Source organism: Plasmodium relictum (assembly GCF_900005765.1).
Source record: "Plasmodium relictum strain SGS1 genome assembly, chromosome: 10".
Lineage (NCBI taxonomy): Eukaryota > Apicomplexa > Aconoidasida > Haemosporida > Plasmodiidae > Plasmodium > Plasmodium relictum.
In genome coordinates, this window is record NC_041688.1 from 904041 (window position 1) to 1164052 (window position 260012).

The 260012-nt window shown below is 17.9% G+C and overlaps 67 protein-coding genes across 67 annotated transcripts; 38 read left to right on the forward strand and 29 right to left on the reverse strand.

The window, feature by feature from the left end:
* Positions 1-1754: 1754 nt before the first annotated feature.
* Positions 1755-3605, forward strand: PRELSG_1024300 (longevity-assurance (LAG1) protein, putative; the record flags this gene model as incomplete). Its single annotated transcript, XM_028677174.1, has 4 exons — positions 1755-2077; positions 2629-2798; positions 2903-3140; positions 3278-3605. The coding sequence occupies 4 exons, from the start codon at positions 1755-1757 to the stop codon at positions 3603-3605; spliced, it is 1059 nt and encodes a 352-aa protein (XP_028533590.1).
* A 748-nt stretch (positions 3606-4353) lies between these two features.
* SET9 (SET domain protein, putative) lies at positions 4354-8829 on the reverse strand (the record flags this gene model as incomplete). The annotated part of the gene is made up of 1 exon (XM_028677175.1): positions 4354-8829. The coding sequence occupies one exon, from the start codon at positions 8827-8829 to the stop codon at positions 4354-4356; it is 4476 nt and encodes a 1491-aa protein (XP_028533591.1).
* Positions 8830-10762: 1933 nt separating this feature from the next.
* P38 (6-cysteine protein) lies at positions 10763-11818 on the forward strand (the record flags this gene model as incomplete). The annotated part of the gene is made up of 1 exon (XM_028677176.1): positions 10763-11818. The coding sequence occupies one exon, from the start codon at positions 10763-10765 to the stop codon at positions 11816-11818; it is 1056 nt and encodes a 351-aa protein (XP_028533592.1).
* Positions 11819-11983: 165 nt separating this feature from the next.
* PRELSG_1024600 (conserved Plasmodium protein, unknown function) lies at positions 11984-12578 on the reverse strand (the record flags this gene model as incomplete). The annotated part of the gene is made up of 3 exons (XM_028677177.1): positions 11984-12125; positions 12291-12449; positions 12532-12578. The coding sequence occupies 3 exons, from the start codon at positions 12576-12578 to the stop codon at positions 11984-11986; spliced, it is 348 nt and encodes a 115-aa protein (XP_028533593.1).
* Positions 12579-13755: 1177 nt separating this feature from the next.
* Positions 13756-17805, reverse strand: PRELSG_1024700 (conserved Plasmodium protein, unknown function; the record flags this gene model as incomplete). Its single annotated transcript, XM_028677179.1, has 1 exon — positions 13756-17805. The coding sequence occupies one exon, from the start codon at positions 17803-17805 to the stop codon at positions 13756-13758; it is 4050 nt and encodes a 1349-aa protein (XP_028533594.1).
* Positions 17806-21561: 3756 nt separating this feature from the next.
* NPL4 (nuclear protein localization protein 4, putative) lies at positions 21562-23037 on the forward strand (the record flags this gene model as incomplete). The annotated part of the gene is made up of 1 exon (XM_028677180.1): positions 21562-23037. The coding sequence occupies one exon, from the start codon at positions 21562-21564 to the stop codon at positions 23035-23037; it is 1476 nt and encodes a 491-aa protein (XP_028533595.1).
* Positions 23038-24131: 1094 nt separating this feature from the next.
* On the reverse strand, positions 24132-25730 carry CAF40 (cell differentiation protein, putative; the record flags this gene model as incomplete). The annotated part of the gene is made up of 1 exon (XM_028677181.1): positions 24132-25730. One exon carries the CDS (start codon positions 25728-25730, stop codon positions 24132-24134), a length of 1599 nt encoding a protein of 532 aa, XP_028533596.1.
* A 4207-nt stretch (positions 25731-29937) lies between these two features.
* SUB1 (subtilisin-like protease 1, putative) lies at positions 29938-31761 on the forward strand (the record flags this gene model as incomplete). Its single annotated transcript, XM_028677182.1, has 1 exon — positions 29938-31761. The coding sequence occupies one exon, from the start codon at positions 29938-29940 to the stop codon at positions 31759-31761; it is 1824 nt and encodes a 607-aa protein (XP_028533597.1).
* Positions 31762-33557: 1796 nt separating this feature from the next.
* On the forward strand, positions 33558-34025 carry PRELSG_1025100 (conserved Plasmodium protein, unknown function; the record flags this gene model as incomplete). The annotated part of the gene is made up of 1 exon (XM_028677183.1): positions 33558-34025. One exon carries the CDS (start codon positions 33558-33560, stop codon positions 34023-34025), a length of 468 nt encoding a protein of 155 aa, XP_028533598.1.
* Positions 34026-35899: 1874 nt separating this feature from the next.
* On the forward strand, positions 35900-38794 carry PRELSG_1025200 (conserved Plasmodium protein, unknown function; the record flags this gene model as incomplete). The annotated part of the gene is made up of 1 exon (XM_028677184.1): positions 35900-38794. One exon carries the CDS (start codon positions 35900-35902, stop codon positions 38792-38794), a length of 2895 nt encoding a protein of 964 aa, XP_028533599.1.
* Positions 38795-40676: 1882 nt separating this feature from the next.
* SUB3 (subtilisin-like protease 3, putative) lies at positions 40677-42326 on the forward strand (the record flags this gene model as incomplete). The annotated part of the gene is made up of 1 exon (XM_028677185.1): positions 40677-42326. One exon carries the CDS (start codon positions 40677-40679, stop codon positions 42324-42326), a length of 1650 nt encoding a protein of 549 aa, XP_028533600.1.
* Positions 42327-44599: 2273 nt separating this feature from the next.
* On the forward strand, positions 44600-45835 carry RPL4 (60S ribosomal protein L4, putative; the record flags this gene model as incomplete). The annotated part of the gene is made up of 1 exon (XM_028677186.1): positions 44600-45835. One exon carries the CDS (start codon positions 44600-44602, stop codon positions 45833-45835), a length of 1236 nt encoding a protein of 411 aa, XP_028533601.1.
* Positions 45836-46969: 1134 nt separating this feature from the next.
* On the forward strand, positions 46970-47547 carry PRELSG_1025500 (conserved Plasmodium protein, unknown function; the record flags this gene model as incomplete). Its single annotated transcript, XM_028677187.1, has 3 exons — positions 46970-47073; positions 47150-47256; positions 47447-47547. The coding sequence occupies 3 exons, from the start codon at positions 46970-46972 to the stop codon at positions 47545-47547; spliced, it is 312 nt and encodes a 103-aa protein (XP_028533602.1).
* Positions 47548-48979: 1432 nt separating this feature from the next.
* Positions 48980-50668, forward strand: ROM4 (rhomboid protease ROM4, putative; the record flags this gene model as incomplete). The annotated part of the gene is made up of 1 exon (XM_028677188.1): positions 48980-50668. One exon carries the CDS (start codon positions 48980-48982, stop codon positions 50666-50668), a length of 1689 nt encoding a protein of 562 aa, XP_028533603.1.
* A 738-nt stretch (positions 50669-51406) lies between these two features.
* TCF25 (transcription factor 25, putative) lies at positions 51407-54624 on the reverse strand (the record flags this gene model as incomplete). Its single annotated transcript, XM_028677190.1, has 3 exons — positions 51407-51489; positions 51982-52239; positions 52413-54624. 3 exons carry the CDS (start codon positions 54622-54624, stop codon positions 51407-51409), a joined length of 2553 nt encoding a protein of 850 aa, XP_028533604.1.
* Positions 54625-55579: 955 nt separating this feature from the next.
* PRELSG_1025800 (GTPase-activating protein, putative) lies at positions 55580-57223 on the reverse strand (the record flags this gene model as incomplete). Its single annotated transcript, XM_028677191.1, has 1 exon — positions 55580-57223. The coding sequence occupies one exon, from the start codon at positions 57221-57223 to the stop codon at positions 55580-55582; it is 1644 nt and encodes a 547-aa protein (XP_028533605.1).
* Positions 57224-58372: 1149 nt separating this feature from the next.
* On the forward strand, positions 58373-59804 carry PRELSG_1025900 (histone deacetylase, putative; the record flags this gene model as incomplete). Its single annotated transcript, XM_028677192.1, has 2 exons — positions 58373-59664; positions 59768-59804. 2 exons carry the CDS (start codon positions 58373-58375, stop codon positions 59802-59804), a joined length of 1329 nt encoding a protein of 442 aa, XP_028533606.1.
* A 594-nt stretch (positions 59805-60398) lies between these two features.
* Positions 60399-71452, reverse strand: PRELSG_1026000 (conserved Plasmodium protein, unknown function; the record flags this gene model as incomplete). The annotated part of the gene is made up of 2 exons (XM_028677193.1): positions 60399-67570; positions 67852-71452. The coding sequence occupies 2 exons, from the start codon at positions 71450-71452 to the stop codon at positions 60399-60401; spliced, it is 10773 nt and encodes a 3590-aa protein (XP_028533607.1).
* A 1085-nt stretch (positions 71453-72537) lies between these two features.
* On the forward strand, positions 72538-73578 carry PRELSG_1026100 (conserved Plasmodium protein, unknown function; the record flags this gene model as incomplete). The annotated part of the gene is made up of 5 exons (XM_028677194.1): positions 72538-72660; positions 72790-72874; positions 73018-73037; positions 73315-73347; positions 73501-73578. The coding sequence occupies 5 exons, from the start codon at positions 72538-72540 to the stop codon at positions 73576-73578; spliced, it is 339 nt and encodes a 112-aa protein (XP_028533608.1).
* Positions 73579-73867: 289 nt separating this feature from the next.
* On the forward strand, positions 73868-74866 carry PRELSG_1026200 (conserved Plasmodium protein, unknown function; the record flags this gene model as incomplete). The annotated part of the gene is made up of 1 exon (XM_028677195.1): positions 73868-74866. One exon carries the CDS (start codon positions 73868-73870, stop codon positions 74864-74866), a length of 999 nt encoding a protein of 332 aa, XP_028533609.1.
* A 371-nt stretch (positions 74867-75237) lies between these two features.
* On the reverse strand, positions 75238-75960 carry TBP (TATA-box-binding protein, putative; the record flags this gene model as incomplete). Its single annotated transcript, XM_028677196.1, has 1 exon — positions 75238-75960. The coding sequence occupies one exon, from the start codon at positions 75958-75960 to the stop codon at positions 75238-75240; it is 723 nt and encodes a 240-aa protein (XP_028533610.1).
* A 1016-nt stretch (positions 75961-76976) lies between these two features.
* PRELSG_1026400 (60S ribosomal subunit protein L24-2, putative) lies at positions 76977-77883 on the forward strand (the record flags this gene model as incomplete). The annotated part of the gene is made up of 3 exons (XM_028677197.1): positions 76977-77022; positions 77178-77695; positions 77842-77883. The coding sequence occupies 3 exons, from the start codon at positions 76977-76979 to the stop codon at positions 77881-77883; spliced, it is 606 nt and encodes a 201-aa protein (XP_028533611.1).
* A 143-nt stretch (positions 77884-78026) lies between these two features.
* PRELSG_1026500 (conserved Plasmodium protein, unknown function) lies at positions 78027-78857 on the reverse strand (the record flags this gene model as incomplete). Its single annotated transcript, XM_028677198.1, has 3 exons — positions 78027-78151; positions 78278-78392; positions 78552-78857. The coding sequence occupies 3 exons, from the start codon at positions 78855-78857 to the stop codon at positions 78027-78029; spliced, it is 546 nt and encodes a 181-aa protein (XP_028533612.1).
* Positions 78858-79409: 552 nt separating this feature from the next.
* PRELSG_1026600 (conserved Plasmodium protein, unknown function) lies at positions 79410-80333 on the forward strand (the record flags this gene model as incomplete). The annotated part of the gene is made up of 6 exons (XM_028677199.1): positions 79410-79442; positions 79579-79692; positions 79766-79815; positions 79940-80024; positions 80129-80197; positions 80304-80333. 6 exons carry the CDS (start codon positions 79410-79412, stop codon positions 80331-80333), a joined length of 381 nt encoding a protein of 126 aa, XP_028533613.1.
* A 1863-nt stretch (positions 80334-82196) lies between these two features.
* Positions 82197-82689, forward strand: SUMO (small ubiquitin-related modifier, putative; the record flags this gene model as incomplete). Its single annotated transcript, XM_028677201.1, has 2 exons — positions 82197-82383; positions 82574-82689. The coding sequence occupies 2 exons, from the start codon at positions 82197-82199 to the stop codon at positions 82687-82689; spliced, it is 303 nt and encodes a 100-aa protein (XP_028533614.1).
* A 2493-nt stretch (positions 82690-85182) lies between these two features.
* Positions 85183-86418, forward strand: PRELSG_1026800 (conserved Plasmodium protein, unknown function; the record flags this gene model as incomplete). The annotated part of the gene is made up of 1 exon (XM_028677202.1): positions 85183-86418. One exon carries the CDS (start codon positions 85183-85185, stop codon positions 86416-86418), a length of 1236 nt encoding a protein of 411 aa, XP_028533615.1.
* A 1505-nt stretch (positions 86419-87923) lies between these two features.
* On the reverse strand, positions 87924-88736 carry PRELSG_1026900 (conserved Plasmodium protein, unknown function; the record flags this gene model as incomplete). Its single annotated transcript, XM_028677203.1, has 1 exon — positions 87924-88736. One exon carries the CDS (start codon positions 88734-88736, stop codon positions 87924-87926), a length of 813 nt encoding a protein of 270 aa, XP_028533616.1.
* A 1788-nt stretch (positions 88737-90524) lies between these two features.
* On the forward strand, positions 90525-94235 carry MSH6 (DNA mismatch repair protein MSH6, putative; the record flags this gene model as incomplete). The annotated part of the gene is made up of 1 exon (XM_028677204.1): positions 90525-94235. The coding sequence occupies one exon, from the start codon at positions 90525-90527 to the stop codon at positions 94233-94235; it is 3711 nt and encodes a 1236-aa protein (XP_028533617.1).
* Positions 94236-95481: 1246 nt separating this feature from the next.
* Positions 95482-97569, forward strand: PRELSG_1027100 (conserved Plasmodium protein, unknown function; the record flags this gene model as incomplete). The annotated part of the gene is made up of 1 exon (XM_028677205.1): positions 95482-97569. One exon carries the CDS (start codon positions 95482-95484, stop codon positions 97567-97569), a length of 2088 nt encoding a protein of 695 aa, XP_028533618.1.
* A 691-nt stretch (positions 97570-98260) lies between these two features.
* PRELSG_1027200 (UDP-N-acetyl glucosamine:UMP antiporter, putative) lies at positions 98261-99844 on the reverse strand (the record flags this gene model as incomplete). The annotated part of the gene is made up of 1 exon (XM_028677206.1): positions 98261-99844. The coding sequence occupies one exon, from the start codon at positions 99842-99844 to the stop codon at positions 98261-98263; it is 1584 nt and encodes a 527-aa protein (XP_028533619.1).
* Positions 99845-101272: 1428 nt separating this feature from the next.
* ALP2b (actin-like protein, putative) lies at positions 101273-103090 on the reverse strand (the record flags this gene model as incomplete). Its single annotated transcript, XM_028677207.1, has 1 exon — positions 101273-103090. The coding sequence occupies one exon, from the start codon at positions 103088-103090 to the stop codon at positions 101273-101275; it is 1818 nt and encodes a 605-aa protein (XP_028533620.1).
* A 1560-nt stretch (positions 103091-104650) lies between these two features.
* On the reverse strand, positions 104651-111757 carry TRS85 (trafficking protein particle complex subunit 8, putative; the record flags this gene model as incomplete). The annotated part of the gene is made up of 2 exons (XM_028677208.1): positions 104651-107091; positions 107275-111757. The coding sequence occupies 2 exons, from the start codon at positions 111755-111757 to the stop codon at positions 104651-104653; spliced, it is 6924 nt and encodes a 2307-aa protein (XP_028533621.1).
* Positions 111758-113944: 2187 nt separating this feature from the next.
* Positions 113945-121453, forward strand: PRELSG_1027500 (conserved Plasmodium membrane protein, unknown function; the record flags this gene model as incomplete). The annotated part of the gene is made up of 2 exons (XM_028677209.1): positions 113945-121162; positions 121367-121453. The coding sequence occupies 2 exons, from the start codon at positions 113945-113947 to the stop codon at positions 121451-121453; spliced, it is 7305 nt and encodes a 2434-aa protein (XP_028533622.1).
* A 439-nt stretch (positions 121454-121892) lies between these two features.
* PRELSG_1027600 (conserved Plasmodium protein, unknown function) lies at positions 121893-123289 on the reverse strand (the record flags this gene model as incomplete). Its single annotated transcript, XM_028677210.1, has 9 exons — positions 121893-121971; positions 122106-122156; positions 122269-122334; positions 122412-122425; positions 122587-122637; positions 122718-122794; positions 122887-122946; positions 123035-123104; positions 123239-123289. 9 exons carry the CDS (start codon positions 123287-123289, stop codon positions 121893-121895), a joined length of 519 nt encoding a protein of 172 aa, XP_028533623.1.
* Positions 123290-124326: 1037 nt separating this feature from the next.
* On the forward strand, positions 124327-139110 carry PRELSG_1027700 (conserved Plasmodium protein, unknown function; the record flags this gene model as incomplete). The annotated part of the gene is made up of 1 exon (XM_028677212.1): positions 124327-139110. The coding sequence occupies one exon, from the start codon at positions 124327-124329 to the stop codon at positions 139108-139110; it is 14784 nt and encodes a 4927-aa protein (XP_028533624.1).
* A 1105-nt stretch (positions 139111-140215) lies between these two features.
* On the reverse strand, positions 140216-146980 carry PRELSG_1027800 (conserved Plasmodium protein, unknown function; the record flags this gene model as incomplete). The annotated part of the gene is made up of 1 exon (XM_028677213.1): positions 140216-146980. One exon carries the CDS (start codon positions 146978-146980, stop codon positions 140216-140218), a length of 6765 nt encoding a protein of 2254 aa, XP_028533625.1.
* Positions 146981-148568: 1588 nt separating this feature from the next.
* BCKDHB (2-oxoisovalerate dehydrogenase subunit beta, mitochondrial, putative) lies at positions 148569-149684 on the reverse strand (the record flags this gene model as incomplete). Its single annotated transcript, XM_028677214.1, has 1 exon — positions 148569-149684. The coding sequence occupies one exon, from the start codon at positions 149682-149684 to the stop codon at positions 148569-148571; it is 1116 nt and encodes a 371-aa protein (XP_028533626.1).
* Positions 149685-150573: 889 nt separating this feature from the next.
* Positions 150574-151902, reverse strand: PRELSG_1028000 (conserved Plasmodium protein, unknown function; the record flags this gene model as incomplete). Its single annotated transcript, XM_028677215.1, has 6 exons — positions 150574-150677; positions 150855-151173; positions 151246-151381; positions 151462-151545; positions 151625-151681; positions 151778-151902. 6 exons carry the CDS (start codon positions 151900-151902, stop codon positions 150574-150576), a joined length of 825 nt encoding a protein of 274 aa, XP_028533627.1.
* Positions 151903-152925: 1023 nt separating this feature from the next.
* Positions 152926-155091, reverse strand: PRELSG_1028100 (ATP-dependent helicase, putative; the record flags this gene model as incomplete). The annotated part of the gene is made up of 1 exon (XM_028677216.1): positions 152926-155091. The coding sequence occupies one exon, from the start codon at positions 155089-155091 to the stop codon at positions 152926-152928; it is 2166 nt and encodes a 721-aa protein (XP_028533628.1).
* A 1663-nt stretch (positions 155092-156754) lies between these two features.
* On the forward strand, positions 156755-157834 carry PRELSG_1028200 (conserved Plasmodium protein, unknown function; the record flags this gene model as incomplete). The annotated part of the gene is made up of 4 exons (XM_028677217.1): positions 156755-157074; positions 157240-157438; positions 157600-157662; positions 157739-157834. 4 exons carry the CDS (start codon positions 156755-156757, stop codon positions 157832-157834), a joined length of 678 nt encoding a protein of 225 aa, XP_028533629.1.
* Positions 157835-157931: 97 nt separating this feature from the next.
* Positions 157932-160229, reverse strand: PRELSG_1028300 (ATP-dependent helicase, putative; the record flags this gene model as incomplete). The annotated part of the gene is made up of 3 exons (XM_028677218.1): positions 157932-158112; positions 158675-159391; positions 159691-160229. 3 exons carry the CDS (start codon positions 160227-160229, stop codon positions 157932-157934), a joined length of 1437 nt encoding a protein of 478 aa, XP_028533630.1.
* A 991-nt stretch (positions 160230-161220) lies between these two features.
* PRELSG_1028400 (AN1-like zinc finger family protein) lies at positions 161221-162280 on the forward strand (the record flags this gene model as incomplete). The annotated part of the gene is made up of 5 exons (XM_028677219.1): positions 161221-161316; positions 161458-161562; positions 161748-161843; positions 162064-162184; positions 162261-162280. The coding sequence occupies 5 exons, from the start codon at positions 161221-161223 to the stop codon at positions 162278-162280; spliced, it is 438 nt and encodes a 145-aa protein (XP_028533631.1).
* A 768-nt stretch (positions 162281-163048) lies between these two features.
* ATPase3 (cation transporting P-ATPase, putative) lies at positions 163049-168948 on the reverse strand (the record flags this gene model as incomplete). The annotated part of the gene is made up of 2 exons (XM_028677220.1): positions 163049-163382; positions 163514-168948. 2 exons carry the CDS (start codon positions 168946-168948, stop codon positions 163049-163051), a joined length of 5769 nt encoding a protein of 1922 aa, XP_028533632.1.
* A 1220-nt stretch (positions 168949-170168) lies between these two features.
* Positions 170169-171950, forward strand: PRELSG_1028600 (conserved Plasmodium protein, unknown function; the record flags this gene model as incomplete). Its single annotated transcript, XM_028677221.1, has 2 exons — positions 170169-170253; positions 170404-171950. 2 exons carry the CDS (start codon positions 170169-170171, stop codon positions 171948-171950), a joined length of 1632 nt encoding a protein of 543 aa, XP_028533633.1.
* A 1073-nt stretch (positions 171951-173023) lies between these two features.
* On the forward strand, positions 173024-173941 carry RPL31 (60S ribosomal protein L31, putative; the record flags this gene model as incomplete). The annotated part of the gene is made up of 3 exons (XM_028677224.1): positions 173024-173033; positions 173289-173440; positions 173744-173941. The coding sequence occupies 3 exons, from the start codon at positions 173024-173026 to the stop codon at positions 173939-173941; spliced, it is 360 nt and encodes a 119-aa protein (XP_028533634.1).
* A 933-nt stretch (positions 173942-174874) lies between these two features.
* Positions 174875-178280, forward strand: MyoB (myosin B, putative; the record flags this gene model as incomplete). The annotated part of the gene is made up of 8 exons (XM_028677225.1): positions 174875-175516; positions 175702-175845; positions 175985-176117; positions 176227-176322; positions 176400-176986; positions 177076-177255; positions 177396-177794; positions 178065-178280. The coding sequence occupies 8 exons, from the start codon at positions 174875-174877 to the stop codon at positions 178278-178280; spliced, it is 2397 nt and encodes a 798-aa protein (XP_028533635.1).
* A 1771-nt stretch (positions 178281-180051) lies between these two features.
* PRELSG_1028900 (protein kinase, putative) lies at positions 180052-182472 on the forward strand (the record flags this gene model as incomplete). The annotated part of the gene is made up of 1 exon (XM_028677226.1): positions 180052-182472. The coding sequence occupies one exon, from the start codon at positions 180052-180054 to the stop codon at positions 182470-182472; it is 2421 nt and encodes an 806-aa protein (XP_028533636.1).
* A 1511-nt stretch (positions 182473-183983) lies between these two features.
* ADF1 (actin-depolymerizing factor 1, putative) lies at positions 183984-184782 on the reverse strand (the record flags this gene model as incomplete). The annotated part of the gene is made up of 2 exons (XM_028677227.1): positions 183984-184144; positions 184575-184782. 2 exons carry the CDS (start codon positions 184780-184782, stop codon positions 183984-183986), a joined length of 369 nt encoding a protein of 122 aa, XP_028533637.1.
* A 4250-nt stretch (positions 184783-189032) lies between these two features.
* SRSF12 (serine/arginine-rich splicing factor 12, putative) lies at positions 189033-189974 on the forward strand (the record flags this gene model as incomplete). The annotated part of the gene is made up of 1 exon (XM_028677228.1): positions 189033-189974. The coding sequence occupies one exon, from the start codon at positions 189033-189035 to the stop codon at positions 189972-189974; it is 942 nt and encodes a 313-aa protein (XP_028533638.1).
* A 2155-nt stretch (positions 189975-192129) lies between these two features.
* Positions 192130-197835, reverse strand: PRELSG_1029200 (cullin, putative; the record flags this gene model as incomplete). Its single annotated transcript, XM_028677229.1, has 2 exons — positions 192130-192151; positions 192287-197835. 2 exons carry the CDS (start codon positions 197833-197835, stop codon positions 192130-192132), a joined length of 5571 nt encoding a protein of 1856 aa, XP_028533639.1.
* Positions 197836-199408: 1573 nt separating this feature from the next.
* PRELSG_1029300 (conserved Plasmodium protein, unknown function) lies at positions 199409-202021 on the reverse strand (the record flags this gene model as incomplete). The annotated part of the gene is made up of 1 exon (XM_028677230.1): positions 199409-202021. The coding sequence occupies one exon, from the start codon at positions 202019-202021 to the stop codon at positions 199409-199411; it is 2613 nt and encodes an 870-aa protein (XP_028533640.1).
* Positions 202022-203880: 1859 nt separating this feature from the next.
* Positions 203881-205368, forward strand: IspE (4-diphosphocytidyl-2-C-methyl-D-erythritol kinase, putative; the record flags this gene model as incomplete). Its single annotated transcript, XM_028677231.1, has 1 exon — positions 203881-205368. The coding sequence occupies one exon, from the start codon at positions 203881-203883 to the stop codon at positions 205366-205368; it is 1488 nt and encodes a 495-aa protein (XP_028533641.1).
* A 550-nt stretch (positions 205369-205918) lies between these two features.
* PRELSG_1029500 (50S ribosomal protein L28, apicoplast, putative) lies at positions 205919-207243 on the reverse strand (the record flags this gene model as incomplete). The annotated part of the gene is made up of 5 exons (XM_028677232.1): positions 205919-206282; positions 206390-206511; positions 206648-206760; positions 206901-206949; positions 207139-207243. 5 exons carry the CDS (start codon positions 207241-207243, stop codon positions 205919-205921), a joined length of 753 nt encoding a protein of 250 aa, XP_028533642.1.
* Positions 207244-208126: 883 nt separating this feature from the next.
* Positions 208127-208608, forward strand: PRELSG_1029600 (mitochondrial inner membrane TIM10 associated protein, putative; the record flags this gene model as incomplete). Its single annotated transcript, XM_028677233.1, has 3 exons — positions 208127-208198; positions 208322-208422; positions 208533-208608. 3 exons carry the CDS (start codon positions 208127-208129, stop codon positions 208606-208608), a joined length of 249 nt encoding a protein of 82 aa, XP_028533643.1.
* Positions 208609-209065: 457 nt separating this feature from the next.
* On the reverse strand, positions 209066-209476 carry PRELSG_1029700 (DnaJ protein, putative; the record flags this gene model as incomplete). The annotated part of the gene is made up of 1 exon (XM_028677235.1): positions 209066-209476. One exon carries the CDS (start codon positions 209474-209476, stop codon positions 209066-209068), a length of 411 nt encoding a protein of 136 aa, XP_028533644.1.
* A 2791-nt stretch (positions 209477-212267) lies between these two features.
* Positions 212268-213703, forward strand: PRELSG_1029800 (conserved Plasmodium protein, unknown function; the record flags this gene model as incomplete). Its single annotated transcript, XM_028677236.1, has 2 exons — positions 212268-212727; positions 213159-213703. The coding sequence occupies 2 exons, from the start codon at positions 212268-212270 to the stop codon at positions 213701-213703; spliced, it is 1005 nt and encodes a 334-aa protein (XP_028533645.1).
* Positions 213704-214293: 590 nt separating this feature from the next.
* Positions 214294-217487, forward strand: PRELSG_1029900 (conserved Plasmodium protein, unknown function; the record flags this gene model as incomplete). Its single annotated transcript, XM_028677237.1, has 8 exons — positions 214294-214720; positions 214922-214993; positions 215086-215328; positions 215397-216754; positions 216839-216913; positions 217034-217135; positions 217218-217334; positions 217455-217487. 8 exons carry the CDS (start codon positions 214294-214296, stop codon positions 217485-217487), a joined length of 2427 nt encoding a protein of 808 aa, XP_028533646.1.
* Positions 217488-218232: 745 nt separating this feature from the next.
* On the reverse strand, positions 218233-219708 carry PRELSG_1030000 (conserved Plasmodium protein, unknown function; the record flags this gene model as incomplete). The annotated part of the gene is made up of 1 exon (XM_028677238.1): positions 218233-219708. One exon carries the CDS (start codon positions 219706-219708, stop codon positions 218233-218235), a length of 1476 nt encoding a protein of 491 aa, XP_028533647.1.
* Positions 219709-221698: 1990 nt separating this feature from the next.
* Positions 221699-223258, forward strand: MSP8 (merozoite surface protein 8, putative; the record flags this gene model as incomplete). Its single annotated transcript, XM_028677239.1, has 1 exon — positions 221699-223258. One exon carries the CDS (start codon positions 221699-221701, stop codon positions 223256-223258), a length of 1560 nt encoding a protein of 519 aa, XP_028533648.1.
* A 2901-nt stretch (positions 223259-226159) lies between these two features.
* On the forward strand, positions 226160-226858 carry PRELSG_1030200 (conserved Plasmodium protein, unknown function; the record flags this gene model as incomplete). Its single annotated transcript, XM_028677240.1, has 1 exon — positions 226160-226858. The coding sequence occupies one exon, from the start codon at positions 226160-226162 to the stop codon at positions 226856-226858; it is 699 nt and encodes a 232-aa protein (XP_028533649.1).
* A 1072-nt stretch (positions 226859-227930) lies between these two features.
* Positions 227931-229442, reverse strand: PRELSG_1030300 (conserved Plasmodium membrane protein, unknown function; the record flags this gene model as incomplete). The annotated part of the gene is made up of 2 exons (XM_028677241.1): positions 227931-229105; positions 229361-229442. 2 exons carry the CDS (start codon positions 229440-229442, stop codon positions 227931-227933), a joined length of 1257 nt encoding a protein of 418 aa, XP_028533650.1.
* Positions 229443-230637: 1195 nt separating this feature from the next.
* PRELSG_1030400 (HCNGP-like protein, putative) lies at positions 230638-231699 on the forward strand (the record flags this gene model as incomplete). Its single annotated transcript, XM_028677242.1, has 1 exon — positions 230638-231699. One exon carries the CDS (start codon positions 230638-230640, stop codon positions 231697-231699), a length of 1062 nt encoding a protein of 353 aa, XP_028533651.1.
* A 760-nt stretch (positions 231700-232459) lies between these two features.
* Positions 232460-236177, reverse strand: VPS11 (vacuolar protein sorting-associated protein 11, putative; the record flags this gene model as incomplete). The annotated part of the gene is made up of 3 exons (XM_028677243.1): positions 232460-235364; positions 235830-236019; positions 236123-236177. 3 exons carry the CDS (start codon positions 236175-236177, stop codon positions 232460-232462), a joined length of 3150 nt encoding a protein of 1049 aa, XP_028533652.1.
* Positions 236178-236776: 599 nt separating this feature from the next.
* On the forward strand, positions 236777-238206 carry PRELSG_1030600 (conserved protein, unknown function; the record flags this gene model as incomplete). The annotated part of the gene is made up of 2 exons (XM_028677244.1): positions 236777-237168; positions 237456-238206. The coding sequence occupies 2 exons, from the start codon at positions 236777-236779 to the stop codon at positions 238204-238206; spliced, it is 1143 nt and encodes a 380-aa protein (XP_028533653.1).
* A 190-nt stretch (positions 238207-238396) lies between these two features.
* CAF1 (chromosome assembly factor 1, putative) lies at positions 238397-241285 on the reverse strand (the record flags this gene model as incomplete). Its single annotated transcript, XM_028677246.1, has 1 exon — positions 238397-241285. One exon carries the CDS (start codon positions 241283-241285, stop codon positions 238397-238399), a length of 2889 nt encoding a protein of 962 aa, XP_028533654.1.
* A 2253-nt stretch (positions 241286-243538) lies between these two features.
* Positions 243539-245494, forward strand: PRELSG_1030800 (anaphase promoting complex subunit, putative; the record flags this gene model as incomplete). Its single annotated transcript, XM_028677247.1, has 1 exon — positions 243539-245494. The coding sequence occupies one exon, from the start codon at positions 243539-243541 to the stop codon at positions 245492-245494; it is 1956 nt and encodes a 651-aa protein (XP_028533655.1).
* A 5626-nt stretch (positions 245495-251120) lies between these two features.
* RAP2/3 (rhoptry-associated protein 2/3, putative) lies at positions 251121-252305 on the forward strand (the record flags this gene model as incomplete). The annotated part of the gene is made up of 1 exon (XM_028677248.1): positions 251121-252305. One exon carries the CDS (start codon positions 251121-251123, stop codon positions 252303-252305), a length of 1185 nt encoding a protein of 394 aa, XP_028533656.1.
* Between the last annotated feature and the right edge of the window lie 7707 nt (positions 252306-260012).

The following is a 260012-nucleotide window of genomic DNA, read 5'->3' on the forward strand; positions in this document are numbered from 1 at the left end:
TTAAAATAAAATAAGAAAAAAACGTTTTAAGTATAATACTGTAATTAACAAAAATGCATGTTGTAGAATACAGTTAAAGTGTTTGAACATGTTAGACAAAATAAAATATTGTTTACATTTAAATGATTAATTTTCATGGCTTTTAAATAAGTTTGAAATAAATTGTATTTTTAATAATTTTTCATCTTAATTTAAATTGTAGAGTTGCATATTTCTTTAATAATAAATAAATTTCAGCTAATTATTTTTATTTGAAATTTATAAAAATTATATTTAGAAAAATAATTCTCTAGGATTTCAAGTATATTTTTTTTTTAAAGTAAATTTCAAATTTTTTAGAAAATAAAAAAAAAGAAAACATATAAGAATTTTTTAGTAAAAAAAAAAATTCTTTTAAATAATTAAAAAAAAAAAAAAAAAAAAAAATATAGAAAAAGTAAAATATTCTAAAATTCTAAGAAAATGTGTAATATTTTACATACTTTTATGAAAAAAATAAAAAAAAAAGTAAATAAAACATGTATATAAAAGAATGCATATGTTAATTTCAATAAGATTACCTAAAATAAAGTGCAAGAAAAATTAAGGCCTTATTTATCTATTTATTTTTTTTTTTTTTAAATATTTTGTACTTCAATTAACAAATTAATAATTGTTAATTTTAATTAATATGTATAAGAATGTATTTTAAGTAAGTATTCTTGAATCTTTATTACTGTTACTCAGAAAAAAAAAGAAAAATTAGAATGAAATCATTTTAAATATTATAATAAATAGATAATATTCATAGGATATAATTAGTAGTAAAAGTTTAAAAGTTCTTTTAAAAAATAAGATTAATCATTTCTTCTAAATTACTTCATGATCAGAAAACCTTAATTTTTTTTTCTTAAACTTAAAAATGTTCAAATTTAAAGGGCATATTGTGTTATTTTTATGTTGAAAATTGAAAAAAAATGTTTTTTTTATAAAAAATTAAAAATATATATATATATAAATAATTATTTATATTAAAACTTTTTTTTTTTGACTTTTCCTTTATTTTTTGATATATTTTTTTTTTTTCTTTTTTAATTTCTTAAATTTTTTTTTTTCTTATATATTTTTTTCCTTTTTTTTATCTTATATCCCTTTTCCTTTCTTTTTATTTGACATTTTTTTCAGGAAAAGAATTTGAATATTTTTATACTTTATTGTACATATATATTTACTAGAATATGTTTTTATTTTTTTTTAGTTTTTTCATATGAATAAAATTCCTTTATATATTTATATTTGTATATATAAATATATATAGATATGCACATATATATATATATACATAAATATATATATATATATATTTATATAAATGTTATTTATATTTTAGATAGTAGTTTTAATTTTTTTAGCATTTTTATTTTTGTCATTGTTAATAATTACTAATTTTTTTTTTTTTTTTAATTCAAACGAATTAACTTTTATATATTAATTCAAAGTTTGTTCTTTGTTGTTATTAGTTAACTAAAAGGATATTTAGTTATTTAAAGAAAAATAACTGAAACAAAAAAAAAGCATATAAATATTAGGGTAAGTTTTTTTCTGTAAATGTGCACAATAAAAGAGATAGAATTATAAGAATATTTTTTGAATAATTTTTTTTTGTCAAATTTTTCAAGGAAAAAAGAGTATACACAAGAATTAATGCCGTTTTAATATAATTTATTTATTGTTTTATTCTTTTTATATAATTAATCACATGATTTATTTTTAGAATGAAACTTGATACAGTTTTTAAAATATTATTATTAGTAGTTATAATTTTTACTATTCAACAATTATGGCCATTAAAAGAAATAAAGGATGTATTAAAAAATGAATCATTTATATTGTTAATTAAAAGAACGTTAAAAAAATTACAAAATTTTAATTTTAATCATATTAAAGATGAATTGTTAACTTTCTATAATGAAAAGTATATTATACCTAAACCTTCTTATTTTATTTTTTTTGGAATTAGTGGATGTTTCACTTTTATTGTAAAATTTATTTTAAATAAATTGTCACAACCAATTGGAGAAAAACTAATACCACAAAAGTAAATTTATTTTATTCTTATGTAATTTAACATGAAATATATTTTAAAATTTTATGAATATATATATATATATATATATTAAATCTGCAATAATATATTTAGAGTAAGAAACGAAATGTTTATGTCTTGAATAAATAAAAAAGAAAGGGAATATTTAATTTTTTATAAACTCATAAATATAAAATGTTAAAATATATATATATTATGTAAATATTAAAGTAATATACAAGTTAAAAAAAATTTTATATTAAATATATATGAAGATTTTTAAAAAATATATAAAAAATATTAGTAGAATATAAGGATACTTTTAATATATAAATATAATAAGAGTATAAATAAATGCCAAATATATATATATATATATATACATACATGTTAAAAAAAAAAATATTTAAATAAAATTTATATAAAAAATTAATATAAAAAAAATTATAGTTGCCTTTAATAAAAATATAAAAAAAAAATTAAATATATGAAAAGATGTATGCAAATATATTCATTAGGAAATATAACATACTAAATTTTTTTTTTTTTTATTTTAATTTTAGAAAATGGAGCCAAAGAATAAGAAAAATAAAAATACAGAGATTTAATATTATGTTTTTTAATTTATTTTATTTTTCTTTAATTAGTGCATTTGGTTTTGTTATTTTAAGAAATCAGACATATTTTCCTTCAGAATTAGGAGGAAAAGGGAAATTAAGTGATTATTTTGTAGGTATGAATTAAAAAAAAAAATAATTCTTAACATATTTCTTTCATTTCTCTTTTCCTTTTTAAAATAAATATTATTTTATTTTATATATTTTCTCTTTTTATTAGATTATCCTAATCAAAAAACATCAAATTTAATTCATTTATACTATTTTTTAAATGGTGGTTACTTACTGACTTCTGTTTATTCTACACTGATTTCAGAAAGACTACCAGATTTTTATGAAAACTGTTTGCAACATTTATGTGCTATTATATTAGTATATTTTTCTTATAGTCAAAATTTTATAAGAGTTGGAGCTATTATTATGTTATGCCATGATATATGTGAAATTTTTTCTTCAGCGTAAAAAGAAAAAAAAAAAAATTAACAATAATAATTTGAATTTAAATAAACATATGAATAAAAATATATAAAACAATAATAATAAATTAAACTTTTATACATATATATTTAATATTCATAATTTTTTTTTTTTTTAGTTGTCGTGTTTTTGTTGACACAAGATATAAATTTATTACTGTTATTTCTTTTTGTATTTTATTTACAAGTTGGGGAGTTTTAAGATTATATATTTTCGCCAAAAGGTGCATTTTGGCTATTCATAGAAATTTTGGAATTTTTAGTTCATCACTTAAAGTAGAAACACGTATTTGGTTGATTTTTTTATTACTAGTAATTTTATTAATGAACGCTTATTGGTTTGTTTTAATGGCAAAAATGTTTATTCATTTTGTTACAAGTGGGCAAACAGAGGATATTTTAACAAGAGTTACAGAAATAGAAGAAAAAGAGAAAAAAATAAAATAAAATAACAATATGTTATAAAAAGAAAATAAAAAAAATTATTGAGGAGAGAAATTTTTTTTTTTGTTTATCAACTTAAAATTTTTTTTTTTTTTAATAGTAACAAAAAAATATATTTAAAAAAAAATTATTAAAAAACTTCCTTTTTTTTTTAATTTAATATTTATAGGAAATTAAAAATAAAATAATGAATTTTAATATACTTTTTTTAGAAAAGAAAAAGAGAAAAAAATAATAAAATATAAAAAGGTTCATAGGCATGTTTTTTTTTTTTTTTTAGACAAAATAGACATATAAATAGGTTTTTATATGATTATTTCGAGAGAGATAAATAATAAAAGGTTTACGATTCATTTTCATACTTTTTAAATTAAAAAATTTAAATAAAAATAGATAAATATTTTTATTTTTTTAAATATCAAAATATGTATATTGTCTCTTTAAAATTATGTAAGATTTGATGCAATTTTATAAAATAATTCAAAATATAATAATTAAAGTTATATATTTTAAATATATGGATATATATTTTTTTATATTATTTCTTTAAAGAGCTAAAATTATATAGTGATTACTTGAAAAAAAAAAAACAAAAAAAAAAAAGTATACCAAAGGGTAACATCAAGTAAAAAAAATAACATATAGTGGTAATTAAAAAATTAATTATGAGTAAACAAAAATAATATTTTAAAAAGGAAATAAAAAAATATAAAAACTAAAAAAAAAATACTAAAAAATTTTAAAAATACTTTTAGTTTTGTTTTGGAATTGGTGGTTTTATTTTAGCAAGTGACTTTTTTAATAAAAACGCTTTTTTCGAAATATTTGATTTTTCTTTTACTGTTTGTTCATTTTTATCATTTTTATCATTTTGTTCTAACTCTTTTGAAGAGTGTTTGATATTTTCGTCTAAATGGATGAATTTTTTATAAATAGAAGTTAAAACAGATCTATCTGGTTGTAAAATTGATAAAATCATATTAATTAGAGAAGTTATAAGCGACCATGCTTGAAATATTACATTTTTTTGTTTTTCACTAAATGATGAAATTCTTAAATCAGAAACACTTAAAATTTCGATTCTTTTTTCAGATAATTTTCTCCAAGTTGCTTTTAATAATTCAAATGGATTATATCCATTTGAGTTTTTCACTTCATATAAATATATAGGACAATGAGACATTAAATATTTTAAGATAATTATTGCTTTTTTTATTCTATGTAATAATTTAAAAGGAAGAAGAAAAAAATCATGGGATAATTGTTCTATTATTGGAATTTGTTCAGTGAGAAAGTTTATATTTAAGTATGCTGGCCCCTGAGTATAATATTTGGAAGAATTTAATTCACTAAAACCCTGTATCGTAAGAGAAGAAACATCATCTTTACATGACTTGTTTTTATAATAAATTGTGTGTGTTCTTAATAATCCATATACTAAGCAATGTAATATTGTAACACTATGATTATTTTTTGTAATTATTTTTGCATTATTTTCAATCAAAGTTTTTATTACGTCGTAATGTAAGCCATATGTAGCTAACATTAAAGGGGTCTCACCATGAGAAGTTATAGAATTAACATCACTATTATATTTAATTAAAGTTTTAACTATTTCGTTGTGCCCATTAAAAGAAGCCATATGTAAAGGTGTACTACCTTCATCATTTAATAGCATAACAGATAATCCACTTATTATTAATTGTTTGACTAATTCTCTTTTTCCTCTTGCACATGCATAATGCAAAGAATTATTAAAACCTAATAATTTATGTGAAACTGATTTGGTCAATAATTTTTGAGCATAGTAATTATTTATTTTATTATTTAATATATCTTCTGAATTTCTTGAATCAAAGCTACTATTATAAGTATCTTTATCAGAATCGTAGTAATTCTTATCATCATTTAAATTAATATCACTTAAATTGCTATTACTCAAATTTTTACTACTTAAATTATTAATTAAATTTTTGTTAATTAAGTTGATATCACCTAAATTGACGTGTCTTGAATTACCATCTAATGAATTGCCATGTAAATTGTCATTAAATTTATATTTATATAAATTTTCATCCTTATTAATGCTTTCATGATTATTTTTCTCATTTTCATTATCTTGTGATAACACTCTTGTCGAATTTGATTTATTTAAGGCTCCCATGAGGTGATTACGAGTACTATCAATGTAACTATTATCTTTAAAAATTAATTTTTTTTTGGAAAATTTATTTCTTTTTTTCATATCCATTTTCATCTTGTATTTTTTTTTCTTTTTTATTTGTAATTCATCTAAATGCCTTAAGAATATAATTAGAATAGTTGCTTGGTTAGTATCTAATTCTTTACTTTTTTCACCGTATATAAATTCTTCATCTAATACTATATCAAAATGAAAGGTTTTCTCTATATAATTTTTTTGATTATAAGAATCTATATAATTATCTCCATTTTTTGATAATAATGTTGTTTTTTTTGTCTTAAAAATATTAAGGGAATTATAATAATCCTTTTCAAAATCTTCAAAATTGATATTTTGCAATTCTATTTCTTTTAAAAGAGTGTAATAATAATTTGAATGATAGTTTATTTGTTCATCAGGCAAAAAAGAACTAGCCATATATAAAAGAGCATTCATATTTAATTCATTCTTAAAAAAGAGAGAATAATTTAATTTTAATAAGACTTTAACTAAATTTATATTACCACAACTAGCAGCTAAGCATAATGCAGTTAATCCATTTCCGAAATATTGAATTTTTCTAAAACTTTTGAGAATACTCACATAGTGTTTATTTTTTTCGAAATCTAAATCAAAACACTGAGAAGCCATATAAATAGGGTAAAAATAATTTTCATCAATCACCTTTTTTATATTCTTAAATGAATCGTTCCTTCTTTGGGTTACTTTATAATAAAAATCACAGAATTCTTCTTTTTTATTTATGTGAAATTCAATATCTTTATAAGGTGTAAACATATTCAATGAAACTGCAAAATTTCTTAAGCGTTGTATTAGTACTAGAGTTAGTGTAGAATTATAACCTGTGATTACACAAGAATTCCAAATAGCTGTATACATAGGATCTATGACAAATGTAGGTGAAATACCTGATCCTTTATTGTATATTTTATATAAATTAGAACAACAATAAGTATAGTCAGCTAGATGTAAATATAAATGTATTTTTTCTAGTGAACAAACAGGCAAAACTTCTTCTGCTGCTACTATTGCTTTTCTTAAATAAATTAAAGAATCAAACAGCTGTTTGTTAGGTTCATGTCTTAGTAATCCGGCTAATAAAACATTAGTATTAAATATGATATAATGATTTGGATGTAATATGTAACAAAATTCTTTGTATAAGAGTAAAAGTTGTTTTCTTGCAAGTATTATATTTCCATTAATATAATTTTTTTCTGCTTCGTTATAAAGTAAATAAGCTTTATTTTCTAATTTGATGCATCTTTTGTTTCCTGAAAAAGACAGTTTTCCACAATTAGAACATAACCATCTTTCGATTTCCCTTTCTAATTTTTTTAGTATATCTTTTTCTTTCTCATTAAAGATTGCAGTATTGCAAGATGATAAAGTATCCTCTTTTGAACTAATTTTGTTTTTTTTTTTATCGTTCTTTATTTCTTTTTCTTTTTCATTTTTCATTTTTATTTCTTTTAATGAATCTGTTTCTTCATTTGAAATTTTACCATTTTTCAAGGGGATATTTTTGTTCTTTTTTTTTTCTTTTTGTTTGTCAAACCTATATAATTTTAACGCTTCAATTAATGCTTCTGTTTTAATAGGATATATATATCCTAAAATACATCTTGGGCATTTCATGCTTCTTAAATGCAAATTGTTTTCAGTTGGATCCGAACATCTAATACAACCACAACCAAAAACTCTAGGCATTCCCCTAAAATTTTTTCTGATTTTAAGAGGTAAATATTGATCTGATAAAATACTTATACACAATTTTCCTCCTTCAGGTATATTACATAAAGATCTAATAGTTAAATTTCCATTTTCATCATAATAAAAGCTACAAGTAGGCACACAACTGTGGTGTAATTTGGCTAGTAAAGGGCAGTAAGCTAATCCAAAGGTAGTTTCTGGATTTGCTTGTTGAATAATAGAAGATGGAGAATAATATTTAATAAAAGGAGAATATTGCCATAAAATTAGCATTAGACTTACTAGTTCTGTTTGCTTTAAATGTAAATAAAAAGAAGGAGGAAATTCTAATATTATTCTATTTGCTAAAGTATTAAATGACTCAAATGCTTCTTTTTGACTTTGTTTAACTGAATTGTAATATGATTCTACACTAAATATTTCATTTAGTATACTGTATTCTTTATCTTTATATTCTTTATCTAATTTTGCTTTTATTAAAAAACGAAAAATATGAAGAACTGTGTAATACATTAAATTTGATTCTTTAGCTGCTGCAGAAATTATTGGTAAAATACTACATTCTATTTTATGAATTCTTACATTATTAATTAGACATCTCCAATTGCAAAAAATATATGGACAAGTATGTGGATTAATAGGGCATGAATAGCTTTTATTGGCAATATTCCTTTCTCTTAAACAATGATAACATGTGGAATATGTAAAATTTTCAGATAATACATGTTGTGTTAATATAAATGGCCTTGTTTGAAATATAATTTCTCCTGGTAATAAATTTTTTTTAGCTAAGGCCACATAATATTGACCATGTTTAATAATATGCATATTCTTGCTATATAAACATTCATTTATTAAATTATTATCGTTATTATATTTTTCTTCTTTATATATTCTACTTTCAGGATAACATATCCAATTTTTATATTTTATTGGTATTTTACATGCTTTTGAAATAATGTTTTCTTCACATCGTTTTAATAAGTTGATTAATATTCTATTTTCTTTATCAATATATAATGCTGCATAAATTAAATTTAATGCTGATTTATAATTTTTTATTTTTAAATAGAATTTACTAAAACACTCATAACCTTCTATTGATTTTGGATATCTTTCAATATAATTAGTTATTAATTTTGATATTACTTCATTTTCATTTCTTTGATACAATTTAGGTAGTTCTTTTGCTAATTCTAATAATTCTTCTTTTTCTTTATAATTCACTTTTTTACTTTCATCTAAATGAAGAAATCTATTGTATTCTAAACTTTTATTTTCTATATCTTTAAATAATGCTATATCAAACATTTTTTTTACATAATAGAAAATTTATAATATATATATTTTTATCAAAAATAAAATAAAGTTTATAGATATATTTTGTTAAAATTTATATCAAATTAGTTACAGTAGAAAATTTTGATATTTTTCTTTTTTCTAATTTAATTATATATATATATATATTTATAAATTATATTGTAGTGATGATTGCAATAATTTTATTGAAGAATAATTAATCATTAAAGTATTATCTAGCCTATTATTTTTTTCAATTAAACAAGTCATAAAAGAATTAATAATTAATATTTAGAAATATTATAATTTAAAATTTTTTATTAAAATATTTAATAATTATAAATTTTTTTTTTTTTTTTGTGAAATAAATATCATTGTTAAATTAATTGATCATTTGATAATATATATATCTTTTATTAGTTATTCTTTTATTAAAAATAAAATAATGTCTGAACATATTTATAATCCTAAAATATCTAAAATTATAGATTAGTTGTATTATTTTTATTGTTATTATACATTTTTATTATCATCATTATCTTCATATATTTTTATTATTACTACCATAATTCATTTTTAAGGTAATTGCCAACATATGTTTTATTATTTTTTAATTTTTTTTTTTTTCGTTTCATTTAATTTTTTATTTTATATTTAAAAATTCTTTAAATTTTACTTTGTACATTATTGAATTAGTTTTCTTAATAAAAAAAAAAAAAAAAAAGAAATTTTTTGGCAACTATTTAATAGAGATTTTTGCTAATGAACAAAAAAAAAAAAATAAAATAAAATAAAAATATCTTAGGTATTTTACACAAATTTTAAAATCCATTCACTCCATTGTAAAAAAAAAAAAAAAAATAAGACAGAGAATATAATCTAGATAATATTTAGAAAAAAATTATTACAGAAGATATTTCTGTTTTTTTTTGAAATACTTTTTTACATTACAAAAAAATTCAATTTAATAAATCTACTTTAATAAACTATTAAATAAATAATTAGAATATATGTATTTTGTATTAAGAAATAATTTACAGTGTTAAATAATTATTTTTTCTTTTTATAAAAAAGAAATTTATCAGAAGCATGCAAAGTAAATAAAACATCTTTAAAACAAAATATACTTCTTTGTTATAATGATTTTAAAATTAATGTTTTAAAATTAATATATTTTTTTTTTTTTTCCTTGTTACAACATTTTAAAATATAAATATAATTTATATATTAGCATTACAATCATATATATATATATATATATATTTATATTTTCATTGAAAAATGTGTAAAAGTACATGCAAAAAAAAAAAAAGAAAAAAAAAATTTGTGTTTTTTCCTCTTGTATTAAAAGTCTATAAGATGAAAAGTGCAACGTGAAATATGAGATTTTATTTGTGTAACTTTATTTTAAAATAAAAATTATTGACATATAAGAAAAAAGATTATTACCCACTAAAAATTCATTTGTTTAAAAACATTTCAATATTATGTAGACTAAATATTATAACCGAAGTGTTATTGATAAAATTTCTTCAGATTATAACTATAGAATATTAAATAACATCTGTTTTTTTTTTTTTTCAAATTTATATGAAGGTAAAAAAAAAAAAAATAATCATATCTTTAAAATTATATATAAAATTAAGTAAAAAATTAAAAGTTTTCAGTATTAATATGTGCATTATAAAAAATACAAAAAATGTGCATTTAAAAATTTTCAAAAAAATTTTAAAAAAAGAAAAAAGTATATATATATATTTATAGTCATAGAAACAAAAATGTATTAATTTTATATTTTGTCTACATTTTTTTTTAATGTTACTTTTGTTTTTACTCTCGTTAAAATATACATTTTTTTGTTTTAATCATAAGTGTAACATTTGTGATAACTTTATATAATAAAAAAAAAAAAAAAATACCCTTTTAAACTTGATAATATTATAGTATGATTCAAAAAAAATATATAATATTATTGCTGTCTTTAAGCATAAATATTGTATTATATTTATCAAAAAGACATATAGGTGAAATAACTTCAGAAAAAAATAAAGTTATTTTAACTGTTAGACCAGGTGATACTGTTGAATATATATGTCCGTATGAATTAAACGAAGACATTAAGGATGGTAAGGATGAAGATAGAGAATATATTGATAATGGTAATTTTTGTTTTGAATATGTGGTTATAAATAAAAAAGTGAAAGAATTAAGAGATGTGGTTAGAGGTTCATATAATATAGTGAAAAGAAAAGATGATGATATATATAAAGGGGAATTTACATTGCCACCAGTAGTTTTACATAATAAGACATTTGAATGTTATTGTTACATGAAATCAAATGATGAAGTAGTTAAAAAAATATTAAAAGTCAATATTATACATAATCCTGTTAGGAAAATACCTGGATGTGATTTTAACAGTGGGGTAAGAGAATCATATGTTATTACTACTTTTAATATAAATTATGAACACACTAAAATATGTGAAATTTATCCAAGAGGTGGTGATTATATTGGTTTACTGTGCCCCATAAATTATGTAGCCAAACCTGATAACTGTTTTGATAAAGTATATAAAGTTAAAGGTAATCCTGATAACGATAATGATAATGAAATAGAAATATTTATTAATAATGGAGTATGGGAAGAAAATAAATTTGAAGAAGTTAACATTAGCACACTTTTAAAAAATGATATCATTACATTTGGGGATGATAGATATAAATATGCTCAAATACCTAAAGTAGGAGAAAAGGTTTCTTTTACCTGCATATGTGAATCACATAATAAAAAAGATAACTTAATGATGAACGTTCACTTAAATCATATAAAAAGTCATCCTGAATTAAATAAACAAATTCATCGTAGTAAGGTTGAGTCTTCTGTAACTGTTAATGTAAAAAGAGATATCATAAGAGAAAGATCATCTTCTTTCAATGTATTTTTTTCTCTTTTATATATACTTTTCATGTTTTCTTTTGATTTTTTTTTACTTGCTTAATACACATTCTTACAAAGAAAAAAGAGAAATGTATTTAAATACACATATTTAATTTTTTCTATATTTATTTATTATATATATTTGTATCACCATAACTTCAATATATAAATAATTAGCAATTTTTTGATAAAAAAAAAAAAAAAAAGAAATAAAAATATGTGAAATTTATTGACTTTCAATTTTAAAAATATGGTTTGATAAATATGTTAAATTTGACAAAAAATTAGATATTTTAAGAACTTTCAAATGAAATTCATATTTTTTTGTGTTATTTGGTTGTATAATATATAAAAATAAACTCAAAAACCTAATAATGTTATAATTAAAAAAAGAAAAGAAAAGAAAATATATTAGAAAATAAAGTGATGAAATAAGTTACATAAATATTTCTTTTTTTATTATTGTTTTTTTCTTTTACTTTCTTTTTATATTTTTTTCTTTTATATAAATATTATATTTTTATAATTATTACCTTATGTCTGTTTGTAAAATAAAAAAGGTGTTATCATCTAGTATCTTCAATATATTATATTTAGCTTTTAACAACATTGATAAACCAAATAATTCTAAAATAATATTCTTAATAGCTGTTTTTACACGATTTACAGCATTAAAATCTAATAAATTACAACTATAAAAAAAAAAAAAAAAAATAATAAATAATATTAAAATAAAATAAATTAAAAACAAATATATTTCACTTATTTTCTTACATTTTTATTAAAATATATGCATTATCTGATTTTGAAACATACTCCATCGTTTTTTTTTTTATATACTTTTTTTAACCAATAATAAAATATACATACCAAGCATATCGTATGTTATAAGGTTTTTGTTTTATTAGGAAAATAATTCATCAATTAAAAGATCGAATTTACAATTTTCTTTTCTTTAATTATTTGATAAAATTAAAATATTATAAAATTCTTTTCTTATTAAAATTTTCAACGATAAAAAAATTTGAATATAACTTAAAAAATTTTTAATAAATTCAAACAAAAGGAATGATCTATTTAAACTTCATTTAAAATTTTCATTTAGCAATATAGAAAAAAAAAAAAAATAAAATAAATATAAAAAAATGAAGCCCCTATAAAAGAATCTATTCTTTTAAAATTATTTAAAGGGATTATACGTATGTGTATATATTTTATTTATAGCTTTTTCTATAAAGAAAAAAAAAAAAAAGTAAGAATAAATAAATCATCAAATATGATAAATGCGTAAAAATCATATGCTACATTATATTTTTTAAAAATAAGTTATATGGTTACCAAAGAGGAAAAAAATTACAATAAAAATCACTAGTGATGAGAAAGAAAGAAAATTAACAACATATTTTAAAAACAATCTAACAAAAAAATTATATTATTTGAATTTAATAAAAAATTATACAACAAAAAAAAAAAAAAAAATTATAGTAAAATTTAAATGAAATGAAATAATGCTGAATAAAATATACCAAAGTAAAATAAGGGATAATAATGTAAAAAAAAAAAAAAATAAAGAATAAAAAAAAGAGTGATATTATTAGCAAATGCAATATGAACAGAAGGAATTTTTACAATTTATATAAATTTTCCTCTTTTTTATTTACTTAGGCATATATACTTTTGTAATTTAGAATATAATATAAAATATTAAAAATATGTTTTTATATTTTAAATAATATTTGAAGTAATTAGACATGTATTTGATAAATATATATATACAAATGATAAATGATTTTAATTTTTTAAGATATCTTTAATCAAAAAATATTTTATTAAGGAAAATATTATACAATTATTTTAGATTATTATTTTATTTTATTTTTTTTAAAAGAAATTTTATAGTATTAAGAGTTAATAACCTTTTTAAAGAAAAATAAAAAAAAATAATAAATAAAAACAAAAAAAAATTAAATATACATATATATATATATGTACATTTTTTTAACTGATAAATTGTAGTTTTCTCTCTGAAATTTCTTTCATTTTTTGAGCTATAATCTTTTTTGTTCTATTAACTGTTTCAGCATTATATTTGTCTAATTCATCCACAGCATTACTTAAAATAATATCCTTTATTAAGTCTTCCCATTTAGATGAATCTGCAGGAACTTTACTTTTTTCTAAGTCTAAAACGGCTTGAACTAAAACTCTTGTTAATCCCTTTTTATCAATTAAATTATATGCATGAGCTTTAGTTGCCGCACCAATATATGTTCGAAAAAAAAAAACAGGGACTGATTTAATAAAGTAATCACTTGGTAATAAAGTATTATCATCCTTTCCCTTTACATGGTGTAAAAAAACCGCTCTAATTCTTTGAGGAAACGTTTTTATCATCATTTCACCTGCTTGCTTATCCATATCTCCTGTATCACCAATCCAAATATATCTCACAACAGAATTTTGTTGAATTACATATTTATGCAACTGTTTAAAATTAAAAAATTTTTTTTCTCCTCTCGTTTCATTCCATACCCATTCTTTTAAGGTCGAATATAATGTTTTATTTTCACAGTCGATACCCCAGTTTTTGATTCCTCTCCTTTCAGCTACTTCATTAAACTTTTTATTTAAATATGAATCTTCGGTTATAGGAACTTGAGGAATTCTAGCTGTTAAAACAGATAATAAAAGTGGCTTAGATTCTGCCGATAATTTATTCATAGCTAATTCAAAAATAAATTGAAAAGATCCTGGATAGGTTTCTCCTCTTTGATATTGTGCATCAACTCCACCCAATGCATAATTAAAAAACTTATATCCACCACTTGATCTTATTGTATCATCAATATCAATAATTACTTGAGTGGTTCCCCACTTTAATTTATCATTTTTACAATCTATTATTCTTCTTTTTACTTTATTTACAAGTGGAGTAGCATCGCCTTCTTTATTTTTTTCTTCATTTTCATTATTATTTTCTTTTTCCTTAATACTATTATTTTTATTTTTTTCAGTTTCTTCATTTTTCACTGTACCTATTTCATTGCTGCTTTTCTCTCTTTTAAATGTCACTCCAGTTTGTTCTTTATTTGTAAATTCTTCATTTCCCTTGTTGTAATCTGCATCTTTTATTATTATTTCTTTTTTTTCTTCTGTTTCTTTTTCTTCCTTTCTTTCTTCTTCATTTTTGTCTTTTTTCATTTCATTATTTTCCTGCTCACAATTTAATATTCTACTTGTATCTTTTTCTTTTTTTCCTATCATACATTCGCTTATGCCTTTTATATCATTCTTATTCATATGCATCTGCTTATATTTACTGAAATCATATGTTTTATCCTCATTTATGCTATTTAATAAATCATTATCAATATTATTATTATTTATATTATTATTATTACTAATACTATTATTTTCTTTTGTAAAGTTTCTTTTACTAATTAAATAATCCCTTATTCTATCCCTGGAATCAAATATACTATTTTTCTCTAGTTCTTTAACTTTTGTTTTAGATATATCTGAAGTCCTATGATAAAACTTCTCTTTGTTATTACTCATTACATCAAGATTATCATAAAAATTTTCACTTTTATCATTAAATTCATATTCTCCTGAGGCATGTTTGTAATTTCTATAAATTTTTTTTCTATTTATTTGATTAAAACTTTCCTTATTCATTTCAAATAATATATCTGCATTTACTTTATTCGATATATTTTTATTAGTTTTATGTGTATTTTTTTCTTCCTTTTCATATATTTCCTTACTTGAATTATCAATATAACAGTCCTTATTATACATATCAAATGAATTTTTTTCTCTACTTTTTTTTTCAGATAAAAAATATTTTTTATTTTTAACAATCATTCGATTAAAATTTTTAAAGGTTCTTAAACATTTTCTTATGGGAATTTTTATGTTATATAAATTATTACTACTATACACTTTTTTTTTTAAAAAAAATTCCAAATTATTATTATTACTTAATGAAGAAATATGTTTATATACATAATTATAAGTGTTATATTTTTTAAAAGAATTATAGAGAATTGGCCTTTTTAATTTGTGTTTTTCTATATGATTCATTTTAGAAGATAAAGTAATAAAATTATTCATTGGAGCACTAGCATGCTCTTCCTCTTCCTCTTCATTTTTACTTTCACTTAAACTCTTTTCTTCCCTATTAAATATATTTTCGTAATCATCTATCAACTGTTTTTTAATTTTTTTTTTTTCAACTGATTCTTCTATCTTGCTTATAATGTTTTTCATATTGCTTATAGTTGTTTCATTATGCACTTCTTTGTCTGATGAACTGTAATCTCTTTTCATTTTATTATTAAAATAAAATTCTTCTGAACTTAATTTTGTTTTTTTATTATCATGAGAAATGGAATTACTAGAATCTTTTTTTTTTGGATAATAATTATTGCTATTATTTAATTCATTATAATTTTTATGTATTTCATTTTTAGATGAAGATTCATTCTTATAATTTATTCCCATATTTGTTAAGTTAGGATATGTTTTTAATTCTTTCATATTTTTATATAATTTTTCTTCTTCTTGCATTTCATTTTCTTCTAGTTGTTCTAAATTAGTGTTACTACACTTACTTTCTCCACAACCTTTTTTTAATGGTGTTTCTCTTTTTTCAAAAGAAAGATTTTCTTCATCTTTAGAATTACTATATATTTTTTTCTCTTTCATAATTTTATTAAGATTTTCCTTTTCTCTTTTGTAGTCAAAATAATAATTTAATTTAGATTCATTATATAATTTTTCCGTATTTTTATCATTTATTTCCGATAAACTTTTTGTTAAAGAATTATTATTTTTACAGGAAGTACTTTGGTCATTGGGAAGAATATAAAAATTTTCCTGTGATAATTTACTTTTATTAAATACTTTTTTTTTCGTATCATAATTTTTATCAAAATAGACATCAATTTTGTTATTAAATTTATTTTCTTTCATTTCTGTTTTCTTTTTTTTTTCTTCCTCACTTTCATTTTCTTTTTCCTTTTCTTCATTATGAATTTTTTTTTCATCGTAATCTTTTTCTTTGTTTTTTAAATTTTCATTGTCATCATTGTGATTTTCACCTTTAATATTATCTACATTTAATGAGTTATTATAGATTAATTTATTTTTAATTATTATATCATTATCACTAAAAACATTTTTATTTACTATATTATCATCATTTAAAATATTTATATTTATTTTATTATTATCATTTGGATTATTTACATTTATTTTATTATTATCACCTGAATTATTTTCATTAATTATATTATTATCACTTGAATTATTTTCATTAATTATATTATTATCACTTGAATTATTTTCATTTATTATATTATTATCACTTGAATTATTTTCATTTATTATATTATTATCACTTGAATTATTTTCATTTATTATATTATTATCACTTAAATTATTTTCATTTATTATATTATTATCACTTGAATTATTTTCATTTATTATATTATTATCACTTGAATTATTTTCATCTATTATATTATTATCACCTGAATTATTTTCATTTATTATGTTATTATCATTTATATTATCATTATTATTTAATATATGTTTATAATTTGAGTTGGACTCATTTAGTAAATTTTTATCATTTGAATTATTAATACAATTACTAATATTTTTATATACTACATTAGCATTATTGCTACACCATAAAGTTGGAGAATTTTCTCCTATTAATAAATTAGAGAGTTTTTCTTCTGTGCTTAATATATTATATTTTTCATCATCTATTTCATTATCATCAAACCAATTTATTTCATCATTTTTTAAATTATCATTTGCATTGCTCATACTTTCAAATAACTTATTATCAATTATTTTGTTTTCATCTAAAAGAGATTGTTTACTTACGGGACTTGGAGAATATTGACTTAAATCATTAAAACTTAATTTATAATTTTCTGAATTATCTTCAAATTCTTTTTCATGTATTTTTTTTATTTCATCCATTTCAATGCATTCAAAAGCATTTCTATCTTTGTCTTTTTTCTTTATCATTGAATTAAAAATATTAATTGCTACTTATCTATAAAATAATAATTTTATTAATTATATATATATATGCAATTATATTTATTGATATTTTTCTTGTTTATTATTATAACTGTCTCGTAAATATTTATTATTATAGAATTTTTGTTTTATTTATCTAGTATTAATTTGAGCAAGAAAAAAAAAATTCAAATCAACATATAAAAGTCAACAAAAAATTAAGATAAAAAGGAAAAAAAGAGAACAATATATGTGAAATAATAAAGAAATTATTTATATAAAAAACAATTAAAAATAAAAAAGGTAATTTTTAAGTATATATTCAAAATTTAATTTTTGTAAATAAAATATTCAAGAAAAAAAAAGAGTATATTATTTATATAAATTATAAATATCTACTGTTTCAAAATTATAAAAAAAATAAAAAACTTAATATATAAAAAATATTATACTCTTCTAGAAAAAAATTATTGATAGCTAAAATGATTCATTATTAAAAACAAGAATAAAAAAATCTTCCTCTTATATATATATATATATATATATATGTAGGAACATTTTTTACTTTTTTTTTCTTTTCTATTTTTTTAATTAAGTATAATTAATAATAAAATGGATTAAGTGGATTTATAAAACTAACACAATTCGTCATAACACTACTATTTTAATGATTTAAATATAATGATAAACAAATTAAAAATAAAGAAACACATGAAAAAGTTCAAATTTATTAAACTGCTTATTTATTTTTTTTATTTTTTTTTTATTGAATATATAAATATATATATATTAAAAAAGATAAATTACCTCTATTGGTATCTTTATATGAAGATGTATTTTTTATAGTGATAAATTTTTACTGATATCATATTTCACATTGCACATTTTAAAATTTAAATTATTAAAAAAAATTATTTTTGTTTTTTATTGTTTTGCAAATTTATTGATTTAAAAAAAAAAAAAAAAAAAGATTTGTAAAACTATAAAAAATCTTAAAAATATTAAATCTGTACTCAAATTTTATTAAAATTTTAATTAATTCCTTTTTGTTTCACATTCGCATATTTATAATAATATATATAGAGAGAAAAATTACTTAAAAATTATAAACAAATAACAAAAAAAAATTTTATATATATATATATATATTAATTTTTTTTTATAAATAATAACGATAAAGCTTAAAAAGAAACATCACATACTAGTACGATTCGTTACAAAACAAAATGAAAATTACTGTTTTATTCAACTACAGAAAAGGTAAAAAAAAAAAAAAAATTAAAAATTAAAGGTTTTCTTATTGTTGTCAGTGACAATGATATATGAAAACCAAAATACAAATAAAAATTTTATAATTAAGATATATATATTTTAAACTAGAAAGCAAAGAAAAATTTTGTAATTAAAAAAGATAATATTAAGAACAAAATAAAATAAGTACATGTGTAAACTTTTTTTCTTTCTATCTTTTAATATAATTATATATATTTAAGTTTAAATGTATATGATTCCTTTATTTTTTTTTTTTTTTCAGCTTTTTACACTATTACATAATAACACAAAAAGAAATGTGTGTAAACTAAAATATTAAGTTGTAAGATTATTCTCTTACTAAAAATTTTATAAATTTTGAAGCTTGAAAAGAAAAATAAAATAAAATATATATTTTTTTAAAATATTTAAATATATATGTTAAATTGATTTTATCAAAAATTAAATCACACACTTTTTTTTTCCCCTTCATGTATATTTATTAATGAGAAATTTGTTCATATAGTTAAAAACAAAAAAGAGAAGGAAAATTAAAGCAATAAATATATGTGTGTATATATATACTTATGAACAAATAGAAAAAAATATATTCGTTAATATAAATAGAAATGAACCTTTTGTTGTCATTTTAATTGTTATCCATTGTTTTTTTATTTTTTTTTATTATCTATAAATTTTATAAGATTATTCACTATTATCTCTATATTCTTAAATTTTATTATATTTTACATTTTTTTTTTATGTTATTTATTATATTTTATTTAATATAATTTATTATGTATATATATATATATATTTTCTTGTATTCCTTTGCATAATTTTTTTATAAATAAATTTTAATCTTCTATAGTTTTTTTTTTTTTTTTTTGATAAAAAAAAATTCTTCTAATTGAATGAAAAATAGTAAATTTTTTTAAAAATATATATTACTTCTCCTTTTTTCTATTTTAATATAATGGGTTTTAGATAATTTTTTATTTTAAAATTGTTACATAGCTTGTTTTTTATCTATTTTACGTATAATATATATATATTAATGAAATTTGTTTTCATTTTAAGAATAAAAAAAAATATATTAATAAAATTACAAAAAATTAAAATTGGATAGATAAAAAGGGAAAATAAAAAGTAAAAAAAAAAAAATTCTTTACATAAATAATATTAATAGTTGTAAATGTAATTTATAAATATTTCTAGGGAGAGTATGTGTATTTAATATGCTAAGTGTGCATCATTATTCCATTTCAAAAGTAATAGTAGTTTTCTTCCTTTAAATTTCAATTATTTAAATGAAATAATATCTAAAAAATTATTATAAAAAAGTGCTTTTCATTTTTTTACTATTGAATCAATCTTTAAATCATATTATCAAAAATCTTATTAAATCATAAAAGTAATAATATATGGACAAAAAAAAAAAAAAAAAACTAAATGAAGTAATATCTTAATTTTGAAAATATTCATACTTAAAATATTTATATTTATTCATTATGGATTAATTTTTATATTTCCTTTGAAATTATAGAAATATTTTCAAGGAATTAATTGCATATGTATTTTAACATGTAATATAAGTTGTCTTTAAAAAGTATCCTATTATAGTAATTGTTTATCATACATATATATAAGATGGAAGAATCATAAATATATATATGCTATTATATATGAGGGAAGATACATAACGTATATAAATAGTATAAATAATACAAAAATAATGAAGAAATATATAAAAAATATTTGGAAAAAATATATATATTTGTGAATTATTCTTGGTTCATTATTTTTCTTACAAAGGAAAAAAAAAATTTTATGAAGTAAAAATAATATTCCATATAAAATTTTCGCAATTCTCCACATTAATTTTATTATTTTTTTTTCATTTTCTTTGAATATAAGAATTAGCACTCTTTTAACTATACTACTATTCTAAAAAGAAAAAACTAAAATAAGAGAATATCATAATAAAAGAATTATAAAATAAATAAAAATAATAAAATTTAAAAAAAACTTTTAAATTGAAGGTGTATATTTATGCAAAAAACATAGAATGCCATGACTAAAAAAAAAAACTTGTAAAATAGAAGTGAAAAAAATCAAAAAATATTATTTATATGCATATATGGAATTTTTTTTTTTCATTTTATTTTATTTTTTTTTTTATACATATAATGTCAATTTGATGTTATGGTATTAGAATTAAAAAATTAAATAATTTAATATTATTTTTTTGAAAATATCTTAAAAACTTTAAGAAAAAAAAAAAAAAAAATAGAATTATAAAGATTATTCATTAAAATCTCCATAAATATATCTTAAATTTTAGCATTAAAATTGCAAAAAGTTTGTTTTGAATGTATAAGCACATATATTAATTTATTACGATTTTTCCAATTTTTTTATAAAATAATATTTTTATGTTATAGCATTACAGTACATATGGATTATATTAGAATTTTAAGTTTTTTTTTTAAGAATTGAAGTAAAAAAACAATGACTGAAATAATTGTAAGGTTAAAGTGTGAAATTGGATTGTATCGCTTAGAAATAGATAAAAATAAAAAATTAATTGATTTAAAAAAGAAAATAGAAGAAATTTTAAATGTACCATCTGAAAAACAGCAGTTGTATTTAGATGAAAAACCAAATACTCTATTAAATAATGATTTTGCTACTTTATCAGAATACAGTATACAAAATGGGAGTATGATATTGTTAAAAAGTGAAATAAAGCCAAATAAAAAAAGTAATAATAATAAAAATGGAGGTAGTACGTCAAATAAGGAAAAAGATAACTTTGATTATAGTGAAATGAGAAAGAAAGAAGAAACAAGAAAAGAAATAGTTAGTATAGGAAAAGATAAAGATGATAAATCAGATGAGAAAAATGGATCAAAGTCTAATTTTAAATCATTTGATTATTTTTTAAAATTAAGGGGATATAATACAACTGATTTACCATTAAATCTAACTTATAAATCAATTTATTTAACAAAAGGAAAATTTATAAAAATTCCATTAAGTATAACGTTAAAACATCAGGAGTATAGGCATGTTGATCATTTAGAATTAATGAATGTAGAAGAAATTAAGGACTTTGTTCATTATTGGTGTTATAATAATAATATGATAAAACAAAGAGGTGGATGGATGTATGGGTATTATAAAGAAGATCCTCATTATAATTTAGGGATAAGAGCAGTATGTGAGTGCATATATGAACCACCTCAAATAAATGAAAATAATCAAGTTAAATTTTTACCTGATGATTTTTTAGAATCTGCTGATTTAATTGCTGAAAGACTAGGTTTAGAAAGAATAGGATGGATTTTTACTCATTTACCTAGAAAAGAATATTTAACATCAAATGAAGTAGTGCAGATAGCTAAGTTGCAATTAGCCAGTATGAAAAAAAATACACATTATACTAACTATAGTGTATCTAATTTTATCACATGCACTATATCACCTGATCCTTTACTAAACAATGAACCTGTCACAAATGCATTTATGATTTCCGATTTGGGAATGGCTCTAATAAGAGACAATTTGATTGAAGAAAATCAAATTGATTCTTCTCATATACATTTAAGAAATCCTAATAAAAATGAATTATTACCACAAATTTTAGAAAGTGGTAAAGAAACAAATAAATTTGACACGGACTGGTTCATTGTTCGTGTAAATGAATCTGCACCTAAAGTTGTTAGATCTATTTTTAAAAATTTTCATTTCCCTAGAGAAAATAGAGTTAACTTACAGACAGCTAATGATGTGAAAGAATATTTTCGTAGTAAAAAATTAGATAGAGGAAATAATGGAAACTTCAAATGTTCTGATTTCCATTTAATTTTGTTTGTTTCAAAAGTATTGGATATAGAGACAGCACTTGCTTTATGTGATGCAACTCTAAATAAAAAAGAAATTGATCCCATAATGGAAGAAGTTCTCACTTCTATCAAAATTTGACATAAATGAAATAGTTTGAATTTTAAAAAAAAAAAAAACTTATATTAGTACTATATATATATTTTATTATGTATTGTGTTTAATTTGTTAGAACCATATATCTAAATATATATAAACATACATATATATTATTATATGTTTTATATATATAATTTATATACTTATTTTTTTTTTTTTTACTTTTAAATTTTAAACCATTCGTGTAATTGTCTAATTATAATATATATATTTATATATTATATTTCCTTTTTCCTTTTTTTAAAATTATTAGAATATAAAAAAAAAAAAAAATTTTTTTACGAATCTACGTCTTATGGATAAAAAATAATAAATTTTAACAATTTCATTATTTTTACATTTACTTTAAATGCATTTATCGAGAAAGGAAATGAGAGCAAATATATGTATGTATATGAATTAGTTATTTAAAATTTTTTTTTTTATTAAGTGGATTTCCCCTAAATTAAGATCTTATCTTATCTTATCTCATCTTATTATTAACTTATATATTTAATATAATTTTTTAAAATAAAATCAATATAACAAATATATGTATATATTGTTACTAAAGTTCAACATTTTTACTTCAAAAATGAATAATAAACAGAACATTCTAAAGAATAAATAAAAAAAAATTTTACTTCAAAAATGATTAATAAACAACACATTTCATAATAAATAGTTCAAATTATTTATATTTAAATACATATAAATACAAAAAAAGAAAAAAAAAAATGAATCAAATGCATGGTTATTTAATTTTTATAAAAAAAAAAAGAATACCTTTTTATTAATAAATGGAAATAAGAAAATTAAAATTAATAATAAAAAAGTAAAATAAAAAAAAAAAATTATATATAATTTTTATGTTCTTTATTTACTCATTTTATATATACTATAAAAAAGGAGAGAAATAGGAAAAAAAAAAAAAAAATTATAAAATAACAATGTTAAACGAAAAAAATTAAAAAAAAAAAAAAAAATGAGCATATAAGCATTATATATATATATAACAACAAAACGAATAAATTTCCCATAAAATAACAATAAATAAAAATAAAAACATTTTAGTTTTATATGTATTATAAAATGTCTTATTGGTTATTATTATCATGAATATTCATTAAATTATTATTTAAATTAAGATTATTTGAAATATTTGATGAATGCTTATTATTATTATTATTAACAACTTTGTTATTAACATTATTGTTATTAGAATTTGAATTATTGCTATTTATTTTCTCTTTAAAAGAATTATTATTATTATTACTATTATTATTGTTATCATTCATATTTATATTCATGTTTAAATTGTTGTAATTATTTTGAGATAAATTATTGTTGATTATGTTTAAATTCATATTTTGGTTATTCACATTATTAGGAACAGAAATACTTTCTTCTTCATTATTAATATTATATAGTAATTGTAATAACCATTTTTTTGTATAGGGATCTTCTTTTAAACATGGAATAAAAGCTTTATTAACGTGTTTTAATGGTTCTGGCAGGCAATATTTTAAAGCTTCCAATGCACGAGGATTTTCTGATAATCTTAAATAACAACGGACAATATGCTTAAGTAATCTTGATGAGGGATTTTCTACTAATGAATTTACCATATTAGACAAAACAGCAGATACAGCATAAAATCTCTCAGGTGTAGCACATATATAATTTAACCCTAATTCATCTATAAGAATTTTTTGAACAATAAAAGTAGCAACAGTTTTAGATAACTCACTTCCAGTTTCCATTATTCGTAAACATAATGGAATAATCTCTGTTTGTAACAAAAAATTTATAACATCTGGGTTGTCTACTTTAACTAATGCACCTATAACACCTAATGATGTTAGACGCAAATATTCAAATGGTCTGTTTTTTGATTCTGCATTCAAAAATGGATATAAAAATAAAGGAATATGGGCATTTAAGAAATGCTGCTTTGTTTCTGGATGAGATGCAACACATTGTAATAAAGCTAAAGAATTGCATACTCTATTTGATGAAGATGTGGTTAATAAAGGAGGAGATAGCTGTGGATAAATAGAAACAATTTCCTGTAATAATGTTGTTATTGTACCAAATGAATTCCATAAAACAGGGGCGATATCTTGATATGTTTCTCTTTTTCTTGATAATTCAAGTAGAGCATTTTCTCTTTTTTCCGAAAAACATAAATCAAACACTAACTGGTACACTTTTTTTTTTTCATCATCTTCATTTGAGCCAATACGAACACTAGATAAATTATTGGAATGATTATTATTTGGTATATTATTATGATCATTTGAAATATTATTATTAATATTTACATTATTTAAATTCATATTATTCATATTTTTTACACTATTTATATTTATATTATTCATATTCATATTATTTATATTCATATTATTCATATTCATATTATTCATATTATGATTTAAATTATTTTGTACAATGTTGTGATTCATGTTAGTATATCCTACCATATTATGATTTATATTATTTTGATTGAAATTATTTTGACTAATATTACTTTGGCTAAAATTGTTTTGATTAAAATTATTCTGACTTAAATTACTTTGATTCATACCATTTGTGCTTAAACCATTTTGATTTGTATTATGATGGTGATATATACTATTTCTATTATTCACAGTATTCATTTTATGCCCATTAATTAATCCATTGCTATTCATCATATTTCAAGTGTTAAATTTTATGAAAACAAGAATAAAAAATAAAAATAAAAAAATAAAAAAAATTTTATAAAAAATATGGAATAAACAATATATATATTTTATACTTTTCCAACAATTTTTTTTTATATAATAAAGTTATCTTTTGCTAATTTATTTTTATCCATAAAAAATTATTTTATGTGTATCTTCTTCATCAGAAAAAAAAAAAATTATATTCTTCCCTTTAAATATATATATTTTAATAGTAGAATTAACTTTAATTTTATTAATTTATTTATTTTATTATTATTTTTTTTTTTAATACATATTTCACATTCAATTTTTATCTTTATTGCATTTCTGCTTATGTATGTATCTTTTGTTGCTTTCTTTCTTTTTTAATATAGGATATATATTTTTTTAATATAAATGTTTTCTGTTTTTTTCATATATATATATATATATCTTATGCTATACTCAGTATGTATAATTTTTGTTAATTAAAATTTTTTTCTTTTAAAATTTAATTTTATAAACAATTTCACAATTTTTTTCCTTTTTGTTTTGTTTAAAATAATTGTATTAACAAAAAAAAAAAAAAATTATATTCTATTTTTTTTAATTTTTTTTTTCCCCTTCTTTTCTTTTTTTTATTTTATTTTCATATATTTTCTTTACTTTAATTGAACTTAGTATTAATATATTTTATTTTCTTCTATATTTTTATTCTTTTTACAAAATATTTTATTTCTTTTTTAAATCTTTTTTTTTTTTTATTAAAAATTTCATGCGTTTATGTTGCTTATAGAGAAATAAATAAAAAATTATGTTTATTTATATATATATATATATGTTAAGTAAATAAAAATTAATAGATAAATTTATATGAAAGTTAAAATTTTATTTATTTGTTTTATTGTTTTTTTTATAATTTGATTTAATCGAATTAATAATAACGGTGTCTTGAATTATTTTAAAATTATTTTTATGTATATGCTCATTATTATTTGAAATATATACATATTTAGCCTTTTTTTTTTTTTTTTTTTTTTTTGACGAATTTTATATAAATTTTAGAGGTTTTAAGTCAATAATTCTTTTTTCTTTTTTTATAAATAAAAAAAATGAGACTTTTGTGTAGTCAAAATATTTTTTTTATTTTTCCCTTATATAAATTTATGTAAATTTATATAATTTTAATTGTATTTTTATCCAATTAATGTGATTTTTCTTAATATTAATTTTTTAAGTGCATTTTATATGTTTCAATTTTCTTCATTTTTTTTTCTTAACACTATATAAATTTAAATGTTTCTTTAGATTTATGATTTAGTAATTTAATTATATAACTTTTCTTTTTTTTTATTTTTAATAGTATAAGATTTTTATTTTTGACGTCTACAATAACAATAAACTTTTTTCTTTATATTTATTTTATATTAAATTTTTATATGTAAGGGAAGAGATGCCTCTTAAAAAATAAAAGTAAAATAGAAGTTAGCAATACTCTAATAATTTTTAATATTTATGAATATTTCTTATTTTCAATATGGTTAATATAAAAATCTTGCAACGGTTAAATATGTTTTTAAAGTAATATTTTCACATGCTACTTTTTATGAGTTTATCTTATTTGTTTTTTCTTTTATTACAATGCATAATTTAAAAATATTTTTATATATCCTTACGGAAAGTATAGAAAATAAACTTCTTTACCTAGCATAAGTTATACACAAAAAAAAGTATACTGATTACTCTACGAACTTCTTAATTTTTTTTTTTTAATCTTTATTAAATAAATGCTTAGGAATTATTAATATACGAAATTATTAAATAATTTTATACATTTACATATTAATTTAACAAAATTAAAAAAGAAATATAATTGGTCATTTTTTATTTATCTTTTTTTTTTTTCTTGTTAAATTTCAATTAATAAATTAAATATTTATTATTGTAAGTGTTTCATATTTTTTTTTATTCTTTTCAGAGTACAATATTCATATTTTTGTTCCAATAAAGTTACCTTTTTTCCTCATATATCCTAATTTTTAATGCATAACATAAATTCTTATATAATATATTAAAATATAAAATAGTTTAAACTTTTATTGTTATTTCTAACATAGCATAATTAAAGTAATTCTATAAGAAAATTTTTTTTTTAATTTGAATTTTTAAGTTATAGACTTTTTTTTTCAAATTTTAATGAAAGAGCAAAATAAAAAAAAAAAATAGAAGAAATGTAAAAATTATCAAATAATATATTTTATATATTTTTTTTTTTTATTATATGAATTAAAAATAATTAAATTAATCATTATTCATATTGTGAAAGTTATTGTATTTTTTATTTTAATTTAAAATATTAGTATATTTATAAATGAAGCTTTATAAATAATGTAACACTAATGAGTATCTATGCATGCAAAAATAAAAAAAGTATAATACGAATCTTGTTCTTTTATATATATTTGAGAAAAAGTAATATATAAATTGGTCTACAATTAAAAATAAAGTAATAAATTATATATTACTTTTTAATAAAAAAAAAAAGTATATATATTTATAACTTAGTTTTTCTCTTCTTATAATTATTGATATCCTTTTCTAAAAATTTACTAGCTATATAATTTCCACACAATGGTATAAATTTACATAATTTTCTAGATAAATAAAAAAAAAAAAAGTAAAACATGTAAGTTGTAAGGACATTTATTTTTATTTTAAAATTTTTATGTAAATACTATTTACAGTAATTAAAGAATAATATATATGTTTTTTCTCTGAAAAAGTTCCACTTGTAAATATATTTCAGTGTGTAAAAGAAATTAAACATCTAAAAAAAAAAAAAGAAAAAACAAAGAAAATAAAAGGGAAAATTTTAAGAGTTAAAAAAAAAAAGCATTAGTACTAAAATTAATTAATTATAAAATTTCCATTAAAAATAAAAAAGTGAAACGTATTATAATTAATAAAAATGTGTGATAAGGTTAATACCTGGTTTTATTTTCAATGTCCTGAGCGTTTTTTTTTTGTAAATTTAACACGCTACGATATTAATAAAAAATAAAGCACATTTATTTAAATGTAATTATTTTATAAAAAATGTTATTAAAATAAACAAAAAAGATGAATTATGGAAATTTTTCTTTTATTTATATTTTTATAGAAAATAAATTATACATAAAATTAATAACTATTCATAGCTATACTTCGTATATTTTATTACATAAAAAATAATGACATATATATTTTTTTTGAATTTAGTATATGTAAAAAGAAAAAGTTCAATTTCTTTTAATAAATATATATTTGTTTATATATTAATCAATGCTAGACGTACATATTACACTAGAAAAATGAAATAAAATCTAATCATATACATTTTTCATTGTTTACCATTTTTTTTTTTATTTCTTAGAAATTAATTTTTAATAGTCTTATTTTCTTGTGTAAAGGATATTTATTTATTTATTTAATAAAAAATTTTAAAAAATAATGAACTTTTTGGTAACTTTATTTTTTACATATATATATTTATGAAACTTTGCTTCATGCAACTTCATATAATTTTTTTGGACAACACTATTTATTTTTTAATAATTTTATTTAGCTTTTTAATACTAAGAAAGTTTTAATTTATATATTTATATACATTAATATTTATTTTCTTTTGAGAATACATAGAAGAAAAAAAATATATATGTGTATACGTAAATTATAATTATTACTTATTAGGACAATGCTAAATAACTTATGTATGTTAATTTTTTTTTTTAATCATATAAATTAAAAACGAATGAATACTATAAATATTTTTTAGTACTCATTTTTAATTTAATTTTTGTTTTTTTTTTTTTTTTTCTGTAATTTTATAGAAAATTTCATTTAATATAATAATGTCTTTTAATATTTATTGGACTTAATAATTTTATTAATATTTAATAGATACATAATTTTTTTTAGTAATATTTTTTTTAAATACATATCATAAAAACATTCTATAAATAAAGTGCTCCAATAAAATAATTGTTTCCTTATTTTAAAAGGAGAAGACATGTATAATACATTAGTTTTTTTTTGTTTATTTTAAAAGAATTGATCATAATACATAATTTTTGTATTTATAGAACTTGATAATTATTTAATTATATAAATGTAACATTCATATAGAACATTTTATAATTTTTTTTCATTTTTATTTAAAATAAAATACTAGATTAAAATGTGTTCTCAAAATATAAAGTTATACCTTTTTTATCTATGTATGCTATATTTACTTTTATTTACAATAAAAATAAATAGAGTATTTGCAAATATAGAAAATAAAGAACAAGATGATGCAAAGAAAATTATAAGTGAATTACGTTTTTTACAAAAAGTGGAAGATATTTTAGAAAAAAATAACATTGGTGTTTCTGATATAAATGCAGATGAAAATTCATATAACCCAGATATAGATGCACCTAAACAAGAAATAGAAAAATTGAAATTGGACGGTTTTGAAGTACAAAAAAATAATGAATTAAAAAAAAATAATATATCTGAGAAAGAAGTAGATAAACAAAAAAAAGTATTGCGTTTAATAGTTAGTGAAAATCATTCTACGACTCCATCTTTTTTTGAAGAATCCCTTTTACAAGAAGACGTTATATCCCTTATAGAGAGCAAAGGTAAACTCTCCAATTTGCCGTCTTTGAAATCTGCAATAATTGATTTAAATGATGATACAACGGATAAAGAATTAGAAGCTTATATAACTACATTAGAAAAAAAAGGGGCTCTAGTTGAATCGGACAAATTAGTTGGTGCTGATAGCTTTGATTTAACTTCTTTTAAAGAAGCAATAAAAAGAGGAGAAGAAAATATAAATTTGAAAGATTTTGAAACATTTTTAGAAGTAGAAGGAGAAAGAGATGATTTTGCTAAAACACTTGAATCATTCAATATAAAAAAAAATGAAATAGAAAATGGAAATAGGGTATATCGCTTTAACGATGAATATAGAAATCTACAATGGGGATTAGATTTATCTCGATTGGATGAAGCACAAGAATTGCTTCAGAATAATCGATTAACTAGAACAAGAATATGTGTAGTAGACAGTGGTGTAGATTATAAACATCCAGATTTAAAAAAAAATATTGATTTAAATTTAAAAGAATTAAACGGTAAAGATGGAGTAGATGATGATGATAATGGAATTATTGATGATATATATGGAGCTAATTTTTTAAATAACAGTGGTGATCCAATGGACGATAATTATCATGGAACTCATGTAGCTGGTATTATATCAGCAATTGGTAATAATAAGATAGGTGTAGTAGGAATTGATATGAACTCTAAAATAATAATATGTAAGGCTTTAGATAAGAATAAATTGGGAAGATTGGGTGATATGTTGAAATGTATTGACTATTGTATTGGAAGAAAAGCAAATATTATAAATGGAAGTTTTTCTTTCGATGATTATAGTAATATATTTAATTCTTCTGTTCAACGACTCAAAGAAAGAGGAATTTTATTTGTTGTATCTGCTAGTAATTGCAATCATGCTAGAAATACTGAACCAGATATAACTAAGTGTGATTTAAGTATAAATAAAAAATATCCACCAGTATTATCAGTGATGTATGATAATGTAGTATCTGTAGCTAACTTAAAAAAGAGTTTACATAATAATTATTCTTTATCAATAAATTCTTTTTATAGTAATATCTATTGCCAAGTAGCAGCGCCAGGTACTAACATTTATTCTACTACACCTTCTAATACTTATAGAAAACTTAATGGAACATCAATGGCTGCTCCTCATGTGACTGCTATTGCTTCACTAATTTATTCAATTAATCCTAATTTAACTTATAAACAAATTATACAAATACTGAAAAAATCAATAACTAAACTTTCTTCGTTGGAAGGCAAAGTGAACTGGGCAGGATATATTGACATTTATAATGCAGTAAATTTAGCTATAAAAAGTAGAATACCTTATGTAAATTCTCAATTATCATTTAGATGGAAGAAAAAAAAAAGAAAAGAATAATAAAAAAAAATATAAAATAAAAATTATTAAAATGTAAAACAAGGAAATTAAGAAGATATGTCATATATGGTGATAGGCACCTATAAAAAATAAATACCGAAAGATATATTTAATACTTCATTGTTCATATATCATACAAAATAAAAAAAAAAAAGAATAATTAATTTTTTTTAATATAATGATGATATTTCGGACTTTTTTTTTTTATATATATTTGAGAAATATATACTTTTATATAATTTTATATATAATTATATAAGTACAAAGGTATTTTTGTATTTTTTTTTTTCGTTTTAAACAATTTTATTTTAATATATATTATTTTTTATAAAATGTTTATAACATTTTCATACATATATTTTTCAGAAATGTTCCTTAACCTAATATTATTCATTATTATGATAATTCAATTAATATATCTTTTAATGTTTTTTTTTTTTTAAGGCATTAAGTTATTTTATACTTTCAAATATATTTTATAAAATGAATTATTTTCATGAAAAAAAAAATTTTTTTTTTTAAGAAGCTTTTTATTTCTACCTTTAAAAGCAGACATATGAATGTCGTCATTTCTTTTGCAATATTGTTATTAATCCGCTATAATTAATATTTGTAAATTTTAAATTATTTTACTTCTAAGAAAAAAATTACATTTTATTATTTCCTTTTTTCTTTTACATAAATGAAAAATATAAGCATTTCATTTTTAACATTATTTCCTATTTCATTCGTAATTTTCCATACATAATTCAATAACTCTAAATATTTAGTTTTTTGTTATAGTAATAATATTAATGAAAGATAACATAATTAAATATATGCATAAAATATTTAAAAATGAATAAATACAAAAGAATTCTTTAAATTATAAAATTTAATTAAAACATTATATGCCAATTGAGAAATAAATTAAATATTGCTATTATACTATTAGTTTTCTTTTTTTTTTTTTAAATATTTTATATTCTTATATTAAAAATGTATTTTTTTTTTTAATATACTACTTTCACACATCATGAGATGTTGGAAAACAAAAAAAAAATTTTTTTTTTTTTTTAATCTTTATTTTTAATTATTCTAATTCCAGAGACATTTTTTTTTTATATAAAAAAAGAAAAAAAGCGAAGATAGAATATCATAAAAGAACAAGATTTTACAAAAAAAAGTTATAGATATATTCTTTGAAAATTTTTCTTTTTTTTTTTAACACTTTCTTAAATTTTAAAATATATATCTTATATTTAATTTCTCTTTTAATGCTCAATATTATAAATATTCACCGATTTTACAATCATTATATATTTTTATTTTTCTATGAATTATAATAGAGTTTTTCACTTCAATCATCTGACATTGAAATGTATATTTACGTACATTTATGTAAAAAAGAAAACATGGTAAAAAAAGTGTACTATCGTCAAGATGAAACCTTTATCTAAATTATTTTGAAAATTTCCGAAATTTTGTGTGTAAAATAAAGAGTTAAACTATTTTATTATCCAATAAAGATTATCTACATTTATTAATTCATTAAAAAAAGTGTACTTTTAAATAAAGAGGATATTTTTTTTATTGATAAACTATTTTTTCAATATAAAAATTTACATTTTGAATAATATTCCATGTTTTGATAATAAAATTTTATATACATAAAAAAAAAAAAAAAAAAGCCTTTTATATGAAGTACATGTCATTTTTTAGAAAAAATTATTGATACACATTAAAATAATGATTTAAAATAATTTTATAGAAAAAATTAATATATAAAATAAAATTTTTAATTTTTATTTATTAGTATGAACTTCATTTTACGTAACTTACCTATCTTTACTGTATATTTCTTTTTTTTTATAAACAATTTTTCTGGAACAAATCTGACTTCAATAAAATATGCACTCAATAAAATTATGATTGAAGAAAATAAATGGAAAAATAAAAGAGATAATAAAACATGTATCAATCAATTGATATTAAAGATAGTTAAAAATGAAATAGGATATAAAGAGTTGCCTTCAAAAAGTTTATTGATGACTTCAAAATTATATAATATAAAAAAACTTTTTGATGATTTATCTGAAGATGAAAAATTATCAAAAATTATAGGGGCATGCGGGAATTATGTTTACTTAAAGTATATCGAAACAATTATATTTACTCTTCATGAAAATGTTCAAACAGTAAATTTAAAAAATTTTTTACAGTTGCTTATAAGTAAAGATGTGTGCATTGAATTTAATCAGGATTCTGTAGAGTTTGTAGATTAATAATTTTAAAGAGTAAAAGAAAAAATATTATATATATAAGATAAGAGATAAATTACATTTAAATAAATTTTATCAGAAAAAAAAAAATAAATAAATAAGCAAATAAAAAGAAAACAGGAAGATATAAGGTAATTTTATATGAAAAATAATCTATATTTCATACTGAAAATTTTTTTTAGGGAATACTACATATTACTCACAATAAAAATATTTTATATAGAAATTAAAAATACTTTAAGTTTTTATTTATTACTGCATTTTTTAGAATGAAAATATCTTATATTAAATATAGCATAAATCCATTAATAAAATAATATTTATGACTAAAGATTTCACGTGGACTAATCTATAAATTTTATCATATAATTTTTTTTTTTAATTACATTTCTCAAGTTCTTGAAGTTCTTTTTTATTTTTTTTTATTTTTAATAATATGCAATTGGTATTTGTTTTACTTTAAAATGGAAGATACGTCTATATAAAGAGATAGTCTTAAAAACTTTTTAAAAAGAAAACAAAAATTATAAGTATTTATATATAGAATTTTTAAAAGATATATATATATATATATATTACTTAATAGCTGTCTCTTAATATAAATTCATAAAATATTACATATTTAAAATTTTACACAAATTAAAATAATATTGAAAACTTTTACATAATGAAATATTTTTTATTTAAAGTTTTTCTTTTTTTTCATATTAATATGCTTTTTGAAAATATAATATTGATATAAAAATAAAAAAAAATTTAGAAGAAATAATGATAATTATATAATGTGAACTTTAATATTTATTTTTTATCTAAGACACCGTTCACAAGCATTCTGAATATAAATATATATAATTTTTGGTATTTCAAAAAAAAAAAAAATATATATATATATAAGTTAATGAGTAATATAAGCAAAAATTATTAAAAAAATATGGCAAAATTAAAGAATGCTTATATGGAATAATTAATTGCATAATTTGTTATTTTAGATACTTTATTTTTTTTATTTTATATTAAGAGAAAAAAAATCCGAAACATATATTATAGAGTGAGCCTAAAAATTTAGTTGTATTCAGTCCTTTTAGTGAATATCGAAAAAAAAAAAAAATAAAATAAAATAAATAAAAATTCACATTTAATTAAAAATAAAATTAGTTATTTTTTAAAATATATTCCCCATTTTAAAAAGTGTAAATTATTTTCCCAATTGATAATTAAGAAAGTATATATTAATCAAAGGAAATTATTATCTCTAATTCTTATTTCTTCTTTCATTAATGCTATTTTTATTAAATATATATATATAATATATACTTAATGAAATATAATTTAAAATTTTTTAATAATAAACTTTATTATATTTAGTTTTTTTTTTAACTGTTTTTTTTTTTTTTTGATCTATATTATACTGTTGTATAAAACTGAAAAAACTAAATTCTAGAGAAAAAAATATATATATATATATAATTGTACAATATTTAAAATACCGAATATTTTACGATAATTTTGCATTAGCTTACTCTTATTTTTTAGCTATTTATATATAAAAACATGTTACAAAAAAGAAAAAAAAAAAAAAAATCTAGCTAAAACTTCATTGGGTTAATATTGTAATAAAAAACTTACTTTATATCTCTTTTATTTTTTATATATCATGCCACCAAATATTAAGAATATCAAAATTTTATTTAACTTTTTTTCAATTTTTTTTTATTATTAAAAATATTCATAAAAAAAATTCTAAATTTTAACCGTTTTCTTCCTTGTCTTTTAAAAATAAATACATCTTTTATTCTTTTGTCTACATTTACTAGAGAATTTTTTTTTATTATATATCAATATTTTAAAATAAAATATAAAATATATTATTTTTAAAAATGTTTTTTTTTAATAAAAATTTTAGTTCTTTGGTTGTAATAACAATTCTTTTTCTTGTTTTATTTACATTCAAAGATTTTCACTTTTCAGACAAATTTCCTCAAAAAAATGAAAAGCAAAGACTTTTGTTTGAGAATTTAAGAAGAATTTTTTCAGAAAAGTTAGATATTTATGATAGTAGAAATGTTAATATCCCGACATTCGTTGAACTTAAGTTGAAAAATAATAATGATAAAGAAATAAAGAAAATAAATAACCAAAATAGAAAAAATGAGGACTATATAAAAAAATGCGAAGATGAAAGTAGAAATTTTTTAAAAAATATTTATATAAAGATAAAAAAAATTTTTGGGGGAGAATCATTTGATAAATATGATTGTATAAATTCTGTAAAATATAAGAAATTCAATGAAAATTTGAAGTATATTATGGAAAACAATGCAGCAATTGAAAGAACACCAATCTGCTTAATTGACACAGGTATTGATACTAAAGACAATTTAATCAAACATTTTTTAAATTCTGAAAACGAAAATAAAAATTATGAGTATTATTCATCTAATTTTAAAACTCAGAAAGATGATCAATATGGTATTAATACGGAAAATTGTAATGAACATAATTATTCATATTGTGAATCTTCAAATTTAGAAGATATCAATAACCATGGAACGTTTGTCGCTAATACAATAATTCAAAGTGATTTATTAAAAGAAAAAAAGGTATTTAAGAAAAGTACCAGGTTAGTAATATGTAAAGCATTTGGAAATAAGGCAAGTTCCCATTTAACCCCATTAATTAAATGTTTAGAATACTGTAAAATGAAAAATGTAAAAATAATTCATGTAAGTTATAATATTTATGAAAAGAATGAAAAATTAATTAGGGTTATGGATGACTTAAAGAAATCTCAAATAATAATAGTATCCCCTTCACAACATATATATAATGCAAACAAAGAAAGGAAAAACGATGATGATGAATATAGAAAAGCGAAATTTTATCCATCATCTTTTTCTGAAAATTATGAAAATGTTTTTTCTATTGGAGCTTTAGAATATTCGCATCTATCTCATAGTGATAAAATAAATATAAAATTATTAAATAAAGACGATAAAGAAATATTAAATAGGGATAATACGACTCTATTTAATTTTACATATAGAACTTATTTATCTGAAAAAAAAGATTCTGATATAGAATATTCTCCTAATTACGCTTCTGCATCTTTTGTAAATACATTAATAGTTATTCTAAATATAAATCCCAAATTATCTTTAAGTAAAATAAGAAAAATTTTAAAAAAATCAGTAGTCGTTGAAAAAGAGCTAAAAAAGTTATCAGAATGGGGAGGTTATATTGACGTATTCAGAGTAATTGATAGATCATTAAAAGATAGAAAAAAGTTTTATAAATTACTTTATATGGAATTAAATAATGAAGAACAACAAAAGTTAAGTAATATAGACTCAAAAAATGCTTCCGTCACTGGACTACACTCAAATACACTCCACAACCAAGCTAATAACCAAAGGGGTTTAGATAAAATTGGAAAAAATACTAATAATGATTTTATAGAATTTAAAAGAAATCAATATATGAAAAAAGAAAAAGAGAAACAATATTATAATAATCATCATGATAATTCACTATTACTATCGAATAATAGGGATAATGATGTTCAGAGCTTATTAGGCAACATAAACAGAGACATTCCACGAAAAAGAGAAAATACAAACTCTCTAGATATTGAAAAGACAATGATGGACCATGAAGTGAATATCCTTTCAAAAGATTTAAAAGACTCACAAGAGGGAATAACTTTTGATAATAACGAAATATTTAATGGCAATAAAAATTTTTACAACTCTGAAGAAGATAAATATAACTTAAACAAAACATATCCTTATGATGAAAATGTTGCCAATTCTGATAATCTATATGGTTCCCCTTCTTATGTTAGTTTTTTGCAGAGACCATTAAGTGATGAAATGCTACCAAGACATGAAGAACATAGTAAGTATCAAACTTATGGAGATGACTATTATAATTTTGGCAATAGTAGTAATTATGAAAATGAATATAAGAATTCTAATTATGGCATAAATAGATTGGATGAAGATTACAGTTATGAAAATGAGAAAAGATTCAATAGAAGCGCTCCATATGATTTCAATAAAGATATTGACTATATAAATAATACAAATAATTATAATTATAGGGATGACAAATTATCCTTATTAAATCAAAATCATAATTCATCAGAAGAATTATATACATTGAAAAATAGTCATTCACCATATTTAGAAGAATCAAGAAATTATACAATGCCACAACCCTATGAAATGCAAATTGATGAACCCAGTAACATACATATAAAGAGAGACAAACTAATAAATAAAGAACGTAAAAGTAATTCAAGGTATTCAAAAAATTCAAAGAAATTAAAAAAGAGAAAACAAAGAGGAAAAAAACCACTATCAAAAAGAAATAAATCAGGGGTAAGAAATTTATCAAAAAAAACTCAACGAAATAGAAAAAGATCCAAAATAATGAAAAAAAGAGGAAAAAAAATAGACAAAAATCAACGAAATAAAGAAAGATCCAAAATAATGAAAAAAAGAGGAAAACAGATAAAAAAAAATCAAAGGAAATTTATATCAAAAAAAAGTAAACCAAAACAAAAAAGATTATTAAAAAATTTGAAAAGAAAAAGAAAATTATCCAGAAGAATACCACTAAAGAAAAGAAGTTCATTAAAAACTCAAAGAAAAAGACAACCTAAAGCAGCATCAAAGATAATAAAAAACACAAGAGGATTACCAAAAAAGAAAGTACTCATAAAAAAAAAAGCATTTGTAAAAAAACAAAGAAAAATTTACAATAAAAGATAAAAAAACTTTTAGATGAAAAATAAAAAATTCTTTGAAAAAGCTATCTATTATTTTATTTTTAATAAAAAAAAAAATGAAAGTAAATAATTTAAGAAGAAATACTTATGGTAGGAAAATAAGAAAAATTCTATGAAATAGAAGAAATTTACAAATTCTTAGCAAGGCATTATTTATACAAAGAAATAATTGTGAAAGGACAAATTCAGGAGAATAATACAATTAGAGAAAAAAAAAAAACTAAAAAAAAAGAGCAATTAATATTCGTATAATACTTTATAAAAAGTAATTTTTAATTGAATGAAAAATGTTCATTCAAATTGGTTATTTTTTTTTTTTCCTCAAATTCATGCATAAAAAAGTTTTTTGTTAAATTAGTTGTGTGTGTATATACATATATATATACACATATGTTTCTATTTTATTAGATGAATTATATATACATATTTATCTCTATTTATTTATAATGTTTACTAATTTTCATTTAGGTATTTAAAAAAATGCATATTATTCTTTTTATAAATATCTTTTTAAATTACAAATTTTTTTTAATTCTTTAAAAATTGTTATATAAAACAATATTTTGTCATAATAATTGAAACGAAATCCTAAAAAAAGTGTATTTAAAAATACATTTTTACATTTTAAATATAATTTGAAAAATATAAATATTTTAATTTAAAAAGTGGAATACAAATATATATATGTAAACTATTTATTTTATAATTTTTTAGGTTAATTTTTTTTTTAATTATTCATACTCTATACTAATAAAGTGTGCCAAAGTATTATATTGCTTAATACATAAATTATAAAAATTTATAATAAAAAAATTATTTTGTTAACATTATATAAAAAAATTATATATAGATACATAATGAACCAATAAATGAGAATTAAGATAAAATTAAAAATACATATAATATTTAAAGATTTCATATGCTGAAAACAACATTCTTCTATTATATAAAAATAGAACTATGTAAATAATAAAAAAAGTTTATTTCTTCATTTAAAAATATATTATTTTTGCTTATCTAACAATGTCTTTTATAAAACAGAATTCAAAAAAAAAAAAAAAATAAAATAATAAAATAACAAGAAAATAAAAAATAGATTAATTCAAAAAATATTTTTTCTGTTGTATGGAACATGATTTTTTAGATTTTTTTTTTTTATTGAACCCTATAAATTATATTACATTGTATTTCCTGTAAAACAATTCAAGAAATAGTTGAATTTTTCTAAACATATTTAAAATTTTAAAATATTTTAGATAAATGCATATATACTTTTGTAATTTAAAAAGAACAAAATAAAACGCCCCATTTTTTAATAAAATAATGGTTATTTCAAATTTTGTGGCAATTATTTTTGATTAATAATTCATACACACTATTTAATTATGATGCATAGGAGTTATTAATATTTTTTTATTATATAAAAAGGAAATTTTTTAGATTATAAATGGTATAAGTGTAAAAATTAAGTATTTTATTTCTATAATATTAATTTTTTTTTTATTTCAATATAAAATGTTTATATGGAAAATGAAACATATTTAACATTGTGCACATCATTTTTGAAATTATATAATTATATAGTAAATTGTTTATAACAATTAAAATGATATAAAAAATTTTATGAGTTTCAGAAAATAGTTGCAGCATAAATCTAAATTAACTCTCCTTTTCAAATGGAGAAAGTATTCGTGCATTTTAAAATATAATAAATTTTTTGATTTCCTTATTTTTCTTTTGAATTGTAAAATTGAAGATTTTTATATAATTTTTTTTTATTTTATTTTTATGTATTGTATTGTTTACATGCATAAAAAAAAATATATATATATTTATGTATACATAGTTTTATATTTTGCAATAGGATGATAAATAGACATTATTTATTTTTCTATTTTGTTAATTATATTGTTTTTTGTAAAATAAGTTTTACAAATATAGAATATTTTAAAAATATCAAAGTATCAAAGAATAAAATAAATCTGGAAAAATGTATGTGGAATAGCTTAAATATTAATAAAACTAATTGTAAAGGAAGGTTTCTACATGAAATTAAAAATAACATGTTACATATAAAAAAAAAATTTAAAAATCCTCAATCACAAATCAATATTTCATATGAGGAGAATAAGTCTAATAAGGAAAATAGATATAAAAAAAATGATATAGATGATATAATAATAAAGAAATTAATTATAAGATTTAAAGAACATAATAATTTTTTAAGATTGAGAATTTTTAAAAAAAGATTTATGAATATTCTATCACACTGTGGAAGAGTTAAAAGATTAGATGATATAAATTTTTATTTGTATGATTTTTTTAAAGGATTAAGTGAAACATACTTAAAAATGTGCTTACAATTATTAAAGAGCAAAAGAATTAGTGTTGAATTGGATTATAAAATTAAGAATAATGAAGAAAAAAGCATGAATACATCAGAAAAAATTATTGATGTATCACATGACAGCCGTTTGGATAGTATATGCAATATGTTTAAATTAAATAATAATTCAAATTTTAAATTTCTTTTAAATAAAATGTATAAAAAATGCAATATGACTAATATACTAGAAGGCTATGATATAATTCAATTAAAAGAAGCAATGGAATTAGCAGGGCCATATGAAATAAATGATGTAAATGTGTGTATTGTTGATACAGGAATTGATCATAACCATGATGATTTAAAAGATAATATTATAGAAATAAAAAAAAGTAAAAGAAATAAGATAAAAGGTGATACTTTATACAATAATGGAGAAAATTCAATGGATAGACATGGTCATGGGACTTTTATAGCTGGGATTATTGCCGGTAATTCTCAAAAAGATAAAGGTATAAAAGGAATTAGCAAAAAAGCTAAATTAATAATTTGCAAAGCATTAAATGACAATAATACTGGTTATATAAGTGATGTCTTAGAATGTTTTAATTTCTGTGCTAAAAAAAAAGCTAGAATTATTAATGCTAGTTTTGCTAGTACAGCTGATCATTCATCTTTATTTAATGCTTTAATGAAATTACAAGAAAAAAACATTTTAGTTATAACATCATCTGGAAATTGTTCAGGAAATAATAAAAAAAATACCTTTCAGCATTGCAATTTAGATGTTAAGAAATTATATCCATCTGCTTATACTGTAAAATTAAATAATATAATTAGTGTATCTAATATGCTTCAGCAGCCAAATGGGAACTTAATTATATCACCCGATTCTTGTTATAGTAAAAGTTATGTTCATTTAGCTGCACCTGGAAAAAATATAAGATCAACATTGCCTCATAATAAATATGCAATAAGTAGCGGTTCTTCTTTTTCTGCTGCTATTATTACAGGTTTTGCTTCTTTAATGCTGTCAATAAATTCAGAATTAACATGCTTCCAAATTATTGAAAAATTTAAAAATTCGATAACTCATGAGAAATCACTTAAAAATAAAGTTAAATGGGGAGGCTTCATAAATGCATATAACTTAATTAAGTCTACTGCAGAATCTTTACAATATAATTAATGATATTATGTAATTTTTTAATCTTTAAACATTAATTATTATAAATTTTTGTTGGGTTTTTTAAATTACTTTGAAGATATTATTATTATATATTAAGATTTAAATAGAACTATATTATGTGTATATAATTAAAATTAAAGATTACATATATTTTTTTTTAAATATTAATGAACACAAAAATTTTCTTTTTTTTTTAGTATTTTTTAATTAAAAGAAAAACTTATTTTTTTTTTTTTTTTTTGGGCTTATTAAAAATGTAAAATTATATTTATTAAACTGTTACATTTACAAATTAATTATACATATGACAATTTCTTTTTATATTGTTTAGAAAAGAGTTTTAATTTTCTTAAAATAGTTCTATTAACAATATTACAAATAGAAAAATTTATATTTTTAATTAAAATAATAATACGACACAATATATATATTTATTATAAAAAAAAATTATATATATTCCCTTTTTTTTTTCTTTATAATTATTATTTTAAGGAATACTGTTTACAACTGAATATTGTTAGCATTCCTAACTCTACAACTTAAAATTGATAATTTAATTATCATTTTTATAATTGCCACTATTATAATTTTTATTCCTTTAGTTTTTTTTTTTTAGAAATTGATATTTTTTTTCTTTTTAAAATATTTTTCTTTTATTTTATTTCACTTATTTTTATTACTTTTTATATGGTAGACATTTCTATTTGAATTTAAAGGAATTTTTTATATTTAATGAATTTTAATTATTTGTATTTTTAATTGAAGTATAATGTACGTTTTACAACAGTTTGTCTTTTTCATTAAATTTTTAGTTTTATTCATAAGTATAAGTAAAAAAAATTAAAATAACATACAAAAATAAAAGGATACTTTTATTTATTAATTTATCATATATATATATATATACATGTACTGATTTTTTTTTTTTCCCTATAAATGAAGCACATAATAAGAATATTATTAAAAAAAAATTTTTAAAAGCTTTATTTTTATTATTCTAGTATTTTTTATATATTTAAGTGCACTTCATTCTCCTATTTATATTCAAAATATTTCATTAGAAGAAAATAAAAAGCTAGTATAAATACATTGCTGTTATATGCTATATAAGTTACATGTGTATTATATTATATTTTTTTTTTTTAAACAGAAAAATTGCATTATTATCTTACATATATTAAGAAAAATTTCTATTTATAAATATATATATATATATATATATATATATTACATAAAAAATATATGTCGTTATTTATAATTATATATATATATATATATATGTATACTTAAATATCATAAAAAGTATAATATATATTTTCAAATATAATAGAAATTTTAAATAATTTTTTTTTTTTTTTATATATTTATAATAAATTGTAAAAATGAACAAGAATGAAAAAAAAAGTTATAAATGAATAAAAAAAAAAAAAATGCAACATTTATATATAAAAAAAAAATTTTCATGGTACATTAATTTTTGCATATAGAAAAAACCCTTTTAATCACCCTTTTTGAACAAAAAAAAAAAAAAAAATAATTATAAAAAAAAAAAATTAATAGTTTAGGTGTTAAAATATTTCCTTAAAAAAAAAAAAATTATTATAATTTTTTAACTATTTGTAAATGTTGAATGATGATAAATAAAAATAACGATAAAAAAAGAGAATTTTTTTAATTCAAAGATTATATCCATAGAATATTTATAAAATAATAAAAAAAATTGGCTTAGGGAGGAATGATTTTTTTTTATAAAAGAGAAGAAAAAAAGAATATATCATTATAATACATATTTATAATTACCTTTATAAAGTAATAATTTAATTTCAATAATTTTACGTAGAATAAAAAAATAAATTGAATATATAAATATATGTATATAAATTTTAATATATTTATTTTATTTTATTATATACACAAATTTATTATGTAATTTCATATATGAATAAAAAATAACATTGCAAATATTAGCTTGTAAGCATTTCATTTAAGATAATTATTTATTTACATATATACATTTTTTTAAAGGGAGAAAAAAAAAATATAGATAAATAAAAGTTGTTAACTCTAGTTATTTATTTATTCTTTTATTTATTATTATTTATAAAAAAAAAAAAAAAGAGTAAAAAAGGCTTCTTTTTTATTTTTCATGAAATACTAATTTTAACATAAATAATTATATATTTATTATATATGAAATATTTTTTTTTTTTTTTTTTTTTTGTAGTTTTCTAAATTTTCTTTTTTCATATATATAATCATACAAACAGTTAAAAATGTCAACGATAAGACCAGTTGCAAATGTTTACAGTACGAATGGTAAGAAGGTGGTTGGAGAAGTAGAAATACCTGTAGTTTTTCAAACACCAATAAGAAACGATTTAATACAAGGAGTATACACAAATATGTCAAAAAATAGAAGACATCCATATGCTGTTAAATTAGAAGCAGGATATGAAACATCAGCTGAATCATGGGGTACAGGTAGAGCAGTTGCAAGAATTCCAAGGGTCCCTGGAGGAGGTACCCATAGAGCTGGACAAGCTGCTTTTGGAAATATGTGTAGAGGTGGTGGTATGTTTAATCCTACAAAAATATGGAGAAGATGGGGAAGAAAAATTAATTTAAAAGAAAAAAGATATGCTGTTTGTTCTTCTATTGCTGCTAGTGGTGTTACTTCTTTAGTTTTAGCAAGAGGTCATCGTATATCACACATCAAAGAAGTTCCATTGGTAATTGAAAACGAAATAGAACGTATATCAAAAACAAAAGACGCTGTGAAATTTTTAATAAGCCTTGGATTTAAAGATGAAATTAATAGATTAATTAAATCAAAAAAAATAAGAGCAGGAAAAGGAAAAATGAGAAATAGAAAATATAAAATTAGAAATGGTCCTCTCGTTATTTATGATAAAGATGAAGGTATTAAAAAAGCTTTTAGAAACATTCCAGGTGTTGATTTATGCAAAGTTACTAAATTAAATTTATTAAAATTAGCTCCAGGAGGATCAATAGGTAGATTGTGCATATGGAGTGAAAGTGCCTTTAAAAAATTAGATGTTATATATGGAAAAACAAATGTTAAAGGTATTACTAAAAAAAATTATATTTTACCTAAGTCAATTGTGCATAATCCTGATATATATAGAATAATTCATAGTGATCAAGTTCAATCAAGTTTATTGGCTAAAAAAAGACCATGCAAAAAAAGATTACAGTATAAGAATTCATTAACTAATTTTGCTGTAAGATGTAGACTTAACCCAGCTTATAAATTACTAAGATCACTTGCCATTCAAAGAATGAGAAAGAGTATTAATGAAAAATCAAAAAATAAAAAAGAAAAAAGAGTCAAGAAAAAAATAGAAAAGAAAGAGCTAACAAAAATTAATCATGATTACTATAAAGGTATATCAAAATCAGTTAAGAGAAAGAAAAAGAATGAAGAAAAAAAAGCAAAAACTAAAAAGAATGAAAATAAAACCATATTAACCAATGCAGCAGATGAATAAATAAAAAAAAAAAATTTGAGCTTTTTATGCTTATTTTTTAATTTTTTTTCATTTTTTATTATATAATTTATATTATTTTATGAAAATAATTTTTTTTTTGCTAGTATTACAATTATTATTTTTTTTATCTATGTTATTTTTATTTTTCATTTTAAAATTATTTTAAATATCTTAATAACAAAAATAAAAAAAGAAAAGGTAAATAGAAATAATAATTATTGTAATGTATATATATATATACTTATAAAATTTATAACTTTTAATATATATTTTACAATTTTAATATATTTGGTTTTATTTTATTCAATATAAATATATTATTTTGATAATAATATATATATAGTCAATGCTACAAAAAAAAAAAAAAAAGAAAAAAAAAGTTTATTCTTTTTTGTAATAATCTTCATATGTATGAAATAATTAAAAGAAACTAAAAATATTGTTTTAAAATAAAATAATTTATATTATAGAAAGTATGGTGTTCTTATTTCTTTTTTTGTTCAAAAATAGAATCATTAAAAGGAAAATCATCCACATAATAAACTTTTGTATGGTATTAATAGTTTCCCATATTTATAAAAATAAAAAATATTTTTAAAAAATCTATAAATAAAAAAATGTTATAATAATTTAATGAAATACAGAAAAAAAATTATCAATTCATATTTAAATTTATAATATATTAAAGAAAAAAACTTTTATCGGATATACTTTTTTTTTTCTTCTAATACTTCAAGTTTATTTTTATTTTTTAATGCGCTAAATATGCATATTTATATGTGTATTAATTATAATGATATATAATTTTTTTATATCATAAAATTTTTTATTATATTGTACTTCTATGATATTTGAATTTCCTCGTAATGATTAAAAAAAGCAGGCATATTATTATTAATAAATGACAGTTAAATATATTATTGACTTTTTTATGTAATTAATAAAAGGAATAACTATATATTCCTTGTTGATTTATAAAATAAAGCAAACAAAATTATAACCCATAAAATAATAAATTTTTTTTTTTTAACAAAGTTTGATAAGATATAATAACAAAAAAAAAAAAAAAAAAATTAAATGGATGAATTAGAATTTAAGAAATAAAAAAAAATTTGTAAATTTTTTTTTTTAAAAATGAGTATTAATAGAATAAATAAGGTTATTCTTTGTTCTAAGGTAGAACTAAAATCAATAGAAAAAATTGATTTTTACGCGACCACCTCTAAAAGTATAGTAAAGTAAAAGAAAAAAAAAAATGTAACTAAAATAAATATATGGAATTATTGAATTAAAATATAAATATTTTTCTCTTAGAGATTTTTGTGAGTTTTTTTTGCCATTCCTAAAATATAATAATTTTAATGTAGTTTGTAACTTTCATAATACTAAAGAAAAAAACGAAAAAGTTGTTTTATCACCAAGTAAAAATGGATGAATTATATTTTTATATTTATAATACAATACTAACTTTGTAACTTTATTATTTTTTTTTTTTTTATAATTATCAAATATTCATTTTAATAATTATGTATCTATTATTTATACTATTATGAACAAAATTTGTGTGCTATTTTTGTTCTAATTAAAATTGTTTTTATTTTTAATTTACAGAAAATGGAGATAAACATATAATCAATTTATCCTTATATAAATATAGCCAACAGTTATATGATAGGATAATTTTTTTGGATAAGAAATTTTTAGAAGCTTAACTTTAAAAATACTTACGTTTTATAGCTGCCTGAGAATTTTTTTTTTTTATCATAATAATATATACTAGGTTATAATTTTTAATTATTTTAAAAAGTAAAATCAAAAATATATAATGCATAAAAATGAAAAGAGTTTATACTTTTTCTATTAATTTGTTTTTTTAAACTATTTTTCTTTTATTTGATAAATATTTACATTTAATCAAATATTGCATTTAAAAAGATGTTTATGGTTTTCTTTTTCTTTTTCTTTTTCAAATACTTAATAAAAAAATATTGTATTCACACTATCATTTTAATGAAGACATGGAATTTCTGAATTAAAATCTTTTTTTTTATGTGAATGTTTTTGAAAAATTATACACAAAAAAAAAAAAAAAATTTTAAATGCAACTATTTTTTAGTAACTTTTTTCTTTTTAAATTCTCAAAACAATGTATTATACCTAAAAATTTTTAGTAAAAATTTTGTCTAAAAATTAATATTAAAGAGGCTTTTTCTTTTTTTAATTTTAATTATTACTTATTATAATAAAATCATGTTGCAATTATTTGTACCATTTATATTCTTACAGTGCACATTTAAAGAGTAGAAATTTAAGAAAATGGTTAATATATTTTTATATTAATTATTACATTCTATTTATTGTTTTTCGTATAATTTCTATGTTTTTTTTTTTTTTTTCTTTCTTTTTTATATATTTAAAACATTTTTTTTAATATATATTATCACTGCTCAAGTAAAATGTTATTTAAAAAATTTTTTTTATATAATCAATGTGTGTACATTTTTTAGATTATATTTTATTTACATAAATTAATATATACAAACTTTTAATTTTGAATAAATATATATATATATATATATATATATATATATATATATATATATATATATTTTACGTACATATTTATATATCTAGATATTTATTATGTTTTTTCCTTTTTTTTAAAAAATTCTATTAATATACTAGTATCATAAATTAACAATTTAATATAAATAGATAATTATACATATTTAATTTGAGGTTTGCTTACAAAAATACAACAGTCTCTCATGTAACACATGCAAAATGCATAAAATCATTTAAAATATTTAAAAATTAAGACAGTTTTTTTTTTTATTTCTGTTTCATTACTTTTAATTTTAGTTTTTTTTTTGTTCCTTTTTTCTTTTTTTGTTCCTTTTTTCTTTTTTTTTTCCCTTTGATTCTCTTTATTTTTTTGATATTTCATACTAGGATAGTTAATATTATTGTTGCGAATTTTATTATAATTAATATTTGTTCTAATTAATTATATTATTATCTTTTTTTTAACTCTCATTTGATAATATTTTTATTAATTTTATGATTCTTTCGCATATTCATATGTTTATATATAATTTATACTTATTATATATATATGTATATATGTATATTTCTGATTAACACATGGAAAATAAAACAGCAGTGACTCCTACAGATAAAAAAAATAAAAAAAATAAATCTACTAATTTAACAACACAAAAAAATGTTGGGGGTAATATTTCAACTCCTAAAGAAGAAATAAAAAAGGTAAAAAATACTTCTGCTAATGATGTCAATAAAGTAAAAAAATCTCAAGTTATAAATCCCAAAATAGCAGAAAATGAGGATTCATTAGATCGTAAGAAAGAGTTAAATGATATCAAAATATTAGTAACAAATGATGAAGGTTTACATACATTACCACCAGGAGCTGTTGGAAGACGTTCCCCTTTAAACCCTTTTTCTTCTCCAATGCTGGGAAAGTATAGAAGAAAGAATAAAAATGCAAAAGTAAAAGTAAAAGACCCAAGATTAAATAATAATCCGTTGACTGGAAGATTAATAGTATGTATATCAACAACGGCTATTTTATTTTGGGTTTTTTTTGCTCAAATGGTATTTAATTATAATACCTTTAATGGGAGATGCATATCAAAGGTATTATATCCTATATATACTGAAACTGTAACAAAAAATAGAGAGCCTTTTTATGTTTCTTTAGGATATGGTGCATGTGAATACAATTTAGATGAGTTTGCTTCAAATCGTCATTTCATTGGTTTAGGTGCAGAAGACGATGGTTGGCCAAATAACAAAGTAGAGGAAAATTCTGATTCAAAAGGAGAAGTTAGTTGGGATTCTGTAAATAGTCGTGTGTATAATCAGTTAGGTGGATTAAATACAAATTTGATAAGAAATTACGGGGAAATATATAGATTATTTTGGTCTATGTATCTACATGGAGGTTTTATGCATATATTTTTTAATGTAATATGCCAAATACAAATATTATGGATGATTGAACCTGATTGGGGTTTTCTTAGAACCTTACTTTTGTTTTTTGTATCAGGAGTTACAGGAAATTTATTATCTTCCGTTTGTGATCCTTGTGGTGTTACAATAGGATCTTCTGGAGCTTTATATGGATTAATAGGAGCTCTTTTTACATATTGTATTGAATACTGGAAAACAATCCCAAGACCATGCTGTGTTTTAATTTTTATGATCGTTGTCATTATTTTTGGTATTTTTATTGGTATGTTTGGATATACAGATAATTACGCTCATATGGGAGGATGTTTAGGAGGTATTTTATATGGTTTTGCAACAATCACTACTGTTTCTGCTGCAGATAAATGTACTTTAGGGGAAAGGATGCTTACATCTCCTCCTTTTTCTTGGTTTCTTTCTAATGAAACAAAAGAATTAATTAAAGCTAAAGCTAGAGAAAAGAAGATAAAAGGAGAAAATTATAGAAAGAAGCAGCTAGCCAATAAAGTTCATAAAGATGACACTCTTCACTTATTAATGGCTGTTATGAAAAATAGATTAAATGAAGAAGGTAGACCTCCTTGTAAAATGAAATTAAGAGAATGGATAGTTCGAATAACCGCTGCTGCTTCTCTAATAATAATGTGGATTATTTTATTTACTTATTTATTAAGTGAAAGAGCATATAAATCTTATTCTCCATTAGGACAGATTAAATTTTCAGGAATGCATTCATGTTATTGTTGTGAAGTAATAAAAAATAAAATTAAATTTGTTAATCTAGAAAATTTTTACTGGTGTTTTCATGATGAAGAAGCAGCAAAATTTTATTGTGGCACATGAAGATGTTTATGTAATAAACATATAAAAAATATTTAAAAGGAGAAAATATATATATATTTATTTATTTAAAAGATTTTTCAGTATCAAGTAATAGATAAATTTAAGAATATACTTAAATTTTTATAAAGATATTATAGTTTAAATGAAATATTTTTTTTTAGTAAAAAAACATGTAATTATGTTCATGAACATATAAATTTGAAGAAAAAGTAATTATATAACTATATTACTTCATATTAAAAAGTTATAGAAATATGATAGTTTTTTAAAAAATTACAGAAAATATAAGAGAAATATAACCTTGTATTTACTATAAATTAAACTAAAAAAAATATACTTCATAATAAAAAATATTTTTCATAAAATAAAAGGAATTGAGTGTGAAAACATTTAGTAAGTAAAATAAGTCTATTTAATAAATATTTTATGTATATATAAAAATATATAAAGTGAATATAACAAATAGATAAATCGATTAACTTATTACAATAATTTACTTAATATATATATTTTTTTTTTCTTTTTCTTTTTCTTTTTCTTCTTTTCTTTCCTTTCCTTTCCTATATTTCCATGAAAAAAATTTTTTTAATTTTCGGTAATATTTATTAAAGATTTTTCTTATTAATAAACATGAAAGAAAAAAAGAAACATTATTCAACTTTTTTTTTTTTTGTAAAAAAATGAAGACAAATGTAATATAAACAAATCTTCTATAAAAAAAACAAGACAATTTAAGAATTATTCAAAATTCAAAAGAAGCTTGATTTTTTTTATAACGGTTCTTAATAAAGATGAAAAATGGACAGGCCTGGAACGTGTGCCTGCATTTGAGAAAATATATTAGATAAATTAATATTAAAAAAAAAATAAAATTTCTAATGAAATAAAAAAAAAGTATATAAACATATATATGAAAATATATATTATTATAGGGGTATATATACATATATATATATATATATATATAACATTTAATGTAATGTATTATAATAACAAAAGCATATATGAAAAAATTATGAATTAAATTTATCTTTTATTCATTTTTTATGAAAAAAAAGAATAAAAAAAAAAAAAAAATTCAAGGTTTATTAATTTTATAAATGATGATAAAAAAAAAAAAAAAAAGTTAGAATTCACATAAAAAAATGGTGTTGAATAAACATTTATATATATAAATATGTCTATATTCAATAATAAAATACATTATAAAATTGTTTTATTATTATTATAAAGATTATATAAAAAAAAAACATATAAATTAACTTTATTTATTTATTTTTTTCATTTAAGTATATATTATTTATTTAGATAACCATAATAATCTACTTGATACCAAGGTAGTAAACTTTGAAAAAATGCGATTAACAAATTACTATTTAAAGAAACATAGTAATTTGATACTGTGTGAGGAATATTTGTTGAATATGCTCTATTTTTTTCCATTATAAAATCAGGTAATAAATAATTAGTTGACTTAAATTCTCCAATTCTAACATTTTTATATTTATTTATGTCGAAAAGTGCTATCTTCTTGCTCCATTCACATCTTACTTTTTCTATTTCTTCAGATACTACAGAAAAAAAAAAAAAAAAAATGAAACGAAATAACGTAAAAAAAAAATATTAAATGAATAATAATAATTTTATATTTAAAAAAAAAAAAAAAAAAAAAACGATTATACATAAAAAAATAAAGTTTAAAATTTTTTTTTTTTTTTATATTTTTCTTAAAAGTTATAAATACTCGCTCTATTTTTATATAATTCATGTATGAAACTGCTGCACACATGAAACCAAGTAATTATTTTTTCTGATTTATAATAAATGTTGTTTTTTTCTAAATAACAAGAAATTATTTTTTGTATAGTTGCATCGTCTTCTTCATTAAATAGTGTATTATTTGAAAAAGGAGCGCTCGATAATATATCTTTAAATGATATTTCATAAATTGTCTGCTTCACAACTTTTGTTGTTTTGAAATTATTATAATTTAAAAATATATGCAAAAAGTGAGGGTAACATAGCAAAGCTCTTATTAACATTAAATGCGCAGAAAAAGATATAGAATAATTCTTATTTTCAACTTTATTTTGTAAACTTTGTAAATTATAACAATTAAAATTTATATTAAAATGAGACATTAAAAATTTGCATTCTTCATAAGAAAATGAATTTATAACATCATCTTTATTGATTAATTTGATTTCATTATAATCAATAATAGTATTATTTTTTAAATATAAGCTTAACGGTATTGAAAAGGAAAAGTTTGGTAGAATGAAATGAAGCCTAATTTCAAAATTATGAAACAATGCCTTCTTTTGAGAATAATTAATTTTATCAATAATATTATCATTATTTTCTTCTTTAGATTTTAAATATTCCATGCTTTTAATTTTATTTACGTTGCATTTACTTGAGGCTACTTTCTCTTGTGATATTTCATTATTAATATTTTTTTCATTGATTTGATCATTTTCATAAACTTCTCTTACTATTTTTTTTATTGTTTCATTCTCAGAAACTTTTTCTACGTAATGTTCATCACTTTTTTTATCATTTATGTCATTATTATTATTATTATTATTATAGTCATCATCTTGATTTTTTTTTAAATCCGTTTTATAACTACTGTTTTTATCTGAAGGTTTCTCGTTTAATAATATTTGCATAATTTCTTTTAATCTATTAGATGGTATAACACATTCAATATTTTGAATAATAAAATTAAATGAGAAAAAAACTAAAAATTCAAATAAATTACATTTTAAAATTATATTATCAATTCTTAGTAGTATGCTACATAAGTCGTTATATAAATCCATTTTACATAATAACTTAGCTATTTCTAATGATGTGATAGTGCAAGCCTCATTTTCAAGAGATATCATATGAATGTATAATGATTTATATAAAGATTTATTATCATATAGAAATGGATTTACAAATATTTTACTATTTTTATTTAAGAAATTTGGATGAAAATTTATATGAAAAATATTTTGTAATAAAAGTAATGACATCTTTATGAATTTGTTTGCTACTTCATAATTACTTGATTCATTATAATATTCTGATAAAACTAATAGAGTTTCAACATGAAAAGGATATTTTTTTAATAAATCATTCATTGATTGTATATCATGACTATCTAAAAGCATATAAAATAAATTATCTGCTTCTAAGTATAGTTTGGATTTTTCTATTTTAAATTCATTATTATGAAAAACCATTGTTAAAGGTGGTTGGATAGTTTTTGTTGTGTAATCTTGAATTAACCAATTTTTCAAATATTTTATTTTGCTTTTTTGAATATATTTTTTATCTTTAACAAAGTCCTTACCAAAAATTCTCTTTAATTCTATATTAACGTCAAAGTTATTTTTTTCCAATTTAAGACAATATTCATACTTTTCATGAGTACAAGCAAATAATTGTAAATGATGTGGCTTATTATAAGCATCTGATGATTCTTCCTCTTTTTTTTTATCTTTTTCTTTTTCTTCTTTTTTTTCTTCTTCGTTTATTTTGTTCAATATACTTGAAATTTCTTCATCTAAATTTTTTTTTTTTTTTTTCTTTTTTGATTTTTTATTTGTTTGAATTTTTTCTTGGTCTCCTAAAAGTTCTTTCACGATATTATTTTCCTCATTTGTTTTATTATTTTTTTTTTCTTCATATATATCTTTTTTATTTTTATTATTCTTCAAATTTTTATTTATATTTTCTGGTATATTATATTTATTTAAACTATCGGTTCTTTCATAACCATCTGATCTCTTTTCATTATTATTTTCTTCACTCGAATTTTCAATGGTATCTGAATCCTCTAAATATTTAAAAAAGTTTTTTTTTTTTTTTAATTTAATAGGTGATGGTTCAACGGTTTCACTTATTTTATTTATTTCATCTCTATTTTTTTCTTTTAGGAGTTTTTTTAATAACCTACTAGACATTTTTTTTTATAAATAGAAAAAATTGCAATTACGCATTAAAATTATGAACATCACATAAAATAATATTAAAGTATATAATTATATATAGAAAGAAAAAGAAAAATTTTCTTTTCTATTTTTTCTATTTCTTTCTTTTTTTTATGTTCTTTTTACATTTTTCATAATTTAATATTCAAGTTGGTATTAATTATACACCTGCATATATACCACTTTTTTTTATATTATATATTTTTTTTTTTAAGTTTATTCAAATTAATGTTTTAATTATATTAAAAAAAAAGAGATGTATGCTATTTCTTGACATTAAAAAAAAAAAAAAATAATAAAATAAAATACAAGATAAAATAAAAATAAAAATAAAACAAAATGAAAAAAATATTGAAGTAATATAAATAAAAAAATAAAATAAAACATTTATATAAATTTATAGAATATTGAAGTAAAAACAGCGAATTACTAAAAACATAAAATTAAAAAAAAAAAAAAAAGAAAAAAGAAAAAAGATTAATATGATTATATAATGAATAAAAAAAAAAAAATAAATAAATTAATGATTAAATGGCGAAAATTGTAAAAATAAAAAAGTGAATAACTGAAAAAAAATGTATATAAAAATATAAAATATATAAAAAAAAACTTTTAAAATGAAATATTATTAAAATATTTACTTATAAAAAATTTATATAAAATAAATATATAGAGTTTTATGTATTAGTCTACATGAAACAAAGTTTGAATTCAATAACTTCACTAATTTATATGAAATTTAAAAATTTAATGAATAGAAGGTAGTATATTTTTTATGTATTTATTCATTTCCATATATATATATATTTTTAATAATATGTATGGAATAAAAAGTAAGAAAAAAAATAAATAAAATAAACAACATAATTTAATAATTTTTTATTTTAATATTTTAAAGAGAAATTATAAATTATACATTTAATGTTTTTTACTCAAACGATTTAGTTAAATTGAAATCGTAATATGTATTTGTTTCAATGAATGTATTATTTTTTTTTGAATTAATATTTTCATTTTTATTGATATCATTATTACTTATATGTTTTATTATATCATTTTCTATTTTATCGTTGGAGTTACATATATTTCTTTTGTTTGATTTAATGTTCATATATTCATAATCATACTTCATATTCTTTGAATAACTTTGATTATGAATAGAATTACTACGATTTATTGGGTGATAATTATTCTTATTACTTATTTTATTTTTAGAATTATTTTTTGATATAACTGTACATTTTATCTTTCCGTCCCTTTTTGTTACTTGAATTTCTATTTTTTCGTGGTTTTTCTTTAGCATAATTATTTGCCTAAGAATTCTATTGGTAACCTTGAATTTTCTCATGTAATTAAAAAAGTTCCTTTCATCAAATAGATAATTAATAAAAGGTGATTTTGTAATTGATTTAAGAAATGTTAAAGCTTCATCATAAGGCATAGTAAGGATTTTTTTTTGATGGTAATATAAAATAACTAAACTTAACTTAATTAAAATTTTTAATCCAAACAAAAAAAATATATCCCACAGTTTAAGAGTATTTTCAAGACTAAGATCAAGAGAAAATAATGTCATAAACCAATTAATACAAAAAAAATCAATTTTTATTTTATTTTTTTTAAAAAAATAAAATAGCCTTGGTATGTATGCTTTTATCAATATATTTAGTTGATAAATAACTTTTTTTAATTCTGGGAAATTATATATAAACATTCCTTTTAAATTAAAGTTTGTTAATAAAGAAATAAAACATCTAATGGTATCTAATTTATTTTGAAAAACTAATAAGAATATAGCTGCAACATAATTCATTCCTTGACAATAACCAACACTTTTAAAATATAATGAGCACACTTTTAAAATATCTAATAATTTATTTTGCATATTTTCCTTTTTATTTAAAAAGTAAGGATTATGAGGAAAAGTTCTATATATATCTTTTTCAATTATCTTATCAAAATCACTACTCTTATTTTTTAACTTTTTATATAATTCTTTACTCATAAATGTATTATCAGCTAGTAATATAGCCTTCCATATAAAACATCTTTTTTCATTGCTAATAAATTTGTTTTTATATAAATCTTTTAAATTATTTAAAGAATATACCTCAAAAAATAACAATTTACAAGCAAATGAACAAATATATCTTTCTTTCTCATTTAAAAATGATATTATTTTTGTTCCTAGAAAAATATAAACACTAGAACTAACAACAGCATTTTTCAATAAACCTCTTAAGTATCCATCATCACAGTAAGTTAAGTATCTTTCATCTTCTTTTTCAGTATTTTTTTCTATTTTATTATCTTTTATTTTTATATTATCTTCTGAATTTATATCTTCTATTTGTTCATTTAATTCAAATATATTTTTTAATTCTCTGTCTTCTCTTTTTTCATTATTTTTTATTAAATATTGTATGTTATCTAGTTTCTTTTCGTTAATAGAATCATTAATGCTATTGTTGTCAACATTTTTATAGTTATTATTTATTTCATTTTTTTTTTCTAAAGTTGATATATTGTTTTTATTATTCTTTAAAGAGTTTTTTATGTCATAATTTTTCATTTCTTTTGAACTTTAAAAGGATTACTAAACATAGAAAAGTTTTTCTTTTATTTTTATTTTTAATTCATCTGAAATTTTTTCTTTTTAATTATTATATAACTAAATAATTTTAAAATTCATTTTAAAACATTATATATTCATTTTTTGAAAACAAATAATATAAGATTCACTTTTAATATTTATGCTATATTATTTTTAATGAAAATCACATTATATTAACATATACATATGAAATGACTTGCGTGAAATACAAAAATAAAATTTAAAAAAAAAGAAATAAGAAAAAAGAAAGCCTCTAAAAAAAAAAAAATATAATTTCAACTTTCAACTATATCAGAATAATATATTTTATATTATTCATACTATTCATTTATTACTTAAAATATTTTGTTTTTTATTTTTATCTTGATTAACAATTTAGTTACATAGCCAATTTAAACAAACAAATTAAAATTAAAATTAAAAAAAAATTAACAGAAGTATATATATAAGTATATTATTTTTTAATTTCTATTTTTAGTGAAACATCATATATTAAATTAAAAAAAAATAAAAATAAAAAAAAGTTATTTAATAAGTAAACAGTGAAAAAAAGAAAAAAAGAAAAAAAGGAAAGATAATTCTTTAGGTAACAAATATAAAGTATGCATGGAAAAGAAGAATATTCTTTATTGAAAATTACGAATTTAATTAAAATTTTAACAGCATTACATATATCTTTTAAATTTAAATATATATATTTATATTCTTTTAAATTAATAATTTTTTTTTTAAATTGTCTAAATTATTATTTTAAAATATAAATTTTAAAATTTTCATTTTTTTTAAAATGTTAAATTTTTTTTCTTTTTTAAAGAAAAAATAAATTAAATCTGTTAAAATTTATGAATAAGAAATATATATATATTTTTAAGGAAAAAGAATTATGTATAATTTTTTTTCATAGATGAAATCATAGAAATGTAATTTTTTTTTTAGTCTATAATTCCATGGAATCTTAATTTTTGGTTTTATTAAAAAAAAAAAAAAAAAAAAGAAAAAAATATTCAAAAAGACATTATTTATTTATTTTTATTTTCTATTTATTTTAAAAAATGTATGCTATTTATTTAATTACTAAAATATTTGATCCACATACAATGTATTAAAATGTTTTGTTATTTATTATTATATCTATGTTTGATAGCTACTCATAAGTTTAAGTGTATTTCTAATAACTCAAATAAAGTATTAAAAAAAAATGATAATACAAAAGCTCTTTTATATATAAAATTAGAAAAACATTATAACATTTTGATAAAAAAAAAACAAAAAAGAAATAAGCTACGAAATTCTATTGATTTTTACATAGATAAATTTTTATTTTCTTCTTATGAAAATGAAGATAGAAATGTTTATGATGTGAATAAAATGAATATAGATTCAAATGCATTGGATGTAAGTAGAGATTTCTTATATATACAAAATGAAATAAATAAAAATGTAAGTAAAAGTTTTAATGAAAAAAAATTTCAAAGAATATTTGAAAATCAAAAAAGATATTCTATAAATTCAAAAAACCCTCCTTATGTTTTTCATCCTATTTATTCCAATGTTGATATAAAAAAAACCCATCGATTTAAAATAAAAAAGTATGAGAACATATTCACTTATTTAAATAAAGAGGGTATATATGATAGTAATTATTTCATTCCTTCTAATGAAATAAAGGAAGTGTTCAAATATATGCTTAAAGCTCACGATTCATGTTTTATAAATAATATGTTAAATATAATAAGAAATAATGAACCAGTAGAAATGTATGAATTAGATTTATTTCCTGATTTAATATGTAGATTCTTAGTTGAAATAAATGGTACAATTTTAAGTTCCTTATTAGCACTGAAATACTCCATTTCAATGCATATAGGTGGAGGTAATCATCATTCTAAAAGAGATAGAGGAGACGGATTTTGTATTTTTAACGATGTAGCAATAGCAATATATTTTTTATTGTCAAATAAAATCATTGAAAATGCAATCATATTAGATCTTGATGTACATCAAGGAGATGGGACAGCTGAAATATTTGAAAATTTTAAAAATGTAAAAACAATAAGTTTACATTGTAAAAATAATTATCCACTTTTAAAAAAAAATTCAACAATAGATATAGAATTGGATCCATTTATAAAAGACAATGAGTACTTAAATTTATATCAAAATGTTTTAAGAAATATAAAAAAGAAAGAAAGTAGTATTATATTTTATTTAGCTGGTGTTGATATAAGTAAAGATGATGATTTAGGTTTGCTTCTAATAAGTGATGAAGGAATTTATAAAAGGGACTATTTAACTTATCAAATGGCAATAAAAAATGAAATTCCAATAGTTACAGTATTATCAGGTGGATATAATGACTGTGAAGACATATTAACACAAAAACATCTTTTAACTTTTAAGTAAAAATAAAAAGAAAGAAATAAAAAAAAATCATGTACATATTATATACAAAAATTAAAGAAACCTATAACTTATTTTTTTATATATATACATTTTTTATAGGGCAGCAAAAGATTCATGGAATTATATGAGTGATTAAAAAAAAATATATATATATAAATGTCCTTTTAATTTTTTTTTACTATAAATTATTTATATAGATTTTTACTTTTTTGATTACTGCTTTAAAACATGAAAACAAGATATAAATTTCAAATTTTTACATGAATATCCTTAATATACTTAATTTTATTTTTCATTATAATTACTTTATGAATTGAAAAAAACCGGTTCTTATACACTCTAAGTTTAAAATCAAAAATCTATGTAAAATACTAAACAAAATATGACAAAAAAAAAAAAAAAAAAAAAATTTAATAATATATCAATTAATTTTTTATTCATTAAAAAATAAAGAATAAAAATAAAAAAAATTTAGTGTAAATACATTTATTTATATATTTAAAATAAAACGGGTAAAAAAATATCTATATTTTAAAAATTAAAAAAAATTTTTTTTTTTTTCTTTATGAAAGGAATTAGAGAAAAAAAAAAAAAAATTAAAACTTATCAACTACACATTATGAAAATATATCTTTAAAATATGTTTTATGATTTACTCAAAAAAAAAAAAAAAAATATGAATAATAAAATAAAATGAAGTAAAATACGTATATATAAATAAAATAAATATTTATATTTTTTTATTTTTTTTGCTTTTAATTCTAGCACTTTGTCTACAATTCGTTTTCATAGATACAATTTTTTTTTTTTTTTTTTCTCTTATTACTTTTTTTAAAATATTTTTTTCTTTTTCACTTTTGAAATCTAATATCATATTTTCAGGAGGCATGTATATATTTTCATGAAATTTAACTCCAACATATTTATTCGATTCTTTTTGTTGCTCATTAATTGCACACATTTTAATTTTCCTTTTAAATTTTGATATAATTTTTTTATGAAAATCCTCAATGTTATTTTTTATACGTTTATCTATTTTATTGTTATTAGGAGTAAATTCATGTTCTTTGCTATTTTCTATCCTATTTTCAAGTAAAATTTCGTTAATTGGCTGTTGTTTAATTTTTAAATTTTCTTCGTAATTCACACATGAAAAAAGATTGTCTCCGCTTTCATTAGATGACAATTTATCAATGCTAAAAAGTGTTGAGAAAACCTTGTTCCTATTATTATTTTTTCCATTATTTTTTTTATTTGTACTATTTCTTATTTGCTCATTTTTAATATGTTCCATTTGAATTTCATCATATGTTATTTTATTTGTATCAGCAACTATTAACTTATCATTATCATCATATTCCAGTTTATTTTTATCGTTTCCCCATTCTATAATTTTATTATTATTATATTCTTCTTTACTTATTATATCATCATTATTTATATTTGTTAATCCATTTAAAATTATATTGCTATTTATATTCTCATTTACTAATTTTTTATTTTTTATGTTAATTTTTTTTATATTAGCATTGGTCTCCTTTTTTTCGAGTGATTTTATTTTCGAAAAATTATTTTCTAAGTCATTGATATTTAAATTGTCGTATTGTGCATTTTTTTTTGAAGCAAGTATATCTTCCTTGTTATTAAACTTAAGATCCTTATTTTCATTTTGTTCTTTATCTATCATTTTATTCACTACTTTTTCATATGTTTTCGTATTAATCTCATTTTTATTTATTTTATTATTCTTTTCTCTAGTACTTTCTTTATTTTTCTCTACAATTCTTTTTTCATTAAATTTCTCGACTTTTTTTATTTCATTTTTTCCATTCTTTTTCTCTGTTTTTTTTTCGCAGTTTTTCTCAATTTTATTAATTTTTTTTACTTCTATTTCATTATATTTTTCATTCACTTCTATTATTCTTTCATTTTCAAATGTTTTATTAGAATTTTTTTCATCATTTTTATTTTTATCTTCATCCCTTATCATTTTTTCAATTTTTTCAATATTTCTGTTTTTTTCATCATTTTCATTTTTCTCCTTTTCTTCAATTTTACTGCTTTTTTCTTCTTTCTCGTTTTCCTTTTTTTCTTTTTTTTCATTTTGATCATCAATGAAAACAGGGCCAATATTTGCACCAAATTTTTCTATTTTAGATAATTCTATATCAAATTCCCTTATTTGAATTTCATCACAAAAAATGACTTTACTGCTTCTATTATTTTTGTTTTTTTTCTTACTTGTATCTGTGTCACATATTTTAGGAATATTTTGTTTTTTAGGAGTAGAAATATCGTGATTCTGAGAAGAATCATTTATAATAATATTATGATTATCATTTAAACTTATGTCAATATCAACTTCAGATTCTAATTTTCTTAGTTTTGAATAATAATCACGACTATTTATAAATGGAGTATGTACTAAATTAGATGGAAGAGTTCTAGAAGGATCAGCACCTGAAGATTTATGTAATTTCAAGCAATGATCAATTACTAAATTATAATCATTAAAATAAACATGTAAACATAAAGGACAATGGTAATGAGGATCCTTAAACATTTTTTTTTTTTTTTTCATTTTTTTATTCATTTTTGTGTCCGTTTTTTCTTTTATATCATGTATTAATTTGCATGGGAAAATTATATAACCACCTAATGTTTTTCTATTTTGCCAATGCTCATTTAAATAATGTGCATAATTTTTAATGTAAGTATTTGGAGGATAGTATTTTTTATCACATAATGGGCAATAAAATTTTTGCCATTCTGGTTTTCCATATATTAATCTTTGGTCTTCTAAAGAATGAAAGGCTTCGATTCTTAAAGGCATAACAGGAGATTTATGCATTTCTTTATAAATATCTGTTATATAAGGAATGTCACTATTTAATTTTTCAGCTTCAACAATATGATTATTGTAATTTTCAGTAAAATTATTTTCATTTATATCAATTTTATTCAATATATTGTCGTTTAATTTATTTCTATTCAAATTAATTTCATCCAATTCACTTTTATCTTGTGAATTCAATTTATTTATATCTTCAATATGCAGATTACTGTCATCATTTTCATTTTGTATTAAATCTTCTTTCATCATTATTAATTCATTTATTATTTCTTTACTAATAAGCTTTCCGTCATTTATTTTTTCAACAAGTATATCATCGTTAATAGTATTTTCATTTATTATTTTTTCTTTACTAATTATTTCTTTATTAATTATTCCATTTTCATTTATCTTTTCAATGTTACTATTAGCCATATCTTCACTTGCAAATTCATCTTTATTATTTATTTTTTCTTCAATAATTTTTCCAACTAAAATATCATCGTTTATTATACTTTTATCTATTATATCCTTGCTAATAATTTCTTCATTATTTATATTTTCTATATCTATATCATCATTAATTACTTTTCCATTTATTTTCTTGAAAAGGTCATCTTTTGAATTATTTATGAATTTCTTTATATTCACTGGTAAAATATTTTTATCTATATTAGTTTCACTATAATATTCATTAACTTTTGAACGTTTTTTTTTATTTTTTTCTTTATTTTCTAGGTATAATATCTTATGACTAGAAGATATACCACTATTTTTATCTAAAAATAAAAAATTAGAAATTTGTTGTGTATCTTTGTCTGATATTTCATTCATGTAATCCATTTTTTCCCTAAAATTAAAATCATTATTTTTTTTTTTTGAATTACTGTTTTTTTTCTTGGATGAATTGTATGCATATTCTTTTTCACTTTTTTTTTTATTATCTTCTCTTCTTTTCTTGTTATTTTTTGAATATATTTTATGATCCTTTGAAGTGCTATTTGTCATTTTATCCTTTTTGTTTAATGATTTTTTTTGAGAATAATATTTTTCTTTAATTATATCCACTTCATTTTCTTTCATTCCCTTTTCAGTAATATTATATCCATTTACTTTTTCATCTTCATTTTCATTCAATTGATGTTTTTTAATCTCATTCAAATGATGTTTTTCAATTTCATGTATCTTTAAAATATTTTCATTTAATATATTCAGATTAATACAATTATATATATCCCCCTTTAGGTTATCATCAATCGATTTATTCAAATTTATTAACTCTTCACTATTTTTATTTTTATATTGACAAAAATTATTGAACAAATTATTCTTTGTTTTCTTGTATAAATCTAAAAAAAAAGCAAAATAATAATTTTTCATAATATTATAATAAGTAAAATTATTACAACTAAAGTATTTATTATTAGCATTATTATCATCGTAATAATCATTCACATAATCTTGTTTTATATCAAAATTTATATAACTGTTACTATTATTTTTTATGTACTGTAATAAATTATAAAATGTATCAGAACTATCATTTTTTATATTACTGTTGTTAAAAGGAAAATTTTTATCATCCAGTGGTATTTTTTCTTTATTCGAATTATTACTGTTATTTAGATAATTAACTCCTCCATAAGAGCTTTGCAAACTATTTGTACTATTAATATAATTTTGAAGACTTAACTCTTTTTGTATATTAAAAAAATTATTCTCATAATTTATGTTATCCGCTTTATAATCAGTATTATTGTTATTTGAAAAAATATTTTTCTTTGATTCGTAACAATTCTTTAAATTATTAATATTTAAATTTTTTAATATATTATCATAAGGATAACTTAAAGAATAAGTAATATTTTCGTCTCCTTTTTTTTTTTCTCTTTTATTAATGTTTTCTGTTTTAGATAAAAATTTTTCATTTAATTTATAATTTTCTAAATTTTTTAAGAGATTCCCACTTAATCCATTTTCTATGAAATCATTATGTATTTGATCATTAATATTATTATTATTATAAATATTATTATAATTATAATCATTGATGGAATCATTATTATTATTATTGATACATTCACAACTATTATTATCATTATCATTATAATTTTCACTAAATTTCAAATTATTTACTTCATATTGATTATTTAATAGTTTACTAATAAAATTATCATAAAATTTCTTGTTTTCTTCATTGTTTAAATTGGATATATTCTGTATTAAATTTTTAATATGAGAAAAATTATATTCATTATTATTAAAAGCTTTTTTTTCATCACAAAAAATATCATCAATACAATTTGATTTTAAATTATTATTTACATCGCTTTGATAATAATCTGTTAAAGTACTATCATTATTATTATTATTGTTATTATCGTTATTATTACTATTTATACAAATAATACAATTGCATTTTTCTTTTTTTTCAAAATTAGAACTGTCATCATTAAAATTTATATTTTTGATAATACTTTTAGAATTACTATGTAAAGTTTTTTCTTTTAAAAAATCTTCGAATTCATTTATTTTAAGTCCATCATTATTTCTAACATTTTTTTTTAATGTTTCTTTATCAGTTTTAGTGATTGAATTTTTTGAAACATTTAATTTATTATTAAGAATATATTCAAATACCATGTTCTTTAACTTATTCTCTACAGCTTCAATATTATTATTACATGGATTGTAATCATTATTATTATTATTATCATCATTATTGTTACTGGGATCTTTATTATAATCATTATAATTATTATAATCTTTATTACTATTATAATGATTACAGCTGGCACAATCCTTATATTCATAATTATTATCATTAAGAGATCTATATTTTAATATATTTTTATCGTTACATATATGTTCTGTTTCATTTTTATCTATGTTTAAACTAAAATTTTTAAGTACATTATCTTTTGATGTATAATAATTGAAATCTTCATGTTTATCTTCTTCATCAAGCTTATTAGAGAAATAACTATTAATATATGTTTTCTCTATATCATTACTTGAACTATTTGAGAGAAATAAATTTTTATCAATTTTAAAATTTTCTTCATCATTTTTTGAAATAATATTTTCTTCTTTTTCTTCATTATTAGAAATTAAAGAATTTATCAGGAAATTGAAATTGTGCTTATTTATATCATTATTTAATGAAAAAGTACTATCATTGGAGTTAGAAGAATATCTAGAATGTTTTTTCTTTTTATTACTACAATTATTTTCATCAAAATGAAAATTTAATTTATTATATAATGAATCATTAAAATCGGTTAATTTATTTAGATTTTCAGTATTCTTAACAGAATTGACAAAATAATTATCTAAAAACAAACTTTGTTCATTTTTAATTGAGTAATTTTTTAAATTATCGGAATTTTCTTTTTTTAAAATATTTTTATTATTGTAAATATGTTCAACAGATGAAATAAAATCTTCTATTTGTTTTTTATTTGGTAAAATAGGTTCTGAATTATTACTTAAATAATTTTCACTTAAATCTTCACTTCTGTTTGAATTATCTCCGTTTAAATTATATTCAAATGAGTTATTTAAAGTGCAATAATTTTTATTACTTTCATGTATATTTGACTTTCTAGTATCAAATTTCGTGAAGTAATTATATTTTAAAATTTTTTTGTCATTCTCATGTTTTATCGAGTAATGAATATTATCATTATTCTTTATTTTACTTAATTTATTATTTGCACAGTCATTTGATATGCTAAAAACATCATTTGAAAAATTTGAAAAACATGAATTAAATATTTTTCTTTTTTTACAGGACGATAATTCTGTCATATTGCTCAAATGCTTTTCTGAAATGTTTTTATCCTTCGATTTTCGATTTAATAAGTTCTCATTATTTTTTTCTATATTCGGTTTATTATTGTAAAAAAAATTTATATTTTTTTTTTTTTTTTCAAAACAAAAATTATTTTTGTTTTTTATTAAATCAGTAAAATTTTCATTTAGCAAATCATTTGAAGAAATTTCTTGAATATTATTTATTTTATCATAAGGTTTCATAATTAAATTCATAAATTTGTTATCATATATTTCATTTTTATTATTTTCATTAAATGGGTTGATTTTTTTTTTTGCATGACTGAAAGAATTAAGTACATAATTTTTTGAATTTTTTTTTTTATTCGATTCGTGCATTATTTTGTTTTCAAAAATTTTTTTTTTTGAAAAACTTACATTTGTATGAAAATTATTAACACTATTAATATTTTTGTTATCGTGATTAGTGTCAGTTTTAAAATTTTTATTAAAATCTTGTGTTTTTCTCGATTCTGTTCCAATTTTTAAGGAATTTTCATTATTCATTTTATTATTAATTTTTTCTTTTAACAGTTCTTCTTCTTTATTTTTTATTAGAAACGAATTTTCTATTTCATCTGTATTCATATTTTTATTTTTTATATCATATTTTGATTCCATTACATTATTTGTAATTTTTATAAGCATTTCATCTTTTTCATTCTCTTGTTTTTTTTTTAAAAATATATCTTCAGCCTTTGTACGCGAATAGTAAGCATTTTGATCATTTTTATTTATAATATATGTACAATAGTTTGCTTCTTCATTTTTTTTACTTTCATTTGAATTAACTTCATAATATGATTTACAATTCGAATTATCTTCTAAGTTGTTATTTTCTTCCATTATTTTGTCTTGAATTGCATGACATTTATATTTTTCATTTTCGACTTTATAATTTTCATTTTCTATTACATCTTCACATAAACCTTTATCATAATAGGATTTTTTAAGGTTTGAATTTTTTTCAACAGTATTATCATTATTTGTATTTAATTTTCTGTTTATAATTAAATTGTTATTTTTAATTGTGTTATCATGTAAACAATAACTTTTAATCAATGAATTTAATTCTTTATTATTATTATTTTTTTTTTTGTCACAATCATGCTCTTCTAGTAGTACGTTATTACAATTTTCAATAGCAAAATCTCTATGATCATTCGAACTATTTTTATCTAAACTTTTATTATTTAAATTATTGAAATCATTGTATAAATTTAAAGAACATTTCACTGCATTCAAAAAAAAAAAAAAATAATACATGTGTATTAATATATACATATATAAATATAAATAATTGTATGTAAAAATAAATGCACAAAATAATTATATAAATATATCTATAATTTAATGGAAATTTATATAATTAGAAAAAAATTATTTAATGAATTAATAAATAAATAAATAAATAAATATATATATATATATATAAAGAAGGAAAGAAGGAAAAAAAGAAATTAGATACATACAAAAGAAAGTAAAAGTAAATATTTTGATATATTCTTATTATTACCATCCTTTACATTATTTTGTATTGAAACAATTTTATTTTTTTCTTTAATTATTGTATCATTGGAAAAATCATTGAATACCATAAAATTAGAACTCTGATTTTTTTCATGTGCATTTATTTTTTTATTTTCAGCTCTATTTTTTATTATATGCAATTTTTTTTTAAGTTGAATGCTTTGGCTTAAAATATTTCTAGTAAGAGAATTACTAGTAACTAATTCTTTTTTATTGCAAAGATTTTTTTTTATATTTATATGAACTAGTCTTTCTTTATTTTTTCTTAAAGTATTTTTATTGGCTAATTTTTTTTTATTGATTTCATGTTCACTAATATGATTTAAAATTTTTAAATCACTTGAACTATTAAATGGTTTTCTTAATGAAAAAAATTTATCTCCCTTTTTAATTTTTTCTTCAGGACTAATGTTATTTTTTTTTAAAGAATTATTATTCACTAAATAGCATTTTTCTGAATTATCTATTAATTTTTTTTCTTTATCTTTTTGGCTATCTTCCTTTTCATGATTTTTATTATTATCATTATTATTATTAGTGATATTATTATTATACAAATTACCCTGATTGTCATTTCCATTTTTTACTTCATTTTTCTTTATACCATTAATGTTTTTATATACAATGACTTCATCCTTTTTAAGATTCCTTTTGATACTATTAGATGTTCTATGATCATTGCTCATATTATCAATTTTACAAATAGCATATTCATTTTTATTTTTTTTTTCATTTAAGACATTTCCATTTATATATTTTAATTTATCATATCCATTGGGTTTTTCAATAGTTTTATTAATATTTCTATGCTTTATTTGTAAAAAATCATGTTTCTTCATCTTATTTTGATTAATAATATTATAATTATTGTCACTAATATTACCATTATGATTTATATCTCTTTTTTTTTTGTTAAAATTATTGTATTTAAATAAATCGTTCTTATTTTCATTGAGTTTTCTTTTTTTTAACAATGAATGATTTTCCAATAATTTATTCGTTTTATTTTTTATAGTTGCTAAATTTTTTTTACTCTTATCTTTCTCATTAGATAAAATCATATTTTCATTCCTATCTCTATTTGTATCTTTTAAATTACTATTTATATGTGTGTTTGTATTAATTGCGTCGAAACTCTTTCTTCTCATTTCTTCAAATGTTAATCCTTTTTTTACCTTTTCATGTTTCGAATTCATAATACTACTATAAATACTTAAAGATGTTGACTCTCTTTTTTTAGATAGACTGTTATTATTGGCATTATTAAATGACGAATTATTATCACATTTATTAATTTTTATTGAAATTCCTTTCTTACAATTCTCATCTTTTGAAAAATGTATATCATTATTAACTAAAAATTCATTGTTATGGAAATTTTCTGATATTATCATGCCTTTACTAAAATTCTTATCATTAGTTTGATCATAATTAGTATTTGTGTTATAGCTACTCATATATGTTTCCTTTATTTCATTATATGAAGAACCTTCCTCTAAATTATTATTATAATTATTTTTCTCATACATTTTATTATTTTTATTTGAAACATTAATGTCATTAATCTCACAACAATTTTCATTTTTTATATTAGAAATATCAATATTTTCTAAATTGATGAAAGTAGTATTTTCCTGGTTTATATCTTGAAGAGTTGCATTAAAATTTCTATTTAAATCATTTTCACTTATAATAGATGTATTACATGAAAAATGTGAATAGTTTTTTCTCATACTATTAGAATTATTTAAAAAATTACATGTAATTTTATTATCATAATTTTTTTTGTATATGGAATTTTTTTTATTAGTTGAATTATTGAAACTTTCTTTTGAGAAAAGACATAGAGATTTATCATTTCTATGATAATTACTATCACTGTTTATGTCTGAACCTTTTTTGTAGTCTTTTTTACTTGTATTTACACTATTTATATCATTTTTGCTTTTATCATTAAGTTTATTCATTTTTAGTTCTTTTATTCTTTCTTTATGTATATTTACGTTATTATTCTTTATATTATTTAATTTTTTATAAGTATAATTATCCTTTTTATTATCGAAACTTACTGAATTATCACATTCTCTACTATTATAATTATAATAGTTTTTTGTATTATTTTTATTATGTGCATATTTTTTATTGATCTTCATATTGTTAGTATAAATAGGTAATTTGTTCACATTAGAAAATGAACTTTTGCAATTAATTTTTATTGTTTTATTCAAATAACTATTATTCTTTTTAATAATTTCAATTTTATTAGTATTGTTATTATTATTAGAATTGTTTATTGAGCTAATTATATTGCTTTTTATTAAATATTCTTTCTTATTATGAATCTTACTATTATTTGATATATATTCATTTGTATTTTTCTTTATTACTTCTATATCATATGAATTTTTTTCTTTTATATTTTTATAATTTAAATTTTTTGTATCATTAAAATTTTGTAAATTATTTTTATTATATAATTTTGGAAATATATTAGCATTATATGTTTCTTTATTATAACTATTTGAATTTATAAAATTTTTATCTAATTTTTTATCTAAATAAATAATTTTAGAATTTTTACTTATGTTACATTCGTCTACTTTATTTATTATTTTATTGTTTTTATTTTTTTTTATTATTATTTTATTACATATGTTTTCTTTATTCAAAAAATTATTGTCTTTATCTTTAAATTTCATATCTTCAAGAGTTAAAGTTGTTTTACTATCATTTTCAACTATCATTTCATTATTTGTATCGCTGTTAAAGACTATTTCATCACTATTGGAAATTGATTTATTTTTTTCTTCATTATTTACATTTATATTTTTTTTTTTTTTTAAGTTCTCAATTTCTTTTATTTTTTTTGTCTTTAATTCATTATTTATATAATATGTATTTTTCTCCTTTTCGTTTTTTAATTCAATTATATGTTTTTTTTTTTTATTTATTTCTTTATACTTTTGATTTTCTTCAACACCAGTTATTATATTATTATTATTATTATTTTCATTTTTAGTTAAGAGGTTTTTATTATCTTCATAATTTTTTATTTCATCATTATCCAAAGTAATTAAATTAATTTTTTTTTCATTATTATCATTTTGAATGATTGGTTTCAAACGACTTTCAGATAAATAGTAACTTCTTTTATTATTATATACAGAAGAATTTTTTTTTATGTTAAATATTTCTTTATCCTTTCTAACATCACTTTTTCTGTTATTAGAAGCAATAAGACACGTTTGTTTTTTTTTAAAATTGGTATTAAACAATTCTTTATTTATTTTCTTTTCAATCCCTTTATTGTAATAATCTTTAATAGTTAATTTATCTATATTGCCATTAGTAATTAAATTCTTTTTATCTTTTGTATTCAACTGCTTTGAATAATTATTATCATTTATCTTATTATTTTTACTTAAAAAAAATGATTTTCCATTATTCTTTTCTTTATTGCTAGATATTAATTTATAGTTACCCTTTAAATTATTTTCCAAAATTCCCTTTTTATTTTTTAATTCTAAATGACTAAATTTACATATATTGTTTTTATTTTCAACTATTTTATTATCTCTTCTATTCATGTTACACTTTTTTTAAGGCATTTTGATATATCCTATTATAATTATCCTTTTGAATTTTACATGTATATATATATATATATATATATATATATATATATATATATATATATATATATGTATTCTTTTTATAATATTTATTTATTTTTTTTTATAATATATGCCTTCATATATATTTTATTTATTTTTTACAATTGTGCTATAATAATTTTTTTTATCTCTTTTTTTCTAGTTAATTTCATTATTAAAAATTAATATATATATATATATATATATTTATGTGATATTATTTTAGAATTAAATAAGACAGAAATATAGACTTTAAATTTTCTCTTTTAGTTTTACAAAATACTTCAAAAAAAAAAAAATTAAAATTATATTCAAGTTGCTCAAATGTAGGAAAAAAACAAAATTAATAAAAAAAAGTTTTATATTACATAGTTATTGTAAATATTTAAAATTTATTTCCTAAAAATATAAGATATTCTGATTTTTTTTTTTTTTTTTTTTTGTTATACCAATATATTGTGTGCATAATATTTTTTTTTTTCTTTCTTAAAAATATATATTTTTTTTTAAAAAAGTAACATTATATTTTTCTATGTAATAAATAAAAAAAGTAAAGTTTAATATCCAATTTTTAATTAATCTAAGTAATATATTATGTTCAATATAAATAAACATTTGTATTATAATCAAACTTTTTTATCTTTTGGTTGTCTTATTTTATTTTTCTTTTTATTATCATATTAATTAAAATGTAATTATTTATACATTTTTTTAATAGTGTAAATACATACGAAAACATATTAGATTAACTAAAATGCTTATATTTACCTAAAATCTTAAATTCATTACTTCTTTATATCAGTATTTAAGTTATGTCTTTTATTTTATTTTATTTTTTTTATAGTTGGACTCAAAAAAGTTGCACATTTTTAAAAAACATATTAAAATAAAATATACTTCAAATATATAGATGAAATACTAATTATCCAAAAAAGGAGTTAACATTTCTTGATTTTTATCTGATTTTTTTTTTTTTTTTTTTGTTATCTTTTTCATAATATCTTAAAACTTTTATTAAAATGATTTGGCTAAGTTATTTTTTTTTGTCTTTATTCTTTTTTCTTTTTATAAAAGTTACTATTTCGTATGAATTTAGTTCTAGGAATATATCATATAAGAAATTTATGTTTACTGAAACAAAAGTAAAAAATTAGAAAAATGTAATTACATAGTTTTTTAATATAATTTTTATAACTTTTCTAGTATTATTATAAAGTATATATACTTGTTATAGATATCCATTTTTTTCTTTTTTCTTTTTTTTTTTCTAGATAAGTAAATTAAAAGTAGCTGATCCTCCTTATACTGTTTTTAATTTTGCAACAGAAGTTGTTAATACAAATGATATCATTGAAAGTTAAAAATAAAAAAAAATAAATTAAATGATTACAATTTTTTTTAATATATTTTTGTGAATTCTATTCATCTAAATAAAAATATTAATTGCATATACGTTTATGAGATTGATGCAACATCTTTCTGTTTTTCTCTATTTTCAGATGAACTACTTAAAAAGGAAGTAAGAAAGAAAAAAAAAAGTGTAATAGTTAAAAAGAGTGTATAATTAAAAAATGTATTAAAATATTAGATAAAATAAAAAAATATATATAATACTTCATTATAAAAAATATAAAGAAGGAAAAATGGAAATAATAAAAAAAAAATATATAAAATAAAAATTAAAAAAAAAGGAATACTTAAAGAAATAAAAAATAAAAAAAAACATAATAAAAAAGATAACATAAAAATAAGAATTAACATTTTTCGTATATAATATAAATCATTTTTTCAATTAGAAAAAGGCTATGAGAAGATTTAAATATGATTTGGTAAAAAAAAAAAAAAATTGATGAAAAAATAAAAAATTTTATATGTATTTTATAATTATGAACATTTTTATAACAAATTTGGACATTCATTAAATCCATTTTTTTTTTTTTTTATTAATCATATTTTTATATTCATTTAAAATTTTTTTTTAGGATGAAAAAAAAGATAGATCTAACAAAATCTTAAACAAAATCTTAAAGGACAGCAAAGAATTTTTTGAAAATGAATGAAAAAAATATTATAGAATATTTAAAAAGAATATTATAAAGTAATAATATTTTTTTAATAATTAGATAAAGTAATTCTTTTTGTTTTAGTTTTTTCTTAATTTTTAGAGTTAAATTTGTGTATTTTTTTTTTTTTTTTTTTTTAAATAAAAAAACTAAAATTCTCTATATATATTCTATCTTTGTATATTCTTCATATGTATTCAAATATATATGTATATATATAAAATTTTTTTTTTTTCATTTTATGAAATACTTATGTAAATTTCTTGATATATTTAAAATTAAAAAAATGTATTTTGTTAAGTATTTCGATGAAAATTTCGTAAAAATAATTAAAAGAAAATTTACAAGAAATATAGAAAGCAGTTTAAAGCCATCCTCTTTAAGAATAAGAAGTGATAAAAAAAATTTTAATGATATAATTAACAAATACTTACCTAATAAAATTTTGAAAAAAAAGAATATATCATTGTATAAAAATTACAATTCTAATTCTAATAAAAAATATTATTTATCTTCAAAAATAGAAAGAAAAATTAAATTACAGGAAACTACTAATAATAAGGACATTACATTATTAGAAGAAAATAATAAAAATGATTTATTTTTTAAAGAAAACGAATTCAATATAAGTATATTAGAAAAACCAAATAAAGAAAACGAATGTAATTTAAATACATTAGAAAAATCAAATAAAGAAAACGAATGTAATTTAAGTACATTAGAAAAATCAAATGAATTATTGGAAATTTCAAAGGAAGAATATGATATACAAAAATATAAAAATAAATTGCATAAAAAAATTTGGTTAACACTCAAAAGGAATAACGAAAAAGAATTTCAATATTATTATGATATACTAAATAAGTATCCTTTAAAAGATGAAGTTTCTTATTCTATATTGATGCATGGAAATTTAATAATTTCTAATGGAGAAAACATTAATGAATCTTTTAAAATATTAAATGAGATGAAATTAAAAAAAGTACATTGTTCATTAATTAGATTCAATGAAAGATTGCTACATTCTTACTATGAATTAATAAAATTGAATGCACGTCCAAATAATAATCAATGGAAAAAAGTATTAAGAACAGTATGGTTCACTTCCGCATTAATTAAAGCAAGAAGACAAAAATATATCTTAAGAAAAATCAAAAAGATTAAAAAAGATAATTCAGTATCATTAAGTAATTTTAATAATATTTTTAATATTCATAATTTAGAGACTTTATATATCGAAAATAAAGATCCTTTAATTGGTAAAAATTTTAAAGAAATAAATTAAATAATCACTTAAAAATTATAATATAGTTTTTCAAAACATTCCCTGAAAAAAATATGTATTTTTTTTTTTTTTTATTTATTATTATTTATTTTTTTTTATTCCTTTTTTTTTTTTTTTTCTTTTGAATTAATTTTTTTTTTATATTCTAAATTTAAAAAATATTTGTTTAACATAAAAAATAAAAAAAATCTAAATAAAAATTTAAAACACGTTTTCACAAAAAAATAAGAGATATAATATATCAGTAGTTACTTTAATAAATATTATTACATATAAAATTAAAATGACAAATTAATTTAATTTTATTTTATTTCGAATTATTTAAAAAAAGGTTACAAAAACATATATGTACATTTTTTTTTTCCCCCTCATCAGTTTTTATATTGAACTAAAACATTATATATGTCTTGAAAAACGGTGTTTAGTTTTTGGATAGATTTACAACCAGTAATAATAATTTTTCCTGATACAAAAATTAAAATAACTGATTTTAATTTTGATGTAGGTTTATATCTATATACTAATCCTGCAAATAATTCAGGTTCATAATTACAATATTCTTTGTGGTCGTGAGCTAACATTTCTAATCTAATGGGCATATTACAATTTGCACTAGCAATAATATTTTCTATTTTGAAATTTTGAAATTTTACTGATTTATTAGTTATTATTTTTATAATTTTTCCAATTTTTTTACAACCATATATAGAATCATTTTTTGTTTTTGTTCCTGTTAACATTATTCTTCCATTTTTAAAAATTAAAGCTGTACATTTTGGCTTATTTAATCTTATTATAAGTGTGTTAATTTTACTTGGATTATATTCTGCATTTCTAATAGACACAGCTATTAAACGTAAATCTATTTCTATGCATAAATTAGCTGACGATATTATGTTATGTATTTTTAAAGAAATGTTTTTATGAACTAATTTATTTTTTAAACTATCTGATATTTCTTTTCTTTTAGAATTTATATTACCCTCATCAAAATTTTCTAATATATCTTCTGTTAAAAAATTTTCATTTTCTTTATTATCACCTAAAAAATCTAATTTATTTAAATTATTTTCTTCATCATTATTTTCGCTCATTTTGTTTTTTTCTTTAATTCCTTATATATATTAAATTTAAACAAACATCATAAATTTATAATATATATCATAATGCCGAGAAAAAAAAAAAAAATAAGGATAAAAAAAAATAATAGTATAAGAAAACCTAAAAATATAAATGCAAATTTAATGCTACTAATCTTTAATATTAATTATAAAATTAAAAAAAAAAAAGTTTTTTTTGTATATTCAGAAACTTTATATATAAATTTGAAGATAAACTATTAATTAAAACTATTATATTTAAAAAAAAAAAGTTGTACATTATTCATGATGCTTATTTTTTGTGTTTTTTAAATAAAAAAAAAAAATTCTTAATATTTTTACAAGATATCTTTTTATTTAAATAATAATAAAGCAAAAGTAATTTTTATTATTTAAAATTAAATTTTTTATAAGGATTTAGAATTATATAGAAAAAAAAAAAAAAAACATTGATTTTTAATATGCATATATATATATATATATATATATATATATTTTCTTTATTTTTGAAATACATACATTTTCTTTAATTACAACATTTTTATATACTAAAAGTAAAAAAAAAAAAAAGTAATTCTATAAATAAGAAAAAAAAAAAACAATGGTATCATATATGTTTTTTTTTGTATAAATAATTTCATAATGGTATTATTTTTTTAATATATTTTTTTTTTCTTTAAAATTTTTGTATAAAAAAAAATAATATATATATATATATATAAACGAAACTTGTACAGAAAAAAATGAATAATAAAAAAAAAAATGAAAAAAAAAAAAAAAATAATGAAAAAAAAAATATATTTTTAAGGAATTCAAATAAATTAATAAAAATGTGATATCATAAAAATAATATATAATTTTATAAATAACATAAAATTATAAAAATATTATATATGTAAAATAAGAATAAATAGAATTATTTTATTTTTAAAATAAGTTTTATTAATTATAAAATAATTTATATGAATAATTCTTATAATTAAATTTTTTTTCTTTTTTTTCTTCATAAAATGCGAATAGAAAAGTGCTGGTATTGCTCAGGAAATATTTATCCAGGTAATTATATATATAAATATTTTTATAAAAACTAAATAGTATACATATATATATATATATATATATATATATATAGAATTGTATAATTTAATAAAAATCTTAATAAAAAGTGATATATAAACAAAATTACATAAAATTTTATAAATTTTTTTCAGGACATGGAATATATTTTATAAGAAATGATGCCAATATTTTTCGTTTTTGTCGTAGTAAATGTCATAAACATTTTAAAGCAAAACATAATCCTCGTAAAGTAAAATGGACGAAAATATATAGGAAGGAAAGAAAAAAAGAATTGAATTATGATAAAACTTTTGAATTTGAAAAAATTAGAAATGAACCAATAAAATATGATAGAGATTTATTTATTAAAACAATTAATGCAATGAAAAAAATTGATGAAATTAAAGAAAAAAGAAAATTACGATATTATAAAAATAGAATTAAAGAAAGCTCTGATAAAAACATTAATTTATCTTTAAATTATATTAAAAAAAATCCTTTACTCTTGAAAAATACTGAATATGAAAATACTCTTAATGACTTGATTACTAATGAAAAAGAAGAAATTAAAACTGATTTAATTAAGAATACATTTGAAAATGAAGATATTATTCATAAAGAAAAGGATAGTTTACTTAAATTTAAGGCAGATATCAATTCAATTAAAGAGGTAATATATATGTACATAAATACATATATTTTTTTTTTTAAATCTATGCAAATGCGTTTACTTTAAAAATAAAACTTGAAAAATACACATATTTTTATATATTCATAAATGTATATTTTATATTTTCTTTTTTTTTTTTCTTTTAGGCAACTGAGCATAAAAAAAACAAATATTTAGAGTTGGTTTAAAATTCAAATTAAAAAAAAAAAAAAAAATGATATATTTTGTGTTTTTTAATTATATATATATTTTCTTTATTATTAACAAAAAATTTTTTTTTTTTTTATTTAACTATATTTTGTCTATCTTTTTATTTTTAATTTAAAAAGTATTATTGAATATGCTTTCTTTTGATCAATGAAAATAAATTAATAAAATTTTGCTTCATTGTGAAGAAAAATAAGTTTGTAATGTTGTAGCCACCTAAGAAATGAAGTAAATTATTTCTGCAAGGATCTAAAAAGAAAGAAAAAAAAAAAAAAATTAAAATTTTAATAATAATTAAAAATGAAAGTAAATACACGTTCTTTAATATATTCATTTTAGTAACAATAGTATTTGAATAATATAATTGTTCTAAACCTGAAGGTGTTATTTTAAAATTATTTTGAAATTTTAAATGGGAATGAATTTTTAAACATGATTCTCTTAAGTTATTATTAGTAAAATAATTTAAAATTAAGAAAATAAATACGACCTATCAGAAATTAAGAAAAATGAAATAAATTCTACTTTATTATTTAGAAAAGTATATTTAATTTTATTATATATTAAATATATAAGGAAAAAAAAAAAAATTAAAGTAAAATAAAAAATTAAAGCTATAGACAGGAATAATTCAAGAAAAATTACATACATATATTTGATTTTTTATATGTCTAATTAATTTATTTTTTGAACATAAACATAAAATAATTGTATCACTTATTTTACTAAAATAGTTATTTTTGTTATCATTCTTTTTCATTTCTTTCAATTCATTTAAATTTTTTTCTTCTTTAAGAACTTTTCTTGTATATTTCCCATTCAATATTAATAAATCATATTCACTTAAATGTTTGTTTTTTTTATTATTTTCGTCAATAATTTTATTATATTTTTCAATTTTTTTCTGCAAAGTTTCAATTTGTTTGTTAATATCGTTATAAAGTGCTGATCTCATATAATAATCATAAGACTTTCTTATTTTTTTTATAAATTTAAAAGAATACTTTTGTACAAATTTATTGTTACCAATAATATTAAAAACAAAAAAAAGTAATTGTATTAATATATATAAAAACATATATAAAGTTGAATTATGAAAAACATATGTATAATCGTTTATAGCATTCCCCATCTTAACTGAAAAGAAAGGAAAAAAAATAAAATAAAATAAAGTGTTATCAAAAATTAAAGCATAATAATTTATTAATTATAAAATATTACGTAAAATGTTTTTTACAAAAACATAAAAAAAAAAAAATATTCATAATTTTTAATGAAAATATAATATTCTTATCTATTTTATTTTATATTTTTTTTTTTGAAATATAAAAAATAATAATATATATATATATATATGTATTTTTTTTTTTTTTTTTATGATAATAATAAAAAATATATAAACATAATAAAATTTAAATAACATTCAAAAGAATATTTCTTTTATATTAGCTATTTCATACATAAATATTTCAATTAATATTATTTTATATTATATAGAAAGTTGACCATGGATGAAAATCAAATTAGCTCATTAAAAAGAGTAATATAAATAAAGAATAATTTTGAAATATATAAAAAATAAGATAAAATAAAATACTTCTGATAATTATGAAAATACCTCTTTTTTGCTTTTATTTTAAAATTTAACACAATTTTTATTTAATTTTTTCTTGAAGCTAAAAGAGATATCTAGAATGATTGAAGCTACACTACATCAAAATAATAGATTGAAACATATTTTAACTAATGAATTATATTTTAGAAAAAAATGTGAAGCTTCATTAGAAATAGTAAATAATTTTAATAAAAAAAATTCTTATGAATAATAAATTATATCATATATATATTTCTTTTTAATGTTAGATTGATAATACTACAAATGAGCAAGAATGCTATAGGAAAGTATCAAAAATGTAGATTATATAAATATACAAAAAATAAAAATTGTGATTATTTTAAATTGTTTTAATAAATTATTTTTCTTTGTTTTGTTGAGTGTAACTATATCATTTTATTTTATGTTTTTTTTTATATTAGTTTTATTAGAAAACCGAGAGATGATTTAAAAAAAGAGTTAAAAGAAGAAATTGCTGAATATGAAAAGTTTACCCCTCAGTTGTTGGTTAGAAATATATTTGAAGTTATTTAAAATTTTCATTTTTAAAATGTATAATAAAAAATATATATATTATATATATAATATATTTTTTTTTTTCTCTTTTCTAGGATTTAAGAAAAAAACTAGTTGATAAGTTATCAAATTTAAAAGAACAATTTGTACAAACTCATGAATGTGTAAAAATTTTATAACTATTAATCTATTTTTTTTTTTTTTTTACATTTTATTAAACAGTTATTTTTATTTTTTATTATTATTTTTTTTTTTTAATATATTTTATAGATTGAAAAGGAAACAAATAACAATTCTTAAAAATAGGATTTTCATTAAAAGACAGAACTGTTTTTATAAACTTTCATTATTTTTTTTTTTATAACATAGGGTTCATATTATTTCTTCACTTAATAGAATTTTTTTTTTCATTTTTTCATTTTTTCTTTTTTCTTTTTTCTTTTTTCTTTTTTTTTTTTTTTTGTTAAATGAAACTTAAATACTTTAAATTAATAAAAATTTTCAAAAAGAAAGAATATTTTTTTATAAATCATACTAAGTAATTATTAATCTTTATAAATGAATATTTCATTGTATAGTGTTTTAAACTAAATTGTTTCAACTTTCATTTAAAAGGATTCACATCAAATACTCAATTTTAAAAAATCAACAGTAAAATATTTAATTTTTTTTTGTATATATATGAAGCAAGAATTACAAAAAAAACAGAAAATATTTTTGTATTAATATAGGATGCATGGATAAAAGAGTGTATTATTCACATTAGGCAAATACAAAGAATAACTTTTTTAAAATGGAAAAAAAAAATATGTATTTTAATAGAATTAACTAAATTGAAATCATCATTCATTCTTATAATTAGAAAAGAAGTATCATTTTAATTATATTTTAAAAATCTCTCCTATATATATATATTTGATTAGGATAAATAATAAAAAGATTTTCCTATATATGTAAAACAATTGAAATAATAACGTAAAAACATATAAGTAGATAAATATATATATATGTATGTATTTTTGTGTAAAGTATTATAACTTGTGTGTAAAAAAGGATACAACAAATATTTATTAAAACAGAAAAATTTAGTAAAAAAATAAAAAAAGTGTGTTATAATTTATTAAAATATTAACTATTTAATATTTTCTTAATACAAAAAAAATTAAAAATTTGGGAAACTTTTTAATAAAAAATATATAATACTATTAATAATATCAAAATGAAACTTGAAAATTTTTTTTTTTTATTTCTCTATTTTTTTTATAATTTTTTTTTTATTGATTTCTCTGATTTTAAAGAATAAACTTCGTATAAAAATGTAAAAATGTATCTATTTATATATATGTGTATCTGCGTATATTATATGAATATTTGTTACATTTCTTATTTCTTATGATTTTCCAAGAGACCTAAATTTTATTTGATACTACATTTATAGCGAATACATAAAAAAAAAAAAAAAAAAACGAAGGTTATTTTTCATATATTCTTATGTTTCTAGCTTGAGTGCATTGAATTAAAAAATAAAAAAAAATAAAATATATACTTTTTTTTTATGATATATATTTTATGTGGTGTTTGAATTTGATATAAAACAAAAAGTAAAAATAAAAATAAAAACCCTTTTATTCGTTCAATTGAACGACATATTCTTTTTAATATAAAAAAAAAAAAATTTGAGCTTCAATAATATTAAAAAGTGTATATAAAAATCTTATTGCAAGTTTATATATATGATGCATTTATAAATACTATTTTTTTTTTTTTTTTTTGTATAAATTTTTAACAGTAATTTAGAATAATAATAAATTTTTTTTTCCCATTTCTTTCACTAAAATATTTTGAATAATAAATTAAAGATTTAATTTTTTTTAACATATTAAATAAAATAATCCCTAACATTCTTTTTAAAAATTATATTTAAATATTTAAGAAATTTTTTTTTTCTTTTATTTTTCTTTTTTTTTGTAAAATTTTTTAATATTTTAAGAAAAATATAAGAAATATCTTTTAAAAAATTAATGTATTAGTAACAATAATATTATTGTATATGCTTTTTTTTTTTTTTTTATTTTTTAATTTCTAAAAAAAAAGAAAAATAAAGGGAATAAAAAACATAAAAAAAAATATAGTTAAATATAATAATAATTATAATAAAAAAGAATGGTGGATGAAACATCAACAATTAATAATACCAGTGGGACGACTAATAACAATCAAGGTGAACATATTCAAGTAAAAGTTAGATCACCAGATGGAGCCGAAGTTTTTTTTAAAATAAAAAGAAAAACAAAACTTGAAAAATTAATGGAAGTTTATTGCAATCGCCTTGGTCAATCAATGGAAGCAGGTACAAAAAACGAAACAAAAACAAATTAGAAGCAAAAAGAAAATAATAAATAATACAAATATATATGAATTTAAATAATTATTATTATTTTATTTATTTTTTTTTTTTTTACAAGTAATATGTTTATATTTTTTTAGATTTTATACAACATATATATATATATAATATTTATTTATTCCTTTTTTTTTAGTTCGCTTTTTATATGATGGAGATAGAATACATGGGGATAGTACTCCTGATCAACTTTGTATTGAAGATGGTGATGTTATTGATGCAATGGTACAACAAACAGGAGGAAATATTTAAATTTTTTTTTTTATTTAAAAATATTTCACACACTTTATATATATATATATATATAAAAAAAAAGTTAAAAAGTTTGGCATATTTACATATAAGAAATTAACCAATATTGTCATCATAGTATTTTTATATAAGAAATGCACTAAGCTTTATATTTGTTCTTTTTATTTTAAAATGTATATAAATAAATAAAAATTTATCACTTCATATATTAATATATTTTATAAAATATTAAAAAAGTTTATACATATATTATAAAAGGATACATAATAAAATTTATAATTTGGGCTTTTTAATTTAAAAAGAAAATAAAAAAGAGTAAAAAAGATTAAAAAGTAAAATTCTAAAAATAAGAGTAAAAAAAAGGAAAAAGAAATATATGCATTCATATTTCATTAAAAAGGCTTATTTATATTTTTTCCATTTTTTATAATTTATTATTTTTTTTTTTTTTTTTATTCTTCCTTTTATCAAAATTTTAAATAATTTATTATATACGTTCAATAGTTTTAATAATATTTTCTATTATTATTACAAATTTAAATTTTTGTAAGTTATTTTTCTTCTTTTTTTAAATATAAAATTTTTATAAAATGTTTATTTGATTTTAAGAATACCACATCATTATAATATATAAAATACAAATATATAGTAAATTTAGCTTCTATAAATTTATTTAAAAAAAAAAAATAAGAAAAATACAGAAAAAAATAAATTTAAAAGAATATATTTTTATAATAAAATCTCTAAATTTCTAAAATAATAAAAAGAAAAAAAAAAAAAAATTCTTTTTAAATACAAAAAAAAAAGAATAAGTTATTTTATTATAATTATAGAAAATACAATAATTTCTTCTTGTCTATATTAATGTTATTGTTTAATGTTGTATTTTTATTTGTAATACTTATTTATTATTACTTTTTTATTTTATATATTTATTTATTTATTTATTTTTTGTATCCAATAATATAATTTTTTATTATTTATATTCTTATGTTCTAACATTAAAATGAAACTATATTATTTTTATATTTTTCTTTTTTACTTCAATACTTCTATTTCATCAGTAAACAAGCATTTTAAAAATTGTGTTTTTTCCATAAAAATTAATATAATAAAAAAGTTCATACTATATAACTATCTTTTATAAATTATTTATTAACAATCAGTGTTCCTAATGTAATACTTTTTTCATTAAAATTTGCCTTTTAATTTTTTTATATTTTAACAAAAAGTAAATAATGAAATATTTCCAAAAATATTTTAGAAAAATTATAATAATAAATTAAATAAAGTATATATGAAAATAGTAGACTAACAACCAAAAGATAAAGTTGTTTTTACCTTAAAATAATTTAAGCATTAATAAAAAGGAAGCATTTGAAAAATAAAAATTTTCTAAAAGTTTTTACCATATAATAAAATTCTAGTTACTGAGATAGAAGTATAGTTGTATAATATTCTTTATTATATATAAATATATTTATATAATGAATAAGTTTGTTTACTTCAAAATTTTAAGTAAAGACATTAAATGTTTTAATATAAAAAAAAATTCATTATTTTCTAATGTTAATATTAATATTTTTAACTTTTTAATTTATTTTTTTAATTTTTTTCTTTAGAAATTTCAACTATCTTTATATAATATTTATTAATATTAATTATGCTCTTTTTTTTTTTCTTTTTTTTTTGGTAGTATAACAATAATATATATTCTTCATGAATAATTTTTTTTTTTTTTTTACTTAAGAATTGTTCATTAGTCTACATACTTTTTCTGTAATTTAAATTATGTATTTTACCCTGCTGTGTATAATTATTTAATTTCAAAAAAAATATAAAAATTTAAGCACTGATTAAAAAATCTTAATAAAAAGATGTATAAATAAAAAAAAAAACTAAATAAATTGTATTAAAAATTATTTATATTTTTATAAATATATTAATTTATACATATATACACCTCTAGGTAATTATGCAATATGTACATCTTTTTTTTTTAAATTTTAATTTAAAAAATATTTATACATTTTATAGTCTTAGTTTTTTTTTTCTTTTTAAATAATAATAAAAAAAAAAAAAAAAAGGAAAATACCTAAAATAATAAAATAAAGAATTAAAAAAAAAAAAAAAATAATTTAATTGAAAATGTAACAAAATAAAGTAAAAAAAATGAATTTATATATTTAATTAATATTTACAATTAAAGATTTATTTATTTTTTTTTTAATTAAAGGATAGGATTTTTGTTTATATATATATATATATATATATATATATATAATTTGACATAACTTTAAAAATACATATATATAATAAAAAAAACAACAAAAAAAAAAAAAAAAATATATATAAAAAGGGACAAAAATAAGGAAAAAAAAAAAAATATATGTATTAGTAAAATTACTTTTAAAAGATATTCAAAAAAAAATATCATAAATACTTAAATATATATTACCAGAAAAATTAATTTCAATATTGAAATATTTTAAAATGAAATTATCTACTATTGTATTTTTTTTTCTTTTTGTATTTATTATAAATTTTATAAAGTGTGAATCCAATAAAAATGGGGAATCAAATACATGTGAAGAAGAAAAAAATTTAATTCTTCAAAAAATGAAATTAACTGAAGAAAAATTGAATAAATGTATGGAAAATAGTAAAAAAATTAGCGAAATTCAATTACAATTAAATAATTGCAAGGAAAACGAAACAAAATGCAATAAACAGTTGAAAGCTAGCGATACGAAATGTAATGAAGAATTAAGTAAGAAAAAAAGAGAAATGAATGAATTAAAGGATAAAATAAGTAATTTAGAAAATAAAATTATGAATGTAGAAGAAAATGGAGAAAATAAAAAAGATACCTACAAAAGTAGGGGTAATAAGGAAGATAATTACATAATATCTTATGATATATTTAAAAGTTATCTTTTTAAAATTTATAAAATATATAAAACTTTTTATATAATATTAGTTGAAAAAACATATATTTCAAATATGAAAAGTAAAATATCTGATTATAAAGATTTATTTATAAAAGTTATCAAGATATATAGTCTTATAATTCGTGGAAAGTTACATACATATAATAAGTTATTATTAGAGAATAATCATATGAAAAATTTTATGATAATTCTAAAAAATATTCAGGCAAATCAATATATAGCTTTATTAAAAAAAAAAACTACAGAAATTACATTAACAACAAAAAACATTTTAATGAATATCCTAATTCAAACAAAACCCAAATTAGAATTATATAAAAGTAATATTAATGAAAATATACAAATTTTTTTAGGAAAATTACAAAGTAATTCAGAATCTTTGTTAGATCATTTATATTCTATAAATCCAGATATAAAGGGAATAATACCAGTAAAATTATATGATCAAATTATTTTATTAATATTCTTTACTATAGTTAATGTTATACATTTGTATATCTTCTTTTATTTCTTCTTTGTAATATTTAAATTTATTAAAAAAACAATTTATTTATTATTGAGATGGACAATTTTTATTATTACTTTTATTTTAAAAATATTCTTTTTTTTCATAACTCTTCCAATAAGGCCATTTATGAAAAAAAAAAAAAATAAAAATAGAAAAGCATATAAGAAACATGATGAAAATATTTATAGTAACCCAGAAAGAACTACATATCAGCAAAATGAATTCAAAAGAATGAATAAAAATCAACATATAAAGCAGAGAAAATATTGAGATTCACTTCTATTTAATTATCATACATATATGTACCTTTTATTTTTTTTTAAAAATCCAAATTATAATATTATTATATTTCTATTCACAAAATGGAATATAAATAATGTGAAAAAAAAAAAAAGTAAAATAGTAAAAAAATGAAATAAGAAAAAAAGTAAATTAAAAAGTAACGGGCTAAAAAAGAATAAAAAATAAAATTTTTTAAAAGAAATTATTTTGTATTAAAATTTTTTATATTATAATTATTTTATATGTTATATATATATATGGTATTAATTAAAATAACAGAATAAAGAAACATTATAGAGTTTCAAAGTAATCAGTATTTAATAAGCAATTGTAAAAATTTTTTATACGTAACAAAGTTTCAAGTTTATTTTATATAGTTTTAAAAATTATACACTTTTATGTTTTATATTAATTTTAATGTCTTCATTATGTTTCTAATTGAATTTTTTATTTTTATTTTTATTTTCATTTTTTTTTTTTTTTTTTTTTTTTTTGAAGGTTTAAATATATTTTAAATATTTTAAAAATTTTAATTCATAAATATTAATTTTTATGAATAATACATACATAAAAAGAAAAAAAAAAATTTTTCTATATATATTTTATTATATATATCCTTTTCATATATCTCTTGTATTTCTATATATATAATTATATATACGTTTATAGAATAAGTTTTTTTTTTTTTTTTCATGTCTGAAAAATAAAAAAAAACTGTACTTTGGAAATTTTTATAAATACATTTTTTCTACATTAAAAAAACAAATAAGTAAAAAAAAAAAAAAAATAAATAAATAAATTTTATAAAACAAAATAATGATTTAATGTTTATCAAATATGAAAAGCTTTATTTTTATTATTATCACAATATTTTTTAAAAGGATACAAAATTTTAATGTTTGATCAAATCTTGGAAAATTTTTATTTTAAAATAAAGAACAAAAAACAAAAAAAAAAGAAGAAAAATAAGAAAAAGAACATATATATTATATCAATACTCAAAGAAAAGAAAAAACAAAACGTTGAAAAAAAAAAAAATCATCATATTTAAAACAAAACTTTAAAAATATATGAATCTTCATTTGTAATTTTCAAAATAGAGACTATTTTATAATATATAAAATAAATAGTCAACAACCATTAAAATTATATAAAAATAAGAAAAAATAAACTAAATAAAAAAAAAAAAAAAAAAGATGAATAGATATAAATATACTGAATCTTCAAAATACTCGTAACAACCAAAAAAAAAAAAAAAGATGAAATAAAAATAATGTGAAAGTTTTAAAATTACTAATATATATTAATAAATTAATTGAATACATATAAAAAAAAATTTTAGAATAAAATGTAAAAATATTAAGATACTATTTATGTATATATAAATTTAATAAAAAAAAAGTTTTTTTTCTTTTTAGAATTCAATGAATAAAGAAGTTAAACAGAAGTATTATTATTTTATTTTGTTTCTTTTTTTTTTTTTTTTCCCATAACTATGTCAACTTTTTTTTAACTTTACTTTCAAATAACTTTCTTTCTACATTTTCTGCAAAAAATTTATTCTCCAAATAATTCTGTTTAGATTTTAATTTTTCCTCGTCTATAGAATTAGCTATTTTGTAATTTTTCCAGTCTTCTGTTGATTTATCAACTGTATTAATTTGTTTATTTTCTTGAATACTTTGTATAAGTTTATCAATATTTTTAAAATTACCTCCCAAATCCGTTTTATTTTTTGTTTTTAAATATCTTTTATATGCAACAGATGTTTTATCAATCTTTTTTTTTATTGTATAAATTTTACCTGCATACATATATTTTTTTTCTATATCTACTGAATTATTATCATAAAAAGATTCTAATGCATTCTTAACAGTCTCTGATATATCATTATTATTATTATTATTTCTACATAATTTCTTAAATTCTTTTACATTTAATATAGCAGAATTTTCTTCGTCTAAAGAGCAGTATTTATTTATATGATTTAGTAATTTTTTTTTTGTATTGTAATTTTTCTCTATTTGTGGATATTTTTTATGAAATTGTAACAAAAAATCTTCTTTATCAATGTGTGTTTCATGCTTGTATAACTTCTCATATTCTTGATTAATTTCATTATATGTTTTATCTATTTTTTCTTTTATTATTGCATTTTTTATTGTATTTTCAACATTCTTTAAACTTCTTTCCTTTCTTGTTTTCTTTTTTTTTTTCTTCATTTCTTCCCTTAATTCCTCCTCAATATCATAGTTTTCATCCTCTTCATCAGATGATAAAAACTGCATAGTCAATATATTAGCCATTTTTTTTTAAATTAAATGAAAAATATTTTTAATAATTTTATTGTTTTCTATTTATCAAAATAAAAAAAATAAATAAAAAATAATTGTTCATTAAAATTTTCAATATATTCAAAAAAAATATCATAAAATGTTATAAAATGTACATTATATATATATATATATATATATATATATATATATTATATGTATTATACACACAAACTCCTTATAAAACTATATATTTTATTATCTAATTTAACTGTTAATATACACTAGCTTTTATTAATTTTTTTTTTTTAGTAGCATCTCTATCTGAGTTATCTTTATTTTTTATGATATATATTCGCCTTTAAAATAGTAATAAAATGAAAAAAAAAAAAGCAAAAAAAAAAAAAAAAAATTCACAAATGTTGCATTAATATGATTCCATTTTTTTTTTTTTTTTTTTCTAGTATTGTTTTTTTTATATTTAAGTAAATTTACTTTTTTAATTTTTTAATTATTTTCTTTTTAATTTTAAAACTACTATCTAAAATTTATAAGTTATAGTAGGGATGAAGAGATACTTCATGTTAATATATTATTCATAACCTTTGAAATGACAATATAAATTTTATTATATTTTTTTTTTTTTTTTTTAAAAAAGAGAACAATTTTTTTTTTTTAACATAATGTTAAAATAGAAAAAGTTAATTTTTTACATTAATTTTTTTAAACATTTTTTAATACCTAATATAAATAAATTACACACTAAAGTTAAAATTATGCAACAATAATAAAATTTATCAAAATGGAATAAAAAAAAGAAAATGAATATTGAAAACTATATATATATATATAAATTAGTTATATAAATAGTTTTTATGTTTTTTTATTTTTATAAATATAAGTAAATATATGCATTTTCTTTTTTTTTATCTTTTTTTCCCTTTTTATTTCATAAGTCTATATATACATATATTTAAAAAAAAAGAAAAAATTTAAGGAATATATAAAAATAGTAATTCCTCCAATTATAAATTTTTAATAATAATACATTTGAAATATTTCATAATAGTTAAATTGAATAACTTTTTTTTTTTTTTATAAAAATAACACAAAATATCTATACATTGTATATATATAATAGATGATATATAAAGAAAAAAAGAAAAATTTAAATTTATATTAATATTAAGGTAATACATATATGTAGATATATAAAAACATTATTTGTATATTTTTTAATTAATAATAATATAAAAAAAGAGGATATATTTTTCCTAGACATATATATATATATACATGTGTAAGTTTCTTAGTTAATAGACACGATTAAATTATATGAAAAAAAGATTAACTATTTATAAAATTTAGTGATGAAAAAATAAAATTAACATAAAAAGAAAAGTATATTTTCATATATATAATGAATAAATTATGATTTTTATAAAAAAAAACTAATGAAATTCTTTATTAGAAAATCTTTTATGCACATACTAATAGATTATTAAAAAGAAAATAATAATAGAAATATATTAAGAAATATAAAATAATTGTATAATAATAATAATAATAATATATAAAGATATTTAAATTTTTTTTTTTTTTTAAAATGATATATGCGAATATAATTTAGATTATAAAAAAAAAAATTTTTATTTTTTTTACAACTTTTCAAAATTTTCAAAAAATTGCTTATGTGTTATATAGATTTAATAGATTAATAAAAATTATATAATTCATTATTCATTTCATCTCTGATTATTTAAATTTTATTATATATATATATATATTTTTTTTTTTATAAGAATTTAAAAAATAGAAGAAATGCCTGAAGCTAATAAAGAAAATTCTTCATGTCCTTCCTACTCAAATAAAAAACAGTCATCTATTTTAAGCTTTTTTAAAACAAACAACACTAAAGTAAAAAAAAATGAAGTAACTACAAATGATTTAAATAATAAATTAGATGTAGGAAAAGGAAATAACGGAAATGAAAATAAAGTATGTAGCAATATAGAAGATAAAAATGAAAATTGTTTAAATAATGATAATAAAAATACTAACGATAATAATGATAATAATGATAAAAAAATAGTTGAATTAAATTCAAAATTAAATATGTTGGATAACTTTACATCTAATACAGAAAAGAATAATGAAGAGAAAAATAGTAAGATGCATAATATGCTTTTTGATAATGATAATAATAAAAACGATGCAATTTATAATAAAGAGTATATTCCCAATGAAGAATCAAGTACAGAAGATGATATTATTATAAAAAAGAAGAGAAAAATTGTTCTTGACGCATCAAGTGAAGATGCAATTGATAATAAACAAAAGGAACAAATTAAAAATATAAATAACAAAGGAGTTGATGGCAAATTAAGCAATTTATTGTATCAACCAAATGAAAAAATAGAGGAAACAGTATTCAATGAAAATAGATCCAATGATATAAAGTATATACAAAAAAGAAAAGGAGAGGATACAAAAAAATCACAAGAATTAGATTTTCTAAGAAACAAATATTTAAGTCTACCAATTAGTATGACTAATGACAAATTCCGATTATATATAGAACAGTACTTTTTGTATTGTAATACTTTTGAGTTTCCTAAATGGATACAACCACAATATATCAGAGATAGTAATCTCAATAACCCTGAAAGTCCTAATTATGACTGCACAACAATGTGGACTCCCCCACCTGATCACAAGTGGGCATTGGAATATAAACAAGCTCATTATACTCCAGGTATGCAGCAATTTTGGAAAATCAAGGCTAAAAATTTTGATAAAATAATATTTTTTAAAATGGGAAGGTTTTATGAAATATTTTATATTGATGCTTGCTTTATGCATACTATATGTGGATTGAATTGGATGGGTGGAGAGCAAAAGCCGCATTTAGGATTTCCTGAGCAGTCATTACATTTTTATGCAAAAAAAGTTATTAATAGTGGACATAAGGTTGTTGTAATTGAACAAATGGAAACCCCTAAAGAAATGGAACAGAGAAATAAGGAGTGTTCAGGGCCAAAAGATAAAGCTATTAAAAGAGAAATTAATGAAATATATACAAAAGGAACAATATTACATGATAATATGCTAACAGCTGAAACAAAATATTTAGTTTGTTTTTATTTTGATGAAATAGAAGAAGTAGATGATTCCAATAGCCAATCAAAAACTAAATGTAATTTTGGATTTGTAGTCAGCGATATTGCTACTTCATATATTGCAGTAGGATATTGCAATGACGATGAATCGAGAATCGAATTGAGAACAATTCTTGCTCAGTTATGTCCTGCAGAGATTCTATATTGTTCTAAAAATATTAATAAAGAAGTTTTATCTATTTTTAAAAATATTGCCACTTCTCCTGAATTAACTAGTTTAAACAACTTTCCTAATATAATTTCGTCTTTTGATGAAATTAATAAATATTTTGAAAATATGCCCCAAAGCTTAGAAATATATAAAGAACAAAATAGTGTAATTTGCGCATTTGGAGGATTTATTGTTTATTTGAGATCATTATTATTAGATAAGAAAATTTTTAAATTCTGCAAAGTAGAACATTACGATTTATTTAAAAAAGAAAATTATATGATATTAGATGCAACCGCGCTAAAACATTTAGAAATATTAGAAACTCAGTCAGGAGATACAAAAAATTCATTATATGATTATGTGAACAAAACATGTACTAATTTCGGTGCTCGTAATTTAAGAAGGTGGATATGCAGCCCCTTACTAGATTGCAAAAAAATTAATGAACGGTTAGATGTTGTAGATTTTTTAAGAAAAAATGAGCACATTTTGTCTTTAATTAGATTAAAATTAAAGAAATTACCTGATATAGAAAGACTTTTAAACAAAATTTGCATTCAAGCATCACAAAGTGAACGAGGTGCTGTTTTTTTTGATAATATTGTAAACACAAAATTAAGAGAATTTGTAACCTTTTTAAATGCATTTAAAGAAATAGATACTTTATTAAAGGAAATAAATACTATAGACAAAGATGAAGAATTACCATCTCGTCTTTTCGAAATATGTAATACACCTGATAATAAAAGAAACGATTTAAAAGGGTCTTTTCCAGATATAGAAAATATTACCAATGAATTTTTGCAAAAAATTGAGTTTGATGGAGAAAAGGAATATAAACCTGCTGAAGGTTGTGATGAAATAATTGATCAGATAAATAAAAAAGAAAAAGATATTGAAAATCAGTTAAATCAAATATTAAACAATATGAAAAAATATTTGAAAATACCTACTTTGAAGTTTGTTCATGCGAAATATAAGTATGAAGTAGAGTGTCCTGACAATGTACCTAAATCTTTTTTAAAAGAAGTTGAAATTACTTCCGCTAAAAAAGGTTATGTTAGAGTCCAAAATGAAGAAATAAAAAATTATGTAGAAATGCTAGATGATATTGAGCAAGAAAAAAAAGATGCTATTTATCCTTTTTTTCAAAAAATATTTCAATTATTTTATGCTCATTATGAAAAATATGTATCCGCAAGCAGATTAATTGCAGAATTAGATTGTTTGCAAGCATTTTCATATGTAGCTTTAAATACTTCTTTCTCATTAACTAGACCTTTATTACATCCAATATGTTATGATAATAAAGAAAAGGAGAAAAACATAAATAAAGAAGAGAAAGTAGGAGAAACACAAAATTCTCAAAGCATTCCTAGTAGTAGTGATAATAAAAAACCAATTTTAATTTTAGAAAATAATATTCATCCTGTCGTTGCTACATTAATGCCTAATTTTATTTCAAATAATATTTACATGGGATGCGATCAGGAAGAACAATCTACTTTGTTATTAACAGGACCAAATATGGGAGGTAAAAGTACCTTATTACGTCAAACAGCTATTTCTGTTATTTTAGCACAAATAGGTGCATTTGTTCCCAGTACATATTGTGAATTAACTATTGTCGATAAAATTTTTACTAGGTTAGGATCAAGTGATAACTTATTTGAAGGAAAAAGTACCTTCTTAGTAGAGTTAGAAGATATTTCTAATTTATTAAAACAAAGTACAAAATATAGCTTAGCTATACTAGATGAATTAGGAAGAGGAACATCTTCCTTTGATGGAACAGCAATTGCTTTATCTACCTTAGAACAAATATCGGATGTAATTAAATGTAGGTGTATTTTTTCAACACACTATCATTTACTGGTAGAAGAAGTTAAGCATAATAGAAATATATCCAACTATCATATGAGTTTAAGTATTGATGATGAACAAGAAAAAATTATATTTTTGTATAAATTTATAAAAGGAGTGTGCCCCAAATCATTTGGTATTCATATAGCTAAATTAGCTGGACTTCCAAAAGAAATAATTGATTTAGCACATGAAAAATCAATATTATTTGAAAATGTAACAGATGAATTTTGTAAAATTATAAAATATAAAAATATTATACGTTCTTTATTAAATGCAAGTGATGACCAAACTTTAGCTACATTATTTCATAAATTCAAAAAGGATTTTTCTTAAAAAAAAAAAAAAGACAGAGATGAATGTCATCCTTATATATATATTAGAAATTTGTAATAACTCTTTTTCCTTAATATTTTACAATGGCATACAGAATATTTAATTATTTAATATCTTATATATATATATATGTTAATTTATAATATTTTTAAGATTTTTTTTTAATTTACATAGATACTTGCCTTTTTTTAATGCTATATTTCATCAAAATAATTTCGTTGTATTTTTTTTTTACATAGAATATTCATATTAATTATATAGCTTAATTATATTAAATTTCTTTTTTTAATTTTTTAAATTTTCTTTCAATGTTTTATTTTATCAAAAAAAGTTTTTTTTTTATTATTTATAGTTGCTATTTTAAACAAATATAATAAATTTTTTATTTTTAAAAAAAAATATTTTTAAAATAGGTTTTTCTGTATTTTTTAATTACTTATTTTTCAAAATTTTATATATTTTAACTTAATTTTTTAAAAATTCTATTAATATTAAATTAATTAATAAATCATATATTTATGTAAAAATAAAAAGCATATGGATAATTTTAAAAAAGTTAATACAAAGAAAAAAATGTAATTTTAAAATAGAATAAAATGTTATAATTAAAATTTCTCTTAATATCTTTTTTCTTTTTTTTTTTTTTTCTTAAATTATATTTCTTTTTCATAATTTATTTTTTTAAATTGTAATTTTTACATTTAAAATAAGTATGTTTATCTCTAAAACATATATATATATATATAAAGAAAAAATAAATATGAAGTAAATTTTGATATTAACTTTATAATATTAGAGATATGAAGCAGGCATGAATATATGAAATGATAGAAGAAAAGTTAAATTTAAACATTTAGTTAAAAATAAAAAGATAAAAATAAATAATATATAAGATAATTTTAATAAAAGGAAAAATACATATATATATATATATATATATATATATATATATATATATATATATATATATATTAAAAAAAAAAGTTATATTACATAAATATGTTTTTAATTGAAATTTAATAGAATGAAATGATGCTACACTTTTATATATAGAGAAAAAATACTTTAATTTGTTGATTACTAAATTATATACAAAATATAATATATACTTTTATTATTAATAATATATAGAATACAAAAATAATTTAAATTATTTATTATTAAACAATTTATATAAAATACAGCTATGTATATATATATATATATATATTTTTTTTTTTTTTTTATATAACGAAAATGCTTTAACATGAAACATTTTGTCTTTCATTTATTATTCTACTATTTTTATATAAACTATTATTTTAAAATAACGAACGAATTATCAATAAAAAGAAAAAGAAATTTATTAGAAATAAATGTAAAGAAGAACTATTACTTTTTTAATATAAGTAAAAAAAATTTTATCAAGCCATTTTCAAAAACAAAAAATAGTAGCAGTAATAAAAAGAAATTTGTGAATAACTTACTTTTTAAAAATAGCAATTTTTTACAAAATGAAAATATATTTTTAAATAAGAATGTATTTCTAAATAAAAGAGATAATTATTTTAGTAAGAAAGGTGTTTTATTTAACAAAGAGGATCACTTAAAAAAAAAAAAGAAAAAAAAATATTTCTCCAAGTTACTAGCTAAGTTACCAGTTATAACAATAAATAAAAATTTGTATCCAAAAGAATATAGCACAGATTACGAAAATGTATTAAGGAAATATCATGTGACTTATATAAATTATAAAACAAGATTAAGAAGTAAAAAAGAAATTGATATACGTTCAATTGATGATTTATATGGACAAATATATGATAGAAATGTTTTAAAAAAACAATTTTATTTTTTTTTATATCATGACGATATTAACACATGCTATAGGATTTTAAATGAAAATAGAAATGTACTAACAAGAGAAGAATCATTTAAAATATTAAATTCATTACCTTATATATTTTTTAATCATTTAAATTATAAATATCCAACATTAGACAACGTAGATGAAGTATTAAGCAAACTATTAAAAACATATATTTTTCAGTATGCTAATGATAAAAACATTGATTTTTTAAATTTTAAATATAAATACAATGAATTAGATGAATATTGCCAAAAATTAGAAAAAGATTTTATGAATGAACAGAAGGATTTAGAAAAAAAAGAAGATAAAGAAAAATCCCATAAGGAAGTTATTGATAGAAATGAAAGCTGTATAACAAATAAACAAACTTCAAATAATAGCTCTTTTGAGAAAAGAGAGGAAAATTTAAATAACAAAGACATTTATGATGATGAAAATAATAATAATTACGAAGAAAAATATAAGCATATGAATTATGATTATAAAATAATTGAAGCAACACAAAAATATAAAGAGTTAATAGAAAAATTTAAAAAATATCCAATTAACATAAAATTAGAAAAAGTACAGTTATTATATACAAAAATTTTAAGTATGAAAGGAAGTAAAATATTTGAGGGATTCAGAAAACATGAAAGTATAAAAAAAAATGAGGAAAGAAAAATATATAGAAATGCGAGATTAAAACTAGATGTTCATAAACTAACCCCTTATGTAAATGAACCAATTAAATGTGATATTAAAAAAAAAGAAGAAGTGAATAAACTATTTGAAAAATATGTAGAAGAAAAAGATTTAAAAAATTCTTGCTTAATAATAAGAAAATATACTAATTTAATAGATACAAAGGAATTGAAAAGTAGAGAAATAATGAAAAAATTTTTAAAATTGCATGAATATATATATAAATGTAATAAATATAATGAAAAAGAGTTAGCTCATTTGAGAATGATTTATTATTCAACTGTTCACAAACCTAGGGTTGCCAGAAAAATATGTGAAGTTGGTATGAGAGAACAAGGAGAAAATGTTACTCACAGAGAAGTTTATGAAAAAGAGTTAAGCAAATATATAAAACAAAGAAATGAATTATTTGATGAAAGACTGAAAAAAAAAAATATTGATATAGATGAAATAAGAGATTTCAGTTCAGCTTATCCAATGGAATGGTTACCTATAATTCATAAAGATTTATTTGAAAAAATAGAAAAAGAAAGAAGCTTAAAAAATACTGACAAACACACTATTAAAAAAAAAAAAGAATCTATTAAAAAATTATTTACTTCTAATATTGATGAACATATGGAAAAACCTTTACATTCTCTTGAAATGGAAAAGAATGATAAAGATATGCAAAACAATTTATTAAGTGAACAAAATGAGTTAAAAATAGGAAGAAATTTAATAAATTATAAAAAAATAACAAAAGGGAAAAAAAAAAGAAAAAAAGATAAAACAAATAAGAATGATACAAAAAAAGAATAATTTTTATAGAATGATATATATACATGTAATATGTATTTTATAATAGATATATCTGCATACTTTTTGTTATGAATTTTTTTTTTTTTTTTGAAAATATTATTATTTATAATTAATTCTATATTTAAAAAAAGAAATTTACATTTAATTTATTATTTATTTTACTGTTCATTAAGTAAGATGTGTTTCACAATAAATACCTTTTTTTTAATCCTTTGAAGTATATAATTATTTTTAGTTATATTTTTAGTTATTTGCTTTATTATTGCATATGAGAAAATAAACTATTAATATTATTTTTCTTTTCTTTTCTTTTCTTTTCTCTTTTCTTTTCTTTTCTTTTCTTTTCCTTTTTTTTTTTTTTTAGTATAGATTATTTTCTAATTTTGAATATATTTTTAACAAAAAAATATTTTCACTTTTTTTTTTTTATTAATTTATTTTAAATATATTATTTATAAATTTTAAATAAAAAAAAAAAAAAGTCTCTATTCAAAGCATATACAAATATAAATGTTTATAATAAGAATTTAATAGCATTGGCAAATTTTGTATTTATATGAAAAATAACAAAATAGAGATTATTAAAAATTCTCTGTGAAGAATAATAATAATAATAAAATTGATATACAGAAAAATAAGATGGAACAAAAAATTTGAAAAGTATTACAAAAATATTTTTATAGTAAAATAATTAATAATTTTTTTTAGAATAAAGAAATAAGGAAAGGAAAATAAATATTAATGAAATAAAAAAATTAAAAGTAAAATCAAAATCTTTAAAATATATAGAAGATATATAAACATTAATTAATAAACTAATAGGAGTTATGAAAAATCGTGAAATACTGTCAATATATCTAATAAAAACTGCAATTGTTATCCCACTAGTACTGTTTAAAAAAACTAAAAAAGACACATATAAAAATTCATTAAATGAATCAAAATATTGATAAAAATAGTTTTTCAATCTTTGTAATAATAAAATTTCTTCATTTTCTATCTCTTTTTCTTCCTTCATATTAAATAATTCAAATTTCGTGTTTTTATATAAATAACTTTTCTCGTACTCATTTAATGAAAACTTATTTTTAGAGTACTTATTAAAAATTAATGATAGATTTATATTCTTTGTTGCTGAACTTATTATTATGGTAAAAAAAGATAAGCACATGTTCTGAAACCATAATGGAAATTTACAATTAGAATACAAAAATTCTAAAAATACATTTGAGAATCCACTTGTAAATGTAGCTAAGAAAGTGGTTACTGTTCCGATTATAATATTACTAAATTTTCTATTATTACTAGCGTTATCAATATGACAAATATTTTTATTATTATAATTATTAATATTATTGCCACCTTTACTACAAATATTATCATCTCTTTCACAAATATCAATGTTGCTATTAGTTATAATATCATTATTTATATAATAAATTTTATGAAATTTTTTTTTATTATTTGCAAAAATATTTTTATTGAGGTTTTTATTCATAATTTTTTGAAGTATATTTCTTTTTTTACTTTCTTCAAAAAAATATAATAATGCTCTATTACTAGTAAATGATTTTTCTTTATAGTTAAAATATAATAAATGATTTTTATTCCTTGTATTTTCTATTAACTTATTATCCACCCATTCTTTATGTAAATAACATTTATCTCTATTATTATTTAAAGATGTCTCTGTTTCCTTTTTATATATAGAATGATTATCATTTAAATTATAATCCTTCAAACACACCAAAGATAAAAATAAAAATATAATAGAAAGTATTTGAGTATTTTTAAATTTTTTTTTTAAAATTAATAAACTAAACATTACCACTGTTAAAATTCTAAATTGATATAACAACTGAAATAAGGGGGTTGGGATATTCGATAGAGATATAAAAAAAAATATATTTTGAATATAATATAAAACACTTGGAATTAATAAAGAAAGCATACATATCTTCTCTTTCACGATTATTTCCCTTATGTTTTTGCTGACTAGTTTTATGCTAAATTTATTTTCATTAAAATAAAAAAAAAAAGAAACACAAAATTTTATTATTTCTGACATTAATATTATGCTTTCATTTTTTAATTTATAATTTATGTTTTTAATTTTCTTTATTCTTATCATTAATAAAGTTAAAACAGACTGTACTGTTAGCACAACAAATAATGTTGCTTTAAAAAATAAATCATTCCTAAATATATTTTTATCATTTTTATTATTTTTATATTTAGTTTTATTAATATTTGTTGACAATTTTATATTTGCCATTTCTTTTTCTTATTATCTATAATAGAAACATATATATAATACTGACAGTTCTTTTTTTTTTTTTTTCTTAATCTCTGTATGTGCCCTTTATTTTTTATTTTCTCTTTTTTATAATTTTCTGTATTCTAAAAAATTTTACATCTTTAGGCTTACATAGAAATATGTAATATATTAAAAAACAAAACTTTTAATTATTAGTTTTTATCTGAAATCTTTCCTTTTTACTTTTTGTAATAATAGTTATATGTAGATACCTTTTAAAACATTAAAGATGTAACTTCCCCAATTAGAAATTAAAAATTCCTAAAATTAAATATAGATGCATTTTATTAAAAATAAGTTTTAAATTATACAAGTTACATAAAGATACATTTCAACGAAAAAAATATTTTTTTAAAAATTAAATATTAGTTTTCTAAATAATTATATTCTAAAAATTAAATATTAGTTTTCTAAAAAATTATATTCTAAAAATTAAATATTAGTTTTCTAAAAAATTATATTCTAAAAATTAAAAATAAAATCCCATTAATTATTTAATTTTTTAAAAATTAGAAGTATTTCAACGAAATAAAATATAAATTTATAAAACAGTATATATTTTATTGGGAAATAATTTAATTTTCAAAAAAACTTATGATTGTTAAAAATATATGTTTCTTTTTAAAATTCTAAATATATAATCAATCCATGCATATTTAGTGTTCATTTCTTAATTTTTTGATTTTTTTTTTTTTCGTATTTTATTTTAATAGTACTTTATCCTTCAATAATAATATTTACGTAATTAACAAATATATAATTGGTTTAATCAATTTTTTATTTTATTATTTTTTTATGATTTTTTATTGTTAACTGCATAACATTAAAAACCAAATTATTAAAAAAAATAATATGAAGAAAAAAAAAAAAAAAACTACAATAATAATAAATCAAGAAATATATATTAACTAAAAAGATAATATTAACATTTAACAACTAAAATATGTAGAATAAAAATAAATTTAGCTATGCTTACCTTTTTTTTTTTTAAATATTTTTTATATTTTTTCTGCATTTCAAGGAAAAACATTTAATTGATTAATTTGTATATTAAATAAATTCTGAATGAAGACAAATAAACATATTTATTAAAATAAAGAAAAATTAATATTTTTCATTATTGCAAAAAAAAAAAAAAAAAGAGTAAAATAAGTATTAAATTATCTTCTAGGGCGAAAATATTTTTTTAAAAAGAAATACGTATTATTATATGAAAGTTTTTTTAAATTTTATCGAGTAAAAAAAAATAAAATAATTAAATGATTTTATAAAAATAAGATTAAATATTTTTCAAAAAGTATATATATATTATATATGCTATTATTTTTTTTTTTTTTCTGCATAAAGGAAAAAAATAAAATATATATAAATAGTTATAAAAACAAATTAGCATTTTCTATTAATAATATCAAAACCGTATTCTTCATATTCCTTTCTTGTAACAAAAAATGAATTAAAATTTTTAAAGGATGACAAGATACTACCTCCTATCCATGAAGAGTATTGTTTATAGAACTTACCTTGATTTAAAACTTGAAAATTTTGAAATTCATAATTACTATTCATATCTAATTGATTAAATTCTTTAGTAAATCTTTGGTTGAAATTATTAAATAAAGTAGATGATCCAGTTAAAATAATATTATTTGCTAATTCATTTCTATATTTAAGGGATTTGACATTTTTTAATAAATTAAACAAAGTAGCAGATATTCCTTCAAATTTTTCTCCTTTTGTAAATAAATTATCTAAATGATCAACTAATTTTGTATCATTTAATAAAGAAGGTGTAAACAATATTTCAGGTGCTATATTAGTAAAATGACTAATATTTATGTTTTGCCCATCTGGTAAGATATATATTTCCATATATTCATTAAAATTCATATTTTTTGCATCGCTGATTTTATTTTCATTATCTGCTACTTCACATATATAAGTTTTTAAATCTTTTAAAGGATTATATTTTGCTTTATTGTAATAAGATAAATGAATGTTTTCTTTATTATATAACTTTCTATTTTTTTTATAATATTCATAGTAAGGAATACAATATTGTTTATTATATTTTTCCAGTAATTCTTCTAAAAAGAGATCGATAGTATTACCACCTATATTATAAATTTTATAATTTTTTTCATCAACTATTCCCTCATTACAAAAAGAGAAGTCTGAATAACATGAACCAATATCTACAACTGAGCAGATGTTTTTATTATATGCAAATCCACTTAAAACAGATTTTGCATTTAGATGAATAGCAGGAGTTTTATATTTTTCAAATAATAACTCGGCTATTTTTATTTTTATTTGCTTATTTCTTTTATTAGGTAGAGATAATAAATACGAAAAAGCTTCTATGTTCTCATTATAGCCACAACTAACATTATTATATTTATTTATCATATTCTTTATGCTATTAATATCAATTAATTTATTCTCAATTAAATCAAAATCAAAATAACTATTTCTATTAGCCCATTCTATCAATACACTCAATTTATCCTCTATATTGCTTTCGTTTATTTGTCTCTCATTATTATTATTTTCGCATATTTTATTATCGTTTTTTCTATTTAAACTATTTTGGTTACCTGTGTCAATTTCACATGACTCTTTTTCGTTACTTTTTTCTTTTTTTATTCCTTTATTATCTACATCATTTTCATTTGTTATAATATTTTCATTACTATTATTTATATTATTTTGATAATTCTCATTTGCATCATTTAATTCTTCACATTTATTTTCATTTATATTGTTTTCTTCACTAATATGAACAAATTCATTCCCTATATCAGATTGCTTGTATAGCTTATCACCAACGTATTCTTTTATTCTTTTTTCAAACAACTTAAATATATATCTATCTCCAGTAACATTCATAAATAAAATTCTCTCAAAAACATCTTCATTTATGTTAAAATAATTCTTATTATCAAGATATAAACAAGGTTTAACTTTAACATTTTCTAAAGCTTCTAAATAAGATAAGGGATAAATTAAATTAAATTGATGAAATTCTTCTTTTGAGCATAAGCATTTTTTATAAATTTCATTTTCTATTTTTTCATATAAATCTAATGGAACACCAACATTAGAGCTAAAAACATTTAGAGGATTTTCATCTCCGGCATATCCGATTTTCGTATTTTCAAATCCTAAATCAACGACTATACTTAAAATATCGTTGTATGCATCCATTTATGTATATATATATATATACATATATATAAATGAGCACATTTACATTAATAAAAAATTGAATAAAAAAAAACAAAATATAGAAATTAATTTAAAAAAAAAATAAATAAAATAAATAACAATAATAATAATAACGATGAGTATATAATTTAAAAAAAATATAATAGTAAATATACACTAAAATAAAAAAGCTGGTTAAAAAACAATAATTTGTACACACAAAAAAAAAAAAAAAAAAATTCGAATAATTAATAAAAATACTAATAGTATTAAAATAGGTAATATGTACAAGTAATATTTTAAACAAAAAAGGTGAAAAAACGGTAAAAATAAAATGTATTAAAAATAGTAAAAATTTTGAATCCATAAAAAAAAAAAAAAAAAAAACTTTTTAAAATTTATATTACTATTTTAGTATATTTTTTCATGACGCTTCTGCAAATAAAAATTACATTAGGCTTATAACTTTTTTTTTTTTTTTTTTATTAGTATTGTATATATTTAAAATTAATAAATTTGCATTCTTTTATTTTATTTTATTTTTTTTTTTTTTTTTTTTTGCTATAAAATTTTATATATATTCTGTTTCTATTTCTATATGCTCATATCTATTTATGTTTTAAATTAAACTAGTAAAATAAAAATGTTATAAAATATATTAATATAGTTTCATATTTTAACAGAATTAATTATTGTTTGATAATATATTTTCCCTTCTTAGATAAAGTTTAGAAAAATTCTTTACTATTACATCAATAAAAAGTCAATAATGACAAAAAAAACTTCTAATAAATGTTTTGTATATTTTACACATTTTTTTTAATAATTTAACTTGGGTTAAAGCGTATTTTACTATTATTCTTTTATTTATTTATTTTTTTTTTTTATATTTTTAAAATAAGTTAAAAAGGAATAAAAAAAAAATTATTTAAAGTTTTGTTTTGTTACTGTTTTTATGTTTACATTACTAAAAAAATCACACCTTGTTAAAATGTAGTTAGCTTAAGCTATTTATACTGGTTTATGTTTTCTTAACTTTTTTTTTATATTTATTCTTAAATTATTAATTTAAAAATAAGTTAAAGTGGTATTTTTATAAATAATTTAAAGACAATAAAAAAAAAAAAAGAAAAAGAAAAAAATATAAAGTAAAAAATGTAGTAAATTGAAATTGCATATTATATACATATATACACATTTTACAATAATAAAAAAAAAAAAAATTAAAAAAAGTATATATGATTAATTATAAAAATACAATATTAACAGAAATTATATATAATAATTTAAAATTAAAAACAAAAATAATTTATAAAAATAAAAATGTAGTTTAATATGATTATAATAATAAATGAAAAAATTACACATAAAAAAAAAAAAAAGTTTACATTTGTGAAAAACAAAAATGAGTATTAAAATTTAGTAGCATGAATAAATATTTCATTTTTTTCTCTAGGACAAAAAACTTCAAAAATTTTACAAAAAAAAAAAAGAAAATTAATGAAATAAATGTTATATATATAATTAAATTTGAATTAAAAAAAAAATATTTTTTATTATTTATTGATGTGCGTGTATAATTAAATGATTTATAGGTTTGAATAAAAACATTTGATTGTTTAATTTAAAAGTAACAAGAAATTTATTTATATTATAAATTCCTTCTTTTGTAAAAAGAATATTAAAATATAACTTTTTCTTTTGATTTTTTTTTAATTTTTTTAAATATTTTTGAACTATTCCTACGAATAAAAAACCATTTAATGAAACGCATTTTTCAACATTATTTTTATTCATGTTTTCTGAATTTATACCATTTAATGGAACTAATAAATTGGAATTATTATAAGTATATGTACTACGCTTGACAGTATCATAAAATTTCTTAGTATCTTTTCTATTTAAACATAATTCTTCGAGAAAATTTACATTTTCATAATTTTCTTTTAATTCGTTATTTTTCTTTAGTTCTTCATTAACATCTGAATTATCATATAAAAATAAATCTTTAGTTAACGTAATTTCAAAATTTTCATTACATATATAGCTTGCTGTTATGGGAATGTAATCAGGTAAATTAATTTTTTTTGTTATTTGATTTTGTAAATTATTTATGTCATCATTAAGTGATGATTTATAAGAGAAAATAGGAACTATTTCGTCTTCTATTTTTTTACTGTTATCACTTATATTATATTCAATAGCTTTTTGCTGGTTACTAATATGACTGAAATTACTATCATTATTCAAGGAATATGGATTATCACTACTCATAAAATTTGGGTTTTCATTATTTATCGAATTTATATCATCAATATTTAATAAATTAATATTTTCTTCATTTAATGAAACATCATTAAATTCTTTATTTTTGTAAAATTCTTCATTGCTATTAAAAATAGTATCATCACTTTCATATTTATATTCAATAACAGATAATTCATTATCATCATCATAATTCTCTATGTATGTCGAAGAATTTAATGATTCAACTTCTTTAGCTTGTATATAGCAATCTTGTATGTCTATTTCTGAATTGTTTTGTATATTTATACCAATTTTTAGAATTTTTTCTTTTTCATTATTCATATAAATGTCTTTATTTATATCATCAATGGAAAAACTTATTATATCATTATAAAAATTAATTTTTTTTTTTACAATGCCTTTTCTTAAATAATTGGAATCTTTTGATACCCAATTAATATGAACAAAAAAAGAAGAAATATTCTGTAATTTATTTTTTGAATAAAATAAAGAAGTTAAGTTTTCATTTTTTTTTAAATATAAAAAATTGGATGAATAAAAATTATATAATTTTGTATAATATGATTTACTATATATTTCATTATTTTGTTTCTTATTTTTTAAGCTTTCTTTCAAATTTTTTTCTTTTTTATTCAAATTTTTATTTTTTCTGTACTCCAAAATTATATTATATAAGTAAATATTATTTTTACATAAATTTTGAAAAAAAAAATACATAGAAGAATTTTCATTATAGAAATTATTTAATGAGTATGTTTTTAATTTTAATAAAGGAATCACATGCATTAGTCTTAAAAATAAATAACATTTCTCCTTTTTTTCATTTAAAATATCAGGATACTTTATATTACCATTACTTGATTTATCTTTTTTATTAGCCATTTCATTATTATGTTTGCACAATGTTGTTATAATACATTTATGTAAACCGTTATGCTTTGAATTAACGTTAATATATAAATAAAATGTGTCATTTTTATTAATATTTCCTTTAATTTTAATATGTTGAATATTTTTATTTTTAAACTTTTGTTTGAATACATTAGTATTTTTATCAATTGATTCTTCACAATATATTTCATTATCTATAAAAATGTAACTTTCATTTTTCTTAATTTCTTCAATATTTTCTTCAATTAACTTTCTAGAATTGTATATATCACATTTATCTTCATCTATTTCTTCTTTATGTTTTTTAAATTCCTTCTCAATTTTATTATTTAAAAAATATTCATCCTTATTATGTATTATCTTGTAACAATTAAAAAAGTTACAAGGTGTAATACATATACTTAAATAGTTAACAGGCAAAGTTGAATGATTGACAATTTTAAAAATCATTTCCATTTTTTCTCCCTCTAATAATTCTATTAAATCTACTTCATAATTATTTATTGTTTTTTTTTTATTTGAATAAATGTTTTCAAACTCAAATGAAAACAAATATATGTTATCATAAACATATAATAACAATCTCTGATCAATTTCATAATTCTTTATTCTTTCTATACTTTTCTTTTCAAGCATACCTATATTACTAGACCAAGCATATTTATTCATTTCTTTATTTAACTTTTTTAACTTTTCTTTTTTTTGTATATCATTATCACAATTATATATATCATCATATTTTAATGTGTGTATTTTGTCATATATTTTATTTATTTTTTTTAAACCGTGTATGTAAAAACTTTGATATATTTTAACTAATCCAAATAAAAACCACATTACACCTATTTAAAAAAAAAAATAAAATAAAATAAAACACACATATATAATTCCTATATATTCTATTAATAAGTTATATATAAAATAAATAATGTTAATATCTATTATATAAATCATATATAAATAAGAAAAATACAAAAAAAAAATAAAATAAAATAAAATAAAAAGATGAGAAAAAAAATTTGTACCTGAAATAAATAATAAACCTTTCTTCAATGGTTTAATAAATAACGTAAATGTTTTAGATTGTCTAGCTTCTAAAATAAAAATTTTTTTTTCAACCAAAATATCTTTATTCATACTTTCATTGTAATAGTGGGCACATATATGAGTGCCTTGGCACTCTACTTTTGTATGCAAGGGGTTTATCAATTTAAATGTTACAAATATATATTCATCCTTTAACGTATATTGAATATATTTATTATTTATTTTAATCTCTTCTTTATTAATTGTTTTTTGATATATGTTTTTAATTTGTGTGTTATTAGTATATTCTAAGGTATTTACTAATTTTTCTTTTAGTTCTTTCACGTAATTCAAAAATAAATTTCTATTTTCCATACTTATAAAGGGTGATGTGTTAATTGATTTTATATATCCTTTTTTTGAATTATTATCAGTAATTGTTTTATCAAATTCACTACTTATAGACGTATTGTTTTCATCATTTTTCAAAATGTCAATACTCATATTATCGTTAACTATTTTCTCATTCAAATTTAAAAAATCTGCTGATTCATAAGATATACAATCATTATATACACTATTTACAAATTTTTTATAAATTATATATAAATAATTCAATTCATAAAAATTAGATATTGAGAAATCATTTATATCTTTCGTCATTATATTATACAAATCATCTAACGTAGTATCATATTTTTTTATTTTAAATAAATTATTTTGAAATATATAAAAATAATTTATGTCATTTATTTTATCATAATTGTATATATTTGATTTGGAAATAAAAATAGAATTAGTATATAAGCACTCATTATTTCTTAAATTAATTAAAGGAATCCTCAAATTTAGAGGTTTAATAATATCTTCAGTATTATCATCGTTGAAGTAATGTGTTCTATTAATTTTTTCACTAGTATAACTAGAGCTTCGTTTTAATGATAGCTCAGAATCATTAATAGCATTAGTATCCTGATTATTTTTATATTTTAGAAACCTATTTAAAATTTTATCTACATAAATCTTATAGACATATGCAAATTCCCTTATAAAATTTATTTCTTTTTCAGATGATGCATAATAAATGTCAACGTTTTTGTTTAAAACATATGACTTTTCGTAATTTTTTGATATAGAATTTAAAATACATATATAATGATTTAGAGATTCATAATAAAGATTTATGCTAAAAGCTTGGCGAGCCATCATAAAGTGCAAATGCTCATAAATATGTTTCATTTTTTTTTTTTCATATTTTTTTAATACTTTTGAATAACAAAATAAAGCTAATTTTTTGAATCCGCATTTATTAAAGGTATGCCCTGCTAGAGTCATTTCAAATAAATATTTTCTATATTTATAATTATTTTTTTGCATAAGAAAATTAGTATTATTATTTGTTATTTTACTGTTTATACTTTCCAAGCTATTGTTATTTTCATCAGAAACCGTTCTATTATTATTACCATTTTGTGCATTATTTAAAAATACAACATTATTATTATTATTACTGTTTTCATAAATTTTGCTATCGATTATAACATTAGTACTATTCATGTTATTATTTATAATAGTAGTATTATCATTATTTATGATGATATTATTATTAATATTTTTATTAATAAGTGAGCTATTCTCTGAAAAATTATCTCTTTGACAACTATCATCACTCGCAATAATAATGTTTCTATCTTCATTATTTGTTTTCTTTGCTTTTTCTATTGCTTCATTATTGGTGTATTTTTCTTCCTTCTTTTTGATATTATCAGTAAAATAGTTTAAATTTTTATTTACAATATTAGTAATTAATTTATTATAACTATTAAAATTTTTTATATAATTTAATTCTTTTATGTCAAGATTATTTGCTTTTTTTTTTTTATAGCTATATGTTATTTGTTCTAATAATAGTCCTGATCTTATGTTATTAATTTGAAAAGATAATTTTGTTAATTTATTTTCGTTAGCTAATTTTTCTTCTACATAAGAAAAATCTACATTAGCATTTATAAGAATATTTATAGAAGAATCATTGTGTTCATCATATATAAGAGACAAATAGTAATTTAAAATTGAGCAAATAAACATATTATTTAAATAGTAGCATTTAGAATACATTTGATAACTTAGGTCTAAATAATACAAAGAGTCTTTTTTATTTACATTTTCCATATAATAAATACACAAACTGATTAATTCATAAACATTACCTAAATAAAAATACATTTTATCATGTTTAAATTCATTTATACATATTTTTAAAATATTATAAGATAATTCATATTCTTGTAATATAAAATAAATATCACTCAATGTTTTATATAGCCATTCTAGTGACTCTTTATTATAATTCTTTGATTCTTTGTTGATCTTTATATTTTGCGTAATATTATTATTTAACGATTTCCTAGAAGTTTTTATTGAATCTTTTTTATTTGCAATATTTTCAGAGTTTTCGTATCCACTATGTGCAATATGTAATTCTTCATTTTCATTATTAATAATTTCATTTTCTTCATTAACTATATTTTTATTAATTATATCTTTTAAGTTTTTATTTCCACTTTTGTTATCATGATTAGAAATTAACACATTTTGGGCAACATTTAAAATAACATTACTTGTTTGTTCAGCAACAAATAATGCAGCATCTGATGAACTAAAATTCATTTTTGTTTTTTTCCACATGAATTTTAATTGATTCTTTAAACTTTTTTTATTATTAACAATTAAATTATTTATATCATATGTAATTGTATTTATATAAGGAGAAACACATGTTTTAATAAAATTATGAATAAACATTTTTAAGGATATAATATCAACATAATCTAAACAACAACAAAAATATACTTCATCAATATATAGAGGTATTTTTTTACTAATACAAATAATGTCATTAGACATTATATAATCGTAAATTTTATTCAAATCTACCGATAATTTTTTTTTTATTTTCTGACTTTCTTCTATATCATTTTCATTTTTTGCTACTTTTATTCCATCATCAATCAAATCTTTAAAATGAATACTTAAACAATTAACATATAATTTTTGAATATTATTTAGGTGGTATTTTTTTTTTAAAGAAGTCAAATTCTTTCTTTTATTCGTAAAATTATTTTCAAAATATGATGATGTTTCATCATTTAATATACTATCTTTTGAGTCTTGTATACTGTCACTATTTATTTTTGTATAATCTAACTGAAAATTAGAATTTGAATTTTTTTCTTCTTCATGTGATTTGTCGCTAATCATTATATTATTTTCTGAATTTAATTTATTGTTCATAAAACTATATTTATTGTTATTATTATTTATTTCGGAATAACTCTTATTAGTATATGATAAATAGGAATTTTCATAGTTCATATTTATTTTTTCATCTGATTTTATTTTTAAATTAGAAATATTTTCCATTGTATTACTTATATTTCTGTCAAAATTTTCATATGATTTTAAAAATCTATTTGCTTTAATAATTAATAAATGGCATTTATAATTTAAAAAAGTAGACTGAATATTTACAAATAATTTTTGCACATCTGTTTCTATATCATCATTATTATTATTTGAAATATGAAGTAAAATAATACATTTAGGTATATTAGAATTAATATAAATATTATTTTTTTTAACATTATTTTTAGTCATACATTTATATAAATCAATGATATTATTATCTTTAGTGCTACATATGTAAATTATACCTAATGGAATAGAAGAAGAATTATTGTATAAATGAGTATAGTACCAAGATGTTTTAAAATATGTATTAAACCAAGGTAAAAAGAATGCATTATATTTTTGAATATTTTTTATATATTTTTTTTTACAAAAATAATTTAAATCATAGTTATCATCAGCATTACTATCATCGTATTCTTCTTTTTTACTAAAAAGTGAATTACTTTTTTTCAAAACGTTTTTCTCATTATGGGAATTAATATTACCCTTACAATTTTTTATAATATGTTTTTTTATATCATTATTAAGAATGTTTGAATTTGTACATATATATTCAAAATATTTTTTATTAAAAGAAATATTATCTTTATCGTTTTTTTTAAAATATGCATTCAAATTTTCTTCATTATATATATCAGAATATTGAGGTTCGTTATAAGAAATATTATCAATTAATATTTTATCTAGATATTCTAATTTCATATCTTCATACTCATCAAAATCAATAAAACGAATTTTAAAATTCTTATTTTCAATTACTTTTTCAGATAACACATTATTTTTACTTAAGTAATTAATATTTGTGCTAACATTTAGCTTTAAATCTATTTTTTCCTTATGTTCGTTTAAAAAATAATCACAACTCCCAAAAGGTTGAAACAAATCATTTACACTAATACCTAGAAAAAAAGAAACTTCTCTTTTCACTATTCTACTACTATTAATTAAAATAGTAAATAAATATATATCATTTATTATATTTTTTATCTCCTCTTCAATAAAATTAGCCATGATTCAAACATTTAGCTCTTCTTTTATTATAAAAATTCTTTTTTTATTTTTTTACTTTCTTTTACATTATGTAAAATAGAACAAGATGGATTATATATAAGTCTTAATTACCTTAAAATATTTAATGTACTATATAATTAAAACTTGAAAAAATATTTTAAGTTGTTCAACTAAAAAAATAAAAAAAAAGTATAAATTTTAAAAATTATAAGTAGATAAATTTTAAATATAAACGAAAGTTTGAAATAGCAAGAAATTAAAATGAAAAAAAAAACATATTATAAAAAAAAAAAAATGATGAATATTCCTTAGAGGAAATATATATATATATATTAGTGGTAAAATATGTTAAACAAAGAAAAATATTTAATTTCTATTTATGTTTTTATTGTTGCTTTTTTATTTTTCTTATTATTTTTATTTTTATTTTTTTTGTTCTTATATTAATTTTGTCCAGTAACTATTAAAAATAGACCTTCATATTTAGAAACAATAATTCATGAATTAGAAAAATTTATTTTTTTTTAAATGATATAACATAATTTTCTTTTTTCATTAAGAAAAATGAAATATTAAAGAAAAATACGTATTAAGATTAATTTTATGTATATAAATATCTTTTACAAAGTAAAAAATAAAAATAAAAAATATAAAAGTATTTATTTAAATATTATAAAAAAAAAAAATAGAAAAAAAAAAAAAGAAATAAGAATAAAAAAATAAGAAAATATATTAAAGGAAGGTTATGAAAATAAAAAATATAAATGTAAAATAATTTAAGGAATAAATATACATTACACAATTTTATTGAGAAGCTTTCTATTTTTTTAATTTAGAATTTCTATGATATCAATATTATATGCATATTTGTTAAAAAGTTTTAAAGAAAAAAAAATGTGTACAATTATATAAATGATATATTCTATTATTTTTTATTTTTTCAGAAATCATTAATTATTAAAAAAAAAATATGTATTTTTTTTAATTTTATTTATCCTGATTATATTAAATATGCTGTAAATTTTTTTATTTTTTCTTATTAATAGGAATTTTAAATAGAAAATATATTTTTATTACTATTGATGATTAAAATTTTTTTTTCTTTTTTTTATATATTTTCTTTTCAAATTTAAAGATATTTCATACAACGAAAATTTTTATATAAAACTAAAGAGATTAATAAGAACTAGACCATATAAAAATAAACTGTTGAATATAAAATTGTAATTTTTATGTTCTCTCATTATTGTAAAAAAAATTTCTTATTTTTTATAAAATATAGAAAAAAAAATAATATTTTATATATATATTTTTTTGTTCATTTTTATGCATCAACTATATTAAATGTAGAAATGAAAATATATAAAAAGAAACAATTTTAAGAGTTTATTATTTAAATTGTAAATTGTTCAAATCATAAGTTAAAAAATTTTAAGTTGATAACTTACATATTACTAAAATTTTTAAAAGTTAAATTTGAATTTTCATAAACGGATATATGAAACATTATTAAGTTTCTATTACTTTTATACTTCATATATATATATATATTTATGAAGTCATAATAACTTGGAATATGATACAATAATATTATAGAATTATAAAATTTTGTAACAAAAAAGTGTTAACGAGTCAGCAATTGTACATATATATTTAAATATAGAAAACATTAATTAAAAACTTGTGAATTCATTTCAATTTAATTATATCAAAATTAGATTAATTTATTAAATTTTTTAATTTGATATTGTAAATTTTTTTTTTTTTTTTTAAAGTTAATACATTTTTTTTATTTCAAGAGTATATAGCATTTTAGTATTCTCACTTTTATTTTTCGTAGCTTATAAAATTTCTATATCATAGTGAAAATTAATTATTAAATAAACATATATTAATATTTTCTTAAAATTTAACTTTAACTTTTTTTTTTTTTTTTTTTTTTAAGGATAATATTTTTTTAATTTTTTAAAGGAAAAATATTATGAATTTTTGTGCTTTTCATATATTGAAAAATACTCATATGCAAAAATTAAAAAGTAAAAATAAAAAAAAAAAAACATTGAAGAAAATGTATATACTATATTTTATGAGTTAATTATTTTTAATGATTATTTAGTAATATTTACATTAATAATATGAATTTATTTGCTTTTATTACGTAGTATTATACAAATAAAAAGAGAAAAAATGAATGAATTAGAAAATCTTATAGAAAAGTATATATCTCCTGAAAAGGTTATGTTTAATTATGATAAAGAAAAAAAAATAGAATTGATTTATGAAAAGAACAAAGATAAGGAAGAAAATAAAATTAGAAATGAAATTTTAAAAAATATAATAGATTTAATTGAAAAAGATATAAATGGACAAAATGAAATAGTTATAGAAAATAATTTATATAAGATGAATAATATGAGAGATAGTAGTAATATAAATAATTTAGGAAATAAAAACTGGAAGTATAATAAATTAATTGAAGTAATTGTAATTTTAAAGAAATATTTTTACTGCAACGAAAATATGAAAAGAGGATTTTCTATTAATTTATTAGCTAACATTCTTGATGAGATAAACATAAGTAATTTAGATTTAGAATATTTTAAATCCATAATATTTTTTTTTATTAAAAAAATAGAAGATTGGCATTGTATTAGTGGAGTTGTGAAGTTTTTTTTAACTGTATTTGAAAAATATAAAGATATTTTAAGAAATATTAAATATTCAAATGAAATAACAGTAATATATAAAAATTTATTTATTTTAAAAAAAAAAAAAAAAAATTATTTAATAGAAGAAAGAGATAATATTAAAAATTATTACTTTGAATGTCATGAAAACGGGAACCAGGATAATAATAGTGAACATGATTTGGAAATAGAGAAAAAGATATATGAAGAAGAAAAATATGATGATAATGAAGATTATAGTGATGATGAATATGAAAAAGAGTATGAAAATGAAGATGATATAGAAGATGAAGATGAAGATGAAGATGAGACAAAAGAAGAAAATATTTGTGTTGTTTATAAAATTCTAAAGCATATGTTTAAACATATACACGCACCAAGTTATTTACAAAGTATAAGAATAAATTATTATAAAATAATTTTAATTTCTTTACAAGAATTTAAAAAAGAAATTTCTTCTATTTCTAATTTTATTGATAAAATTCAAGTTCAATTAGAAAATGAATCCGATCCTCGAAACATTATGGTTTTGTTTGATATAATATATACGTTATGTAATAAATATATATCACCAATTAAAAATAATGATGTTATAAATATAAATGATAATAGTTCATATGACGAAAAAGAGACTTCTGATATAGAAGATGATGATCAAAATAACAAGAATAATGATATTTCTGATGACAACAATAAAAAAAAAAAAAAAAAAATTTTTTATTTAAATGAAAATTCTTTATTTACATATGAGAAAGAAAAAAATTATCTAAAATCAATTATTGATATAGCTTTTTACTACTTTCCTATAGAATTTATACATAACGATACGAAATATGACAGTATTACAGAAGAAGATTTACAACTATCTTTTTTTAAATGTTTAAAATCTAATAAAAGATTAGGTAGCTATGTGATAATGAATATATTAGATCAATTTTATAACTCTGAAAATGATGAATTAAGTGAAAAAAATTTTAAAAATATTATAAAAGCTTTAGAAATATGCATCCCTTACTATGGTTGCTTATGCTCATCAAAATTTATTACTACTGTATTGGGTTTAATAGATTTAGAATGCATTGAAAATAATTCCACTGATAAAATAACTAATTATTTTATAAATATTCTTTTAATATTTATAAATGTTCTTAATAAAGAAAAGGCAAATATAAAGTATTCTCTATTTAATAAATATTTTATTAGTATGTTTAAAAAATTTCAAAAATATCTTATATTGCATAAAATTATGTATGAAGAGACAATGCATAACATTTTCGATACAACAGAATTATTAAATGTTCAATTTAATGATCATGATTTTACATTTAATCATTTATATAATAACAATACTTTCTCTTCATCTAATAAAACTGTAAAAAAAGAAGAAAAATATATCATTTATGAAGAAAAGGAAAAACTTTTTTCTGATTATGCAACTAGTGTAAAGCAAAATAATTTTATATCAAATGATTTTTACTTAAATATTGCCAATTTGTCTGATTCTTCATCTTCTTGTAATTCATCAGATATAAACGATACTTTATTAAATATGCCGAAAAACTATGAACATAATATGAATGATAGCGAATCGAGTGAAAGAAATATATTTACTATAATAAAAGAAAAAAACGAAATTGAAAAAATAAAAGAAAAAAAACAAAAAGAAAAAAAAAAAAATAAAATAAAAATGGATAAATTTCATGTTATAGAAAAAATTCTTATATGCATATCAAAAGGTAATAGCTACATCTTTTTATATATACTAAATACTATAATAAAACCAATATTAAAAGAATGCTATTATTTAATAAATATTTTAACTGATGAAAATATTTGTAATAAAAAATATATGAAAACAAATTTTGATTCAAATATAAAGGGAAATTCTAGTGAAAACATATCTTATGAAAATAAAGAAAAAGTAGTTGATTTGAAAAATTATACTGATAATGATAATACAAAGAATATGTTTGAAGAAGAAACACGAGACAATTTGAATAATAAATTAATTTTTTTTAATAATAAGGAAAAAGATGATTATAAAATGAATACAAGAATTAAGAAGAGATGGGATTTATTAATAATGTATATAAATCTTTTAAATAATATTTTGGAGAAAAGTGTAAGCATAGATGAAATAATATCAAATGACGTTTGCTTTATAGAGGAAATTTATATAATTATAGAAATTTTAAAAAAAGGAAAAAGTATTTTTTTTGATAAATATTACGATTGCGGTTTACACCTTTTTAATATTTTGGTAAATTTCATATGTATGCATAACATAAAAGACAATATTTTTCATAGTAATATATATATTTTTAAAACTATTTTTTCTTTTTTTTATATAATTGGAATACATCCAGATAACGAAAAATTGAAATTTTTTTACGAGTGTAATAATAAATTATATGAAATAAAAATAGATAGTTATCTATATGTAGATTTCTGGAAAAATAATATAATTAAGAATTATTCCAATTTTATAAATGATATTAAAAATAATAATGAAAATATTATTAAAAAAAATAATGATTATAAAGAAAATTGTTTATTTTTCTTTCTTATTTTAGTAAATAAACTCATAAAATATAAATATGAAAAAATTCAAAATTACATTAATACAATTTTAATTAATTTGTGTTCATTAGTGTTAAGGTTACATTTTTGTGAATACAAATATTTCAATTTTTATTTTGATTATTTGTATAAAATGTATCAAATAGATGCACCATATCTTCTTTTCTTGTCAACAAATTTATCTTCTTTTATTTTAAAATATTTTTTTAATTATATAGAAAAAATAAAAGATAATTATTTATATATAAATGATAATCTTAATATATCTAGTGGAAATGATAATATTTCTCATTATAAATCAGCAAATGAAAATATACTTAATGAAAAATCAAAAAATGATCATGTGAATATTTGGAATTTATACAGTAGCAATAATAATGATAATAATAGTAATAATAATACCAATAATGATGAAAATATGTATAATCAGAATGACATTAATGAAGAAAATATAAATAATGATGATGTTGGAAAAAATATATATTATAATAAGAACGAAGATAATATTTGTAAACTAAAAAATAACAATGAAAAGTTAAAAGATATGAACTATTTATCAAATGAGTTTTCATATGATGAAAACTGTTATGTAAAAAATGCAAAAATTATTGATGAATTATATTTATTTGTTCAAGAAGGAAAAACTCCAGTATATTATTTAAATAAAAAAAACATAAAATTAGGAAATACTCTCAATATAAAAAATTTATTTTTTGATAAGAATGAGCAAGTATTACACTTTGATACTAACGAATCTAATTATATAAAAGAAAATGAAGAAAGAGAAGATGAAAAAGAATATGAGAATGTAAATGAAATTGAACAAGAAAAAGAAGAAGAAAATTATATTATTATCAATGAGAATCTAAAACATGATGAAATTATTTATTTCCATTTTTATTTTATTTTGAATTTACTATATGTGCACATTTATTATACATATATAAAAACAAGATACTCTTTAGCAAATAATGGAGAATTCATCACAAATTGTAGTGAAGAAAAGTTAAAAAATGAATATAATTATGAAAAATATATAAATAACTCAATTTTAAAAAATGAGAAAATGGAAATTTTATATGATTCTTTTATTTCTGTAAATAATTTGGAAATATTTGAGCTATGTATAAATTATATATATGAAGAAAAAATTATAAAAGATATTTTTTTAAGAAAAATAAATTTAGATGGATTTAACTATTCTATGAAAAAAGATGATTATGAATTAGTAAACTTAAAGAATATAAAAATAATTAATGATAAGGAAAATATATATTATTATGCACATTACTTAAATAATTTAACAAACTTTGTTAATATCAATAGTATAAATAATTTAGAGTTAAATGATGTTATTTCAAAAAAATTAGAGAATGACTCCAATAATAACTTTAAAAATAAATTGATAAAATTTCTTAAAGATAAAAATTTTTTTATAAATTTGATGACTCTAGAAACAGATAGGTTTTTGCATATTTTAAAAATATCATTAGTAATCAATCTTATGTATGAAAGGTTAGATAATTATAAAAATGACAATAAGAACGAAGATAATGGTTTATTATTCGTAAGATATTTATATCATAAATTAAAAAAGAATCTTAATAATATTTTTATTTTTCTTAGTAAAATTAAAAAAAAAGAATTTTTAGAAAATTGTATTGACCATTGTTTATGTAATAATAAATCAATAAATAAAAATGAAAATGATATATTTTATATAATTTTTAAAGATGAATATAAAAATTTAAATAATATTCCATTTGAATTTGATTCAGTGAATGCTTTATTATTATTATACATTCCTTCTGTATTATCTATATATAGTTCTATTAGTAAAAGTTATATTTATAAAATTTTAAAATTATGCATGTATATATTTTTATATAACATATATAGCACAAATGGTTTTTTAAATAACATACATAATTATATTAATAACGATGAAAAGAGCGAGTACAATTACGAATCATTGCATTTATTAAAAGAAGAAACTTTTTTAAATGAATATAATTTTATTATGAACTATTTAAATGAAAGAAGTAATATTTACTTTAAAAATTTCTCAGAAATATTCAATGATAAAGAAATAAAAAAATGTTTAGATATAGTTGATTATATAAATATGAAAAATATGCTTAATTGCTCTCTACAAATTATGTCTATTATATTACATAGCTCTAGTTGTGAAAATGAAATGATAAATTTTGTATATATTCATTTTGATTTAAAAAATTATTTTACTATTTGTATAAAAGATGCATTAATTTTTAAAAATATTATTGATCATTTTATTAATATGTATAAATCATTTATCAATAAAGTGAATAAAGAAAACGATAGCCTTTCTTTTTTTAATTTTTTAAACAAAATATATGATGTATCATTTAAGAATAACGAAAAAGAAAATATAAATAAATTATTTTTTTTATTTGATAATTTATACTTTAAAAACATAGAAATAAAGAAATATGATAATAAAGGAAAGAGTAATTCAGGAAAATTGCATACAAATGAAAATATGTACAAAAGTAGCAAATATTCTAAGAGTATAAATGATATATATATAGTAGATAAACATTATTTAAAAAGCAATATAGGAATAAAAAAAGATTCTAATTATGAGTTAGAATACAATTGGGATTATTTAAAAAAAGTAGATTCATTTTCATTGAACAATATAAATCTTTTAAACATAAAAGATCTCTTTTCTAAAAATAATGATCACTCAGGAAAAAATAATGATGATAATTTTTATTTTTTTTGCCATTTTTTTTTTTCTCTTTTTCAAAATTTTTCAGTTTTTTATGATTTAAGTTTTTATATAGAAGAAAATAGTGTCAATTATATAGAAGAAAATGTTGAAAACTTGTATGATAATTTAAATAATAAGTTAGATGATCATGTGCTAATACTTTTTTATTATAGTTATATCTCTAACATTTATAATAAAATATTTTCTTATTTACATAATATAGATACTAATTCACTATTTCACAAAGAAAATTATAATAATATTTATTTCATTCAGAATAATAATTTTATCAACTTATATAAAAACATTCTAATTAATTTTTTTTATAATATTTATAATTATCTTTTTTTTATTGATATAACAAATAAGTACATTTCTGTAACTGAGTTTATATTTATCATGAATAAAGAAAATATGTTTTTTAAATATTCTTTGCCATATGACTTGATTCGTAAAAATGAAAAAACTACGAAATTTATTGAAAAGTTTATTTTGAATTATAATATAAAATCAGACGAAAATGCTTCAAATAAAGAAAGTCCAAATTTTTTTTTAACTGATACAAAAGAAATAGATAAACAGAAGAACGACTTATTTTTATGTAAAGTTGGAAGTGTAAATGAAAATGATATTATAAAAAAAGATATAATAAATGAAAATATTTGTGATAGTGAAAAAATAAAACAAAATATTTCTAATGATGCTATTATTATTGAAGATCAAAATGAGTGTAAATTATTTAAAGAAACTTTAAAAGAAAGAAAAAAAGAAAAAGTAAATAAATATAATTGTAAGTATCTAAGCATCATCCATTTAATGACTATCCTATTATTAAATATGCCTTTTGAAGAAGTAATAAATGATTATTATAACATTTTAGAAATATGTATACTTAAAGGAATTAATAAAGTATCCAATTTTTTTATAAGCAAAGATAGTTATCTTTATAACAATAAAAAGTACATAAATGAAGTTTTAAGAAAGAATATTAATATAGTTCAATGTATATTTGCTACTGATTGCAGAAATCAATTAAATGAAAAAAATACAGAAAATAAATATAAAAAAATATTATTAAGACAAGTTATATCACTAAATATAGTACTATGTTTACGTTTACTTTATCTAATAAATAGCTTATTAAATTATTATTTAAAGTTTAAAAGTAAGGTGGATACAAATAATGGAAATACAGATAATAAAAGTTGCTTAAAAGAAAATTTTCATTTTTTATTATCTTATAAAAATGTAATTATCAAAAGTATTATGAAAATATTAGTTTCAGTTCCATTAGCATTAATTAGATATTTATGTGTTTATATTATTTATATCATTTCATTTTTTAATTATGAATCTTTTTTATCTTATTCTATTATTCAAGATGTAAGTTATTCAAAAAATTTAGAAAAATATATATATCACATATTTTATAAATATTTTATAGAAAAAAGAAGCAAAAATATATTAATTTTCTTTTTTTTTTAACGTTACTTTATATTTTGAATATCCCAAAAATAATGCTTTCAATTTTCTTACATTAATTTTATGTTGTATTTAACATTTTATCATTTTCTTTTTCTTTTTCAGATAAAATGGTATTTATCTATAGCTTCAATTGATCCTCATAAAAAAGTTAGAAAAATGGTAGTGTTATGTAGGGCTAGATGGATGTAAGCTTTTTTTTTTTTTTTCTATTTTTAATAAAAAATAAAAACATATTTATTATTTAAAAGCAAAAATTTTTATAAGTAATTAAGAAAAAAATTCATGAAATTCTTTTTTGACTCATTTATTTGTTCATGAATATTCTAAAAAAACTTCATATATATTTAATAAATTTGATTAAATATTAATGAAATAAGAATAAACAATAAAAAAAAAAACATAAATAACAAAAAAAGATAAAAATATTTTAAGTTAAAAAAAAAAAAAAAAATTGAATAATTCTATATTAACAAAATTGTGAATCTTTTAAAAAAAAATTATTTTTGTTAAATTATTATATATATTAACATAAAAGTTAATTACTGTTTAAACTATTCTAATAATATTTATTTATTGACACCTTAAGGAATTTTATATATATCTTTTTTTTGTTTATTTAAAGATAATTCTAAAGTGTAGTTGCAATAAATATAAGTAACAGAACTATGAATAAAAAGGGACCATATAATACGAAAAAGTATTTCCACCTAAATATATATAAAGAAAAATAAACAAATAAAAAATATAAACAAAAAATTAAGACAATAACAAATAGTATCCAAAGTAAAATATGATTAATTAAAATTTACATATCTGTTAATAAAAATTGTATAAATCTTACGAAACAAAGCGTCCATAAAATATTAAATTTAAAAATATTTTAAAAGGTGTCCTATGCATATAAAAAAAAAAATGAGATATGCCGTGTAGTTCTGTGAATAAATAAATTAAAATCTAAATAGAACAAAATGAATATACATATTAAATCATTAAGAAACACTTACCAATCAGATTTCCCTTTATATTTTATATTATTTAAAACCATTGCTACATGATGATGGCAATTGTTTCTGAAAAAAAAAATGTTATTTTATATTTTTAATAACTTTATTGTTATAAAATACAATTAATGATCCATTTTTCTTACAGGAATAAGTTGTGCTGATTATTTAAAAAAATCAATTATATATTAATTAAAAAAAAAAAAAAAAAGATATAAATTTTTATGTAAAAATAAGAAAAAAGAATTTTTATAAAAATTACGTTAAATATAATATTTTAGAGCATTAATACAACTATATATATAATTAAATTTTAGCTACCTTCCTCTTGGAGAAAACTTCATCTGCTTTATAAATAGCGTCATCATATATCTAATATATAAAAAATAAAATAATTAAATTGTTTCAAAGAAATATATTACTAAAAAAAAAAAAATTTTCTTTTCTAATACCTTATCAGTAATTGCTAATGGCAATTTATTTTTATCAAGTTTCCAATATTTCATAGGATCGCTAAATTCCATATTGTCTATAATTAAAAAAAGAAAAAAAGAAAAAAAAATTGACTGTAGAAGCATATGTTCAAATTTTATTTTTTTTATTTCTTATATAAACAATTACCAACAGAGATACTATATGACCCTGAAAAGTCATGAACTAATCCTGATGAAGTACAAATTCCTAAAAATGAATAAAAAAAAATTTTTTTAAATAACTAATTCTTATCATTGAAAATAAAAAGAAGATAATAATTACAAATATAATTTACCAACATGACCAACAATTGGAATAAACGTAGATACACATGGGAGATAAGCAAACACAACGCAATATGGGAACTATTTGTAAGAGAAAAGATAATAGTATAAAATAATTATATATATATATATATATATATATATATATATATATATATATATATATATAAACAAATAAATATATTCTGTTTTAAAATATTTCTTTTTATAATTACTTTGTTGTCTTTTTTATTAATATCCATATCCTTCGTTAAATTATGTGACATCTTGACTTTATTAAAATAAATTTAAAATAAAAATACTATATAACAATATTTTTCAAACAAAAAAAAAAAAAAAACAATATAATAAAATATATATTTATCTGAATATAATTTAAAAAAAAAAATTATTTTAAAGTGATATCATTCTCTTTTATTTTCCCTTTATTATCTACATCATTTTGTTTTTGAACATCAGTTCTATTATTTTATTTTATTTATTTTTTTTTTTCTTAATTACTTTTACTTACTAATTTATTTATTTATTATTATTATTATTTTTACAATATTTTCTAAAATTAATCCAAAATATAATGAAATTACAGAAGAATTCAAAAAACAAACTTATGTGCATATCCGAGCGAAAAATATATATTTTGGTACATACTTTTTTTTTTCCCCCTCAAATAATTTCTTTTAATTTTTTTTTCTAATTGTTTCAATATAAATTTCAAAAATTATCTCTTTTTATTTGTTGAAGAAAATTAAAATTTTCATATTTTCATAAAAACTTTATCTTTCCATTTTTTTTAATTCTTAATAAGATACATTTTATAATAATTATTTATAGTTTTTATTAATTTTTTTTAAATTTTTTTAAATAATTTTATACTTTTCCTTTTTCTTTTTTTTTTTTTCTCTATTTTTTTATATCATATTTTTTTTTTTTTTTTGTTGTAAAGTTGTTCTAATAAAAATGTTAAAAATACCTTTTTTATATCCCTTATTATATGTTTGAATACATATGTATTCACACTTTAAATGTTTACTCAATATTTTATCAATTGATATACAAAGAAAATTCATTTTTTCTTTATTATATATTTTTATATGAATAAGAAATAACTTTTGTTCTTCTTATTATATATTTGAATATGTATGAAAATTAATTTTTTTATTTTATATTTAAATATATAAAAAGAATCATTCTTTTTCCTTATTAAAGTTATGTTTTAGCATTATATATATATATATATATATATATATAAATGATATACTTTTACCTTTTATTATATGTATAAATATTATTATGCCTCAATAAAATGGAAAATAGCATAAGTGAAAGCAGTAGTTCTTCCAATGATATTATGCTATATAATGTTTTGTATGCAGGAGGGGAAAAAAGTCAGAAAACTTTAATTGAAATGAAGGAGGTACAAGAAGAAAATAGCATGGTTATGAATAATGAGATAAAAGAATATGAAGTGGTGAATGATTTAGTTCATGAAAAAATAGAATCTCTACCAGAAGTTACAGAAAATTTAAGTGATTCTATAAATAATATTTTAAATATTGATAAAAACGTTTCAATATTGAAAAATAACAAATCAGAAGATAATAATAATGTAAATGATAGTAATAATTATAATAGTAAATATGAAGATACTCAGCATAATAATAGTGATTATAAAAACAGCGCAGATTATAATAAATTTACTAATGATAATAATTCTTTGAATTTTAATAAGAATAGAGATGATAATCATAATATTAATAGCGATATAGGCACCAATAATAAAAGTAACATTTGTAATATTATTAATACTAATGAAAACGTGAATAATATTGAAAATAATGAATTACTATCTCTAAATAAATATACAAGTGAATGTATAGATAATTCTCTAACTAATTCAACTAAAATAAAAGGCATATTAAGTAACAGTGCTAAAGATGAAGTTAATTTTTATAAAAATATTTCTTTAAATAGTTTATATAATATAAATTCTTCGAAAATTAATATATCTTTATTAAAATCTAAAATTGAAAAACAAAGATTAGCTTTGTCAGACATGAATCAATATATTGTAACTGAAAAATTAAACAATGATAATACTAATTTAAGAAATCTTTCTTATAGTGAAGGTACTATATTAAAAAATCATGATAATTATTTATATAACAAATTATATGAAGAAGACAAAAAATATTCTAAAAATAAATCATTTTTAGAAAAAAAATTAGTGGTTCATTCATATCAAAATGAAAAATATAAGTATTTGTATACTGAAAAAAATGAAAATTTTGATAATAAAAAAAAAGACCCTCATAATATATTAAGTAGGGATATAGAACAAGATATAAATTATGATAAAAACAAGTTATCAGACGATTTGTTTTTAAAACTTTCTAATAATAACTATAAAAGCATAATTATCAATGAGGAAACTAATGAAAATGCTTCTTTTTCTAACAATAATAATATAAATACGAATATTTTACCATTGAACATATCCCAAGAAAAAAAAGAAGATAATAAATTAAAAGAGTTAGCTGGTTATTCTGAAGTGATTGATTTACTAAATGATTTAGAATCATCTACTAAATCATTAAAGCATAAGTTTCTAATTGATAGTGAAAATTTTAATGAATTAAAGAACGGAATAAGTATAAATGAATATAATATAATTAATAATAAAAATAAGGTATATAATGAAATAAATAAAGTAGATGAAGAATATGCAAATCATAAAAATGTGACTAAAAAGGAATTTTGTGAAAATTCAGAATCCAACATTGAAAATGATAAAAATAAAGAACTAAAAGAAAATATATATTATTCGTCAAATTATATAACTCATGCATTAGTTTCTGATTCAGAAAGTAAAGAATCTAAAGGACTAAGTAATGAACACAGTTACAAAAATGATATATTATTAGAAAAACATATTTGCGATATGTTAAATAATAATTATTTGGAATACATAAATTTCAAAGAAACTAAAAAATATTCAAATATTGTAAAAAATTTTAGGGATACAACAGAAATTACATTGAGATTTTCAAAAATAGATATAGGAAAAAATTTTCAAGATAAATTAGAAAGTTACGAAAAATTTTACATATGTTATTGTATACCTGTAATAAGTAAAATACAACTTAATAATAATGATATTTTTAAACAAAGATCTAGAAGTTTAAATTCAAGCTATCTAAATAAAAATAAATCATTAGCTAATTTTTCCTTAAGAAATAAAACAACTATCAGCAAAATGGAATTTAATGATAAAGGCATAATAAATAAAAACAGGAAAATGTTAACAAAAAAAGTTTTTGAAAATAAGTACAAAAATAAAAATATTAGTAAATATAGAAATTTAACAGAAAGAAAAAAAACCAGCGATATAGTCAAGGAGAATATTATTTATGATAGTTTTTCAGTTGAAAGTAAATACATTAATAAAAATTATGTTGAGTTTTTAGAAGATGTTTATCATAAAGTACATAATAGTATTTTGAATAAAAATACAAATATTTCTTTTTTACTATGTGCAAATTTAAATAAGAAAAAAAGGAAAAAAATTGATGATTCTGTTTCATGCATATTACAACAAAAAAACTTAAATATCTTGAAATTATTAAATCTTCCATTTGTTGTACCAAAGAATTCCGAAGTAATAGGATTTTCTGAAATTCCTTTTATTCCAACCGCAAATTTAAAAATACCAATAAAAGAGCTAATTATACCTAATAATTGCTTCACTGATTTTATTAAAGGTCCCTATGTGTTATTTTATTTGCATTTGGGTATATTTGAAAAAACTATTAAAAAAGAAAATGAAATAGAAATTGTGAATAAGAAGGAGGAATCAGGTAAGAGCTTATTATATAACAAAGAAGACGATATAAATATAAAGAGACACGTAAATTCCAAATATGATTGTGATATAAATCATACAGAGAAAATAGGTATTAATGATATAGAAAAAAACGGTGAGAATAGGGATTTAATTGAAAAGCATGAATTAAAAATAACTAGTGATGATAAAATAAATTATTTAGATGAAAAAGATCAGAATTTAGGTAATTCTGAAATTTATTATTTAAAAGAAAAAGAATCTAATATAAAACTAAATGATGATATAAATGAAACCAAAGGATTATCTGATTCGCTAAAAAAAGCAGAAATTATCAATAATAATTTAAAAGATGAAAAAATAGATAACGTAGGATTTAATGAAATACATAAATCAATAACAGATAATAATGAAGTAGAAGAATCAAAAAAAAATAAAAAAGAAAATGACATAAAAAAATTGACAGAAAATAATTTTGAAAGTGATTATGAAGAAGAATTAGCAAAAGGTTTTGATGAATCTAAAAAATACAAAAAAGATATAAAAAATGAAAGTTGTAGTAGTTATATAAAAGACAAAATTCAAATAATAACAGATGAAAATGATAAAAACGAAGTATTATACATATATATAGATAAAATTGTAAATTTATCTAAAAAAACCTTTGCAAATTTGTTAATATGTGTAAGATTTTGTAAAGATGAAAAATACACATATAGCAATTTTAATTTAAAAGATGAAAAAATGTTAGATATACTATTAAATTCTAATAAAAAATTATGTGATATGCAAGAAATGTTTATAGAAGTGTGGAATTATGAAGGAGGTAAGGAGGAAGATTGCATTGGAATTTTAAAAATAAATGCTAAGGAGATTAATGAAAATAAAAACATTATGTATTTAGAAAAATATTTTGAATTAACATTTAGATTTTATGAAGATATTAATTTTATGTTTAGAATTATTTTAATTAGAGGATCAAAGAATATGTATGAAAATATTAAGGAATTTTGTAAAGAATACATTGAAAATAATGAAACGGATGTAAGAAAGTTTCTATTAAACGAAGACACTAAAACAAATTCTCGGTTTAATTCAACTATTTTTGAAGATAAATTAAATAAGTCCAGTTCTTTTTTATCAATTAATGAGCAGTATTTTATATATGATTCAGCTAATATATATGATAACGAATATTATATATATGAGATACAAAGGGAAATATTAAAAAAAGACATACGAAGTAGCACAATAGTTAATAATATAGTAAATAAAGAAAAATACAAAATAAATATAAAAAATAATAATAATAGAATATATAATGAACTAAATGGAAAATTTAAGAATTCAATTAATAAAAATAATGAAAATAATAAATTTTCCAATAGTTGTGATATTATGATTCATAGTGGTGATACAAATGATCAATATATAGAATTATTGAAAGGTATCAATGGAGAAATAATAAAGAATGAAAATAAAATAATGTATGTAGAAATAGAATCTATTAAAGAAGAATTATTGATATGTGGTATGAACGAGCATACTGTGAAACTATTAATTTCTGATTTAAAAAATAATTCCATAAAAAATAAGTATGTTTTAAAAAGCTATTTTGAAGAATATATAGATAAGATATACAATAAATGGGACAATTTATCGAATAAATTATTTATAAAGAATAAAAAGAATATGCTTATAAATGACATATGTGAATACTTAGATAATTTATATTTAGATGATGATAATTATTTAAATAAAGAAGACTTTTTTTTATTTTTTCAAGATGTAGGAATAGTTTTCGTTGATTCTACTGTATTTGATGAGTTATGTTTATTGTTTTATGATCAGAAAAAAGAAAAAATTCATTTTTCTCTATTCGCTTCTCTGATAATAAAAAAGGGAGTTGAGGAATTAAAGAACATGGTATATGGATATGATGTTTTGTTAAAATTTTTTGAATTCTTATATATTAATAATATAACTATAGAGTATTTAGAGAACGAACTGTTTAAGATTATTTTACAAAGAAAAAATTATTACTCTGAAAAAATTAGACAAAATATATCTACTGATATTTTGATTAATTCAAACATTGATTGTAAGAAACCAAATGAAAATTTAAAATTTTTTTTAAAAGAAGAAGATAATATCTGTTCTTGTACGTCATTAATTTTTTTGCATTCTATTCAATTTATTTTAAAAAAATTTAATAATAGTGACTTTACGGCTTATGATTTATTTTTTTTAGTTAAATATATTATACAAAATCAGTACAATTACGTAGATTCGGAAATGTATGTATTTGTTAATGTAATAAAAGGAATAGAAACTGTGAACATCACATTTTTTTTATGTTTATATTACATATATATGAATCAGAATAACAATAACAATAATAATCATATAAGCAGTAATAATAATAGAGTAAGTGTAGAAAAGTTTGAGAATGAAAAAAAAAATTCATTTAATAGTAGAGTCTTTAGTAATGATGACAAAAATGAAAATAATAGTATAAATGAAAATACATTTACAAATAAAAATTCAATTCATAAAGATGATAAAAACATATACTGCAATAATAATTTATATAAATCCAAAAAAAAGAAAAAAAAAGAAAATGAAATAAATCGAGTTTTACATAATTCAGAAAATGATAAAGAAATGGATTTTTCAATTCAAAAAAATTTCCATAATAGTATTTCACATTTATCTGATGATTCTTTATATAGTATAGAAAAAAATAAGATTACATATAGCACAATAAATAATGATAAAGAAAATTATAAGTATAGAAAAAATTTTGAAAAAAACAAAGAGGGTAGTTCTAATTTTTATAATTTGAATAGGCCAAATAAAGACAATTCAAAATTCTCAAAAAAAAAGGAAAAATTAACCATATCTATGTTAAAAAACAATGAATGTGACAACAAATCTTGTATAACTGATTCAAATGACGATAGTCTTCTTCAACTAGAGCATTCTGTTAATGAAGAAAATGGATTAGTAAAATCAGGAAATATATATAAAAATGAAAAAAAAAATAAAAATAATTATAATATCATTAGTAATAATTTTAATGAAAGCAATAATGAATGTATTTCTATTGACAAGAAGGATAATCATTATGAGATTGAGAGTTCTATGAATAATAGCATCAGTAGTTGTATAAATGATAAAGAATATGAAAATAACATAAATTATAGTAATAAAAAAAATGTATCGGATATATCCTCAAAAAGCAATAAAAATAAAAACTTAAATTATGAAACCAACGTGATATCTGCGTATAATTCAAATAATAAAAAAAGAATATTAATATACAGAAAGGATATAAAAAAGGCAGTAAAAAATTCATTAGTAATTTTATATAACAGAATTGTAAGTGGTTTAATTAATATTGAATATATATCAGAGTGCTTATATAATTATTACAAAGTTAAGAATATGTTTGGAAGTAAAAATAAAAAGGAAATAAAAAAAAAAAAAACAGGACTTTTAAGGTTATTCGATCGTATTGGTTTATATACATCTCACAACATTGCAAAGAGTATTTTAAAATGGTATAAAAATGAAATATATATGAACAACAAAGAAAATAAAAATTCATATTTATCCATAAATTGTTTTAGCAGTTTTAATATTATTGAAAAAAGAAAAATTTTAAATAATACAATTAATTATCACATAAATAATATTAATAGAATCATTAATAAATACTCATTAAATGAAGAAATCAGTGGAAATATGTTTTCAGGAAGTGTACTAGAACACTTTTTTATTTTGTTAAAGGAAAGAAATATAAATATTAACACTTTTTCAAAAAAAAATATATTTACATATGATGATTTCTATGTAGAAATAGAGAATCTGAATATAAATTTTTCAAAAAATTACATGCGTCTTCTATTTAGTAACTTACTAACATATGATCTAACTTCATTTAACAGTTTAAATAACAAATTAATTTTTTTTGATTCTTTAGAATCATATTGGTTAAATTGGAATAAATTAAATTTTGAGTTTTTTAGTTCCAAAATGGAAATAAATAATAATACTGAAAATATATTAAACAGAATAAAAGATAAAAGAAGAAAACTAGCAACTTATAATAAGGAATACGAGAAAAATAGTATAAATAAAATAAACTATTTTTCTTATAATGATTTACTAGTTTTAGATAATAAGCATAGCACTATAAATAAGTGGAGATCAAATAGCGTAAAAAACATAAAATGTTACAACTTTTTCTTATTACCTTTATATAGCCTTTTTTTTTATTTTTCTGAGGAAGAATTATTAGAAGGAGGAAAGTTAATAAAGTACTTTTTTTTGAATATATTCAATTACGAAATTAATTCTTTGAATATAAATGATTATATAAATAAATACTATTCTTTCTATGATTTTTTACAAATATCTAAGGATATGATATTTTATGAGTATGATCATAATGATAACGATTTATTTAGAGAAGATTTTTTAAAATTAATTATATTAATAAATAATGTTTACTTAAAAAAAAAATTTGACACAACATTTAAACTTCAAAATTTTATTCAAAAAAAAACACATTTATTCTCAAAAAATTTTAAAAATAACTTCAATATTATAACTAGAGATATTATAAGCTTTGAAAAAGACATAGTAAATATTTCAAAATCTATTTATGATATATATCAATCCATTGAAACAAGAAATAACATTATTTTAAATGAAGAAGCAAATATAATAAATAAAGATGAGTTAATTTTAAATTTTTTTAGAAAAAATAGATATATTATAAAATATATTCGTGAATATTTTTATTTATATGTATTTTTAAACAAAATAATGAATAATAAAAACTCGAATTTATGTTTTTATGAAAAGGAAAGTATTATATATCAAAAAAAATTGAAAGAATATCATCTACAAAAAATGAGGAATATACAAGATAAATTCGATAATTTAGAAAATAAACATATGTATGTAGGCTTTCAGAGTAATTGGAGAAATAAATTAAATTATTTTCCATTTTTATACCAAGAGGTGCATATATGTTCTAAAGAGAAAAAATATAGTAGCAAAGAATATATTCATTTTGTATATCCTTATTTATTACTTTTATGTGATTTTCTTAAAAGAATTATTCATATTTATAAACACGAATATGAACGTTGTATAAATAAATTATTTAATTTAGATTATCAAAAAATAAGTAATAGAACTTTTTTTTTATATAATGTAGAAAATATTATGGCAAGATCAGGAAGTTTCGATTCAAAAGAATGGAATAAAATATATAGCTTTTTTGAAATATTTGATATTAAAATGAGTAATTTTTTTTTAAGCCTATGGAGAATATTAAAGGATAACAATTATATATTATCAAATAAAAATGAAAGCATTATTTTTAATGATAAAAGTAGTATATGGAATCTTATAAGCAATGAAGGCACTGAGAAAAGAAAAATGTTCTTAAGAACGGAAGATCGCAAAGAAATTTTTATCAAAAATTTTAAGTATTATATAGCTTTTGATAAAGTGATATTATATGATTTAAATGAATTTAACCAAAAATATATGCATAGTTATATTATTAATGATAATATATTTATAAGTTATATGTCCTGTTTGTATATGAGAATATTATTCAATGAATGTATATCAACAGGTTTAAATATAAACAGATTATTCCAAAACATGAAAACCAAAAGTTCATTTGTAAATGTATTATCTAAAAATTTTAGTCATATATTTTCTCATTTGGATATAGATTTATTTGTAAAAAAGTATTCTTTTCTAGTGGATATGCCATCTCTGCATTTAAGTTCTTATCAGAACTTTATATCTTCCAGTAATTTTATCAAAGATTTATACAAGCAGGGTGATTTTTATAATGATTATTTGAGAAATAAATTGTTTCATTTTTTCTTAAATAATCAAAATATTTTTATGAAAAATTATGAAAAAGTGGAGAATCATCATTTAATATCATGTGATAACTTGAAGAGTATATTATCTGAAAATGGGATATTTTTATCTTGGGCTGAGTTATATGACTTTTTTCAACCTCTTAATAAATTTTGTGTTATTTATGATTACAAAAAATATCAGTTCAATAAAGCAGGGAAACCAACACCATATATATTAAAAGCTTATATAAATTTTTCAAATTTAATTATGATTGTGGAAAAAAAATATAAAAGTAATATGCAAAAAGGAAATGATAATGAAACACAAGATGTATATAAAAATGAGATTCAAAATGAATATAAAAATGAAATACGAAATAAATATAATAATGATAATAATATACAATTCGAGTATAATAACAAAATTCAGAAAAAAATTTCGGACATTAAAAAGGCGGTAAGTAAAAACACATGGAATATGAGTTCAACTAATAATAATAATATAATTAAAGAAAAAAAAAAATATATAAACGAAGAATTAAATGAAATAAAATATACTAAAACAAACAAAGATATATATAAAAAAGACAGTGAAAATATAGATGAAAGTTACAGTAAATACAATAATTTACTTATGCTATCTCGTAATAAAAAAAAAAGAGAGATTATATTAAGAAATAATGAAATGAGTATTAATAAAGAAAAAGTTACAAAATTAAAAAAAAGTATATGCACGGAAAATTGTATTGATCATTCTAATAAAAAGGAAGAAAAGAAGAATATTATTTCTCGTAATTTTAGTAAGTTTTCAAATGTGAATTGCAAATTATATAAAACATCTAATGGTCTATATTATAATTTTAGCTTTAACAATTTAATTTTAGAAAATATACTATTTTTTTTATTTTTAAAAATGAGTAATCTAATGATAAAACAAAAATTAAAATATAAGCAGATATATTTTGGTATAAAAAATATAAGAGAACAACATATTAAAAAAAAAGAAATTGAAAATGCATGTTATTTCTTATTAAATATAGAAAAAAAAGAATTAAATAATATTATACCAGATGATTTTATTTTATATGAAAAAGACTTAAAAAATGGAATATATCTAAATATTTTTATTTTAAAGAAGGAATTACAAAACATGTTTACTAAATTCAACTCTCCTGTTATTTCGATATTTGATTTCATTAATTTCTTCGAAAAAAAAATGGAACAAATAAAATTTTCTAATTATATGTTTACTTACAATTTTGCTTATGAATGGATTAATTATATGAATATAAAAGATGAATACATAAATAAAGAAAGTTGTAGGAATCTATTAAACATATTTTATTTAGAGAATTTTGATCAAGATGACAATTATAAGGAAAATGAAATAATAAAGGAGAAATTCAAAATAAAGAATGAATTTTATGAGGAAAATGAATTACATAAAGAAATATTTAAAAATAGCAATGCAATAAATGAAAATGAAGTTGCTCAATGTAACAATATAAGAAATAGAGTTGAAAATTCAAATTCTGAAAAAAATACTAAAGAGAATAATTCAAATAATGAATTAATAACTAATGAACAGAAAGAGCAGAAGGAAGATAAATTATATAATATAATTTTCAAAGAGAAGATGATAAAAATATTTGAAAAACATATAAAAGGAAAATGGAAGAAAATATTATTACCTATATTTGACTTAAAAACATTCTATTTACATGATATTAAGATATTACTAGAAGAATTTACTGGTATAAAAAAGCTACTTTGGAAAACAAAAGAAAATAATCAAAATAGAAATGATGAGAAAGAAGAAGGGAAGTTTTCCTTAAGTTATTTTAGCTGCTTTGGAGCAAATGAAATTTTAATTGATGATATATTAAATAGTGAAAGACAAGATTTGAAAAGTGATAATAATAAATTTAGTGATACAGTACATGTCAATTATGTATTTGAACATAAATTTTCTACAATTAAAGAAAAGGATTTAATTTCTTTATTTGAAAAAAACAAGGAAATATTAAACTTAAAATTGTATTATAATCAGAAAAAAATAGCTGAAGCTAACTTACATATCCTAGAATTTTTTTCGGTTATAAAGAGTAAAGAAAAGAAAGATCATAAAATTTTATGTTTCGTTTCATCAGATGATGAATATAGAGAAATATTATTTTTAGATATAGATATTTATTATGAAAGAGAAAAACTATTCTCAAATATTCCTGTTTTTGAAACAACATACAAAAAAGTTAACGAAAATTCTAAGATAGAAAGTTATGATTCAAATAAGAATAATATAAAAATTTCAAATTTAAATAATATCATCAAAGAAAAATTAAATCATAATACAAAAGAAAAATCTCTGATAATGAAAAATGTTGAAAAACAAAGTTTTAAAAATGTTTCATGTAGCAATGATAATTATGTTAATAAAGATGATAATAATAGTAAATCAATATATGGGAATGAAAGATGGAAAGAAAATATTTCTATTTCAGAGTATGCATTAGAAAAAAAGGAAATTATACCAAAGAAAAATAAAAATGATGACTACATTTTAGTAGAAGATGAATTTTTTGTAAATAATAAAAAATGTAATGAAAAATATAATGATGAAAATATCAATTCATTAGTTTCAATGCATGGATGTGAATATAACAATAAAATAAATGATGATGCAGAAGAATCATTCGTTCCTAGTAGTTGTAAGGTGGAAAGTAAGTATTATTTAAAAGATGAAAAAAGAAATAATAAACATGAATTAGAGATTAAAAGTGTCATTTCCAATGAAAAAAAAAGAGAAGATAATAAAGATAGCAACTTTGTCAGTTATGTTAATTTAACAGTTGATCGTATAATTTTACCATTTTATTTATTAAAGGATTTAAATAATAAATTTAGTGAAGTGAAAAAAACAGACAAATCAGAAGAAGAAATATTCATAGCATTCTACATCGAAATATATCAAAAGATTGACGATGAGGAAAAAGAAAAGTACGAATTATTATCTTCCTCCGTTCCTCGAATAGTTAATCATAACGATTTTGTTTCTAACGATAATCTCCATAAAAATGATATTTCTTCTATTTCATATGCCAATTACAATATTAAGAATAGAAATAATTCATGTAAAAATGATACACTAAAAAAAAATGATGAAGATAATGGTAATAATGATGAAAGTAAAAAAGATATTATTAATATTGATAAAGACCAAAAGAGCAGTGAATGTAACAATGTCAATGACAAAACTAATAAAGAGGAAGTAAAAATCACACTTGAGAAATCCAAAAACAATATAAATAATTTAGATATTAATAATGAAAAAAATGTGAATAATAAAGAATCAATAAATAAATCGTTAAAAATTAGAAATAATAAAAACAAAGAAAAAAAATTAAAACTGTTTGATAAATATTTAAATATATACAACTTAAAAATAAAGCATAATGAAGTTATCAAAAGCAAAAATTTATATGTAGAAGGTAAAATAATTATTAGAGCATTAATTTCATTGAATTATAATTCAGAAGATTTAATTATTGGTGAGCATTTTTTTAAAATAAAGAATATGCTATATGAAAATAAAAATATAACATTTTGTTCAGAAAATCTTCTTTATACAATAAATAGCAAATATCCTTTTCAAGGAGATCATAAAGATAATAAAATGCATCTTAATGATGCTATAACAGAAAAAAATGCATCTAATGAATTCTTAATGAAAGAAAATTCAATAAATAAAAGTCATTGGAAAGTAACAGAGGAAGAAGGTGAAAATGAAGAAAAAAAAAAAAAAAAAAGTAATAATGATACTTTTTATACTATTAATGGTAACTATAATGGAGTGATAAAATACATTAATGAAAATGAAATAATAAATAATATTAAAGAAAAAAAGGTTATAGGATATGTATCATACAAATATCAAATAAAAAAAAATAAAAATAAAAATTATGAAAAGAGAAATAAAATACTAATTCCAAATTTTATAAAAATTTATTTTATTAAATATGATAAGTATAGTTTAAAAAATAAAAATGAAAGAAATAATGCTTTACATAACACCATATATGAAAAAATATTTAGTGATGTATTAAGAAAAGTAAATTACAGAAAATATGTAAATGTAGAAATGTTTATAGAATCATTAAAAAATACAAATTACAGTAACGATATTAGTTATTTTAAAAGATTTTTTCATTATTTTATTAATTCTGATAATAATTTATATTTTCCATTAGAGACTATATTAACTATACTAGCATTAAGGAGATTATCCTTTCATTTTATAAATTCTCTTTCTTATTTTTTTGATGAAATTCAAAAATACTTTTTAGATTATAATGGGCTAGGAATAGTTGAATGGGCTTATTTATTAAAATGCTTGCTAAAATCCCAAAATAAATTTATAAAGACCGAAAAAGAAAAAAAAACAAATAGAAAAAATACAGAACCATATAAACAAAATAATTTATATGATAATTCGAATTATTCTTCAACAACCTCTACCTATTCTTTACACTCTACAAGTAGAAACAATTCTGTTTTTTTTTGTGATAAAGAAAAAAGGAAACAAAAAAAAAATAAAATTAAAAGGAAAATGTTAAATGAAAAGGATTGGTGTTTTTTAAATAATTGGAGAAAATGGCACTTATACAATGATAATAAGAACTATTTTTTTCTATATTTATTTTTAAATGATATAGTAATATTTTATGAAGAATACAAAAATTACTTAAAACAAAAAAATGACAAAATATCATCATTATTTCATCATAATAAAAAGTTTATCAAAGATTCATCATTATTAAATGAAAAAAGTACAAATAAAATAAATAAATTATTGGATATAAAAAACACTGTCACAACTTCAGATGATAGTGAAATGAATAGTTTCAATAATATAAAAAATCACTTTCAGAAATCCAGTATAAATGTGGAGAATGTCGTTACAAATGATAATAATAATTACATTGTCAACTATCGGTTACATTCTCAAAATAAAAATGTAAAGAATAATTTAAAAGATGAGAAAGAAAGTAATTTTTTTTCAAGAAAAATTTTTGATTTAAAAAAGAAAAAAAATGAGAATGATTATTCTATACTAAATTTTTATAAAAATAAGGATGTACATAGCTATTACATGAAAAAGGAAAATGATAAAAGCTTAAGCGAAAGTACAAATAATATATTATATTCAGGCACCTTAAATAGTAAATCATCAGATTTAATAAAAAGTAAATATAATAATAGAACATCTGTTTATCAATATAATGTATTAAAAAATAAAAAGAGAGATAAATATATTAGATCAAAGGAAAATTTTAAAAGATTTTTTTCATTAAATAAAAATATCAAAAATATTAAACAAAATATCATAAATACAAAAAACAATTTCTTAAAAAAGTGCAATAATTTAGATACATGCAAATATAAAATATATGTAAAAGTAAAGAAAATTTTGCATCCTCTTCCTTTAATTAATAATAAAAAACCGAACACCTTTTTGTCATTTCAAATAGTTTTAAATAATTATGATTTTTTAAATAAAAATGATGTGTTTCCTTTCCTAATAAATAATAAAAAGAATTATATCATAAATAGAGTTCAAGCAAGAAGTAATATATTTTTTAATGAATGTTATCCATTATTAAATATTTCAACTATGCTAAAATTACCAAATTACGAGGAATTAAATAACATTTTTAATGTAGATATGAGAAGTGAAGATTTTAATTTTTATTTAAAAAATTTATCTATACAAATTTGTATTTATCATGTAATAAATAATTACTTCGTTGATTATAACAAAAATAATAATTATCAAAACAGTTGTATTTATTATTCATCATCTAGTGCATTAGAAACACATAAAAATTTCAATATGCTTAATTATACTAAAGAGAAAGAACAAAAGAAAACTTTAATTGCTAATACATTAATACCCTTAAGTGCCTTATTAAACAAAAATAAAACAAAAATAAGAGCACCTTTAATTTTTTCTCCATTTTTTACAACAAACAATAATAAAAATTATATTGAGATTATTCTTAAATATGATAATAATTCTGAAATTACAAACAAATCATTTTTAGAAAATAATTATAAATGCCTATTAAAAAAGATTGATACAAAAAATAGCACTTCTCCCGAAATAGTTCATCATAAGAATTTTCTAGGAATTGAAGATAACAAAAAGAAAAAAAGTAAAATTCTTAATGATCTACATGATGTGTATACAAAAAACAATTTAAGTAACACTGAACAAGAAGGTAAAAAAGAATTCATAGATTTTTTTAATATTCCTTTACTAAGCTTACCTAAGATACCACCTCCTATATCTTAATTTTTTTTTTTTCTTAATTTTATAAATTATCATAATTTTTATTTTTTGTTCTTGCCATCTATATCTCTTATTATTATTATTTTATTTACAATTTATAAAAGCTACTATTATTGTTTTTTGTTTTATTTAAGAACACTTGTTTTATTTTATTCATTTTACTGTTATTTTACAGAATTTTTTATATATACAAAATATATATATATATATATATATATATATATATATAATTCTTAATTTTTAACTATATATTATATATATATACATATATTTTTTTTTTTTTTTGTTTACATAATCTTGTTTTTTCCAAAAATTCTGAATTTAAAAATTTAAATCTGAATGAAATTTTGTTAAAGTAATTATCAATTATCTTCATTTTATTTTATTTTTTTTTAAATTGTTAAAAATATTTCATATTTTCTAGAGTAAAATAAAGAAAAAATTATCTTTTTGTAAACTAAATAATATTTCCATTAAAAAAAATTCAACATACTTTAATTATTTAAAAATTATATATTAGAATATATTCCATATTAATAAATTAGTATATAAAAAATTTTCAATAAGGTATATTATTGTTACAAGTTTAAATTACAAAATTTTTTAAAATTTTAATTTTTGAATTTTAAAAATAAATAAATAAATATATATATATATATATATATATGACAAAACATATCGAATAAATTAAAAAAAAATATATTTTTTTTTTATAATTTAACATTATATTTCTTTTAATTATATCTATTTAATTGTACATATTTAATTATATTTAATTATATTTTATATTATAATTTATTATTATATTTGTATTTTTACTATATTTCATCTTATTATATTTTACTTTTACTTTTCTTTAATATTTTAAACATATTTATATTTTGTAATTTAAAAAAAATTTAATTATATAATTTATTTTTCTGTTAAATTATATTTTTAATAACAAAAAATTTTTTTTTCTTTTATAATATTTTAAGTTATGTATATTATTAATTTTATTATATATTTATATTTATTTTTTCTTTAATAATATAGTTTCATTATTTTTGTAATTTTTTTTATATTTTAATTTTTTTTTTTTTATTCATCTATTAATATTTTACACATTTTATTTTTTATTTTTCCAGGTGTTCTTATAATTTCCTTGATATTTTTTTGAATTTCTATCTTTAAAATATTGTTTTGTCGTTTTATAATCTAAATAATTATTTCTTTTATAAAAATAGTTATCCCTATTATTATATTTGGAATCTATTTGTCTGTAAGTTTGTTCACATATATTATCTTTATTTATATTTTTTTTGAATTTGCTATTTTGTATAACTTTATTTTCATTATATTTATCATCGGCATACTTCTCATATGTATAATTGTTTTTATTTTCGTTAATTATTTTTTGATTGTTTATTTCACTGGAATTATGTATATTTTTTGAAGAAAACGAAGAGATTCTAGTATCGTCTCTTAAAATACTTGGTGATTTATATTTGTTTAAATCAATGGAATCATTTTTATTTTTTTTTAAAAAAGAATTATGTTTTACTCCAGAGAATGATAAACCACTATATCTATCATCATAACGATAACCATTATATTTTCTATTATATGATCCATATTTATCAGCATTTATATTTCTTACACCATTTACAATTTTGTTTGATCTATCATATGATTCCTTTGAAATACTTTTTCTTTTTTTTTCTGTATAAACTAAAAACCCTTTTCTTTTATAACTATATTCTTCAGAATTTATTTTATTACCATTATACCTTTCATCTAATTTATTCGTATACTTTTTTGAAGGGTTTTTATTTGAATCATAATAATTTTCTTTATTCTTCATTGATTTTTTATTGCTATTTTCGTTTTCATTTATTATGTTTCTATTATATTCCTTTTCATTATTTCTTTTCATTAATTTGTTTTCTGAGAAATTTTCTTTCCTTCTTTTATTTGATGAATAATCAAATGAATCATTGTAATCATTTTCATACTTTGAAATATCCTCATATTTTCTTTTGATTAATTCTTTTTTATCTGAAAAAATACTATTATTTCTTATAACCGATGGAGATACAAGTATCTCCTCTTTACTTACTTTTTTTTCGTCATAATTTTTTCTAAAATTATAAAAATCTTTTCTATCAACATAACTATTCTTATCATTATAATAGTTTTTATCTTCGTAGTATCTCTTTTTTTCATCATAATTTTTTTTGTTATCACAATATTTATCATAATTTTTATCATTATAGTAGTAGTAATTTTTTTTATCATCATAATTTTTTTTGTTATTACAATATTTATCATAATTTTTATCATTATCGTAATAATTTTTCTTATATTCATATTTTTTATCATAATACTTATTTTTATAATCAGAATTGTTTCTGTAATCATATTTTTTATCAAATTGACTTTTTCTGTCACAATAACTACTGCTACTATCATAATAACTATTTTTTTCATTGTAATAATTCCTATCTTCTTCATATTTCAATTTAAAATTTTCATAATTATTACTTTTTCTTAAGTTATAATTTTTGTCTTCGTATTTATTTCTTATACTTTCTTTCTTATGTCTTTTATCATCATAATTATCTTTATTGCTATTGTAATATGTATAATTATTTGATGATAAATTATCACTGAATTTCATTTCGTTGTGATGATCATAATTTTTTATACTATTTAAATCCGATGATTTTCTATAATACTTATTATTATTTGATTTATTGGTTTTTTTTTTGTTAAAATTATTAAACATACTTACGGAATTCTCACGATTCCTATTGCTTCCGGTTTCTTCATATTCCCTTATTTTTTTTTCTTTTTCTTGCTTACTGTAATGGTTTCTACTTAGTAACTGTTTGTTTTTAATATTATTTATAGAAAGATTATATGAAGTGTACTTTTTATGAACAAGTGGTTTTTTAAAAGATTCATAATTGTTATTCTTGGTACCATACTTTTTATTATCATAACTACGCGAATTTTTAAAATAAGAATATTTTTTAACTTTTTTATAATTATTTTTCTTTTCTATACTAACAGATTTAGTAAAATATTTTTTATTTTTGTAAGTTAGAGGATTATAAAAATTTCTTCTATTAAAAGATATATTTTTACTGTTATACGAGTTTACTTTATTTTTTTTTAAAAATTTGTCTTTATAATCAAAATATGTTTTTGTTTCTTTTTTGTTTCTTTTTTCTATATTTTGTTCCTTCATTTTTTGAACTGTTTCTTTCATATCATCAGGTATATGTTCTTCATTATGACAGTGAACACAATCAAACGAAGCTCTTTTACATAAACCTTTCATATTTTCTTGACATGGTGAGCAAATACCTTTATAATGTAATAATTTAGATGGGTGATATGGTGAATTAATATCTTCATGATCTCTATCATGGCAGTTTACACAATTATTTTTTTTTAAGCATCCATTTTTTCCTGAAAAATAAAAAGCACATGGATGGCAAACACCTCTTTCATGTGCATCTCTTTCTTTATATCCGGTTTGTTTTGCGTATACGAATTCTTTTTTTTCATCTAATTTATCTTTATTATCTTCGTTAATTTCAGTTTTTTCTAATACTTCCTGTTTATTTTTCTTTTTTTCTTTTTCTTTTTCTTCTTCGGATTCATCATTATCTTCTATTTTTTCATCATATATATCATTTTTTTCTTTTTTCTCATTGTTATAATCATCAGTTTCTTTTTTATCATCTCTGCCATCTTCTTTAAATCTATCAGATTCCTCTTTTGTAGATTTTTCCTTTATTTCCTTTTCAGTTATATTATTTTCCTCAAATTCTTTTCTATGTGAATCATAATGACAATAAACACAAGTATGCATAGGTCTTGTACACTCACCTTTGAAATAACTAGAACATGGCACACATAATTTTTTTATATGTAAAAAGCGGGAAGGATGAAATATACTATGAGGATTTCTATGATCTTCGTGATGGCAATTTAAGCAATTTTTTCCATTCAGGCATCCTGAAAAACCAACAAAATAATAAACACATGGATGACAAGCGCCTTTTTCATGTCTACTTAGGTTTTTACTAAAATCATTTAAATTAATTCCTTGTTTTCTTTGCAATTTATACATTTCTTGCATTCTTTTTGCTCTTAATTTATTAAATTCCTCTTCTTGCTCTTTATCTGAATCATGATCTTTGTCTATTTTATCATTCTTCTCCTTATCTATTTTTTCTTCTCTATTCTTATCTGATTTTTCTTTCTTTTTATGATTTCTTTCATCCGTTTCATTATGTATATTTTTTATTTCATCTTTGCTATCATTTAAGCTATGTAGTTCATTTTTCATATCATCAGTTGCAAATTTGTCAGGTGCATTTTTCGCAGAATTTCCACAGAAACCATTTATAGAATTTAAATTATCAGAATTTTCATCTTTATCTTCCATTTCATTGGAAGATAAACTATTTGAGTAAGAGCATACAGTCAATTCTTTTTTTTCATTTGCTGATTCCCCTTTTAGAGAATTTTTTTCCTCATTCCTCATCTTTTCTTTCTCATTTTCAGAATTATCATCTATTAATTTTTTTTCTTTATTTTCAATATTAATATATTCTTTATTTTTTAATTTGTTTTTACCATTTCTTACATTTCTTTTTTTTAACCAAACTTCGTCTTCAGAAATATATTCATTATTATGTTCTGATTTTATTTCATCTCTTTCTTTTATTTTTTCATTAGTGGATGAGTTAGTTTCTTTTAATTCTCTGTTAATACTTCCTTCTTCCAAATTGCAATTTTTTGAATTTCTTTGAGAATCTCTTGTACTTTCCTTGTTACTATTTAATTCCCTTTTATATAATTTTTTCTCATCTTTTTCACAACTTAGAACTCTATTCCTTGAATAGTTACTTAGACTTCTTTTATTTTCATTAATTTCAAACTCGCATATTTTTGAAAAATTACTCATACTTCTTTCACTATTACTTTTTCTTGTTCTATCGCTTTTTGAAAAATTACTTATGCTTTTTTCTAAACTTTTTTTCCCCTCTTTACTTATTTCTTTTAAGACCTCTTTTCTATGAGTTTCTTCATGACAATATGCGCATTCATGTGGCTTTCTTGGAATTTTTGATTTTCTATGTTCACATATTCCTTTAAAAAAATCATTACAAGGTTTACATAATTTCATCTTATGGAGAACTTTATAATGACATTGTTCTCCTTTATGATCTCTATGACTTTCATGATGACAATTCCTGCAATATATAGAATAATTACAACCATTAGAAAAATAAAATGAGCATGGAACACACTTTTGTTTGTTATGTTCTTCTATTGTAAAAAAACCAGTCAATTCTCCAAGCATCATTTTTTTTTTCCTATAGTTGTCATCTAATAAATGATGCATGCTATTTTTTGGTCTAGGAGCTTCGTGGTTCTCTACGGTATTAATAATTTTTATTTTATTATTTGTTTTTATTTCTGTATCTCTTACACATTCTTCATTATCATAATCATCCAATAATATATTACTTTTATTATTCAATTGAATATCCATAGTGGCATAATTTGTGCACGCATTCAAAGTTTTTTCAAAATATTTTCCTTCATTTTCATTACAAGGATTTTTTTCAGTGTTAGTTGAACCACTTCCACTATAATAACCTTCATTATTACTATATTTATTTTGTTGCTTGTCTTTTTCATAAAGAAAATTATTTTCTTGATCTTTTAAAGATATATTATTTTGTAATGATGCCATGGATATATTATCAGAAGCAATATTTTTATCATCTACTATAGTTGCTTCGTTTATTTTTTTTTCTTCTGTTTCTTCAACTTTTTTAATTGAATTGCCATAGCGATGTTTTGAAGCTTTGCTTTTTTCTTTATCTAGAGATGTATGGCTTCTTTTTTTTATAGTCTTATTTTTGTAATGATCCCCCGATAATTTATCTGATTTTTCTTTTTTTTTTTTTCCATAGCGTAATTTATATGAAATAATATTATCATAATAACTTTTGTTATGTGTATTAGAACTATGCTTACTACTACTGTAATTTTTTTTACCATTTAAAAGCACTGTAGAGTGTTTATTATGTTTCTCTCTTTGTGATTTCGTATTATTATCTTCAGAGTGCTTATTATCACACCTATATTTTTCATATTTCTCTTCTTTATTATTATTAATTTTAAAACTCTTTTCATCTTCATGTTTTCCAGAAAATTTTTCCTTTTTTTCTTTTTTAACATGAACATTTTTTCCTTTCTCCTTTTTTTTATAATTTTCTTTTATTTCATAATCATCCATTTTATTTTTATTTTTATCTGCATTACTTATAAAATTATTGTTATTTTTATATATGCTATTACTTTTGAAGCTACGTGAATTAAAACTGTCACTTTTTGAATAAGAATATTTTTTATTATATTCATATAGATTTTTTTTCTGCCATTTTCTTTCTCTTATACTACTAAAATCTTTATGAGATATTCTTTTTCTCTTTTCATCTATTTTCTTACTATTGTTTTCATTTTCATTTTCTATATTTTTTTGTTCTTTTGGATCACTAAATTCTTTTTTTAAAGAATATATACACTTATCTAAGATATTTTTTGCCTTTATATCATAAGATATATGATCAGACTCATGACAATAAATACTATTATTGTCACATACACAATTATTATCATTTATGTATGGGCAAACAAAACATAAGTTATTTTCGTGTAAATAACTTAAAATAAACAAGTTTGAATTTTTTTTTTTATGTATCTCATTATGACAATTATTACAATCCTTTAGACATATATGATTATATAGAAAATGATTTACACAAGGTTTTTTATTGTTTTCAGAACACTCAATACATGTATCAAATGACTTATCATTATTATCTATATCGTTATTTTCAAAAATATCCATTAAATCCTTATCAAAAATATTTAAATTCTTCTCATTTTTTTTATCATCATTTAAACTTAATAAAAGATCTTTTGTTACAACATCAGTATATTCTTTTTTTTTATATAAATGATTTAAAATATCGTAATATTTCTTTTTTAAATTTTTAGGTAAATGATCAATTGAATGACAAAATTGGCAATCATTTAATAAATTACAAAATCTTCCTTTAATAAAATGATTACAAACTTTACATTTATTTTTAAAATGTAACATTTTAAAAGGATGTAAACATGAATTTTTATTTAAATGACTATAATGATGACACCATTTACATTTTATTTTAAGATTACATGAATTTCTATTATTTCCAAACTTATAACAAGGTACACATAATCCGTGAGTATGTAGATATTTTTGTAATAAATATAAAACAATTTCATCATTATTGCATAAATCATATATTTCAATTAAAGAATAAGTTATGCTTTGTCCTTTTGCAGAATATAATTCATTAAAATGCATTAATACTTTTTTTCTATTTTCTCCTAATTGAGATATTTCTTTTAGTTCACACAACTTCGATATACTACTTAATTCATGTTTGTCATCATAATTATTCTCTTTATTAGTATTATCTAAATCACTTTTATTTTTATAACTACTCTCTTTAATTATATTATCATTTTCATTTTTATCTTTTATACTATTTTTTTCACTTATATTATATACTTCATCATTTTTTGATTCACTTGGAATAGAATCACTGTTAGATTCTGTTAGATCAATTTGCAAATTTTCATTTTGATCATTTAATAATATTTTCCCAATATTATTATTATTTTTATTATTTCTGTTTTTTTCACTATTTGCAATATCTTTACTATCAGATTTTTCATAAGTTTTTCGTACATTTAAATCTTCAGAATTTTTCTCATTTTCTTTAGTTTCTGTTGAATTACTAATATCCATCGTAAATTCTTTATTTTTTTTTTTTTTTTATTTTTAAGTAAAATTCAATAATATATATACCTATATATATTTTTAAGTGAGTAAACAAATATTTTATTAAATTATTCAAAAAATATCAATGTGATTCTCATATTAAAACAAATTAAAAATTCTTCAAAATTTTATGAATAAATACATTAGCATACACATATAAATATAATAATAAATTTTTTATTTATAAAAATTATATTATATTATATTACTACATATATATATATATTTAAATATATGGGTTTTTTTTTTTTTTTAAACGTTTTTTACTCATCAACATACATATATATATATATAACCAGATATATATATATATTTTTTTTTTCTCTTTTAATATATATATTATCTTTTTAATTAAGTTTATTGTTATATAAAATAATTTTTTACTAATCTTTTTACTTTTTTATGATTTTATTTTTAGAAACATCATATTTCATTTTAATGCTTTGTTTTTATAATAATATAAAATTAATAACTTAATAAAAAATAAGAGAATAAAATAGAAAAAATCGTATTTCATAATAAAAATATAAATATTCAAAATTTTATTTTTAAAAACATCATATTAATAGTTTTTTTTTTATTTAAGAAAAAAAAAAAATAAAATAAAATGTTTTAAAATTAAAATATCCATATAAAAAAAATTGAAAATAAAATCTATTTATAAAAACTTAAATGATTTATTCCAATATCTTTTATGCTTTTAAAAAGTTTTTATATATATTTTTTTTAAAGAATAATTATTTTAATAAATTTAAAAAAAAAAAAAGAAAAAAATTAACCTTTAAATATATAATTCTGTATATATTAAAATAAATAAAATACGTAAAAATAAAAGCACGTTATGATTTTTTTTTTTTTATATTTACTGTTATTTTTCTTTTTAAAACAACAATCTAAAAAATAAAAAAAAAATAAAAAAAAAAAAGGTAAATATTTGTATGAGAATTATATAATATTAGTAAATGTATACTTTTCTATAAACAAAAAAAAACTTATAATTTAAAAATTAATAAATTTCCTGAGTAATTCAATTTTTTTTTTTTTTTTACTATATGAAAATAATAAAAAGAAAAAAAAATTAATAAAAAAGTAGATATACATATCTATCTATCTATCTATCATTTGGCAACTTGCGAAAATTTTTGTTTTATAGTAATATAGTTCAGAAAAAAAAGATTTGTATTTTAGTACTATATTAATAATATATTTGTAACTTTTAATTTAATGGACTACTTCCATTTTTTATTTCAAAAATAAAACTTCACAATTTTTAAGATAATGTTTTATTTCTGCATATTAGTAGATACAATGGATTAAAATAAACGGGTAAAAAAGTTATATTTAAGAAAATTTATTTAAAAAAAAAAAATAAAATATTCATAAGTATTTAAAGAATTAACTTAGAGAATTTAAAATATTAATTAAATAATATGCTTAATAACAAAAAATTTAGAAAATTTAGAATAAAATGATCAAAACATATTTTATATGTAAAAGAAAGTAAAATATTTTATTTTATTTTGTTTTTTCTTTTATGTTCTTCAACCACTTTGTCTTATTCTTTCATCATTTTTTTTACTTCATAAACGATCTTATGTTCATCTGGGATATAAAAAGGTTCATATACATGAGGAAAAGGTGTATCATATCCACATACTCTTTTAATTGGTGTATGTAAATTATAGAAGCATCTTTCCTGAATTTTAGCAGCAATTTCTGCCCCGAATCCATTAGTTATTTGTGCTTCATGACTAATTAAAAGTCTTCCAGTTTTTTCAACTGATTTTTGAACAGTATCAATATCCCATGGAATAATAGTTTGCAAATCTATTATTTCACAATCAATATTATGCTCTTTTAACAATGTATCAGCAGCTATTTTCATTTTATGAACCAAAGAACCCCATGTAACAAGAGTTATATCTTTACCTTCTTTTACTATATCAGCTTTACCCAATTCTAATTCATATTCATCAACAGGGACTTCACAAATGGAAGATCTATATAAAATTTTTGGTTCAAAAAATAAACAGGGATTAGGATCTTTAATAGCTGAAAGTAATAATCCTTTAGCTTTATAAGCATCACTTGGAACTATTATCTTAATTCCTGATGCATGAGCAAAAAAAGCTTCAGGACTTTGTGAATGATATAGTCCTCCATGACCTACTGCACCCCAAGTAGATCTTATAGTTAACTTTCCGACATCAAAACTACTACCTGATCTATATCTATATTTAGCTACATCATTTACTATTTGATCAAATGCAGGAAAAATATAATCCCCAAACTGTATTTCAGCAATTGTAGTAAATCCATTTTCTGCTAATCCAATTGCAAATCCTATAATTCCTTGTTCACATAAAGGAGTATTAAAAACTCTTTTATCACCATATTTATTTAATAAATCAAGAGAACATCTAAAAACACCACCAAATGCTACATCTTCACCTAATAATATGGAATTAGGATCTTTTTCAAATACATTATGCATTGCTGAATTTATTGCTGTAAACATATTCATTTTTTTCTTTTCTAAACTTTTTGTAGAAAATTTTTGAATCCTATCTTTTATTGTTCCACCCTTGTACATATCGCATTTTGTTAAAATATTCACATTTTTCTTTAAACTATTTTTTAAAAGATTTGTTACATTATTCAGCTGATTCATATTGTTTTAAAATATTTAAACATAAGATAAAGCTTTACTATATATAAAAAAAAAAAAAAATAATAAATTAAAATTCTCAAAAATCACTATATTTAAATGAAATTAATACTTTTTCCTTGTATTAAGTTCCCTCTTTTCAAAAAAAAAAAAAAAAAAAAAAATTTTCTTTATCAAAAAAAAAAAGTTATAAAAAAATAAAAATTTAATATATATTTTATGATAAAAAAAATAAGATAAAATAATGAAATATAAGATAACAAGCAAAAAGAAAGAATCTTATATATCTCTTGAAAAAGTATATATATATATATAACATACGAGTGCAATAAAAAAATATATATTTTTATAATGTTATGCATAAGTTTTATTGTATTTTAAAAAATAAAAATATATGATTCTTTAAATATTTAATTTTTATGCGTGCATTTTTTTTTTTATTAGTATTATAAATATTATTATTTTATTAAATTTTACTGGTATTGTAATATTTCATTGAATCGTCTAACACAATTTTTTACAATCCTTTTTTTTTTTTTTTTATTAAGATACAAATGAAAATTTTAATAATCATAAGTATATTAAAATAAAAACAAATTAGCAGGAAATATGTTTTATTATAATCATGTGTATGTATATTAGACTGAAATAGATAAAACAAAAATATTTATATTAAATATATATTTTTATTAATATTTAATATTAAACAAAAAGATATAAATTTTTTACAATATTTATCCTTTTTATAAAAATTTTATTAAAAAATTTTTTTTTTTTAATATATAAAAAACTTTGTGGAGAAAAAAAAAAAAAGAAAAAAAAATTTAAACAATAGTGTAAATACAAAAAAAAAAAAAAAATAATAAAAATAACAAAAATTATATATATATATTTATATATTTTTACTATATGTAACAGTAGTAATATATAAAATAATGATAGACACAATATAGAAAAGAATTAATAGTAAAAACATTTTTGCTGTGTTAGTTAATTCTAAAAAAAAGGAAAAAAAGATTAAAATGATGTATTGTGTTGAGTACATGAATATATATGTAATTATGTTTTGATTTATAAAAATAAAGTTATTATTAACTAAATATAACTTTAAAATTTTAATGAATATATATATGTTATTATTTTTATTGATTTATTAATACATATATCACAAACCTTGAGGTTTTGAAGGTAATTTTTTATTAATAAAATTTAATGATTCAATTAATGCTTTACTAAGAGATCCTGTAGCAAAATAAGTATTAATAAAATGCATTCTAATTTCATTTTCATTTATATACTGATCTTCAACACCTTCCCTTTTAGCTACAATGAATTTACCTAATTGTTTTATATAAACTAATAAAATACCATCATGACATTCTTTATTACCTATTCCCCATTTTCTTAGTAAATTCTGAGAAAACTTTTGAGCAGATTTTTCATATGAACTATTTTTATCTATAAGTATTTGAGGTACTAATGCTACAGAGACCTAAAGATGAAAAAAGAAAAAGAAAAAGGAAATTTATTACTAATATAATATATATATGCATGTTTGTATTACTTGATAATAATAAATTCCATTATTTGAACATTTATGAAAATTTGTATCCCTTATTTTAAGTAAAGTTGCTTCAACATTTAATTGTTCATCTATATTTAAAAAACGAGAAGGATCACACAACCATGAATGACTTATTCTAATAAGTATAATTAAAAGTATAAAAAAAATTTATATTCGTTTTATTATGTTTATCATAAGATATTATTTAAAAGGTACCCTAAAGATAAAACACATTCTTCAGGCTGAACGAAAGGATTAGGAAATGATATTTCATCATACGTGTTGTCTATATTAGAGTAACTATTTTTAAAAAAAAAGACATATATATTATTAATATAATATATTAATATAGATAATTATATTTTAATTTCATTTTAACTCATCATTTTCTTCAAGATCTTTCATTAATGGATATAAAGCTTTTGAACCTGCAATCCTAATAATACAAAATAATTATTTATTTTTGTTTATATTTTTATGTAAAAAAATAAAAAAAAAAAAAAAAGGTTTATTTTTTCTATATATTTTTTACATTTGATCTTTTGTGCTTTTAATGTCATTAAAATAAAATTTATTCATTGAATCGGATTTATCACATAATCCAAATTTAAAAAAAAAAAAAAAAAAAAGGTACATTATTGTAAACAACAATTTCATTTTGTCTTTTTAGAATATGTTTTAAGAAATTTAAAATTATATAAAATATATTTTCTATTAAATATTCCTATTTTAAGCAAATTTAATAAAAATATATTTATAGAGAAACATTTATAAAAAAAAAAAAAAAACAATGTGCATATATATAGTGTTTAAAAATTAAGATTAATATCTTGAAACATAATTTGGATAATAATTAAAAAAAAGAAAAAAAAAATTAACATAAAATAATAATTTAAATTTAATATATATGGAAAAACCAGAAAAAAAGAAGAAAAGCAAAGAAAAATAAAATACTCTTTTATAATAAATTCAATTGAAAAAAGTAGATTATACATGTATATGTTTTGACTATAAATTTAAAAAAATAAAATTATTCTAATTAGTTTAACATAGAACTTGCATCGAAGTTATAATTTTGGCTCTATAACAAGTGTTTTAAAAAAATTAAAAAAAAAGAAAAAGAAACATAAATTATAGAAAGAAATGTAAGTACACGAAAAAAAAAAAAAAAAATTTCATATATGTATAACAAAAATATTAATAGAATAAATATTTATAATAATAAATAAAACTTTTTGAATATGTATTAATAACTAAATGTAATTTTATTAACAAATAAAATTACTTATAATAAAAAAATAAAACCTAAAAAAAAAAAAAATAAGGCATACAATCATAAATTCTTTTTTTTTTCCAAGTATATAAAAAATCTAATTAATTTTTATTCTCTTTTTCTTCATTTGAATCCATTATGAGAAAGCTTAATTTTCTTTGTTTATATATATTATTTATTAAACATTATGTTTTTTTTAAGTATTATAAATAGGAAATTCTTTTTCTTATCACTCATACAACTGTATATTATGCTTGATGAATATTGTTTTGTTCTTGATTTCAATAAATAATTAGAAATTGTATTTTTATTTTATTATTTTTTTTCTATATCTACTGATAATATGAAAATATATAAATATTTATGTAAAAATAAGAAAACGATAAAAATATATTTTTTTGTATATTTTAATAATAAGATCTCCTTTTTCTATAAGAATAATTTTTTCTATTATTTTGATATCTACGAAAGGGTTGATCATATGATAAGTCTATATGCTCAGGTATTTTTTGAGCAATGAATAAATCAAGCATTTCCCTATGTTCACTTTTGGACATATTATTAAAATTTTGAAGAAATAATTGTGCCAAGTTTTCATTTAAATCAAAATATGATGAAGTTTTATCTTTATTGTCTATTTTTACTTGGAGAACTTTATTATATGTATTAACATTTAATTCACTTGAAATTTTATTAATCCAGTAAATAATATCATCTTCATTTCTCCATTTTCTACTTTTGTTAATAAAACACAAAGTAACAATTTCATATAATCCGCTAATTAAAGATCTCCTTTTTATATGATCTTTTTTCGTAATAACAGATAAGCATCTGGATATCAATTCTATTTGGTCAATTTTCATTGAGCTATATTTATCAATTAAATCTTGAGCAGTTTTATGAAAAAAAGGTAAGACGTTTTTATTCACACTATCAATTCTTTTAGATGCTAGATTAGAGGCACATGAGAAAACATCTTCGTTATTTGGTAATGTTTCTATGTTAAATTTGATACCACAACTTTTTTCTATTTTTATCAAATCATGTCTATCTTCGTCTGAGAATAAAACCAAAGATGTTCCTTTTTTATTAGCTCTCCCAGTTCTTCCAGCTCTATGGATATATATAGATGAATAATTGGGAGGAAAACATTGTATAACTAAATCAACATTACTTATATCTAGTCCTCTTGCAGCTATATCAGTTGCAATTAAAATTTGAAACATTCCTTGTCTAAACCTTTGCATTGTATACTCCCTAGTGGATTGAGCAATATTTCCATGAAGAACTGAAAAAGTTAATGATTTAAAAGATCCTTCTGAACACAGAATATCTGCTTCTAATTTAGTTCTTGTAAAGATAATAACTTGTCCACCATTCGATTTAACTAAAATAATATCTTCTAATAGTAAAGCTTTTTCCTTTATATCATATGGTGTTTTAATTGCTATATGATTTATATTTTTTGATGTTTTATTAGATGAATCAACTACATCAATGCAAAACGGATCTTTCAAGTATTTTGAAGAAATATCTTTTATCCATGATGGAGTAGTTGCCGAAAATAATAATACCTGAGCCTGTTTTAAATTTATATGACTTAATATTCTTTCAATGTCATGAGTAAAACCTAAATTCAACATTTCATCTGCTTCATCTAAGACAAGAAATTTTATGTTTTGTAAAGATAAATTTTTTTTTTCTATATGATCAATTATACGACCAGGTGTTCCGGTTAGAATATCAATTCCTTTTTTTAATCTTTTTTCTTGATAGATATAATTTTCACCACCATATATAGATATTACATTAAAATTATAAAATTGACTTATTTCTTTAAAAGTATTTTCTACTTGTTTAGATAATTCTCTAGTAGGTTCTAATACTAATACAACGGGGTTTTTATTATCCATTTCATATGTATCATCTACTTCATTCATTTTCTTTTTTTCATTTTTTATTTTATGCAATTTTTCTACTAATGGCAAAGCAAAAGCTAATGTTTTTCCTGAGCCAGTTTCTGATCTTCCTATAATATCTTTACCATTATATATTGGATTAAAACTTTCAGATTGAATTTTTGTCATATATTTTATTCCTTTGTTTTCTAAATAATTTACAATATTTTTATTTATTTCATCAAAGTAAGCAAACTCTTTTTTTGCATTTGTACTTTCCATTTTTTTTTTTTCTTTCCCACTTACTGTTTTTTCTTCACTATCTACTATATCATAATCATTTATATCGTCTATACCATTTACTGAATTATTTTTAATTTCGTCTTGTGTTTTATCTACTTTTCCATGATTATTTATTTTATTATTCACTTGATGATTCAAAAAAATGGAACAATTATTTTGTTTTTTATTTATTTTTTTTAAAAGAAATTTTTTCTTTAAAAAACTTACATTATTTCGATATATAAAGAGATTATTATTAATAGACTTGAAAGTTACTATTTTATTTGTCTTATAAATACAAACATTTAAGTACAACAACAGCAATGATAATGTAATATGAATTTTTAATTTATTACCAACATGATTCAATAAATTACAAAATAAAGATATCATACTTACTTTTTCTTTTTTTTTTTTTTTTCTTTGTTCAGCCTTCTTTTTTGAACAAAAAAAGAAAAAAAATTAATGAGAAAATTCTTTGTTATTTGTTTTATTTTGTTTTCAAAAATAAAAAATAATCTTGCATATTATTTAAAGTCATTTTAAAATAAATATCTGTTTAAAAATCACACAGTAATTATTGAATAATGTTTTATTTATAAGAATACATAATGAAGAGAGTACATAAGTATTAGTAATTTCTATTATATATAATTTTAAAAATAAATGTATTATTATAAATAATAAAAAAAAAAAAAAAATTAATATTAAAGATAAAATAGGAGTATGTAATATTAAAATTAAGGTGATATAATAAAAACTTACTACTTAAAAATAATTCTTTAATGTATATAAATATAAAAAAATAAAATTGAATTATAAATTAGTAGAATTAAGAGAATTATATTTCTGAATAATAAATATTATTCACTATTATAAATGGATCTTTTATTATATATATATTTTTAAATAATACAATTTTCGATTTAAGTATAATTCAGTATTTTGTAAATATTTTATTAATCTTTTATAGTACATACCTTTTACGCTTATATATTTCTTTCTTTTTGTAAAATAGTATAAAAAAAAAAAAAAAGGAAAGAAAATACAACTATTTTAGTAATGCAAATACATATTTTTTTAAATATCACTTTATACGTTTTAATATATTTATATATTAGGTCATTTTGCTCTTTGAATTACTTAAGATATTAAGTGAAATAAAAATATACTTGCTATAAATATAAATGTTAATACAAAATTTTCTTTTCTTTTCATATTGTTTCTACATGTTTAATAATTTCTTATTTGCTTTTCTAAAAATAATATTTCTTTTATAAGTGTATAGACCAAAAAAAACAAAAAAAAAAATAAAAAATAACACTTTTATATATGTATGTATTTTGTAAAATGATTAAACATTAAGTGCAAATGTTCAAAATAGTATAAGTATTAGTAATATATATTTTTTTATCTTTTAATAATAAAAATTACGAAATATAGTAAATAATATATTTTTATAAATTGAAAGCATTGTAAATTTTATAAAATAATTCAATAACTTCAAAAAAAAAATAGGTAATGTTAAAAATTCTAAAGTTCAATTATATCTTTTACACAAATATGTTTCATTTATATTTTGTTAATTTAAGTATATAATAATATTACTTATATATATTTAAGAAAAAAAAAGAAAAAAAAAAAGTATTATCTTTAAAGAATTCTTAAGAATAAAACATTTATAAAATTTTTTTTTTGTTCTATTATTATAAACGTTGCAAATTTTTATTTTAAATTTATTAAGGTAGCTAAAGATGCACATAGAAAAAAAAAAAAAAAAAATCATAATACGTCTATAACTTAAATTATTACATATAATATTAATAAGATAAAAAAAATATTAAATTTTAATAATTGTCTTTTATTATAAAAAAAAAAAAAAAACGTTTCTACATTCAATTGAAATTTATTTCTACAACATATCTGAAAAAAAAAAGAAAAAGACAGCATTTTGCATAATTTTTATGTAATATAGAATTAAAAATTTTGTCATTCTTCAATATTTTATGTATTTTGCTTAATTTTAACTTTATTTTAAATTTCAATTTTTTTTAAAATGGATGAAAAAAAAAAAAATTTTTATAATTATGTTGATAATATGCATAAAAAAAATGAAGAAATACACAAGGAAATGCAAATTAAAGAAAAATTAAAAAATGAAGAGCAAAAAAAAATTCAAGAATCAGAAGAAATTATAAAAAAAAATGATATTTATATTTCAAATATTGATAATATAAATAAAAATAAAGAATTAAGTTATGAAAATTTAAAAAGAGAAATATCTATACAAAAAAGCAAATTAAAAAATTTAAAATCTTTGTTAAATGAATTTCCTGATGCTATTGATAAGGAAGATGAGAAATATGATGAGTTTAAGTATTTGAAAAAAAAAAAATTTTAATTATATAATGAAAAGTACAAAGATTTAAAAATGTGTATATAATATTAACAATAATACTTGTGCAATATACATATATATAATAGTAATGAAAATATCAATAAAAATATAAAAAAATTATTTTTCATTTTTATTTTATAAAGAAAAAAATCATATAGAGAAATAAATGAATTAATGAATACATTAGAATCATCGAATGGTTCTAGAAACACTGATGAAATATGGGAAAAAATAAAAGAAAGCCATAAATGTACCGAAAAATTAAATAATGCTATTCAGGAAACATATAGTGAATTAGCTATGCTAAATGAGAAATATAATAATTCAAAAGATGAATTTCGAGTAATATATTTAATCTATTCTAAATATTATTTTCCTTTCCATTTATAATAAATTTAAACGTGATATATTTTTTTATTATTATATAATTTTCCTCATATAATTCTTTTATATTTTAAACTTCTTATAAAAAAAAATATATATATATATATATTTTTATATAGGATCTTGTTGAATTAGAGAAGAATAAGAAAAAAAAGTTAAAAAAAATATCAGTAACACTACAGGTATATTACATATATATGCTTATTTATGTTATTGATTTTCTTTACTTTCTTTATTTTTATTTTTCAAATGTAACAGTTCATTCAAAATTTAAAACAAGGAGTAAACGAAAAAACAAATAATGAAAGCGATTTAAAGAAAAAATTAGAAGAAATAAATGATTTATATAAATAAATAAGGTTTTAAAAGTCTTACATTTGTATGACTTTGTATAAATTTTTTTCTTTCTTTTATTTTTATTATTATTATTTCTTTTTTTTTTTTTTTTTTTCTACATAGCTTTTTTTAATTCTTTTTTATAATTTTTTCTTAAAGATCTTTTTCTACTAAAAAGTTCTTCAAATTTCACATTATTTTTATGAAATTCATATATTTTTTTCGTTATTAAATCATTCAAATTGTTAAATATATAAATATCTCCTGTACTTGGTCCTCTACTTATTCTTCCATTCCTATGAAAAAAAAAAATGCGATGATAATGTCGTCTAAAAAATATATATAATTATACAATATATAAATAAAATATATATACAGTATGTTTAAGTTTTTTTAATTATTTCTTAAAAAATTTGATATTTTAATATATTTATAAAATAACTTTTTTTTTTTTTTATATTTTTTTAAGTATATTAGCAACTTTTTTCTTAATTTTTTCTATTTTTTCATTTTTTCTTTATTCTTTATTCCTTATTCTTTATTCTTCATTTTTTTTTTTCTTTTTTTTTTCTTAAAATTAACAATTTATAATGATTTTAGATAATTGCATTTTCAATTTTTTTTTATAATTATATTAATACTATATCTTATTATTCCTAATATAATTATAATAAATATTACAATAGCATATAGTTTCCTTTTTATTATTAATATTATAACTATTATAATGAATTAATTTATTATCATTATAAATTATTATATAATTTACTTTTGATAATGCATTATATATAATTATATTATTTTTCAACTTTCATAATTTTATATTTTCTTTTTTTTTATTTGTGAATTTCTCATTACCTATGAGTATAAACTATGATATTTGTTGGTGTATCAAAATGAAAAAGGTGTGTGATGTTTTTCACATCAACACCTCTATATATTATATCAGTAGTTACTAAAATAGATTTTTCTGAATTCTTAAAATGTTCTAAAATTATTAATAGATCTGTTTTTTTTAATGAAGAATTAAAAATGAAAATGTTATCGAAAACGGATTTCAATAAACTAAATGCTTGGTTGCAACTTTTAATAGTATTGCAAAAAATAAGAACTTTTTTATGATTTTCTTTTAGAAGGATATCTTTAATTGCTTCAAATTTTGCATAAATATTATGAATACTTAAATTAATAAAATGATAATTAATCAATGGATGAATATTATGCATATATTTTGTTTTTATCATTACTGAATTTTTTATATATTTCATTATGTTGTTATATGTAGATTTCTTTCCTTTATTACTTAAGGTAGATGATGTTATTATTGATACAAAATTATCATTTATTCTTTTTATTTCATTAAAAATAAAATTCATATATTTCAAGTAAGGTTTTTCAAATATTGCATCTACTTCATCTATTATAAAAAAATTTAAATTTTTTAAAAAATACAAAGTTTCTTTATTTTCTTTCATATAATGATAAAATTTTATAGGAGATGATATGATTATAAGATTCTTATTTGAACTTATCTTATCTTCATTTTTTAAGTTAATTGTTTTAACCTTTACATTTCTAAAAAAGAAAAAGATATATATATATGCTCTAATATAATATATTTTTTTTTTATTTGGAACAATAATAATATATATATGTACACATATGCATAATGTATGTTTATATTATATTTGCAAATAATTTGTTTCTTTTAGAGTACTACTTATATTTAATTACTTAAATACAAAAATATTATAATTTTATATAAAATGGATATTTACAATTTATAACTAATAAAAAATCTAATAATTTATTTAAAAAAATAAAATAAGAATAAAATATATTTTTTTATCATATATATAACATTTCAAAGTTACTTTGAAAGGAGTTTTATGATATCATAACATTGGTTACACAATAAATTATTATATTGAAAAATTATAGTACATATATTTTTTTTTTTTTCCTTTAATAAATGATTTAAAATGAGAATTATATAAGACATTGTTTTTCCTATACCATTTTCTGCACCTATAATAATATTTTTCAATTTTTCATAATTTTTATTATAATAATCTAATAAATCTGATTGAATTGTTGAAGCTACATTAATATTATTTTTTCTTAACTCTTCTACTAAGGTTTTGTGAATATTCAAATCAGAAAATGTTTTATTACTTTTAAAAAAATAACCATCTTTGTTATTTACAATTTCAGTCATACATGGAAAATTTTCAATAGTATAATCAAAATGGCTTTGCAAGTTTTTAATTATATATTTTTGTCTACATTTTACATATTTATATTTTAGTTTTAAGAATTTATCTGACTTGCTATTAATATTAGTTATATTGAAGCTATTGATTAGTAAAAAAAAAAAAAAAAAACTAATAATTAAGAGATATATAAAAAACATAATAATTCATTATTTTTGATATTTTTTTTCTTTTGTCTTTAAATTCTATCAAGATTAAAAAAGAAAAATAAATAAATATGGGAAAAAAAAGTGAAAATTCTTAAAAATCAAATAACATCGAATAACAGACTAATAAATATGTAAATATAAAAATTAAAAGTGTAATTATTACATAATAATATTTCTATATATATAAATGTTATTACGCAAATATAACTTTGTAAAAATTCAAAATTATTTTTGGTACTTTTGTGACTTAATAAAAAAGCATTATAAATATATATTTTATTTTTATTTTTAGTATGAAGTATTTTTATACATAAAAAAAAAAAAAAAAAACTTGCGAATACTATGTTTTTTAAAATAAATTTAAAGAATTAAAAATTATTTTTATATATACATAATTAAAAAAAAAAAATAATAAAAAAATTTTCATTTAAAAATTTAATAAATTTTTTTTTTTTGGAATATTGATTTATTTGTAAGAATAAAATTTTCCTTATAATAAAAATATAAAAGATTTAAAGTATTTAGGCACTTTTTATAGTTAGGGAAGGTTAATATGAATAAAATTTATTTTATACTTTATAATTATATAAAAGAAAAGAAATAAAAAAAAAAAAATTGAACAATATTTCCATCTTTTAAATAAATTGAAAGATGGAAATTTTATGTAAAATTGGATTATATAAATTAAAATCTCTATATGTACACAATAATGTATTTAAATGAATATTTAATGGTTAATAAGAAAAACAAAAAAGAATGAGATTATTATTATAAAGTGTTGTTCTAATTTAATAGTTGTAAAAGGAGTTGGATTTTTCACTTTTTTTTTTTTATAAAATCATAAGAAAAAAATAAACATATTTATGTAAATTAATTTTTGATGTATTTATAAGTAAAATTAAATATAATTTTGGTTATTTAATTTTTTTTTTTTTATTGAAATGAAAAAATTATTTTAAAAAAAAAATAAGAAAAATTAAAAATGGCATATTTTTCTGATCTTAGCAAACAATGTGAAATGACTGGTTGCAGAAATCATGATTTTCTTCCCTTCGAATGTGAATATTGTAATTTAAATGTATAAATAATTAATAAATAAATTTATATTTAGATAAGATTATAATTTAGCAATGTATTTATTCTTAATTTGAAAAAAGAAAAATGTTTAAAAAAGATATTTTATTTTTATTTTAAAATTTACGTTCATTTATTATTACAGTTTTGTGAATTACATAGAAATATTCAAGATCATCTTTGCCCCAAATCAAAAGGTTTTGATTCGAAAGTTGTATTATGTGAATATTGTAACTTGGTTATACCTGATGTAAGTTAAATTATATATAGTATGATTTTAATAAAGAATTAAAAAGACATTTTCCCATCTATTTATATACCTTTATTATTAGTGTATATATTTCCTTGAATATATAATTTTTATTTTTCATTATATATCCATTAATCACAAAAATATATCTTATAAAATAGAATTACCTTTTTATAAATATTCAGAAAAAAGAAGAAATAAAAGAACATTTAATTTATAAATGCTCATATAAAAAAAATAAAAAGTTTATATTGGTATGTAATAAGAAAGAATGCAAAACAGTAAGTAAAAAATATCAAAAAAATAAAAAAAAAATTATTTTCTCCATTTTTGTAAAGTATGTATATATTTATACTTATTAAATACTTTTAATTAAATTAAGAAGTGTAAAAATTCTTGATTCTTGAGACTTTTTTTTTTTTGTAATACACATTATTTCATAACTAAAATTTTTGTGTAAATGTATTAAAAGTACATTTATCTTATTTAAATTTTTTTTAGGTTTTAAATGGAATTAACAATTACAAATGTAAAAATTGTAAAAAGAATTTTTGTTTGCCTCATCGATACCCAGATGTTCACAACTGTATACAAGAACCAAAAGAAAAAAGCTTTTTTCAGAGTAAGCAGAATACTTTTAATCCAAATAATATATTTAAAACAAAAAATTATAAATTTTTTTTTTTTTTTTGTAATAGAATATTTTTTTTTTTTTTAGATAACAATAAAAATAAAGTTTTCAAATATGATTCCTTTAAAAAAACAAATAAAAAAAATAAGGTTACTTCAATTTTTATATGTCGAAATATATATAATTATTATATAAAACATTTATGAAAATAATTAAGAAATTTATATAATTTATTTTAATCTATTCTTTTTAAATAATTTATAGATAAAATGGAAGAACTGTTGCTCAATACAATAAAATCCGTTTAGTTTTTTTATACTTTTATTTTTATTTATTTTTTTATTCTATTTGTTGTTTTTATGAATTTATATTATATGCACTTTTTTATGTTTATTTTTTTTTAATTCCTAAAAACTTTTGATCTATATTAAATATTCTCGTATTTATTATATAATTTGTTTTAATTTATGTTATTAAAAATAATATAGTATTTGCACATTTATGAAATACTTTGTTATTTGATATGTACATATTTTTTTTTTAATAATTTGAAGACTTTAATTAATAATAGTTGTCATAAAAAAAAATTTATAAAATATTAAAAATAAAATTACAGTAATTCTTTTAAGTAAAATAAATAATTAGAAGAAAAAGGTTAGCATTATAAATATCATATATAGAAGGCCAAAATTAAATGAAATTTTTCTTTATGGTATAAATTAAAAAAAAAAAATTTTTTTGTTTAAAATATAGATAGAAAAAAATTATACAAAACATTTTGTATGAGATATATATATAATTATAAAATAAATTTAAATATATGGTAAAAAAAAAAAATTAAAAACAAAAAGAGTGTTAAACAGGAATTTTTCTATTTTTAAAATTAAAAAATTTTCTTACCAAATTATAAAGCTTTTCACATAAAATATATTTAGATATGAAAATATTTACAGCTATATTTAGAAAATTTAAGAAAAGAAATCTTATTTTATGGTTCCTACTCAATATATTATTTCCGTTAGGACCGTAAAAGCTTAATCCACTAGCTGAATAAGAAAATAAATCTAAAATTTTGAATTTCGTAGTTTTTGAAATCTCATTATTACAATTCATGCGAAATAAACACGTCAACTTATTAGGACCTCCTAATGTTAAATATAATAAAAAACTGTTTATCAAAAAGTAATACCTACAAAAAATAAAGTGAAATATAATAATATTTAATGATACTACATAAGTGAAAAAATATATATAACAAAATACATTATACTGTTTCTTTTCTTTTTTTTTTTTTTTAATATCATGTAGAAATTTCATTACGTCATAAAGGTATAATTTGTAAAAATATTTTTTCTATATTTTCCACCAAACGTTAAAATAAAAGCACTATTTACAATTTGAAAACAAAACCAAATACATGTCAAAAAACTTTCATAATTATCACTCATTAACCACCAAGATGATTTGGGTGCTGAGCTGTTCATATGATATGATGTTGGTAAATTATAAACATAAAAAAATTGAAAAATAATTACATAAAGAAAGAAAAAATTAACTAAAAGTGTACATAATAAAGAAAGAATGGTTTGAGCACCTATAATACTTGAAGTGGGTGTTTGTGTTTTTAACTTATGTGCTGGTTTTGATAAAGTCATTGACTTTGCTAATAATAATAAAATTACATTATCAAAAAACAAATACCCATATTCTGACATAACTGCATGTGCATGCATGAATAAGACAATTTTAATAATTGAAATCATAAATCCATATAATAGCATATACTTATAACAATTAATAGACGTAACTAAGCAAGCTCTTCCTTCCCTTAATATATCAATCACACTTTTTAAATTTTCATTTCTACTACTAAAAGGTGACACAACTGATGTATCAGAATTCGACAAAGCTAAACCTGCATGAGAAATTTTTAAAGCACCACAATCATTACTTCCATCTCCGCACATACCCGATATGTAACCAAAATTTATAAAATCTTTTATGACTTCAATTTTATTATTTGGTGTTAATCTTGAAAATATGCGTACCCTTAATAAGAAATTTTTATATTCTTCTAGTTCTTTATTATTAAATTCTTCATCATTACTTTTAATGTGAAATATTCTATGCCTTATAAATCGATAAGCTTCACCTGTTAAAATTATTTCTTTATATATATCATCATACAATACAATATTTTTACTAATTTTTCTGTCGTTTTGTATATTAATAAATATCAATTCATCATTTAATACATGTCCATATACTATTATATTTTCTTCATATTTTTCTTCTTTTATGTAATACGAAGCCTTGTTATTCATAAAATGAATTTGATCATTAGATTTTAAAATGCTACTTTCTTTATCTTTTATATTCTTATCATCTTCTATACTATTATTAATGCTGTCATAATTATCAGCACTTGTATTATTATTACTGTAGTTCACAGCATCATTATAAGTATCATTTTTACCATTTGAAAACTTACACATTAAACTATTTTTAACGCTATAATCATTTTGATTTAAATTATTGGATACTAATTTTTCTTTCTCATCTTTATTTTGAGGTAATAAAAGAGTATTTTCTTCTGATTCATATTTACAGTTTCCATTACAATATTTTGATTTAATATATGAATACTTTATATCAACATACTTTTTATTTCTAACATTTCCTTTATCAATTTCCTTTTTATCACTGCTTTTATTCTTTTTTTTTTTTTTTGGTTGTTCATTATATTTATCCAAAATATACGGTGAATTACTTAATTTTTTCTCATTGCTATTTGATTTTATAAGATTTTCAAAAGATAAAAATTTTGTTTCGTTAGATTGAAATACATTTTCTTTATCATTTTTCTTAATTTCAGAATTAATATTAGAATTTATATTTAATGAAAAAAAAGAATCATAAAAATCTACCTTACTGAATAACCCTATTTTATTGCCAACGTATAAACAATTATAAGCATTGTCACCAGTTAATATAATAGGTCTAATTGAAGAATCTTTTAAAGTTTGAATAACATTAGGAGCATCATTCTTTATGTGATTATTAAACATTATTAATGATAGAAAATTCATATCCTTTTCTAATTCTTCCCTAGATAATTCTAGAATATTCTCATAAGATGATTTCCATATAATTTTAAAAGCTAAAGCAATAACATAAAACCCATTTTTACTGTATTCTTGTTCTTTTTTTTTAAAAAAAAATATTTCGTCATTTTTAATACATTTTTGGTAAATTTTATCGAAGGAACCTTTGGAAAAAACAATGTAAATTTTGTCTTTAAAATCAAAATATCCATATGATAAGGTAGTAGATATTTTTGTGTAGTAATCAAATTCATATGTTTTTAGAATATCAAAACTTTTATATTCATCATTCATTTTTAAAGTAATCTTTTTTATATTCATATCATGTTTATTGATATAATTGCTTATTCTCATCTCAGTTGCTTCAAATAATCTTTTATCAATTTCATTTCCATATATATTATTACTATCATAATAAACACATGAACAACCAGCCAATGCATAAATTAGTAAATGATAATTTGAAGGTGTATTATTAAGAGTAAGTTTATTAGTCCATATCAATTTGCTATTATATAATAGAGAAGTAATTGAATTCATAGTAGTAGATTCATTAATATTACTTGTTTTTGTAATTATATTATTATTATTATCATTACCCCTTTTATTATTGCTTTTTATCAAATCTTTTTTTTGCTTCTTTTTTATAAAGCAATCCCCTTTAATGATATTTGAATTCATATCAATTGATACTTGTTGGTCCTTCTTTGAGTTTTCTTTTGTTTCATTTACAAAAGTATCTTCATTATACTTCTCCACCTCATCATGTGAAATTTTATAATTAGTTTGATTATTATTATATCTACCATTTTTTTTTTTTTGAATTTGTTTTTTTTCATTATTATTTTTATTATATTTTTTAAAATTTTCTCTATAAATATTTTTTTCCTTTTTATTATGATTAGGTTCTTTTATTTCATCTTCATAATATTTATATTCTTCTAATTCATCATAACTTTGAAAAATATCACCAGTTGATGTTTGGCTATTATTATCATTACTCCTTTCATTATTATTGTAATTGGATAATTTATGATCAAATAATTTATTTTTTTCTGGTTGATCATAAGTATTATTATCTGTTAAAGCAAACAAATGACTTTTGTAATATGTTAAAGGCTTTTGTATATATTCTTCACTTATGTTTCTACTTTTTTTTTCATTAATATTATTTGCATCGTTGAATCCCATGCTAGAATAAAAGGAATGTTGAGAAGCATTATTAAAATCATTTTTATCTTTCATATTAATTTTTTCAAAAACATTATTATTAATATTATTAGAGCTGTAATATTCGACAATATTATTTGACAAAAAATGTGGGGCATTATAATCAAAATCTCTTAAATTCCAATTTTTCTTTAAGTTATTCTTATAGAAAGATTTAAAATTTTTACTATTGAGTAATGAAAAGTTTTCAAATTTAATATCATAAGTATCATCAGAAATACTTTTATTATGATTACTATGTCTTGAATGCATTTTTTTTTTTTCGTTTAAAATATTATTGCAAAAATGAACCCCTGAAAGTTCTATTTTATGATCTGTTAATGTTCCTGTTTTGTCAAAAAAGAAAATGCGAATTTTACCACATATAGGAATTCTAGATGGTGCAATACAACAAACATTTTTTTCTTTTTTTAATCTATTTGTAGAAATATTTAATCCTATATTTAAAACTACAGGAGTCCAAACAGGTAATATTTGAGATAATGTTCCAATTGAATAAAAAATGGAAGTCATGTTAAAACCCAAATAATATATTTGAAAATATAAACAAATTAAACTAAAGAAAATAGTAAAAATAAAAACTATAGGCAGCTGAGAATCATATTTAAAAAGTAATGGATTAGGGAATAATACATTTTGCATATATTTTCCTTTATATGTGTATATACTTACATTTATTACTATAGCATATATATTATCTGAAAAATTCAAGGTAGATATTACATCTGTTCCAGCATATAATATATTATTTGTGTTAAAATTATTATAGTTATATTTATTATATTCATGTTGTTTATTATAATCCTTTTTGTTAATTTTACTATATTCCAAATTTTTTTTTTTATCATTTCCTTTTTGTTTTTCAATAAAATTATTTTCTTGATTTTCACTTAAAATATGAGATTCATTAGAGTTTATCTTATCAAACGAATTAAAAGAATTCAAATTTGATATACATATTTTTTTCATAGGTCTTGATTCACCCGTTAATAAACTTTCATCCACTAAAGCATTTCCTGTTAATAATAAACAATCACAAGGTATAGTCATTTTTGATGTTATTATAATTATATCACCAATGGTTAAATTATTTGATGGTATTTGCTGTACTATAGAATTCCTATAAACAGTTACCATTGTATTATTATTAGCTTGAATATTTTCATAAATTTCTTTCTTATTGTTCTGATTCTTAAATATTTTCTTTATTACTGTTAACATAGATATAATTAACCAAATTAAAGATGTTATCATTTCTTTCCAGAAGAAATTTTTATATGTTATAAATAACTGAAACATATAAATACCATCTAACAACTCTCTTTTTAGATTTTTAAAAAAAGAATAAAATTCTAAATGAATATTATTATATCCATATTCATTTATATTATTTATAATTTCGTTATTATTTAGGCCTCCTTTTTTTAATATATAATTGAAATCTAAATTATTTACTTTTTCATTTATACTATGTGATATATTATAAAAGGCATCCTTTTTCTCATTATACACATACTTCATGCTACGAAAAAAAAAATATCGTATATTTTTTTCATTTGTTCTTACCTTTACTTTGTGAACTTTTAATTTATTTATAGGCTTTGTTTCCATTTTTTTTTTTTTTTCTTTTTTTATTATTATTTCTTCTTCCCTAAAGATATTTTCATAATTTTTACTTATTTTTTTTTTATTGAACTCCTTATATTTGTTTTCATTGTTATTTTTTTTATATTGAAAAATGCTGTTTTTTTTTTCTTTATTATAATTATTGAATGGTTCAAAGTATGGAAACAAAAACTTTTTTAATTTATAATATCTCTTTTTTAAAAAAATATGTAAAAATTCCAAGATTTCTTTAAATATGTTTTTATAAAAATTTATATAGTCTTCATTTTTTGTATAAACTAATACATAATCACTATCCTTCAAAAGTGAAGGTTTTAAAAAAAAACTATGCATATGCTTTCTAACGGTTAATATCCCATAAGTAATTATAAAACTTAATAGAAAAAAAATAAAAAATACAAAAGCCCTATCATTCCATAATTTGTCATTACTTTCATATATGCAATATTCATTAATTATCAATAATATAATAATAATATGAGTAATTAAGTAAAATATAATAGATATATTTTTTAGTACAAAGCCAACAAAACTATTTGCATATCCCTCTTGTCTAATAATTACTTCATCTGAGTCAGATGATTCATATATATAATTAAAAAATTGTGCTTTTTCATTTTTATATATTGATTCATGATTCTTCCATTTATGTCTTTTATTTATTTTATTTTGAAAATGTTTTTTACATAAACACCAAATAAAAAAGCTGAACAACAAGAAAATATAAATAAAACATATATATTTAAGCTCTCTATAATTAATTAATAAACTATCAGATTTACAAAATCTGAACATTTTTCTATTTTTTGATTCATATAAAACAATTCTTTTCTCTATTTAAATACGTATACCGAATTTTTATTTTTAATATATTTCTATTCATAAAAAAAAAAAGAAAAAAAAAAAATTATATCTATATATATATATATATATATATATGTATATTATTCTTTATTTTCTTTATAATTTGTACAAATTTTTTTTATTATAATAATTATATATCTATATACAATATTAATGAATGGATTAATCTATATATATTTCATCACAAAAAATAAATTTATATTAATAAATACAATTCTTTAAATGAGCTAGTAATTATACAATGTAGTTTTAAAAATGTTCTATTTTTTCTTTTTAATTATCATAATCATTCTTAAAAAATACATAAAAATGTGAAATTTACATATATTAATGATTAAAACAATGCAATTAATATGTCAACGTATCTGCATCTATATATATAACTTAAAGTTATTTAATGAAGTTATAAACTCAAGCATACATGTATTTATTTATATCTTAATATTATAATATAATATATTTAAAAAAAAATTAATTCAAATAAATATCTATATTCACAATACTTATATTAATATTCATCTAAAAAAAACAATAATTTAAAAATGAGCTATGAAATTTAAGGAGAGAAAAAAAAAATATTATCAAAATTATTTTTTTTTGTAAGATGGATACAGATGTATTACATACAATTAAACAAGGAAATTAAAGTTAGGAAAAAATTATATAAAATGAAAATATTATCAAAAATACAGTTTATGCCAAAAAGAGATTAAAAAAGATTTATAATAATTTATTTACATTTATTGATATGCAAGTAAAATAAAGCTTTTAATTTAAAAATATATATGATTCAAAAATGTCAACAAATAAATTACATCTGCTATTATTTTTAAAGAAATATTAGTAAATAAATATATACATTTTTTTTTTTCTTTTTTTATAAATAGATATATAAAAGAAGTAAAAATAGCACAGAGATAAAAAAAAAAAAAATTTAAAAGGGAACAAGTTTCTTTTGTTATTATTATGAATTGTTTTATTCTATCAATTATGTCAAGTAATTCAAAATAAAAATTAAAAAAAATGAAATAGATATAGACTTTTGATGAGAAATAAAAAAAGCAAAAATATATTTTACTAATTTACACTATATTAATAAAAAATAAAATAACAAAGTAATTTTAACTAAAATAACTATATTTGTATGTAGAATGAATAGATATAAAGATTTGCTAACAACAAAATTTGAATATAAGTATTTAATTTACACTTTATCTTTTGTATCCATAAATATAGGTAATAGAAGAATATTAACAAAAAAAATTATAAAAATATATATAAAAAAAAAGTTAATATATATATATATATATATATATCTAAACACAATTATATTAGAACATTTTTCTATGTGCATATGTCAAATAAAGGTTTAACTTATTTTCTCAGGAATATGCAATGAATATATAAAAAGAAAAAAATTAAATTATAAAAATGAAGAACAGAAAATATATTTTAATTTAACAGAAAAAAATTTTGAAATCATAGATAAAAAAAAATACTCTAGTACAATTGAAAAAATATGCAAAAATTTTAATTTTCCAGTTGAAAAAATATCAGAAGCGTCAAATATTTATTTTCCATTGGATTATCATCTACAATATCTGAATGATATTTTTGAAAAAAAAAAAAATATTTTAAAAAACATTATAGAAAAAGAAAGTAAAAATACTGTAATAGATAAATTAATAGAAGAAATTATAAATTATTTTGAATTACACATTAAAAAAAATGAAAACAGTAGTTCAATTTTTTTAAAAAATATTGATTTTAGTCATTTAAAAGAATTTATTATAGAAAGAAAAAAAATTAATTTAAAATCATCTGATTTATTAGTGCGTTTTATTGATGAATTATATGCATATATATATTTATATTTACTGGTAAATTACAAAAGAAATAATTTTTTTGATTTTATAAAAATTAAAAGATCATATAGGCATTGTAGTGAAAATTCAGGAAAAGACATAGGTTTAGAATTAAATAATTATTTAGGCATAAATAATAATGATAATGATTTACTTGTAGAAAAAGAAAAAGAAGAAAATAAAAAAGATAATTTTTTAAATAGTACAAAGTATGTTTTAAATATTTCTACGATTAATGAAATAAATAAAAGCTTACGTGAATATGGAGTTGTTGTGTTAAAAAATTTTATACCTAAAGAAAATATAGATAAAATAAAAAAAGATCTATTTCTAGAAAAAAATAATATGAACATATCTTCATTTTTAATGAATAAGGATCAAAATGTTTATTGTATAAGACCAACAAGAGGAAGGCAATATTGCATAATTAGAAATAGTAAAATTAGTGATTTATTTGAAAATATTCAACAATACTGGATGAATATAATTTATTCCTATTTGCCTATAGGGTCTTATGAAAATACATTCAATTTTTTTGACAAAAATGTAATTTTTAAATTAGATGAATTTAATAATTTAAATTTAAAAAATGAGCACAACGACAAGATATATTTATCAGAACTACAGTTAATTAATAATGAACCATTAAGTGAAGTTCAAACCTATCACGTAGATAATGGGATGAATGGTTTATCAGTAATTTTACCCTTAAATAAAATAAATGAAGAATCAGGGAACTTTGAATTTTTCATTGGAACTCATTTATTTTCATCAAAAAAGAAAAAATTAAAACAGAAAATTTACAATTTCAAAAAATTCATAGAAATATATTATAAAACAGGATCATCATTCATACCTGAAGTTCAAGAACAAGATTTAATAATTTATGATTCAAAAATATTACACAGAGGATTATCAAATAATTTATGGACAAAAAATTCTTCTTTAATTTATCGTTATGATTATAAAAAATATCCGCCACCTGGTCAAGATTTTATTGACATATTTTCTTATAATTTTATTGGAAAATGTATTTCTTTTTTTAATTTTTTAAATAAATATATATAAATTTATTTTATATGAACATACATAATTTTTTTTTTCTAATCACTTTTTTTCATTAATATTCAAATGTATTTATTGAAGTTATATTGGTCTTCTTAATTTTGTTATAATTATTTTTTAGTATACATATCTACCTTCAATTCTTTTTTACATTGTTTCTACTTTTTCAACTTATATATAAGTTCGTTCAACATGATTAGGTCTGTTTTTCATTTCACCATTTCTTTTTTTTTATAAATTGACACAATTTAAATTATTTTTAAACTTTTTTTTTTTTTTTCAGAAAAAACATTACGTTTATATATTTTGTATTATTTTTTTATATTATATTTTACGGAATACTTTTAAAAATTTTCATTTTTTCATGAGTAGTCATATAAATATATATTTGATAAATACTAATTTCTTTTTCAACAACATTCTATACTTCATTACTAATTTACCAAAGTATAGATTAAAAATAAATATATAAAAAAGCATACTAAAAAATTATAAAATTTTTTTAAATTTTATTAAAGTATATATTTTATTAAAAATGATAATAAAATATAGTCCATTTAAAGAAGCAAAAAATTAAAATATATAAAAAATTTATTTGATGGAACTATTACATGATTAGAACCCCCTCGAACTCTATAAAATATTAAAAAACAGAGAATTTTTATTAAAAACTATAACTTTCGTAATATATTTTTTTAATAAATAATTACAAAATAGAAATTAAAATTAATTTTTTTTATGAATATGTATTTATTTTAAAAATTCATACAATAATAAATCATAAATGTAAAAAAAAAAAAAAAATATGAAAAAAATTCATATATTTTAAAAGGAAGAAAATAAAGCAAATGCAATTAAACGAAAAAAAAAAAAAAAAATAAAAAAAAAAAATATTGATGAAATTAAAAACTTAACATTTTTCAAAAGAGAATAATAAAACATTTAAATTATTATATTCTTTTGAAGAATTAATTTTAATATAAATAAGAGAAAATTTTTCTTTAAATTTCTTTTTTTTTATTCCAAATTTTGTGTAAATTCAAATAGATACATTTTTTAGTTTTATAAGAGCAAAAATGGTAAAAGGTAATAGCATAATATATATGAAAAATTATATAAATTATTATTAAAACGAATTAATTTTTTTAAAAAGTAAAAAAGTAAAATTAACAGTAATAAACAAAAATATGAAGAAGATGATTAAAATATTAAAATATGCAGATTAAAGAATTTTTAAAATAATAGAAAAAAAATATATTGAAAAAAAGAATTATAATAGCTATATAATAATAAAAAAAAATTATAAAATAATTTAATTATGATTTATCTTTTTTTTTTTAGGTACAAAAAAACAAAAAAAAACTTTACAACCAATTACTAAATTTATTACTATAAATTTAAGTAAATTAACTCATAAAGTATGTTATAAAAGAAAAGCTCCAAGAGCTATTAAAGAGATTAGAGATATTGCTGGAAAACTTATGCACACAAAAGTATGATATTTTTATTAACTTTATATTATTTATATTATTGTAGAGATACTCGAATATGTAAATTTTTATTTTTTTATTCTTTTATATATTAAATAAATTATTATAATAATGTATTTTCTTTTTCCTTTTTGTTCTTCATATTAAATATATGAGAATAATTAGGTTAACATGCATTTTGTTTTTATCTTTTTTTTGTGCTAAATGTTTATATTGCTACCTTAGAATATACTTTTTTTATTGTATTAAATTTATTATTAAAATGTTTAATATTATTTTGTTTCATTGAATTTATTATTTTTACAGGATGTACGATTAGATGTAAAGCTAAACAAGTATATTTGGTCAAAAGGTATTAGAAATCCACCAAAAAGAGTTCGAGTTAAGTTAGAAAGAAAAAGAAATGAAGATGAAGATTCTAAAGAGAAAATGTATACAATTGTTCAACACGTAATAGTTGATTCATTTAAAGGATTAGTTAATGAATGTGAAGCAAATGAATAAATAGCACAAATTTAAAAAATATCTTTTATGTACACATACATATGTATAATTTTTTTTTCATTATTTTATTTTTTAATTTTTTTTAATAATGCATATAATGAATAAAATATATGAGTTAGTACATTAAAATTTTTATGAGTAGATATATTATTTAATAAAACATTTACTAATGATTATTTTAAAAAAAAAAAAAATAGCTAAAATTTAGTTTCAAAAAAGCAAGGGAAAAGAATCTCAATTTACACGGATTATAAAAAATTTTAATTATTTAATAGGATTTTTAACTTAAATTATTATTTTTTCCTTTTTTTAATAAGATATTGCTGAAAAATATATATATGTTGCAATTTTTGTTCTGAACTTGTTCATACCAAAAAAAAAAAAAAAAAAAAGGTTGCACACATCTTAAAGAAGAAGTTATAGGCTTTCTCACTAATATATTAAAACTTTTTTTTACTTTTATTTTTTTTATTTTATTTAATTAAATATATGTTGCTTATGTTTTTTTTTAAAAGCTATTTTTTAATTAGGCATTTTATGTTTTGAAATATTAAAAAATAAAAAAAATATATATATATATATAATAAATTTCTTGTTCTAGTTACTTTGAAGCCATAAAAAGTTGTAAAATAATATATTTAAATATACTATAAATTACAAAAAAAAAAAAATAAAAGCTATAAAGAAAAAAACTACTAAATAGAGGAATTAATGGATTATATAAACTAAAATGCTATTTTTGTTAGATGTTCTAAGAAAAATAAAATGAGAAAATTTTTCTAGTTTTAAAGCACTAATAATATAAATATCAGCAAAAAATAAAATAAAACAAATATATATATGCGTACATGTATATGCTTTTCTAATTTTTATTTAATGAAATGGAAAAAAATAAAAAAAAAATAAATAATATTTTAAATGAAAACTTTAATCATGAATGGAGATAATGAATTAAATCATTATTTCAGGATAAATAGTAAATTTATAGATAAAAGTGAAAATGATAATTTTTATGTTTGGACATACAAAAGCCCAAATGTTGATCTTTACCCAGATGTTGTTTTCTTTAAATGCCTAGTTATTAGTGTTGACGGAGATAACTATAAGCTCAAAGAAATTTCTCCTGAAACAAATAGTGTCTATGTAGTAAAAAAGGAGCATATATTTAATTGCAATGATATGGTAGATGTAAACAGTCACAGATTAAATGATATGGTTCATCAAAATTCTGCAGAAGTTTTAAATACTTTAGCTTTAAGATATGAGCAAAATTATATATACACTATAGCCGAGCCAATATTAATATCAATAAACCCCTATCAGGTTATTGATGTCAATATAAACGATTATAAAAATTTGAATAATGATCAGCTGCCACCCCATGTCTATACATATGCAAAAGATGCAATGTACGATTTTATAAACACAAAAAATAGTCAGTCAATTATTATAAGTGGAGAGAGTGGATCAGGTAAAACAGAAGCTTCAAAACTTGTTATCAAATTTTATTTATCAGGAGTGAAGGAAGATAATGAAACATCACAAACGTTATGGGATTCCAATTTTATATTAGAAGTATAACATAAAAGAAAAAAAAGTTACAAAATTTTTTTTTTCAAATTTTATATTAAATATGTAAAAATAAAAATAATTGCCATAATTTATTATCGTATATATAATTTTAGGTCTTTTTTAATTATTATATATATATATGTATATATATATATATAAATTTTTCTACCCTCATTTTATTTACTTAGGCTTTTGGTAATGCAAAAACCATAAAAAATAATAATTCAAGTAGATATGGAAAATATGTTAAAATACAATTAGATGATGATCAAAATATTGTTTCATCATGTATTGAAATATTTTTATTGGAAAAAATAAGAGTAGTCTCTCAAGTAATTCTATTGAAAATATATTCAATTTTACAACATTATCATAATAGTGATAAGCATAAAATTAAAACAGAAATGTTTCTTTTTTTTTTTAATTTTACATTATTTTATATTTTTTATTTCTCTTAAATTTACAAAATAGGAAGAAAATGAAAGATGCTATCATATTTTTTATGAAATTCTAAAAGGAATGAGTGATGATATGAAAAGAAGATACAATTTTAAATCGGAAAATCAATATAAATATCTTTCAAATGGATATATCAGTATTCCAGGTAAAAAATAGATTGTTTTTATCTAATTTTGATAATTATAAAAATATTCCTCTTTCTGTTATTATAAAAATATTACTCTTTATCTTTTATAATTTTTTTTTGTTTTTAGAAATAGATGATGCAAAAGATTTTCAGAGTCTAATGACTTCTTTTGATAAAATGAATATGGGAAACTTAAAAGATGACCTTTTTTATATTTTATCAGGTAAATATTATTATTTATGTATTTTTAAGTTTTATTTAACCTTATTAATTTCTTTTTTTTCTTTTTTTTTTTTTAAGGAATTCTATTGATAGGAAACATAGAATTTAATGAAATAGAGAAAGGAGGAAAAACAAATTGTAGTGAGTTGAATGAAGAAAATTTAAAAATTGTTAATGAAACAAGTGTTTTGTTAGGTATAGATGAGATTAGATTAAGAAATAATCTAACATTTACTGAAAAAAATATAGCTAATCAAAAAATAGAAATACCCTTGACAGTAGGAGAATCATTATCAATTTGTAGGTCAATATCAAAGGATATATATAATAGAATTTTTGAATATATAACTAAAAAAATAAACGAATTTTTAAACAAAAATAAAGAATTACATAATTACATAGGTATACTAGACATATTTGGCTTTGAAATTTTTCTAAAAAATTCATTAGAACAATTGCTAATCAATATAGCAAACGAAGAAATACATAATATATATTTATATGTAGTTTATGAAAAAGAATCAAATTTATATAAGAATGAAGGGATCATAGCAGAATCTATTAAATATACTACTAACGAACATGTTATTGATTTATTACGAGGAAAAACGTCAATAATGTCTATTTTAGAAGATGCTTGTTTAGCTCCTGGAAAAAAAGATAATGTAAAAAAAAAAAAAATAATGAATATATAAATTAAATTAAATAAAATAAAAAAAAAAAAAAAAAAAATTATATTTATTTTGTAATTTAGTCATTAATAGGAGTGTACACTAATAGATTTTCAAAATCGTCACATTATTCAATATGTAAGAAAGATATAAATGGTAGCTTTATAATTAAACACACTGTGAGTGATGTAATATATAGTGTAACTAATTTTATTTCAAAAAATAAAGATATTCTATCATCTAACATTGTGAGATTATTAAAGGTTAAAAAATACGAAAATTACAAATTAGAAAAAGAAATATATATATAGAACAATAAATGAAAATATTTAAAAATAAAATATTAAATTCATAATTATATTTAGTTTCTTTATTTATTAAATATTTTTAAATTAATTTTTAGGGTTCGAAAAACAATTTAATTAGAAGCATGTATGAAGAAGTAGAAATAACGGAATCATTGGGACGAAAAAATTTGGTATCATTTAAATATTTAGAAAATCTTAAAAAAATAAGTTCTTACTTAAAAAATACCAATATATTTTTTATAAAATGCATTAAGCCAAATGAAACTAAAGAAAAAAACAATTTTAACCAAAGGAAAGTTTTTCCTCAACTATTTTCTTTGTCTATTATAGAAACACTAAACATAAAATTTTTTTTTCAATATAAATATACTTTTTCATCATTTTTAAGTTACTTTAAGTATTTGGATATAGTTATTTCAAATAACAATAATTTAGATGATAAAACAAAAGTTTCAAAGATTCTAGAAAATAACTTTGATAATGACTCATATAAGGTTGTGTTCAAAAAAAGAAAAAAATTATCAATTATATGAAATATCATTAAAATAGTATATCATTATTTTATTTAATTTATATGTTTTAAATTTCTTAATTTTATATTTAAAAATAAATAAAACCGTTTCATATATAAATATATTATTATAACCTTTATATTAAATAATTACTTCATTATCATTAATATAAATAATTTGTATTCTTTTTTAATTACAATATTAACATTTTTTTTCATATATATATATATATATATATATATATATTTTTAGATAGGAAAAACACTTGTTTTCTTAAAAAAGGATGTTGTATATAAAATTAAAGAAAAAATTAATGATAATTTAAAAAATTATAAGAATTTATGTAATATAGTAAGTGCAATTATTACAAAAACTAAAAAAAAAAAATTAGTTGAATCAAATATAAGAAGTTTGCAGGTGGCTCAAGCCTACTTCAGGAAATATAAATATGTGAAGGAGCTTAAATAAATTTTTTTCATTTTTATAAATCAACTTTTTTTAATTTTAAAAGGGGGAAAAAGATAAATTAAAAAAAAATTGGGGAACTTATTTTTTCTATATTTTATTCATTACAAGATCATTTTAATATTTTTCAATCAATTAATTACATATGCTAAGTTTCAAAATTTTTTTTTTTTTTCATCTATATTTCTAACAACTTTTTGTTAAGCTAATTTCTTTTTTAGACTTCGTTTTAACTATAAATCTCTTCAGAAATATTCTGGATTTTTAGAAAGATATATATATATTTTTTGATGTTTTTTATTTATTTATTTTATTTTTTTTTTACTTTTAACTTTTTTTTTTTTTCTATATATACTTTTAATTTTAATGCATGAAATTATATTCATTAGTTTATTATAGTTCTAATTTCTTGTAATTTTGTCTATTTCTATTTTCTTTTATTATATATACTCTTAATTATATAATTTATTTATTTATTTTTTTTTTTTAATGTTAAAAGAATGTTAAAATTTACAATTTCCATTAAAAATATATATATATATATATATATGTATATAATCATATTTAATTTTTTTTAATTAGATAAAAGCATCTTTTTTCGTTATCTTTTTTGTAACCTATAAGGTATACTTTATTACCTTTTTTGTATGGAAAAATTAAAGAGGAAAGAACATTTATCATTTAATGATCATTTTTAATAAATAGAAAAACTTTATTTTTGGTTAATACATTATATTGTTATTGCAAAAAAAAAATTTATAAAGAACTTTTCAGAATCTTAAAGACAGCTTGTTTTAAATTATATAATTAATTCGTACTCAAACCTCAAATAATGTAATTATTTACTAAATATTCCATTTTTTTTTTTTGTTTTTTTTAATATTTGTTACAATATTTAAGTAATAAGGGACAATATATATATATTTTAAGAAATATATAAACCTATAAATATCTTTTTATTTATTATTTTTTTTTTTTTTCGTAGTTGTTTAAAAATAGAAAGAATTCACATTAAATATAATTATTTTCTATTTAATGAGATTGCTTTTTATGCTCCATCAAAGTTATTATTGTCTTATATATAATTAGTAAATTTCTAATTAAAATAAGTATAATTTCATATTATTAAAATTATGATCCTCACATATGATTTTTTTATATTTTTTTTTTTTAGATTTAAAAAATTTTTTTTTTTAAATAAAATATATATACGTATACATAAACAAATAAATGAAAAATTTTTATTCAAAATATTTTATATTATTAATTTTTTTTATTATGAATTTCAAAAATTTAATTTAAATATTTTTGTTTTATTTTTTAGTGAAATGAAATTTATTAATTCAGATTATTGTTTTATTTTTGTAAATTGCTACTTCAAGTCAAAATGCATAAACTGTAAATAATACAAAAGATAAAAAAAAAAAAAAAAAAGTATAAAACTATTGAAACGAATAAAATATGAAAAGTATGTTGATTCATATTAATAGTGATGGCTATATTAGGAAATTTTATTAAATGGATTTAGTATATATGATTTTGCAAAATATTACTGAAAATTAATATTCTATATTTAAAAAAAAATAATAACAATATAACTTTTAATTTTATTGAAATATGGAATATATATATTTTTAATAATTTAAAAAATAAAATTTTTAGCAATTTTTTTTCGTTACATTTATGTGGAATTTAAGCATATATATATTTCTAGATATATTTAAATAGAGTATTTTATGTATGTAAATATTGAAAGTAGTTTTGTTTTAAGAGTATGTTGCAATATTTTGTTGGTAAGTTATTTGGTGACTTGCCATCTAATTTTAATTTTATAATAGGAAAGAAAGTAGAATATAAAGTTAAAATAGGATATTACGAAATTTATGAGGGGATTAATAAAAATAATGAAGAAGTTAGTATATTTATATATGATAAAAAAAATAAAGAAAGAAATAGTATTAAAAGATATACTAGCAATCATTTTAATTACTCTAAAAAATTAATTCATCCTAACATTTTAAAAGTTTTATATACTTACGAAAATGATAAAAGAATTTATATAGTAACAGAAAAGTGTATTCCTCTGATATTTGAAAAAATTAAAAGTGATCCAATATGGGGATTATATGAAATAATTAATGCTGTTAATTTTATTAATACATGTAATTATATTCATTGTTTAATAAATCCACTTTCTGTATTTGTTAACTCAAGTGGGAGATGGAAGTTGTCTTTATTTGATTGTATTCATGAAAAGGATTCTAGTATAAGTAATGTTTTAAATGATATTAAAGATCATTTATTATGTGAATATGGTTATAAACCAAATTTTCCAAATCATATCCATTCAACTTATATAGATGCATATGGTTTAACCATTTTAATGATTTGGTCTTATAAAAATTATGTTTCATCAACTTTATGTATTGACTATTCTTTTTCTATCCTAGAAAAAAATGATAATACTAATAATAATGCTAAATTTTTAAATAATAAATTTCTATGTAACAAAGGTAGTAAAAATTCTTTCATAGAAGATATAAAGAACCAAGATGCTTATGATCTAGGCTCAAATATTTTTAATATAAATATTAAAAACAGTAAAGACTATATACCTAAAAACCTTCACATTATATATGATATATTAAGTAATTATAGCAATAAAGAAATTGATTTTAGTATGATTTTAAACAATGAGAACTTAAAAAACAATAATATAGTAAATATGATGCTATTTTTAACAGAGTTACATATGAAGTCAAAGTTTGAAAAAACTAATTTTCTTGAAGAATTGTTTAACAATCTTGATAATTTATCATTAGATGTGAAATTTCAAATGATTTTGCCTGAATTAGTTCAGAATATTGAAATATCAGAAAATGTGGTTAAATGTTTAAAAATTATTTTAAATATTTCAAAGGATTTATCTTCAGATTATTTTCAAAAATACGTATATACTACTTTTGTTAAATATTTTTCTTTAACTGATAGATCTATTAGATACGTATTATTAGAAAACTTTCATTTAATTGAAAAACAATTGGATAGTAATCATATGAATGAAATTTATAACGCATATACGTATGGGTTTTTGGATAACAACTTGTCTATTAAAAATGAAAGTATAAAAAATTTCATATATATATTTCCAAAATTGAAAAAAAGTTTTAAAACATCATCTATTAATTTATTATTAGAAAATTTAAAAGAAGCTGACTGTTGTATAAGAACAAATGTAATTATATGTATTGCAAAAATATCAAAATACATATCAACAGATAAGCAAAATATTCTTGAAAATGTATATCAGATAGGATTAGAAGATTCTTTTGTTCAAACAAGAATAGCAACATTGCAATCTATTAAATTTACTTATGATCAATTTAATACAAAAAAATTTGTATCAAGTTTGTTGCCTCTAATAATTACTTCTCTAATAGATAATAATTTGGACGTGCGCATATATGCATTTGACACATTAGAAAATGTTTTAGTTCAGCTAAAAAAGGATTTGCTTGAGCACAGTAAAAATGATAATAATAATTCCATAGATTCAATGAAAACATATAAATTTATTGATAAAATTAAAGATATTATTAAAACTAAATGTGAAGTTAATATAGAAATAAGTAAAAATGATGAAAGTTTTTTATATAAAAACAATGAACAAAAGAATAGTTTGAATGAAAATGGATTAATTGATGTAAATTCAAATTATGATATTAATAATCATAATATTAATGATAAAAATGTTAAATTAATAAATGAAAGTATTAATGATAAAAATGTTAAATTAATAAATGAAAGTATTAATGATAAAAATATTTTAATACCAAACACAAATTCTAAAAATAATTATTCTCAGATTTCTTCAGAAAAAATTGATCCACATACGAACGTTAAAAATAATTTTATTTTACAAAAAAAATTAATGAATGATTATAACTGTAAAAATAATAAAATAGTAAAAGAAAAAAGTCACTATAATAATAATAATTATGATTTAATAAATATTAACATAACTGAATCCAATGAACAAAAATCACCAAATAATTTTCAAAGGAATATTGAATTTAATACAATGGACAAAAAATTAAAAAAAAAAGTTGATATAGATATTGATGATTTCTTTGATGAATTTAATATAAAAAAAGAAAATAATACTCCTAAGGTTAAATTAAGCTCACTCTTATAAAAATAATTTTTTTGTTTTATATATTAATGCTACTGTATAATATGTTAAATAAATATATTTTGTGTACATTTATTATTACTTTGTTATTATAAACTTTTTTTTTTTTTCTGTGTATGAATTTATTAATATTAAATTAAAAATTTAAAGAAAAAAAATTTAAACCATTATTAATTTGCATTCTCCTTAAAAATGCTTTAACTTCTAATTAATTTTGAAAAAGAAAAACTTATGAATTTGATATTTTAGTATTCGCTTAGTGTTTTAATTTAAACTTCGTTACTGCTTTATCTCTATGTAATACATCTGTCTCACTTATAATGATATAAATAGAAATAGTTTATAGAAATACCTTTTGTTGAAGTTTTGTTATTAATAAATGAAAATATATATAGTTTCTTTGTTATTATTATAATGAAATGCAAATTTTTAATTCATTTATTTTTTCTTATGGATAAAATTTTATTAAATATCTCTCTCTCTCTCTCTCTCTCTCTCTCTCTCTCTCTCTCTATATATATATATATATATATATATATATATATATATGTGTATTAATTATTATTTATTAACATTATTCTTTATAAAAATTGAGGATAAATATTTAGTTAAAAAAACCTTACAAATAAAAAAATAATGCTATAACAACTATTTTTTACATATGTTCTTAAATTTACTTGTTAACTATTAGAATTTATATTTATATTTTAACTGCCTTTGTAAATTATTAATTTTTCTCTTTTTTATTATTATTTTATTAATCCTTTTACTAAAATAAAAAGTAATGAAAATTTTTAGCTGTAGTTAATTTTTTTTTTTTTTTTAAATCATAAATCTTGTTTTTTCTATTCTTATTTCATCTTTTTGCAATAATTTAATAAAGAATAGTGAAAATATTTTTTATTATAATAAACTTTTTTTCTTTTTATTGTCCTTTACTTATACATAATATATAATATTATGATTTGTGAAACTTATTTTCTATGAAAATTTAAAAAAAAAAAAAGAAAAAAAAAAAGAAAAAAAGAAAGAAAACACATTTATGTTCATATTTATTTATATTAACATTTTATAATTCTATTTAAATTTGCAAAAATATAAATAATAAATTTTAGACAAGTATATGTAAATGAATAAATAAAATATTAGAAATAAATACTTAAATATTTGAAATATCTATTCTGTAAATATATAAAAATACGTAGAATATATTAGTTTTTTTATTAATTTAGTAAAAATTAAATGTGAACATACATTAAATTTAATATATTTCTACATTTCTTATAAAAAAATATTACATGTTCTTTATATATGCATATATTTACTTTTCTCTTTATATGTACTGTTCTATTTAATTTTTTTTTTTTTTTTAATGGAATAAATTTTTATAACTAAAGGATTTTATATTTGTTTCTTAAATAATTTTATCTTGTTGAGTGAAAAAGTTTCATAAATACATGTAAAGATATGTATAAATCATCTATATAATGAAAAACGCTTAAAAATAAGATAATTTATTTAAGTTCAGCAACATCTTGAACACTTTCAATAACTGATGTTAAAACATTAACACCTTCAATTTTTTTTAATAATGCTTGTTTACTGGATGCATAAGTCATTCTATCTCTTGAATTGGATGATACTCTAGCATACATAAAGAAGTGAATTTTGTTTACTAAAAAAAAAATAATTAAAAAATTATATGATTAAATAACAACATAATGAATTAATATTATTAATAACATGCATTCATAAAGAAATTAAACTTTTTAATTTATATAAATAAATATATATATATATATATATAAACTTATGTTCTCATGAAATAAATATTTAAGTAAATAATGTATTAACTATATATATGTATGAATATAAAGGAAAAAATGTGAATTTCTGTTTTATTTTATTTTTATTTTTTAAAAGGAAAATTATTAAAAAATTGTTCAAGAGAAATATTATGCTAAAATTTTATGTAGTAATAAAATGAACATTTATAAATATATGCATATAAGAGCAATACAAAAAAAAATTATAAAATTCATATTTTCATAAAAGAATACATAATATATTCCTATGAATCATAAAATAAATGTGCATATTTTTACCTGCATCAAATACCACATATGCACATTGAATATTTTGATTTTTATCAATTGAATCAACTAATTCAGTTATTGTATCTGTTGTTCCTTTTGAGTGAATAATTATCTCACAATTTTCTATAACAAATATAATCCATCTGCAAGTTTTTCGAATTTTCATATTGTTAAATTCTGTTACACAAGTATCGTTAACACGAATACCGCTTATCATTTTTGATACAAATATAAGTTTTTAAAAATAATTATTATAAAAAAATATATATATATATATATATATATATATATATTAAATGAAATAAAGTAAAAATGATAATTATCAAATTGTGACAACTATAAACTTTAGTAATGTTCAATTTAAAAAAAAAGATAAAAATACATATATATATACATATATATATATGATTTAAAAAAAAAGATAAAGAGGGAAGAAAAAAGATCAAATAAGAACAAAAAATATAAAAAAAAAAAATTTTTGAAAATTTTTGATTTAAAAATATGCATATAAAAAAAAAAAAAAAAATTATTGAACTAATGTGCGTGAGTTATTTATTTTGTTTTTTGTTGGCTTTTATTTAAAGTAAATATGAGCAAACAAAAAAATAAAATTTATAAGAAAAAAAAAAAAAATAAATACCTATGTATATATTTATATATATTATATATTTTTTATTGTTTCACATATTTTTTATATGAACAGAGTAGTGTGTACATTCTTTATAAAGAAACTCTTTTATGTATCACGAAATATATATTTTAAATAATTATATATTTTTGTTATTTTACTATTATTATTTTTTTTTTTTAAAAAATAAATACAAATATACTAATATATTAATGAAATTAAAAACATAAGATTTTGTGATAAGAGTTTACGTAGGGTAAAATAAAAAAAAAGAAAAATTTCAATGAGATACTTTTTATGTTTTTGCGGTGCATGTTTGGATAAAATTTCTAAGAACTTTCGAAATTATTGGAAAGAGAATTGTAATTATGATATATATGCAATATTAGACTTTTTAAAAAATAATGAAGTAAATATATTAGTATAAAGTATGAGATCTACATGAAATAAATAATAAAAAAAATATATATGAAATAAAATGTGTATAATTTTTTTCTTTTTAGAACATTTTTGTATTTGAATAAACACTTTTTTTTTGTGCACAATTTTATCGTATAAAAGTTATTTAAATTTCTTAATTCTAAAAAATTGTGCAAGGAAAAAAAAAAAAATTAGTAAATTTTACATTTTAACTTCAAAAAAAATTTTAATTGTAAAAAATTTTCTTATCTTTTTTAACTAAAAATCATAATATGCTCTTAAAAAATTCAATTTTAAATATATATATCTCAAAAAAAAAAATAAAAATAAAATTAAAATGAATAAAGTCCATTAATAGCATTTTCTAAATAATTAATATCATTCTTTTTTAAATATATGTTGATCTTTATTACGTACGAAATGCAATGAATTTAATGAATTGCATAAATATAAAATATAGCTATAAAAAGGAATCAATCCATTTCTAAAAAGAAGCTAGTACTTCAATATTTACTTTTTTTTTAATATATTCTTTTATATTTGTACTTTAGTATTAAAAGATTAATAATGTTAACAATAACAAAAGCGAAGTAATAAAAATATGCATTTTTAAAATATGAAGAATTTGTTAGAATTCTTAAAACTATTTTATATTTATGAAAACATAGCAAGTTATATTTGAAAAAATGAAGATAGCGAAGTTGAATTACTAAAGACATTTGCATTAGAGAATAAGAAGAAAATCAAATGAATATATAAAAAGGGTAAAACATGTTAGAATTCACATAAACATAAAAAAGAAAAGTGATAGCTAGAAAAATTATAATAAAAAATAATTATTACTTTATTAAAAGTTTTTATTGAAAAAAAATAAGAAAAAAAAGTAATGATATAAATAGCTTATAACAGATTAAATGTAACATAAAAAAGTTACAAAACCACAAAATCTACATTAGTGTAAGAAAAAGGAAAAATGCATGCATGTATCAGCTCTTATTTAAATTTAAACTTAGAATTATTTTTGAGTAAATTTCCTTATAAATATTTACCTTAATTTTACATATTTAGATAAACTTTCAATTTTACACATATATACATTTGCTCCATTTTATAATTTCCGATATTGCTAGATCCATTTATTATATTATATATATTTATTTTTCTATCTTAAATTGAAATATATAAAAGATATGAGTGAATTTCCACAAGAAATTTTTCAGCAAATATTCTCATAATTACTTACTATTTATTTTAGAAAGTTGTTTAAGTATCATAAGTTTTATGTATAAAAATCTTAGAAATAAAAAGATTCCTTTTTTTATTTTTCTTAAAAAAAATAGTTTTTTTTTGAAATGTTTCAGATTATACTTAATACATAATTTTTTCTATTTTAAAATAGCCATATACAAGAAATTTACATGATATTCTTAAAAAAAATTTTATAAATACATTTATTAATACTCCTCTTGTAAATTTGTTTTTATATTTTTAAATAGTAAGGTAATAAAATACTTTAGTAAAAGTTCTAATTATGAACTAAGAAAAGTAATATATGCTTTTTGTAAAGATTATTAACTATGAATTGTTTTATTTTTATGAACTTTCTTTTTTTTTTTGAACGGCTAGTAGGAATTCCACACGCGAATTATTTGTTCCTTATTTTTAAGGGATTCTAATTTTATAAAGATTGCAAAATAAAAAATATTTTAGATTTCACTTACCGTTATTTTTAGGGGGAAATTATTTTTTTTTTTTAAGAAATACTTTGCGAATGCTATGTGCTTTTTGTACAATTTTAAAATTAAAAAGTCATTTTACTTTCTTTGTTATATACTATATAAAATTCAAAAAACATTGACTTACTTTTTTTAGTTTGATTGTGTACAAATAAAAATAGTTAAAACTAAATAAAAAAATCAATTTTTTTTTCTTTTGAAGAAAATATATAAGTATAAATATGTAAATTGTTAAAAAAAAATTCATAAATTTCTTCAGTAAAGATACATATATATCTTAAAGTGTAAGTTTCTATTTAAAATTATTTTGTAGCTCATTATTAAATTTTGTTTATAAAAATAAATAAAATTAATTTTTAAAAATATTCAAATCAAAAATCTTGAATATAGTAAGAAATGAAGATATAAATGCTTATTTATCTTAAATTTAAAATTAAATATATCATGTTTTAGTAATAAATAAAAAAAAGGTTTTTTTTTTAAGTTCTAGTAGTTCTTTTTAATTATATCTTGTTTCAAATAATAATTTATATTTTAAAAATTAAATTAAACGGCTAATTATACATTTAATAATTCAAAATAAAAAAAAAAAACTTTTCTAGATCATTTTTTTATTTTATAATAATCTTAATTATTTTATCTAAAATAAGAAAATCATTAAATTATATATTCATTTTGATAATATGAAATTCCTTTTCTATAGTATTTAAATTAGTAATTTGTATTATATATTTATATATAAATATATGTACTGTATATATATATATATATATATAATATATATATGTATATGCATAGCTTTAGTTTTAATAAATGGGGTTATGTTAATATTCCATTAAAAAAAATTATGTAAATATAAAATTTGTAATAAATTAAATAGTTATTATTTTTATTTAAATAAATAATCCAAATATATTAGTTAAAGGATTATTTAAATACATATAAAAAAAATAAATACGAAAAAAAAAAAAAATACTAAAAGGGGGGAAAAAAATGTAAGAGCTAGTAAGCAAAAAATTAAATTACAATATAATAAAATTATATAAAATGAAAAAAGCTTATAAAATTTAATTTTTTATAACAAAAAAATAAAAAATAAAATTTATTTATATATTATATTTTTTTTTTCAAATAAAAAAAAAAAGTGCTATTTGATATATGCAAAAGTGAATTATAGGTTTTCTAAAATAGTATGAGATAAATATTTTTTTTTTTTAATTTTAAAATTTACACTTGTCACAAAATTAAATAATTTAAAAACTTCTAAAAAAATTGAATAAAATTTAAATTATCCACAAAATATAAATATAAATAGTATAAAAAAAAATTTCTGTATAGCTGTACATTTTTTATTTAATTATAATTATTTATTTATATTTTTTTTAAATCTATTAAAATTTTAAGTTTTTGTTTATATATTCCAAGAGTAAATAAATGTGGATAATGCTTTAATATTTAAAAAAAAAAAAAAAAAGATATTTCATAATTGTATATTTTAGTAGCATCAAATTATATATTTTGCAAATAATTAATTTAAAATGCATATATTTGTATGTTAATATATACATAACTACATTAATATGTGTTTAATGTAAATATATTAATATACATATGAATGTAAATAATAATTATTAAATTTATAAACAATTAATAAATATGTACAAGTAAGAAAGTGTTTATAAAATGGGTCCATATATTAATCAGAAAAATCAACCAATGTCATTGTTGATAAGAAAATTGAAATATGATACATCCCCTTCTATGGTTCGAGAAAAATTTAAAAAATTTGGGGCTATAAAAGATGTATATTTGCCAATAGATTATTACACTAAGGAACCGAGAGGTTTTGGTTTCGTTGAATTTTATGATGCAAAAGATGCTGAACAAGCTTTAAAAGAAATGAACGGTTCGGAAATTGATGGAAATAGAATTGAAGTTTTTGTTGCTCAGAAAGGTAGATCAGATCCAAAGCTTATGAAATATAAGGAAAAAGGAGCTTATGCATATAGAAAAAATCCTGATAATAAGATAAGAAGGAGATATATATCAAAGTCAAATTCACGATACAGATCTTATTCAAGAGATAAGATAAGAAGAAGAGATAAATCAAGAGAAAAATTTAGATATAGAAATAGTTATGATAAAAGAATGGGAAATTATAGAGATAAAAAAAATTATTATATGAAAAGCTATAATAAATATCGTAACAAAGATTATGACAGAAGTTTTAGTAGAAATAGGAGATCAAGAGATTATAGAAATGACTATTCAAGATATAGAGACAAAAAAAGGTATGACAGATATTACAAAAGTACTAGTAGAAGAAGATTTAGTAGACAAGATAAATATGATTACAGGAATAAACATGATAAAAAGGAAGATAATTATAAATCAAAATGTGATAGTAATGATGAATTTAGTGATGAAACAAGAAATTCTAGTAAACATTCGAAGAATCATAACATTTCTAAATCCATATCCTTTAATACAGAAAAAGATGATGCTAGAAAAAAAAATGAAAATATGAATGAAAAAGATAATTCTAATGTATGGAAAGAAAGTGAAAACAGAAGTGTTCCTAATAATAAAAGAGATTTTATGAATAGTAATGATGAATTTAATTAAATAGAATATATATATATATATATATATGTATATATTTTTACAAAAGAAAAATTCAAATATAATAACATAAAAAAAAAAAAAACCATCAAATTAATAAAAATAAATAAATTTATATATATAACATGTAACTTAAATATAAATTAAAAAAAAAAAAAAAGCTTTCTTTTTATTTATTCGAAATAAAGATTACTAAGATTATTTTAAAAAAAAAAAAAATAATAAATTATTTTTTTTAGAAGAGATTAAGCATTTTTATTTTGTGAAATCTTATGTTTTATAAAAAAATAATATTAATTTTCAAGTATGCAAACCATTTATGTGTTACAAGAAAATTTTAAGCTTTTATTTATGTGCGAGTGATTATTTTTTACTTTTTTTTTTTTTTTTTATGGATATTTTGATAATTAATAAAGTTTTTAATATATTATCAGTAAATTTTATTCTCCATGTATTTACATTTTTTTCCATTTTGTTCAATAAACAAATTATCTAGAAGATTATTGGTTTTTAAATATAAAAATTTCAAACAAATGCATTTTTAACAAATTTAAAAAAAAAAAGCAAAAAAAAAATATATACTGCGTATCTTCATATATATATACACAAAAATTAAAAAATATAGAAAAGGATTAATGAAGAAATTGCAAAGTCATATTTAAGAAAGGCGACTAATTATTTCAAGATTATATTTTTTTTTTTTTAAAAAACATTTTATTGTTCCTCATGTATTTGCTTTAATAATATACATCAACCAAAATAAAAAAAAATAATATTTTTATGATGCGAAGTAAAAATAAGACAAATAGTGTGTATATAAAAATTCAGTAAAATAAATTTGTGATAATATACAGGAAATCTTATTAATATTTGCATTTGAAACATTCTAGAAGATTAATTTTTTAGTTCTTTATTATACTTTTATTTTGAAGTTTCACATCTTTCAAGTTAAGTTGTTAAATTGTATTTTCAAAAGAAATTAAAGCACTGATTGATATATTTAGCGGTTATTTTACTTTGTTTATAATTACAGAAGAAATTCAAATGAATATTTCTGTTTTTTTTTTTTTTTTTTGTTTCCTTATTATAATATTTAAATATTTCATATATAGAAAAAACAATTTTATTAAAAAATCTTTAACATATATATTTGTCTTTATTTTTTATTCGTTTGTTACATATTTATTAAACAAAATAAAATTAAAAAGAATATTATTACCATTTATCTTTTTATATGAACTGAAATATAATGTTTTTACATAAATTTTATTTTTTTTTGTTTTTATATATATTTTATGTAGTTCTTCGATAAATATTTTTAATTGATTATTTGTGCTTATTTTGGGGAATTTTTTTTTTAAATTTAATACGAATATTTTTAATAAAGAACATATATTTTTCTTTTAAGAAAAGCTTTTATGCAAAAAAAAAATATATTGTTTCATTTTTACCTTTTTTTTAATTTCTTAATTTTTTAAATTGATTTTTTTATAATTAATTCTATAAATTCGAATTTAACTTTTAAAATTTTTAGATTTAATTACTAGTATTATTTTATTGTATATCTGTCTAGTATTCATTTTTTAAAATCTCCTAATTCTAAAAATATATGCATTAAATATAATTCTAAATAATTTTAATTAATAGTTTACCTTTCCTTAAAATTAATATTGAGAAAATTTTTATTTTATTAAATGTATAGATATACTTTGATTTTGAAATATATATTTACAAATTACTGAATATTTATTATGAATTTAGAAGATTTAAATTTGCCATAAAATTAATGTATTTATTAAGAAAATAAAAACAAAAGCTTTAGTTTCTAGTTAGCATTTTTATCAAAGGTTCCATGTTCCAATAAAATGACGAAATTTTCTTTACTTAATAACTTAATACATTTTTGATGAATATTAATGATGATTTTAAAACAAAATTACTATATTGTAAAATTATAATATAATTTTATTTTTATGAAATCATAATGAAATTTACTTTTTCATATTTCCTAAAAAAAAATATATATAAAGTATATCCAAAAAATAATTATTTGTGATTCATGATTTTAAAATTATTTATTTTTTTTTGTAAATAAAATAAAGTAAAATAAAAAAAAAAAAATTTTATATACCTTTTCGGTTCCTTTAAATAATGTTCTTTATATATATTCAAGAATCCCACTAGAAAAAAAAAAAGTGATATTTTAAAAATAGCTATTAAAATTTTTTTGTTATTTTATATATATATATATATGTTGTTCTTATAATTATTTTATATTTTATTTTTTTAAAATAATTGTTTAAAATTTTATCAACCTTTCTGTCTTTTTCAAATAATCCATACTAATAAGATGAATAATAGAATTATTTATTTTTTCTGAATTTATATTTGAATGATTAAAATGTTTTTCTGTTTCATCAATTAAAAATTTTATATCAGTACTCCCATTTTTTTTAACATATTTAATTATATAGGCTTCAATTAAATATTGCTCATAAGTTAAGTGTTGTTCTGAATTGTAAATATAATTTTTTTTTTCTTTTTTAATTTTGGCTGGATCAATATGTTCGTCAATTATAAAAATTACTTCATTTTTTGAGGAGAAATTAAAATTTACATAATAAAGATCAATTGTATCATTATTTTTTTTTGATACTTCATTAAGTAATATTTTATATTTCATAACCAAAAGATTCAAAATGCTTTTAATATTTTCTCTTTTTATTTTTGTATGACCATGTATATAATTAATATCCAATTTATTACATATGATGGTTTGTTTACTACTTTCCTTCTTTTCTATATTGACGTTTATTTCTTGGTTATTTAATTGATTCACATTTTCATTTTCCACTTTTTTATTAAAAAGAAGAAGAATAGTTAAAACGTACATATGGCAATGTATGATATACTTTTTTTTATTTATTTCAAAAATAAGTTGTCCATATGATAAATGAAAAATCCATTCAATTTTTATATTATAATGGGTATTTAAAAGTTCTTCTGTAACTGAATTAATATAATTTTTTATATTATCATTTAATAAAATGTCTTCATATTTATCATATAACCAATTTATATTACGAAGAAATAGTATATTCGCATTTTTTCTGTCAACAGAAGATATTTTATTTAAATTACTGTTGTATTTTGTGAAATCACACATCATATTTTTCATACTGTATACATAATTATCACCTTCAATATTATTAAAGATTTTAATAATATACTTTTCAACGCTCTCATTGTTAATTTCATTAAATAAACGTTTTGTCAAAAATTTTCTACAATAATATTCTACTTCATTTTTATCTTCTATAAAATGAAAAATTTTGAAAATATCTTTTAGAAAACGTTTACAAAATTTTTTTTCTTTTTTATTTTTACAATAATAAATCATTGTAATGAAGTCATAAAAATTACATTGATTGTTATCATATGCATTTTTTCTTTTTACTGATAAATAAAAATTTACAAAACAATTAATATCTTTATAATGAGATAGGATTTTCTTGTTATTATTTTGTAATAATTTTAATGTACATAAAATTAGACTACTTTTCAGAAATGTTATAGAATAATTTTTATTTTCAAATATTTCATAATAATAATATTTATCAGAATTACTTTTTTTTTTTTTTAAATTATTATTAAGGAAATCTTTGTTATTACTAGTATTAATATTTTTGTTATCTTTAATCTTTTTTTTTTTATTTTTAATTTCATTTATACCTTTATTTTCGTGTACGTTTGTATTGAAGTTAGAGTATTTTTTATTACCTTCTTGGGATAAGTTATTATTTTTTTCTAAATGTTTACTTTTTGAAATAAACTCATTACCTTGTTCTTTTTTTATTAAATGAACTATGGAATTGTCTTCTTTATTGCTTTTCTTATTCATGATTATAATACTATTAAGATTATAATACTTCTTTTTAATAGTATGGTTATTGAAAAATTTTAGAAAACTTTTGTTCATGTCTACATTATTATCATAGCATGTTGAAAGATTTATTTCTTTAGCAAAAAAATCTAAAAATTTTGAAAAATAAAATGCTATATTATTATCTGCATTTACTATTTTAAAAATTGCTTTTTTATATGACAAAAAAAAAAATTCATCTTTATTGAAACAGTTATTTATTATAAATTTGTATTTATAATAAATGAAAATTAAACTAAATATGTAATGTAAAAAATAATAATCTTCCTCATTATTTAATAAAAAAAACAATAAATAGTAATCTACCGATTCACTTAATGTGCCTTTGTTCATTTTGTTTATGTCTAAATTTTCAGAACAATTTTTTGTTTCATTGTTTTTATATTTTAAGAAACAACTTTCATAACATTTCTTATTTTCTTCTTTTAAATTGAAATTTTTAAAGGTAATAGATAATTTATCATTTAAAATTTCATTGTAATTTTTATAATTTGGTATTTTATTACTATTTTTTTTTCCTTTTTTTTTATAATTAGAAGTTTCTTTATCTATATTATTTATTGGACTTTTTTTTATACTTTCATTGACTAAATACATATATTTTTCTTTGGTATAAACGTTTTTATTATTTTTTTTTACATTAAATTTATTAATGCTTTCTAAGTTATTTTTATTTTTGTATTTATTTTCAGGATATATTGCACCTTTATATTCTATGTTAGTATTTATGTTATTATTCAATGTAAAATTTTTATTGTTTGAAATGTACTTATCATGATCTTTCAATAAAATGGAAAATAAATCATTTAATTTGTTTTCAATAATTATTTTATCAGAGAAGTTACTATTTATTATATCTAAAAAGTTGTTCCATACCTTTTTAGGAAAAAAGATATAGTGATTTTTTAATTTTTCATTAAATTCACTTATTATAGCATCTTCGAATAAAGATAGAATATTTTGTTTGCAACTTTTTAAAACAGTGTTAATAATGGAATATAATTTTTGTAATTCATCATATTTCACCGTTTGGAAATAGTAAAATATCTCTTTTTTATATTTATTTAAAAACATAATAGAATGCTTTTTTGTAAAACTATTAGTTATAATATATTTCTTAAATGTATGAAAATTATTAAATATATGAAGCCCTTTATTAAAATATATTTTTTCAAACATTATATTAGTCATAAAATTAAGAAAATATGACAGATTCTTATATTCAATTATCTTATGCATAATGTTGGTAATATATATAAAATAGAATAACGAAAAATCAAATTCAAAGTAATTATAATAATAATTAATACCTAATAATTTATCTAAATAAAAAATTATTTGAAGAAAATTATATATTTCTTTTTTATGACTATTAAAAAAAGTATAATAATAAAATATGCATTTTTTGATAACCTTTTTTATAAAAACATTGTTTAAAATTAGTTCACTAAATAAAAAAATCCCTAAAGAATCAAAATGTAGCAATGTTTTTTTATGTTTTTTTCTCCTTACATGTTCTTTTATTTTTGATTCTTTTAAATTTTTTTTTGTGAAATTATGTCTACAATTTTTTATTATATACATATAATTTTTTTTTAAGAAATATTTTCTTTTGTACATCTTATTATTTATAAAGTTATCATACATGTAAGTGAAAATTTCATTTATATTTTTTAAATCGTTGATCCATTTTCTCCAAAAGAAAATCACTACATTATATAATTTTATATAATTTAAAAGAATATTATATTTGTATTTATAATTATAATTAAATTTACATGCTATTATTCTATAAATATTCATTAATATTTTATTAGTTATAATGATACACATTTTTTTTTCATTACATGTATAATAATTAATAGCATTTTCTTTTGTTTTTAAACACCTTTTTTTTATAATTTTATATATATTTTTATTATATTTATTAGAATTTATAAGGGAATAAATAATACTAAAATAATTCCATTCTGTTACATTTTTTAAAAAAGACAAACGATAAACTTCCTCTGAATTTTTTAAGAACATTAAAATACTATAAAATAGTATATTTATCTCTTTTAGAGGTATATTATATATATTGAATTGAATTGTAACTTTCTCCTTTTCTTCTGTACAGTTGCTCCAATTTTTTGTTACTTCATTTTCATCTTGTATATTTTCTATTAAAATATTTTTAATATTATTATCATTACTATAGTTCTCACTTTGAGTATAATCGTGTTTTTCATTATTTAAGAGATAATATTGCTTTTCTAATACATTTTTCTTAAGAAGTTTTGAATGATGTTTTATTATTTTTTTCAACGTAACTATTTTTTTCTTTAAAAAGAAATAAACATATTCATTAATACTTAATATATCTAAAAATTTACATATGGTTTTATTCATATCATCATTAAAAGTATACAATTGTTTTTTAATCATATAATAAAGAAGAAGGATATTATTAAAAACTCTATATTCAAATTTATTTTGCTTATTAAAATTAATAGTATGACTACTTATGTATCTTCCTATTAAAATGCATAAAGATATAATAGCGATTCGAATTATATTAGAAAATTGAGACAATTTATAATGAATTAGAAAATATATTAGATCTTTTATAATTATAATATTATGATTAACTTTGTTTCTAAAAATATGCTTATTTTCAATGGAATTTTTATTTCTCAGATAAATGGACGTTATATTATAATCTTCTATTGCTTTTTCTTTTTTATTTATTTTTGAATTAAATAATAAATTATTTTCAACGCTTAAACCGAATTTAAATATTTCATATAGGTCAATTTTTTTATAAATATTATCAGTTTTATTAAAATATAGAGCAAATTTTTGTGAAAAAGTGGCTGAATCATCAGAATTATAATATTCTTCTTGGTTTACTTCTTTATTTTTTTTTCCATCGAAAATATTATAATAATATTTTCTTTTATTAATATTACAAGATTTAGAATATAAATTTTCATAATTAAATTTTTTGTATTTTTGAATCATTTTATGATCATCTTTTAAAATATAAAATATATCATCCTTTTTTTCTTCATCGATTTCTTTGATGTATTTCAAATACACTTTTTCTTGGTATTTTTCATCATTAAAATGTATCTCGGTTAAATTTTCTAGGCATAAACATTGTAAATGAATAAAACTGTTTATATTATAATAGTAATCTTTTTGATCTATTAAATACTCTTTTTCTTTTAGAAACAAGCAATAAGAATATTTATAAAATAAATTTGTAATTTTATTACATATTCTATTTTTAAAATTATTTAAACATATATTATCTTTTCTATTGAAAATGGAGGTATCTTCAAGTTTTATGCAGTTGCTAAATAAAATATTTTTAAAATTTATTAAATTTTTAGAATATAAATAAGATTTAAAGAAAATTGAATGTTCATCATATATTTGATCATTAAAATAATTATTTTCATTATTTTCAAAAAATAATTTTAGATTATTAACAATCATAAATTTATCATATGAATATTTTTTATAATTTTTATTATTTAGTTCGTTCATTTTTTTTATGTGTATAAAATTATTACTACTTTTATTATAAGAAAAGTATAATTCTAAATCTCTATTTTCATTTCTGCTAAAAGAAAAGTTCATTTTATTGAGTTTCTGTGCACCATGTGTTGGAATCGACTTTTCATAATATAAATTGAATTCGTAAGATTTTAATATTTTATTTTTTATATGTATTATGTATTCATAAATAATATTATACAGTTCTACATAAAGCTTGTCGGAATAATCCTTATTAACTAGTTTATAAACGCATTTTTTTAAATGCTTGTAATCGATATCATTATAATTATAATTATTATTAAATATTTTTAATAAAGCTTCTTTTAAAATTTTAATGCATTCATATTCTTCATCTAAGCTAACTATTTTTTCCATAGTTCTAATAAAAATGATAAATTAAAAAAAAAGAATATATATATATATTATTTGTAAATAGAAATAAAAAAAATAAAAAATGGATATGTATATCCATTTTTTTTGTTATGTCGACTAATGGTGTTTAATAAATAATTAATATAATCATCATTCAGCATAAATAAAATAGTTAAATTGAGATAATATAATACAAAAAAATTTGAGAATGCATATATTTAATTTATATGAAATAATATTCTCTGTTTCATTTAAAATTACACATTATAAAGTGTCTTTGTAAAAAATTTTAAAGGTCTGTAAACATAAGTTTATGTATTTGTAAAATAGATTGACTATTAAAATTAATAGTTACATTGTTAAAAAAAAAATCTGAAATCTTGAATTTCATTAAATATTTTGTATGTGCAATTATATAAAATATTGTCCATATAAAAAAAGAAAAAAAAATCCATTTGGGTTTTTAAAATACACAAATATTTAATAAATTATTTTATTTCTTATAATAATATTATGTATAATACATAGGATTTATTCAAGGATTGAGAAATTTTTTTTTTTCTATGGGTGATAATATATTTCAGTTTCTACAACGCTATTAAAAATATAAATGATAAGAATAATAAACAAAACATATGTCTTTATTTTTAGAAACCTATCCCCCCCCCCAAAAGAAAAAAAAAAAAAGAGCAAAGTATGTTTTTACTAAAACATCAGAGTAATAATTATTATATATTATTAAGATTTAATTTTAGAAAAGGTTTCATTCAATGAATAGAACTTTATTAAAATTCTTTTAATTTTTCATAAGGTTATAATACATATAAAAAAGAATTTCAAAACTATAAAATGTGTCCATTCTTTTTATATATTTCATCCTATATCAATATCTTTCTATTCATGATTTATTTTTGTATGTGTCAAATTACATTATTTCAGAATTTTCATAAATATACATTTAAATTTTTTTTTAAAAAATATAAACAAAAAAAAAAGAAAAAAGAAAAATGAAAAAAGAAAAAAGAAAGATAGAAAAGAAAAAAAACTAAAAACAATAAACAAAAAAATAAGTCTTATAAAATGAAAACGTCTTTTGCACATAATATGCATTCGCCAGAAGAAATAATGAATTGAATAAAAAAAAAAAAAAAAAAAAAATTATATTTTAAGCCAAAAATATGCCATAAGAAAATAAAAATTTTAAGTGATTTTTTATGTAACCCTTTAAAATTATTTTTACATGGCACATTTATGTTTCATATTATATATTTAATATATAATAATTTTTTATTACATCTATTTTTTTAATGTATGATTTTTTTTTTTTTTTCCTTATTTTAAATGTATAAATATATATATATATATATATTATTCTAATGTATTATAATAAAAAATTTACATAATGGTGAGATACATATGACACTTTTTTTTATGAAGAATAAAAATAATTTAATTACATCAAAGAGAATAATAACAAATAAATTATTTAATTATGTTGATTAATGTTTTACAATATATATTTTTCTTTTTTCTTTTTTGTTCTTTTTTTTGTTTGTACTTGTTAGCATTTACTTTTTTAAAAATTAACACTTTTATCAAGACTTGAAAGAATAGAAGAAATTTCTTTTAAGGTTTGTTTTATAACACAAACAGGAAGATTAAAATAATAAACAGAATTTAATTTATTTTGTGATGAAAAATTGTTATTTTTTTTGTTAGCAAATCTAGGTGTTAGACCTTTTGGTATTTTTATACTCTTTTCTTTAACTTTTTGATTTTTTTTGGTATTTGTCAAAATTCCTAACTCTTCAAAATGCTCAATTGCTTGATCAATAGTATTTCCTTCTAATATATCTTTTATGCAAGAAGTTTCTGATAATTGACTACATATAGCCCTAAAGCATTTTTTTATATCATAATAAGTTATTTCAATATTTTTTTTAATTTCATTTTTCGATATATCTTCTTGATCCTCATCATCTAGATTTAAATGTGTGTCGTTTATTACATTGCAAGAAGCATACAAACATATTTTTTGAATTAAAGGCAGACTTTGAATTTTAAATAAAATATCTTTATGTTCTTCTAAAGGTATTTTATCGGTAATTTTTTTTATATCTGATATCATTACTGTATTGTTATTTGGCATAGATAAGAAATTTTCATATTTGTTTTCTATGCTTTTTATTTGGTTATCAATAATTAAATCAAAAGATTCTAATTTTTCTACATTTATATTATTAAGTATATCTTCTTTATCTCTAAAATAAAGGATATTGCTATCATCTTCATTTTTATATAATACTTTAAAGGGGCTTTCATAGTACTGTTTAGGTGTATACTGACTATAATTATAAAGTGATTCATTGCCATTTGCATTAAAATTTTTTCTTATTAATATTTCACTTAAAGTTTCATTATTGTTTTGTATTTTTATGATTTCCTTTTTTAAGGTTTCATAACCAAAAGTATTCTCATTTTTTAAATCAGTAAATTTTAATTTTTGAGCATCTTTACTGAATTTACTTTCCATATTATAATCTCTATTATGAAGTAATGGAGTTTCATTTTTCTCTAAGAAAAAAGTATCACTAATATCTTCATTATAAATATTAGTTTCATTCGCATTATTACTACCCATTTTTAATTTTTTATTCGTTCTACTTAATGAGTCCTTATCATCTTTTTCCCTTTTTTTGGAATTTGCTCTTTTATTTGTAGATAATTCTATGTCATTATTATTTTCCCTCGAAGATTTTTGATCATTGGTAAATTCTTTTTTTTTGTCATCTTTACATTGGTTATTTAGTAGAAGACATAAATTCCTTTTTTCTTGATTATTAAAAATCTTATTCATTAAAATTTCTTCTTTTAACTTAATTAAATTTCTTTTTCTCTCTTCTAAATCTGATCTCTTATCAGAGAAAACCCTTAAAATTGCATCGAAGCAAGATCTAATATCACCATTTCTATTTGAAATTTGTCTAACATGTATATTTAAAGATACTCCCTTGAAAATTTTATTAACAAATTCATCTTCTAAGGAGTTTAATTTATTTTTTATAATATTCATAAATTGTTTCTCATTATAAGGTTTATAAATAATTTGATTGATTTTTAAATGGGTATAATCTTTTATTAAATCTAGACTATTGGCAATACCTACTAATATTATCTTACATTTAGTATTTTGAGAGCATTCAAATAAAACTTTAACTACGTCTTCATTATAATTTTTATTATGTGTTTTTGCTCTTAATTCCATCCTCACATTTTTGACTGCAATAAAATCTAATTCATCTACAATTACTATTTTTAAATTATTTAATTTACTTGTGTAATTAATAAATAATTTTTTAACTTCTTCTAATCCATTCAAGTTATATTTTTGTTTAATATTATTTAATATAGATTTCCTGTCTTTATTTAATATTTGCTGTAAAATATCAACAAAAATGTCATATGGTTTTTCGCTATTAGAGCAAGAAACATAAAAATATGATGAATCAATATTTTTATAATGTTCCATTTTTTCTTTTTTTTTTTGCTTTTTTTCTTTTTCTATTTCATTAATTATATAAAATATGCTGTAGGTTTTTCCTTGCCCACTAGGACCTGTTAAAAATATTCCATCACTTTTAAAATTATTTGAACATTTTTTTAAGATAGTTCTAATTTCATTTATTTCTTCTTCTCTTCCTACATCACTATCAAAATCTTTTGAATCTAAAAGTGATTTAGATTTATCATAAAATTCTATATATTTATCACAGTCATATATATCATCAATAAGTTTTTTTTCTATTTCATCTAGTTTTTTCATTGCATTTTCTATTTTTTCTATATTTTTTTCAATTATTTTAGTGTCTATTGGTATTTCTTTATTTTTAATTATTCCGTTTTCATTTAATTTTTGTTCATCTATTTTATATTTTTTACTTATTTCTAGGTTATCATTTGCTTCATTGGCTTCTTTATTCACTTTTATTAATTTAGTATGTTTTCTTTTGTCTTTTATATCGTCATTACTTGTTCTTAGATTTAATTTACTTCTGTTTTTATTTTCAGCTTTTTCAGAATTATTAGATTCATTACAATACATTTTATTATTTTTTATTTTTTTGCATAATTCATTTTCTTTCATTTTATTTTTATTTAAGTTTATACAAGTTACATTATTTATTTTCATTTTTTATTTAAAAGTTAAAAAAAGAAAAAAAAAAAAAATACTTATATTTACAATTATATATAAATATTTACTTATTTAAAAAAATAATAAAGAATTTAAATGTTTTATATTTGACATATGTTCATAATTTTTTAGATTTTAACAAAAGTTATTAACTTTAAAATATTGACAAAAAATATTGTTATATATTTTAGGATGTGCTTTTACAACTGTCTTATAATAACATTATTTTAAAAAAGAAAATTGAAGAACGAAATATATATAAATATAATATTTATCTTATGAAAAAATAAAGTAAACTGAAAATTTTCGTAACATTGAAATAACATAAATGTTTATATATATATATATGCATTTCAATGTATTTAAAATTTACTAAAATGTGTTGATGATATTTAGTTTTTTAAGGTTATAGGAATAACTTTATTTTTTTGTTGTAATATGCAAATAGTTTAACGATTAAAAAAAAAATAATGTTATTTTATTATTATACATCTATTTTGTCCATTGCTCTTTTATATTATTTTAAAAATATTTAAAAAAAAAATATATAATGCAATTATTATTATATTTATTGAAAATAAAATAAAGCCATACAATTAAAAATAAATTTAATAAGAATAATGCCAAAAAAATATATATATATATATATATATATATGTATATAATAAGGAGATAATTAAAATATAATTTTGAGTTTTCTTATATTTAAAAAAAAAAAAAAATTAATTAAAAACTTATTCTTTTTTTTTCTTGTCAAATATATTTTACTTATATATAAAATAAGTTTATATATAAAAAAAAAAATAATTTTTTTTATAAAAATTAAAAAAAAAGACACAATATTTTAATAATAATATATTGTAAATTATTTAAAAAAATACAAAATATATATTTATATAAAAAATTATATTGATACAAATATATATACAGTAATATGCTTATATACTGATATACAAATGTTTCATTATTTGTATTAATTTTTCTATTTTATTATATATATATTTTTTTAAATAAGCAAGATATATTTTGTTCATAAAAGTAACTTTTTATCATTATAAAATTAAAAAAAAAAATAATTAAAAGATATATTAATAAAGAATAAATATATATACATAAATTTATATATATATATATATATATATATATATATATATATATATATATATATATATACCTATATATATATATATATATATATATATATATATATATATATATATATATATATGTAGGTATATGTAATAAATTGTAATATTTGTATATGATATATATATTATTATATTTTATTATATTTATATTTAAAAAAATTACGATTACTAAGACAAGTATAAGCTTTAAGTTAAAATATTTTTTTTAAAAAAACATCAATGCATCATGATTGTTTTATATAAAAATTAAGTTTTGTTTTCTTTGTATAAAAATATATATATTTTTTTTTTTTTATCATTTTTGATATAAAAAAATTATAAGACTTTAAAAAAAAAAAAAAAAAAAAGATACAAAAATATATAAAAGAAAAAAAATGGAAATGTAAAAAAATAAAATATATAGAAAGATGGTATTAAAAAAAAAAAAATATGAAAAGTAATATTTACTAAAGCATTTTATTTCATTGAATAATTATAAAAAAAAAAAAAAAATTAGAAGAACAATAATTCTATATTTAAAAAAATATGGGAATTTTTTTCAATGAATAGTTTAAAGAAATTATAGAAAAATAATTAAATGAATTTGTAAACTAAAATAAATATAAGTTTCTAAAAGTAATAAATTTAAAAAAAGTATATATATTTCAAAATATAAATTTTTTTTTTTTTAGGAAAATACTTTTTAAATAAAATTGTAAACCGAAGAGTATGAAATTTTCTATAAATATAAATGCAATCATATTTCTTTTTATTAATTTGGTTTTTTTTAATTTAGCTCATAAAAATGTTTTGAATAAAAATAGTGTAGTAACAATAAAAAAACTTAAAAATTCTAAAAGAAAATTATCAAATTTTTATTTTATTAATCAAAATAGAAAAATCAGTAATAAGGTATTCCTTAAAAAAAACACTAAAAGTAATTTAAATCAAAATGCAAATTATGAAGTAAAAGAAAAAATCAATTTAGATACGGATGAAAGAATATATAATGATGAATTTTTCTATAAAAAAGGAAATGTGTTATGTAGTAAAAAAATGAAATTAATATTACACGTATTAAATAGAACAAAGTGGTTTGATTTCAAATTTTTTTCTCCATCTAAAATTAATTTATTTTTAAGATTAAAAGGGAAAAAAGGGAGTTACAATGATATATCAACCTTAATACATTCAATCAATTTAGGTGATGATCTTTTTATAACAATATTAAATAAAGAAAACCAAACAAAATTGAGAGATTTATTATACCCATGTTCTTCTGGTGATTTCTTAACTATAAAAAAAAATAAAGAATACGAAATTAAACATAAAAATATCTCATCTGTGAAAGAAAAAGATTTATATTATAACAATTATCCATTAAATGACGATAATATAATTATAAAAATTTTAAAAAAATTCAGGGAAAATTTAAATATAAGTGATGATATAAAATTCTTAATTCATGTAAAAAAAAGGATACCTATATTCAGTGGATTAGGAGGAGGATCATCTAATGGTGCTACACTTTTTTATTTTTTAGAAAAACATTTTTATAAGTATTTAAAGGTGGATGAATTAAAAAATGATTTTATAAAAGAAATTGGTAGTGACATATCTTTTTTTAAAAGCTCAGGTTTTGCATATTGTACAGGTAAAGGTAATGATATAATTGATTTAAAGAGTGTTTTTTCTGATATCTTAAAAGACAGAATTTATTTATTCAAATTTAATAAAGGCTTATCAACAAAAGTAGTTTACGAAAATGTTAATTATAACAAAATAATACAATATAATCCAATTAACTTATTAGAATATATTATTAATTCAAATAAGTTCACTAAAATTATTGAAGAAAAAGAAAAAACATATATGAAATCATTTGTTAATTTGGAAAGTAAACAACTACAAAATATATTTATAAATGATTTAGAACATTCAGCTTTCTTTTTAGAGAAAAAGATAAAAGAAATTAAAGAAATGCTAATTGATAAAAATATTTTTGATGTTGTAACAATGAGTGGGAGTGGTTCAGCATTGTTTGCATTACCAAAAAATAACATTAATTTAAATTTAGAAAAAATTAAAATTAAAAATTTAATTAATGATTTAAAGAAAAAATTAAATGTAAATGTAAAAGTATATTTATGTAAAATTTTGAGAAAAAATGAAAATATTTGGTATAAACCAAATGAAATTGCAAAAGCAATAAAATAAAATAATATATTTATTTAAAAAAAAAAAAAAAAATTTTTAAATTATAAAAGAAAAATATCTCCATAAAAAAATGAATAATATATATATATATATAATTAAGAAAAATTTTTTTAATTTTTTTGTTTTGACTTTATGTCAATTATTGTTAAATATTACTTCATTTTTTTTTTATTCAATTTTTGATTTTATTTGTAAATATAATGAAAACAATAGTTATCATTTTATTGTTTTTTTTTTTTTTTTTTTTTTTCATAGTTGCTTTAAATTCCTTATCTTTTATTATGTTGTTTTTTTAAATTTATTTGTTTCAATTATTTTAATTTTGTTAAAATATTTATATTTATCACTTAATTTTTGAATGGATATATTTTTTGGCTTATTAAAACTTTTTAATACACATAAAACAGCTTATCAAAATAAAGTATAATTTCCTATTATTTTATTTGTTTATTTTTTGTAATATTTGATTTTAACATATAAATTTTATTAATATTTCATTAAATTTTTAAAATATTTGTTTTTTTTATTCTGCTTACATGAATTCATTACCTTAATTATTTAAATTTAAATTCTTCATTATTTTATCTGCATCTTCATAAATTTCATTTGGTTTTTCATTTAATTTATCATTTTCATTGATATCATTTTTTTTTTTTTTTTTCCTTAAAGAGTATCCAGCATCAAATTTCTTTTTGCTTAAATCTAAATTAAATTTTTTACAACAGTAATTTAAACCGTATTTTTTTATTGTCTTTAATCCCTTTGCACTAACTTTTAATTTTACAAACCTATTTTCTTCTTCAAAAAAAATTCTTTTTTTAATTAAATTCAACCTTTGTATTCTATGTGTTCTTATACCTGACTTTGAAATTTTACGAGCATTCCAATTGTCCATTTTTTTTAGAATCATACACCTTTTTTTTTTTTTTTTTTAATAAAGGAAAAATTGGTATGTATATATACACATATAAATTTAAAAAATTTTTCTTTTTCTTTTTTTTTAAATAAAAATAGTTCTTACCTCCTTATTGGTAACTTAATTTCTTTAAGAGGTAACATCGTAACTTTATTGATTCTTTTTTTTCCCTTAAATCCGTAATGTCTTGCTATTGATGATGTTCCTTTCATTCTATATTTTTTAATCTAATAAGGAAATATTAAATAAAAAAATAAAATTAAACTAGATGGATGAATTAAAAAAAAAAAAAAAAAAAAAAACATAAAAATTAATACAAAATATATAAACTAAATTTCTATACTCATATATTTTTTAAATTACTTCTAGTGCTTCTTTATGCCTTTTTTTTGTATATAATGAAAATTTTGAAGCATGAGATGTTTTATAAAAATAATTATTTTTAAATATTTGTTGTTTCCTAATATATAATTTTACTATTTCAGGAACAAAAAAAAGGAAAAAGGAAAAAGAAAAATAATAAAAAATTTAATTTCAAAAGAATAATTATTTAATTTAATTTTCAAATTATTTTCTGAGTTTTTTATTTTTTTATTTTTTTATTTTTTTGGTATACCATAAAAGTTCTTTTGAAAATTTATTCTTTTAGTTTCATATTTGTTAATCTATAAGAAATATAACATAAAAAAAAAAAAAAAAAGAATTTTCTATTAATATAATTTCTAATTATTTTTATTTTTTTTTATTTTTATTTTAGACAATTTATTATATTAATTTATTCTATTAATATTTCGTTCTTATAGTTATGCATATATTTGTAAAATATAATTATTAAAAATATATAAAATTATAACTGTTGAATGCCCATAAAGTAATATTGAATTTATGTTAATTATTATATATAGTATATACACATTTTTTGTTAAGTTAAATATTTTATTAATTGTTTTACTTCGCATTATTTTTTTTTTCTAAAATAACGATAATTTAAATCTCATTTAGAATAAAAAAAAAAAAAAAAAAAGCTACACAAAAATATTATAAAATTTAAATATCAACGTCATTTTGTTAATTATATTATATAACAAAAAATATATGTAATTATAATTTCACACATAGATATATATTATTTGAGTATTGTTGTAAAAACATCAAAACTTTTTTATTCTTTTTGTTTCTCTTATAGAGAAAAATATATATTTTAAATATATATAATTATTTAAATAAAAAAATACAAAAAAAAAAAATTTTAGAATAACTATCTTCATTTAATTATATTTATTTTATTTTTTTTTTATATTTTATTTTTTATTTTTAAATTCAATTAATGTTCGCATATATTTTATGAATATTTTTCTTTGTTATATTTTAAATATGCATTTTGTATTTATATATTTTTGAGATAATTTAATCAATTTTTATATATATTTTTTTTTAACATGATCTTATTTTTTCTTGTTTTTAATTTAGTTTATTTATTAGGAATTAAATTTTAAATTTCTATTTTTTAAATTTTTTGTTTGTAGCATAAGCTTTAATATCATTGAACTTTTTTTTTTTTTTTTAACGCATTTTTATTTTTAATTTATATATATTCCTTTATATTATATATAATACAATTATATTACTTTTTCTTTACGTTTTATTAAAGCTTCTTAAATAACGTAAAAATTCTTGCTGTTACAATATAAGATTTAAATTTTTCTTTTTATTTTTATAAGGCTATTAAAATACGTTTGAGTAAAGAATTTTAAAAATATAATGAAGAATATTATTATTTATACTTTTTTTTATTTTTAAATTATACATTTTTTTTATATAAATTTCAAAAAAAATTTTAAAATGGATAATCCACGTAGTATGGAAGATGCTCAGAATGCTTTAGGAATGATGATATATCAGATATTAAATAATGTTATTTTTTAATTATAAATTTATATATATTAAATAAAATTTTGAATATATTTTATTAGATATTTACATAATTTTTCTTTTCGAATATATATATATATATATGTCTACCTTTCTTATTTTTAGCAAGTACGAAAAACTTGTTTTGAAAAATGTTTTGGTCAGAAGTTTTCTGAACAGATGGGGAAAAATGAACAAATATGTTTAGCTAAATGCATGGATAGAATGTTAATAAATAAATAAGGATTTTTATTTTTTTTTCTTTTTAAATTAATTTATATGGAAATATTAATTTTTATTTAATTTATAATCATTTTTTTTTTTTTTTTTTATTTAGGTATGAAGCACACACTATTGTAACTAAAGCATCTACTGAAATATCTCAAAATTTAAATATTGATACGAATTTTTAAATTTTATATAAAAAATAAATTGAAATGTTTTTTATTTATTAATTTTTTATATTATAAAAAAAAACTTTTTTTATTTTTATTACATTAAAAAAACCAAAGACTATAATTAGGATAAAAAAAAAAAAAAAAAATTAAAAATGTATATCTTTTAATATGGATAAAAAGTTTATATATTAAATTATTCAAAAAGGAAATAAAACAATGTAAAAATAGTTATCTAATTTATTATATAAAGTATATTTAGTAAAATTTATATTATTAAAAAATAAAAAAATAAATAAGGGTTTCTGCATATTTCTAAGGATTAGTCTTGTAATTCATATAAATACAAAAAAAATTTCAGTTTTAAAAATTAAGATTTTTTCAAATATTTTTAGGATAAAGATTTTTTATTTTATATTATTAAATTTGTACTTTCAATTTTTTTATATATTAAAATAAAATATCTTATAAAAGATTAAGGTGTTATATAAACAGATGATGAGCAACTCTGACATACCTGAATAACGTAATATTCGTAATATAAATTTTCACTAAAAAGAAAAAAATCACCACATCGGCAAAAATATATATAAGTTTCTTCTTCTTTAATATATTTTAAATCGCTTTTTTTGATATTCAGAGCATTTTCATATTTCTCAGACTTGTTACTGCATTCAATCTCTTTTAAAATTTGTTCATAAGCCCAAACTAACGTTACAAAATCTATATCTTTTTCTTTTTTTTCCTTATTTTCTTTAAATAAATGATACTTTGATTTGTCTGGATGATATAATATAGCTAATTTTTTAAATTGCTTTTTTAGAGTTTCTACATCACAGTTTTTCTCAACTTTCAAAATTGAATGAGGATCTTTATTCATTTCCATTTCTTTTATATTTCATTTTTTCATCAATTTAAATATTAAAAAAAACTTATAATTTATTCAATTTTATTATTATTTTTTTTTTATTAATTATAGAATTCCATTTTTTACGTTCACTTTATGTTTTAAAGATTTTATTTGTTCATTTTTTAATTTTTGATTCTCTTTTTTAATATCGTTCTTTATATAAAACATTTATATATTTTAGATTAATTATATTTTTTTTTTTTTTTTTTTTCTTTTTTGTTATTTTAATTTTTATTTATATTTACTTATTTTTTTTTTCTCTTATCTTTTTATTATTTTTACATTTATTATTTACTTTTTTTTTTATTTATTTTTTTTAGATTATTTTTATTTTACTTTAAATTTTAATTTTTTATTTTTATTTTTTTATAATTTTAAATTTAAATTAATTCATAAATTTTTATGATATCTCAATATATATTCTCAATAAATTTCAATATCATTTAATTTGTTTTTTTTATATTTATTATTATCCTTAATATTTGTTTTATTATATAAATTTCAATTAATTTTTAGTTCACAAAGTTTTATTTTGTATTTTTTAGAAGCAAATATACATAACACCTTTAATTAAAAAATTTAATTTCTTTAAGGAATATTTTTAATTAAAAAGTGACAAAACAAAAATTTAAGATTTATACGATAATGCTTTCTTAGAAGATTAAAGCTGTTACAAAAAATATACACATATATAAATATATATTTATTTGTGAATAAAATTAAATAACAATGAATTTGCTATATCGCTAAGATATAATCATAAATATTTTGTATTTTTGATAAGTTTTTTCCACATTTCTATTAATTAAAAAGACATTTTTTTTTCAAATATTTTTTATTACATACTAAAAATAAAAAATGTCATTTTTGTTGTATATAGTACAATAAAGAATAATTATGAAATATTTATAAATAGGGTTAATATTTAGCTTTTTTTGTAATTTTTATTGAAATTAATCTTAATATTTTTAAATATATAAAAGGTTTTCATTTCTTAGTTATTATTTAAGTTTTTTATTTATTTTAAAATATGTTCTTTTTTTCATTAGCAACAGGATTAAATTTTTTACATTTAAATATTTTTTAAGCACTTTTTTTTAATATCTTTATATATATATAATAAAGTATTAAATCAAATAATTCATGTTATAAAAAATTGTATATTATAAAGTATATGTTTAATGTATTAAAAAAATATATTATAAAAAATATATGCAGTAATTATCTATTTATAAATTTCTATTTTTACCTATTCATCAGCTATGAGTTATCTCTTAGTTGTAAGTTATTACATGAATCCTATAATTTAAACTTTATAAATTATTACAAACATATTGGACTTTAAGATTTATTAATTATATATATATATATATATATATATATAGTTTTTTTTTTATTTTTTTATTTTTCATAAATATTCATAGCACTATTTATTTGTCCACTTTTTCTATATTTTTTCATTATTTAATATTAAAAATCATACCTTCAATTTTTTCGAATTTTGAAAAATGCTTTAATGATTATGGAGATTTACTAAATAGAATTGTAGGAATGGATGATATGAAATAGAATTAAGAAATAATAAAATAAAATATTTCTTCATAAGTATATAAAATAACAATTTTATATCAAAAAAAAAAAAAAAAAAATTGTCATAAACTCTGAAAGATTAAGCATAACTGAGTTAATAAAAAGTTTACAAGACTTTTAGGAAAATATAAAGCTAAATATACAAAATATTAACTAATATAAATTTGACTAAAAACTTTTATATTTTAATTTATTCTCTTAAAAATTATTTTCTTTTTTCATGTATTCACTGCTAAAAAAGTAAAATAATCATATTTAGTTGTATTTGTTTTTTTGTTTTTTTTTTCAAAACTTCAGAATTTTACAATTTCAATTACATAAAAAATTTTCTATAAACATTTTGTTTAGAATTATTATTTTTATTTATATTTTAAAAAAATTACTTTAAATAATTTATATAAAAATGTTGTTTTTTTATTTCCATTTAAAGGTTTATAAGAATCTTGATTAGTTTTAATTATGATCATATGAAATGTATGCTTCATCAATAAAAAGTAAAAGTATAATTTAAAAATAAAATACAAAAAAAATTGAAAAAAAAATAAAGAAAAATAATATGATATATAATAAATTATCATTTATATATTACATTTTGTGTTCATTTTTTTTTTTTTTTTTTAATGTGCAATAACATCCCAAGAAATATTGTCAATAAAATATTGTTTTAAATAAATGAAATAAAAATTACTACATTAATATGAGAAAATAATTTATTTTATTATACTTTGAAGAATTTATATGATTCATTTTAAATAAAAATTATTTTAAATCTAAAATTATAAAAAAAATATATTTTTTAATTAGTTTTTTTCTATTAAAACTGGTATGAGTAAAATGCTTTTTGAAAAAATTAAGCACTAGCTAAAGTTATATGTAAATATTAAATTTTTCAGTTGTTGGAAATAATGTAATATATTTAATACTAAGCTAGGACTTAATTAAAAAAAAAGTAAAATAAGGTGAAAAATTAAAAAAAAAAAAAAAATTATAATAAACCCAATGAATGCTTTAAATACGTAAATAAGAAAGATTTTCCTTTTAAAAGAATTTGTTAATTTGTATCTTATTCTTTTTTTTGCTATTTTGTTTCCTCTTTTTCTTTATTTATATTTTTATTTCTCATTCTTTTTAACTTTTTAATAAAAAGCAATTTGATTATTTTTGTTAGTATAGAAATATGTTATATCTATGTCCCAAACAATTGGGAGGTGGTGTTGGAAGAAGGTTATGTATGCCTATTTACAGTGGGAGTAGTGATAGCGTTTTTAAATATAAAAATTTTGTTTTAAAAAAAATAAAACATAAATATGAAAACGTTTTATTATTTGGTGATATAAATAAATTAAGAATTACAGCAGAAGAACTTATAAAAAATATGATAGGTAATGAGGATTTTGACAATGATTATAATAATTACAAATTTAGAAAATATATATATAACAAATCTGAAAAAATTAAAAAAGTTAAAAATGATGATACAGAAAACGACAATGGTTCAAAAACTAAAAATTCTATAACAAAAAAATTATCTTTCTGGCAAATTTACAGTATAAGAGTTAAAAAAAATATTCATTTATTAAATTTTTCTGATTTTGCTTTAATTCTTCAATCTTTTCATTTATATAATAAAGACACTGGTAATATATATATATATATATATTTTTAAATAATTATATTAAAATATTCTATATCTTATATTTTTTTTTATAAATTTTTTTTTTAAAATTGATTTATATAATTGTCTAAATATATCTAATGATATCTATATATTTATATTAATATAGTTAATTATTTTTTGTACTTTCATTAAATATATTTTTTTTCTTTTTGTGTTCTCTAACTATATAATTTTATCTATTATTTATTTGTTTATTTTATTTTATTTTTTTATTATAATGTTATGATTTATATTAGTTTATTTTATTATTCATTAAATATATAGCATTCCGTAATTTTATTTTTATAAATTCATATAACTAATTTAAAATTTTTAAAGTATATTTATTTTCTTTTTATAATTTCATTTTTATATTTAATTTAATTTAATTTTTTTTTTTTTTCTTTTAAGGAATTTATGTATCAAGTATAAGATATATTGAGGATAATATTTCTACAATGAATGGTATTTCATTTGTGATAATTTTGAATATTTTAAGTAAGAGATTAAAAAAAAATAGCTACAATGAATTTTTTAAAAAAATGATGAATTATTTGCCTAACATATTATATGAATTAAATTTAAAAGATATGAATAATATTTTAAACTGTTTTTATAATTTAGAATTAAATGATAAAAAAGTTTGTGAAATTTTTTATCTCAAAATATTATCAAATGTAAATAGCATAGATGCCTTTACATTATCATCCTTATGCTATATTTTTTATAAATATAATTTTGAAAAATTTTTTTTTTTTGAATGCTTAAAAAGAAAGGGATTAGATTTATTAAATGATTTTAATGCTGATCAGTTTTATAAATTTATTTTTTCATTATACAAAAAAAACATTTGTTTAAAAGAAATTATTGAGAAAAAAAAAAATATTTCAGCATTTTTACCTAGTTACAATGATGAAGAAAAATTATTTATTTGTGAAATCTTTAATATTAAATGAAGTATAATTTTTTTATTTGTATTTCTTATTTATTTATTTTTATTTTTATTTTACTATTACTTTTTTTTTTTTTTGTCATTTTTAAGAGGTAGCAAGTTATATATTTTGAATTTTCATTATTTTTCATTAATATTGCTTTTTTTTTTTTTTTACAAGATTTTGAAAATTTATTAAAATTCTGTTTATAGCTTTATAATTAAATACGAATAAAGTAAAAAATAATTGTTATAAAAATTTTACGTAACTTGTCTAATTACATCTTATAGAATTTTAAAAAAAAGTAATAATAAAAAAAAAAAAAAAATTCAAATAATATTATCTTTAAATATCGTATTAAAAGGAAAAATAAAAATATAAATAATTTAGAGGAATTCATATATATATATATATATATACATATTAAAATAAAAAAAATATTTGATCATCTTTATTTTGTTGTTTATTTATACTTTTAATTATTATCTTCTTTTTTTTTTTTTTACTACCTATGATTTAAATTATGATAAAATAACTTCTTATTAACTTTTTATATAAAATATATTTTTCTTATTATTCTCTAAAATTTACAATATATATAAATTAATAAAAAGATGAGTCACAGAATAAATGTTTTTGTCTATATTTGTAAGATGAAAAAGGAAATAAAAATTAAGAAAGATATAATAAAGAAAATTGTACCAACAAAAAATAAATCTAGTAAAAATATTATTGTCAAATATATTTTATGTGATAGAAAAAGAAAGAATTATATAATAAAAAAAAAATGGAAAATAAATTATATTTTAAATAAAACAAGGAAAAAAAAGAAAAAAAAAAGAAAAAATTATATAGGAGAAAATAATTCTACTAAAATATTTTCTATTGAAGAAGATGAAATTAAAAAAGAATATAATTTAACCAAAAATCTTTTAGATATAAAAAAAAATAGAGAAAATAATTCCGAATCTTATAATCATTTACTAAAAAAGATAACTAAAAATATAAAAAGTTATACAAATACAACAGTAATAAATACTGGTAATAACATAAAAAAAAAAAAAAATTATTCAATATATTAAAATTATTTACTAAAATATATTTATATTTTCTTTATTTTGTTTTCGAATAAATGTTTGTATTTATAATTTCTTATTATAATGGTCACTTTTATTTTATTCTAAAATGCCTTAACTTTTCAATTTCATATGTAATAACATATATATATGAATTTTTATTAAGGCGTAGACACTTACAAGAATGAAAAAAATGTTTTTCTTTATGGAAATTTATTCATGAAATATTTAAAAAAATGTAATAAAATAAATATATACATGTGCAATGTTATAAAATAGAATAAAAACTAATATTAATTAAAAAAAAAAAAAAAAAATTAATATTTCTAGATGGAAAGAAAAAAAGGAGAATTGAAAAAAAACTGAAAAATTTTCAAAGAAGTGAAATAAAACACAAAGAAAGTATTTCAGAAAAAAGAAAAAAGAAAAAAGAGGAATTTTACAACAGTTATGAGGGTTCTTTTGATAATAAAGAAAATTCTTACGAAGACAAAAACATTTATGAAGACTGCTTAAAAAAAAAAGGATTAATATATGATATATATGATTATATTATAAAAATGAATTATGAAAGTAATATTAAATTTCTTCATTTTTTATGAATTATAACTTATTTCTTTATTTATATTTTTTTTTAATAGATATTAAAATATCACTTTCTTCTTGGGTATACAAGAACAATAAAATAATCGATATACTAAAAAAAAAGTATCAAAAAAAAAGAAAAATTAAAAAGAAAAAGGAATCTTTTTGCCACAAATGCTTCATTAGGAAATTTTTTGATAATTCTAATTTGAAATATCCAAAATGTTGCAATGACTTACCTTTTAAAAAGACAATAAAAAATGATAAAAATTTAAAAAGTATCTTAAAATATATCATAAGAAAGTATATTAGAATAATAAATAATGTAAGAGAGAAATCGAATTTGTGTTTAATTTTTAAATATAAAATTATAATAAATAATCAGAATATTTTTGTATATTTTATTAACTTTCCTCTTTGCAACATAGAAAGGAATAAAATTTTTTATAATAGCAATAACGAGAAGTCTTTGTTGTTTTTATTTAATAAAAAAATTGTAAATTCATTGAAAAATATTAGTGATTATTCTAATTTTTTATTTCCTTTTAATAGCTCAAAAAAGTGTCAAAAGGCACTTAATTTAAAAAAAAAAATTATATATTTTATAAGAAATAAAAAGTATTCATTTAAAAATTATAAGTGTATGAAAAAAGAAATGATTATGAATAATTACTTGAATGATATACAAAAAGATAAATTTGCAAGTGATAACGATATTAATATAAAAAAAAAAAATAATATAAAATATGATTTTACGAAATATAATAAAAAAGATATGATATTTCATGTTTTAGTTTTTGAATTATTAATTAGACTTATATTTGAAAATTCTAAAACGTATTTTACTATTTTTATTAGTGGAATAACTAATGGTTATGACTTTTATAAGAATATATACTACCTAAATTTAAGTAAAATAATAAACGTAAATGTCAAACTCAAGAATAGAATAACAAAAAAAAATAAAAAAGTTAAAAGCAAATTTGTATGTGATGATGAAAATTTACTGAATAATTTATTAAAAGAAAATAATAAATTCAAAAATGAAATAGATGAAAGAGATAAGATAATAATACAGTTAGAAAATGAAATAAATGAAAAAAATATATTAGTATCACAATTAGAAAATGAAATTACAAAAAATAAAGAAGAAAATGTAGACAAAGTAAAAATTATAGAAAATTTAAAAAACAAAATTTCAAAAAAAGAAGCGTCAAAAAAAGAATATATAGATGAATCTTCACAAAAAAATAATAATTATTTAAAGAAATTATATAACGAAAACAATTTATTAAAAGAAAAAATAAAAAAATTAAGCAGTTTAATTAAAAAAGATGAAACTTATTCAAAAGTATCTGATAAATTACTTGGAAAAAATATGAATTCTGAAACTATGTTATTGAAAAACTTTGATGTAAAAAAAAAAAAAAAAAAAAATTAATAATATAAATTAATTAAAACAAAATATAATTTATGATGTCATTTATTTCTCTATTAGAATAAAAAAGAAGATGAAAATGATAAATTAAGTTTCTTTTTTAAGGCTTTTGTAGACACTGAACAAAAGTTATATGTAAGAAAAATTTTAAGTGACATTTAAATATATAATAATAAAATATAAATATTATTTATATTTTTGTTTTCAATTTTATTTTCATTTTCATTTTCATTTTCATTTTTTTTTTTTCATTAGATAGCTGATGCAGTAATAAAAACTCAGAAAGAGATTATTACAAAAATTAAGAAGGATAAAAATTATTATTTTGAAGAAATTAAAAAGAAAAAAATTGTTTTTGTAATAATAATATTTTATTGAATTAAAAACACTTTTATACTTGCATATATATTTTGATATATATATGTATATATTTTTCTAGAAAAAAGAACTAGAAAATTCATTGGATTTTATATATTCAGTTTGTGAAGATATAAAAACAAAAAAAGAAAAAATATGTTTAAAAAATAGAATAAATAAATTACAAGATTGTATAAATGTAAAATATTAAAACATAAAATAGGATAAATTAAAAATTAATATATTACAAATCTAAAAATATTTAATATTTTTTTTATTCTAAAAATTTTTTTTTTTAAAATTTTATGTAATATTATAGACATTTTTAAATGAATTCGAAAAAGATTATTAAAGTTTAAGAGATTTAAAAAATAAATGTATAAAAGATAGAACTTTTAGAAAGATAATTTTTTTAAAATAATGTGACGAAAACAGAGTAAAATAAAAATTATATTTTCTTCACTACTAGGTATATTTTATATTAAAATATATTATTATGTTATATTTATGAAAGAACCATTATAATAATTTTATAATTAAATTCAAATTAAAAATGTTTTAATTTGTTCAGTAGCATATATCCATGAAATATATTAAAATAATAAAGCATATAGCTATAAAAAATATATATTTTTAACAATTTTTACAACTATGTATTTATCTTAATAATAATAAAGCGTATTTTTTATTTAAAGTGAATAGTTAATTAGAAATATTAAATATAAAAAAAAGTTATAATAAACGAAAAAAGAATAGAGTTTAAATATAATTAATTTATAACCAAACAATTCTATCATTTAAAAAAAATAAAATAAAATAAAATTCGTAAAATGTTCAAATACAATTTTTTTTTTTGATTTCATACAACAAAAAAAAAAAAGGTGGATATAAGAAATTTATAAAGAAAATTAAAAATTAGAAATATTTTTCTAAATTATTTTATTAAAAATATAATTAAAATTATAAGTATTTCATTAATAAATTAATGCTTGTATATATAAAAGTATTCAAGACAAAATAAATAAAATAAATAAAGTGTATATTACATAGTGTTAAGGGAAAAAAGAAAAAGAAAAAAAGAGGGATGTTGTTATTTTTTATTGAATTCTCTTATTTATACAAAATTTATAAAATAAAATTAAAATATTAATTATAAATAAAAATATAAGGAAGAAAATAATGGGATATAAAAATAATGTATTATCTCTTTTTAATTTAATTTTTAGAATTTTTTTGTCATAGTAAGTTTCTAAAAATAAATATATATTTGATGAAAAATTGATAGTGTTATTTAATACTTTATCAATAAATCTGTATATTTTATTTTTATCAGATACTTTTACAAAAGCAAATAATTTATTATTTAATTCAGAATAAAAAGTTGCCTTTTTGTGAATAGTATCGCAAATGTATTCGTTTACAGTCTCTGCGTTCTTATTATATTTTAAAAAACATACATTACCATCTATGAGATTATACAAATAATTAGGAATTCTTATAGGTATATCATAAAAAATATTAAAAAAATAAAATTTCCTTAGTACTTTTTTAATTTTAGGATTATTTTTTTCAACATTACTATTTACCTTATTATGATGTAATGTTTTATTTTGTAGTATATCCTTTGCATTTATTTTATTTATTTCTTCATTTTTATGCATCTTTTTTTTTTCAAATATTTTTTGATAATTATCTTTCATTTTATCTAAAAAATTTTTTAATATTTTCTTTTTTTTATCCATTATATCATAACTATATTGATTATATATAATTTTTGAATTATGTTTCTTTTTAAAAAAATTTTGAAAAATATTATTTTTTTTTTTGTATGTGAAATTGTTAAAATACTCATTTTTTCTACATTCAATGATTAAGACGTTGTTGTGCGTGTTTTCATTTAGATAAAAAATGAAATTATCAAAAACTAAATTACCATTTGCGTACATCTGGCTATTATGACATTTCCCTTTAACTTTGATCTTTTTAACATTTTCTTCAACGTATGAATTGTAAAAATAGATATTATATCTGAATTCTTCGTTTAATAGCAAATGTGTATTTGAAGAAAAATCAATTAAATTAATATTATTTAAATAGAAATAAGAAGTTTTTTTATTGTTTTTTATTTTAAATTTATATTTCTTAGATTTCTCATAAAAAATTGTTATTGTTTTTTCTTCATTTTCTTTTAATGGAACACTTTGAGGTAAATCATAAAAGCTTACTTTCTTTTTATCTATATAAATAAAATATTTTTTTAGATAAAGTTCTTCTCTTTTAATATTTTCACTATTATGTAAATATTCCAAAGTATTTTCATTAAAAAATATGTCATTTTCTAATGAATTTTTTATATATATATGGTACTTCCATATATTTAATAAAGGGCTAATGATTATCTCAGATGTATATTCATTTAACTTTAATTCATAGAAATAATTTTCTTTATCGAATAGAAAATTAACATTATTTATTAGTATATCACTAATGAAAATTTCATAATAGTTATTACACAATTTTGTTTTTAAATGAAGAATAAAAAACTGAAATAATAAGATAAAAATATATTTCATTGTATATTAAAAGAAAAATTAGTATAAATAAAAAATGTGAATAATTAAAGAACAATATTAAAGAAAAAAATAGCAAGATGTTTGATTATTAATAATATTTATCTTAATACAATTTTAAAATACATTATATATATATATATATACATAATTTTAATTTATTAGATAATGTTTATAAAGTTAAGAAAATTTTTTAAATGCTTTTCATATTTATATTAAAGTTCCTTTTTGTATTTGCCATTTTATGTATTGTATTTTATTTTTCCTATATTTAATTATTTTATTTATATAAAAATATTTTTATTTTTATTTTATTTGGATAATTGCACAAATAAAAAATATAATAAATTCCTATTTTCTTTTTTTATTTACGTTTTCTATAAAACGGATTTTATAAGCATTAAATTTTAATTTTAATTCTGTCTTTAGTTACTTAAGTTGCACCATTATACATTTTTTTTTTTTTTATCATAATATTTTTAGTAAAAAAATGATTTCAAAACTAATGAATAAAAAATATATTTTTTTTATTTTTATAAAAAAAAAAGAAAATATTCAATAAAAATATGTAGAAAATTTATCTCTTATTAATAATTAAGAAAAATATATAAAAAATTATATCTGTCTAAAAATATATATATGTTTTATTTAACTAATCATAGCACTTAAAAGCAAATGAATACATCTAATTGAAATTTTAATTAAATTTATGTAAAAACACAGAGGGATAATATACAAGTAATTTTTACGAGTTATAATAAAGTGTAAAGATATATTTTTTTTTTTAAATACGGTTTATATAAAAAAAAAAAAATATTCTATTTTCTTATATAAAATATGATAATCATAATACTTGCTCCTATAGGGGAAAAAAGAAAAGGAATAAAGGAAAATGATTAGTATTTATTTATTATTTATATTAAATATTGAAATATAAATTTGAAATAGAAAAATAAAGTTTTGAACAGTTAAACTATTGTAAATGAAAAAAAAAAAAAATCTATAATTGAGTTTATTTTAATTACTGTATATGTAAATAGTTAAGATATACTTTTTATATATCAGTAAATATAAAAAATATATTCGTATTTCTTTTTTAAAGTTAAAGTATACTGACGTGGTTTTGTTTGTAAAAAAAAAAAAAAAAAAATTATGTGAATATTTTAGTACGTCAGCTTATGCACTTCTCTAAAAATTGAGATATCTACGAATAAATTATCATATACAAAAATATATATATATAGTAAATCCTTTTGTTTCTTTTCAATTATTATTTTTTATTATAAAATGATTTTTTAAAAAAATATATGAAATAGAAATATTATCCATAGGATCCATTTTTACAAATAGGGAAAAAAAAAAAATATTCTATTTTTCTTTATATTTCTATTTATATTTATTTTTGAATTAAGAATTTTTGCATAAGGATACATTTAAATAAAATATAATTTAAGCAAATATATGAGATATACTCATGAATTATATTATCCTTGTATCTTTTTTTTTTGTATTATTGCATGCGCCCCTATTAATAGTATTTAGCATGTAAAATAATTTAAAAAAAAAAATTTTTTATTAAAAAAAGTGTATAAGACATTTTTAACTAAATTTTTCTCTTTCTTTTTTTGAGAATAAATTATATGCTTTTATTTAAAAAAATGAAATTGGTAATTTTATATAATTATAATAAATAATTAAGTTGCTATAAGTATCACTTTTAGATCTTAAAATTTATTTCTACTCTAAATTTTTTAGAAAATCTACACTTTTCTAAAAAGTGTTTATTCACTATTTTTTTTTTAATATCTCTATTTTTAAAATATATAATAAGAACTTAATGGCATATTGAGTTATACGTGCTTTTCAATTTTTTATATCTGTGCAAAAAAAAAAAAAAAAAAATAGTAATAAAAAAAAGTTAAAAAATAGTAACACAATATTTATAAATATCATATTTATATATTATTATTCTTCTCTCTTTTATATAATTAAAATGGAGATAAAATTACATTTAATTTTTTTTTTAATTTGTATAATATTCTATAAAAATGTTGTGAAATGCAATAATAACAATAATAAGAACATTATAAGTAAGTCATATAATAATATCAGAAAAAATTTTTCGAAATGGAATAATTCTTCAATAAATGACAAAGATAATGATGAAAATTTAAATACTGAAGAACATATAAGAAAAAGTATTAGTAATTACAAAAACTATTTATTACGCTTAAAGAATTTTCTTGATTCTAGTAAAGAGAGTAAAGAAGAAAATAGCGATAATTATGATAAAAATGATGAAAATTATGAAGACAATAATTTTGAGCATAACCCTATAGAAAATAAAAATAATGAAAGTTACGATAACAAAAATGATAACAATGAAAGTGATTCTATAGATGAAAGCACTGTTGAAGGAAATAATGAATATAGTAATGAAAAAAATAGCAATGAACATGATGGAAATGGGGATGATACTAGTGAAGAAAATGAAGAAATGTTAGAAAAGTTTGCTAATTTTCAGGAAATTAACAGAAAATATATGGAACTTCAAGGAAATTCAGAAGATGAAAATAATGTTTACAATAAATATGATACAGAATCATATGATGAAGATGGTGACGGAAAAAAAGTTTTAAGTGCATACGATATCAAAATAATGGAAACAGTTAGACAAGTGAGTATCAGAGCATCGAGAATGGATGTGAATTATTTTAAAGATATAGATAAGGAGTTTAAAAACTGTTTTGACAAACATGATTTTTTATTTTGTAAGATGGCTGATAAGATTAAAATAGACTTAGGTAATGGAAATATGAAAAATAAAGAATATGCCATAAACAAATTAGAAACTTTATTCAATCAAATAAATAAGGATTATATAGAAAAAGACAATTTTGATTTGCATAATTATTTGCTTGATTTAAAATTCATCAATTTTTTTGTATTGAATAAAGCATCCGACAATTACAATGATATTGTAAATTTAGTTAATGATATAAATTCTAAAATAGAATTATCATCTATAGATGGAATTATTAATTCTTTTGTTCATAATAAAAATATAAATTATAAAATTAAAGAAAATATAACTAATATAATTACAAAAACTTCTATTAAATATTTTAAAATAGAAATAAATAAAGAAAAAAAACTGTTCCTACCTGTACTAGAATATCATAATAATAAATCTCTCAATTACATATCTGATACTTTTTTTAGAAATAATAAAATATGTGAGAATAAAATGTGTCCATCTAATTCTAATTGTTATATAATCGGTCTTGAAGAGGTGTGTAGATGTTTTCCCGGTTTTAAAGAATTAATAGAAGATAATACTATTAAGTGTGTAAAAGATGATGAAATAGATTGTATGAAAAATAATGGAGGTTGTGATAGCAATGCAAAATGTGTTTTTGAAGAAAAAAAAATTGTTTGTGAGTGTAATGTTGATTATGAAGGAGATGGTATATATTGTTCTAATGCATTTTTTAATTCGATTAATATTTTAATTTTCCTTATAGTATTGATTTTTAATTTATACATATTATAACTTTTATGAATTTTTGTGCAATTTCTTCATTATTTTATTTTTTTTTCCTAATATACATGTAATAATATGTTTAACAAGTTTTTCATTTTAATTATTTTATTATTTAAATTTATTTTTTTTTAGTAATATTTATTATATTTCTTTATATTTTATTAATTCCAAAAATATATATTTTTTGATTAATTTACATGCACAGTTGATTGATAGATTATCATTTTTTTTAATTTAATATTTCATTGATTTTAATTTTATTTTTTTCAACAAAAAGCATATTTTTTTTCATTGAGTAGTATGTTATTTTAACGAAATGTATTTTATTAAGATAAGATTTTATTATTTTACTAATTTATTACTGTATTATAATAGTATATGATTATTGCAGTTTTTGTTAATTTTTATTTTCTTTCGTTTTCACTTTATTATTATATTTACAATTATAATATTTTTGATATTTCATTTTTATTTTATTATTTTATAGCCATTATGAAGTTTTCTATATTTTAATTATATATGTACACTACCAAATTCTAAAAATAACAATTATTTCATATCTTAGTATTTTTTATTCTTTATTACTAGAAAAAATGAAATTTTTTGAATATTATACGTTGAGGGTATTCGTTTTTTTTTTTTTTTACTGATATTTGTAGTTATTTCCTAGTAATAATGAAAAATGGGAAGTATTAATATTAGTTTCGAATATTTGAAATGTTTTTATAACATTTCATTTTTTAAAAAAATATTATTTAAAAAAAGAAATTTTTAGAATTTTTTAAATTTTAACTTTTAATTTTTAATTTTATTGAGTGCTAGGATAAATAATATATTTATACATATATTTTAAAAAAATATTTCAGTCTACTTAGAATATTTGGCTAATATGTTAAAAAAAAAAAAAAATGTATCTTTTTTACATTAATTTACAAGAATATAGAAGAATTTTTTCAATTTTAAAGAAATGGATAATATAATTTTTCATATATAAAATTATTATATATACTTAAAAATTTTCACAAAAAATTATGCACATGCATGATTAATAATATGTAACTAAATTTTATTCTATTTGTGATTATTACAAGATAAATTTATAAAAAACATAAAAAAATACTTATATATGTTATTTATTCATTTTTAGTTTCATTCTTATTTTATTTTATTTTATTTTTTCTTATATTTTTATTTATTTTGTATAAAATTAGACTTACGTAGATCTAACTGTATTTTATTGAATCAGAAAACGGTACAATTTGAAACAATTAAAAATGCAACAAATTATATAAATAAACGTTTATAATATTTATTTTTAATATTTATTAAAATTCATTATTTTCTTAATTTTTTTTTTTTTTCTTTTTTTTTTTTTTGTATAAAATAATTTATAACTAAATGGTGAAAATAAAAAAAAAAAAAATTATAAATATTAATTACTATAAATAGAAAGTACATACTAAAAAATAAACATAATTTTTCGTTTTTCATATATATTAATCTCAGTGTTAAATATAGAAAAAAGTAACACGGTTGTACACATAATATAAAAAAAAAATTCTTTCGCTATTATAATTAATAATAAAAAATAATCTTACTAATTTAAATATGACAGTAATAAAAAAAGAAATGTTTTGAGCATTTTGAAAATGTATAAAAATAAGTATAGGGTTATAGTATTTCAAGAATTTACAAAAAATTACTCATGTTTTAAAGAAAATTTAAGAATCTACTCTTCATTCAAAATTTTGCTTTGCATTTATATACTAATTTAGTTGTGTAAATAGTATAATTTACTACTTAAACATTTAATAAACACTATTTAAAAGAAAAAAAATCAATGCAGTACATTTGGGTTTTTTTTAATTATTTATTTGATAACATAATTTTTTTTTATTATTGAACTATTAACTATTCCTATTATTAAAAATGTTTTCTATATTATGCTTTTCATATTTTTATTTTTATAATTATGTAATTATCTTCAATACATTTAAACTTTTGTAAATTATTTCAAACTATATTAAATTAATTTTTTGAGCTATCTTATTTTTTTGCATTAACATGCCAAAATAGAACAAAATTTTTTTTTTAAAAGTAATTTGGAGTTTTTTTTTAACTTTTTGTGATTATTTTTTACCTTTTTATTTTTAATTGTTCATGTATTTTCGTATTTAATAAATAATTTTTTTTTACAAATACAAATCTCTTAAAGTATGATGAAGAATAAATTTATTAATGTATATATTTTTTTTTTACGAAGTTGTCTATATACAATAATTTTTTTATGGTTACAATATTTTAAACTAAAATAAGATAAACGACAACACTTTATCTTCAAAAAAAAAAAAAAAAAAAGTTGATTTGAACTTCTAAATCTTTATGAAATTTTGTTTATTTTTCTTTTATTTAAAATTATAATTTCCTTATTTGTTTTATGAATAGTTAATAAGGAAGCAAAGCCGCATTTTTTAAAATTATTCTGCGATATATTTTATACGGATAATATAAATCCATCATTTAAATTTTAAAAACAGGGATGTATTGTTTATTAATATTAAATTCCTTATCCTAATCAGCTTATATTTAAGATATTTATATATAGTTTTTATATTATTATTTTATTTTAATGTAGTCTTATTTAACTTATTATTCTGTTGATACATTTTTTTTCTTTTGTTGTAATCATTTGTTTTTCACTATATTTCAAGATATTTTATTTTTATTTAAAATATTTTAATGCATATATATATGAATTATTTGATGTTTACTTTTATGATTAAATTTAATATTTGAATTAATGTTCTTTTGTTTTTATTATTTCAGTTATCTAACAAAATAGGATATATTTTTTTTTTTATAATTAAAGTTATATTTAAAAATACTTAAATTTTTTATTTTCTTAGTATTATGGGTAATGGATGTAAAAAAATAGTTAGAACTAGAGCTAATAAATACTCTTTTGAAGAATATGATGAATACTTTGGTTTTATGAAAGATAATAATTCACGTAGAAATAGTTTGAATAATTATAATAATGTATGTACTAATGAATTATATAAAGAGACAATAATAAAAGAAGATAAAGGTTCAGTAAATCATGATGATTATTATTTTGAAAGGAGTGGATCATTTGCCAATTCTGATGATATCTACTACATAATAGAAAATGAAAAAAAAATAATGTTAAGAAAAGTTGATAATTCAGATGTAGAAAATTTTCTTATAATAAAAAAACGTATAGAATTGAAAAAAAATACAAATTTCTATAAAAATAAGAAAAAAAAAAGCTTAAATGATGAAAAAAACTTTCCATTATCATATAAAGATGAAGATTATATGCAACTATCATTGCTTAACAGAGATAAAAATATTCAATCGCATATAAAAAATTCGGAGGCGGAAACATGGTGTAGTTCGTCAAGTGATATTTTAGAAGAAGATGATAAGTATAATATGTTAACAAAAGATAGTAATTATGAATTAGAGGAAAATAAAAAAAATGACTATTATTGTGATTTTAAATTAAATAATCAGATTAATTCATTGAATTCTAATGAAATATATTCCAATAATATGGTTAATAAAAATATAAAAGAGAATAATTAATTAAAAAATGAAAAAATTTTGAAATAAGATGTGGAAATAAAAAAAAAAAAAAAAATTTAGACAAGTTGATCCTCATTCTTAAAAAGAGGAATATAAAATGTTCTTTATATAGTGACATAAAAAAAAGGGGATAGGCTAAAATAAGGGAAAAAAAAAGAATTAGCACTGTGTTAAAAATGTCAAAATTAAATGAAAAAAATGAATGTAGTATTATATATAAATAAACATGAAAATATAATGCGGAAAATAGAAACATATATAATTTATATATATATATATATTTATGGTAATAAAATAAATAATATTTAAGTATTGTTCATTTGTATCATTTGTATATTGCTAATATATTTTTAATACAAAATAACATATTTTTATTCTATTTTTTTTTTTTAAATCTTTAAATGCTATCATAATATTTCTGAATTCTTCTTTTTTATAATATTATGTTTATTAAAGGCTTAAATCAGTTTGCCCTATATTATTCAAATTAAACAAATCATATATTTACAAAAATAATATATTATACTTTAAAAGAAAAGTTAAAAAAACATAACTAAAAAATATGTATAAAGAGTTATTTTTAAGAAAAAAAAAATAATTTTATAAAACAGTTTCTAAGCTATTTTTAATAATAAAATAATTAAAATAAATTAAAATGAAATTAAAAGGTTATAATTTAAAAAAATTAATTTAATTTATAATAAATATCATGTATATTTTAAGTAATAGTATATTTAATTAGTTTTAATTAAAAAAACAACAAAGTACTATATTTTCCTTTTTAATAAATTTTTTTTTTCTTTAGATAAAAATAAAAATATTACTTTAAATATTTTTTATATTACAAGAAATAATTAATTTTTGTTTTCCTGCTTTTCTAAACAATATATAATCTTTTGTGAAAACTTATGCATATAATTTTTTTTTTTTAATTTTACAGTATATTCACCTATTTAAGAGATTTTAATATATTTCTTCATTAGTCTTAATAAAAAAGAAAATAAAATTCTTATTTCGTTAAAATGGATTATTTAAATATATGCCTATCCTGTTTATGAATAATTTATTTTGTTTATTTCTTATTTGCACACCAAGATAAGAAAATAACCCAAAAAAAGTCAGCAAAAAAAACAACACTAGCTTGATATATTCTTGGTACAAAAACAAAATTAATTAAAGTTAAAGGTGTCCAGGTCATTAATGAAATTAAAAATACCTTTAATCCTGTATTAACAATTTTATCGAGAATTTCTGATTTTTTTTGATTTTTTAATAAACCATTATAAAAAAAAAATATTGCTAAATGAATGGGACCAAAAATAAAATTGTCAAATAATGTAGGTAACAATGATTTATATATAAATATATTTGGTTTTGATTTTATAAAATTTGCTAAAATTTTTCCATACCACCATGTCATTATTGGCCCTTCTAATGATACACCAATAAAAGCCATCCTAAATGTTCTTAAAACGTCATATTCTTTATTCTTTTTATGAGCTTCCATGAGCTGACATGTTACATCAGCAATAAAATATAATGTACCTGCTATTAAACAGTTCATTAATAATAAATGTTTTTCAAATAAATTATTTAATAGTAATGCTATTTTGTTAACATAAAAAGAATATTTTCCTTTTTCTGTATGTACATTTTTTTCATTTTTTATATCATTAATTGCATTATTCACATCTTTTAATTTTATATGTGTTTTAATGTTTTTTTTTTCTCCATTATTTGATACATTGATTGTATTATCATCTATATTTATACTTTCTATATTTTTTTTTTCATCTTTTATTTGATTTAATAAATTTTCTATATTTTCATTTTCTTTTATATTTCTTGTTTCGCATTGCATATTTTTTTGACTATTTATTGTGTGTAAATTTTTATTTATTTTCATTTTGTAAAATATGTTGTTTATATTAATTATATTATTTATATTTTCAATATAAGTTATCCCATTTGTATTTACAATTTGGTTATTAAATAAATAATTATTTTTTTTTTCGTTTAATTTTTTTCTTTTTTTTAATTCATCAGTTTCTAAGTTATTTATTGTACAATGTAATTTTTCATTTATATTTTCATATTTATTTTTATTTATTTCTGGTATTTTAAATTCTTTGAAATTTGTATTTGTATTAAATGAAAGTAACTCCTTTTTTATTTTAACTTTTTCATTATCTAATAATTTAGAATATATATATCCTTCTGTGAAATACCATCTTTTTAAATTATATTCTATAAAAAAAAAAAAAAAATGGTATTTTCATAACCAAAAAAAGGATTATTAAGAAATATTTTTAGTTCAATACATGTATATATATATATATATATTAAAGTAACAAAGATACATAAACTTCATCAGTTTTTACATTATATTCTTTAGAGAAATTAATGAATATCTTTTTTATATAATGTTTGCTGATTAAAAAAATATGTGTGTGCACAATTTAAAGTTTTATCTACTAGTATTTTTTTGAAGATTTAATTTACCTAAAAATGATGAATTCACATTTTTTGACATAAACTTCAAATGCTTCCTTTTTATTTCCATATAGTAAGTACTAAGTTTCATTATTAAATTTACAACTCTTTAAAAATGTGAAATAATGAGAACTGTTCATATATTTAATGCACCTAATTATTTCTAATTCTTATATTTTCTGAAGAATTCTTTAAAGTTTTTTTTTTTTTTAGTTATTTAGTATTTATTTCGGTCAATTTTTTTAAAAAAATTAATGTATCCTTATGCTTATAAAATTCTATGATAAAAATAAAAAAGGATTAAAAATATATAAATTTTTTAGATATAATTTATAAATATATAAAATATAAATTTAAAAGAATCAACAAAAAGCATCACTCTTTTTTTTTTTTTTCTTGTAGTAACCATACTTTTTTATAATATATTTTTAAAAAAAAATTTTAAATTAGGATTCAAATGTAATGATAAAAACAGAAAAATTGTTTTTATGAAATTATTTCAAGATAATTTTATATTATGAAGAAAAAAAAAAAAAAAAAATTGAATATTTAGAAAAAATTTATACATTTTTGTTCAAATTAATTTTACATCTTTTAAATGTGTTTATAAATATAAATACATTTTAAAAAATAATATAAAAAATATTCTTTTTTTTTTTTTATTTATGAAATAATATTTTTATTTTGATTTTTTAAAATTCGTATTCTTTTAACTTTAAAATTTTGATATGCTCTGTTGAAAAAAAAAAAAAAATATTCTATATAAAAATCTGATTTCAGTAGAATATTAAAATGTTTAAGACTAAAAATTAATAAAACACTTCATTTCTATGAGTTATTTTTCTATTTTTTTTTTATATCTTTTAATATTTTAAGTATAGCTGTACATTTATATGAAGATATTTTTTAAAAATAATTTTTTTAGATGCTCGCAATTTAAAGTTTTTTAATTTTTAAAATAATTCAATGAATTCTACTATTATTATTATTTTTTTTGTTTTATGAAAAAACCGGAAAAAAAAAATTTACAATATAAGTTTCAATTCTATGTTTAATATAATTATATATTCTTAAGAAAACAGAAAGTCTTATTTAATTATTCGTTAAAAAATTAATGTTAACTGAAAATCTTCGTAATAAATAATTTTATAATTCTGCACATTTTTATTAAAAAAGAAATAAGCATATATACTTACGTATACGTATAATGTAGGTGAGATATGATAGTTTGTTTTCATATATTACTTTCAATTTTTTAAATTTGTAAATCTATTTTTTTTCTTATAATGAATTTAGTTGATTATGAAATTTCTAGTGATGAGGACTTTGAAGCATTATCACATAAAAATGAGAAAAGTTGCACGGTTAATGAAGAAACTCAAATAAATAATAATAATGATGAAGTGAAGAATTGTGAACAAAAAAAGATAAATAATTTTCAAATAGAAATTAAAGAAAATAGTACTAATGAAAATGATATAGAAGAAGTGAGGATTTTTAGTTGTCATAAAAAAAGAAAAATAAAAAAAGACGATTTGATAGAAACAAATAACAACTTATCTTTGAAATCAACAAAAGAAAATTTCAAAATAAATAATGAACAAAGCAATAAAAAAAAGAACCATTTTAATAGTTTATGCCTAGATAAATTAAAAAGTAACGAATCATTAAATGAAAAAAATGAATTAAAAAAATATAAGAAAGTCTCACCAGAAGAAGACATTAAAGAGGAAAATGAAAAAAGAAATATAAGTATCTTGAAATATGAAAAGATGAGAGAAAATAAAGAAGAAAAAGAAATATATAGAGATATCTTGAGAGAAGATAATGAAATAAAAAATAATTATAAAATGGAAATGAATCAAAATTATCCAAAAGAAGAATATGAAGAAAAAAAAAAGAATAAAGATAAAAATGAAGTAAATAAAAATACTATGGAAAGGGATAGTGAAAAAGAAAAAAATTTAAATGAAAAAATTCCTAATAATAAAATGTTTTTTGAAAATAATAACCTTATGAATATTAATATAGATGAAAATAATTTTGATGAAATATTTCTATTACCAGAAAATGAATATTCTGATATTTTAAATAAAAAAATTGATGATTTATCAAAATTATATAATATAGATTTAACAATAAATAAAAATATTACTAATTCAAATGAATATAAGAATCCATGTATTTTAGAAAAAATTATGCAAATATTTAACATTGATGTATATTCATCTAATTATCCACTAAATATATACAATCCTCATGATTTTTTATCAGTTGATTTGTTTAACGAAAAAAACGACCAAGCTACTCAAAATAAAACAAAAACAAAGTGGTCAAACATAAATTAACTTTCTTATATAATTATCATTTTCCTTAATGGTTTTCATAAAATTCTTTATTAAAGAGCTAATTCTTTAGTATATGATTTAAATTTTTAAGAAATAAAATTTTAAAAGTATATTTACATTTGATATATGAAGAATTCTATTTTTTTTATTAAAATATTAACTGATTTTTTTTTTTTTTTTAGATATTATATAAATTTACAATAATTTTTATTTTATAGGTAATCATTTTCTATTTATAATTATAAAGTTCTTCTTAAATCAAAATATTAATTTACTAAATAAAAAATGTTGAAAAGTTAATGAATATGAATAATGGTGAAAAAAAAAATTGGATAAGCAAAAAGAGATATGCTTTATGAAATATAGTTAATATATTAAAAAAATAATCAAATCAAAGTGCAAAAGTTGAAGTGCATAAAATTAATATGAAATTATACCTGTAAAAAAAATGAAATAAAGATAGAAACAAAAAATATATAGGCCATTATTCTACAATAAAAGGTATATGAAAAAGAATTATATTTTTTAATATTTTATAAAAAAAAGAATATGAATAAATAAATATATCTGTAAAATATATAATCTATAAAAAGAAATTCTGATAAAAAAATTAAAATAATAGAGAAAATTTAAAAATATGTAAAGGGTACTGTCATTTAACCCGGAAAATTATTAAAAGAAGTTCATTTTTTATTTAAATATAATTTCAATTAAAAAAAATACATTTAAATATTTAATTATTTTTAATAAGTATACTTTTTTATTTATTAGGAATAACTCCATAAGAAAGATAATTTGAAATAAAAGAATATTTATTAGTTGATCCTTGTAAATATTTGAAAAATTCATCAAAATTATTAATAGCATTTTTAGCTTTTTCCTTTAATAATCTTTTTTCATTATCTTTATTATAACATAACAAACATACTTTATCATTATTTAAACAATAATAATGATATGAATGGTTGCATAAAAAATGAATAATTGGTGTAGATAATACTTCTTTACACACAGAACAATATGTATTTTCAATTAAATGAAAGTTGTATTTATTCCTTAATTTTTGTTTCTTTATTTTATACAATTCCTTTTTATCCTTTAATATTTCTATATATTTTGAATTTATATCTTGATTAATTTCATTTAAATATGAAATAAGCATTTTTTTTATACATATATAACTTTTGTTGTATTTTTGTAAAATTAATATTAAATTTAACAATAAAAGAGCAGATTTTTTGTTTATTATTTTAATGAATTTAATAAGGAATTTATCGTCATTTAATAGGGATAGGTAATAGAAAATATAATTATAGAATGAATAATTTAATTTAAAATGCTCCATACAGGTTTTAAATATGTGTGTGTGAAATTGTTTATTCATTAATTTATATGAATCTTTATCCTCAAGTTGATAATCATTAATATTTATATTTTTTGTTAAGAGAACTTTTCGGTTGCATTTTATTTTAATTTTGTTAATTACTTTATTAATAGAAAAAAGAAAAGATATATCATATTTGTTAATTTTTTTGCATATATTTAATAATCCTTTATTATAATTATATATAGATAGTAATAAAAGAGATAAAAATTTTATATTTTTATCTTTATTTTTTATTAATTTATCTATGTTAAAGGTTAAAATGGTATTTTCCTCATTTTTTTTATATTTTTGTAAAAGTATTTGCATAACTGTAACAAATAAGATATAATCATAATCACCATTGAATATATCAAATTCCAATTTCTTTCTATTTATTATATTAATGGAATTTTCCTTATCACTTATATTATTTATAAAATGGCTCTTTTTAACTTTTTTTTTATCATATAATGAACTTTTGTCAACATCATTATTTGTATCCAACATTATTTCATCTTTTTTTTTATCAAGAAATTTTAAGATAAATATAAAAAGGAAATCTATGTTATCTAAAAATAAGGGAATAAAAATGGTTAAGTTTAAATTATACTTTTTAATAATTTTTTTTAATAAGTAAATAGTTAACTCAGGAAAATATTTAATAAATTTATATCCATATCGGAACAATAAAATACATATATTTTCTACATCTAATTTAAAAATATATTTTAAGCTTTTTTCGTAATTTTCAAACTTATCTATTAAAATAGAAATATATGTTAAGTGATCTTTATTTTTTTTCGAAAATTTTAAAACTACATTGTAATAGCCAGAATTTAATAAAAATTTATATGTTTTATTTAAATTAATTTTGTTTTTATTATTCTTTATAAAATATATCATTTTCTTTTTTTTGCACTCTTTTTTATAGCAAGATAATAACATCATTGTATGTTCATCGTTAAAAAGATGAGTTTCATGTAATTTCTCTAAATATACAGACAAATATTCATATAAATCTAAGTTTAAATATTTATGAATAACATAAGAGGTTTCTAAAAATCCAATAGTTTTTATATATTGATACATAGATTTTTCATACTGTTCTTTTTCAAATAAAAAATCTGCATAAATTTTATAAACATAACCAAAATTGGTAACATGATAATTTTTATTTAATTCAGAATATTTTATTAACCAATGAAATAGTTTTTTTTTTTTAAAAATATTTATAATTTCGTTGATATTTTTTTCTTTTAATACTATTTTAATTTTATTTTTGGGATTTTTAAAAAATTTATTATTCAATTTAAAAAATTTATCTGCATATACCTTTTTTTCTTCTACGTTATTTTCTTCATTTATTACCCCTTTTCTATTTACGTTAGTATTATTTCTTATACTTCCTTTATTTATATTTTCATTGTATATTTTTAATAAGTCAAAATTTTCTTTTTTTGTTTTTTCTGATTCTATAAATATATCACTTAAACTATCACTTTTGTTATGTCTAAAGACTTCATCATCTTCTTTTGAAGTACAATTATTCTTTAATTGTTCATAAAAATAATATTTATCAATTTTAATTTCAGATTTGTGTATGCCGTCATCAATGGTAAAAAAGAGTAAATTATTAAAAAAAATGATGTTTGTTATCAAGTAATTGAAAGAAGTATTAAATACTATTAATTTCATATCTTCATATATAATATATATGTTTATATAAAATTTTTGATTTAGCTCTGTAAGTAAAATTAAATAAAATTTAACACAAAATAGGTCGGTTATTTTATTATCAAGTAAAATGCATTCATATTTTCTATTATTTAAGTTCAAAGCGCATAAGACTTTTAAATAATTATAGCATATATATAAGATGTTTATTTCTTCATTATATATTGACAATATTGATTCGTTTAATGATAAATCATTATTATTATAAAAATTTAAATTAATACTTTCACTGAATTTATAACCAATACATAAGTTTTTTTTGATAAGTTTATATATATTTGCACAATTCTTTTTTAATATTACTAAATTATCATCTTTACATAAAAATACATTTTCAATAATCTCTTCATCTTCTATTAATTCACTTTTATTTATACTATGATCATTACTTATAAAATAAAAAGTAATTTTATTATTTTCTAAAGTAATTATATAATCTAGGGAACTACTTATTAGAGTTTTTTTTATATTTTTACAGTTTTTACTTAGATATATTTTTTTCAAAAGGATGAAATTATATTCTTTAATGCTATAAATGCTGCAGATTAAGGCGTTTTTGTTTTTCCTTAAAAAATAAAAAAAGAAGTAAAAAATATTAAAATAAAAATGTTTATGAATAAATTTTGAAAACATAAGAATATTTAAACGAAAATTAACAAAAAAATATATTCTGCAAATTATACAGAAGTTTTATAATATTTTCATCTGGAGATTAAAGAAATGTATCACAAAAAAAAAATTTCCAATAAATAAATTAATATATAAATGTATATATATAAATCATAGAATACTTTATTATATCACATATTTTGTTAATATGATGGGAATGAAGGTTAAAAAAAAAAATAAAATATTTATTAAAACATGAAGTGTAATAGGAAGAAGATGGATAATATAGACATATATATTATGTGAATGATTTTAAATTAAATAAATTTAAAAAAAACAAAAAATAATAAAGAGAAACATTAAAATGGTGTAAAAATAAAGATATACAAAAAGAAAAAAAAAAAAAAGAAATTAGTTTTACCCTAAAATAATGATATTATTTATTTTGTCATTAAAACAAAAATCAACAATGAAAGTGTTTGTACTTATGGTTGTAACAATTAAATTTAATGGATCAATAAAGAGTAATTTGTCTAAAAATACATTCATAAATTTATTAAAAGAGCAGAAACGTATTCCTTCATAACTATTTAAAAAATTTTTTATTTCCCCTACATTAAAATTATACATATATATATATATATGTTAGTATTAAATTGATTCTTTTCTTTTCTTTTCATTTATTTTATTTATTTATTTATTTTTTTAAGTTACCTGTATCTTTTGTTTGGTCTTCATCAAAAAGAGGTAATCTTCTGAAATTAAACATTTTTAAGTATATTTTTTTTCATCTTTATATTCCCAATAAAAAGAGAAAAAATATATTTTATTTATTAAAAAATATAATAAGTATACTTTCAAAAAAACTATTTATTTAAATTTATTTTGCTCTTTATTAAAAATTATTAAAGAGAAAAAAATATTTATTTTTATGCTTTTGGAACATAAATAATATGTATTTTTATAATGCAACGTACTGACAAAATTATGGTAAATTTTTAGTTTATTATAATTTAATTAAAATGTGTGTGGTTTAATAAATACATTTTAGAATATTCATATTTTACATATACATAAAAAAACAAATTATTAATATGCAATTGTGACTTTTATTTGAAATACTTTATAAAAATTTTTTATTTAAAAAATGAAAATATATATAAAATATAATAAAATATATGAAAAATCAATTTCATAAAAAAGAATTAAAAATGTCAAAAACAAAAACAAAAACAAAAACAAAAAAAAAAAAAAAAGTAAAAAATAAAAAATAAAAAAAATAAATGAATGAATTGAAAAAATACAATGAAAATTAAAAAAAAAGAATAAAAACATTATGAACAAAAATAATAAATTGTAAAAAATAAAATGAATGAAGTTAAAGAAGGCATAAAAATAGAATTACTTCGCTTATGCCCACCTGTTTTGAATTATAATATTTGGAATTTATTTAAAATACATGATATAGGAAATGGCGATTTTGAAAAAAATAGAAAGGAAGACATAAGCTTATCAAACGAATTTAGTTTAAGTCTTCCTTTAAATTCTAAAAAAATTTATTTAGGTCAGAATTTCAAATCTCATATTAATATTTCAAATAATTTAAAAAATAATATCATAATAACATCAATAAATGTTGATGTATTGATGAAGCTTAATACATTTAATGTTTATAAAAATACAGAACAAATAAATGTTTCTTCTAATTCATTTTTTGGTTTTATTACTTCATTCCCAGTTTATTTTCTAGATATTTTTACGTAAAAAATTAAATATATAAATAAAAAAAACATATATATATTTGAATAAATTATGTTTTATGATTAATATTCTAATTTTTTTAACTTGCATTTGTTCCATAATGAATTTTTTTTTTATATATTTAATGTATTATTTTTAATATTTATTTCATTACCGATTTTTTTATAATTTTTTATTTGATAGATTATATATTTTCAAACAATTTTTTATTTATTGCATTTCTAACTATATTTGCTTTTCTTAATAGGCTTTAAATTTTTCGGATTTTTATGTAATTTTTTTTTAGAGTACGCTGTGTTATAGAATATTTCAGTGGGAATGATAAGAAAAAATTAAAAAAGGATTTTAACTTCATTAGTAAGAACCCCTTCAGCATAAAAACGAGTATATTACATAAAAAGGACAATTTATATATTGAGGTGATAGTGAAAAATATAGAAGAAGATAATATAATGATAAACAATCTTATAATAAAAAATTTAAAATGTGAATTAATAAAAAATGAAGAGACATCAAAAGTTCATAATGGTATTTATTACTTCAAACAAAATGATGAATATTCAATTATTTTTTGTGTAAAAGACGAGGAAAGTAAATTAAATATTTTAAATTCTCTAAATGATGACAATATAGCTAATATAGAAATAATATTTTTTACAAGCAATGGTGGTAAAGGCCTGAATAATTTATATTTTTTAAAAAAAAATATGATTACAGATGATGTTAGAATATACTTGAGTAAGCCAAACGATATTTTTTATATGGTAAATAAGGTTTATAAATTTGAAATTGTATTTGAAAATAATACAGATAAAAATATTTTCATTGAAATATTTATTCACAATAATGGAAATATTCATGTAGTAAACAATTTTGTTAAAATTCACATGATTGAAAAAAAAAAGAAAGTATCTCATTTTTTTTATGTTTTATTTATTAATCCAGGAATTCATTTTTTTAATAAAATTACTATATATAATAGAACAACTAAAAAAAAAATAGATTATATTAAATTGTTTAAATTATTTGTTAAATAGTATATCTTTTTACATACATATATATATACATAAGCGGCATAAAGAACATTAATAAAGAATGATATACAAAAAAAAAAAAAAAAAAAAAATATGAAAACAAATAATATTTAAAATTAAAGTAAAAAAGTTTATTACATTTATTAAAATTATAAGAATGTAATATTAAAAAAAAAAATAAAAAATAAACATTTTATTTTTTTGTATTTTGTTCTAAGACAAAATTTGCAGCATTGCCTACTATTAAATTAAATCTTTTAACTTTTGTTTCTTCTTTATTTAGAGATAACTCATCTTCATCATAATCATCTTCACTAGATGTATAATCATTTGATCCATTTTTATTTAAAAATTCGACTTCATCATAGAAAATATTTTCAAAATAATCTTGATCAAATATTAAATCATTACATTTTTTATCAAAATAATAATTTTTATATGATTTAATATTCCCTAATTCATTTTTATCGAAATAGTAAAAGCTAACATAACCGTCTGAACTAGAACAAGCACATATGTTCCCCAAATTATTCCAAGAAATATCCGTAATTGGACATAAATGCATATTTTTTACTATACTAATTGGTGTATCTAGAATTTCACTATCATAAAAATACACACTACCGTCAAAAGTTCCTAATGTATATATAAACCTTTCTTCTTTCTTATCTTTAATTTCGCATGGAATATCTATATTATTTGCTTTTTCTTCATAATAGTTATTATCATTATGATTATTATTTAAATAATTTTTGGTTTTAACTGTATCTTCTTTTTTAATTTCGTTTTTTAGTTTATGCTCATCTGTATTTAATTTTTCTCTATTTTTTATTTCTATTTCATTTTTATTACACATGTTTTTTGAATCATGTTTTTCCTCTTCATTTCCTTTTTCATTTTTTCTTTTTTCTTCTTCTTTTTCTTCATTTTTCTTTTCATTTTCTTTTTTTTCATTTTCTTCATCTTCATCGTCATCTTCTTCTTCAGCCTCATCTTCATCTTCATCTTCATCTTCTTCTTCTTCTTCTTCTTCTTCTTCATCTTCTTCTTCATTTTCTTCCTCTTTTTCCTTTTTCTCTTCTTTTTCATCATAATTTTCACAAAAATTGTTAGAACCTTTATTTTCAATTTCTACAAATTCATCTAAGTTATTAGATAAGATATATTCTTTTGGAGAAAGCCCATATGAATGTTTTTCGTAGTTATATTCTATATCGCTGTCTGTTATTGTGCTACTAACATTTTGACTTACATCGTCTTGTATATCAGTATCGTTAAATAACATAGTTTTTTCATAATTTAATTTTATTATATTTTCATTATTTTTTAATTCATTAAAAAACATTGTTTCATCAAATATTTTTCTTTTTTTATTAGAATGAATTTCTCGATTTATATCATCTTCACTATTCAATAAATGCTTGTAGCATTTATTAAGAATATTTTGATGTGTTCTTAATTTAAATGTATTATAATTAAATTTTGCTACTAAAAAATGACTTGTTTGAGAAAAAATTGTAAAAAATGGAATATTATATTTAATAAACAAATTTTTATGATATATATAAAAACAGCTGTACGCTTTTATTTGATAATTAGGTTTTGTATTTTCCTCTGGCTTAATATTTTTTTCATCAACTTTTTCAACTTGTTCAAACTGAATACCACTAGGGGCAACCAAAAATTCACCGTTTGGAGAAAAGTCTATACGTCTGAAAAAAGATGGTAACATTTCTTCACTTGAAAACAAACATCTTTTTAACTTTTTTTCTTCTTCTTCTTCTTCCTCCTGTTCCTGTTCTTGTACTCCTGTTCCTTCATTTTCTCCTTGTTTTTCTTGATCATTTTGCTGTTCTTCTTTTTTCTGTTTCTCTTGTTCTTCATCATTCCAATTCTTTTTTTTTTCTTGTGTTTCTTGTTCTAATAATTCATCGTTTTCATTTTGTGATTTTTCTATTTCTTTTATCCCCTCTTTTCTATAAATATTATTCTCATTTTTTTCGATATATTTTTCATTGTCTTCATATTCTTCATCTGAAATATAACCTGCATTTCGTTTTTCAAGTTCATCTCTTTTTATATTTTTGATGGAGTTTTCAAGTTTCCAAGACTTGCCATCTATTTTTTTTTTCCAAATTTTAAGTGTTTGATCAGCACTTAAAGAAGCTAAAAATTCATTATTGGCATCTATTGATATACCTTGAATCATTCCTGTATGACCCTCTAAAACTTTTATTTTGCAATTAGTATTTTTAACAAAATCAATAATGTTGATATTATTATCTTCATTTCCTATATATAAAGTATCATTATTTGACCATATGATGCTGTTTATGACTCCACTACATCTATATGATCCTACTCTTGTCCACCATTCTTTATAATCTAAAAAACTCATGTCATAACCTAAAGGAATGTTTCTAGGTTTTTTACTTTTTTCCCATATATATAAAAATTTATCTTCACCACCACTAGCTAAATATCTACCATTTTTATTAAAACGAACACAGTTTATTTCTCCATTATGTCCTATAAATCTACTTAAACATTTTATTGATAAATCTTCCTTTATATAAACTCTCCATAAGTGTACAAATTCATCCGCACCACATGTTGCTATATTAAATTTTATCCCTTTTTTTTTATTAGCTATACTATGAACATTATTTTCACTTACTAAATTAGTTTCTTTATTATAATCATCTTTTATTAATTCATTTACACTTTTATTATTCTTTAAAGTAACTAACGAATCATTGCTAATTGTATTCGCATTTGTGATGTTTTCCTTATCATTATTAATACAATTATTATTAATGTAATCTATATCATTATCTACTTTTAATGAATTTATATTATTAGAAGGTATATTAATATTTTTTTTTTCTTCATTTTTTTCAGAACAACTCAAATCATATTTTTCTTTTTCTTTTAAAAATTTTTTAAAAGATTCATATTTCTTACGTAATTTTTTTACACTGTAATAATTTGGGTATGGTTGTATATCTATTGAGTAAATTCTATCGCTTCTTTTGTTATCTTTACTATGCCATAAAATTTGAGGTAAATATACATTTGGCATTTTTATTATAAAAAAAAAAAAAATAATAAAATATAATTTATTGACAAAAATTTTAAAAAGAAAATAACATACGCTATTTATATTTATGCCTATTTAGTGTTAATAATGAAGAAGGTATATATTCTATTAAAAAAGATTATTTAAATGAAAAAAATTATTGTTAAAATAACTTAAATACATTTATTTATTTTAAAACAATTACAGTAGTATATTTATGTTTTAATTGTTAAAAAAAAATATTTTTTTTTCTCATATGGAAATATATATAAAATAAAATTAAAAATAGAATACTTATGAAATTAATTCTTGAAAAAATAATAAAAACAAAAGTAATACATTTTAATAAAAATGATTAACTTCTTAGTAATGTCTATATTAAAAAAAAAAAAAAAAATAGGAATATTTATTTCTAAAAATAATATTTTATTGATGATTAAAAAAAATAAAATAAAATAAAAACTTATTAGAAGCCAATTTTTTGGGTTTTTATATATGTATTTGCCATTTATTCTTTTGCAATTTTATTTTTTATATCATTTAGCGTTCTCATAATTTATATAAATATATATCGTTCATAAAAATATTTTTAAAATTAAATTATACACAATATAAAATAGTTAAAATAATTCTTAAAAATATAATGGAATACTTATAAAAAGATATGAATATAATTATATATATATAATTAAGAGCGTATAATAATTATTATTAATTAAAAAATATTTAGTATATGTTTTATTAACTTTTTTTTTGGAGTTTGTCTTTAAAAATACAAAAAAAAAAAAAGAAATTATAGAAATATAAAAAAGTAAAATATGAAAATAAAATGAACAAATTACTAAATTTATTAAATTACTATTGAAGATTGTTTTTTATATTAATAAAAGGAGAAAAAGGAAAAAAAAAAGAATGTAAAATCATAGAAAATTAAAATGTCTTTGAACATGTATAACATTTCTAAGAACATTAAAACAAAATATATTTTTAATGCTCGTTATATTTTGCAGTAATTTTCAAAATGAATAATTAAAAATTTTATTTGTGGAATATTTTTAGAAAATATATTATTGTGATGCTATATATATATAATTATTTTTTCTAAACATTTTTTTTCAAGAAATGTATTCTCTATGCTTTCTAAAAAAATTATATTATTATTTTACTGTTTTTTGTTATTCTTACTAAAATTAAAAATGTATTAAAATATATTAAGCTACTTATTTCAAAAAAAAAAAAAAAAAATTATGATAAAACATTTTTTTCAATAATTTTTTTTTCTTTAAAAAGTTTCATTAACATGTATAATTTTATTTACATAATTGTATAATTGTTATTTTTTAAATGATTTTTTTTCTTTGAAAGTAATATAAAGTATTAATAGATATATATAATATTTTTCAAAACTCAAAATTAGTGATAAAAAAGACAAAGTCGAAAAAAAACTTGCAACTATCAATTTTTTAAATTTAAGATAAATTTAGTTTCAGTAGTATTTTGAGTAAATTTATAATAAAAAGAAAATTATTGTATAAAAATTTAGATATCTTTTAATGCATAATATTTAATGAAAAAAGAAAAATAACATAGAAAAGATTTTTATAGCTTTTCATTGTTTTAATGCTTGTAAATCTTAAGGAAATTTTATTATTTTAATTTTTTAATTTTCTTTTTTTAAGATTAGAAATTATGCTAATATATATATAAAGAAGATTGTGATATTTTTTTAATTATAATAATTTTATTTAAAAATAAAATTTTTATTTAACTATAAAGAGAAACAAGTCTGTTTAGTAATGATTCATTAAATTACCAACAGTACACATATATGTTAATGATAAATTTTAAGTATCATCAAATGTATAAACATATATTGAAAAATGAAGAAAGAATTAGAGATTATTTTATTAATTAGCTAAATGAATAACTAGGAAATCATGACAAAAAAAAAAAAATATTAAAAATGGGCTTCAATTTTTCTATAAGCTCATAGGAAAAATAATATAAAATATAGTTTTAATTTTTTGAATTTAAAAATATAAATGAATCTAAAAAAAAAAAAAAATAAATAAAATAAAATAAAAATAAATATTATATGAAAATATTACTTTTATTTTGTATAGGATTTTAAAATGAAAAGAATTTTTTAATGAAATTTTGAATATTTTATAATATTGTTATATGACTTTATTTTTAACAGACATCGCTATTGAATCTTGATTTTGCTAAAAAAAAAAAAAATTTATAATAATAAAAATGACAGAAAGCTGTTTATCTTATTTCCATTTCTTAATAATAGCTCTTCATTTGTCAAAAAAATATAATCTAAAATTTCAAAGAAGGTTGTATCAAGACCTTATAGACACTTATTGCTATAAAAAAAAATTAAATATAAAAAAATTTATACTTGATAATAAGTTTTACTTATACTATGAAGACTTAAATTATTTATATAAATATACAAAAGAAATATGTAAAAAAGGTAATAGTGAAAATTTAATAAAATATGCATATATTTACTGTTGCTATAAACTTAGAAAAGAAAACAGCAAAGTAATTGTTTTAATGATTCTAGATCATGATTTTATAATATATAACTGCAATAATAATCTCTATGAAAATTATAAAAAAAAAGATTTGAAAATTTATGAAAATAACTTTTATGATGTTAAATCATTGCCAGGTTATAGTGCTGCATATTACTTATTAGGAAAATTATATGAACAGGAAGCTAAAAAAGAATTTATTAATGAAATAAAAAAAAAAAAATTAATAGATATATCATTCTATTGCTATTATTTATGTTATAAAACATGCCCTTTTTTAATATGTTCTTTTAAAAAATTATTACTTATATATAACAACTTTTATTCAAGTAAATATACAGAAGAAATAAAAAAAATTTCAAAATTTTATAACTTTAGAATACATATTTACGGGAAATGGAAATATGGATCAATTAAAAAGCAAGAATTACATGAGCAAATAAGGAATAGTGACTTTGATAATAGCGTATTAGAATTAATAGAATTAGAAGATCAAATAAATAACACAAATATAAAAAATTGTGAGTTTATATTCTCATTAATAGAAGAAGACAAAATAAATAATTTTTTTTTAAATTGGATACAGATTTTAAAAGATTCAAATGTCCCAATAAATAGTAAAAGTAAATTTATTTCAAAAGAGGCGATATATGATATATCAACAGTAGGAAAATTTTATTTTTATCTATACTCAAATAATATTAAGAAATCATTATTCTTATTAGATAAGTGGGAAAATAAGCCAATTTTTAGTATTATTGTTTTTTATTTTAAGGGATTATGCTATTTTTTACTTAGAAATTACAGAAAATCTGCATTTTTTTTTGAGAAAATTCATGATATTGAATGCTATTTCACAAAGCACTTGCCAATTTTATCCACTTGTTATTGGCACTTGAAGCAGTTAAATAAAATAGAATATATTTTAATAAGCTATCCAAAGAAAGAAATCAATGAATATTTTGTGTGCCTCATAGGAAATTATTTTTCGTTAAAAAATAACAAAGAATTATCTGCTTATTTTTTTAGAAAAGCAATGAAGTTAAATACTTTATATGAATATGCATACATTCTTTATTCATGCGAAATGAAAAATTTAGGAAAAATAAGAAAAGCAGTAATAGCATTATCAAGATGTCTTCAAATAAATCCCTGTAATTACAAGGCACATTTATTATTAAGTATTATATTATTTCAATATGGAGATGTTGAATTAGCAAATATACATTTAAGCTTATCTCTCAAATTAAATATTGAAGATCCTATTATATGCATATATTCCGCATTACTATATGATCATAATGAAAAATATGAAACAGCTTTACTTTGTCTAGAACAAGCTCAAAAAAATTTTTATGAAGGCCTTGATTTGTATATCCTACAAGGAATCATATTTTTAAAGATGAAAAGAAATTTAGATGCTTTAAATAGTTTTCTGAGAGCACAAAAAATTTATCCCAATTGTAATTATATTAATACATTTATAGCCTTAGCATTAGCTTTAGAAAAAAAATTTGAAAAATCTAAAAAATTAGTAAAAGAAATAGTTATTCAAAATTCAAATCATATAAATAGAAGGTTATTAGAAGACATTAATGATTGCTGTACTTTAAAAAAAATTCCAAATATATACCTATTAAATAAAGTAGAATTTTTTTATAAATAATGAATCTTTTTGGAAAAAAAAAAGAAAGAGTATATTATAATATTATTTCTCATCATAATAGAAAAAACAGTAGATATTATTAAAATAAAATGTACAATATTAAAAATTATGAAACTTAATAACAAAAATGAAAAAAAAATAATACATATAAAAATAATGTTGATATAACTTAAAACTTTTAGAGATACATACATATATATATAAGCATACAAAAATAAGCTTTTAAATGAATATTTTTCTGTATATTTTACAATTTAAAAATAAAAAAGTTCATAGACTTTAATATAAAGCAAAATAAAAGCTCACACAAACACACACATAGAAAATGAGAAAGAAAATATGAGAGAATAAAATATAGAGATGAACTCAATTTATTAGTTGATAACGGGTAAAACGCGCATAATATAAAAATATTAAAGTAATATATTAAATAATTTTAATTATTGATTATAATTAGTTTTTTAATTTTTTTTTTCTTTTTTTTAAAGATTTTTATCAATAATATTATATTTTTATTTTATTACTGTTTTTTTATATTTGTATGTATAAAAATAAAATTAAGGAAAATTTTGCATTTTAACAAATATGAAGTTTGCAATACATCCTATATTACTATTTATTTTAATTATAATAATACTTTAATTTTTTTTTTTTTATATTTTATAATTTATAATATAAGTTTTAAAAATATTTTTCTTTAATATTTTTTAGGAAAATTAATTCACGATTTATACCTTTATGGATTCAGATAAAAATACAAAAAGAAAATATATATATTTGTATACGAAAATGAAAATGAAAAAAAAAAAAATTATTATATATTTAATCAAAATATATAAAAATTTAATTATTTCTTCAAACTTCCATTTTTTTATTTTTTATTTTTGATAGAATAAAAAAAATATTTTATAAAAATAAAGAATAATATTTTTCTTTTACGTGATTTCTTTAAGAATACAGTGAAATAATAAAATAAATGATATTATTTTAATTTTTAATATCTTTATTTTTGTATAAAAGTTTAAAAGTAAATAATATAATATGAAGCAATAATTTTTTTGCCTATTATTCTAATTATTCTTTAATGGTAAAGTTTTTTTCTTTATTACTTTTTTCTCTTTCTTTTTAAAAATAGTTAATTTTAAAAAACTTATATTTCACAATCAAATTATATGATACATAAAATTATTCTTAACTAAAGATATCCTATTAAAAGTATATTCATAATGAGTTTCTTCAAATTATTTTTTCATTGAGACATGCCTCATGTTATTTTTTTTATATTACATATTTGTATTTTTATTAAATCATTCAAAAATTTTTAATAAATATATCTTGATTTTTATAAACATTAAGATACCTTTACAGAATTATGCTACTTCCTAAATGTGGTAATTTTACCATTTATATATTTTTTTTCCTGTATGCATTTAAGAAAACAATTTTTATAAATATCTGAAACATAACTTCATAAAGTTACAAGATTTAAATATATGTGCAATATAAGAGAATAGAAGAATTATATAAGATATAATTCATTAAAATTCTATGTAGTGAAAATTAGGTATATACATAAGTTATTTTTAAAATAATGTTTTTTTTTTTTTTTTTTAAAAGATAAACATAATTACATTTATAAAAAATAAAATTCTTTTTTATTTATTTAAATTAATAAATTTATATATGTTTTACTTTTAAAGATCCTTTTATATTTAAACAATAAGGATACAATATTCATCAAATACTATAAATTTTTATTTAGAAGATTTCAATATTCAAATTAAAATATAAGTTATAATTTATTGAAAATTATTTATTGCTCTTAATATTAAGTTTAAAATATTTTTATACAAAAGAAATCTTATGTACTGCATTTCTTTTATTATCATATATCAATTAATTTTTATAATTTCTTTTTTTCAATGTATCAAACAAATCCAAATATACACATATATATTTTACTGCTGGTGTTCAAGCTTTAAAATTAGAAAAAATGATAAAAATGAAACTCTAAAAAAAAAAAAAAATACAAAAATTGTAGAAAAAAATAACTTATTAAAAGCTTTTTAAATTTAATTTTAATAATAACATTTTTATATAATGTATAAATTAATATCTTTAAAATGTAAATAATTTTTATGAGAATTTTTTGCTTTAATTTGGAAATTTGCATATAATACAATATTGATTTTTTTTTTTTAAATTAAGATAATCAAAAGTGTTTTAACTTTTAATAAATGTTTGTGTGTTAAAAACGTTGCTATATTTATATTTCATAATAATGACATATTATTTTATTTTATTTTTTTATATTTTTTTTTTTGTCCTTAGAGGTATTTAATCACATAATTAAATTATTTATATTTTAAATTATGAGTAATTTTTTTATTTATTAACTTTGAATTTTATATATTGAGCTTTTTGGATTAAAATAAAAATTTTATTTGTTTATATATAATTTTGAGTATTTACATTAAGAATATTATTTTGATTAGTTTTTTGACTATAATTTTATGTAATTAATAATATAAATTGAATAGCAAAAAGTAAATAAATAAAATTTTTCTAATAAAATTAAATATTTAAATTCAACACAAAATTTAATAGTTTATCTTAAAAGAATTAATTTATATATATTAATTAATCGTACTTTTTATATTAATTTTTTTTTTTTAGTTCACAAAATTTTATTAAAGACAGCTTTGTTAGTTAATATAGAATTGTTTTTTACTTCATATTTAAACTTAATAAATATGCAAACTTAAATGTTATTTATTACTTTAAAAATAAATAATCCTAAAAATATATATATATAAAACAAATTAATTATAAATATTAATATATCATATATATACTATTTCAGCATTAATACTTTGCAAACGCCTTATTAAATTTTAATTTACTTTTATTTTTGCTATTTGTTTTTTTTTAATTGAAACTAGATAATTATTAAGTATTCTTAAAAGTTAATAGATAAATTACGTAGAATTAATTAAAATAACATTCCTATTTTTTCATATATATATATATATATATTATAAAAAAATTTATAAATGAACAATTAAATAAAGTAATTAATAGAGATAAAACTTTATTTGGTAGTTTTAATAAAAAGAACTAAAACTTCAAATATTTATTTGTTCTTGTAGGACAAATTAATAAAACAAAATCTATATTTTAAAATGCAATTTCGTATGTTACAAAAATATCAATACTTCAAATAAAAAAATGGAGACAAACTTCAATTTTTTTATTAAAAAAATTAAATATTATATTTTGAATAAAGCAGAAATGATTCAAATTAAATAATATAATGCTCGGTGCATCTAGAGGCCTATTTTTCATTATAAGGCTAGTTTATAAAAGTACAATTTTTTTTTAAATGATAAAAGTTAACATTTCAAAAAAAAAGAAAAAGAATTAAAACTTATTCATTATAAAGAATAAATAATAAAAAAAAAAAGATATTCATACAAAACTTTTAAAAATGAGAAATTATATTTTAAATGAAAAATGTAAATTAAAAATATTAGAATTAAAATAGAAATAAAGGTATATTATTTAAAATATTTCATAAAAACATAAATGCTTGAAATAAATAAAATGTGGTTATATTAAACAAAAAATTCAAAAAGGTTTTTATTTTTCATTATAGAATTATAACCATAATTATAATTAATTAATTACTTTTTTATGTTAAATTCATCTATAAAAAAAAAAAAAATTTTAACTATTGATACTGAACACACTAAATACTGGAATAAAGAAATTATAAAAATATATGTTTTTTATATTTTACTTATTGCAATTATGAAAAAGTATGAATTCATTATATATATTTTGAATTGTTAAATTTTTATTTTTTCTTCAATTGTTATTAATATTTCATTTTAACAATATATATGCTTCTTAAAAAGGATAAAAAACTATATTAAATAAAAATAAACTTTTACTCCAATTGTTTAAACATTTAAAAATTTATATTTTATCCTCATTTTATGTGAAAGGGCAAATTAAGAATTTTAATAATTGTGTACTTTTAGTCTTAAGTTATTTACAATTTTCTTATATATTTTACTTTATTCATTGAAAAAATAATTGTGTCTAACAAATAGATATTAGAATTCTCCAAAATGCAAAAAGTAAAATTCTCATTTTTTAAAATAATTTAAGCGAAATTAAGTGATAACATTGTATATATGAATTTTTTTATAGTTATTACTACATTTATTATGTACTAAATTTACATTTTAAATTTTACAAAGTATTTTTTTTTAGTAAACGATATAAGCAATCATACTAAAATAAATCATTAGATAAAGTATTTAATTTAGAATATAAATATGTAATGCTTAAATTTTTTTTAAAAAAAAAAAAAGTTATGTCATAGAGATAAAAAATAGGGAAAAGTTACACAATATTTTTATAAAATTTATGATAATTTAAAAATATTTACTTATGAAAATGACTTAATTTTATCCTTTCTATTTATAATAAAATCCTAAGTAAAAAGTATTTATTTAAAAAAAAATTTTTTTTGAAATGTAAATACTTAAATAATATTAAAAATCCTTTATGAATATAATTTTTGATTCATATAGTATTTAAGAAAAAAATTATATATTTGAATAAAAAAATATTTTTATTTACTATTTTAGATTAAGGATTCTATTTGACTTAAAATTTTATTAATTTTATTTTTTATTTTATTTTAAAATTTTTTTTTTTTAATGTCTATAATAATTTTAAATTATTAATGGCTTTTTAATCTAACATTTTTTTCTCATAATATGTAATAAAAATCCAACGTTTAGAATTTATTATATTCTTAGGATAATTAACATTGCATATATGAGTATGAAAGATACATTTTTAATTTATTTTTCTTTTTTTTTTATTAATTATAAATGCATCCAAAAGAAATATATAAGTAAATGCATTTTTTTTAATTATTAAAAACTGTAGTATTTTTTAAATATTTTGATGAATTGCTTTAAAAAAATGGAAGAGCACCATGTTTGCAGAAAATGTATATTACTTATTTTCTACGGCATTATATAATAAATATTGGTAATATTCCACTATTTTTCATTAAAAAAAAAAGAATTAAAAGATGTCTATAATATTTATATACACTATTAACATATGTATAAAAACAAAACATTGTTAAAAAGAAAAGGAAATTATTTTATGCATATGTAGTGCAAAGAATAATTCTTTTTTACATAAATATATGAATTAAAAGAGGAATTTTTTTTTTTGACTTTTTGTTCTTTTATTTTTAATTGTTATTAATAATTAAGTTTGAGATAGTAGTATTAGATGATATATAAAAATAAAATAAGACACAAACTTTTAAGTTTATCATGTACTGAATTATTTATTAATTTTTTAATATAAGTTTTTCAAAAAGTATGATAATTAAAACTTAAATGTTTTAATTTTTAGTTAATTGACAATATAAGTTTTTTTTCTACCCAAATTATATAAATTGATAAAGAAAATTGAGAGTGAAGTGTTAAAATTTTTATTTGTATAAAAAAATAAAATTCTTATTTAATTTCTTTATAAAAATAAATAGAACATTGTGATTGTTAATATTATTTCCACCCAAAAAGAAAAAAAAATGAATAAGCTATTTTTTATTACACTTTTATTTTTCTTGAGTCTTCAGAAAGCTATAAATGCGTACTTATGTATTCAAAGTATAAGAAATATGAGATTAGAGAATCTTTCTATATCTCATATTCTTAAAAAAAGTACTCATGAACATGAACATTTAGGATTGTGGATTCATTTCTTTTTCAGCCATTTTGAACATCATGAAGATCTTTTAAAATTTTTGGATGGATTCAGTCTAAATGAATTAGATCAAGGAAATAGGAGTTGTTTTAAAAAGGGACTTACTATATTTTTACTACACTATTTTGCTAATGAATTAAAAATTGCTTCAGATAATGGTAATCATGTAAATCGTTATGAAGATATGTTTATTAATTGTAGGGATGTAGCTGTGGATTTTATTGAAGCTATAAAAATCCCTCACATCATTAGTCTTTTAGATACTATAATAAATAAGGATCCAGAAAAAATTACGTTGCAACGTATCGTTTCTCCTATGAAACGATGCATTCATGTAGATAATAAAGATAAACCTTATGTAGTTATGAGTGATTTTGATACCTTATTAAATACAGATGAAGACACCTTTAGAAGAAGATATCTAAGTTTTCAGAATAGAAGGTATAGTAATTTTGAGTCTAGATCTGTGCAAGACTTTAATGTGCTAGGTTTATTGAGTCTTAAAAGTCCTTATTACAATTCTGATTTAAGTAGATATGTAGAAGGAGTTTTTCATACTTTTAAAACGTCTAGAAGACTTGGATTAAAAAGACGTAGTCAACAATATGATTTAACTATCTACGGAACAAATTCACGACCATTTGGTTATTGTAGGAAAAATAATCATTATTATCATGGATCTATAGATGATTTATCATATTTTTTTTTCTCAGCTATGAAAGCAAAGATGATTAGAGGTCATATAAAATTTTTATCTGATTATAAGATGGCTATAAAAAACAAAACATACAAAATGTCTGGTCTAAAAGGATTTAGACTTATAAAACAGCTTTTTAGTATAAAAAACTTTAATAATTTTATAAAATTGTATATTGGCCATGTTTCAACAGAACTATCTTTCTTAGGACGAGATTTTAGTCAGTTATTTGACATTACATTAGATTGTCAAGTGAATAATTATATGAATCGTGCAGGACAATTATATTATAGTATGAAACAAAAAAAATAAGTACTTCTACAAAATTTTATGATATTAAAGTAGCTCATTAAACTTTAGTTATGTAGTTTTTTTTCTTTTTTGTTTTTTTTTTAATATTAAAAAAATTTTGCAAAAATTAAAAATATGGAATGATAAAAATTTTTATATATGCATCAATATATCTTAATTTTTTACTAAATTTTTTATAATAAACTAAAATATATTTTAACAATAAAACTTTAACTATAGAAGTTGGATATTTATTTTACCAAAATTTTATGGAATAATTTAGAAAATTTTATTTTTATTTTATATGTTTACTATATATAGTTTTTTTAAAGTAAAAACAAATTTTTAATTTTAGAATAATAAATTTATTTACCTTTTCTGCGAATTTATGTAATTAAAATATATAAAATATTTAAAAAAAAAAGTTATTTTTTCATCTATTTCCTTGATAGTTAAAATAATAATCTCCAAATATGTCTTTTTCCACTAAATTTTTTATAGTCAACATTCTTATTTTTAGCATATTCTACATAATATATAGCTTAGATTCTCCTTTGTTGACAATAAAAAAATTATTTTTTTTTAAATATTAAAAATATTAAGTTTTAAATAACTAAAATTTTAGTATTTTGACAAGTAAATTAATTTTATTAACGGAATATTTTTGTTTTTAAAAAAAAAAAAAATAAAGATTGTAGTATTAATGCCTCTTTGTACACTTAACAAAATTTTACGATAATTATAATAATTCAAGATATTTTAAGAGTTTAATATAATATTTTAAGAATAAGGCTTAATATATATTTAATCATATAACTTATTTGAAAATTTTAAGTTATTTAAATCCCTTTTATAGCAATTTTAGTTCATTATATTGTAATAAAATGAATCAATACAAATTTACAATAAGATGAACAATTAAAAATATTTTAAAAATATAAAAAAAAAAAAATTAAAATATTAATGATCTTATTAGTTTCTTTAAAAAAAAAAAAAAAATAGAAATACATCTTTTTCTAGTTGGATAGATAAAAACTGTATTAATAAGATAAAAAAAACATGAATAATTTATATTAGATATTTTTAAAAGATAATATATTCACATAGAATTCCTATAAATGTAGTCTTTAAGTTGAATATATTTTTTTTTAATGTAATAATTTCTTTTTTTTTGGAAATTATGTTTGATACATTAAATGGATATTCAAAATAGTTTAAATATAGATTTCTTATTTTATTTTATTTTATAACTTAAGGTTATAAAAATGTTGAGTAAAAATTATGATTTTTAATTAAGATTTTAATAAATGCTAATTGATGATCATATGAAATTATTTTTCTAGAAAATATTAAGATTATGTTATTAGACAAAATATTTTTAAGAAAAAGCTATTATGAAAATTTAAACTACATACAATTTATATATTCAAATTACAGCTTATGGTTCTTCAAATATAAAAGTATGCTTTATCATAAGAATATATACTCTTTTTTCATTGTAATGATATACGGTAATGTAGCAATTCTGATTTTTTTTTTAAATTAGCATAATAAAGAATGCTACACCAATATTTGAAAAAGTTATCCGTCCAAGATAAATATCCACATGATTATTTATCTTATAAATTTATATTATTTTTTAGCAAAAGGCATATTGAGACATAGTTTAACTAAATTTAATTTTTATTTAATTGGTCTATATCTTTATATTTTTTTTTTTTTAAGGACTCATTTTTATGCATCTCTAAGGAATTCAGAAAATGTTCACTTGTTTCGAAGAACAAGTTGAATTTTCAAGAAAAGCATAAATTAAATTTCTTTAAATCTGTGTTTTACTGTATGTAGAAAATAATAAACTCATATAAATAAAAAGTCAATATTTTTGACGGGTAGTTTTTAAAAAAGTAAAAATAATTATTACTCAAAATATTAAATGAAATAGGTACATAAAAAAAAATATAATGATAAATTTTTTTTTGTAAATAAACTAAAATTCAAGAATATTGAGTTTAATTAAAAAATATAGCTCCTTATTATTAATTCTTAAGCATTGTATTTTTTAATATTACTAATAATTATATTATATCAATAATTTTAAGATATTTTTCTAATTTTCATTCTTAATTTAACAGAATAATTTCTTTTATTTTTTTTTTCCTTATAACAATATATATTTAAATCGTTTTTTTGTTTTTAATAGAAAAAAAGTTATAATAAAGATAAAATAAGACAAAGTAAATATTTACTATATTTATATAATTTCATATATTTTATCATGTTAATATACTAATAAAATAAATTAAAGTATTAAAAAAAAGTATAATCGAAATGTATATGTAGAAAATTATTTTATTAATTTAAATTCTTTGTGAAGAGAAATAATTTGAAATTATAGAAATGCGTTATTATTTTTTCTTCATTTCTTAATAGAAAGAATAAAAGTTTTAATTGTTCCCCATTTTCATAAAGCAATGTAGTAGTTTATTTTATATTAAACATAACATTTTAAGATAATAAATGATTTTATTATTAAAAATATGGTATTAAATTTAATCTACTTAAATATATCGTAAGATAACAAAAAAATGAGAGATTAAAGGCCATATAATATACTCATGATTTTTATCAAAATAGGAGTAAGACTCACAAAATTGCATTTGTTAAAGTTGCAACTTTTTTGTATATCCATAATAATCTAAGTCAAATTAATTAAATAATTACTTCTTTATATAATTATCTACAAATGAATTTTTTATGATAATTTTACTTTTTTGTATAAAGATAAAGAAAATATCAGTCTTTTGCAGTAAGTTATGCATACCAATGTATTCTATCTAAATAAAATACATTAACAATATTTAAAAATTTTACATATGTAAATATTTTAATACAATATATATATAATATCATGTATATAAATGCTATTAAACACTTTTTCCTCTTAACTACGTATATAAATTTAATGAAATTATATAATTTTATATTTATTTTTCTTTCCTTTTCATTTCATTGTTTTAAATACATATTTGTGGACTTCATATTTTGTTTTCATATATATTAGTTTTTTTTAATACGTTGTTTGTAAATAAATTTTGATATGTATTCAAGATTTTTATCAGAGTTTTTTTATAATATATTAAATTTTAAAAATTATTTATATTTTTTTCCTTTGTTTAATGATGTTACATTGTAATATTTCTCAATATTTTTATTATTATTACATTTTCTATTAATTATATGTTATTATTTATTTTTTTTAATAATTACATAATATTTTTACAATTATTAATTTTCCGCATAACAATAAATCTCAATGAAAGACAAAATAATAAAATTATAGATACCTGGACAATAAAGTTAACCCCTTTTATTTTGTTAATTTATATTTATTTTGCTAAATAATATATTTTTAGTTCTTATTTCTTTTTAGGACAAATTTAAAAATTTGTTTACAGGAAGCATATTTTAATTAAAAAAAAAGAGTGGATTATATATTTCTCTAAATTCAACTTAGTATATCCTAATTACGTTTTAATATTATAATATAAAAGGAACTTTATTTTATTCAAATGTTATTAAATGTCTTATTTTCTAATTATATCATATTGTTGAGGCATTATATATTAAGTTATACGTATGAAATTTCTATTAAAATTACTACAATGTTTATATATTAATATGATTTTTGATATGTAATTATTTTGCATTTTATATTTTTATTTTATTTTATTTTGTTTCATTTATTTTGTTTTAAATAAATATTAATGAAAAATATGTAAATAATACAAAAATACTTAACATAAAAATAAGCACATATATGGTCTTATAAAATATGTAAATAATAATGTTGTATACAAAAAATGGAATAAAGAAGAACAACAAAAAGGAATAAATAATGAGGGATACATTTTTATTTTTATATTGTACCAAAATTAAAATTAAGAAAATTTGATTTAAAATAAAAGAAAAAATTAACAAATTGATGTACATTTAGATTGAAACTCTCAAGAGACAAATATAATAAAATAATGAAATTAAAATACAAAAATATATAAATAAATAAGTCGTAACAGCTTTATATAGTAAAAATTGATTATAAAATACAGTTTATTTCCGTTCTTTTGTATAAAACTAAGTATACATATTTTCATTTTTATTTCACTATTTATATATTGGTGTTATTTTACAACTGTTTGTTCAATTTTATTAAAAATGAACAAAAATAAGTTTTTATATTTTTTCTTAATTTAATTGTTGAATAAATATAATTTAGATTTATAATATTCAAACGTATTTATTATTTAAATATCTTTTACTTATTAAACAATCTTCAATAAAGAACATTATTTTAGTTTTTGTATTCTCAATATGGCAATGAGTAAATATTTTGGTAGTGCATAAAATATATTAAAAACAATACATACAATATACTATATTTAAAAAAAGATATATTTTTTTATATAATTTCTTTTTCTTTTTTCAAGAAATGAATAAAAAGTGATCAAAAAATGATAAAAATTAAAAAAAAATTATTATTATTTTTTTTTTTTTGAGAAGAAAGAGAAAAGGAAAAATTATTGTGTGTATACTGATCTAATGTTTTTGTAGATATGAAGTATTTTTGTTTTTAAGAATGGATAGTATTTTTTATAAAATTATATAAAGATTTTATAAAGTTTTACCATATTAAGAATAGTTAAATATTTATTTTAACATAATATTAATTGGAGGCTTTTGAAATTAATATAAAATTGGACAATAAAAAATTTTATTTATGTTTTTAAAATTTTAGTATAATGAAAAAGATTACGTATAAAGTTACTAGTGTAATCAGAATATTCAAGAAGTGTGAGCATAAAGGTATATATATAAAGATACCTATAACAAGATTTTGCATATAAAGATAAGTTTACAAAGGTGTTTATCTAAATATATGTTTGTTGAAATATGCATAGTGAAATAATTATAACAAAGTTGTGTTTGTAATAATTTTTTTTTAAAAAACAAAATTAAAAATTTTCTTTTTTTTAAAGAATTTTTTTAATATATATAAAAAAAATGAATAATGGATATTTTTTTTTTACGATTTTAATATATAAATGATTCAATTTAAAAATGAGAGATAATTGTTTGTATTAAGAAATATTGAAAAGATTAATTAAAATAAGATATAAAATAAATTTGTTTTATTTTATTTTATATAGATAATTATATACTTTTTATATAATTATCTATAATAAATGGTTTATAATAAATAAAATTAGCAGAGATTATCTACATTACTCTTATTAATTCTACTTTAAATTCCGTAAAAGTATTCAAATGGCCAATAAATCAATCGGCAAGAAATATCGGATTTTTCGAAGCTGATATAAGCAAAGTTTCATTGAATTAGTGATTTATTAATTGCCTATTTAGTGACTTTGCTAGAGTATTAGACAAATAAATTAATAAAGAGAATGTATAAATAAATATACGTTTTTAAATATATATATATACTTGTTTTTATTATATATATAATCGTTTCTTATAATGCATAATATTTAATTTGAATATTAAAATTTACTGCACCTTTTAATAGACATGTTAAACTGTTATAAATGAGATTTTATTTACAAAAAATCAGTATATTCTTTTAATTAAAAACGCACACACTAAATTTATAACAAATAATTAAAATTAAGTTCTATTTCACCCAATGTTATTTGTAAATATACACATTGAATATAACATAAACATTATACTTTTTCACTTATTAATTTTTTTTTTGTAAGTGAAAATTAATTCTTTTTTTAATTCGAACAAACATTAATCGACAAAAAAAAAAAAAATAAAATAATTTTTTTTTTTTTTAACTAGCGCCAGTGCAAGTCTAACTTGTACATACACGACCAGTAAACTAACTTAATGTACTATAAAAGGTTATTAACATCTTTTATTAACTACCACCTAGCAAAGTCATTAAATAGGCAATTAATAAATCAACTATATACTTAAAACGTTATGTGAAAAAGAATATTTGTCTTTTGGACATACATATTCGCTTAACAAAGATTAAACTGTTAAATAATAAAACAAATGAAATATATGAAAGGAAAGTGAGAAACCTAATATAAGTGATTGATAATCATAAAAGAAAATTTGACGCTATGAAAGTACTAAAACCAAAAGATTATTTCGATATTTATGATAGAAATAACTTTTCACAATTTGAACATTTGAGTAATAAAAATAAAGAATTAGTAAAAAAATACAGAAGGGGTTTGATTAATAAAAAAATGTTATTAAACTTTTCTAGTATAAAATTAGCTTACTAATTAGAAAAATAGGAGTAGGCCATGCATCGATGTTATGGTTAATAAAAGACATTATTAGCCTTTTGTAGTACATTAAGTTAGTTTACTAGTCGTGTACATACAAGTCAGCCATGCACTGACGCTAGTTAAAAAAAAAAAAAAAATATAAAGTTATTTTTGTTTTGTTTTGTTTATTTTTATTGTATATACATCTTTGTAATTAAAAAAAAAAAAATTAAATTATTTTTTTTTTCGTCTGTTAATATTTGTTCGAATTAAAAATATATTACTTATTTTTACTTAAATGAAAAACTTAATCGATGAAAATGTAATGTTTTATATAATATTCAATGTATATTTTTGAAATAACATTAAATAAATTAGAGTTTAATTTTTGTCATTTGTTATAAATTAAGTGTGTATGTTTTAAATTAAAAAAATATACTTATTCTTTGTAAATAAAAACTCATTTATAACAATTTAACATGCTGGTTTATTAACTGCCTATTTAATAACTTTGCTAGAGTATTAAGCAATCAAACTAATAAAGAGTATATATAAATAAATATACATTTATATATATATAATGTTTTCTTATGATGCATAATATTTAATTTGATTTAAAATTTACTGCATCTTTTAATAAGTATGTTAAACTGTTATAAAGGAATTTTTATTACAAAGAATAATTATATTCTTTTATTTAAAAACACACACAAAATTTATAACAAATAACAAAATTAAGCTTTAATTCATTCAATGTTATTTCGAAATACACGTATTGAATATAACATTAGTATTTGATTTATTAATTACCCGTTTAATGACTTTGCTAGAGTATTAAACAAACAAATTAATAAAGAGCATGTATAACTAAGTATACGTTTATATATATATATTCGTTTTTATTATATATATATATAATGTTTTCTTATGATGCATAATATTTAATTGAAGTTAAATTTTACTGCATCTTTTAATAAACTTATTAACAGTTATAAATGAGTTTTTATTTACAAAGAATTAATATCTTCTTTTAATTAAAAACATACAATTAATTTATAACAATTTATTAAATCAAAATTTTATGATATTCAATGTTATTTCAAAAATATACATTGAATAATACATAAACATTTCTCTTATCACTTAAGTTTTTAATAAGTTAACATTTCTCTCTTTTAATTTTTATTTACACTAAAAATTAAAACATAACATAACATGACATAACATTCATTCATAAAACTCTTCCAAAAAAAAAAAATATATTTAATTTTTTTTTTTTTTTAAATTACAAAGATGTATATATATATAAATAAACAAACAAAAAAAAATAACTTTATTTTTATTTTATTTTTTTTTTATATATATATAGGACTAGCGTCTGTGCATGGCTAACTTGTACGTATACAACTAGCAACTAGCTTAGCAT